This window comes from Pteronotus mesoamericanus, unplaced genomic scaffold, assembly GCF_021234165.1.
Source record: "Pteronotus mesoamericanus isolate MK-2021 breed Mesoamerican mustached bat unplaced genomic scaffold, CSHL_Meso_final scaffold_167, whole genome shotgun sequence".
Lineage (NCBI taxonomy): Eukaryota > Metazoa > Chordata > Mammalia > Chiroptera > Mormoopidae > Pteronotus > Pteronotus mesoamericanus.
Window position 1 is genome coordinate 35,219,146 of NW_026555308.1, and position 287,993 is coordinate 35,507,138.

Sequence of the window (287,993 nt, forward strand, 5' to 3'; positions counted from 1 at the left end):
ACCGAGAGGGCTGCAGAGTTGAGATGGGGCAAGTGATTTTAGAATTGCATTTAGTTTATAAGGAGCTCTGCGGTATTGGAGGATAAAAAGCACTTTGGAAATATACATGATTACTGTTGCATTAGAAGTAAACCTAGGGTAAGAGAAAATCCATTAGCAAGTGGTTCTGCTAAATGCCTTCTCAGGTGCCCATTCAGAGGTACATTTGAAGATGCCAAGTATAGGAGACCCAAAGAACTCTTCCCAATAAAAAATGCTTTGTGTCCAACAAGTGCTAATTACAGAAAGCCATCAGAAGATGGTAATTTCCAAAACAAGCTAAAAGCAAACCCATCTCTCAAGGACAACAGCCTAAAGACTTGCTTAAATAGCACCAGTTTAGAGAATTTCAAAATAATTACCTATTTTTACCTAAGCAAAGGTCACAATAACAACTTGATCTTACTGTTTGTCACCAGCCTAGGAGATTTGAAAAAACTGGAGTTTTCTACTACTCCTTTAAACCTCTAACACCGATTATTTCAAATTACGGTTGAACTGATAGAAAAAATTAAGGTGTACATTTTAACATGAACAAGATATCATACTTTAACAAAAATCCTTTAGTTTTTAAAAGCACTCAATAGGCTCAGCCTTTGCATATGGGTGAAATGCTACTTTTCAGCCAAAAAGGTGAGCTGCTCTCTGTCAAGTACTTATGGCACTTCCCTTTTTGTTCGCCTTGTTCTCTCGGATTTATTTAATCTAGTCTAAAGAAGGAAAATAATAACAAGAAGTGCCTTTCAGTTGTTGTCTAGTATATGTGGTCATTATGGAAACCCTTATACATTAAATACTCTAATTTGTTAACTCCACAGGGGAAACTGTATTGTTATCCTCACCTACATAAGAGGTTAAGAAAATTGCCCACCATTTAGATAGCACGTTTTTAAAAGGAGGATCCCCTCTGCTCCCAAACTCAGGTCCTGAAAAAAATCAAAATTGTTAAAGAAGACTTACTAGCTGTTTCTCTGATTACAGAATTCATCTTTCAGGATTCTGTGTTTGCAGTATATAGCTAGACTCACAGAGGTAGAATTTGGGAACTTCTTTTGGTTTTCAGAGCAAATTGCTTCTTTTACTTTCTTAAGGACAATTAGATGGGCCTAATTTATGTAAGTCCTCATATGGAGCCCTATAAATATGTGCCATCTGTTTTTGGGGAGCAGAACATGCAGGATGTTGTCAAGGCCAAGTGGAATCTTACGAAGTTCCTCCCATCCTCAAAAATGAGCTTAAATTACCTTATTAGTGAATATTACTATATGATTCCTGATTACTCTACCACATAGCAATTACATGGTGTTTCATTAATTAGTTCCAGCTATCTATTACATTTTCTGATAAAGCAAGGTAATTTTATTTGTGGGATCATTTTTCATAATGAAAGAAATTGCCAGTCTCCAAAATAGGTTCCATTCATTTCTTAACCTTATAACTTCACTCAAGTCTTGGCCCTTGTTGGAAGAACCACACCCCAATCTATTTAAATTCAAATCATTCTTCAAGATCTAATCAGATTTTGCATCTGCATCCGTCACTGAGTCACTGACCTCTATCTGCCTATTGCTTTCCTACTTACACACCTGTTACCTCTCTCCCTTGGTTCCCCTCAAGGCACCTCTTAGTGTCCTGCATATACCATCAAAACACATTGTTGAAGATATGTCATTTGTGGTCTATAGTACACAATTTAGCACTGAATCATTTGTTGTTTTACAGCGTTCACCTTTAATTTATAAGTTAGTCTAGCATATTTAACTGAATTATATGATCCCTAAGGGCATAAACTAAGTGGTATACTTCTTCATTATCAAACACTGCAACGAACCCATAACTAAGAACACAGTAAGAGCTGGGTGAATATAACCCTATAATTGTTCAGGGTTACACCCACCCTCCCGCACGCATGCACCAAACATTGTAAAGCCTAAATGAGACAATTTATGCAAAGTTTGTTAAATAGCAAGCTCTTAGCAAAAGAGCAGAGCACTTACCAAGTAAATACATGTGCTCAATTTTTATTTCACCAAAGGCTGTCATCTTCATTTGAAACACACATCAGGGTGACAAAAACGCATTTTGCAAAAATGCATATGTTACTAGATTGGGAAAGCGTGGAGAAAAGGCATTTTGATACACTATAGAGAATTCTTTAAAAATCAACATAACTTTTTGGAGGGAAACCTAGCATTGCAAAATGATTCTACAAATAATCATTTTCTTATATCTTTTAAACTTTTCCTTTTTCTGATAATTAAGAGACCCATATTACTTTTTAACATTTTTACTGTTTTACATTATTAAACATGATGAAGTTAATGACCAGTGATAAAGTATCTCAAAAATAAGCCCAAATGTGTCTTATACTAATAAGTAACCATTGGCAGTTGCTGCACTTTTTTTCTACAGCGTTTTTTTAACGTGTATTAAAGCTCTCCTATTGAAAATACTGAGACACCACTGTGATAGCTCAAAGCACAGATGCTGGAGCCAGATCACTTATATTCAAGTCCCAGTTCTGCCACTTAGCACCTGTATGACTGGGCAGGTGACTTAACCACTTCTATGCCTCAGTTTTCTTATCTGTAAAATGAGGATAACAGTAGTACCAATTTAGGACTGTAGTGAGGACTTCATATATTTATAGATAATCACATTTAGAGCAGTGTCATGAAATGCTTTGCAAGGGTTTGCTTTGTTATTAGTATCACTATTTATTGAGTACCTATTATGTGCTAAGGGGTGAAGAGGTAGTAGTGAAAGCTTACCTTCTAATGGAAGAAATTCTATAGGCTGTTGACTAAATCAACAAAAACACATATTCTTAAAATTATGACAAATATCCTAATAGAAAAACCCTGGCTGATACGAGAATGAGTACAGGAGGTACTGTGGGCCTCCAAATGTGCCTCTGCCATATGCAGATTGTTTTGAGCTAAAGACAACTTTAGCTGCAGCCTCAAAAGAAACTTCTGCCCCTCCCTGCTTTAACTACCTGGAAGATTTTGAATTAGAGTCCTTGCCCATAGACATAACTTAAGGTCTGCTCTTCTTATCATCCTGCAATGACCTTTGGAAGTCCCCAAGTCACCTTACCTTGTCCCTAGTTTAGGATGTCTTATAAATCCATGTTCCCTTTCTATGTTTGAAACTCTCATGTATGTGGGGTCTCTGACTCTCCAGTGTATGTGTGGTTGCCATATGTATATATGTACTAAATTTGGTTATTTTCCCTTGCTAATCTAGCTCATGTCATTTTGATTATTAACCGGCCAGAAGAACCTTGAAGGTAAAGAAAAGTTTGATCCTCTCCCACAGTACCAAGTGCACATTGGTAGTCAAGAAGGATTACCCAAGGATCAGTGGAAAGAAGAATTTTCCGGGCAAAGTGAAGAGAATACGCAAAGACACAGTCAATAAAGTGGAGAAGACCAGGGTGTGCTGGGGAGTGTCACAGATGAGGCTGGAGAGGGTGACAGTGTGAACAGAGCCAAGCCATGTGGCCCACATGAGAGATACGGGGGATATTGTCTAAGTTCATCTGAGAGCCAATGAAGAGTTTTAGGTAAGGCAGTGACATAAATTTACATCTTAATAAAAATCATCCTGGCTCAAAAAATGTTGTAAACTATCTTAAATTCTTATACATGTGTACAAAGACATGTGTACAATAAAATCTCCATGCTTGGAGGTATTCAATCACACATTCTCTTTTTTACATAGTCAAAACACTGCAAATTATTTTTTAAAACTGCAAATTGTATATGCATATAAATGTACCATACATTTGTGTATACATTATATATTTATACATATGTATGACTGAACAGGTACCACACATAGTATAAAGCTGTTCTGTACCCAATTCCGCTGTTGGGGGGCACTTCTCTTAGACCTTCAACAAGCAATTCTTGGACACCAGCCAAGTGTCTGAGGATTCAACTCAGTTCTGACCCAAACTGGAGATAGCATCAGATTCCACAGGTTGGGGGTTCTTTCCTAAAAGACTGCTCACCCCTCCCCCATTTTCAGGTGCCAGTTACAAGTCCAGGCTGTCACCTGTGCTTCTGACTGACCAGTTATAGATATTGGAGGTTTCCATGACTACTTCCTCAAGTTCAATTAATTTGCTACAGTGGCTCACAGATCTAAGAGAAACATGTTACTGACTAGATTACTGATTAATTACAAAAGGATAAATAATTTAGGAACAGCCAAATGGAAGGGATGTGTGTGCCAAAGGTTGGGAAAGGGTGTGGAGTTTCCATGTTCTCTCTCCTAGCACAATACTTTCCCCAAATCCTCACATGTTTACCAACATGGAAACTCTTTGAACCCTCTCCTCTTGGGGGTTTTTATAGGTTTTCATTATATAGAAGTGGCTGATTAAATCACTGTCTGTTGGTGATTGATCTCAATCTCCAGCCCCTCTCCCCGTATGGGTATGGAACTGAAAGTTTCAACCCTCTAATCATGTGGTTGGCTCTCCTGACAACAAGCTCCCATCCTTAGGTATTTCCAAAAGCTACCTCGTTCACATAGCAAACGATATCTTCATTGCTCTCTTTACTTAGGAATTTCCAAGGAACAGTATCACACACTGCGAACCAAGTATTGTTATTTAATAAATTTAGAAGTTGATTTTACTTCCAGGGATTCTTGCCATAATGTTGACTTTAGAATTAAAATGAAACTGCACTGTTAAATGATGGTTATTGTGCACTGTTTGTAAAGGAAAAAAATATATATAATAATACAATTATCCATATATTGGGTTGGTAAAATAAATATATATATGACTATTAAGCAGCTATAAAATGCATGATGTAGATCTATAGAGACCAAAATGAGATACTGTTAAAATATTACAGAGGAAAAAAACAAGTTTTATGAACATACAATTAGTAATAAAAATATTTTTGTGAAAATAAATAGCACATATGGATAAATGTATAAAAATATAAATGTTTGTTTATCTAGACCTAAAAGTTTACACATGAAACTGTCATTGATTATTCCTTGAATAGTAGGGTAAAGGGCTGGGTGAGCATTTACTTTTCACTTGAGATGTTTCTTAGTATTTGAATTCTTTGTAATGAATACCTGTCAATTTGCAATCAAAAGGAAGCAATGAAAATATAAAATTAATAACATAAATGACAAGCTTAACTCTAAATCTTTACCACAAAAGTAATTTATAGCATAGAAAAGAATTGAAGACATGTCAGTGAAAGGACTCCCAGCCTTAAAAAAATTCTTACAAGAATTTATTTGAGCCAAACTGAAGACAAATTTCCAGGAAGCAAAATCTCAAGAAATTGAAAAAATGCTCCAGAGAATGTCAGGTTTACCACGTATTTTACACGTTAGAATCAAAGTGAGAAAGGATAGTAAGAAGTTAGGAAAATCCCTTGGCAAGTGGAAACTGAGACAAACAGCTGAACACAATGGGCAGTCAGGCAGTTTACAGCCAGGTGCAGGTGGTCACCTCCCTAGAGATAACATGGAGGCCTCAGTTGCATTTCAGCTCCAGGCCCAAAAAAAGCAGCAACCTCAGGAGGGTGATGCTAGGATCAGCTGCAATGACTAACAACCCCTACCCTGGCACTGATGTCCACTAAGATTGCTCCCTGCAAAAAGAGGTAAAAACAGTCAAAACAGAGGACTCAGCTCTTGCTCTCCCTCCCTGAAGCACGAAGCTTGCCCATGCCTTCTCCTCTCCTCTCTTCTCCTCCCACAGGCGTGCATCTCCTCAACTCCTAAGGATCCCCACGAGACTTGCAACCAGGGAGCAATGAGCAGCAGTAGCTCATCCTGGGCTAACCCACTGAACCTGTCTCCAAGGCCCCTCTTTCTTTGACTTCCCAGCGAGCTACAGCAGCTCAGCCCAGGCCTCTCCTGTTGCTTTTTCTATGCTAAAACATTCCTTGTTTTACTGTCCACAGCTTTAATAAACATACCCGCATAATCACCTGCATTCGTATTATGAAATCTTTCCTGCACAAAGTCAAGAACAACACAGGCAGACCTGCTTAGGGTCACGTCCCCTGTCTGGTACCAAAAGGAGGAAACCTCTAAAATTGATAAAAGAGTAAAACAAAGAGGCTCATACTTCTTTTACATTGGTGGGTATAGGAAAGTTAACAATAAATGTTTATAGCACACAGAGATGGTATGTAGGTAACAAGAAAGAAGTGTAGCCTCACCATGCTCTGGTGCCCATGGCTGTGCCTTGAGGGTTCTGGAAAAAATAATTGCTCTGACATTTCAAAGGTATGTTATCTTAGATGCACAAAGAAAATAGACAACTTCAAAGGTAAAGACTGGCCTTTGTCAAGGAAGTTACAGGAGTAGGACCCAACTCCACAACATGAACTGCTTTTAGTTAGGAATTTTTACATTCAGACCACCTCTTGTGGTTACTTTGGTCTCTGGGTTTGTAAGGCCGCCGCGCAGGCCTCCCCTGAGTTCATCAGGGTTAGTATGCGGCCCCTTCTTCGTCCACACATAAGTAGTAAGTGAAGTGAAAAGAAGATTGATCTATGCTATTCATAATTTTTAATATAGTATGGTACAACCAAGGTATTTCCTGTTAATTAACCAACAGGCAGAGTTCAGGGATCTCTGTCAATCAGGTAATACAACCTGACGTCAGACTGACACAGAGTCAGTGCAGGGTGGACTTTATCCGACAGTGGCTTCATCTTCCTTAGCAGTTCTTCCACCAGCTTCATCTTATCTTTTTTAGAGTAAATGGATATTGAAAGACTTTGATCTGAGTAGAGGTAGATATGGCAAGTCTACAGATATCCTATACTTGTCCGCAGGCATCTGAAGATGAATTGTGAACCCTCTTTACTGTCTCTTATAATTAGAGGGACTAGCTAAATTTATCTTACTATTAAGGTATAGTTTACAGGAACATGAGAACTTAAAGCCATCTATTTCAGCATGATTCATTTCTATGACTCTGCTAAATGGCAGATCCTAAAATATCAGACTTGTTATTCAATATTTTTAACATAGCTACTAGGAAATTGTACCCCCCAAAAATGTTGGTATTATCTCAACGAACCCACCATATTACAGACCAGCATCATTAAAAATATGTTCTCCAGAACACTAATTCTAAGGACATTTAATATGTGTCACATGTTTTCAAACGAGATGTAGGTTATTAATTAAATAAACATAAAAATATTGAGGAAACAGCTGTTGGGGGGCTGGGGTGGTGCTGAAGGGACTGAGAAAATTTTTAAGAAAGAGAAAAAAATTAAAGACAAAAAACAGGATGGTTGGGTTTTTCAGTAACAATACATATTGCTTTTTCCTTTTGAATAGTTTTAGTTTTGAATTCTATTTTGTCGAATAATAATGTTATAGTAGCTTTTGTTATCAGTACGGTTATTATTAGTATTTGTTTAGAATATCTTAACCCATTCATATATTTTCATCTTTCTTGGGTCATTTCATTTTATATGTCTTTAATAAAAAACATATAGCTGGATATTAACTTTTCCAAGTTGTAGTTCTCTGTTTTTTTAACAGGGTTAGTTAAACCATTTACATGTATTTCTTATACTTTCTACTTGTCCAAATCATCATTTTTGGGGGTGTTTTATATTTACTGTGCTTTATTATTTATTCTTTGATAAAATTACTAAATTGATTATATCTTTTTTACAGTGTTTATATCCTATAGTATTTTTTAAGTTAGTTGGACTTTATACCTCCTGCTTCTGCTATTCTAGTAGTTGAACTCAAATTTTTAACACATACACTTAAATATATGTGAAGTTTATATAAAACATATTTATCTATTGAAGTGTATTTTTTAACATAGTAAACTTTCTTTTTTCTTTAAATAATTTTTAATTTTCAAATACAGTTGGAATACAATATTATATTAGCTTCAGGTTACGACTCAGTGATTAGACATTATATAACTTAAGTGACCACCCCAATATATCTAATACCCATCTGATGCCATACATAGTTATTGCAATATTGACTATATTCCCAATGCTGTACTTAACATCCATGTGACTATTTAGTTACTACTAATTTGTATTTCTTTACCCATCTCCCAAACCCATCTTTGGTATGAGCATTGCTACCCCAGCTTTTTGTTTTGTTTCGTCTCCATATTCATGAAATATCTTTTTACATCCCTTCATTTTCAGTCTGTCTGTGTCTTTTGATATGAATTGAGTCTCTTGTAGATAGCATATGTAGGGGTCTTATTTTGTTATTCAGTCAGCTTCTATATGTCTTTTGACTGGAGCACTTAATCCATTTTCTTTTAAAGTAATTGTTGATAATAACCTCCCACCCCAGGTACAATACTATCAGAAACAGACTCATAGAGAGCAGGATGACAACTACGGGGTAGGGGGATGTTAGAGGGTTGAGAGATGAAGCAAAAAGGAAAAAGGGCTCATGGACATGGACAACGGTGTGATGATTGCAGGGGGAGGGAGGATAAGCAGGTTAAATGGTAACAGAAAAAATACAATAAAAATTTCTTTTAAAAAGAAACCAAGGATCCTCATGACTTTGATTAAATTAATTTTTAGCTCCCAACTCTAGAAATCATCTCTCTCTCCCTTTCTCTCTCCCTCTTTCTTTCCCTCTCCTTCTCTCCCTCTCTCTCTCTCTCTCTCTCTCTCTCTCTCTCTCTCTCTTTCCCCATTTGTATGTAATATATATCCCTCAGAGACCTAGCTTTTTCCCCAGATAATGAGCAACTTCCAAGGCAGCAGAAGATAGTAGCCCAGGCCTGACTAATGGTCACATGGTCCAAACCTCTGGAAGGAGAAAGATAACATCTTGACTTAAGTTATGTTTCAGTTCCTGAGCCCTCAGGTAGAAGGACCCCCTGGCTATTTTCTCATTAAATTAGACAGAGGGACTCCAAACAAACCTCAGAGCTGTCCTCAAGAGCTAAAGAAATGACTCATCACCTTACCCTCACTTCTGACCAAATACATTCTAGCATGACCCCGAAACCCTAACCCACAGTAATGTAGTTTTGCCCCATATAATCTATAACATATATACCATCAGGAAGTTAGATCTCTTGAGCATTAACCACCCCCCCCCCATCTCCAGATTGGACAATTCAATATTAAACTCTTTTTATATATTGCAAAAAATAATAATAAAATAAAGTAATTGTTGATAGAGATGTATTTATCATTCTATCATTCATATTTTTAAAATCTTTTTCTTCTTAAAAAAAAATCCTTTAATGTTTCTTACAACACTGGTTTGGTGGTGATGAACTCCTTTAGCTCTTTCTTGTCTGGGAAGCTCTTCATCTGCCCTTCCATTCTAAATGATAGCCTTTCTGGGTAGAGTAATCTTGGTTGTAGGTCCTTGTTTTTCATCACTTTGAATATTTCATGCCAGTCCCTTCTGGCCTGAAATGTTTCTGTTGAGAACTCAGCTTACGATCTTATGGGAGCTCTCTTGTAGATAACTAACTGCTTTTGTTTTGCTTCTTTTAAGATTTTCTCTTTGTTTTTAATCTTTGGCAATTTAATTATGATGTGTCTTGGTGTTGGCCTTTGGGGGTTTATCTTGTTTGGGATGCTCTGCACTTCCTGGACTTGTATGTCTATTTCCTTCACCAAGTTAGGAAAGTTTTCCATCATTATTTCTTCACATACATTTTCAATTCCTTGCTCTCTCTCTTCTTCCAGCACCCCTGTGATGAAAAGATTGGTATGCTTAAAGTTGTCCCACTGGCTCCTTACACTATCCTCATTTTTGGAGGGAAGATTCTATTTTTCTTTTTGCTCTTCTGATTGGGTGTTTTCTACTTCCTTATCTTCCAAATCTCTGATTTGATCCTCTGCTTCATCTACTCCACTACTGATTCCCTGTCACGTGGTCTTCATTTCAGTGACTGTATTCTTCATTTCTGACAGGTTTTTTATGTTTTCTAGTTCCATCTTTATGTTTCCTATCTCTTTGTTGAAGCTCTCACAAAGTTCATTCACTCTTTCCCTAAGTTCATGGAGCATCTTAGGGAAAACACCCAGTGTTTTGAACTCTGCCTCTGGTATATTGCTTGTCTCCATTTTGTTTCATTCTTTTTTTGGAGCTTTGTTCTATTCTTTCCTTTGGGACATGTTTCTTTTTCTCCTCATTTTGGCTGACTCTCTATGTTTGTTTCTATGTATTAGGCAAGCTGCTATGACTCCATCTAGGTATCATGGCCTTATGTATTAGATATCCTATAGGTTCTAGTGGCTCAGCCTCCCCAATCACCTGAGCTGAGAACTCCAGGTGCACCCCCTGTGTGTGCTGTATACACCTCTCTGTTATAGATGAGCTTTTCTTGCTGTTGGCACATCAGTGGGAGGGGTTTACCCACAGAACCATCAGATGCTAGAACTGGCTGCAACCACTGTGGAAAATCAGCTGTACAGGGGCCAACCCCACAGACGAAGATTTATTTCAATGGGACTATGCTGCCCACTGAGATTTCCCCTTGAGTTTGTCACTTGTGGAGGTTGTTAGATGGTACTTTGACATAGTCTGAAGCTGTCCACTGGGTATGTTGGCTCTGGGGCCTCACACAAGGTACAGGCCAAGGTTAGCTGCTGCCTGTGCCCTATATGGGGTCACCCAGCACGAGAGACACAATGACCAGCAGATAGCTACTTGGGCTGGGCTTGGAGGTGCCTAGGAGAGGCTGAGCAAATCAAGGTTGGCTGCCACTAATGCCAAACCTGGGGCCACTTAGCAAGTGGTACAGGGCACACTGATCTCACGCTACTCATGTAAGAGATTTTAGGAAAGCCCACAGCATGAGCTAAGGGAATCTGTATGTATGGAAAATCCATTGGAATTGGCTAGGGTGGGCCCAAATATTGCGGGGGGGGATGGTCTCAGGGAATCACCAGGCAAGATGAACAGTGTTAGCCTGGTTGATGGAGACTCAAATATAGCACCTGCCTGCTGGTTCTGTCAGGGGAAGGCTCAGAAAAAGAACAATAGCCTCTGCCAGCAATTCTCCTTGGGAGAAAGTCGCCCCTCTAGCTCTTGCCCTGATGCCAGACAATCCAGTTTCTCACGGTTTGTCCCTGGTGCCTTTTGAGCTGCTGTTCCAGTGCTGAGCTCAGAGGGAACAAATCCTAGTAAGCCTATATGGGCCCTGTAAGAGGAACACCTGGATTCCAGTAGCCCTCTGTCTAATTCAGCCACTAATCCCTGCTGGTTTTTATAGTCAGAATCTATGGGAACTTCTCTTCCTGACACTGGAACCCTGGGCTGGGGAGCCTGGTATGGGGCTTGGACCCCTCACTTCTTGGGAGGACCTCCATAGCTGAGATATCCCCCCAGGTTTTTATCAAACACACATGGGTATGCAATTGGTCAGTTCTGTGTCTTTACCATTTTTACCAGTCTTGATGTGGCCTCTTCTTCATATTCTTAGTTTTAGGACTTATGTTTGAGTAGATTCCAGGTGACTATGAATGATGGTTGTTCTGTAGTTTAGTTGTAATTTTTATGTGGTTGTGGGAGGATTCAAGTACCACATGTACCTATGCTGCCACTTTGCCTGCAGCCCCGAAGCCTAGCTTTAATAAATATTTATAGCTTCCTGTCCTATCCCCATTCCCATGAGCTCCCACAATGTTGAAATTATGTAGGATTTTAATTCTAAATTTTATATATTAAATAGTAAATATGCAATTAAGTAATTAATACTCAATTACAAATTATGCTTATATTTTATGCAATATTGCTTCCATATTTTCCTTTTGAATTCATTTTTAATATCATTGAGTTATATTCTCTATTAATTATTCTATGTAAGCTTCACAAGTGATATATTTTTAAGTGGTTGTTGTTTAGAAATGTTCTATTTTACCTTATACTATATGTTACAGAATGCTACTATCTCACAGCTCTCTGAAAATACTAATTATACACATTTTGAAGTTTCCTCTTAGTTGCTCTATTAATTATGTATCTTCTGGCATTACTTTTGTGTCTTTTGTTAAATGTGATACCTGTCTTTCATGATGGTTGTTGTCCTCTAACATCCTGATTTGGAGTTGTGGATGTCATTTACCAGCCATTTCTTTATAGTGTGTCCATAGCACAACAGTGTGCCTCCAATGACTAAACTAGAGTCCCAAGCACAAGAGTTCCTCATTCCTTGTGGGCTTCACCAACCACCCCAGATATTGCCCTGCCTCCCAGGTTTGTTGCTACTACCTAGAAGAAGAAAGGAATCAGCTCACCTCCATGCTGCTTTCACAGCAACTCCCAGCCAGGCCCTCCTGTTCCTTATCCACTGCCTCTCAGCCCAGCGCTCCCCTGGGGCCATCTTCACCTCTTCATCACCTTCTCCTGCACCTTTTTTGGGCTGTGGATTCCTCCTTCAATCTAATCTCATCTAAACTAAGTTTCAGATATTCCTCATAAATTCTGATCCATTGACGCTATCTTTCTCTTTACATATATTTAGGGGTGGGAAGAAAAAAATATGAAATAGCTCAATCCATTCCTTTGGCCTAATTTCCAACCCTACTAACATTTTTTTTAAGTCACACACACACGCATGCACACACCATCTACATTTTAATTTTAAATCTAAATAAAGTATTAGGTCTGCATTGCTCACTCTCATCAATGGTAAACCATATTATTTCTGTGACATGCTTGGAATGGGCAACTTTCTTAACAATTCTTCTACCAAAAAGTAGTTCTCTGAATTTATTTTTCTCTCTCTTGTAGAAAGGAAATTTATATTACCTGATAAAGAATTGTTGTTTCTTGGTTTGATAACTCTTTGTTACTTTTGTCCACTTCTGTGCCTCTTTCTTCTCTACCTCAGCCAGGCTTGTGGAGCCTCAGAGCCTGCGTAGGACGATGATGGGATTTTTAAGTTCCATGTGTTTTAAGGCTCATTTCTTTTCTCTAAATCCAAAGTTTGGAATTTTCATTTAGATGAAATTACATAGACACTGTATCAGAGGCCACAACTACACACACAGGGCCAAATAGACAAGACCATAAAAATGTGGTCCACTCAATTTACCACCACATGCACATCACCAAGACAGGCTCATGCATTTCACATCAGTCAGCTTTTCCGAGAATATGTCTAAGGAACATCAGTAAGTTCTGTGCAATGATATAGATGTTTGTACCTTAAGGTGAACCTTTCTCTGGTCTCTAAGGTAAATCTGCTTGTGACTGCTAAATACTGTCACATATTTCCCCCCACTGTAATATGAGCAAACAAACAAGCAAAAAATGTATCAGTGACTAAATACATAATGGAAGACAATTTAGTATAACTATTAAGAGCCCAGATTCTGGTTGAATTCAGATTCTTCTATTTAGCCAAATGACTTAACTTCAGTGTGCCTCAGTTTTCACATCTATAAAATATGGACAGTAATAGGATCTAATTCTGAGAATTATTATGAATATTAAATAACTTAGAGTATGCAAAGTGTCTAAAATGGTACCTAGCACACAGCAAGCAACTGCTGTTTACCATGCTCAGAAGAGTAGACTAACCTGTGCCTCTATTTTTGAAAGAATGTATCTCTCTTGGCACTTTTCTCACTGCCCACATAGAGATTATGGGAATGGCAAAGCTGCAGAGCAGACCACACAGAGGGTGTGGAGATGACAAGTCACTGTCAGACTATTGGGCTGGTGCCCAGGTGCCCTCAGGAGAAGTGTGACTCTGTGTCCTTCAGATCTCTTAAGAAAGTCCAAAACAACTCCCTGCAGCTCAGCAAACTCATCAGCCCACATCTGCTTTGGGAATCAAATGGCCTGTAAGAGCAGAGCTGCTGTCTCTGTCTCACATACTCCCCAGGTACAACTCAAAGAGCCTGATCTCACTGCTTGGACAGCAGGCTGCTGCCTAGATCATGTGCAGCATCAGGTACTGCAGTTATAAGCTCTGCACATGGCAAATGGCAATTGGCCATAGGCCTGTTCAAGTCATACTCAGCTTCTAGTTAGCATCTCTTAATCAGTCCTGGGGTCCAGGTTGGCTAGGATTGACCCCCCCACTGCCAAGGTCCTGCCAAGAAGTCCCTTTTCAGATGCTTATATTTATTTAGCCAGTATCCACTAGATGCAGAATGTCAGCTTAAGTTCTTGGGAAGAGTGGGGAAGGACTATTAGAAAGGGGTTAAAGATGGTATGGCTCTTGGGTTATAGAAAAGAATAGAATCCTCTTATGGTTCTTGGGCTGGAAGTGAATAGAGAACAGACTGATGAATGGATTTTCCCCCTTCCTTTCATATTGGCTAGATAGATTATAGTTTGTGCAAATATTTTCTTGGCCTTCCCCCTTGCTCTTGACTCGTTACTTTGGCCTCACAGCCTCATTTAAGAATGTATTTGTTTGCATGACTCATTAATGCAACAGGTCTATTTACTAAATCCTAGAAATCAATAGCCTAGTTTAAAGATGTGGCCTCTGCCTTGCTTTCCTGGAGATGCTCTCTGAAAGCATGGGGTTGCACCATGTGCACACAGAGCTCTGTCATTTCTTTGCACATGCAGTGGTGGGGACACATGCAATTCTAACCCAACCAGCTCTAAGGAAAATGCATTTCATCAGAGTACACCAGGACTCGGCTAAGACACACACACAGGTGTCCCAGAGACTAATAATTTGCTTTCTTAGCCAATGAATGTTCATTAAAATACGAGTGTCACAAAAGAACACCCATGGGACGAATTAAGAGGGGTTAGAAACCCCATGGCAACTTTCTACCTCTCTGCTGCCCCAGCAATTCACCTTTTGCCTCCAATTTGCACACCACTGCAGCAGAACAACAACCCAAGAGTTAACAAAATCTATGCTCTTTAGAAGGCAGTTTAGTAACTTTAGGACCTGATAAGGCCCATGGGCTCATTCCATCTCTCCTCCCCTCAGAACGTCATACCAAATTATTCCAACAGTTCTCACCCAGAAAGGAATTCTGGTCTACATATATTTCCCCATTTCATTACATTTCCAGGGATGTCTTTGTGCCTTTTCTGTATCAACATCCAGACAGTCCAGGCCAGTGCCCAGTGGGGACCAGGTGAAAAGAAGGCACAGAGGGGAGAGGGCAGCTCTGCCCTCAGCTTCAGGGCAGGCTTACTGGCAAGGAAGGAAGGCCAGAGGGACTAAAACATTTCTAAAGCAAAGTAAAACAAAAAGTTTAAGAATCTAGGGATGAAAGTGACCAAGAATGGAAAGTCATGGTGAAGTGCCAGCTTTGGGCATATGAAATATCACTCATAGAATGTACAGGAACTTAGTTTTTAATGTTCTCTTTGCAAGCTCCTGCATGGAACACTTCAGTTGGTCTCAGAGAAAAGTCATGGCTCCATCTTCTAAACCATGTTAATATCACACTGATCAGTGTGGTTCAGTGGGTTGTGTGTTGTTCTACAAACCGAAAGGCAACAAGTTCAATTCCCAGTCAGGGAACATGTCTGGGTTCCGGGCCAGGTCCCCATTTGGGGGCATGTAAGAGGCAACCAATCAATGTCTCTCTCCCTCTCTTTTCCTCTCCTTTCCCTTCTCTCTAAAAATAAATAAAATCTTTTAAAAAAATGGAAACTAATAAGAGCCACATAATGTAACTTTATGTTCTCTAATAGCCACATTTTAAACAGTAACAAGAACCAGCAAAAATTAAATTTAATACTTTTTAATCTAATATGTCCAAAAGAACATCATTTCCACATATACACAATATTAAAATTCATTAATTTTCTTCATACGGTGTATTAGTCAATGCAGTTATTGAAGCTCTTAGCCTCATGGAGAGAGCAGTCCTTGTTCCCAGGGACTTTTCATTCTGAAGAGACAGTGGAAATCTGAAGACCAGCTGTGTATGATTTAGAGTTATCTGAAGGCTTATCCCTAAAACAAAGAGGTAGTCCAATTTAGTGAACCGAGGTTGAGTTTTGAAACTCAGAAGTCAGACTTAGAACCTCAACTCTACCTCTTACCAATGGCAACTTCGGACTATTTACTTAATTTCTCCACACTTCAGTTTCTTGAAGTCATATGGTTGTTTTGAAGCCTGGCTCTCAAAGGCATAGAGAAATATTAGCTGTAATAACACAAATTATAAAATCTTTATTATCATTGATATTTTTACTAAAAACCTGGCACAGTCTCTTATTTTCAGATCGCTGAAAAGGAAGATTTCTAATTTATGGATGGCTGTCAAAGCCCTATGCTGAGAGACAGAGAGAGAGATAACGAGTTAGTCAGTCAGTCAGTCAGCCAGCCCGCTGAGTGGAAAAGAATAAAATGAAAATAGGCAATAGAACACTAACATAGAGAAACAGGAAATAAGAATCCCCTCAATTTTCTCTGTTCTGTGAAAATACTGAAGAACAAATGAATTCAGGGTTTAATAAGTGGGGACATTTCCTGACTGCCAGATGGCTGGAACATAAGGAACTGAAAGACCATAGCCCTAAGGGCACATTAGCTCAGAGTACAATTTTATAGTTTATGGAGAAGAGAAGGAAGAAAGGAGGCAAGGAGAGCAAAGGTCTCAGATTATAACCCAAGTTCCTGCTCCCTGTGCAGCAGAGGGGTCCTCATAATACATTTTCCTCTTCCGTGTCAGGAGTGCCTCATCTCAGGATCTGTTCCCAATACTACATGATATAAAGAGACTCCCAGTCAAGATGGAGGCATAGGTAAACATGCTTGGCCTCCTTGTACAACTAAAGAAAAAATTACAACTAGACCACAAAACAAATATCACCCAGAACCATCAGGAAGTCAAGCTGTATGGAAGTATGACAGCCAAGGATTTAAAGAAGCCACACTGATCCAGTTGGATAGCAGGGGCAGAGATGCAGAGATGGGCAGAAAGGCATGGAGACACAGTGTGGCATGGAGAGGCAGTGAAACAGGCAGTCCCACATTCACATGTGGTAGATAAAAATCAGGAGGGATACCTCAGGAGTGAGTGATCCCAGCCTTAGGCTGGACCACACAGCCAGGAGTCCCAGCACCAGCAAGACAAATTCCCATAACTTCTAGCTGTAAAAAACAGTAGGTGTTGGGGTGGCAGAAGAAACTTCCAGATTTTTCAGTAGACTTCTCTCAAAGGGACCACTTGGACATAGGACTTATACAGACCCACTACCTCTGGGATTCAGCACCAGGACAACAGGAAGGGTACCAGTTGCATATGAGGAGAAAGTGAAGTGACTGGGAACAGGGTGAATGCTGGGAGACAGATTCCTCCCTGGCAAACCTCCAGAAGCCAGGCAGTGGCATTGTCCCACCTCTGAGCCCTCCCCCCACCTCAGAGCCACAAAGTGGTGAAGTGGGCTGCTCTGCCCTGGCAATTACCTAAGGCTCTGACCCACACAATTCATGATGCCTTTTCTACAATAGGCCATGCTACTAAGAGAGGGAGTCAAACCAGCTCAACCTAACATACAGAAACAAACACTGGGAGGCTGCCTAATTGAGGAGACAAAGAAATATGGCCCAAATGAAAGAAGGGAACAAAACTCCATAAAAAGAACTAAAAGGAATGGAGATAACCAACCTATCAGATACAAAGTTCAAAACACTGGTTATCAGGATGTCCAAAGAGCTCATTGAGTGTGGCAACAACATAAAAAAGAATGAGGCAGAAATGAAGGTTACATTAAGTGAAATAAAGAAAAATCTACAGGGAATCAACAGTGGAGAGGATAAAGTTGAGAATCAACTCAACAATTTGGAACATAAGGAAGAAAAAAGCATTCAATCAGAACAGCAGAAAGAAAAAAGAATTCAAAAAAACAAGGATGGAATAAGAAGCCTCTGGGACATCACCAAACGTACCAACATCCTAATCATAGGAATGCCAGAAGGAGAAGAGAAAAAGCAAGAAACTGAAAACTTACTTGAAAAAAAAATAATGAAATAAAACTTCTTTAATTTGGTGAAGGAAATGGACATACAAGCCCAGGAAGCACAGAGAGTCCCAAACAAGTTAGACCCAAAGAGGACCACACCAAGACACATCATAATTAAAATACCAAAGGTTAAAGATAAAGAGAGAATGTTAAAAGCAATAAGAGAAAAACAGAGAGTTACCTACAGGAGAGTTCCCATAATACTGTCAGCTGATTTCTCAAAAGAAACTTTGTAGACTAGAAGGGACTAGCAAGAAATATTCAAAGTGATGAAAAGCAAGGACCTACAATCTAGATTACACTATCCAGAAAAGCTATCATTTAGATGGAAAGGCAGATAAAGTGCTTCCCAGACAAGGTAAAGCTAAAGGAGTTCATTATCACCAAGTCCCTATTATACAAAATGTTAAAGGGACTTATTTGAGAAAAAGAAGATCAAAACTATGGACATTAGAATGGCAACAAACTCACAACTATCAACAACTGAATCTAAAAAAATACAAACTAAGCAAACAACTAGAACAGGAACAGAATCATAGATTTGGAGATCATTTAGAGGCTTATCAGTTGGGAGGGGGAAGGGGGAGAATGGGGAAAAAGGTGCAGGGATTAAGAAGCATAAATTGGTAGGTATAAAATAGACAGGGGATGTTAAGAATAGTACAGGAAATGGAGAAGCCAAAGAACTTATATGCATGACCCATGGACAAGTACTAAGAATGATATTGCTGGAGGGAATGGGGGTACCAGGTGGAGAGGAGCAAAGGGGGAAAAATTGGGACAACTGCAATAGCATAATGAATAAACTGTATTTTTAAAAAATACTATGTGATAAAAAGATAGTGTGAATTAGGGCACTAATGAAGGGAAACATAAATTCTCTGACATTGTAGGACCTTTGCCCAATTTCCCATCTAACTTCCTCAAATTTCTTTCTAAGATAAGTCACAAAAGCTCTTTTAGTCTATGCATGGCCATATGCTCGAGTAAGCTCTTTAGTTGTCAATATTGCTTACAGTTCCACTTGTGAGAAAGATCCCCTCTGTGGAACTAGTTGTGTTTTGCTTTAAGTTCCAGTGCACTCCCAGCCTTAGTGTTGCCTTCTGGACATGCACAATATCTCTCCCACAGACCAGTCTTCAAATACACAAAGGCAGCCCTTAGATTTCTTCTTGCTTTGTGTGTATGTGTGTGTGTGTACACACGCGCACATGCAGGTGCCAAACCAATAACTTGGGTCTCTTCAGTCTACTGTTTATCATTAGTCAACATTTCCAGGTGCCTTTCTTGCCCTTCATAGAATCTGCTCCATTTTTTAATGTCCTTTTACACTGCAGTGCACAGCATGGAACATTCTCCTCCTGATATGCACTGGGCAGTGTACAGTACAGTAGACCATTGTTTGGGAGGCACAAGCTTGGCAGCTCCATTGCACGTCCACTTTACCATCCTCCGAGCTGATCAACCCTCCCTCCCCTCCTTCCACAGTAAATACTGTCTCCTTCCACAGTGTCTCCCATATCTTCCCCCAACCTCGCCCAAGCCCACCTTACCCCTGCCTCATTCTGGGCCTCAGGAGCTCTCATCTGGATTATTGAAATGGTCTTGGGTGGCTTACCTACCTCCAGCCTCTCACCTCTGCAATCCATCTTTCACCCTATTGCCAAGTGATTTGTTTCTGATCCATAAATCAGTTCACATCCCACTCTTATACAAAAACAATCACAACTCCTATTGCCTTCTGAATAAGGCTTAACTCCATGGTATAGCATTCAAAGCTCTCAGTGATCCTGCTTTAAGGTCTTCTGTTGGCATTACTGTCCTCTACACCCTTCAAGCCTTGCAAGACCACCTGTCATTCCCCTCAGCCTCAAATATTTCATTCTTCCTCCCTGGCTGTAGAAAGCTTTTTGATCATCCTCCAAAGTCCAGAATCATAGATTTGGAGATCATTTGGAGATCATTTGGAGAAAATGTCTTTTCTCCATGATGCCTTCAATAATCTCCTCCTTGGAAACCCTACAGTATATTAGTTGTACTTCCCTATTTGATCCTTCATTTATAATTTCTTTTGCTCCTTCACTTTTTCCTTTCAGCAAGACACTGCCCCTGTTCTCAGGAGTTTCCAGTCTAATGAAAGAACAGACAAGCAAAGAGCAACGGAATCATGAGTGCTCTGCAGGGGTATGGTGTGCCTAACCAGACAGACTTTGGGGTCAGGGAACATTTCACGGAGACCAGGACATTACAACTGGGTCCTAACGTGACAGGGAGTTCCAAGCAGAGAGTGTTTTCCATGGAAAAGCCACATGACAAATGAGGTCATGGGCCATTTAGAGAAACAAGTATGTAACTTTGTGGCAGCTTCATAGCATGAAGATGGGGTGTGGTGGAGACCAAGCTGAAAGCCTGGCCAAGGCCAGTTTAGATAGGACCTTGAAGGTTGTTTCAGAGTGTGGGGAATCATTTAAGCAGGGGGGTGACCTGCTAAGATTATGAGCTTAGAAATTTCATTTTAGCAACATATGAAGAATAGACTGGTTTGGAGTAAAAACAAGAAAAAGATAAATGTTGGGTCTTGATTTAGCTTTTACTTTGTCTTTTTTTTTTTTTTTTTGTATAAAATACCCACCCCCCCGAAAAAGGTAGCACTGCCCTCATAAAGTTTCAAGTCCCTAGTAACAGGTACAATCTCCCAATCAGCTCTAGAGCCCCGTGTGGCCTTCAACGGTGTCTTGCACAAGCTAGGTCTAAATTAGCTTTTGCAAAACTTTTCAAAACACCTAATTTTTGGTAGGCAAGTTTGATTTATAATAATCTCCACCAGGGCACAATGTTTTCAAAGGAATACCTCTATAGGAGTACCACTTTGAGAAAGGCCTACATTTGGGTCATTCCATGTTCATCATCCATTCTTCATTCCACAACTATTTACTAAATGTCTCTCACATGCGGACATCGTTTTAGGTGCTAGGAATACAGTACTAAATAAGACAATCTAGTAACCGGCCTTACTAGAGCTTATTCTGTCAGATGAAGACAAAAATAAGTCAACAAAAAATATAAATTCACATAGGTATAACTTCAAAGAGAAAAAATAAAGTAAGAAGTAAAAACAACTGACCAAGGAGGTAATAATTAAGCTACAAACTGGATGATAAGAAGTCAGCAAAGGTATGTGAGGAGAGTATTCTAGGCAGAGAGGAGGGCAAAATGCCGATAGCTGCTATGCAGGGACTTAGAAGGGAGAGGAGGAAAGTGCCGGGGGGTAAGTTCAGAAAGGGGGGAAGCTCAGCCGGGGCCTGCCAGGTCCTGAAAAAGAACCTGGATGTTTAGCAGGAGATGGGTATGATCTGACCGCGAAGATATTTATTCCCCTTAGAGGTTGTCAAAAAACAGAGCCTGCCCTGGCTGGTGTGGCTCAGTGGACTGAGCACCAGGTTGTGCACTGAAAGTCACCCGTTCGATTCCCTGTCAGGGTGTATGCCTGGGTTGTGGGCCATGTCCCCAGATGAGGCTGTGTGAGAGGTAACCAGTCAATGTGTTTCTCACACAGCAATGTTTCTCTCCTTCTCTTTCTCCCTCCCCTCCCCTCTCTCTAAACATAAATAAATAAAATCTTTTTTTAAAAAAATAACCAAAAAGTAAAAAACAGATCCTTATTATCCTTGGAGAAAAGCAGAACACTTTTCCATGACTGTGCCTTTCCTGGGAATGTTCCACAGGGAACCAACCAAATCATGCTTGCAACCTTCACTTAGTAAAATTTCACCTGGGTGTTGCTCCAGCATCTTTAGTTATATTCTGTATTATTTACCCAGTTACAGGAATGTACACAGCACTTGGTTCAACAGGGGCCACTGAGCCTAACGAGGGACAAAGTCTCTATTGTGAGCCTGCTGTATACGCAGGCTTTACTGCTGCTACCTGTCTCTCCCTGGAGCCCGAGGACCAGGGACAGGGTGGTGGAGCAGGACAGAGCCAACAAGGCCTGTTGTGACTGGAGCGCTCTCCGGAGATGGAAGGGAGGGAGGCTGGCACCCTGGCGTTGCCAGATGGTGGCAAGTGAGCAAAAGCAACAGCTGTAAGTGGTGAGACTGAGGCTGAAAGAAAGGGGAAATGAAGGCCAAAGAGAGAATTTGGCTTTGAGCCTATTACAATGACATAGTGGTTCAGCATCAAAATCACAGCTGTGGGACACTGTTGCCCCAAGTATAATTGCCTCTGTTTCTTCTAGTTGCCCCAAGAAGAAACAGAGGCAATTACTTCTCAAGTTCCAATGGGGGGGGGGGGGAACCAAAATATCCAAAGAAATTGAACTATAGCAAGAAGCTAGATATAATGAGCCCCGTATTTTCCTCCCCCTTGTTTTTACATCAGGTCTCCTCAAAACCTTGAAGAGCCAAGAAAACTTTTTATTTTTTATTTTTAAAACACTTTATTTATTTATTTTTAGGGAGAGGGGAAGGGAAGGAAAAAGAGAGGGGGAGAAACATCAATGCATGAGAGAAACATCAATCGGTTGCCTCTCTCACACTCCCAACCGTAGACCTGCCCGCAACCCAGGTGTGTGTCCCAACCAGGAATCCAACAGTGACCTTTTGTTTAGCAGGAAGACACCCAACCCACTGAGCCACACCAATCAGGGCACCAAGAGAAATTTTCAGAACAAGAAAAATAGAGACTTAGAACTGGAACTCACATGAAAAGGAAAAATACCAATGGAAAACAGTTCTCTGGTTAGCAAATGCTATTCTAATTTCTCTTACAAAGATTAAAAATACAAGAGCCTGCCATTCTTCTTCTGTCCTGACCCTCTTCCCTCAAACAAAAAAATTCCCCATCCTTAGAAGAAGCCTGTCTTCAATTATCTCTAGACTCAGAGATGATTGTTCTTTTTGCTTGTTATAAATGTGGTTGAGGCCATACCATACACACAGGGTCCTCGGCTCTTTTGCCCAATCACTAGAATTTCACCAACGCCCTCACGGTCGAATGGTGCCCATGTGGTAGTGATCTCACAGATACACCACTGTAATCCTTCATTATGGTTTTCCTTGGAGGGGATAGTAAGGGGGGAGGGATCCTGCATAGGTTCCAACATGTACAAAACACCGCTGTCAGAATTTTACCCACAGTAGTAGCCTGAACATGTCATTCTAATCACAAGGGAATTGTGTTGGCTCCTTGTCAAATATTGAATTGATTCTAAAATTGCTTTGATGACTAAGATATTCAGGGCACAGTTTGGGGCCTCTGTTTATCTCTCCATATGAGCCTAGTTGCAGCTTGAGAGCATTTAAAGCTTATTCCATTGACCATTTAAAAATACTGGTTTAAGTCCCATAGAGCATGTGCTTTCAGTTGCTGTTGCAGAGTCTCACATTTGGAGTTCATTCCTGGCTGGCCTCCAAAGCACTGAATGAATAGATCTATTTAAGATGAAATTTCAGTTTTATCTTTACATGGAATGCTTTTGAATTAAACATATACATAAGTTGTGCATGATTTTATTTTGGGTTATATAGCACGTGACAGCTCGAAAGAAGGTGAGAGGGAAAAAAACCCCACAACATCCCCCAATCTACTGATTAAATTGGTCATGTGTTACCAAGTTTACCTTCTGAGCTTAGCCAGGTGTTCCTTGCAGCAGGAGGTTTGCCTTTTGCCTGTCTCCCAACAGGATAGGTAAGAAAATCTTGCCAACATAGACTGAAAATTCAGAACTGAACTAGAAAGATTAGACTTTTGTTCACCTAGGAACTGATTAATAAAGGAAAGGAGGAGGGAGCTGAAATAAAATCCAGGAGGAAATCTGAACTGCTGATCTGAGGGAATGGCTAAGCTTTTGTGCTATGTGTTAGATTCGTGAGGATGATAATTAGTTGAAATTAGGAAAATGAAAAGCCAGATACAAATTTGACAGCCTGGAAAACCAGAGTTCCCAGGAGCTCTGCTTGTCCTGTCATGACTGGCTGTTCCCCAGAGCGGGTGCAACACAAAATTCCTTATGCTTATGGACATGTTTGATGGATTAAACTAAAATCTAACCTTGGATGTCCATTGCAAGATGCATGCATGATAAGGTGGACTTAGTAGAAAATATTTATGATGGGAGGCAGAGATGAGTTAGCCTCCTTTTTAAAATTCATAAGGTTAATGATTATGTTACCAAGATCTAGAGAGCTAATGATTTCACCTTCTGGTCATGCTTAGTTCCTATCTACATTGGAAAGAAGTCAGTTGATTCAAGGCTGTCTCTGGAGAATGAAAACACCCTAAAGTCACCTCGTTGGGTGTTACAGGGCAGCCAGAAAGTGTGGAATTAACACTCCATACCCTCTTTCAAGGTGTTATGTACTTTGGAGAAGAGAGAGGAAGAAAGAAAATGATGTTACAGCCAGTCCTGGACATTTCCTATCAATACAATCATTTCATTTTCCAAAACACAGGGTCTAAATGCTGCATTCATCAGAGAAAAGTATATTGAATTTGGGTCAGCTGACCAGTGACAGGACAGCTAAAGTATTGTCAGCTCTAAGATTGCCAACCCAAGTCATAAAGGGATAAAAACTAAGATCAAGGTGAAATGCAATCAGTCCATCTATGCCAGTCAATACAGCTCAGAACAATGGTTTTAAGTCTGAGCATCACATCAGAGGTGGATTTCCAATGGTGCTAATGACACTCAGCCTCCGGACCCCTCACGCTGCGCAAACCCTGAGAGGGTCACCTTGTCTCACAGTGCCACAAACCCAAGTTTGTGGGTGGTAAAAGAGAAAAACGTTTTGCAATGCATGGAGCCAGAAGCTATTTAGGGTTCTTTTTTTTTTTTTCCCCCTGAACTCATGGTGATAGTTGATAGTTTTTTAAAAATGTATAATTTATTGTGATTTCTTTTCTCATTCTAAGTTAATATTTATTTTTATATCTAAATTAGACATGTAATTGTACATATTTTCTTCTAAAGAACCTTAAAAGCCTGCATCCATCCCTGCCAATAATTCAAGGTGGTATCCAAGAAGTCAACCAGATAGCACCAGAGACAACAAGCAAAGGGTTAGTGTAATAAAATGTCCCAGAACCTGAGACTCCAGAATCTGAACGAGATATGTGATCAACACTGCTAGAGGTTCTGATGTAGCCTCCAGATGTGCCTGCCCTGACCAATTCTGCCTGACCAGTTCATCAAGGGATTCTAAACAGATCTTTCACTCTTCACAGGAAGGACAGAGAACCCCTGAAGCGTTCCTGTGAGGGTTGCACATCATGTGTCATATTTCTCTGCACCGCTACTAGCACCCTCCTAGGGCTGGACAGAGTGCCCTGTGATAATCTAGCACTTTCACTTGGTTAAATTTCTGCTATCACAGAAACTCAAATTACAGCGGTGTCAAATCTGGGAGCCCCTCCCTGCCACCTCAAATCCCCGTTTGTGCTCTCCCAGGCTGCCAAGCTCCTCATACCTTCCAGAGTGAAATATGAAATGAAAACCAAGCTCAATGTGATTTACTTAATCACCAGAACACATTCCTTAGACCTCTTGAGTGTTCTTTTGCAAAAACAGAAGGCTTTGTTTAATGTCCTAATGTGATTTTATTATTTTTCGACCTCTCTATTTCTTTCACAGCCCATCTATAAACCATATTACAATGGATATTAATTAATAAAAGAAAGTAGCTGATAGAACGCAGCGTGGTGTCAGGCTCTGCGATCACAAACTTTGATATACAAAGCAGAACTGGGGCACTGAGGTCTCAAGCAATTTAAGTCCATCCAATGGGTTAGAATAAGGTATTTTCAACAAAGACAGGCTATTTGCATATTATTCTCATACAGAATTATAGCAAACTGGAGACTATTTTTTTTTTAAAAAAAAACGCCTCATATCTTTGAAAGAGGAAAGAATAGGCAAGTTTAAATCCCACATATTAAAACTGACAAGATGTTTCTGAGTACATGAAAATACTTTTAAGCACACATGCATTAATTATATGGATACTTTATACCATTGATGTCACACATGTGTCAGCAACCAGTTATAAACCCACATTCTCAGAGATCTGCTGTTAACTATTTGTTGAGTAAAATTTAATCTTGTGTTCATAAGCATCAGATTGCGAGCCTCGTAAACTGTAGTTCCATTATTTCAAATGTTCACAAATAAAGACAACACTAAATGGGAACACCAATATACTATCCTTATGCTATATTTACCAACACCACGTAAATAGTTCAGTTTTACCAGCAAGATACCTAAGCCACAAACAGCAGCCTATGATAGCCAGTCTTCAAGGTGGACACCAACCATGCCCACCTCCTAGGATTCACACCTCTCCTCCCACCTTGCATTGTGTTTGGTCAGTGCAGCCAATAGAATATGACAGAAGTGATGATATGCCACTTGAGGTTACATTATAAAATACCATGACTTCTGATGCACTCTTATTCATCTACTCTCTCTCACTCCTACCATCCCCTCGCCCTCTCCCAGCCTCATTACTACCTCTGAGGTAAGCAAACTACAATGTTGTAAGCAGCCCTGTGGGGAGGCGCATGTGGTGGGAACACTGAACCTCCTGCCAAGAGCTAGTAACTGAGGTCTGCCAACCTCCATCTGAGAGGCTAGAGATTTTACTGGTACAACCCCACCCACACCCCCAACACCAAGTCCAAACTTCAGTAACTTATGGGTAGAGGGTGTATCTCTACAAACTCAGAGATGAGAGAAGCCTGTACATGTATTTAAAAATGACAGGGTCAAATGCTGAAGAAATAATCATCTCCCTTGTTCACCAACATGCAGACAAGTACAGTTAGAGGCCATGAAAATGAGGTAGAATGAAAACAAAATTATCAATGGTTGTGTTCTATTTCAGCTTCAAGCTCATCATGTCTTTCCAACCCAGAAGAAAACGATAAATGCGAGCTCCACAATTTAGAGACATGTTTAAATCATATTGCACTGAATTTCTTGCAGTAAAATTCTTTGAATATGACTTTGCATTTGCTGTGCATCTAGAGATTGTTTCTGATAAGTCAATTAATGTTTTTCAGAAACTGTTAACTTATGCAATATGTCAAGTAAGAAAAGCATTTTTTAATCTACCAAGGGAATAGAATATGAAACATTCGATTCTGAAAGTTCCCAAGTTAGAGGTCAATAGCTGCTAATTCACTGATAGATCTAGTGCCGATTATATAGACAAGAAATCAGTATTTCTAAACTCAAACTTTGGAAAGAAGCAGAGTAGATTTCCAAGTGACTATGCATATTTTTAGCTGTCCTTTTCTTTTTCTTTCTTCTCCTTCCCATATACAATTCTTGTGAATTTTTCTGCTACCATATTCTGGAAGGAACAGACTATGTCTAATTCATTTCTGAATCCTTCTCACAGTGCTTATCACAGTGCAAGCACACGCTAGACATGTCAAATGGCTTGATTTTAACCAAGCCCTTTCTTCCTAGGCAAAACCTAATGAGATCCTATGAAAGAGAACAATAGACAGTAAAATAAAAAGTGAGTAACATTCCGAGAAAGCAAGAGAAGTAATACATAGGCACATTGTAATACCCTCCTAATGAATTCTTGCTTGATTCAAAGATGAAATGTATTCTGTATGCTAAAGTAGAACAAGAACTGATTTGTAACCAAGAAAAATTTAGATCCAAAGCGACGTGTATTCTCTTATTCTACTAATCTACCAAAACAAAGTGGGGATTTTTCTGATTCCACAGAAATTACCAATCTTCATACATTCTAAACAATTAAAACAAGAGAAGTGTTATACTTTTTATGCACTAATGGGTAATAGTGAGTAATTCTTTCCATATATCTTTCCACTGAAAATGTTTTTCCATGAAAAATCGATTGCTACTCAGTCCTGGAATTTGTCTCATAAAAACCATGAACCTACTTAGTCTTCCAGGAGATAGTACATGCCATCAACATCTCATTCCAGGCAATCAGGAAATAGAACTTTATTTACAAAGTTAAAATAGAAGTTGCAATAAATAATTACTGCCAGAAATCTAAAAATAACTTTACTCCTAATTACTATAAAAATAATACAGGGAAATTTTGGAGCCCTATTTTCCAGCACTTCCTGGCTATGCAAATGTCAAAGTGTCACTTGGCAACAGTTGGACAAACAGAGTTTTGTGTCAACTAAGACAAAGCGACTGATGATGGCTGAGATGCCTTCAGCAGAGGAACGGGGCAGCTGGGGGGTGGGGGTGGGGTTGGCAGTTCCTTTATGAACAAGATTATTATCTGTACCCTACCCTAGCCCTTTCATATTTTTTGCTTTCCCCAAAAGTCTCTTGTTAATTTCCCATTCGACTGAATCAAGAGGAAACATTCTCAAGTATTGAATAAGCATCTGGCCATAATGCAAAACAACTGTGCTGGTGAATCAGCACCTTTATAAAATTGAGTTTGACCAATGAAGCAAGCAGTCTATGAGAACTTTTGTGTTCAACATCTGTCACTAACTGAGATATTTCCAACTGCTCTAAATTTCCTATCTGCTCAATAGTTCCCACATTGCTAATAAGTTCAGACTGACTTTGTTAAACTAATACTCTTCCGTGGAATTGGACACCAAGTACCTATTACCCAACAGGATGAACTGCCTGAGTTTGAGCCGCACAGTACCTATACTAGCTATACATCCCTGGGCAAGTAACTTAATCTGACTTCAGCAATGGTAAAGAGGAGATAACAACACCTATTTCCTAAGGTGGCTCTGAGTATTAAAAGAAGCAATGAACATATCACATGCTTGGCACAGTATTGGGCATATATGGTCAATGCTCAGGAAGTATCGGTTCTTATTAGTCTTTTCTTTTTTTTAATCCTCTTTCTGTTGTTAATCTTATTACTATTACAAAACTATGAGATGTGACTTCCTAAAATGAATGCCCAGTGTCATGGTCACATGTAAAAGTTTGATTACTGCCCACACATTAAGAGGCAATGTTATTAAAAAGCACAAGCCCATTCATGTGTAAATGTTTATGATAAATCCAGAAGAAACAGGGTATGGGCTTTGTAGTCTCAGAACCAACCATGTGTGCTCTCCTGTCCCATGTGAGTCATTAAGCGGTTCCTCCTGATATTCTGCATGACAATTATTTTACACCTCTTATTAAAACATATTTAAACCATAAACCCATACTCTTATACTCTGCATAGTAATTCTCAAGTTCAGTGATAGAATCCACAGGATAAGTGATGAAAAGAACTTTGAAGAATTCATCTCCACTCCGAAGAATAAAACCATAGCCAACGGGGATTCTATAATTTACTCATGTCTTTATTCAAATTAAAAGATGAAGACACCAATAAGGGAAACCCAGGAAAGCTGTAGGCTACAAAAACTCATCCAGAAGGGGAAAAAAAAAAGACTCTGAAATGAAGTCTTCTTCATAAAAGCAAAATTCCTGCAGGGCAAGTCAGCTGATTGGTTTTTAATGGAGTACAAAGTTTAATCCTGTTACAAACTAAACAGCACCTGAATCAAATCAGGATCCCTCCAGCTGACTATAAAAAGAATCTAAGAGGATACCATCCCTGTTGCTTTCCTAAAGATCCTACTCCTCCATGCTATAGTCATCATTCTCTAACATACAAAAGCTCTTTACCGCTAACTCCTTGAGCTCAGATTAACATTTAGCCAATTGCCTGTTGAGAGAAAAAACAAAAAACAAAAAAACGCTCTTCTCCTCCTTCTAAGGTCAGGGAATAATACAAGACTGATTTGAAATAATGTGAGACAATATACTTTGGCACAGGGATACCAGTAATGCAAAAGTTAACTTTCATCTATTTTGAACTTAGCAAAAATAAACCAAATAATTGATGTGTTTGAAGTTCTTACATATGAGAGAGCTAACATTTATATCTATCAGTGGAACTCATCTGGCCATGATTTTCTTTTAAAAAAGATACAGAATGATTTGCCATTCATTGAGAAGCTATTATAAGCCAAACGGTAGTGATTTGTGTAGACAAAGTCATTTACTCCTCATAGTAATCCAGCAGTGAGAGTTTTATTGTTCCCATTTTAGGAATGAAAAAAGAGACTGATGTTCAAAGAGCTTAAATAATAGTTAGAGTCCTACAGCTACTAGTGATCCAGCGACCAGAGACCAAAACTCATCCTTGGTCTTTGCACTATACTATTAACCTACAATGGACCAAGATATGTCACACATATACACAGAAATTAACTTTCAAGCAAGTTTTTAAAATTAACTTGGGTGTTAAGAACTCAAAGTACATTTTGATAAAGAGATAACATTATAAATGGCAGACCTGTGGGCCAGTTTGCAAACAAGTATGAAACCAGAATTTTCCGAAAGTGCTCATTCGATGTTGCTTAATTTTTGGTTATTTTGTTTTTCCTCTCTTTTATTGGATTAGGCATTTGAATTTGTGGGATAAGGAAGGTAAGGAATTGCAATTAATGACTTCAGATATTAGCTGGGGAATATCTTGTTGCAAGAAACAAAGCTCATTTAAATTAAGGTAAAATTGGAGGAAGGTAGGGACTGAAGCTAAGACCAGAAAGCTGGCAGGATATTCCATGCTCTAGCTCTGGGGCTTTACTTCTTGTCTTTGTTCTGCTCTGTGAGGTTACTTCTTTATTCTGTTTCTGAAGATAATTTTCTCTGCCTCTCCACACTCAGTGCAAAGAATGTCCCACTTTATATCGTGTCCCAGTTCAAATACGTGCCTGAAAAAAAAAATCTCTGAATAGGTTTACAAATATTCTTTAGACTATCTGGTTCACTAGAAACATATCGCCTTTCTGCTCATGCAGGGAAAAAAAAAAAAAATGGTGGGAGCTCTCCAAATTCTCAGAGCATAGACTGTGTCTTAGTCAACTCAGGCATCTTCAACAAAATACTGTAGACTGCATGGCTTAACCAGCAGACATTCACTTCTCACAGTTCTAGACGCTGGGAAGTCCAAGATAAAGGTGTCGGTGGATTTCTTTGCGGCTGAATGCTCTCTTCTTGTCTGTAGACAGTTGCCTTCTCCTGTGTCCTCGTGTGGAAGAGAGAAACAGAGTTCTGTTCTCTTCCTCATCTTATGAGGGCACTAGTCCCATCACGGGGTCCCGTTCTCATGACCTCGTGTAAAGAGTTACCGTCCAAAGGCCGCATCTCCAAGCAGCATCACATTAGGGGCCAGAGCATCAACATTTGAATTTGAGGAGGACACAAACATTTAGCCCATCACAACCTGAGTCCCCGCTGCCTGGGTTCTCAGGCCCACGCCTCCTCCTCCACCACCACCACTAGTGTCCCCAAGGGAGCCCTGGTTTCACAATCCTTGGCCCTCTCCTCCTTCTACCCCTAATCTTTCTTCTGCTCCCAGCACTTCTTTTTCTCTGTATCAACTGGCAAAGTCTGTGGAAGAGGTGTTGGCCAAAGTCTCTGGAGCAAGAGTAGATTTGGCATTGAAGGCTTGAGCATTTCAATCTCCTAAAAGGGTCTCTGATGGGTGTGGGTCCAAATGAGCAGCCTGGGTGCAGATTTAGCGGTAGCCCACCCTGGATTTTATTTCAGGCACTCCCACTATATAAAGTGTCTTGGACAAGTCGATCCTTTCCTCTAATCCTCAGTTTAAAAGTGGGAGGCCCTGACCGGTGTGGCTTAGCTGGTTGGATGTCATCCCACAAAGTGAAAGGTCACCAGTTCGATTCCCAGTCAGGGCACATGCCTGGGTTGCGAGTTCTTGCATGTGAGAGGCAACCAATCAATGTTTCTCTTTCACATCGATGTTTCTGTCCCTCTCTCCTCCTCTCTCTAATAAACAAATAAATAATTTTTTTTTAAAACTAGGAGGATCTGAGCAAATGACCCTTTAAGTCTACAATTCCAAGACCAGGACACAATGCCAGCCTTGCCATTCCTCCATTTACTGCAACTCGGAGTCTATATAACTATACTTGGTGCTTAAGCTACACTTAACTCCCTATTAAAAATTACCTTATCTGCATACTTATGAATACACTTATTTTTAGTTCTTCCAAAATCACAATAAATCAAAAAGGTTATGTTGTTTTTATGAGTTTTTCACTGCTACTAGCACTCCAGGGAATTTATTTATTTATTCATCCTTTCAACCACTGCTTAGTGAGCACCTTTTCCAGGCATAAAGAAAAGTACAAGATATGGCGGGCCCTCAAAGAAAGCTGAACCTCATTGGGAAGAGATAATTGATTACCAAGACACAACAGCAGAGAACACTAACAGCTTCTATGAGGGCTAACCATTATGGCAGGCTACAATACATTTTAAAGTTCAGAGAAATGAGGAAATATATCCGTAATGATGTTCCTCAGATTCCTAAAAGTGGCTGAGAAAGCTGAGTCCTTCCCAGGGCAGCTTCCTGGAGTTATTTTCTGGGAAATTAACAATATCACCAAGACACATAGTAAAAATAAGCATCAAGAAACTGGGAAAGGGAAGATTGATGATTGGTTTGCTTCTATCCTCCCCATCCAGCCCCAGTTCTTATTTTCCTGCTAGGAGTGGGGAGGTACACAGCTGAGAGGGTAAGGGGGTCAGACATCTGTCAGTCATTATGCCCAATTGCACAGTAACAAGGACAATTCACTGAAGTAGCAGGCCAGCCAACCAGCTGTATACGGCCTTTCTGATCATTTCATTAACACCCGTCACCAACACTACAACCACACGACCCAGTAACAGACATCTGTGTTTTACATGACTGAATTTCCCCCCCACCTTATTAGTCAGAGCTCTCCAGAGAAACAAAAATTGATACATCTATATTTATCTGTCCGAGATATAATCAATTTTGTTTCAAAAGATATGTAGATAGATATAAAGAGATTGATTTACTATGAGGAATTAGCTTAAACGATCATGGAGGATGAGAAGTCCCATGATCTGTCATCTGTAAGCCGGAGACCCAAGAAAGCTGGTGTCACAATTCAGCCTGAATTGGAAGGCCTGAGAACGGGGGAGCCAATGGTGTAAATCTCGGTTCAAGGGCAGACAAAGATGAAATGAGAGACCCCATCTCAAGCAGTGAGTCAAAAAAAAAAGTGTCCAGTTTCTTTTTCTTCTACATTTTGTTCTATCCAGCCCCTCAGAAGATGGGATGATAGCCACCCACATTAGGGAGGACAGTCTACTTTACTGAGCGCATTGACTTAAATGCTAATCTCACCCAGAGTTACACTTAATAGACACACCCAGAAATAATGTTTACCCTGCTACCTAGACATCCTGTGGTGCAGGCAAGTTGACATGTAAAATTAACCATCACACCACCTATCACACTATGACGTGATTGTACTCTAAGTGACCAGTTTATAAGGAGGATTAAGGTGAGACGGGGGGCCAGGGTAATTAGAGAAATGGGAAGTAAAAGCAAATACAAAACTCCCACAGTCAAAAACAAACAAACAAAAAAAATATGCCATAAGTCTAACCAAATTGTAAGAAAGATGACCAGTCTGGCTCTGTTTTTCTTTTCAAATATCTCTGTCCATGTCTCCATTCCCATGCTGCCATCTTGGCTCATTCACAATGGGGCTCCCAGCTTGTCTCCCCGAGGCTGTCTTTCTTGCCCTTTAATACTATTTTCAAAACTTAATGATATTATCTTTTCCTAACTGATTCTATCACATCATTCTCCTCTCAGAAACTTGATTCAGTCTACATCAAAAACCTGGACCTACCATTCAAAACTTCCTGTTCCCCATCCCAGTCATACAGGTCTCACTCCCCCACAGTGGCGTGCTCATTCCTGTCCTGCTGCCACACTTCTCTCCTGGAATACATGCTACCTCCCTGTCACTAGCTAGAATCTCAGTCCTCCAAGGTCAGTCAAGTTCCACTCTTGTCAGGAAAATCATCTATGACCACTCTGGTTCTCCCCGTTTGATGATCTCTTCGATAAATATCTGCAATGCTACGTCAAACAATTTTGCAAGTAATGATGCATTTTAATATCTTGTAATCTTATCTCTCCAGTTAGACTGTCAATAACTGGTACTATACCTGTCAAATAGTTTTTATAGGTATTTTAAAAATTAAAGAATGAATGATGGACTGCACTGGCCGTATCATCTATATTCTTTCTCTCTCATAGAACAAGTCACTCAAGCCAGTACTGTTTTATCCAAAAGCATTTATTAAATGGTTTCCAAATGTAGCACCTGCAGGAGTCCTGGATTGATGATCATGTAGGCAAACCCATGTCTGACAGAGCCATGCACACAAATAAGAAAGCACTAAAAAAGCATAAATGGTAAACTGAAAATTCTGACATAAAAATGACCAGATAGTTGTCATGTGCAGGCTAAGGGAGCATGCAAGAGAGTGGATTTTAGGGCTGTGAGATGGCAGGCAAAGGGCAACTGGGTTAATTATGAAGAAGAGCATGGAGAAAATTGTCCACACACGAGCTTGGAAGAGAGAACCGGTAAAGGCAAGTAATAGAAGAAACAGACATAGGATGTGTATACAGCCTGGTACCCATTTCAGTCTGCCCCCAAAATATGAGTATGTGCCTGTTAGAGTTGGAGCAGGAAATTGGGGTCTTATCTGTTAATTCGTTGATTCTAACTCCAAGCATCTGAATATACAGTATCTATTCATTGATTCCAGGTGCTACGCATGGGCCTGTTGGTGATTCATTTATTTATACATTATTTTATCAGATACTTACTGTTTGTTAGATTTCCTGCCAGTCAATGTTAAAGCATAGAAGACCTTGGGTTGGTCCTTCATGTGAAAATAAGACTAACGAAAAGGAAGAAAAATGATAGTGCAAGAAAAGTAAACAAGGTCCCTGTGGGTAGGACAAAGAGTAATCTTTTTAAGTGTCCAGAGAAAGACAAGCCAATTCAGGAGGCAGCATAGAGTTTATAAAGACAGCTTTGAAGAATGTTAAATCTTTTATGAATTTAAGGTATATGTTTTTTTTTTAATTTTATATCTTACTATATATGACTATCAGGATACTACTACTAACAAATATTTAAATAGCACTTATGTGTGCCAGGATACATTCTAAATGCTCTACAAATGGTAATTCTTTTAACCTTCATAACAACCCTATGAGGTAGATACTATCATCAGCCCCATTTTAAATATGGGGAAACTGAGGCACACAGTAGTTAAGGCACTTGCCCAAGGCCAAAAAGTTTGTGAGGGGTGAGCCAGCATTCGCACCAGGGAGCTGGGCTCTAGAGTCTACATTCATCAGCAGCAAATTTAAGAGGATATGCATGCACATTGAGTATACCCAACCCCACACAGTTATGAAAACAAAGGTGCACCTTACAATCAAGGGATCCTTAAAATCGGCAGATTCTGTTTGGTGCCTCTGTGCTTGATACAGTGCATTAAATTGGGGGTGGAAATTCGATATGATTTAACAAATATTTATTTAGCTGTGGAGGATTAAGAAACAAATAAGATGCAATCATTCTCCTTAAGGAGGTCAATATGAAGTGGAAAATGCAGATAAGTAAACGGCTCATTACAGTGCACTGTGGTAAGTGCTTTGGTACTATTTCAATTATGTCAACAAAGCTTGTGGGCTGCTAAAGACAAAGGAATTAATTCTGTCTGCCAGGTTTTAAAAAGCTTCACAGAGGTGGTAACCACTAAACTAAGCCTGGACAGAGGTAGGCTGCACTCAGTCAGGCTCAAGTGTGTGTGTCAGAAGAGATAGGGGGCAGGGAGTATTGGAGGATGTGGAAGAGAGAAAGGACTTTCCAGAGGGTGGTTATGCAGAGAGCTAATTGTAATAAAATGGTATATAATAGTATCTAAATTCTGCTTTGGCCTCTCCAGTCCTTTTCCTCAAAGTTCCCTGAGGGGTATATGGGCACAAAAAAGACAAAACAAAGTCAACTAGTATTTTATTTTGAGCTTCCTAGCCCCCCACCCTACTCCAAGCAAAGAAAAACAAAACAAAACAAAACAAAACAAAAAACCCAACTAGAACAACAAGAAGAAAAAAGAAGCCAAAAAAAGTGAGGACAGTATAATCAGCCTCTGAGACAACTTCAAGAGTCCAATATTCCCATCACAGAGGTATCAGAAGGAGTGAGGCGGATGGCGGACTCTGTCCTGTATAGTACACTCCAGGTCATCACGGATGGGGAAATAAAATAAGTCATCCCAGACACTTTTCCCCTCAGTCTGCCAGGAGAAGGAGTGGCACTTCCCTCTAGTGGAGAAGGCCCTGAGCCCTTCTCTTGAAGTGGCTTTTATTGAGAATGATATGCACAGGGGGTATACAGCAAAGCTCATCAATGTCAAAAGGCAATGTTTACAGAAAACAAATAGAGATCATAGATAACAATTGAAGGAACACAAGAGATTTGCCTCAGGCAGGGTCTGTGAATAATGTAAATTTCCTTCCCAGCATGAGCCAGTTATCATAGTTTTTGAGGGAAAAACAAAGCATGCTGCAAGGAACTTACTTCTAGGCCTGATTTTCCCCACCCCACCCCCAGCAGGAACCACCTGATCCAGTTTAGGGCTGTACCTGCCTTTAGTATTGGTTCAAGCTTGAGCCAGGTGGACAGGGCAGAGCCACCAAGAGATAAGGAGACTTTTTTCAGATAGAATGAGGACTCCAACCATATCAAAGCTGAGGGGTGAGGGTCTTTTTCCCCTACTCTGTGTCCCCCAAGTCCTTCCCTGATGGTCCCATGTGACTGTGCCTGTCTTAGGTTGCCCCTGCCATCAAGGGGTCTTACCCATCATTGACTAACCAGCCATCCTCTGGGGCCAAGCAGGGTGATGTGAGGGAGGCAGGGGCTACACCTCTTCCAGGGGGACAGGTTTTGTCTCTTCAGTAGCCTATTTTTCCAAGACCTCCTTGTTCAGCTCCAGCCAACTGTCAGTGAGGCTACAGTTCCTGAAGCCAGACGGGACAGTTCCCAACAAAGGAAAAGAGAATGAGCAAGACATTGAAAACTTATTTGAAAAAATAATGAAAGAAAACTTTCCTAATTTGGTGAAGGAAATAGCTATGCAAGTTCAGGAAGCACAGAGAGTACCAAACAAGATGGATGCAAAGAGACCACTCCAAGACACATCATAGTTAAAATGTTAAAAGTTAAGGATAAAGAAGGAATCTTAAAAACAGAGAAAGAAAAGAAGTTAAGTTACCTACAGGGGAGTTCCTATAAGACTGTCAGCTGATTTCTCAAAAGAAACATTGCAATCTAGAAGGGATTGGCAAGAAATATTCAAAGCCATGAAAAGCAGAGACCTACAGCCAAGATTGCTCCACCCAGCAATGACACCCAGCATTTAGATTTGAAGTGCAGATAAAAATCTTCCCAGACAAGAAATAGCTAAAGGAGTTCATAATCACCAAACCATTGTATGAAATGTTAAAAAGACTTAAGAAAAAGAGGATTAAAAAATGAACAATAAAATGCCTAAAAATACAAACCTATCAACAACTGAATCTAAAAAAAACAAACTAAGCAAACAAGAACAGAGACAGAATCACAGATACGGAGAGCATTTTGATGGTTGCCAGGTGGGTGGGATGTGTGGGGGAATGGGGGAAGAGGTGAGGGGATTAAGAAGTACTAATAGGTAGTTACAGAATAGCCATGGGGATGTAAAATACAGTACAGGAAACATAGTAGCTAAAGAACTTACACATATGACCCATGGACATGAACAATGGTTGGGGGGATTGCCTGAGGGAGCTGAGGGTGCTGGGTGGAGGGGGGAAAGGGGGAAAAATCAGGACAACTGTAATAGCATAATCAACAAAATATAATTTATAAAAAAGAAAATGAAAATTATCTTGATATCTTAGTAGGCAGTAGTTATTTCTGACTATTTTTTGTTCACAGTGGGGGTAATGGAGACGTAAAGAAAGAGTTTTCACTTTCTAATCTGTGGCCATAAGCAAGTTACTGACCTCCTTAACCCTCACTTTATAGATAGGGACCTCAACAAATGGTGGTCATGCCTACCTTCTAGTGTGTTTGGCATGAATCACTAAAAGAATGTGTGTAAAAGTGCCTCAACTCATTGATTCCCTCTGAGGGTCTACTATATGAGGACAGTCTCTGCCCTCAAATTCTATAGGACTTGACGTAATTAATGTTACTTGTAATACGATCAGTACAGGAACCAGAATTTACCCCAAGTATTTTAAGTAAAGCAGATTTAATACAGGAATGAGTGGCTTACAAAATCAATGGAAAGTGTGAAAGATGAACTTCTTGGAAGGACTCCCAGAACAACCCAGAACCAGTATATTAGAGAAGCTACTTATTCAGAAGCACAACTAGAGCCATAGTAGTCTGCAGCAAGAGGCAGGAGCTTGGACATGAGAAGCAACAAGTTCTGTCTGGAAAAAGTCCTGCCAGTATTAAAATAATGAGAATGGTTTGCACAACATCAAAGTAACCTGGCAGCCATAGACTGGAATGAGCCTGCGTGAACAATGATGACTTCACTGTACTAGTCAGTGGGGGCAATAGATGCTGTTGAGTGAGCATGTGTACTGTGTGGCTGTCACATTCAAAATGACTGAGCAAGTAAAGTAACAAGTCTGCATCAAACTTCGCATTAAGCTTGAACATTCCTCCATGGAAACTATTCAGATGATTCAGAAGGCTGCAGCTATGAGCAGCTTGTGATTGGCATCTTCATAATGACATTGTACCTGCTATGCGTGATGTCTCCTGCAGAGTTTTTTTTTGCAAAACATAATATCACCCAGGTGACTCAGTTTCCCTTACAGCCCAGAATTGGTGCCCTGCAACTTCTGGTTTTTTCCAAAACTAAAATGACTTTTGAAAGGGAAGAGGTTTCAGACCATCAATGGGATTCAGGAAAATATGACAGGACAGCTGATGGCAATTGGGAGACCTGTGTGAGGTCCCAAGGTTCCTACCTTGAAGGGGCCTGAGAGGTCATTATCCTATGCACAATGTTTCTTGTGTCTCGTATCTTCTTCAGTAAATGTCTCTATTTTTCATAGTACATGACAGGATACTTTCTGGACAGACCTCATTATGTTCAGAGATTAGAGCTCAGATCAAGATGTGGCTACTAACATGACTGCTTCTTGACACCCAGGAAGCTAGAGAAGATTGGAAGCCAATGCAGAAAATCTGCAGTCTTGCTGGTCAGTGAAGACAGAATGTAAAAGAAGCTCTATCTTTCTTCTTCTAAATCTCCTGTAAGAATTTACATCAGTGGACTCTAATTTATAGGTAGAATCTTAATTGCAAGGGGCCCTGGGAAGTGTAGTTCCTATGTAGGCATCCATGCAACAAGCCAAAACTCCATTACTATGAAAGAAGAGAGCAGTTTTGGAAACAACTAGAAGTCTATCCCTTTCGGTACAAAATTGGAGGAGAAGGCATTTGAGGGCAGACCCAGAGGAAGGACAGAAGAATCAGTAAGAACAACTGGGTAACTGCAATAAAGACAGGTAAGAAGGACCCTCCAAAGAAAACTAGAAATTAGAGATCTGACATTGTGTAATAGGTAAAAGAGACCATTTCTGACTTTCTACATTTTCTTCTTTTAGAATGGTAAAAATCTTACTATCCTTTCTTGGGTGTTCTTCTTCCCTAGGAGTGCCCAGATCTTGTTTAAGTCTCATAAACTTGTCACTATTAAATAGAGCATCCTTAACTAGGTATGGAAAGAACCAGAGGTCCCTTCCTCAAAAACCACCTCTGCCTGGAGTTGGTCCCCACAAAGCTATACAAAAGAGTTAATAGATACCTGCCACTATGTTTTCAGAATTTTCTTTAGAAATGCTATTATTTATTTATTTATTTATTCATTTATTTATTATTCAAGGTGTGCTCTTTGAACCAAGAAAGAATTTGCTTGGAGTTGAGTGTTAAGTGGAAGGAAAGTAGACAACAGGTAACGATTACATATTTACAAAGAAACTGTTATTTTATGTCTCAAAGTGCAAAGTGCAGCCCCTGATGGCTGGAGCCATTTTTCTTTGTTCATGTCTGTGGTGCAGGGAAGGGCTCTAGTTCTTCACTGGTGAAAACGGGGTGGCAGAAGCAAGCAAAAAAGGCAGTATTGTTGTCATTTTGCACTAATGTCCCTAGACAGAAGCCTGCATTTCTCACATTTGCTTTCTCAAGGCCTTTATTGTCTTAGCTTCCTGTTAAAAAATCAAGCTAGTGATGGCAGACCAATTTGAATACTGAAAGCAGTGTATTACAGTACCAGGCAGGAGAGTGAGGGTCAGACAATAGGTATAATAGGAAAGTGTTAACCTCAAATGAAATTGATAGTAAGCACAAGCCACTGCCATTGCAGAGCCAAGGCTACGGCTACAAAATGAGGACACAAGTATCATTGATGGAGTTTCACAAGCAAACAAAACAGGAGAGGCTTAGGGCAGAAGAGAGGAGATAGGGAGATTGAGGAATCCCAGTTTTGTCCCTGCCAGCTCTCCCATGGAACTCACCATGTCTCTCTAGTTTAAATCAAGTCTGTGCTATCAGACACGAGCTAAGCATGAACATTGAAAGAACAGTTTTGAACAAAGCTATATGAACAAAGAATGCTGGCTCCATCAAACAGATAAATATGTTTGAAGTCTTTGATCTTTTTTTTGTACACACCACAATGTGCATTATCAACCATAACATCTAATCATAACTCCTTCTTTACCCGAGCAGGAGGGCCAAGAAGAGAAGATCTTTCAAAAACATAGAGGATGAACTTCAGGGTCAGTCCTTATGGACTTATGGCTAGATTCCCTGGACCCTTTAAGGAATCTAAGATGTGGTAGGCAAGAGAAAGAGCAGGAAGCAGACAAACATACAAGGATAAGGATAAATCTTCAGCTGGGTTTGAACATGTACCAGTAGAGGAATTGTGCTGGAATATTTCCAAATCATTATAGAGTGTGTTTCTAAGGATGTAGATATGCAGCCACAGATACGTATCCTCTGCTGACATTAAACCTTGCACTAGAGAAGGCAGGCCATCACTTGCAAAGAGAGATTGATTTGAAATTCTTCATAGACGTATTTATTCCAAGAAAAGAAAAATTTACCTTCCTCACATCCTCCTGCCTAAAACAAATGTCAAACTTTAGACAAAGAGGACACATTATCTGAAGTATACAAACTTTACAAAATTATCAGGGTAAATGTTTTCAACAGAGAAGATGGGTCTGTTTACATACACTTAACTGAAGTCAAGAAGTAGAAAACTATACGATAATTCAAGTTAAACAAAATACTTTTGCTTCAGGTCTATATAAATAAAAACATAAAACCTTACTGAAGGACATAAAAAAAGACTTGAATAAATGATGAGACATATCACATTGCTAGATAGGAAGACTCAATATTTTTAAAATGTCAATTCTTTCCAAATTAATCTATAAATTCAGTGCAATCTTGAGTAAAACCACAATAATACCTCTTATGAGACTGACGAGCTAATTCTCTGGATGTCTGTGTAAAAGAAAATGTACAAAAAAGAATAAACAGTATTTTAAAAATTGAATCGATTAATTAAATAAAGCTATATTAATTGAAACTGTGCATGATTAGCACAGGAAAAGTCAACTAGAATAATGTACCACATATCTGCCACAAATGTGTGTGTGTTGTGTGTATATATGAGAATCTATTTCAAAATAGTGGGGAAAAGAGAATGAGTGGAATAAATACAAATTTTTACCCATCTAGAAAATAAAAGGCTGATCTCTACCTTATAGCATACCCCAAATAAATTCCAAATGAATAAAGACAAACAAACTAAACATAATCACAAAAGTCTTAGAACTGGGGACACAAAATCTACAAGGAAAAGAAAAACAGATTGACAAATATAACTAGGCAAAATAAACTCTTGTCAAAAAATACTATAAAACAAAATTAAAAGACAAGGAAAAGAACAGAAGAAAATATTTGGAATATGTAACAGAAAAAGGACTAAGATTCACAATATACAAAATTTCTACAAATCCATAAGAAAAAGGGAGAGAGCACTATAGTCAAATGGGCAAAAGGTTTGAAAGGCAACCACAGATGAAACTAGGCAGAGTCTCCCTTCACTCTACTCTCTTACCCCTCACATACAATTCATCACCAAGTTCTTTTCTCTCCAACTCCACCACCACTACCCTAGTTCATGCTACCACACTCCCCCCCTTCTACCACGACAACCTCCCACTTAATCTCCTTGCGTTTAATTTGCCCTTCTTACTCAGCCCTCCACACTGAAGCCAGGCTGAGCTTAATGAAATGCATGTCACCTCCATGTCTGAATCACTGCTTCCATCATTCTTAGGGCACAGAACCAAGTACCCAGTCCTTCAATATTCTACAAGGCCCCACAAAGTTTGACTCCTTGCCCACCACTCCAGGCTTCTCTCTCACTGTGACAAACATTCTCTGGATGTTACCCTTGCTTATTTGCTCTGCTCTACATGCTCCTATCACAAATCCTTGAAGCAAGCTATCTGGAAAGCTCATCTGCCCAGGACCCCTTGTTTTCCCTTGCCCCATCTTTTTTCTAGGTACCATCTTTCCTCTGACTCTTCCTTGAAATCTAAACTCAATATCATCACTTCTTCAGGGAAACCTTCCCTAATATCCTGGATTAAGCTCTTCTCCTATAATATGATGTCTTATACTAACATCACTCTCTTTTATTGCACTTGCCACATTTGTAATATTATATTCAGTTATATGATTTTTTAATTAATATCTCTCTCCTATTGGCTGTTAGACTCTAAGGGAAGGGATTATGTCTATTTTAGCTCACCCTGGTATCGCATTGCCTGGAACATAATAGGTGATCAATAAATTATGTCAAATAAAGGAATTTTTTTTTTAAATGTATTTACAGCCCTGACCAGTGTGGCTTAATTGGTAGGAAGTCATCCCACAAAGTCAAAGTTTGCTGGCTCCATCCCCAGTCCGGGCACATGCCTGGGCTGCCCATGCAGTCCCCATTCAAGGTTCGTACGACGGATGTTTCTCTCTAACATCGATATTTCTCTCCCTCTTTATCCCTCCCTTCCCCACTCTCTAAAAATAAATAAAATCTTTACTAAAAAAAAAGTAAATAAAATGTATGTACATATATTCATATCTTTTATTTATATTTATGTATTATATAAAAAGTGCTGGAAGGATAGACACTAAATAATAGGAGCATTTTTTTACTGGGAAATTTTTCTCTAGCTGAATTAATAGTGAGCATCCATTGTATTTAGAAGCTGTAAAAAATGAAGTTTTTACCATTTGGAAAAAAATACTCGAAAGTAAAAATGAAAGCTCAATAACTGTATGGTAGCTGGGACATTTTAAAATATGTCAGACTTGGGATAATGCTGACCTGTATCCTTTCATTTTATGTCACACAATCAAAGGGCCACTGTTCAAGCAACTTGCTCATCTACACCAGGGTTTTCAGGCCACCTCGCCACTTACTCATGTAGCTTAACTTCTATGTCACTTCAGCTTTCACCCTCCTTTGTCGTTGGTGTTTTACTATTGTTATTATAGTCTTTTTTAAATTCAGGAAGGTGTGTTTTGATCCCTTACTGCAAAAGAGACTGTCCTCATCCTGCCTGAATAAGCCACATGGTTAGTAATAATGCTAATAAGAAACTAGAAGGAACAGAGTGGAAGAGGCAATGGAAACAAAAATACAAGCATACCTCCAAGATACTGCCTGTTCAGTTCCAGACCATCACAATGAAATGAGTATAAGGCAAATCATAATCCTATTGCTGGTGGAGGGTCTTGCCTTCAATTTGTTTAAAAAAAAAAAAAAAGCAACACCTGGGAAACACAATAAAGCGAAGCACAATAAAACAAGATATGCCTACAGAGAGAAATTATTTTACACAGTTAAAGAAAAGCCCTCCAGAAAGACAAAGATGGCCTTGATTTTTGAGTGATTGTTGGGCTTCTCAAAGGTGATGCTTCTCTGATAATTACCATGATGGAGCCAAAAAAGGTGTTAATTAACATGGAAGTCAATTACTTCCAAGATGATAGCTCTTTTCACCTTTGCATAATTATTCAGACAATATGCAAGGCAGTGGGCTATCCTATTGAATCCATCTCTACAGTAACCCAGGATGGGAATGGGGAGAATAGGGTAGTGATAAATGAAAGTTAATGAAACAAGAATTTTAGATTAAAAGTTGTAGATTTTGTCTTCAACATTGGTACTATTTCATTCCCCTTGAAACACAGGCACTGTACCACATTTTAACAAAATTAAAGCCATGTACCAATGTTAAACCTTAGAGACCCTTAGAAATCCAGACATTTGCTCTGATTTTATAGCTATTATGATATTATTACAAATCTCACCTTAAAAATTAAGAAGTGACAGTCCATGAGCATAATTACATTGTTCATCTTTCTGTAATCTATAATTCCTCTGCGTGTAATAACATGTGATCAGTTCTTCTTGTAGCCCAGCTGTTTCAAATAATTGCTTGCTGTCCTACTGAGAAAAACTTTTAATCAACGACACATTAAGCGAAATAGTGCAATTCTGTTCTCATAGCTACAAAATAAGAAATTGTTTTTGCCCAGAATTGAATCCTATGTTTCTTTTTCCCTTTTCACAATAGCATTGGGTAGATTGGAGAGGAGAGAGATTCCGATACTTTAATTAGAACCCCCACCATTCTTCAGGAATGCTACCAGAATTTTGCCAATAACTAAAGAAATAAATAATACAGCCTTCCTTCAGCAGTTCTTAGTTCCTTAATGGACATGTTTTGAACAACTTTTAGAAATGTGTCTCTTTGAAATACAACATCACACAACGGGCTCCATCTGGAATAGCAACCTTGCACACAAATGAAGAAATTGGAAAAAGAAAGACTCATGTTTTTTTTGTCTTTGTTCAGGGTGGATAATTGCAATTAGCAACCACAATATCTATATATGTTACCAGGATAGAAGATAAATGAAGCTATTCAGTAACTAGGCACTCAAAATCCTGAAAAGGCTAATATTGAAGGGAAAATATCTAGTGAATTTTATTTATTCAAATTGGAAGCATTTTGCTTCCTATTCAGTTCCATATAATCTTCATTTCTGATAGAGATATATATTTTTTAATATCCATTTGGAGTAACATCTGAATTTTCTAATCCCCTTCTTCATATTTGGGTGGTTTCTTTAATGAAAGATGAGAGTTTTTCTTTGTCAAAAAAAATATGGAGAATTTCATGGGAAAAAGTGGACTCTGAAACATTGTACCCTAGTATTGGGGTAAATGAAGACTAAAGCAAGCCGAAAAATTCAAGAACTGTGGACAGAAAAATACTAAATGGGAGCTGCGGAAGCTCTTCATTCCATTCAGTGACAATTTCGTAGGTTCACATCCAAAGGACCATAAGAAGTACAGGTATAATGTAAAAACACTAAGTACCCTGCAAGGCATGAAAGTCAAGGCCCTATGAGGGAAGGCCAGGGCCCAAAGGTGAGGGTTGAAAGGAAGCAGTAGATTACATGATAAGGTGATCATTATATGGAAAACCAAGCCAAATAGGGATTCCTAGCCCAATGTGGAAAGGGGCCCTAAGTTTCAAATTATGTTAATGGGATAAAATATTAGGTGGATTAAGAGAAATCCCAAAAGAGCCCCAGCTGTGGCAGATACCCATAGTTAGGACTGTGTTAGTTGCCAGATTAACACAATTTTGAGTTTGTTTTGTCTTTCTCTGCCATCAGCAGTGCCGGGGGACCCATCCTGGAGAGCTGTTTCAGGCTGAGGCAGCTGGTTCGACCCTTTTCTTTAGTTCTATTTTATGACATGATTACAAAGCAACAGTTTGGGGAGAGCTTTCTCCTTCCCCGCCCCCCACCCCCAGAAATTAAGGAAAGATATGTTACTTGGCAAATGAAAAAGAAAGAAGGGGGCTAGTTCTAATTAAAAGCAGAACAAGAAATTGCCTTGAAAGCATCGGGTTATGAATCCTCCCTGTCATTGTATCTGAAGTCCTTCGTAAACCCAATCACCATCTCTGACAGCCAGAATAAGAAGTCTTCTCATTCTTCCCCAGTCTTTCTAACAAACAGTCTGGGGACTGCTGACTGCTGAAATGTAAATCCTATTACAGTGCCTGTACGTGAAAATAGCAAGTGTCTTCCAAGATAAAACAATAAGTGTTAAGCTCAAGGAACATTAAAAGGAAACTGTGGGTATTTTCAGACCTCAAAGGAATATATATCTTTTAAAGCTAATGACATTTTGGACACAAAAATCACTACTTTACAATAGAAGTATCTGATATTCGATCTGCCTCTGTCAACATATGTTTAAAGCAAATGCATGCTGCTTATTTCATTAAATCACTATAAATCTGGGATTGGAATCATTATGCTATCACATTGCAATGTCTTCTCCTAAAGCATAATGTTCCCCATAAGTGTTTACTTTCATTCTTTAATTCTAGCCCTCTATCCTGTTTCCCTTCTCTATGCAATTATCCATGACAATAAGAATTGCCTGATAATTCCATTTTGTAAACCAGGAATACAGGGAGATCATACAAAAGTTTTACAATTAACTCTGAGAGATGAGATCAAAGACTAAACCATGGTACTCTGTGATTGAACAAACATCTATTACCACAGAAATAAGGTAATAACTACCTTGGCAAACTGCAAGGCTTAACAAGTAGAAATTCCTCCATTTGTGTGCGGTTGGGAGACTTCCAAGGTGTTGTCCAGCCGCCAGAATCCACAGCCCAAAATGATACCTCCCCCTGAACAAGTGGTGGATCTCAAGGGATCCCTTTGGAGGCACAGACATTTAGAGTGACATGCCAAGTCATTGAAACTCAAGTCCCCTGTTAACAGAGTTAACCCCAAGTAAAAGTGCTGTCTCAGAGTTAATCTTTCAGGCAAGGTGAAGCTGGAATCTCTGTAATTAACATTTTACAAATGTCTCCTTGGAGAAGAAAAACATTAGATAAACACCCTATAAATTTTCATAACAACAAAAAAAAATGGTACCACTCTGATTGCAGCCCACCCGCCACATAAACAACTGACAAACAGGGACCCATTAGCACGCTGGTCTCAGGCGTGATTAAAGGCACTCTGCACTTTTCCTGAAATCTCCATGTTATGACACACTCTGGCAAACCCTGAACCCTGTCATTACCCTCCTTAGTTCAACAACACTCAGAAACCTTGGTCCCCAGGGATGTTGTCATGCCTCACAAAGGGCCACATTGTGTCTCTAATTCCTACTCCCTTTGTGGTTCATTTTATAGCCTCTGTATGTGCATTTTGATTTTCAGAACATGACTCATGCCTTTTAAGTTACGCTGCAAATGTACAAAGGGAGAAAAGGAGTAATGGGTTGGCAGATTGGAAGTGAAAGAAGGTGTCCCTCTTTCCCTGGACAGTATGGCTTTTTAAAGAAGTCACTAAGTGACTTCTTGGCTCACCAATATCTATGTGATGTGACAGCTGAGAATGGACAGGAATAGCGACCCTTCCCCTTACATTCTTTTTAGACAAATCGTCTTTTTTTTTTTTTTTCTGACAGGAATAAATCTTTTTCTCCCCTGTCTTCCTTTCCTTAAAATAACAAACAGAAAATGTTTAAGCTTAGCTAGATCATCAAGACAATTTTGTCTAACTGAAAGAATTCACTGAGTGACCTATTTCAAGTTACAGTCGAAATGCGTTGAACAGGACTCTGTTATCAGTGTTCACCCAGATGGGAGCCGGGATTTAGGTGATGTGTAAATCTCTCACACTTTTGGAAGGAGGTGAAGGCAACTTACTCTCTAGATTCACAAAGGAAGACTCCTTCAGGGCTTGAGTAGAAGAGGAGGAGCCCCACCCACCATCAGGGCCTGGGGCGCAGGATGGGGTGGGGGAGGGGAGGCAGGCGCGGCTCGGTGTCCGGCCAGCACCGGAGTGTGTTATTTGGCCCCGCTAAGGAGTGAGGGATGTGGAGTGTAGGGAGGTGGCAAGGAAGGAAAGAGAAGAACCGGCCTTTGGAAACACGGGCTCAGTTTCCTCTGGAAAGGGGTGGCCACTACGGGTAATACCAGCTGAACTGACGAATGCTGCCGTCACCAGGGCTGCGTACTCTCAGTCCCAGCGACCCAGCCACGGCACTCTCAGCCGTTCCCGTGCCGTCCAAGGGTTTGCTTCGATAGTGTTGATGGTTGAGGTCAGACCGGCGCTGAGGCCCTCGGTGCTGCCTAGGTTATGCAGCAAAGATATAGAAAGCCAAGGGCAAACCACAAGAACTTTCATAATCATATGAAACCTAGGAAATTTGCAGAACTCTTGGGGAGCTGAGTGGGGCCCCAGGTATGGGGAGGGAGATTGAGGTAAACTGATCCAGATCCATAAGAGCAGGGAAGTTCCAGCTACACTTAGGACTCTCCTTTTTCCCTCTCTCAACATTTACAGAACATTTATGTATTTCTGATAGGTACGGCTCATGTACATGTAGGTATGAGTCTGTATATGTGTGTGAGAGAGAAGTTGGGGTAGTACCTGACCCCAATATGAGCTCACTGCTCTTTTTCATTCTTCTTTTTCCATGGCTAAGAGAGTGGTTAGTTTTAGAAAAATCTGTAAAAAAGAAAGACAGGGAAGGAAAAAAAAAACCTTGGGTGAAAACCCTGCTGCCCAGAGAGAGAACTTGCCTTGTCCTTGTTCTGACAGCTCTGACTGTCGGGGTGAAATGGTCTGACATAATAGGAATCATAATGCTCTTTTGTTCTTTAATTATTTTGACTTACGTTTGTATACTTTTCAAAGGGCTTTTGCATGCATTATGTCATCTCATACCAACAACACCCCGGTGAGGTAGAAGGACGGGTATTATAATAACCGAGCCTCTCTCCTGTCAATGGCTGTGATTCTTGACTGAAGCTGTTGTTTCTCACAGCAGGGAAAGCGCCCAATGGCTCTGTGGCCCTTCCACAAAGGTCCTGCAAGGCTGACAATGGGCCAGGCTTTGCAAGTGGCTGAAGGAAAGAGTCCCGAACAAGGAGCAGCCTGCCCGTTTGGGCATATGCCACCAGCTCTGTGTGGCAGGAGTGGGGTGACTTGGGGATGAGAGCTGCTGCTTTGTAGAATCGCTTTTTCTGAGTCCGTTAGGGCACACGGGGCCCGAGGCGCTAGGGGCCTGCTGTGAGTCTCTACCCCCTTCACTCATCTGTGAGATGATGAGGCCATGACATGGGATGAGAAAGAATAATCCCTCTTTTTTTGTTTCAAGGTCTTCCTTGGGTAAAGTAGCAAGAAATCAAAAATCTCTACATTTCAAAGAAAGACACACAGTTGTTCTTTGTTTTATTTCCCAGGCAGTGATGGTCAAGTTTAGATGTGCCAAATGGCTGGCCCGTTTCATGGCCAGGTGAGTAACTGTTTTCTTCCTCAATAATTTCTATGTTCGCAGCATGAGGTTAAATAATATGTAAAGTTATCAGCCTAGTACCTGGTATCTAATACAAGTTCACTAAATGCCATCTATTATTATAATTACATGCAGAAGGTCTGCAACAGAGTATAAATGTGTATGTCTCTTAAAATGGCTATATCTGCTACATAGTACTTAAGTGCCAAGGCCTGTATATATAAGGTTAAGAATTTTAAATAAGCAAGACTAGTGTTCTGCCTGTCCAGGAATTGGAGCAAGCCAAGCCTGGATGGAAAAGTCAACATGTGTGAGCTCACCATTAGACCTTCTTGACCAGTCAGCCGCTGCAAGGGTGTCTGTACCAGAAGACCGCCCTCACGTGGCATTACCACGTGAAATTCTTCATTCTACTGAGGGAGGCAGTGTTACTGAATCCGATGTGCCTATTGACATTTGTGTGATGATCCCCTGATCACACACAATTCTGAAGGCAAGAGCCTAAAATGATTTTTAAATGTATCCAGTTCACAGCCAATTCACAATTCTATACCAAGAATAATCTTACATTCAACTTTTTTTTTTCCAGCAGCCTAAATTTAGCCAGTGGGAATTCTTTTTTTAGATGCTATTTTATTCAACCTTTAAAAATGAAAGATCTGATTTTTCATGTGAAATCTGCATTTCATCCAAGACAGGACACAATGTCCTTTGCCTAATTATTCCTTGGAAATCAAACACCTTTATTACTGCATGTTTAACAGGTAGCAAGAAAAACAAGTTGTAGAACATTTGATTCAGGACTGAAGGACTAAATCCACTGCATCTGCACAATGAGGCCTAGGGGCTCCACCTCGCATTGCTAGTGCTCACGTGCTGAAGGAGCGTGTGCATTAATAATCAATGATAACGTCACTACGTGTCCATACTTACAAGGAGAATTTACAGCAAACATAGGTAAAATGATAGCACTTCACAGATGTATGGCACTTTGTTTTGTAACCCCCCTATCATATCTATCCCTTCATTTTATTCCGTTTTCAACCCTGGGAGGGAACCAGCCAGGAGGGCTCAGATGAGAGAGACTGTCGCTGTGACCATCCAACGTGCAGGCAGTAAAGCCAAGACTTGACTCTCAGCTTTCCAGAGCACTTTTTTTTTTCTGTCTTACAACTTCCTAATATATGTTGAGACTTCTGTGAATGGGGCCAGGAGGTGTGATTACTTAAGGAAACCACTTCATAAAAATAAAAGGGAGAATTGATGGATGAAAGTCAAACTCACTTGGAGCTTTGATTAAGCTTTTAAGACATCAGGGTGACCTGGGACAAGTGCTTAAATATCCAAACCTCCATTTTTCACCTCACAAGATGGCATGTTAATTCTACTTCTATCCACCTCATCACGTTTTTAAGCAGAGAAGGAGCTAATGAATATGAAGCTCTTTTAAAATTTAACTCTCTCAAAATGTAGATATGAAGATGACTTTTAAAATAAAGTATGTTGCTAGTTCACAGAAACACTTAGATTGAATGACTGTACTAAACACCTATGAGGCCCAACATGCTACTGGCCACAGAGGTGGCTCCAGGCACCCGCAGTGAAGGGGGTGCCTGCTGTCTGTGCTCCTAGCTTCCATTTCCCTCCTCTGGTAAAGGTACTGCTTTACTATGGGAAATTCCTCCCACTGGTTAGAGACCTGAAGGGAGCTTCATCAAGGGACCTGCTACCTCCCTCACAATCCTCTACGTCTCCTTTCTTGGTTCCTTCTCCTCTTCCTTTTTACCTCTTGACATTGAGTGCTCCAGGCTCACACCTTGAATTCTTCTCTAACTACTCCCACTATTTTGCAAAGTTTCCAGCCTCATACCTCTAAATACCATCCATACATGGGAAGAAACTCCCACAAAATACCTCCACCCAGAACTTGCTCTGAAACGCTAGACTCAACATCTCTCCTTGCGCTGCCCAAGAGGCACCAGTCTGCGCGCCTGGTGTACTTCCCCTTCCACTGCTCCTGCAGTCCTTCCCATTTCAGCTGATGGCACCTCCTACCTTCAAGTTGCTTACACCAAAAACATTGTCATCCTTGCCTTCTCTTTCTCTTATGTTCTATATCCATTACCTCAGGAAGCCTTGTATCCAGACTATGACCGCTTTTCTCCACTCTTCCACCCTACCACCATCCTTCGCCTTGGTTACTGAAATTGCCCCCTACCTGGTCTCCCTGTCTCCTGCCCCCCACTGCCTGACCTCAATAATGCAACCAAAATGATTGGTTAAAGTATCAGCCATATGATGTCTCTCCTCTGGTTAAAGTCCTGCCATATCTCCCCATTTCAACCAGAGGGAAAGCTAGAGTCCTAACAATGACTGACAAATAACTACGTGGTTTGATTCCTGGTTACTTCACTTATTTTCTCTTTAATTGTTCTCCTCCTTTACTGACCTTGTACTTTACTTTGAATATTCCAGGCACGTTCCCACATTAAGGCCTTTGCTTTGGCTCATCCCTCTTTGTAAACTCTTCTTCTTCAAAATATCTGAATGGCCTACCTCTAGCACCTGCCAAGTCTTCACTCAAATGCCACCTTCTCAGTGTGTCCACCCTGAACACTCTAGTACCCCTGCAGTGATGGCCTCCCAGCATTCCCCATTCTTCTTACCCCACTCCATTTTCCTCCGTATCCTTTTTCATTGTCTGACAGACTACTGAATTCACCCATTTATCATTTACAATATCTACTGTTTGTTCTCTATCATTCCCTGCTCACAAGATGAAAGCCTCAGAAGATCAGACACTTTTGTCTGTCTTTTTGACAGGTGTGCCCTAACCCCTAGAATACTACCAGGCACATAGCAGGTGCTTGATGAATGATTATAAGTAAATAAATAAATAAATAAATAGTATGAATTCAAGATCTATGCAGAAATTGAGAAGAGAATGTACAAGGTAGGATTTTAGAAACACCAAGAGGTTATCCTGTGCCAAAGTCGCCTTCCTGCTGCAATACCCTGGCGCCGCTCTCCTCTCCTGTCTGGTCTACAAGTCCCACCTTTATTTATTATTAGTCCAGAATAGGGAAGTCAAATAACTAAATCACATCTTATTCTGAGATGTTGGTAGGAGCTCAGAGAAAAGTTCTGTTAGGGTTGGTGAAGAAGTGAGGGGGACAAGACAGGGTGGAGATGTGGAAAGGGCAGTGGGCCTTGGAAAAGTTACATAATCTCCATTTTGTGATTGAAAAATTAAAGGGGTGGATGATGACCATGCAGTAAGGATAGTGAACAATCCCTGGACTGGAAATCAGATAGCTAGACTCAAATTCTAGATTTCTTATTCATTAGCCTCAGGGAATGACCTAGCTTCCTCCTCCACCCTGAACAGTGAACAACAAGAAGGCCTCCAGACTCCGAAAGAGAATGCTCAGGGTGCGTCCTGGAAAACAGAAGGTGAAGGACCTGGAGAGGCATGAAGGACAAAGATGGCTGCCTCTATCATTACGCCGGCCTCCGTGGTATGAGTATCGCCATGACAAACATAGTCTCCCTCATCTTTAAAATGCTCTAGTGTTCCAGGGGGGGTGACTAACATGTAAAGAACTAAGATGCCGTTATCATCTCATCCATTTATTATCTATGACTACAATAAAAACCTAGAAGGAAACGTGTCCCAATGGAGGTTTCTTTTAGAACCCGGTCAGACAGCTGTGGTACAGGACCATAACTTTAATGAGAAGGAGACTCAGAAGCAGAGCTATAAAATCCAGCCAGGTCAATCCTCTGGGGTTCTTTAAGGTTCACAGGCATCAGATCCATGTATCCACATCCCTGCACAGCCAAAGCAAGTCAGTTCAATAAGGTTTTAGCTCAGATCAACTTCATTTTCTCATGTAAAAAAGGTCTAAGGGAGTCACAGACTGGCTAATATAGCTTGTTTATATTCCCCCAGAATTTTCCATGCCTGCATTACTTTCAAATTAGCTACAGACAAATGGCACCCACAAACACACTCTCCCTCTTGCTCTCTTCCCCACTCTGCCTTCTTTCCATATCTACTTTCTTTCCTTTCCAAGAATTGATTTAGAAACCGTCACAGCATTATTTGCAGAATCAAGGAACTATAATGCATACTGTACAATTGCATTTAAATGAAGTTCAAAAACCAGCAAAAGTAAAGTATAATGTGAGAGGTCAAGGTCATAGTTAACTTGGTGGGGGCTGTGATTGGGAGCACCTGCCAGGGAGCTCTGGCGTGCTGGTAATGTTCTCTTCATCTGGGTACTGGTTACATTATAGTGTACTTTTCTGTATGTTTATTTTACTTAATTTAAAAAACAAACTATGAAGTGTTTTTGAGGGAACAGACTCCTTCATTTCATCAGTCAGCCAAAATTCAATCACTCTAAAATGAGTATTGTGTTAGTTCCATTTCAAAACTGAGTATATGGCTTAAAGAAGAAGAATAGTCCCAAAAATAAATGAAAAATCTATTACACCATCACATATTTAAAAATCAGCATGAATGCCTATAATGTTCTAGTATTAAATTATTCAAAAATATTTCAAAAAACAAATCTCAAATGTTCACATTAATATGGTAGCTGTTGCCTACTAAAATACTGAATGTATGCAATGCATGTGCTTAATTAGAACTTGAAATTTTGCAAAGCTGAAGCATGGTCCAAGAGCAAAGGAGAAATTGAATTCTAACAGATCTTCTGGGATATAATACTCAGAAAAATCCCACAGTATAAAACTTCAACATAAATCATGATATAGAACTGTCTTCTTCCCTTCCCAGATTCTGAACCTGTGAGTAGGAGAAGCTGCCTCTGGGGGAGCAGAAGACACCATGTGCTCCATGTAGCTGACAAGCCCCAAGAGAAAATAGAAAGGCAGGAAGAAACTCACCCAAGAGGTAATTTCATACCCTCCTCTTTTCCCTGGGGGAAGGAATGAGTGAGGGCCATGATGTCAAAACTGTTAAGTTTCATCCTCAAAGAAGGAAACATCAGGAGTTGGTTCTAAACTTCCTCACTTGCAGGTACCAAGATTTAACCAATAAATTACAAGGCACCTTTTAATGAGGCAGGTTATTGCTAAAAGGACTCTTTGTAAGCAGAGAAAGCTGTGCTAGGCCACATCACAGGCCCGTCTGGCAGAAGTGGATGGGGCTCCAGTGCTGCTTTTTCATGTCATTTACCGCATGTTCCACGTTATGCTGGGCTTTACACCCATCAGCTAGGTGAGGCACATCCTACATGTGAAGTAACTGACTTGCAAGGAAGTTTTAAGTACATGCCCACAAGTCCTGAACAGCAGGTCCTCTCCTGCCTGTAGGACACCAGGCACTCTGCTTTCTGTGGCCTCAGAGTGACTGTCTCAGGAGAGAGAAAAGGTAGCAGAGGCTCAGAGGTGAGTTCAGTGTGGAGTCAGGTGAGGATGATAAAATCAGGGTGCCTCCAGTGAGAGCTCAGGAACACCAGCTAGAAAGATAAGTGATGCTTCTCACCAAGCACCCTTTCCTTGCAGCTGAATGGCACCGGAAGAAAATACAGACCAGGCGGCCTGAGGGCCTGCATTCCAAAGCCCTATAACCTGGGGACCATTCTGCAGTGCATTATGTATGCCTGGCAGAAACCCAGAAAGACCTACCTGTCTGCTGGGAAATGGTCGGACAGGTTATAACAGGGTCGTGACAGGCCTATCATAACAGGAACTCGGGGGCCAGGACAAGGGCGAGCTGGTGTGAGGTAATGGGATGAGCCTGGCCTGCCTGGGCCCGGGTCAGATGTCTGCTCCAACACCCCCTGCTGCACCAGCTCAGGCAGAGTGCTTAGACTCTGTGTGTCTCAGGTTCCTCATTTGCAAAATGGGATAAATATAATTATCTCATAGGTTTATTGTAAAATTTAAATGAGCATAAAGATTTAAAGCATTTAAAATACATAGCAATACAAAAAGTTATATAAGTTTAAGACCTTATTAATATAGTGTCATGTATAATAGGTCATGCAATGTTAAAAAAAAAAAATAGGTAAGGCAGGTTTAGAAGCCTGGAAACATACCTCCTTTGCTTGTTTTGATTTGTTTCTCTAATTGATCGAGAGAGAATGCAATAGCCAACGTCCAAAAGAATAGTGTTAGTTGAACCATACAAAATTGCTGATATTCAGTTCTTTATTTCCTTATTTATTTTGCTGATGCAATAGCAATTTCATGTAGTTTGAGCTATGATTAAGGAGGGAATAAAAAGTTTTGCCTTCCCTGGATGTTAAACTGCCAGAGCCTGCCTTGAACCTGAGGCCAAGAACTGCATGTGGATTTGAGGGCCCTGGGCTCATCCATTAAATAATATTTATCCTCATGTGATTCACACACGTACACAGGGGCAAACATGCATGCGATTGGCCCCGGGTGCACAGGGAAACACTTGCCTCTCACCTGAGCTTTTCAGTGGGCAGGGCAGACCGAGGCCGCCCAGAGGCATCGTTGGTGTCACCCACACTAACTGATGGGCTGTTTAAAAAGTGTATGCAATCCTGATGCTGAAAGGAATGTGGGATGACCTCCTTCTAGCAGGAATCCCAACCTGTCACTGGCACTGCCCCTGCAGTTGCTACAAGGTAAATATCCAGCCGGTTTCAATATGCAGAATTATTTATTAAAATCCATCCATAAAGGTGTAAAATAAATACTAAGTCTTCCTCATCTGCCCTCAATAACTGATCCCCTTCCCTAAATACGTTTTGCTATATTTTAGGTATTTAACCAGAAAAAAAAAATGTATGCTTTTTCCCTAAATTTATGTTTATGCTTTTAAAATTTACATAAATGGGATCTTACAAACACGCTGCTCTTCTGTTTTGTTTTGTTTTCCTTAAAGATCGACTTGGAAATCTTCACACTATGTACAGATAGAGAGCCACCCTACAGTACAGGACGAGTGTCCCTGAGGAGTCAGAAAGACCAGCTTGTCTGTGGGGGAACTGTTGTTGGTCACGTTATAAGAGTAGTGACCGTCCCATCATAATAGAAGGTGGAAGCTTCAGAGGCCAGAAGAAAAGAGATCTACCTGTGGAAAATTCTACTGCATAGATGAGCTCCTAATTTTTTTAAACCGTCCCTTATTCATGACTTTTTATGTTCCTTCTAGTTTTTTTGCTATTAAAAGTGTTGAGAGAGTATTACCTTTGACTCAGGGATGCACTATTTTTGAGCAACCTGTTCTACTGCAGGATACTTCAGTTGCTAGAAAATTTGTTCTTGAACTGATTTAACATCCAGCACTCTTTGAGTTCAAAGTATTGCTTATAACTTATAGTTTTAGAGTTAGCAAAACAAACAAATGTGTGGAATAATGTACTCTCAAGTTCATGAGATATTGCCAGTCAATATTTCAACGTGTATCCTGGGTAATCTTGATAAAACGCAACAAATGAAAATACAAAGGACCCAATTAAATTTGAATTTCAGATAAGTAATGAACTTTTTTTTTTAGTATGAGTTTGTCCATTGTAATATCTGGGGCATAACTATACTTTTTTTTAAAAATATTTATTTATTTATTTATTTATTTATTTATTTATTTTTATTTTGGAGAGAGGGGAAGGGAGGGAGAAAGAGAGGGAGAGAAATGTCGATGTGAAAGAGAAACATCTGTCAGTTGCCTCTTGTATGCACCCCACTCAGGGACCAAAGCCCAAAGCCTAGGCATGTACCCTAACCAGGAATCGAACCGGTGACCTTTTGCTTTGTGAGTTGACACCCAACGAACTGAGCCACACCAGTCAGAGGGCATAACTATACTTTTAAAATATTCATTTGTTTATCTTAAATTCAAATACCTGTTACCCTGTATTTATCTGATAACCCTACACCTGGATTTCTCCTTCTAGCTAAAAATGTTCAGTTCCTGTGACCATTTCTCATATGATTTTATTTCCAGACCCACTAGCATTGGCGCATCCTTATACCATGACACAGAACTCCGAAGAAGCCCAGAGCTGGTTGTTCCCGCCATTAACACATTCAGTACTGTCAGCCATTTCCATCTGTCCCTTAGAGATTGTGCCCCAAACACAGACCTAAAAATAAAAGAGCACACATTTGGATCCTACTACATCAGAGAGAGATGGGACCATTCCCAAAGTAAAAGAGAATGAACATCTATCTCTACTGTCTCTAAAATGTGTCATCAGAAAGCAGCTGAACTGGGCATCCTGCTTTGCAGCCTCACTTCCTTGGCCACTATTCTCTCCAATACAAAAGGAAGCCATCAGACTAGAATTCTTGTTCTTCAATTCAAATAATCTGCATGCTCTGGTAGCATAAAATACAATGTTACTTGCACTTTCTTTAAGGCAAACACTAAAGTTTTATTATTCAAACCCTACTTGAAGTTTCTTTTTTCTCTATATACTTTATAGCTTCATTGAATTGTTGGCTTATCTTTGAGGCTTTTATAAGTAGCCAAAGCAGGCAGGCTTCCATATAACAGATCATATTGCTGCTCAATTAATTATTCATTAACTTGATCATGTGAGCTGGGGCATGGGCACTGGATCCATTTATTTTGACACTTTAACTACCAGTTTGGCTTGGCCTCTTTGCTAATCGACTGAGTTCAACCGGTTGTTAATGAGAGTAAACAAAACAGTTCATGGTATGTAGATTTGGCTCTAATTTTAACCCATGAAATGGGTTTCTCTTTAAGAGAAGGAAGAATGTGGAGTGAAAAGGAAGACAGAAATGATAAAGGAAGTTAGGAAGAAATGGCAAAAGGAGGCAGAGCAGGGGAGGGGATTAATCACCCTCCCTACTCCTGCTCCTCACTCTCTAAGCCAGGTCCTTTGTATTAAGTGATCATTTTCCTAAATAGTTCTGATAAAACGGAATCATGGTATATTTCTCAGCCTACAACATCCCTTTCCACTCAACAATATTGCCTGAAGATTTTTTCCATGTGAGCACTTTAGATCCACTCACTATTTTTACTACTGCGTGCAATGTCATTGTAAAAATATACCACAATTTGTTTAGACCCCTATTAAGTTGTTACCTTTACCGCTATTATAAACAATGCTGCAGGAAACATCCTTGTTCATTCTCATGCACAATGAAGAGCTTTTCTTAAGTGTCATCTTGCTACAGGCCTTCCACCCCCAACCTCCGCACCCACACACACTGTCTGAACAGCACCCTTGAACAGGCCCCACGCTTGGCTGTTCCATCCACATCTGGTACAAGCTGCACTCAGTAGGGTTGGGGTTTCTGAGGGAGCCACCAATGAGTAGCTTCCCCATTCATGTTCTGAATAATTTAAACCCAGAATTAATGCAGGGGTCAAAATATATTTATCAAGCTGATTCCTGTAAGTTTGAGGAAGCGGATTCTGTGAATAGGGAGTTCCCACTAATACTAACCTTAGAACTGGACAGACTTACTCACCAGCCATAAGATGAGGGGACCAGGGCAGTCCTATCCCATGTCCCCATACCTATCCTCGAAGGACCCAGCAGGAGTCAGAGGGCACACTCAAATTAGGATAATTCAAGAAGACTCCATCAAAAGTGTGGGCACAGGAAAAGTACTCTGAGGTGAAGACAATACCATCTTAAGGCGGTACTCCAGGAAAAAGGCTCTGAGACAGAGAATAGCTGGCAGGAAATGGGTTGGGGGGTCCGCCCAAGAGCCACACCTGTAGTAGGGAGTGAAAGAAGGGGAACTGAGCAGAGAGAGGTGTTAAACTACAAAGAAGTTGCAACAAAGACCTCAGTTTTTCCAAAGATGGATGAACCTTCCCAAATGCCCTGCTTAATGCAGGGAAGTTGGTCCTTTCTCCTGACCACACATTGGCTGGCAGCTGCCCCTGGGGAGTGGAGCGTGACGTTTGGCTCTCTTTAGAGGAAGACAGTCCCTAGGGAAAGCCTCTCCTCTGTCCTAAAGGGCGCTATGGGCAGTACCCAGAGACTTCACTGAGGTTCAGCCTTGGGCTGCTTGGATCCATTTCCTTCAATAGTAAAATCTGGGAGCAGCTTCTCCAGCATTCTGGCTGGCCTATTTTTCTGGATAAACTTAGGAAGGATAGTGACATGAATTACAGCCCCTGCTGCTGCAGCTGGTTTCGAGGTAACTGATACACATCACCTCTCCGCTCTGTTACTCGTTTTAGACTCCCCTCAGCCCTGGCCAGCACCTCTGCTGATTTAAGAGGCTTACCTGTTGAAGTCTGCCTGACCTTCATCAATAAGATGATCTGAGCCCTTGGTCATCGTGTCCTTTTCAGTCCGTGGGTACTGCCTTTTTCCCTCTATTGTTAAAACTAAGTAAAGGACTTCAAAGAGACACCCCAGAGTGTGCTGGCAGCCCTACCTCCTCCTGACCATCAGAGTCGATTACTCCTGCTGGGAGGGAACCTCTTTCCCTTGCCTGGTACACTTTGAAGGCACAAGGGTCAGTCCGCAGATGGAGCTTAAAGCTTAAAACCCTGCTGCGTTTCCAAATGGAAATGTTCTCCCTTTCGAAACCAAGACCCCTAAACCCCAAAAAGCCTAGAAATGAGTAACAGGAAGAAAAAATTCGCTCATTGGGTCAAGAGGAGGTGTATAGCAGAGCTGCCTGTCTTTCCCCTCTTCGGTCCCCAGATTCAGGCTTGCTACCTACTAGGCACACGCCCCATAACATGGTTGTTGACACAGGGCATTTACCATGTCCTGGAGGCACCAGTGGAAGAATGGTAGGTGAAATGACCTATGTCACCTGCTCATGTGGCTTCCTTGTGCCCCTGACCCTGCTTGTAGCTCTTCCATCTTACCATAAATTGCTGCTGTTATGATATGGTGGATCTGACAGAGGTCAAGGGAGGTCATTGGTGTAGATGATACAGGTCAGCCTCCTGCAGCCCAGAGCAGGGTGCAGAAGGGTGGAGAGTGAATTTAAAGGCAAACAGGAGATATTCAGGACACCTCCAAGCCCTGCCCACCACAGGGGCAGGGCTCTGTGGGAACAACAGAACTTGTGTTTCCAAGAGGTAGCTCATTCCCAATTATTCTTCCCAGATTATCTAATCAAGAAAGCCCTCCACCTCCCAGGAGTAGAAAGAATAAAGAGAAAGACAGAGGTCAGAAACATGCTGAGGGGAAATTCCTCCCAATGGAAACCCAGAGCGAGACTAAGCCTGTCTCCCTCAGTAAGCAGGACCAGCAGGATTCTCCAGGCCCACAAGGAATAAGCGCAGCTGGAAAGGGGAGGTCCCATTGACAGCTAGTTTGTTCCATCTCCAGAGCTGTCCACCAAAAAACTCTCTGTGAAGATGAAAACATTCCAGAAGGCTTTGCTGTCCAGAAAGAAAGCCACTGACCACACGTGATTACTGCTCATGACATGTTGCTAGGGTCGTAGCCAAGCCCCTTTTGATATTAATGCCCCTAGTATCGTCAGCAGTTAGAACGAAATAACTTAATTATTAATTAGTACCTAGGTGTAGGCTTTAACTAAATGTTTCAATTACTTTGTTGTGTACCTTATAGTCAGATTAAGACAGTATGTTAGTCATGTTCTGAAGGACTGGCTGTAGAGCAAGTTCGAGAAGTATTTAAAAGTACACTTTGTTTGAGATAATAGAAAAATATAGCTAGCTAAGCACAAAACAATGATAGCTTAAACAATGGCTATAGTCACAAGATGCCTAGTTTTTGCTTCTTGCTTTAAAAATAACAACAGATGCACAATTATGAGATATTTTTGCCGAATCTTCATTCTTCAACCCAGCACTCCTTGTTCTCACAGTATCATTTTATGTTGCTGATGTACTGTCAAACAGGAGAAGGTAACTTCAGGGTCGCAAGGCGAATTTACGAGTTTGTTTTGCAGAAGGAAAGAATGTCTTCAAGGTAGCTATGACCGGTTGCTGACGCCCAGGAGTCTGATACAAAATAGTGTCATCTATGAATAAAGAAATACAGACTTCTCTCTCTCAGTTCCCTGGAATTCCCCTTCTCCTTACTCCCTAGCCACATAAAAACTCCCTAATTTTGCATCTTGGGAGAAATGGATTTAAGAGACTTTGCTCTCCCATCCTCTCACCTTGGCCCAATCGAATGAACCCTTCTCTACCTCCCAACACCCGCGTGTCAACCTTTTGGCCTACTAGCGCATAGGGAACACAAACCTCAATTTGGGGAAGTAATTCTGCAATAGCGTGACAGAGGAACTGAGTTGTTTATTTTAATTAATTTTAATTTAAATAGCCACATGTGGTTAGCAGCTACAATACTGAGCAACACAGAGACTAGGGAATATGTAGATTTTGATTCTGGAGATAAAAACCTTTAGAGGTTCACTTACACAAGCTCCCATGGAGCTAGGGACCGCACTGGAGGCTTTCCCCAAGATCCCTTGAATTTGGTGAAGCAATGCTCTCGGCCTATGGAGGGCAACAGTCTTTGGAGTCATATGGCCCAGGCCAATTCTAAGCAGCTGTGTGATTTCAAGCAAGCTGCATATTCTCTCAGACCCAATTTTCTCTCCTGTGAAATGAGAATAATACCTTTCAGGGCTGACATTACTTTGAAATGAGAGGACATCTGTAAGGTATCTGGTGCACAGGGGCCTCATTTCATTCATACGTCTTCTGATACCAGCCACCAGCCTCAACTTCCTAGGACTTCTCCAGCTTTTCTTTAGTGAATCTCCAGCACATCAGCCCAGCTCTTCCATCAGAGCTTGTCCCCACTCTGGAAGGAAGAAGTAAACAGGGCTTCCCGCTCTGGGCTTTCACATCTTTTGACCTCAGAGAACTAGGGCATAGATTATTTAAGATTATAAAATAGAGGGCAATGCAGTTACTTTTGGGGGAGGAAAGAGTGAAATTCATTCTATTATCTCTCAAACATGGCTTCCACACCATCCCAACAAAACTAACAACAAAATTACCTACTAAAAGTCTGCAGCCTCACTGCATCAGTGGAAGTGAGATTCTCACCTATTTTTGCTGCTAGTTCTTACAAGTAAGAAGTATAAAATGAGAGGCTGGAACTTCTCAGTCGAGGGCCCTTGTTTGGGAATTACATAATTCCCACAGGGCAAACAGCCAGAAGCCAAGTTTGGCAAGTCACCAGGGTTTGCTCGAGGCTGACTTCACCTTTGTTTATTTGCTGTTTGGCACAGTTGCTTTTGTTTTGGTTCTGGGATTTCGTGATGATGTTTTGAGCTGTGCGTGTATTCTCAGGTCTGCCTTTTTGGCCTGTTATTGGGGAAAAGAGAGAGTTTCCTTTGTTTGTGAAGCTCAGTAATGATCTTGTTATTTCTGTGGCAGGAGGTATCAGGAAGTTCAGGGGTTCAAATTCTAATCTATCTCCAATATGGGTCCTGCTGATGAATTTGTTTTAATTTTTTTTATCCTTGTCTCAGCACCAAACATTATATAAATAAATGAATACATAAATAAAATTCGTGAAGCTGGTCTAGAGATTTGAAGCTGAGAGGCCTTGCTAAGTTTTAACATCAGAGAGAGCCTCCTCATCTTGTCACTATCACCTAGGCAAACCCTGTAAGGAAGGCTCGAAGCACCATCGGTCAGCCCCAGCGGCACCGAAACAGAACACAGGGAAAGAATTATCAAAGAAGTTAAAAAGCACGTTGTGGTCACTGAAAGAGCATACTTTCATTATTTTTCTATCAGTGATAATCCCGCAAGTCAAATTTAGGCCAGTAGACTGACTTTTCCACCTTTCTCAAAGCAGCAGTAATAAATCAGCATTCCTAACAAGGTTTGTGTGGGAAAGAGCACTGAGTATTCACAACAATTATAAAGCACAGGGAACCTAGAGAAACTTCCACTCCCATTTTGATGTTATTCTTATGTCATCCTCTGCTCCTTCTTGGGGTTTTGTTTCCCTATGTAAAATAATAAAATAACTTCAGTTAGTTTCCTCTGAATTCCTGAAAACCATTTATGTACTTTTCTGAAAAATAAATCCATGTCTGAATAGAATACGCCAACATTTCTTCAGATTACCTACATTTAAATAGCCCTATCAGTTTGTAAGCTTTCTTTTGTAAGCTTTGTTTGGTTTGGTTTTTCTTGCTTTTGAGTCATTGTTTTCGGTCTTTTTTTTTTTTATTGATTTTATTGGGGTGATATTTGTTCACAAAACCATACAGTTTTCATGTATACAACTCAATAAAACATTCTTTGCAAACTGCATCGTGGGCCCCTCGCCCCAGGCAAAGCCTCTTTCCATTCCCAATCTCTCCCCTTCACCCATTTCCACCTCCCCCAACTCCCCTTTCCCTCTGGCTATCATCACACTGTTGTCTGTGTCTGTGTGTTACGTACGTATATTTTTTGCTGAATCCCTTCATCTTCTTTCATCCAGTCCCCAAACCTGTCCCCCTCTGACAGCTGTGAGTTTCTCACATGTGCTCATGTCTCTGTTTCTATTTTGTTAATCAATTTATTTTGTTCATTAGATTTCATATATAAAATAAGTGAGAAATCACATGGTATTTGTCTTTCTCTGAGTGGCTTACTTCATTTAGCATAACCGTCTCCAAGTCCATCAGTGCTGTTGCAGAAGGTAAGATTTCTTTTTTTTTTTTAATGGCCAAGTAGTATTCCACTGTGTAAATGTACCACAACTTTTTTATCCTCTCATCTACTAACGGGCACTCCAGCAGTTTCCAGATCCTGCTATTGTAAATAACACTGCAGTGAACATTGGGGTGCATATAGTCTTTCTAATTAGTGTTTTGGGTTTCTTAGGATATATCCCAGAGGTAGAATCACTGGCTCAAAAGTCAGTTCCATTTTTAATTTCTTGAAACTACCTACTGTTTTCCACAGTGACTGCACCAGTCTGCTTTCCCACCAACAGTGTATGAACATTCCCTTTTTTTCCACATCTTCGCCAGCACTTATTTGGTGATTTTTGGATGATCGCCATTCTGACAGGCATAAGGTGATATCTCCCTGTGGTTTTAATGTACATCTCTCTGATGTTTTGTGACAGTGAGCATTTTTTCATGTCAATTGGCCATCTGTATGTCCTCTTTGAAGAACTGTCTATTTAGGTCCTTTGCCCTTTTTTTTAATGTTCAGTGATCTCTGAACTTTTTATTGGCCTCTTGCCCCCCAAGCAATGCCCCACTTCTGCTGCCATTAACACCTAAGAACTTTGATGTCATTGACCTCACACCCCGCTTTGCCGTCCACGGTCCTGCAAGTGGTCGTCTTTGGATTCTATGCAGCGGCTGTTGTCCAGGGCATCACAAATATCAAAGTCCTTTCCTTCTTCCAGTAGGCAGTGGTAGGAAGCAATCTAGGCCTCCAGCTCAGCCTGGATGCTCAGCAGGGCCTTGTAATCTTGGGCCTGGCACCGCCCCTCTGCCCAGGTCTGGGCCAGCTCTGACTCTAGGTGCAGCAGGATCCCACTGAGCTGTTCCACCTGCATAACATAGCATGTCTCCACCTCTCTCGGGCTGTTCTCCAAGCTGATCTTCAGATTTCTCATCAAGATCAGGTCAGTCTCCAAGGACTGGACTGTACGTCTCGGCTCTCTGAATGTCATCTCAGCAGCTCCTATCTCAGCAATCTGCCAGGTGACCACGGTGGTGCTCTCCTCAGTCTGATGGGACTAGTACTTGTCTAGCTCCTCTTGAGCCAGCTCATCATACTGAACCCAAATGTCTGCCATGATCATGCTGAAGTCCTGAGATTTGGGGGCATCCAACTCCACAGCCAACCCAGAGCTGGCAGTCTGGTTTTGTAGACCATTTACTTCCTCCTCGTAGTTCTTCTTCATGAAGAGCAGCTCCTCCTTGAGAACCTTAATCTCTGTCTCCAGTTGCAGACATGTGACATTGACGCCATCAATAACCTTTCTGAGCCCATTCATGTCACTCTCCACAAACTGGCACAGGGCCAGCTCCCTCTCATACTTGACTTGAAAGTCATCAGCCACAAGATGGGCATTGTCAATCTGAAGAACAATGTGGGCATTGTTCACAGAATTTGCAAAGATCTGAGCCCTCAGGTCCTGGATGATCTGAAATAATGCCTCTAGTCTCTGATCTTGGGTTTCTTCTTCTCCAGGTGTTCCCTGTTTTGCTCTCCAGTCTCCGATTATCAGCCTCCAGGCTTGTCATCCTCTCCAGGTAGGAGCCCAGGCAGTCATTCAGGCATTGCACAATCTCCTTCTTGCTCTAGATGCCCCCTATGCTGGCTGGACCCCCAACCATACCCACAGCAAGGCCCTGGGACCCACAGCTTCCCCTCACACTGGTAGAGTGGGACACAGAGACCTGGGAGTCTGAGCCCCAGATGCCTGCAGGCTGTGCTGATGACTGGCCAGACCCAGTGGCTGGGCAACTTCACAGAGCCCAGGGTCCAGTAGTTTATGGGTGAGCTGAAGCAGGTGCTGAAGCTCATGTTGTTCAGGGAGGAAGGCAAGAAGCCAAGATTCAGGTTCAAGCAGCCCTTTGCCCATTTTTTAAATTGGGTTCTTCGTCTACCTGGTGTTGAGTTGTATAAGTTCATTATATATTTTGGAAATTAACCCCTTATCAGATGTATCATTGGCAAATATGTTCTCCCATTCAGTGGGTTCCTTTTTCATTTTGTTGATGGTTTCTTTTGCTGTGCAGAAGCTTCTTAGTTTGATGTAGTCCCATTTGTTTACTTTTTCCTTTGTTTCCCTTGCCCAAGGAGGTACAGCTGCAAAAATATTTACAAGACATGTCTAAGATTTTGCTGCCTGTGTTTTCTTCTAGGATTTTTATGGTTTTGTAACTTGTATGTAAGTCTTTTATCCACTTTGAATTTATCCTTGTATATGATGTAAGTGGACGGTCTAGTTTCATTTTTTTGCATGTACCTGTCTAATTTTCCCAACACCATTTATTAAAGAGACTGTCTTTATTCCATTGAAAATTAATATTTGACCATAAAGGCAAGGGTTTATTTCTGGGCTCTCTATTCTATTCCATTGTTCTTATACCAGTACCAGGCTGTTTTGATTACAGTGGCCTTGTAGTATAGTTTCATATCAGGTAGTGTGATGCCTCCAAATTTGTTCTTCTTTCCCAAGACTGCTGAGGCTATTCAGGATTTTTTTGTTCAATATAAATTCTTGGAATATTTGGTCTAGTTCTCTAAAATATGCTATTTGTATTTTAATGGAAACTGTGTAAATTTATAGATTGCTTGGGCAATACAGGCATTTTAATGAGGTCAATTCTTCCTATCCATGAACACAGTATATGCTTCCACATATTAGTATCTTCCTCAAATCCTTTCTTTAGTATCCTATAATTTTCTAAGTTTTACTGCTTTGGTAAAACTTATTCCTAGGGACCTTATTTTTTTGTTGTTGTTGCAGTAGTTAATGGTATTGTTTTCTTAATTTCTCTTTCTGATAGCTCATTATTGGTGTATAAAGATGCCATCGATTTCTGGATATTAATTTTATATCCTGCTACTTTGCCAAACTCATTTATTAGATCTAGTAATTTTGTGGTAGAATCTTCAGGGTTTTCTATGTACAATATCATGTCATCTGCGAATAATGACAGTTTTATGTCCTCCTTTCCAGTACAGATGCCTTTTATTTTTCTTCTTGTCTAATCGCTGTGGCTAAGACTTCCAGTTCTATGTTATATAAAAGTGGTGAAAGTAGACATCCTTGTTTTGTTCCTGATCTTAAGGGAAACAACTTAATTTTTTTCCATTCAGTATGACATTGGGTGTGGATTTGTTATATATGGACTTTATTATGTTGAGATATGTTCCTTTTGTTCCCACTTTGCTGAGAGTTTTTACCATAAATAGATGCTGGATTTTGTCAAATGCTTTTTCTGCATCTATTGATATGACCATGTGACTTTTATCCTTCATTTTGTTTATGTGATATATCACATTTATTGATTTGCAAATACTGTACCAACAAAATAAATACCATTTGATAATGGTATATGATCTTTTCAATGTGTTGCTAGGTCCAATTTGCTAATATTTTGTTGAGGATTTTAGCATCTATGTTAATCAGGGATACTGGCCTATAATTTTCTTTCTTTGTAGTGTCTTTATCTGGTTTTGAAATTAGAATAATACTGGCCTCATAAAAAGAGCTTAGGCATCTTCCTTCCTCTTTAATTATTTTTTTTTTTTGAAATAGTTTGAGAAGGATAGGTGTTGGTTCTTCCTTGAATATTTTGTAAAATTCAACTGTGAAGCCATCCAGCCCAGGACTTTTGTTTGCTGGGAGTTTTTTTTATTATTGCTTCAATTTTATTAGTTGTAATGTCTATTCAGGTTTTCTGATTCTCCCTGATTGTTTAGAAGATTGCACGTTTCTAGGAATTGATCCATTTAACCCAGGTTGTCCAATTTACTGGCATATAGTTGTTCATAGTATTGTCTTACAATCCTTTATAAGCATTTCTGTGGTAGCAGTTGTTACTTCTCTTTCATTTCAGATTTTATTTATTTGGGTCCTCTCTCTTTTTTCCTCAATGAGTCTAGTGAAAGTTTGTCAATCTGTTTATCTCTTCAAAGAGCCAAATCTTGATTTCATTGATCTTTCGTATTTTTTTCAGTCTCTATGTCATTTATTTCCACTCTGATCTCTATTATTTCTGTCCTTCTACTAACTTTGAACTTTGCTTGTTGTTCTTTTTCTAGTTCTTTTAAGTATAAGGTTACATTGTTTATTTGAGATTTATCTTGCTTCTCAAGGTGGGGCTGTCATCCTATGAACTCCGTTCTCAGGACTGTTTTCACTGTGTGCCATAGATTTTGGGTCATTGTGTGTTCATTTTCATTTGTTTCCAGGTAATCTTTGATTTCTTCATTTATCCAATTGTTAACCAGTTCATTGTTTAATAGCATGCTATTTAGCCTCCATATGTTTGAAATTGTTTTAGGTTTTTTTAATTGTAGTTGATTTATACAGTTTCATACCATTGTGGTCAGTGAAGGTGCTTGATGTAATATTAATCTTCTTAAATTTGTTGACACATTGTTTTACCTAACACATAGTCTGTCTTTGAGAATGCTCCACTTGCACTTGATGATAATTTATATTCTGCTGCTTTACAATGAAATGTTTTATAAATATCAATTAAATCCATCTGATCCAGGATGTCATTTTAAAGTCGCTGTGGCCTTGTTGATTTTTTTTGACTGAAAGCTCTATCCATTGATGTCAGTGGGATGTTAAAATCCCCTACTATTGACTGTATTGCTGTCCGTCTCTTCCTTTATGTCCAACAAGATTTTCTCCATATCTTTAAGTGCACTATGTTGGGTGCACATATGTTTACAAGGGTTATATCCTCTTGTTGGGTAGATCCCTTTGGTGTGTCTTGTTATGGCTTTTGTTTTGAAGTCATTTTGTCTGATGTAAGTATTGCTATCCCAGCTTTTTTTTCATTTCCATTTGCATGGAATATTTTGTTACATCCCTTCACTTTTAGTCTTTGTATATGTTTTGTTATGAGATGGGTCTCTTGAAGACAGTATATATGTGGGCTTCTTTGGGTTCATCTTTTGGGGTACTCTCTATGCTTCCTGAACTCGTGTGACTTTTTCCTTTACCAGGTTAGGGAAGTTTTCAGCCATTATTTCTTCAAACAGGTTCTCTATCCTTTGCTCAATCTCTTCGCCTTCCAGTATCACCATGACATAGATGTTGTTTTGCTTGATGCTGTCCAAGAAGTCCCTTAGACTTTCCTCATTTTTAAAAATTCTCTTCTCTCTGATGCTCTGTTTGGGTGCTTACTGTTACCTTGTCCTCTAACTTGCTTATTCAGTTCTCTGCTTCATCTAGCCTGCTGTTGATTCCTTCTAATGTATTCTTCATTTTAGTTATTATATTCTTCATTTCTGACTGGTTCTTTTCTATGGTTTCTATGTCCTTTTTAATGCTTACTATCTCTTTGTTTAAGTTATCACTAAAATCATCCATTCTTCCCCTAAGCTCCTTGAGCATCCTTATAACCATTGTTCTAAACTCTGCAGTTGGTATTTTGATTGCTTCTATTTCATTTAATTATTTTTCTGGGAATTTCTCTCATTATTTCCTTTGGGGCATGTTTATTTGTCTCCCCCATTCTGTTCTACGCATTAGGTAGGCCTGCTGTGACTCTCAAACTTGTTATGATGACTTTATCATGAAGGGTTCTTGTTATGCTCAGAGGCACAGTCTTTCAGATCACCTGAACTCTATGCTCTAGGAATGTGCACCATCCTGTTGTAGTTGGGTCAGGAATGCCGTTGGCCCTTTCATGGGTGAAGTTAACCCTTCGGCCTGGCTGACTATAAGGATAAACCTTGATTACGATGTATGAGATGCTGTGCAGGGGCTGTCCCCCACCCCAAGGCAGAGTTGCTCCACACAGGGTCTGGTGCTTTCTGGAATCCCCCTTTGAATGTGCCACTTGTGTGGTTAGTTGGGTCAAGCTCTGGTGTGGTCTGAAGCCCACCACTGATTGTGCTGGTTCTGGGTCCACTTGGGTGGGGTTCAGGTACAGGTTGTCAGATGTTACATATATCTAGCCTCAGGTTACCTGTCTGGAGCTACCACATTGTTCACTGTTTGTGGCTGCATCTACTAGGCCTGGGTGGTGGCGGGGGCAATCTGTACAAGGATCAGCTTTTCCAGCTTAGAGCTGGGGGCATATCTATGAAAGGTCCAAGGCTTCCTGAGATTTACCTCTACCTGTCAGCTACTCCGCCTCCCCCTAAGGTTTCCTGGTCTTCCCCCAAAGCCTTCCAAAATAAGACTGTACAGTGGGCCCAGGCTGGCCAACAGACCCTTCCTCAAGTTGTGAGCTCAGTAGGGCAGGGCAACTGATGTCAGAAGGACAGGGCTAGTGGGTCCCTAACTCAAGGGTTTTTTAGTCAGGCACTCAGTGAAGGGCCAGTGCCCCCTGCCCCAGTGTCAAACCACTCAGTCTCTGCCAGAGTCTCCAACTCCAGTTCCCCCAGGAGGGGCCTGCCTCAGATTCAGGTTGGGTGCAGATGGCTGTCCCCTCTGCAGGAGCAAGCTCAGTGGGGTAGAGCCACTGGGTTCAGGAGGGTAGATCAAAAGAATCTCCCGTTGAGGGCGATGCTAGCCCTTCCCACAGGAGAAGCCAAGCACTTCATCTTGGTCCCAGAAAATAGCCTCCAAGGGATTCCCACTCTGAATGTGCCAGCTCTGAATAGCTCTCCCTTTCCCACTGCAGAAGTGAGCTTCATAAGGTGGGTTATCCAGGACATGGAAGGGCAAAGCCTAACAGTCTCCTGTTGGGGCAGGTACCTGTGAGCTAAAGTAGGACGGTGGCACTTTTTCTCCTTCCCAGAGTAGTTTGGGATGACCTTGCAGGGGAGATAAGAGTCCCCTCACCCTGCAATGTAGCCATGCAATCCAGCACGCACCCATCTGATTCCCAGACAAAAGCCTCTCCAGGAAACCTGCTCTGAAAGTCCCTGCTCTGCACAGTAGTACTCTGATCCCTGCTGCGTGACTGAACTCAGCAGGGCTGGCCAAGTGATTCAACAGGCAGGTGGGGCAGGTTGCCAGCTGTGCGCCCGAGGTCGGGGAGACCAGTCCCCCTTCCAAAGCCACACACTTCAGTCACTGTCTGAGTCTCCACCAAGATCCTCTCCAAATAAAGAGGGCCCCAAAGGTCACTGCTGGGCGCAGCCAGCAGACCCCTCCACAGGACCTGAGCATGGCAGAGTGGCTTCACCAGCAGTTGGGGGACAAGCAGTACATTCCCCCCAGGCTGGCGCTGTAACAAGAGGAGTGCTCTTCCCTGGGAAGGTGTTGTCTGGGTCCCTAGCAGACTCTCTTTTCTCGCAGGCAGACTAAATCCCTACTGACTTTCACCACCAGATGCTATATGGGCTTCCTCTTCTTATCACCATCCTTCTGAGTTGGTGATCCCTGCATGAAATAGAGACCCCAAGCTCCTGGGGAAAGGGAGTGTTACAGCCAAGATATCTCTCCTGCTTTTCAGCCACTGCACATGGGTGGGTCGGGGTGGGGGACAGCCCTTTCTGCATCTCTGCCCCTCTTACCAATCTCTGTGTGGCTTCTTCTGTAAATCCTTGGTTGTAATTTTTAGTTCAGTTAATCTTTAGTTGGTTATTCAGGTTGATTGCTCTATAATTTAGAGCAATCTAAATTATAAATCCAATTTGGGGGAGGGAGCAAGTGGGTGTGGCTTCCACCTACTCTGCAACCATCTTGGAATCTCCTGCCTTCTTTGGAAAGATGAAAAAAGGGGTTTTGGCAATTTGACATCTTAAAATGGGCTAAAAGTCAAATCCCTGGAGATACAAAAAAAAAAAAGGGGATTGATCATAGTCATAATATCTTAAAAGACAAATGTAATGAATGAAGGCACAGAAAAAGCAAAAAAAAAAAGAAGAAGAAATTATGTCCTAACTAGATTACAGAGTTTCCTTTTCAGAGGTTTTCCTCCAAGAGAAGTCCTCCATTAGAAAGATTTTTCTCACAGAAATGGTCTTAGCGAACCTGTGCAGAGGGTCCAAGTCAGCTCTTCCTGGCAGAGCAGAAGCATCTATTATCTGCTTCTGAAAAAAATGCAGGAAAAGCACAGAGCCTTGTGCCTGACATACTACACCTGGTCAATTGTAAATTGTAAATTCCCTACTTGCTTATTCCCTTTCCACCTCCATTCAGAGGGCCACTGGGAAGAAAACCAGCCTCTAAAGAGATGCCCAGGAACATTTAATGAAAGTGCTTCCCCAAGAACACCTTCTCTGCCAAAGGGCCCAGGAAACAAAGTCTGCTGTTTGGTGCTTACCCAGCAGGTAGGATAATCTGAGACTTTCCTCCCCCTAAAGAGAACAGGTTGTCTGCCCTCCTTTTCCCTCCCCCTCCCCAACCTCACCCAGGTCGCTGGTAGCATTTATGCAATCAGACAGCAAATAAGGGACCATAACATTAGTGTCATTATTCTTAACACTTCTGCAAGATCTCTTTTCCTCCCAATGTCACTGCAGAGGGAAAAATATCCTCAAAGTAGAAAGGAGAGAAATAGGGCAGGTGATTTAGGAGCAGTGCCCTTGTGAGCAGCAGAATTACCTGTCACCTACTGCTGTCCTTTGGAACATACACACGTACATACAGCCCCTCTCCTTGCATCAAGCACAGAGGTGAGGCGCGCATCCCCTGAGGGCATGGGCTGCCTCCCTCCAAGCTACCCCTCACCCCCGTCTGCAAAGCAGCTGCCCAACCTTTGGGACCAGGGCAGTGCTCCACACAGAGCCCTAGTGACATGATATAATGCAACAGTCCTGAGCCAAGCCAGAGGTGGATCCTGATTCCAGCTTCTCCCAGATGTGAAATCTTGACCAAATAACCTCTTTGAGACTTCATTTCTTCCTGAGGTACATGTGAGTAGCACCTCATTCACACAGCAGATACGAAGTCAAATAAGATAATTATAATAAGATAATTATGTATAAAAGCTTCTAGTGTGGCATATAATAGGAGCCAAATAAATATCAGCGTTCTCTCTCTCTCTCTCTTCCCACGCCCCTTACATACACATACACAGCACACACAGCAACACCAGACAAAAAGAACAGAGGATGCGGAGAGGAACACAGGTAGTTGTGTATACATGTCACTCAAGCTTCCAGGGTCACCGGGTTCTCATCTGTAAAATCAAGAGTTTAGGGTACATGAATTTGTCAGTTCCATGAAAACATTGAAATGATCCACAATTGAGGAAGAGAAATGAAGTAAATGAAGCAAAGGAATGATAGACGTCAAGCAGGATGGCGCGTAGGATCACAAGCATTCCTCTGATTCCCTTAAAGATCCCAGTCCCAGAGGATGTGGGAAGACACAGAATGCAACTAATTTAATTCCACTCAACAAATGGTAGGCAGGTATCAAGTTCAACACCACACACTAAAAATGTTTCACTGAGGTTGGAAATGTTTCTTCCTCTTTGGTTTCAATCATGCTTGCTCTTGAGCCAAGAGGAAGAGAGGCGGACAGGTGGAAGAGGAGCACAGAGAAGTTCAAGCAGATCCCTATCACACAGGTACTTTCCTCCAGGTTTGCTCCTGAGTTCAGATTCCTGAAAGAGGCCACATTATTGGATTTTTGATAACATAACAAAATGTAGATTGTGAATGCCCCAGGGAACATCAATTTCAAAATACACATTCTCAAGAGCTATTGAGCACACATCTTTTGTACCTGACACAGGTGAAACCAGGAAACTGTTGGGTCAAAAATTTCATTATGACATGCGTGAGGGAGTGAAAAAGAAATACCAAGTAGTGTTCCCAATGGGCATATCCACCCCATTCTCTTTGGATTCCCAGAGGCCCAGCTTAGGGGGATGAAGACAAGTCTTCCTCCCTCCACCTCTGAAGTGTGTAGGAGCCCTGTGGCCCAGGGTTTGTGTCAGTTTCTTCCTCAGTGTATAACATAGGACATGAAGACACTAGCTATGTCCCTAGCTACCCCTAAGACAGCTAACTCTTCAGTGATTAAGTAGTGAATGGAGAAAGCTTAAAGAAAGAAAATAAAAGAAGAAAGCATGCAAGATATCTTTTCAGATAGGCGTATCTACCTTATCTTGAGCTGGGTGATAGTCAGAAACTGGGTGGTCCTGGAGAACCACCAGCACCCCACCCATTCAGTACCTAGTATTGAATAGATATTCTAAGCAAGCAAAATATTTTGCATTTTTGAAAAGGGTGTTGTCTTTTGACTCAGATTCCGTTTAGTTCAACAACACTCTTTCCCTGTCTCACATTGTCCTTGGGAGAGTTGAAGGTTGCCTGTCCTCCCGCTAGCTGAGGGTTGCCTTTTGTGCCTTTTGTTGGCGATTAGCAGAGTGGGGGCGGGGGGACGGGGGACGGATTTGTTTACCTAATTCCGGGTTTTATAGGTGTTTGTGCACGAGCAGGGAAGAGTCCCACATTTGTGCTGAACTCATTTAACCTTAAGACATATGGCTCTGTGCATTCCCTAATGAATGCTTGACTCTATCCAGCCAGGGTCTCGTAAAGTAAACCCAAACATTTTTTGCCGGCAGGTGAAAGAAAAAGTGGGAGTTAGATTAGTCCTAAAATGTGTTCCTTTCACTATTAGAGTTCTTTCCTTTGTTTTCATCTTAGGAAAAATGGCTGTGCTCTCATTATAAACTGTAGGAGAATGAAAAACACAAAGAAAATAAAGAATTGTGGTGAAATAAAGTATCCTGGAGGCCCCCTGACCCCTTACCTACAAGAAATGAAATGTTTCACAGTTTTCTCAAATTCTAACTCTGAGGAGATTCGCTTGACTCATTCAAAACTGAACCTCCACCCCCCCACACACACCCCGCACACCCCACATCCCAGCTCTGTCCCAGATCACATCAGCTGGCAGCGTGCCAGCCTTCACTCTCAAATGGTGTGACTTTGTGGCAAACCCAGTGGCAAGATTTTACTCTGCACTGTTCGGCCTTTCTTCAGTATGTATTGAATGAGAGAAGAGTTGGCAGAGGAGAGCTCCCCGCTGCCTTTTTAGGAGGGGGCCCTCTTTACTCTCCAGTAAGGATTTCAGAGGCTACATCATGCAACGGAAGAAACCGGGTCGGGTACTGCAGAATTCACTGGCAGTTTTCCCGTCTGGAGATGTGAAAGGAACATGTATCTTATGTATTGTACCTTTATCGTTGCATTTTTGCACTGAGCTCTCTACACCCACCCCAAGCAGATCAGGCCTGTTCTTTGAGGGAACACTGATTAGAATACCAAAGCCCAGAGCTAAGAAGCCAACTTGCAGACTTTGCAGGGTTGGGAGACCCAAGTCTCAGGAGCCAGATGAGTTTGTTTGATTTAGTGGCAGCACCAATCTGATCCTGTAAATTGTTTCCTAGCAGAATGTAGCCATCTCTCTTGAAAGTCAGTCTGACTGTAATTTGCTACTAATTGTAGTTTAAAATGAGCTACTCTGGGCCCAGCTGATAGCAAAGCATAAATTCAAGTGACTGCTTTTCGGATGTCCTTGGATTAAAGGGAGCTGTAGGATTTTCACTCCAGGGCTTCTGGAAAGTGGATCATTTCCATATCACCTTCTTCATCAAATTAAGGTAAACTCCCAAATGAGGGGAAAGAAGAGTGTTTTGGAGTGTTTAAATCTCATCAAAGTACAGTGTCACAGTGGCTACTGTGCAGTTTGCTTCTACTACAAACGCTTTTTCCAGCTGTCCATCTTCTGAGATTTGTACTGCTCCTTAGACCACCACCTCCTTGGCCATAGTCACAAAATGTGGTCCACGGAGCATGCTGGGGTTTTGCAGAAATGCAGAACTCTAGGTCCCAATCCAATTGACTAAATCAGAACTTGGGTGTGGAATAGGAGGCAGATCTCAGGAATCAGCATTTAAAATAAGATCCCCGAGGGATTCTGATGCACAACCAAGCTTGAGAACCGCTGCCCCCATAGAGAGGTTAGTCAGTTCATCCAGAGGAGATTTTTAAGTCAAAAATTGAATGCCGATTGTAGTGAAATCTAAACCAAGAGGATAGTATGGATGGAAGCGCTAGGACAAACTCCTGTATCTCCCTCCAGCCTCCCCCAGTGCTCGAATTACTGCCTGTCCCCAACACGGTGCGAGCATCCCAGCATGCCTAGGCTGGGTTAGCGCTGGTATCAAAATCACAAACCACGCATCAGGCCCTCCGTCGTTCGGCCTTGATCGCCATCCCTCTCTGCCGAGGACACTCCACTCCAGCCAGGGCAGCGGCCTCTCTTCCCCTCACACAGCCACGCTTGGTCCAGTCTCCGTGCCTCTGCTCGTGCCGCTCCCCCTCCCACACAGAACGGCCTGCTTCCGCCCCTCGATACATCCCAACCCTACACGTGTTTCCTGCTTGAGTCCCACCTGAATGTGAACCTTTTCTGTCCATTTTGGAACACCTTCATCTCTCCATTTTCTGAATCTCCACTTCCCTTAGATGCAACCTCAGGTTTGGTTTTGTTGGTGGTGGTGGTGGTGGTGTTGCTGTTTTAAATGAGCATTTAATAATGACATTTGTGTAAGGTTCATCTTACTAGCTGGATTTTGAAGCTCTCTAGGCAAATTTCCCTCAGTTTTTAGCACTGAGTACAAAGTAAATATATGGTGCTAATCTAATAAATTCTTGTTAAGGTGCTGATTGATGGAACAGCTCCCTGCCTGCCCAGAGTATTATGAGGTAATTTCTACCACTCCTATCATGTCTAGTGCCAGTCAGCGCTAACTGAGTCAGTAGCGTTAGAGAAGACACTGAAAATTGGCACAAGAAATATGCACAAAAAGGAAAGTACTCAACCAGTCGTTATATAGTAAGCACCAACTGTGTGCCTGGCAGGCCCTAGGTTAGGAACTAAGAATACAGTGATTAGTAAAGCATTCTCCTTATGGAGTCCCTACCCTTCTGTTGGAGACAACTGTTCAGGTGGTCATAAAAATCAACATAAGATTACAACATGATACATATTAGACAGGAAGGATGTATGTGGGCTCTGACAGCAAGAGACAGAGGGCCTGACCTTCACTGCGGGGCCAGAAGGAAAGAAACTGACTGTGCTGGAGACGGAACTCGGAGCCTCCGGGTTAAGCCTGTGCAAACCTCTCCCCACAACCACCTCACTTTATTCAGGTCGCATGACCTTCCCTTTAGTGGCTCCCCAACAATTAAAAAATTGATTCAATCCACATGGCTGTATTGTGACTACCTGGTAGTCACGTGGTTAATCTGTTTTTATTCCAAGGTTGGCCAAATCCCTGGAATTCTCCTTGGATTCTCCCGCAATAAAATGAACATGAAAATAGAGCCTTGATAAACGCACACTGTGACGATTAAGTAGTGACTGGAACATATTTGAACTCCCGGAAAGGGAAAGCAATCAGGGCTCCAAAGCTGCAGAGGTTTAGCCCCAAATTTCTTTGCTAACAGACCCCAGAAAAAAAATGTGCAAGAATGAGGGACGAGCATTCTGTGTGTGCATGAATGTACGTGTGTGTACGTGTAATAAAGAAAACTCAATTGCACAGTTCAGCTACTCTCTTGTGACTTTCTGTGGATTGCAACAAAGGGACTTTTAGGGAGTTCCAAAAGAATCCTCTTAGGGAAATTTGGCAGCCTATCAAGTGGCAGGGACTATTGTTTATCTCTGAATAGCTTTGTCAGCAATGGGCAAATTTAACAACAAGATAGTTATCCTGAAAGTTCAGTGTGTAGAAAAAGCAATAACATATGGAGACAGAGATGTGTTTTATTATTTTTCTTTTCTGTAGGGCTTGCATAACGTGCGCGACACATCCCTCTCGAGGGTGTGTGGGGAAGGCAGGGGAGGTGGGTAAGGGAGCCACCGCAGCAGGGGCTGCCCAGCCTCCTAACACAGCCCTATCCAGTCGGCTGGGTTGTATTATGCAAACGCACACATTGAAGACATTTCTCTTCAACCTTTAAAACATGATATTCAAAATAGCATTGTTATAAGACCCAGAAGATTTAAATAGATAAAGCATCTGATTGTATTTAACAAAAAGCAAAACACTTTCAGTGACTAACTCTAGGAACACCATTGTATTGAATCTGATCTGCTTCTAAAAGCCATTTTATAATTAATCCAACCATAAAAGCAAAATATACCTGTTTTTACAAATATATGCTTTCATGGTCCACCCTGCATGTCTCTCTCCCTCAAACATTTAAATGTCACCCATTTAGAAGACAATTTAATGAGAAGATATACTTACATGTTGCTTTCTATGTGTCAAGCACCTTTCTAAAGTCTTTGGGTATCTTAAGTCATTTACTACTTGCAACAATGCTGTGAGGAAGGTATTAGCTTTATTTCCATTCATAGTTGAGGAAACTGAGACACAGACAGGTTAAGCCGCTTGCCCTAGGTCACAGAGCTGATCAGTGGTAAAGGCACAATTTGATTACGGGCATGTGGATGCCAGAGTCCACATTCTTGTCCTCTGCCCTATCCCCTCTCGAAAGCTTAAGAAGACGGAAGGCTGACAGTAATTACGATTGCCTTGGAGTAGGCTGGAAAAAACATAGTGTTTCCTGAGGCTTTCCATAGGCTAATTTTTAAAACTCTTGTTTAGCTAGATGGTTAATGATAAGGTAGTCACAAGTTAATTTAGAGCAAACTGAGCAAACTAAATATTATAAATAAATCATACAGGGCTAATTTGTATAACCTAAGTGAGAATTTGCAGTGAAAGCAAGGGGGGGGAAATGTTTGAGAAAACTATCTTCAGAGAAAAAGGGCAGTAAGTTAAAATTGACTCCCTGAGGTAAAAAGACTCCATTCTTTGCAATTTACCCAAGTGCTTGGAGGTGACTTAAAATTCCCAGCCTGTGCTCAGATCTGAGTTTAAAAGTGCTTCTTTTAGCAGCTCTTGCAGGCTAAATTATGACTTCAAAGCAGAAACGTCTCCATTCACAAAATGGGTCACTGACAGGAGCTCTGGGGTGCAAAGAACTATAACAAGCAAAGAAATATGGCAACAAGAAAAATGAATCTTTACCCTAGGTTCTGCCTCCTCGTATCGCTTTCGCTCCGTATGATAATAGCGAGCCTCATCCGCCCTCTCATCACAGTGGGAGGAACACAAGAAAGGCAGCGGACTCAATTAAACCCCCATGGGTCTGGTTCGCGCAGAATGACGCTGGCAACGGAAGACGCGCCATTTACCTCTTCTCAGGCCCGTGTGGCTCTCGTAGCGGGAACTGCGGGGCTGCGGCCCTACTGTGGTGGTCGACCAAGACTTGAGGACCAAGCTTGGGGCTGGGAGTCTGGGCCCAGGGCGACCTGGAAATGCCCTCCAGAGGCTTCCCGTGAGTCCGTCTGCGATAAGACATTCCAGGTCAGCGGAGGCTCCACGGAGGACTGCGGCTCTTCTTGCTGTAGGACACTGTCCATTTTTACTTCAAGGCAGGGTTTGTATCTGAACAGAAGGCGGGAATGGCCCCTGCTGACATTTTTTAATTGCACATGGAGAAGTGGCTTTGGATATAACAATGTTTACAGTGTGGCGATGAAGGGAGGCTGTTTTAGGGAGCATGAAAACCTTCTGTGTTCCTAAAGGGAGGAGCCTAGAACCTTTAGTGGTGTAGATCATAGGGCAGAGCAGTAATTCACGCGCCCAAGACGGCAAAGTATGCAAGCGAAGGGAGGGGGCCCCTGTTAGGACATACATGGAGATGGCATAAGGGCACCCCCGTCAGCCAAGAGGTGAAGCAACTTGGAGCAAAAGGCAGCTTGGCAGGATTAGGCGATGCCTTTACTCTACAGGCTCAGCTCTGCTCCCCTGGGAAGCAGTCCTTAGCAGGAGTCGGCTTGGGAACTCCAGCCAGTGGGCACTGGAAGTAGTGGAAGGGTCCTTGCTCCCCTTGGGTTGCTGGGCTTTGCCTCAGTTTCCCGTCTGGCACTGCTATCCTTTCCGAGGATTACAGCGGCTCCGGGACTAAGACCAGCTGGCTGAGTTTCTGACACCTTATCTGGATCCTGCCATTTTCCCCCTTCACGCTCCCAAGATACATGAACTCCTTCTCCTGCCCCAACCCTGAAGAAAGGAAACTTGTTGAAACAGGGCTCTGGGGAAGAGCCAGGCATCAAAGCTTGACAGCTTGCTCCTAAGTGATACATACATTTCCTCCAAGACATGCTGGATACACTCCCCACCTTTCAGTGCTTCCCCCCCGCTTCTTGCCAACAGAGGTGACAGTCTCAGGGAGGGTGCCACTGGGTGAGGCAGTTAAAAAAACGTGATCTTGTCCATGGGTTAGTACTGCAAGTCCTCTGGTGCGATGAGGAAACCCATATTTTATAGAAGGGGAGGGAACAGTTTCTAACCATTATTTAAAACTTCCCTCCCCACCACCTCTCTCTACTTTCCATGGTTAAAAAAAAAAAAAGACAAAGTCAGCACTTCAACTCTCCCTGTTGTCTTGATTCAGCCATGAAAACATAGAAAACAAACCCAAGCTCCCCAGGAACAGAATATTGACAAGAAAAGGTAGAAAAAGTTAGCTGGGAGCCCAGTGGGGAAAAACTGGATGCATCAAGAAAAATTAGAAATGGAAAAAAAAGTGAGTTCTTTTATTATTACCAATTTATACAGTATCAAGACACAGATGGAGGAAAATGTGGGAAAAAATAAAGAAAGAAAGCAAAGGAAGGGGACATTTTTTGCAACTGTGTCCCTTTCTCTAGTGGAAAGACAATCCAATTGGCAGTTGGAGCTGAGAGCCTGATCTTGGCTGTGCCACTAACCGGCTGTGTGACCCTGGCCAAGACATCGCCCATTTCTGACCCGCAGTTCCAGGTTTTGGCCCAACCACAATCCAAACAAACACATCCTACCAATTAATCAATCCCCTGGCACTGGCCTATCATGAATTGTTCCTGCATTTTTATGCCCACCTACAGAGAAGCAAAGGGGAAGGAAGAAAACTGTCACACTAAGTCACCTGCTTCTTTGAAGAGAGATTGTTTCATTTCCATATCCTAATGAAATAATGCAAAAGTCATTTTTACATATTCTCTCTCTCTCTCTCTCTCTCTCACACACACACACACACACACACACACAAACACACACACAAATGCTTTCCCTGTGATTTAAAAGAAAAATTTTGTTTGACCTGACATTCAAAAAATAAAATGGTAGGTGATGTACTGTGAAATTAATATTGCTCTGTTTCTGTTCTGCCATCATTAGCTATAGTAAGGCAGGAGGCAAAAAGAGCTGACTAAGCAAGTGGGCTTGTAGAAAATAATGCTATTTCACGCCCAGGAAGAGCACAAATCATTTCCTGCAGATAAAACAAGGACTCAGGGACTTATCGCACCCTTTTCTCCCTTTTTAGAAGTTAGTAAATAATGTAGGCACAGTCACCAAATCTGAGGATATGTTTTCAGAATACATTCATTCTCTCTTAGCTAATGAGAGTATCACCCACATTTTTAAATGTTAAATACACACAGTGTAAAGGAGAAAAGAATAACTGTGGCATCTGGTATCAAAATTAGCCTTTCTATAGTTACTGGGAACTACAAAAACTCTAAATTCTCTGCGATTAACTGTTAATGAAAGCAGAGAACTTGAAAATGGTATGTGTGGAGGGAAGAGGTGAAGAGAACAGGTCCACCCTTCACCCTCATCTACAAGATGCTAAGTGGAGAAACCCAAGGAGTCACTTATAGCATTTGCAGTGGTGAGCTCTTTATTTAATGCACTAAGCTACTTAATTAGCATGCTAATATAAATCTTTTAAAAACTGTGTGCAAAGTCAATAGGGGGTCTGAGTCCTGATGTTATTTTTCCCACAGCTGAGTAAATGATTTCCACCACCACCACCACACTCACAGGCTCGTGCTCATTAGTATGTATGAAATGAGTGGAGTAAGCATTGGGAGATTCATACTGTACCATATACAACTTAATTAATAAGAAAGGGAGGCATTTCTAGAAGAGGAAGTAAATGTTCACAAGTTCCAGCATATCTCTGTTTAATTAATAATATAAATCCATCACAAGTAGGAGACTTTCAAAGTGCCTTCCTCATTTGCTCTACCTAGTTACCTATTAAGGAACCTTTTTTTCAGTAACTTAGAGATGTTAAGATGTCATGACCTTTAGGAAGAGTCTGCAATTTCATTGTAGCCTTAATGTCCCTACCACACACCAAGCTCACTCAGTGACTATTAGATGAGTGTCAACCCACCCCACAGTGTTCTAGGTACACAGGACACAAAGGAGGAGCCCAATTTTCAGGTAATTTTTAGCTAAGTAGATGAGACAAGGATTAAAAAGGACTGTGATACCAGGAGGGAAGAATTTGCGTAGGGGGAGGTATATACAAAACTGCTAAAAGAGCCTGGGCAATGGTGATGGAGTGGGGCAGAGCACGCAGGGAAGGCAGTTGAAGGTTTCACAGAGGAGCTGATGTCTGAATAAAGATTCAAAGGACCAGTGCCCATCTGCCCCCAAGACCCTGGTGCCAGGAAGGCAGGATAAGTCTTATTCACCGGTGTATCCCCAGCACCTTGCACGGACTATGCGCTCAATAAAATTTTCTGAATGAGTTCACCTAATAAGTTTGACAGGAATAGAGGATATGACATCACCTGAGAGGAGGTTCACGGCCAAGGGTCTGATGGTCACAAATAACTCATTACAATGGAGACTATGGTTTGGGGTGAGGAGGTGGTAAAAGGTGGGGCTGGAAAAGGATTATAAAAATCCTGGTTTTCAAACCTGGGTAAAATAAATGGCCGACTTCCAAGAATTTTTATTTCTCTAAAAACCTGGAAGCATTTCATAGCACATGCCAACCGCATAGATAAATGAAGCATATTAGTGGTGCCTTCACAACCAGCCTGTATTGTTTCTTATCTTGTTTACGTGATTAAAAGAAAACAGCTAGTTTTTGTGTATGGCGTAAGATGGTGATCCAGTTTCATTTTTTGCATGTGACTGTCCTTTCCCAACTGTATATTCTTGGCTCCTGTATTGTAAATTAATTAACCTTAAATGCGTGGGTTTATTTCTGTGCTCTCAATTCTGTTCCATTGATCTATGTCTTTGTTTTTATGCCAAGGAGGAGGAGATGTTTTCTGTTACTTCCAAGAAGAAGCATCCTTGCTCTTTTCTGAGAGCTTCTGGAAATGACCACTTCTCCCGCTCTCTCCAAGGATACATGTGAAAGCTAGCATGCTGAGAATTTGTTAGCAGCCAGATTACCACCATGCGGTAAGACCAGCACCCATGTGAACCTGCCGCTGTGGTGGACAAAGAGGAGAGATGGAAAGAGACCTTGAAGACACTGTTGAGCTACTGAATCAAAGTAATCCAGGGGTCTGTCCTACTTGCAGACAGCCAGCTATATAGATCAGCATACAGGGTCAGGCAGAAGTAAGGCCTGCCTGAGTTGTAGTTGGTAGGGTAATAATATGGGTGTAATAATTTATAGTTTTAATTGGAACATTTCACTTAAAATGTCATATGATGTGCTTGAATGTGATATTGTTATGTTACAGAATCACATGCTTATGCTTTTGTAATAAAAGATTTCATAATAAAAAAGGAGCATTATTTGTGCCAGAGCCTGTGTATGCTTTTAATGTTTAAGTCAGTTTTTGCTTCTTTGCATCTGACATACTTAAAGTGGCACAATTACAGGCTGATTGGAAACCCAGTTGCCTAAAGACCTGGCTGGAACACAAAAATCAGAAAGTGTCACCCATTTCAAAGCAATGGCTTTAAGCAGATCACAAGTCTGTTTCCTAAAATGACAAATCATAGTAAGTCACTCTTGTTGAACAATTGAATAAGTTCCAATTATGTTGAACAGAATGGTAAACTAAAGAATTTTAGATAGATTCTTTTCAGTGGCTTTCTCGGGTAAAGAGGTGTGAGCAGGAAAGAAATGGCGGGGGGGGGGGCAGGAAAGGGAGAACATAGATCTGATAATAATAATAGCTAACACTAAATTGTGCTTTCCAGATACCTGGCAGTATTCTAGGCAGTGGACACATTAACTAATTTACTCCTCACAGTAGTCTTACTGCAATATCATACGTATCCTCATGTTTTTCAGAGAAGAAAATAGAGGCCCCAGAGGTTAAGCACAGGGCCCCGCCCAGGTCCCACAGCTGTGAAGAGCCGTATCTCTAGCCGAGCGTCTGGCTCCAGTGCGGGCTCTGTCACTCTGCTGCCTTCACCTTTTCGGGCCTTAATTTAAGGCTGATGCAGAAAAATTCCACTATCAACACCGGGAACTCTTTCTGCGTAGTTTCCTTTGAAACCCAGCAAACATACCTAGAATTCATCTAGATGAAGCAAGATATTCAAACTGGAATGTTGCTGGCAGAGCCTAAGTGGACAGTGTTTGCAAATGACTCATGCTGAGGACTTCGGCAAACAAAGGGAGTTCTCCTGCCAGTTACCTGCACAGACTTCTCCACCACCTACTTACCTATTGATATCATTGAGAGCCCAGGTTTCTTCTCTGTAAACAGATTCCACCTGTCTTCCTCACACCTCTCTACAGACCAGGATGTTGTATTAAGATGATAAAGCACCTATGTGAAAGAAGATACACTTTGCTTCAGTTCTGACAGTGTTAGTTAAACCTGATCCAGCTGTAAAAGCAAACATTAATACAAAACAAAAGAATGTTTTTTAAAACTTCCAATGCTGGAAATGGGTGCTTCTATTGTTTTCACTGTAAATGTGAATAACGAGCTCAATGAGCTACATGAGACAGTCTTAGCTCCTTCTGCATTATCACCAATGTTGCGTAAGGCTCTATTGAAAACAACAAAAGATGCCTAGAGATGGTTATTATTTTGAAACAGTCACTTCCCTTGTTCTAGTTTTTATTTTTTCCTACTTTGCCCCAAAACCTCTCCCACCCCACCCCATTCCACAAGATCAGATCTCCACTCATTCAGGAGAGGCACACAATAGAGTGGAAACCAGAAAACCACAAGCTTTTGTGTCTTTGTTTTACAAAAGCCTGAACCCATGGGGAAAGAGATTCTCTATTCACATCCTGAAGAAACAGGAATGGAGAAGTTCCTCTCTGCTCTCCGGGTTCCCGGGCTTGGGGAAGTGTGAAAGAGGAGGATGTCTGGGACCAGTCCCAAGAGCATGGAGTTGTGCCCCACATTAAGCAGCCCACTAGGAAGGCTGCCAGCTCTGAGGGATGGCTACATTGTGCATAATGACAGAATTATAAGCAGCCTTCATGAAGATTCCTGGCCCCCAGCGTGACCTGGGAACAGCAGTAGACTGAGGATGAAGAGGGCCAGCTCTAAGGCCTACCCTGTCCGGAGCGAACAGAGGCCACGATGTCTCCTGCCTCCCCAGCACTCAGCCTCATGGAAGATCCCAAAACTGAGCACAGCTCCAGGGAAGTGGTTAGAGTACCCCAAGAAAAACTAAAATGTAGTTGTGTTTTGCTTGTTGCCTTGCTTTTCTGTAGGCCCAATAGAATGGGCAAATCATAGTCACGTCTCAAGTTGAGATACAGGAAGTGGAAAGATGCCGGGTGTGGATCCTAGGTGCTAAGGGAGAATTCATGAATCCTGCCACATATACCAGAGTTTATAATCTTCTAGAATACAGAATACAGGGACTAAATGAATCTGAGAACAACAAACAGTCAGTAGCCAACTGAGAGAAAGTATATTAGAGGAAATGCGAGTGAAGCTCCCTGGAGAAGGTGGGATTTGAATGGTATCTCAGCAGAATATGTACAAATAGGATGTCCAGGGGAGGCGACAGGGCTCGCCAGGCCAGGGGCCAGCATGAGCGAGGACTCAGGAGTCAATGGTGAGCGTATTTATGAAGGAGATACATTTGACAGACTGAACTGAGTAGTAGAGGACTGGAACATTAAATGTGAGCCACCCTGTAGAGGGCCTTGAGTGTGTGACTCCAAGTTTGTGTTGGATACCATATACCACCGGACACCAACAGAGAGTATCAGACTGGACTGTGAAATGGTTTTTAGAAATTATATTCTAAGATTAATGTAAAGTTGGTATGACAGCTTAACAGTGATATCGGAACAAGGCAGAGCATATGGAACAACATTTCAGTAATAGAAGAAAAAAGGGAGTTAAAGGCCTGCCTTAAGAGTGGAGGGAGAAAGAAAGGAGTCCATGAAATAGTGGCAGAAAACGTCTGGAAGATTGGAACTCACTTGGCAAGTTGGAACAATGACTTTAGCATTCTGTCTGGCTGAGCTCACAACCAATGGATCACTTTGGGCATAAGATAGATCCCTGTGTCTAAGTAATGTTACAGGCAAACATTGCTTAATATGTTTTAGTTTGCTATTTTAAGCTGCTGTTCACCTTAGCCCCTTTAGAAATGTGGTGCCTTGGTTTGGCCTGGAAAGAACTACAGAAGTGATGAGAAAACAAGTGTTGCCATCCTCAGAATGTTTTCATTCTTGTAATGTTTGGTGCTACTGCTGTTTAACGTCTCCTGACACTCTGACGCACTGCTGCACAAACCAACTATGAAGACAAACATGTCTAATTGCAGGCACAAAGCCACCTCCAAGTACTTGAATTTGTTAGTAGTGGGAAGTGAGAGAGAATTTAAAGAAACAAATAAGATTTGTGCAAAAAAAATACCTCTGGAACACAAAATATATTGAAAAGGCTGCAAGGAATTGCTTCAACAGCTTTGCAGAATTTTGAGAGGGAGAGTTTTGGGTTCAAATTCTGATCCTGGAACTAAATGACTATGTAGCCTTGAACAAGTTCCCTAAACCACCGCCCCTTCTGACCTCATGCAAATTAGAAACAGGTGCTCCTCTAGGCAGATGAAATCTCAAGGAGGCTATAGGCCTCATTTTTGACACCCTACTCACCCCAGTGACTGAGTACCCCCTGCAGTAAGCAATCCACACAACTATACGCAGTGGCTCTATTACTTCAAATCTCTGCAATTTCATTTCCTCTCTGTATATTGAAGGAAATGAGAGTATCTACCTCATGGAGCTGCTTTGAGGATTAAATTGCTATAGAACACAAAGTGTTTAGTATAGCGCTTGGCACATTTTAAACATGCTGCAAATGTTTACCATTATTATAGTATTTTTATTCATCTAAATCTCTTGTATTTTAGGGCAGAGTTCAGCAAACTGTGTTCCACAGGCCAAATCTAGCCCACCACCTGTTTTTGTTCAGCCTCAGAGGTAAGAATTGTTTTCATATTTTTAAATGGTTGGAGAAAAAAAGAGAAATATTTTTATGACACATGAAAATTACATGAAATGCAAATGTAATTGTCCATAAGTGAAGTTTTCTTAGAACACAGCTCCTCGCAGCCATGTGCGCATTGTCTGCAGCTGCGTTCGAGGAAAGCGGTGGGGGAGAGAAGGAGCACCGGCGTGGCTCGGCCCATGCAGCCCCAAATATTTTCTAACTGGTCCTTTTCAGAAAGGGTTTGCTGACCCCTGTTTTAGGGTGTTTTCTTACTAGCTGTAGAATGTACTTCAGTCTTTCCTAAGGATTAGAATAAAATAAAAATGATTTTTGAAATTCTTGAGTCCCAGTGAACAACAAGCTGTTGAAAGGAGGTATTCTTATTCTTTCCAAGTATTCTGCAGTATCTTTCAAAACACTGTCACCTCCTTTCATGGGTGATGACAATGTGCTTAACATTAATTCTCCTTCTAATATACAAAGATTGTGGCAGCACCGTGCTGTGTCAGAGCCAGAGCAAACACATGCCTATAGAGGCTGCCCTAAGTGTTACTACATAGTGTTAAACAGGTTCAAGTTGGAAACATTTTATATGGACAGGTGCCAAGAAATCTTTGGCTGTCACATGATGTCAACATATATACAACCGAGGCAAAAAATTCAGTCGATTTTTGAGATGTTTTATCTATTTGATATCCAAAATCCAGGTATTTGGAAACGTCTGGGTAATTGATTACATTTTTCACTTTTCATCTGGATTTAGCAGTCAATTTCAGCTAATGAGAATGGCCAAATATTAGCCGTGTTTGAAATACTAACATGGGGAAAAACCCACTTTCTCCTCAGCTTTTCCAAGGTAAAAGCTTCCTCGTTCTACTTCTTCCTTTTGAGCACATGCACTGTTTTCTCCTCTTTCCCCCTTCTCTTTCTCACCTCCTTTCTTTATCCTTTTTTTTTTTTTTTTTTTTTTTGCCTTGGCTATTCTCTCTAGCACAATCTTTACTGTTAAATTTTAAAAGTGTGTCTTCTTCCCAATTTCCTTTATCCCAAGAAGAAAAATAACTGGCTTCATAATAACTGAAATTTTCAATTACAACACAATGTCCAAGCCTCTGATGGTGTAAATGGCTCCCCAGCGCTGGGAGGCTGCTTACCATACAATTGACCAGAGTGCATCCAGGGCAGAATTCAAGGGAAAGATCACAGGGACAGCCTTTGATTTACCTATTCATACTTTTTCTATTATTTTCAATTGATTTTTAACAATCTGTTCAATGTTATAAGTGTATGTAAAACCCCTGTGATATAATACAGGCTTCTCCGGGCCACTTATTTACAATTATGGCAATTACGCCCTTTCCTTGACTTCAGCTATTTCGGGAGGCATGGTTATGGTCTACACTGGTCCACAGTCTTCTTTTGTAATAACATGGACCCTGCCAAGACAAACTCACTCCTCTCTCCCTGCTCCCCTAAATTCTTGATTGATGCTCTGCCTTTATGGAGTCTTGCTGTGAACACAGCGTTTAATCCATGACGCTCCTGTCAGGATGTCTTTTGCACATTCCCACTGAGGGCTTTTTCTTCTCCAAACAACACTGCTAACCCAAGTCTGGGGTTAGGTGTAGCCCCAGGTCATATAAACGGGGATAGCAGCTGCAAAACTGTGAATTTTATTGTCTCTGGTCCTAAGCCGTTGACTCCATATTTTAAAAGAAAGAGCTTCAAACAGAAAAGAAAAAACTATCTTGATTTAAAAATAATTACTGCATGATTCCTGGAGGTAATGAGCTATGTTAACGTTCATACAAACACTTGGTTTCCTTTTTATTTTTTGCTTCACAATTGCTATAAAAAATAACTTCTTCCTGACATTCTGTATAAGAGGGAAAATATGTGCTTCCAGTACTAGATTGGTCAGCCTAATTTTAATGCCAGCCAAGGTAATAGAATTATGAAAGACCAAAATCCTAGAAGAATGTCAGTAGCGATGATGACATAGCAACCAATATAGTTGCGTGACAGGAAAATCATGCCAGACCAATTTAACTTGCAGGTAAAATTACATTACAAAGTATAGTATAACAAAAATATTTCTGTATAGCTAAACTGTCTTAATGGTGGGGGGAGGCATCAACCAGGATGACAGTGATTTGGTTTTTTTTTTTTAATTTGACTGTTGCTCCATAACAGTTGTCCCAATGTGACAGCGATTTTTAATTAAGTTAAAAATAATCTTATATAATAAACTACTTTATGGAATACACACTTTCTCAGGTCTTCGTCAAACAGCTTATATTCCCAGTGCTTAGATATCATTTTGTCTTTTACCTGTGTTGGAAAAAAACAAAAAGAGCCAAGATCATTTCAGCTCTTCTACTAAGGTATCTGTTAAGAAGGCATCGCTTTCAACTCTCCTTCCCACCAGACACTTTCGCACTCAGCCACAACACTCCGCTCAGGATGCAGCTCCTCAGAGTGAGGAGGACACGAAGGACGCCTCACTTCTTTCCTTTCTTATTTAGAACTTGCTGCTCTCTCCACTCACTGATTCACCAAAGAGCCTGGGAAGCAGTTATGTTTGCTCCTAAAACCTCTGCTAAGAAAGGGATTTCTACAAGTTAACTGATTTGTAAAAATTAATGAGCTCATTCCCGTCCCCTTCTCACAACCCTCCAATAAGCTTCCCATCCCACTCAGTATGCAACCCCACACTGTTTCCTAGGAGGGTCAACAGAGCCTGCACCCCAGCCCAGCTTTCCTCTAGGACCTCAGACCTTGCCTTTTCCTGCCCCTTGTCTGCTCTGTACCAGCCACGCTGGCCTGTGTCAAGTTCATCCTGTCAAAGGGTTTCTATACTTGCTCTTCCCTGGAAGAGACCTCCACCATGTCCTCCCACGGCTCACTCTGATCACTCAGGTGTCTGCTTAAGGTCAAACCACCAAAGACCTTCCCTGACCACTCTGTGGTAGGCAGTATCATGGCCCCAATAGATGCCCACATTCCTAATTTCTGAAACCTGTGAATATATAATCTACGTGGCAAAAAAACAAAAACAAAAAATAACCTTCAAGTTATAAGTTAAGAATCTTGAGATGGAAAATTTTCCTGTATTATCTGGGTGGGTCCAGTGTAATCACAGGGAACCTTATAAGAGGGTAAGTGTTGGTATTAAACTGGCCCCCAGACAAGGAGGGCAAGGAGAAACCAAAGAAAGAGGTAGACCACTCCAGATTGGGAGGTGGCACGATTAATAAGCAAAGGAACTTAATATGTGAGGGTTATCTTAGCAAGACAAGTAGATTCCCACACCCACCCACCAGAATCTTAAAAGTTTATATAGATATCTTATCTGGGTTCAGTCATGTACATCGTCCAAGTGGTCTCAAAAACACAGAGCTCTCTTAAGGCTGCAGCCTTGCCAACAGCTCCCACTCTAGGAACAGCGGGCAGAACACACATTCCAAAGATAAGGGAAGAGGAGAGGAACCTCAGGTTGCCCAGGCCCACCTCACAGGTCAACCAGCAGCCATGTGCTCCTCCAACAGTAAGAATCAGAGAGAAATTCAAAGATATTAGGCTGCTGGTTTTGAATATGGAGGAAGGGAACACAACCCAAGGAATAAAGCAACTTCAGGAGGCTAGAAAAAGCAAAGAAGCAGATTCTCCTCTAGAGCCCCCAGAAGGAACATAACCTGCTGACACTTTGGTTTTAGCCAAGTAAGACTCATTTTAGCCTTTACACCTCCAGAACAGTAAGATAATAAATTGTGTTACTTTGACCACTAGACTGGTAGTAAAGTATTACAGCAGCAATAGGAAACATATAACATATATACATCCACATAAAGTAACTTCTTCCTACTTCCCACTGAGTCACGTTGAACCCCTTACTCTGCTTTTTCTTCATAACATTTACCACTGTTGAAAATTATATCACTTTCCCATCTATTTGCTTATCTCTAACAATAGAATGTAAACTTCATGAGAATAGAGACTTTACTTTGTTCACCTCTGGATCTCGCATAACTACAAGATTACCTAGAAAGAGTAGGTACCAAATGGATCTTTGTTGAATGAATGAATGGATGAATGAATGACTAAATTAATACTTATTAAAATCAGACACCACTGAAATATAATTTGGATGTTTGTGCAGTTGAGTGTGTGTGTGTGTGTGTGTGTAGAAAAGGCAGAGTGGGAAAGAAGAAATAGTAAATAGTAGTGGTGCTGATAGCAATAGTAATGGTAGTAGAATTGTGGAAATTGACCTATTTCTGTGATGGAGCAATAGCCCTGGCTGATAATAGTTAAGATGCATCAACATTTCAAGGCGGCTTCCGATTAGGCTACATATGAAAATGTCCTCTATATGTAAGTTCAGAGTTGTTCTGGACTGTGTTGACACTATCATTTAGATAGCACCCTCACATGAAAAGTTCTACCCAAAGGACAATTATCAATAGCTCAGTGTTAATACATGGACTGCATACTTTGAAGAATTTCCCCAAACGATATAACCAAAGAAGTCAACCTACTTGTGAGCAAAACTGTAAAGAAAAATTAATCCCAGAAAAATTTAGGTCAGTATTTAAACTCCCAATGTGTACACTTAAAAGATGGTTCCATATGGAAAAAAAAAAAAAAAGAATAAACAAAAAGGGAACTAAAATGTTGAGAATTGAATTGGCATCAAAACATTGGCCTTAAAAGAGTTATGAGCCCAATTAGTACATGGAATCTCAGTTGACATTTGTTTCCTGTGTAATGATTTATTTATTTAACTACTTTGTATGTACATGTGGCTGTGATAGTGAGGATGGCCTACTTTGATAAAATACTTAAATTTCATCATAATGAGATTTATTACAATTTTGCCTTCTCACCTTTTCTTGTTCATTAATATCTGTTTAGATTTTTTAATTTGGTTTTGTCCCCACCCAGTGCTTTAGGTGCTGGAGTCACCAGCCCGTGCTTCTCACACAGAAAAGTGCAGGCTTTACTTGCTCAGGCGCAGCCAGGAATGTATCATGTAATGACCTCAGAGCAGTTTTAAACAGCCTAAAAACTTTACATTATGTTTTACAGAAACCAAGGTTTTATTCTAAGGCAATAGTGCTCCACTTATCATGCCTAGCCTCATTAATTTGATGGGATAATCCATTTTTCTCTCTAAAGTGCTGCATAACATTTATTTATTTGTCCTAATTAAAATGAATTAAAACAAATTTCCCTGGAAGCGGCAAGCATGGAGCTTTTCTGGAGATCAGCAAAATCAGATCTAGCAATCACTTTTCTGAGGATACTGTAACTTGACCGTTCGTAATGAGCATGCTCAAGAGGAAAGAACAATGGAATTCCCCCCTCAAGGACTTTTTTCCTTAAAGAATTAGAGGACAATGTTGCATTCTTTTAAAAAAAAAAAAGATTTTATTTATATATATGTTTTTAAAGAGAGGGGAAAGGAGGGAGAAAGAGAGGGAGAGAAACGTCAATGTGAGAGAAGCCTCTTGTATGCACCCCGACTGGGAACTGAACCAGCAACCCTGGCATGTGCTCTGATCTCGAATCAAACTGGTGACCTTTTGCCTTGCTGTGATGTTCAACCAACTGAGCCATATTGGTCAGGACACAACGTTGCACTCATATTTGCAATGTTTGATGCTAATGGAAATTAGAGTTTTTCTATTTCGCCTGTGCTAAGGAATTTTATAAAGTACCAGGTCATTATAGTAGTGTTTCCATCATTATTCTCAAAGCCTTGGAGGCAATCCCCAGTTAATAAATGTATTTTTATAAACTTCTTCAGTTTTTTGTTTGGTTATTTCTTAAAAATTCTGTTCATTTCACCTTGAAGTTTCATACATCTGCAGAATCCACTAGTCATCCATTTAACGAATGTTTTTCCTCTCTTACTTTAGTTTTCTATTTTATCTTATTTTCCATATCTATCCTTCCCTTCTATAAGCAGTCATTTTGATATGTTTAATGTGTAATGTTTTGTTGGTATTCTTGCAAAATATTGCTGTCCTGCATGCACGTATTTTTAGGTTTTTTAAAAGGCTACTGTGGGTAGCTCAGTTGGTTGGAGCATTATCCCGATGTGCCAAGTTTGCGGGTTCCCTCCATGGTCAGGCACATACAGGCATCAACCAAAGAACAAGTGGAACAAGTCAATATTTCTCTCTCTCTCTCTGTTTCTCTCTCAAAAAATCAATTTAAAAAGTGGCATTGTCTTATATATCTAATTTTTTCATACTACTTTCACTAGCATTATATTTTAGATGTAATTATATTGCATGCACTCAGTCTGTTATTTCTAATTTTTGTATATTAATCATGGATTATTTTTCTAGCTATTAGATATAAAGGGTTGAGCAAGAAAACTCCTGTTTCCTATTTCCATTCTAGTGGGAATATAGACTTTAAACAAATAACTGCATGTAATATGGTAAAATGTTCGGCATTCATTTTTTTTTTCAATAAATATTTATCAGTGCCTTCCGTTACTACCTATGATGTTCAGCACTGGGGATAAAATAGAAAATGAGACAGAAGAGATACCTGCCCTCGTGAAGCTTACATTCCAGGGGATCAGACAAGTCTTCTAGATCATGGTAAGAATTTAAGGTCAATGGCAAATGATTAAATAGTTTTCTGCAACAGAATGATATGGAGAAGTTTGTATCTTTATTCCAGATGCAGCAGGAATAGTGGATTAGAGGGGAGCAAAATGGGATTAAGGAAAACTGACAGGAGGCTGTTGCAGTGGAAGAGTTGAGAAATGAGAGTGGCTTCGGTGGGGATGGTGTTAGTGGAACAGAAAAGAAAGAAGAGAGTGACATGGTGTATGTTAGAGAGAGAACCGACAGAATTTGCTGATGGACTAATTATGAAAAATAAGGAGGAACCCCTGGGTTTCTAATCTGAAAACTGAGCTGCAGAAGTAAGCAGGAGTCAAATGTATGGAGAAAAGCCAAGTCTTACTTAGGCCATGATGCTTTTGTGACATCTAAATGGAGTTATCAAGCAGGTAATTAAGTATATAAATCTGATTTTCAGAGAAGAGCTGCAGACTGAAGATGCATATTCAGGAGTCATCACATGTGGATGGCCTTTAAAGTCATGGGGATGAATAAGAACGTCGACAGAGGCAAAAAAGCGGGGCTCCTGACAGAGCCCAAATGAATCCCAGTGTTTAGAGACTGGATGGTGAAGTAAGTCAGCAGCAAATGATAATGGGGTCCTCAAGGAGGATCTGCTGTGTTGGAGCCACAAGGAGGTCTATGTGCTTCCCTAACTAATGCCTTTAGCCAAAGCTGTTTCTGTGGAGAGATGGGAAACTCACTGACATACAATGGGATAAAGAGGAAGTGCAAGGAAGGAAGAAGATACGGTAGGTGCAGATGAATCCTCAGTGAATATGAGGATGAAGGGGAGGGACTAACGGCAGGCAATGTCGGAAAGGGAAGGTTGGATTTAAAAAAAAAAAATACTTTTTCTAAGTGGGTGAGACTCGAACATGATTAAAACATGATACATAGATGCAGAGGGATAATGGATGGTAGAAAGTTGCTGAGAGGCAGGAGGTGGACTCCCAGCCCCGGGCGACTGGCTCCTGGTGAGAGGAGGAGCAGCTCCCCTTTGATAGCACCCACTCCACACCTTCCTCTGAAGTTATTTCACAGACAAAATGAGATAAGAGGAGGAGACGGTGTGAGAGCTCGGCTCAAACGGGTTTCATAGTGCGCAGACGGAAAGGGGCCGAACTCCTTGAAAAGCAATCTGTTCAAAGGTCATTCTCAAAGAAACCAGGGCTCAAAACAAAGAACATATCTCTAGAACTTGGCAGGGAATCTGATTTTTTTTTATCATCACAGGGCAAATTTGGGTTGGAAGAAGGCTGTTTGGTGGAAGAAAATTACTCTCTTCTCTCTGGGAAGAGACCATAACAGTCTTTGATAGAAACCCAGAGACATCTTTCCTTGTGTTTATCAAAGAGCTGAAAGCTCCCTCCGTGTTCCAGCTGAAGGAGGGATATAGAACAGAAGAGAGATTCCCCAGGATAAATAAAATTCAGGAATATCAAAATAAGTAGGGGGAAATGATAAATCCAATGGGTAGTGATCAGTAGACACGCCAATGCCTTCCAGCATTCAGTTGGGCAAAGGCCAGGGCGGATCTCCCTCTGAGACCTTATCTACGAGTCTAAGAGGACCTATAATGAATTTGCTGCCTAGTCCTGGGGAATGACCACACACAGATTAATCAGTATTTAGTAATAGCTAGGATAAGTGCAAATATATCTAAATACACTTATTTCTTTAACTCTTTAACATCTTAGGCTAAAGAGTACAGATGTTTAATTTTTCCAGTCATAGTATTTATAGTCCTTTGGCACTTTATCAGCTAACTTGTTATACATAATAATAAATTTATTGAATCATATCCTATGCTTTATCTTTCAGATCTTTATGCCATTAAGAAATGCAGGTAGCTGACTTGGGGGCAGCTCCATGGTCAACAGAATAGCCCAGAGGAAATAAGTCATCTCTGTAGGTTAGCCTCTCAAACCCAAGCTTATAAAATGCATCACAGGGAGTAAATAGAAGGGGAGTGTGTTATGTTGCAAAGCATGCTAACTGGCCTGCTGCTGACATAGTGGTATGACTTTGGGTAAGTTACTAAATTTCCCATTATTTCATATGTATAGTACCCACAGGTACTCAGGAATTTTTAGGGATTATCCTAGTTTTTAAATCCCTTGATCTGATGTATTAATCAGGATTAGCTTCATACCTGTGACAGAAGCAGACCTCAAAGTGATTTAAGTGAAAAAAAGAGATTTATTGGTTCATATAACTGCAAAGCTATTGGAAGCCAACATCCACCCTTTTGAGAAGTGGAAATAGGGGCACCTGAGTGAGCATGCGGCTTGGTAAGCTACGGAAGACTTTGTGTGGTCCCCCCCGGGGAAGACCCCCCCCCCCCACAAAAAACCCCCCTTCTTTTTTTTGGAAACCCCCCCCCCCCCCCTCTCCCCCCCCCCCCAAAAACCAACCACCCCCGGCACCCCCCCCCCCCAAAAAAAAAAAAAAAAAAAATCCCCCCCCACCACCACCCCACCCCCCACCGGGCCTTTGTTAGTAGTCATTTGGCTTGAAATGCTACTGAGCAATTTTTATCAATAGAAATAAAAACTGCTTGATTATGTGGCTCTTAATAATATCCCTGAGAACTTATTCTAGAGAACTAACTCAAATATTTTTTTCTGATTCAGGACAATCATGCTATGAAAATCTTTATTCAGCATTATCTATAATAACAAGTTGGAAACAGCCTAGATGTCAACCACAAGGCAACAGATATATTTGTAATATAACAATTGAATGAAATAGGGAGTAGCCATTAAAATGACAATTATAAAGTGTATATAACAAGTATGCTAAGTGAAATAAGGCATGTAGAAAATTATATGACCCTTTTTTGCCAACAGAAAAATATGTGAGCATATAGATGGAGCCTAGACAGGAACACCTAAAAAATGGAAATCATGTGTTTACAGTGGAGGGGTAATGGGAAAATTCATTGTCTTTAAATTTCTTGCAATGTTGGTATAATATGTTTTTCAGTAAATAAAATTTACTGAGAAAATTCTATGATTTAAGGATGATTATCTCAACCTCCTCATAGGGGGTTTCCTGAGGATTAAATGAGATAATATGGATAAAATGTTTAGGGAGTGCCTGCCACATACTGAGGATGTAGTAAATGTTGGCCATCAATGTTAACATAATACATTTGAAACGCTGTGTGCACATTTTGTAGTATTAGAAGATGACAGAAAGTGACTTTTGGACTTAAGCCTTCTCTTCTCATGCTCAGACAAAGTGATTTCCCCTTACCAGCTCACCCTGTCTTCCTCTACCCATCTAACCTCAAGTGCCCTCTATGGTGTTTCCTCAGAGGTTCACAGTGAGGTAGCCTAACCTGAGGGTCTTCTTGGAAAGTTTTGCTGGGAGATTCAGAACATAAATGTCTGCCTGGATTCATATTGCTCAGCAGACGGTGAGGAAATAGGGAGAAGGGTAGTTAGAAGAGAAGAGAAAAGGGAAATTGACTTTAAAAAGTTAACGTTTTAATCACATACATATGTAAATACATTTTCGTTCTAAAATATGACACCTAACGTGTCAGCTAAGGCTAAAGTCCCGTTTTACAATTGTCTTAGCTCGGGCTGCCATGACAAAATACCACAGACTGGACTTTAAAAAGAAAATTATTTTCTCACAGTTTTGTAGGCCAAAAGTCCAAGATCAAGGTTCTGATGGGGTCCGATTTCTGGGAAGAGCTCTCTTCCTGGCCTGCAGAAGTCTGCCTTCTCGTTTTGTCCTCATTTGGTGAGGAGAGCACGAGCAAGAGAGCGGCACTCTGGGGTCTCTCCTTACAAGGACAGTAATCCCATCACAGCACGGCCCCACCTACATAATATCATTTAACCTTCATTACTTCCTTACTCCAAACACACCCACACATATTAAACACACATATGTTGGTTAGGGCGCCAATGTATGCAGTCTGTGACAACATCCCCCCTCTTATTCCCGCACTCAGATGCTTCTTCCCCAGTTAGGGCCTCCAGTACCAAGTCTCTGGTAAAGGAACTATCCAGACTTTTCTCATTTAACTATAGATTTTATGAGGTTATTTTATTCTGTGCAGTTTTCTTTTTTTAAATCTTCCTGTGTGTAGAGTTCTTCAGTTTGTTTTTTAATAAAATATGTCTTGGTGAATATTCATAGTAGTATATAGGTATCTACTTTATTAATTTTTAGCTGCTGCATAATATTCTAAAATATGATCACTGGATCTTATTAACTATTTTAAATAACTAATGGCATCTTAATAAATGTTTAATTCATTCCTAAGATTTTTTCCTGATTAAAGACAATCATGCTATGAAAATCTTTATATATACATGCCTCTTTGTGCACAAAGGTGAACGTTTCTCTCAGGTTCATTCAGGTTCATTCAGTTTCACCCAGAAGCTGAACTGCTAGATCATACAATATTCACATTATCAATTTTAATAGATACTGTCAAATTGTCTGCCAAGGTGGCTATCCCAATTTATATTCTCACTTACTTATAAGACTGCTTGAACATCCTTGCCAGTGTTTGAGATTATCAAACTTTAATATTCTTTACCAATCTAATGAGCATAATGTTATCTTCCTACTTAAATTTATATTTTCTTGATTAATGTAAAGTTGAGCATCTTCTGAGATATTTATTGGCCAATTCTTACGGGAATTTCATTCCCTTCTAAGAATTGCCTGTTTATGTTTTTTGCCCTTTTTTTCTTATCAAATTGTTTATCATTGTCTTATTCAATTTGTATGACTCCTTCATATATTCTATATGCTAATTCTTTATCTGTTAGGTTGCAAATATTTTCTCACAATCTGCCATCTGCTTCTTTATTTATGATACATTTTACCTTACAAAAAATTTTATTTTGGAAATAATCAAAATTTCTGATTTTTTCCTTCAGAGGGTTTTGCTTTTAGTGTCATAAGAAGGCCTTTCCTCTTCCCAGATCATAATTGTATTCCCTTGCATAATCATTTAACTCTCTTAGATTTTGGTTTTTGTTTTTCTTTTACTTTTAGACCTTTAATCCATCTGGAATTTATTTTCAAAAGTGGTGTGAGGTACTATTTTCCAAATGGATAAGTTTACTATTTTCCAAGTGGAAGGCATTTGCTCCAGTGCAAGGAGTTGACTCTTTTTGTTAGAAGCTCCAACTCTAAGATGAGAAAATACTTTCATATCCACCGTTTCTGGTTCCAGCACAAGAGGAAAGTTAGCTGGCGCATACAGCTGTACACATCCTCTCTGAAAGAACAGGACCACACACTCAGAAGCATGGAACTCAAGGTCCATTCCTTCTTCATGCAACAGACATAGGTGATAAGTGGCATTTTAGTGAGGTTCAACACAGCCTGAATGGAGAGCTTACTTCAATATTGATGACTCTCAAAAGCCAGTTATCTTTTCTATAGATCAAATCATCAACCCCTGCATTATCTCTTTTATAATTAAGGTTTTTCTCTAATTCAGTTTTTGAATGAGCACACATTTAAATTTAAACAATTTCCTGAAATTAGGTTAGGGGCAGACTCATCATAACGTTACGCACATTTTGAACCAGACTCTATTTTGTTATGTTAGCAGCAGCATTAAACCCCACATGGCTCAGGGGTGTTTTGGGCTTTCATGTTTTTCTCAGGAGGACTGAAACAAGGAGCCAGGAGCCAGCTGCATATGACAAGTGTGCTTCCTTCGCTGACTGTGCAGTGCAGTTGGTGGCTGGGTGCTGAGGCCTGGGTGTGAACTCGGCCTCAGCCACGTCACAACTACAAGGCCTTGGCACATTTTCTTAATATCCGTTTGCCTCATTTGCCTTGTCTGTTGAATGGGGATAATAAAAATAGGTATCTATTAGAATCATTAAAAGACTAAATGGGCTAATACCCACAAAGCTCTTAGAAGTCTCCAGCATGAGCAGCATTTGGTGTTGGAGGAAGCTTCCAGCCCTGCTGGGTAATGCTTTCATATTGCCCTACTTTTGTCCTTTTTAAAACTTTGCATGTTTTCAGATTCACTTCTCTTTTCTGTTATCACTACTTTCTTGAGTATTTTCAAAAATAGTCTTTGTCCCAAATTCATTGTCAAAGAATACTGGAATCTGTGTCTGCAGACAGCTGGATAACAGAGCACCGGATCCACATGCCCCAGCTTGATTCCAAGGGTATGTGAGTCTTAAACACGGACCTTTCCTCGTCCCCACTAAAGCCCAGCTCCAAGCCTGCATCTGCCACACCCCGCGGAGCTTCGAGAGCATGCCTGCCGCCTTTATCAACTGAGGCCCTTCATGTGAATGGCACTTTGCTAAGAGATTTCAGACATGTAATTTCAGATAAAAAGCTAAGGCTTGGGATGGCCAGGCTCACCTAGGTTCCCTGCATCCCACTCCTTGGCTCTTTTACCAGTCCTGCTGCCCGCCCCCCTCCCCCCGACCCCCGCTACCTGCCACCCCATGCAACAAACTATCTCACCAGAGGCCCTCATTTTATAGAACCAAGGCCTAAGTCCTCCTTTGGGGGCTCCCCTGTGATCCCCACCCTGGGAGATGATCAGTTTGGGGAAGAGCTTGCATGTTTTTGGCTCTCCCTTGATGAAGTCCTTGTCACCCAGGCATGACCATGGAGCCCCAGGTCCTTTTGCATGCCCTATTAGGGGAGAATCTGAGGTGGAAAGATTAGTCAATGAAGGTGCTGAGAATAGGGGAGGCGGGGGACACTGTTCATTCTGGAGAAGTCTCAAAGGGATGAGGACAGTAAAGGGAAGTTTGGAAGGATCAAGAGGAGTGGGAGACCCAGTCAAGGGAGAAGCAGCATAGAATAGTATGAACAGTAAGACATAGGGAAGAAATGCTGGAAGGGCCAACATTTGGAGATTACCTAGAGTAATAGGGATGACACACATGGTGGATGGAATGACCCAAATCTAGAAAGTAGTGCCTCTGAGGTTGAGAAAGGCTAGATGTTCCCTAATACTAAAAGATAAGAAACCTTAAAACAGGCTCATAAGCACTGCGCAAGTATTTAATTTGTAAAATAAAAATACAATGGTTTTATAAATTACGTGTATTTATATATTATGTTCTCTATATCATATATATTATATTTTTTATGTATGTGGTGTGTGTATATGTGTGCATGTGGATATTATTTGAAAAACAGATTTAAGTCGCTCATTTGAGAACTTCCCTGAGTGTGAGACCTGAACCAAATGGCCCTCCTGGCCCCTCCTCTCTGCAAGCCCGGCTGGAGGACCGGGGGCATGAGGCTTCACAGGACTCACTGAGCCTGGAAGGGAGGCTGTTAGGGACTGAATGTTTGCGTTCTCCCAAAGTTCATATGTTGAAGTTCTAAACCCGGTGGACTGTGTTTGGAAAAGGAAGTAACTAAGGTTACATGAGGTCATAAGAGTGGGACCCTGATCCAATAAGATTAGTGTCCTTACAAGATAAGACACAACAGAGCTCACTCTCTCTGCTTATGTGTACTGAGGAAAAACTGTGAGGATGGAGGAAGGAGGCGGCCATCTGCAAGCCAGGTAGAGAGTACGCACCAGAAGCCCAAACAACCACACGCTTGATCTTAAATTTCAGCCTCAAGACTGTGAGAAAATAAATGTCTGTTGTGCTGGGCCCCAAGTCTGTGAAAATTGTTCCACCTGTGTTAAATTTGGGGGAAGTACAAATTAAGCACTAGTAACTACTGAATCATAGCAGCCTGAGCTGATATAGAGGCCCCCATGGAGGTTGCCATGTGAGACCAGCACTCCTTTTCCTCTTGGTCTTTGGAAGTGATCACCTGAAGTAACCAGCAAGTGACAGAAGAAACTCTCATCACCCATACCACGTGTGTCTCATTCAGAACCTCCTAGGTCAGTATTCCCAATTCCTATTCTCACCACTAAACAGCAGACATACACAAAAGCAAATCGTATTAAAAACAAAAACGCAGCACATGCTACCTACTGTAACAGAAAAAAAACACTATTAAAGAGAGTGCTGTATTTGAGAGCATTTCTTAACAGAGAACTACTCACTTTGCTCTAAATGTTACCTGATGTATAGGACACGCATCCATTGGCCCTCATACAGCTGACATCAAATGTGGTTAAGATGTTGTTACTTATTCATTCACTCAACAAATATGCATTGCATTTCTAGGATGTGCCAGGCACGTGCTAAGAGCTGGGGATATAGTGGTAAATGAAATCAGTTCCTGCCTGGATGACGCTAATGAATGAGTGGCAGGATACAGACACTAAATAAGTAGACAGGTAAATACAGTCACCGCTCGGTATCTGAGTGGGATTGTTTGTAGAAACCCCCACAGATACCAAAATCTGCAGACAGGACTCCCGACTCATGAGTTCCACATTCATGGAGAGGGAGGGCTACCTACATACGCAGGGTCACACGGCAATAAGGGCTGTGAGGAAAAATGAAGCAGGGTAAGGGGGGTAGGGTAAAGTACAATAGGTTGAGGGGTTTTATATATGATGGTCAGGGAATCCTGACTTTTGGGCAAAGACCTGAAGGAAGTAAAGGAGTGAGCCCTGTGGACAGCTGAGGAGGTGGTGATTGGGAAGAGGAGAAATAAGAGCCCGACGTGGGATGTGCACACGGCAGCGAGAGTGGAGTGGAGGGAGTGACTGGGAGGAGGACCGGATGAGGCGGAGAGGCAGCCACGTGGTGTGGGCTTTGGCTTTCACTCCGAGGGAGGTGGCAAAGAAACCATTAGTTTTGAGCAGAAGAGTGCCATAAGTTTGCTGAAAAAGTTAAAGGATCATTCTGGCGGCTACTTTGGGACTAGATGGTAGGGTACAGAATACAATTTAGGTTAAATGAAGGAAGACCAGTTATAAAGCTATTGGGAGACTCCAGATGAAAATAATGGTTGGTGGTTGGGACCAGTGTGGTTCTGATGGAAATGAGAAGTGGTCAGATTCCGAATCTATTTTGAAGACAGAGCCAACAGGATTTGCTGATAAATTGGATGTGACACGTGGTAAAACAAGACGAGTCAAAGATGACTCTAAGTTGCCCCTGCAGCTGAGCCACCATAGTCCAATAACACGCTGACAGGAACCAGAGAGCATAGGGCTAATCCTCACTCCTCCATGAGTGACTGAATCCTGCCATAGAATATTCTTATTACAGCATATATGGCATTTTTGTAAGAAAAATAGCTAAACTGGGGAAGGAAGGAAGGAGGGAAGGAAGGGAGGGAGGGAGGGGAAAAAGTAATGTAATGATGAAGAAATTAAGCAAAAAGGGAAAATTCCCTAAGACAAGGGAATCTAGCAAAGCAATGTCAAAGTTGGGTTGCAATAATTAAAAAATCCATGCTTGCACTCTTGTTCAGAGGGTAAAGAAGGGTACAATGGTAGCAAGGAGGAGGGGAGGCTTAGGGACTTTCAAAAGTTTGCTTAAACAAGAAAAGGTTTTAAAAAACTATTTCAAGAAAGGAAATGACTTAATTGTTTTGAGGCATGGAAAGAAAGAGAGAGGAAAAACGTGTGTTTTTATAAGAGCCTTACTAATATGTAGTTCATGGCACAATATTTCTTAAGAAAACAGATGTGTAGATTTTTGGTTCAAATGTAAAAATGTAACATTCTGTTTTATATTAATAAGTACCTGGTTACGAATGAAGGTGTATTTAAGAGGTTTCACAAAGAAGCTGTCATCAATTGTTCCACGTTTGTTACATTTTGGGGAAGTACAAATTAAGCACTAGTAACTACTGAATCATACGAAACTTTTGGGAAGCACCAAAAATACGTTATTTATTTGAAAATGTCATACTTAAGCTCATTTCAATCTAAAATCTGAAAACATTCTAAAGTTGCCATTTCAATTCCTGCTCAGGGCAGGTCAGAGGTTGTGGGTTCCATTCCCAGTGGGAGTACGTACAGGACGCAACCCATCGATGTTGCTCCCCTACCCTTCCTTTCTCTCTAAAATCAATAAACGTATCCTTGGATAAGGATTAAAAAACATAATAATAAAATAAAACCTAAAAACATTCTTTATTATCACTAAATGTCATCAGTGTTTTATAGTGCTAGTACCTAGAGACGTGCCCAGGTACAGAATCCACAGTCAGGTTAAGACACCAGGAAACCATCTTTATATTTTATAATCATTTGTATTTCAGAGAATAATTTCACATTCAATGATGTTATTTTTTATACTTCATTTAAAAACTTGCTTTAGATCCAAGCATATAATTTTTTTATGCTTTCATTGTCCACAATAATCCAGCCTAAGTTTAGATGTTTAAAACAGCTGTTGTTTGATTTTAAGTTTCAATGTTAAAGCAAACAAAATACCCTTAGTTGTCTCTATTTCTTTGGTTATAAAATTACTCTTAAATACATATTCAGCATAAACAGCATGGAAAAAGTCTTTCAATTGATATCAGTACAGTGCTTTCTCACATAATCTAAAAACTAGATTTGAAATGAATCGAAGCATAATTTCATATTCAAGCATAGGCCAAAACAATTGCCTTTACTAGCAGGCCTCTCTCAAAAAAATAAGTATGTTTTACTTTTTACCTTTCCCTTGGCCAGATAGCAAATTCAAAGTGGTGTTTAATCATCTGGTTTATCTCGTTATGAAAAGTATAAAGTACATTTAGGTAACTGCATTTTTTAAACAATTTCATATCCAAGTAGATACTTTTAAGTCTAAATATTAATTGGAGGGGCAGTGAAAAGAAGTTATGTTGGAACAGAAAGATGAAAATAAGGCCAGAGACAGCCCTTGCTCTTATTACATAACTGAAGTCTTTCACTAAATGTAAAGAGCTTTTGTGAGGGAGAAAATGGAGTTCTGGTTTACTTAACATTTATTGTTCATTCATTACCTTATTTCTAATCTACCATTCTCTTAATTTCCCAAACAATAATTTGATATCAGAAGTGACTGGAGCTCAGGCCTCACTGCGGCACAGTAGAATGCTTGTTGCACACGGAGAGGGCACCCATGAAGCCATTCACGGAGGGCAGACAGTAAATCACTGTGAGCACACTCCAGCTTGCCGGGAGAGCGGTCCTGGGAGATGCTCTCGCATTGTTCTCAGTGGATTCAAATTGCACTTTTATCTCTTTCTACTGGTCTTTTAGAGTTATATTTCTATTCTTACTGCAGCTTATTTTCAAGCATCTTGTTTTGTAATTGTGGTATTTACTCATCACTTACATCTGTATATCCTTATTTCCTTATTCAGTAAACAAATTACACACCATACCCTGGAAGTCCTATGTTGGGGAAAAACCTAGGTTTTGTTCATCTTTAAAACTGGTATCTCAAAATAATTTTCTAGGCTTTTTATTTTTCCCTTTTTAAATGGTCCGATCCAACAATCTATTTTTTTTCCTACTTGAAAAAGTACTTTTCCTTGAAAAAGAACTCAGTGCTTTCATTAACTCATCCCCTCTTTTATCTACCAAGCTCTTACTCTCTGCTAAGTATTACAAATACAAAAAGAAAAAAAAAATGAAAGAAAGAAATATATTCCCAGGACTCAAGGAGCTTCTTACCTAACAGAAAAGAGAATCATTCAACAAATAACTGCACTGAAAATTAACTCTAGCTATGGCACACGGACTAATTTAGCGATGTACTTTGAGAACACAGTGGAGGGGGTGAGACATATGCCGGAGTATCAAGGATGTCTTTCTTGAGGAAGCGACATTTAGGCTGAACCATAAAGAATGAGTAGGCGCTAGCCAGGTAGAGAGGTAAAAGAGGGAGTGACAGGGTTCCAGGCAGAAGCAAGTGCCTGCGCCTGCACTTGCGAAGCGAAGTGGAACTTCCCATATCTGCCAGGTTGCAGAGGGAAGGCAGGGGTGGGAGCTGTGGCAGAGAGAGGAAGCCAGAGAGACAGGCAAGAACCAAATCAGCCAAATCAGGCACAGCCTTAAAGGTCTGCGGGTGCCAAAGTGTTTTAAGCAGGTGGTTGATGTGATCAGATATACATCTTTCGAAGGTCCCATTAGCTACAATTTGGAAAATAAATTGGAGGGCAAGAGTAAACAGAATATCATTTCAGTTTAATTTAGGAGGAAAAAACCCACCAAACACATTGCTCTATATTAGTTCTAGATACATATGATGTATGTAACAGCATAGAAAACAAACTACAAGGATGCACAGAAGACTCATAACTCATGGTAGTGTTACCTATGAAGAAGTGGAGAGGAGTGGGAAAGATGGTGTTGATAAGGGGTTATGATTTATACATCATCTTTTATTGCTTGAAATCAAGACAGGAAACAAATATGACAAAATATCAACAGCTGTTAATCCTGGGGGGTGAAAATTGTGATGTTAGATTATTCTTTGGATAATGTCTGAATTTTTCCATTTCCTCAAAAGAGAAGGAAAGTTAAAGAATGGAGAAAGGTCAGAGGCAAACCAGGAGAAAGTGTTGCACAGAGGTAGGAATGGCAGTGTTCGTCATCGCTGAGAATTCGAATAAAATAAAAATTTTTAAATGTCCACGAGATTTACTCTCATGGATGTCGCTGAAGATTTTAACAAAAGCCTTGTCAATGGAGCGCTGGGAACAGGAGCCAGGCAGGGATGAGGAAATGGGAGAGGAGGAAGTGGCGATGGTGACTGTCAACAATCTGGGGCTATTTGGCTGTGAAAAGAGGTGAGAGGGGGTAGCTTGAAAGGAATAGAGGATCCAAGCTGGGCTTGTTTCTAAGATGTGAGAGACGGAAGCTTGTTTACATGCTGATGGGGAAATGCAGGAGGGCGGAGACAACAGGACAGAATTTCTGGGAATGTGTAAATGAGAGAGGGTGGGGAGATTGGCCTCAGATGGCAGGAAGGACACTGCCTCCACTATAAGAGATTTGTAGAAAATGAGTACAGAAGCAAAACATTCCCATCTGATAGATTTTTTACCCCCAGGGGAGCAGGGGGCACAGACGGCACAACATCTGGTTTAAGGGGAGAAAGTTAGAGACTGAGAGAAAGAGAAGATGACGAAGAGGCGGTGTTGAGGGTCCAACTGAGTTTGATAACTGAATGTACCCTCTGCTTGGATGTGTGCTTTATTTTTTTTTTTTTTTCCTAGTGGGTTTCAGCTGCCCAATGCAAGAGAGAGAAGGCTGATATTTATGTAATTCAGGATTGGTTTTTAGTCAGGTGGGTGTGACCAAAAGTTAGAGGAGCTAGGGAGTTGAAAGTGTTCTCAAGAGAGACTGTTACTGTGAAGCTGGTCGGCTAGAGAGGGGAGTGAAAGGAGAAAGCGGATGGATGGAGAGAGAGGGGTGAGGCCCACGGCTCAGGGGCCTCCCTGAAAACACAGTGCTTGCAGAGACGTTCCTAACAAGCAAGCTGGAATGAGAAGAAGTTGTGACTGCAGAGTGGGATAAAAGCATTCGTGATTTAGAAGATGGAGCCTTTTCTGACAATAAGGCTCATCAGGAAGCCCTGGGAAGGGGGTGGGGGGGCAGAGGTGAATGAGGGAAAAAGACAGTGTAGATGAGGGAGAAGAGAAACTGAGAAGCAGAGGGTTAGTGGTTGTGTGGACACTAATGCTTCCATGAATGGTGACAGGTGGTGGGACAGATAAAAGGACAGTAAGCCTGATACTTCTAAGCCTTTGAAAAATGGGGTAAATGAGGGCTGTGGATGACAGCACCAATGTATTTGTAGGGCACAACTTCCAATGGTTTGGGGGTTTTTCAGAGAAGGAGCGATGGTCTGAGAAGCAAGGATGCCTACCTCACTTCTCAGCACTGGGATAAACAGGCGTAGGGAAAACACACAGCCCTCCCAGGAAAGGCTGGGGAAAGCAGTGTTCTAGAACACAGCCAGGATTCATTTTGATAGTGGTTCTCACCCCCAGCTACACTAGAATCGTCCAAGGAGTTTTAAAAATACCCATGCCGAGGTCCCACCTGAGACCAATAAATCAGAAGCTCTGGAGCCTGGAGATTTGTGCCACTCACTGACCCCCAGTAATTCTGACGTGCAAAATGAATGTTAAAACCACTGACTTAAGACAAGGAGGGGAAGTCAAGGAAGGGAACTTTGAAGAACGGACTGTAGACACAGATTTCCTGACATGGACAGATAATGACCTTATGTACAAACCAAACTCCCCGAGTGTCCTCCAGGAACTCATACAGGGATTTGAGTGGAAAGCACCAGCAGATCCTTCTCCCAAGTTCACTGCTCCCTTTTGTCTTGCAGCAGAGATTCCGACCAGACCAAATAGCTAGATGTGGTCTCTAAGAGGATCCTGTGTGCCTTTACTGTTCTATGTAATTTTTCTCCATACTTTTTCCAGGCGATGTGAGGGAAAGCAAGTGTTGTCAAACAAGCATTTATTAAAGAGGAGTTGTTATGAGTAGCTTCCAGCACTGACACGGAACAAGCCATGTCTTTCCTCTGTGTCTCCATCTGACTCGGTAAAAGGCGGAGGCAGGCCTGGTGGGGAGGATGACGAGCATGACCTCGATCCTAGTTAACTGAGCCGTGTGTGTGAGGCCCTACACTTGCGGTTTACATTCTCCATCTCATTTAATCCACCCTGTCCCTAGGAGTGAGCAGCACATGAATCCCCATTTACAGGTGAGTCTACTGGGGCTTCAGAGAGAGAGGTGACTTGCCCAGATCACTAACCAGTACCTTACTCAACCACAGTGGACCTCCAGAGACCAAAGCCTTCCTCACTCCACTTCATGCTACTTAACTACAAAGCAGCCTAAATTTCCTTCCAGTTTTAACACTCTTGTGATTCTCTAACTCCCATTGGTTTTCTTCCCCCTGAGAGACAGGGTAGATTGCAGACTTCAAAGGGTTTGAGGAGCAGCCGTGTTACTAAACAGTTAAGGCAGACTTTTGGAAGTCGGCTTCGTGCACAGAAGGGGAAATGACATCATGAGGTTTCCTCAGCCTATTCCCCACAGGTGCTCCCTGAGGGCTTCAGGGAGCTACACAATAGCTGGCTTTTTTTTTTTTTTTCCTTTTAAATTCCAGTTCCCAGAGCCATCTCTCTGGCAGGTGGACATGTAATCTCACCTGGATGGTGAGACTTCACGATCTAGTAATTGTCAGGAAGATTCTGGGTGGCATTTCTTAGCCGTGTGAAAGTTAACTCAAATTATTTTCTTCTTGTATTCTATAATTTTAAATTAGGTAAGTTTAATCTCGCTTCTTGGCTCAGAGTTCCTGCAAATTAAACATGCAACTATTAATGAAAATAATTTCCTTTTAAAAAATATATCCTGAAACTCGATGTGGGGCATTTCCAATATATCCATAAAGCAAACAAGACAGCTTAATTGTTTGTTTCTCCAAGGGAAGAAGCTAAACTCGGAATTAATTTGGTTCAGCCTGTGAAACAATTCGTTTGCTCTGCCTAATTCTGCCAATTAAAGAACTTTTCTCAGACACAATTAGCATGTAAATCAGCAGCAGAGCGAATAAGGGCGCCTGGGCGACCCGGGCCTAGGGGAAGTGCCTTTCGGGGAACGGAGGACCCTTGGGCCTGGGGATCGTGCCAGGGGTGCAAGGAGAAGCTCGGGAACCCGGCTCGTAATGGCCCTGCCGTTTCCAGCCGAACTGGGTGTTAAAAAGCGCAGCCGAGGATGTGGCCGTTCCGGCCCCCCACCGCCCTTCCCCCGGTCGAGAAAGACCTCCGGCATCAGGCTCGCATCAGCGCCGTGGAAGCGAGCAACCTAACCCGCTGCCCCCTACACCCCAGCCCCTCCCGGAGCAAGCCCCTCTTCGCCCCGGGACTGCGCGCGCACCTAGGGCCTCGCCCCCTTAGCCGCCCCGAATCTGTAGCGGATTTTGCTCGGGAAGGGTGGGGATAGCGGCCCCTGCTGGCGGCTCTGGAGAACAGCAGAGGCTGATTTCCCCCCCGTAACTATTTCCCCCACCTTTTCCAGATAGTTTGTGGAAATAATATTTATTTATACATGTATGGCGTTGCCGGATGTGCATTTATGGTTCGTGAGTCCTCATGAGCAGATGTCTGTACGTAACTTGGGTCTCCAGCGGGATCCACAAAAAAGGGAACGGGGCACTTATTAGTGACCCTAGTCCCAACTGGGGAACAGGTACGCAGGTACTGTTTCTAAAGCATTTGTTTGAGGGCACTCGGCCTAAGGGTGACCGAGACCCTGATCTCCCTCACGGTGCTTTTCCCGGCTGACCCCATGACTAGTAAATATTGCTTCGAGAATTGCTTGGCCACAGTGTTACTTTCTTTGAAGGCCGTGGGTACGGCCCGCGCCATCTGCGAAGCCCACTTGGGAAGCAGCGGCCACGGCGCGCAGTTGTTTGCACGGCGAGAGGGCGCGGCAGGGATCGCTCAATGACCGGGTTTGGGGGAGTTGGTGTGGCCGGACCAGTTGGCACAAGCCTGTAACAGCAAGGCTTTTTGGCAAATGAATGTTCAAGCGATGGAGGAAGGCTGTGTCTGCCATTCGTCGTGTGATCACATAACAATAGCGCCTTGAAAGAAGTTGCGATTTATTTCTTCCATGAAGCTGTTGGATTCTCATTGGAATTGTTTGCGACTTATTTCTGAAGTTTATTTATTTCAAGAACACTTTCTAGATTTTAAAACGGATCGTCATTAACACCACTCTTTGTACTATGGTTTATTTGCTTACTTAACATGCTCTATTAACGTGTTGTATGTGCGTTCACTCACAGCTGTGTTCATATCCTCGAAGTGTATTTTTAACCGCACCGGCTTCTATCCAATTCATCTGGTTGCGTAGAGCGCCCATCACTTCGGGAATCTACCTCTTGATACAGTAATCAGAATTAGAAAGGCTTGCCATTCACTCACCCTCATGCTTTAAAACTTTTCCATTTAAGAAAATCGATGAACAAATTCTTTCTTGTAACTCACCCCTGCACTACCTTTATTTTTTATTTATTTTTTCTGATTTGGCAGGACGTAGCAATGCTGTCCGGGACTCCCCCCCGCCCCCTTGCTAGAGCAGATGCGGGGATGGAGGAGGCAAGGGCTGGGCGCCTACCAGAGTCGCCCCCTCTGGGACCTCCGCCCAGGGCGCGGAGGGGCCGGGAATCGAGATGGAAGGAAGCCTCACTGGCCAGTGGGTCCAAGGCTCCACCTGCTGCCACATCGCGTAGGTTCTCTCCATCTCGCTCACTCGCATTCACACGCAAACACCACAGCTCTCCTTTGGGTCGGAGAAGACCCCTGCCAAAGGAGGCGGGGTTGCAGGAGGAGAGTCCGCTGTGCGTAATCCATTCCGGGACTTGGCTCCGCCCGGGAGCGGCAGCCTCTCTGGTGACAGAGTAGTGAGCGGCACCGGGTGAGGCTGCAGCCAACTCCGCTCCCCGCGCATTCGGCTGCCCAGGCGCTCGGGACACAGCAGCGGCGCTTTCCCCCGGGGCTGACCGCCCGCGATGTCCGCTTAGGAGCGGCGGCAGCGGCCAGCGTCGCCACACCCGCAGCACAGCGCTCCCGGTCGCAGAACGGGGCTAGAGGGTGCACCCTTGCCCCAGCCCCCACCCCGCCCCCCACCCTGAAATGATTTGTTAATCCGCGCAGACACTACCGAAGGGACTCACTGGAGTGGAATCCAAGTGGAATTTGGATTTGGAGAAGAGTTTCTTGAACATTTACTCTTGTTGTCTTTTTCTTTCTTTCTTTTTTCTTCTCCCCTTCTCCGCCTGTCATTGGAGATGAACACAGAGCGTTTGCATCCCAGAAAGTAGTCGCCGCGACTGTTATCCCTAAAGAGACAAGCACACATGTAGGAATGACAAAGGCTTGCGAAGGAGAGAGCGCAGCTCGCGGCCCGGAGAGATCCCCTCGATAATGGATTACTAAATGGGATACACGCTGTACCAGCCCGCTCCGAGCCCCGGCCGCCTACCCGTCGATGCACCGAAAAGGTACGACTGGGGCGTCCTGGCGCGCTCCACCTCCCAGGCGGCTCGGCTCCAGCTTGCGGGTCTTGGGGGCCGCAGCCGGCACGCGCTGGCTCCTTTATGGTGCCTACGTTTTATTTTCTCTCGTGTGTCTACCTCCCGAGCGTGGCCCGGCCTTGGGGACGCAATCGTGAGCCCTGGGGGCCGCTCCTCTCTGCCCTGAGCCGCAGAGACCCCCGAGCTCCGCGTTACGGGCTTCCCCACCCGCGCCGCGCACTAGCCCGGCGCCGCCCGGGACCGCGACCGCGAGGATGGCCGTCTGGCCCGGGGATGTGAGTGCAGGACTCGGGGCTCGCCCTCACTTTTGGGCCAGCAGGAAGCAGAGAGGGCCCATGAGGGTGGGATTCTCGGAAGCCCCCTGTCCTGGTGCGAAAGCAGGGAAAGGGATTCTGCCCTCGAGAGCTAAAAGAGGTTGGGTAGAAGAGCGCTGTTTTCGCCTAGCACCAGGTTTGGGTTCTAGGGTGGGAGAATGGGTTCCACAGAGATGGTGGGAAAGCAAAGGGAATCTTTTGTTGTCCGCGCGGGGTTTGGGCTGGGTTCGGTGGAGTGCAGGAAACTTGTAATGGCCCTGGCACCCGCGCGCCCTGCCACTTGGTGACATCCCGGTTCCCGCAGCCGCTGGCACCAGAGGTTTCGGGCTTTGTTTGCTCGAATGAGTGCCCAGGAGCAGTCTCCTCCCGGTGTGGTGCGGCGCCCCCACCCTGGGCCCTATCCCCGGCCGTCGCTCCCTCCGAGGCGGTGGGGACAGCATCCGTCGCGGCTGCGTCGTCCCCCTCTGGACAGACGGGTCTGGTGCCCGCCGGGCCCTCCTCCAGAATCTGTGAGGTCCCTCTCTGGAAATGAGGTTCCCGGGAGGTGGAAGGGTGGACAGACCTGGCAAGAGATGGCCCAGTGCTTGCTACCCAGACAAGGGCTCTGCCCCAGCCCCAGGTTCTGAGTGTCCGAACTACTAGCTGCGTCCTAGAGCGCTGCCTCGCGGCCTCCCGGGAGCAGCCCGACAATGCCCACCCATCCTACATGACCACGCTGGAGTAGCAAGTGCCTCTTCTCCATGTTCTCTGCTTTTCTGCTCAGCTCTCCACTGTGTACACGGCGCAAAGCAGGATCCTGACATCCCCTCCCTCTTCCCACGACAGGAGCGGTATAGGGGGAGCCAGGGAGCTTGTGAGTGTCGGGAAAGGAAACAGGACTCGGCAGCCTTTCCCGCTCCCTCTCCGCCTCTCCGCCTCTCCGCCCCTCCGTCCCTCAGTCCAGCGCCTCCTACTCCTTCTTTTCAGCGTGGGTCATTCGACCAGGCGCTTCTGGAAAGTTTCTCTGAAAGCCAGGGGCGGTGGGCATGGCAAGATTGGGGCTCCGTTTGTGCAGCCTGCGAGAAAACGAGCGCGAGGGAAGTGGGTGGGCGTCCCGGAGCGCGGCTAGGAGCCAGACGCGGGCCCATTGGCGGGCAGTGGTCCGCTGGTTTGGGGTCGCAGTGGTGCACTTGCTGGACCAACGTCTCACTCGGTAGAGGAAGAGGAAGTTCAGGGTCAGGACTCGGGATGCCGATGCGGCCACTGTGGCCATCGGCTGGACGCGCGTGCGTGTGGGCATTTGCCGTGGCTGGCTGGCTTGCAAGTACCACCCTCAAGAGCACATCTCCAGTCTCCTGCGCCCCGCGCGCAGTTTTCCAGTCGGCGGGTGTCTAGGGAAGAACAGAGCAGGTAGCTTGGTGTGCGTGGAGCGGGGTTGGAACCTCTGTCTTCACAGCCAAAGCAAGCACTTAAAGGGGAGGCCTCCGGCAAGTATTGCAGTGGGCAGCCCCTCCACCCTTTGGCGTCTGCCCTCAGGAGAAAGGTGGCTGCTTTAGGGATGCCGTGGCCAGACAAGGCCACGGTTGGGAACGCTCTGTTTATGCTGGATGGAAATCCAGTTGCTACTGAATGTGATCCGTCAAAGGTTTAAAAACACAAGCGCGGACGACACATATTTTCTCACACTTCTACGCACAACTTTTTTTTCCCCTCAACTCGGATTAACCCAGTTGCAGTGTCCTGACAGCGGGTCTCAGAAAAGCTGTTTGACGTCCCCCGCCCCCCACGCTCGCACTTCCCCCCACCCCACCCCGGCGCTGGATTTAAGTCTTTTCCGAGTAGGAAGGACGAGTGCCTTTGCCTTGCCTTTCTCTAATCTTGGTAATTGTCGGGTTTTTCTTGGGCGTTAAGTCCTCAATTTGCCACTGATGGCAGAAGGGACACTGTTGGTTCTGGATACATGAGTCCTTTATTTAGTTTGTTTATCCCAAAAGTAAAGATAATGAAAGTATCTTACTTTTCTATACTGTATCCAATTGGCTACTAGAGGTCAAGGTTACAAAAATTTTGTATGCTTTTTTTAATACCCTGTTTAGTCTGCATGGGGCAGTTTTACAATATACAGTAAGCTTTGATTAAACTACTCCAGGCACCAAAGTTAATTATTAACCTAACCTTAAATACAGTGGCAGAACCATGTCTCCACCTATTAACCTAAACTACCTGTTAAAAATAATCGCACCTACTACTTGAATTTGGTTTACTCATGCTTGTTTATATGGCAACTTTTATTTGAATCTTGAGTAACCTCTACTCTCTATTAATATTTTGGCTTTAGGACATTCTTGAAAGAGACACCTTGCAAACCTGAAAGCAGAAAAGAAATGAACTGTCAGATATAAAACCTCACTTTTGTGTTACGTCTTCTTTCAATTTGATATAAAGAAGCATTCTAGTTCATGTCTCTTGTTTACGCTGTGTTCATGTTTCTTATTTGTGTTCTTGTTTCTTACTTATGACAATCTTCCCAAAGTGTTATGTTTTGCAGTTACCACCTCTTAGAGATGGGCCACATTCTCAGTAATGCATATAATCCACATGTGTAACACCCTCGATCTGTACCTCAGGAGCCATCTGCAGAATGTACTTATTGGATAGAACATCTTACTGGGGAGAACAGGTTAAAAATTCATAAGAATCAGTGTAGGGCCTCAACTAAATGTCGAATGAATAAGTGAATAAATGAAATAGTCGCACACAGTTCACGTTTCCCCACTTAGCGTGGAACTGTTTTTATTTCTACAGTGAAAAAAAAATGTTATGCCTTCAAGTATGTGGTTATTATAAAGTGGCAATAAGTGCAACTCTTTATTTACACACACAGAGACACACGTACACATACACTCAAGTTCTTTCAAAGTCTAGTGAATGGTTTTCCCATCATTAAAAAAATACGTAGCATTTGCATTCTGAGTAGGCAGATAACAATGCCAAGAGTGTTGAATAAGAAAGATAACAAGAATAGGAAGACTTATCTTCAATGAATAAAAATAAGACACCCAAATTAAGAACTTTTATTAAATTCAAAACAAATACTCAGGCTTTAAAAGCATATGGGTAATTGTATACTCTCATATGAAATGGAAGGAAGAATACTGTTGTGAACAAGGAGATAAGTCAGATACTTTATTATGTGTATACATAGTGGTTCAACTCTTTTCCAAGCAGTACAAAAGAGTGATGGCTGGAAAAAGTGTTTTTAGAACTAGATGGCCAAGAGTTGATAGAGTCTCCCCTCTTTTTTTTTTTTCCTTTGTTTGCAGAAAGGAATCAAAGAACAAGCCAAACTAATTGCAAATACATTAATTAGGCATCTGCCATTTGCTGTAGTGTAAAGCCTGGGAAAGCCTGCATGGATCTCTGCTCTCTCATCCCCCCAAACCCCCATCTTTAAGTTTAGACAATCATCCAACTCCCAGAGTGGGTGTTGCCTGGATGTTCCCACTTTCAGGGGAAGGTGAAGCCTGGAAGCATCCTGTTGTGCCCTCCCATAATAATACCCCCCCCCCCCCCCCCCCCCCCCACCTGCCTTGGAGCCAAGTTGTCTCTATTATTTCTATTCAAGTGTGAAGGCTTTTCTCATCTGCCTTCAGTGTGCTGCAAGAGCAACTGAGCTATTCTCTGTTGGCAACCACATGATTGCCCCTTGGGGATATGGTAAGGTAGGGAAGGGAGGGAGCTATTTAATCCCTTTGAAATGGGCAAATAAGATATCATACCACACAAACCTCAAGGGGACAAGGGAGTTCAGAATACTTCTCTGCTTGGGACTATTACAGTATAGGATATACACTAGAGTATCTTGCTTTGTGAAGTAGACGACTGACTGCAAAACTTTTTTTTATTGGGATAATTCTAATTACACAAATGGGGAGTGTCACATAAAACTATCAATACTCTCACGTCTCCCAAATAACGTCTTCAGCCCAGACAGACATCTCAAACTCAGTGTACTCAGAACATCTAATTTTGGATCTTTCTCCCCCAAGTATTTTTTTTAAAATCTTCATCTTGGTAAATGGCTTTTCCATCCTTTGAGGTGCTCAAGCCTAAACTCAGTGACTCTTGCTCTACCCACATCCACTCCCGCTGCAGCGCTGTTGCCCCCCGACCCCCGCTTCAGAATGCATGCAGACTCCCACTGCCAGGCACTCACGTTGACCTTGCCAGTGTGCCCCCTGCTGGGTGGTTGTACCTGCCTCCCTGCAGGCTCCACACTGCAGCCCAAGGGATTTTTTTTTAAAAGCTAAGCTGGATCAGATCATTTCCCTCCACTCAGATGTTTTCCTATTGTATTCCCAGTAAAAGCCAAAGTCCTTCTTATGGCCTTTGTGACCCCACTTGATCTGCACTTGGGTCCCCACCTCTCTGACCTCCACTCCTTTTTGGGGTTACTTGAATATGCCAGGTGTGCCCCCTTAGTCTTTTGCGCGGTCTTTGCACGCTCTTTTGTGTCTTGGGAGGGGCCTTTCCCCCAGATGGCTGCATGATTTGTTCTTCAGATTTCTTAGGTCTCTGCTCAGTTGTCACTTTCTCAGCAAAGCCTTTTCTGCTAACCTTATTTACTTCACCCTTTCCCCTTAATACCATACTCCCTTGGCCTGCCTCGTCTCTTTCCTGCACTTTTCACAGCCCCACAGATTACACGTTGTCCTAGTTTATTTTGCCTTCCACTAGAACATAACGCTATGAGGATAGACATTTTTATGTTTTATCCACGGCTCTACCTCCAGCACCTAAACTTGTATCTGGTACATCCTAGGCCCTTCATAACAAGTTTTAGTTGAATGAATGGTGAATCTTTTTGCAAACAAGTGGTCTTCATCTTTTCTGTCTGCTCATGTATCTGTATTGTTTCCATCAAATGAGCTATCTTTCTGCCCGCATAAGTGTGTGTTCTGAGCACATGTGTAACACTGTCTTCCATGTACCTAGGTGGTATGTCTCATGCCCCATTAGTAGAGCACTCACTGTAGGTTGTTTTCCCAGTCTTGGTGACGGGCTGGAGCCTGCTCATTCCCACACTCTCACCCAGTCCACTCTTATGGCCAAGAGCACACATCTGGGGGACACCTGGTTGAAGCTGGAGGGAATCTGAGTTAGGTAAAATCAACTTGCCAAGAAACTGAGCTAAGAAGACAGCCAGCATTTACAGGGATTGAGCTTTTGACCTTGGACTTAATTTGTTCTGCATTCTAACCACTGGCCCCAGATTCTTCTTGCTTTTTTGGAGTTTACTAATAGTAGTTTTTAAAATTCAGCTTTCTACCAGGAGAAGTTAGTACGCCTGTTGACCCACATTTCTGCCCTGTACCCGCACAGTGGTAACAATTGTTGAAGATCCTGTACCTGGAGTCAGAAGACCTGGACTCCAGACTCTTACTGGCTTGGACAGCCACTTTACCTCTCTGAAGCTACATCATTTTAAATACAAATTGTGAATAGTATGCTTCCTACCTTGTAGGACTGCTGGAACAGTAAGACGAGCTCAGGAATGTGAACTTATTTGGTAACACAGGAAATGTACTCTGGGAATTTGAAGTTTGATGCTGCCTCCTCCCTCCTGAGACCCTAGGCCTAGCGGAGACCCTGCTTCATTGTCTTCTCAATCAGAAAAGACAGATTATACTCTGCTGATGTCATTTTAGTGCAAACCACATTATGAAATCAAATAAGGTTTGCAAATTCATTGAAAACACGGCCTTATTAATCATTAGAATGCAATTGGGTCAAGTAATGATTGCTTTCAATGTGACCATTGAATGGGGCAAGGGCATGGGAGTGGCCAGTCATTATAAACAAAGAAAGGGCATTGTTTTTGCTTAGGTAAGTTCTAAACGAGATCACATCGGTGTTCGCAGTAATGTGGAACAGATCTGTCAGAGTGAACTAGGAGTAGTTGGAGAGAAGTTTCGATCTTTGCTGTAACAAGGGCAAGTTCATTAGATTTTGTGGTATGAAGATTATTAACGTGGAGGGACCATCACAGGGAAGGCAGCAGGCAGCACTGGAGGCAACGCAGACGTCCCGCTTCCTAAGTAGACAGAGCGCTCTTGGATTTGCATCCCAGTTTTTACCATTTACAAATCTGAGCCAGTTACTTAACTTGTTTGCCTCAGCTTCCCTCTGCAAGATGCTAGTATGGTGATAAAATGTTTGTTAAGTAGAGTAAATAGAATAGTATCTGTAAAATTTGCAGCACAATGCCTGACACACTTACATATTTATGAAATACAAGGTGTTTTCTTTGGGGGCAGGGGAGACAGTAGTGATGGAGAGTGTCCTGGTGAGGAGAGTACAGAAGGAAATGACAAGTCTGTAACATAAAGAGATGATGCTAAGGAAACAACCTTTGGACTAGAAATTAACATTCACACTGTCCAGTGGCCGTAACGTCAGGGGTGTTAAGCTGAGAAGCACGTGAAAGAGTCACTTGCATGGAGAGAGGAGTCATGACCCTTGCCCTAACTCTGGAAGTTGGAATATCACACCCAAGAGGGAAGGGAAAAACAGTATACAAACAAAACAACAGCAAGTAGTACAGGGCTTTGCATCAACTAAGAGCCCAAAGGGGAGTTGTTTTAAAGAAATGATAACTTTCCTAACTTTTTAAGAATAAAATACAATCTGAATCCTCTAAAGAATCTGAGAGCATGCACATTTGGCACCTGAGAGCAACCTGTAATGACTGTTCAGGGACTGATCCAAGCACCACACCCGCGATAGGAAAGATTGGGGGCTGTCACTGACTTCTGCAAGAGGGTCTTCACTGTGGCCATACACCCGCTGGGTCACTCTTCCCAGGCCAAACCAGAAATCCGTTTGGGAGAGCATGAATCTCCAGGCGGGAGCGAACCGTTACTTTCCCCACCAAAGCTAGGAGGTAGTTGGCTGACCCCAACAGAGACAGCATTTACTCTCGGCTGATGCACTGCCATACAACCTGAAATCTGATTCAAGTGACCATCATGCAAGTTTTTATCAGTGAGAAGAATCTGACTTCGAACGGGCCCAGCAAAAGGGGCAGTCCATCGGTTTTGTCCCCGTGTCCCCTGAAGGGCCCCTGCTGTGCCCAGGAGGAGCAGGAATCGCTCATGGCTTAGCGTTACAGGTGTTTTCATATAGGAAAAAATTTACTTCTTAAATTTTGTAAAGAGAATGCAAAGAAAGAGGAAATAAGTCAGCAATTACCATGCCCCAAAGAGGGAGGCACCAGATCATTCTGAGCAGCGAGTGTGACAACGGTCGCTTTCAAAGTATTGTTCGTAATAGAAATTTCCACATACAGCCTGTGGACCTGAGGCTTTCACTTAATATGACTCAGCGCTTCTGCGGTTTCCCACTAACCTATAATTGCCATCTGTAGAAAACTCAATTCAAAGAACCCCTGCCAATTTAAAAATTTATCAGGAGAATCTCTAAAATTGACGCTATTTACCCCCTCTCTTATCCTTTCTACGCTCCCACGTGTTTAAGACCAAAGCTTTGGCCATGATTTGATTTGAAGCATTTATAGCACAGGAGCTGGCACTGAGCACAATGAAAACATGCCATTGGAAAATAAACATTTTGGGGTCTGGGATGAAATAAAGAATATATTAATTATGGCTTCATGTTATATGAGACTTTTACAGACGAGCTTTCTGTAATGGATCCATTTTTTTCCTTATTTCTGAACCTTTTTTAAGAAGCGCATTCAATCTTTTCATTAATATTGCAGCGACTCCAGCACTTCCCCACCCCTCCCCCAGACCCCAACTGTCCTTAAATGAGGAAACTGAGAGAATTACTGATTGAGCTGGTGAATGGAAATGTTCCTTTCCTGAAAATGGAATGCTTTATGAAAAACTGCATTCCACAAAAACACTCAAACAATCCAACAACTGTGTCTCCTCCTTTTCACCCCAAAGCACCACATGACTTCATTCACATATTTTGGTGTTTGAATGCATTAGTTCTTAGGCTTCAAATACCCAGGTGGATAGCCAGCCTATTAAGCCTTTCATTATTCTAAAAATGTGAACATCAGAGTTACTAAGAACATTCTCATCTCAGCATAGTGAGCAATAAATAGAAACCAAATTGTTTACCGCATTCTAAACTGGAGTATATGTAGCAGAATGGCAGTTGGGTGGATTTTTATAAGGATACTTGTTAATGGTTTTCGAGATGGATTCTGCGCTAATTCTCCTCGCATCATGAATGATGGCCCCAGCTAGACACTGTCGCAGGGATCTTCATCTATTAATCATGGAGGCTGCTTTCTTATTCGGTTGCCATAGTTTCAGTGCCTCAGATAGTGTTGGGGTGTCTTGGGAAAGGGTTGAGATATACTAGGGCTTGCAAGACTGGCAGTTACTTTGGCAGTTGCAGCGCTCTGAAAGAACTGAAAACCACTTCTCATCTAATTCAGTGCTGGATTAAAAAGAGGCAACTTCTGAGAGTGTCTCTCTGGACCTTGTTATGTGCACAGCCAGCTGATATTTACTCCAGGATTTGCCTCTCGCTCAGTCTTGCTGGTAAAAAATTCCAGTCCAGGGGCTGATGTCACCTTCATCTTTCGACAAGAAAGCACAAGGGCGCGAACTCCGCATTAAGGCTGTTCATAAATGTGGAGGTAAATGAGGGCATTCGTGACTTCGCTCAAAATTTCAATTTCATAATTTGGTTTTGGCTCTGCAGATTGCTAAATAAATAAAATGACCTCAGGAGTGTTGTGTGCTGTGCATGGGTACGGCAATGTAAACACTGAGTGCTTTACTTCAGGTTTCACCTTTATTTTTTTTTTTTTTTTAGGCCTGACACACATTACTGAGGAGCTAGAGACCATTTTACTGTATTTTACAACATTGGCCCATAGGTCTACTGCTTTGTCAGCTCTAGAGTACATGGGCATTTTTTCCTTTCTGTAATTGTAATATTTTGCTATTTTGTTTTTAGGTTTCTGACTTAAGGGTTGATTAGGAAAAGCTCTCCAGTTGTGTATGTATTGTGTGACCTGGTCAAGAAAAGATTTGGAGAAGGAAATTGTTGCAAGAGGGAGATCCACACACTCGGTGGATTTAATGTGCTTCGTGCGTGATGTAGAACACAGCTTTCCTTTGTTAGGTAAATTTGGCCTTGTGTAACAGATACTACTGGTACACTTCTTAATGTTTTCCTTCCCATTCTCCAGTGGACTTTCAAGGACTCCTACCAGTCTAAGCCGAGGCATTAAGTTCCCTGTAAATTAAAACATAAAATAATACAATCTCACACTTGATGCAAACGACACTGAATTCAGGACATGCAAAGAGCATCAGATTAAAGTCCAGACAGATTCAGAAGAAGAAAACCTTTAATTCATTACAAATGGACCTAATGTAGAAAATTGGTCACTTTTTATTTTTCACTAGAAAATGACTAGTTTTTATTTCGGGGTGAGCTTCAAAGCAACCGTTTCAAATTTCCCCATATCAAGCTTGCCACAATTTTTGTGTAAGATCAACAAGCATTTTTAATGCACGTGCCTATTATATTGACCCCTCCCTTACCCAACCACACTAAATGATTGATTTTAGAGGCCAATAATTTGAAGTAAATTAAAAGGATAACATGGCCTTAATTGCTACTGGCTTCACCAGGCTTCTGGGCACCGGTATTCCTTGTGGAGAAACACTTTCAAGTGTCACAGCAGTTTTTGATCATGTGGTCTGGCCTACCCAGAGGCTGCAATTACATGCCCAGCCCTTCTCCAGGCCCCCCCCAGCCCCCCACATCTCCGTGAGGCAGAACAAACATGCGCTTTTAAATTCAGTAGTATGGACGTCCAACGACTTGACAGGGTAAAAAAATAGGTCTTGCAAGTTTTATAGTATTCTCATAAGTTAGTTGTTTTAAGGGGGTGGGGAATGGAGTCGGAGGGAACAGTGGGACTAATATCTCACTCAGATGGGACGCTTTTGTGTTGGAAGAAGAGTTCGTGTGAGTTCAGTCTGCTGTCCTCTCTACAGTAACAAGATTGGGATTAGTTTTGGGTGTCGGGTCAGTCACAATATTATGCACAGAGCCTTAAGAAAAGCAAGCAGCACTTTTGTGTGGATGTCAGTCAAATACAATGTGGACGTTAATTAACCTTAATTAATGATTTCTGATTATAGATTTTCTTCTGTGCCTTCAAGGCACGAAGTGTATTTCGGTGAAACATTTCAGACAGCAGTGATTTAAACATGCTTCCATTATCTTGCCTTGCATACCACACTAGGTTCTCAGGATATGAAAAATGTGATTCTGTATCATTTGCAGAATGGTCAGGTAAAGAATAAAATACCACTTGGGGGACAACAAATTTTTAAGTGATATGGAGTACTTTGAATCTGTAGGTGAACCATTTTTTAATTTTAAAATAATATGCTTAACAAACTAGCTCATATTTACTGGCTCCTAGCTGAATTTAAGGCTAGTTATTCCTTCCAAAGATTGAATGGGACTTGGAGTTGTGCCTCAATTCTTTCAAGTAAATGCTACTATATGCTGGCAACAGTAGACCAAGTGGTATTTCCTTTACCCAAAAGTATTTAGCAAGTGAGAAAAATAAAGACCAGGGAATATTATGAGCACTGGAGATAAATAGGCCCTACCTTTTGTTGAAAATGCTTTTTCCTTGTGTCATGAGTTTTAGAACAGATATCATGAAGCTGATTATATTGTTAATGAACTATTTACATTCAGCTTTTAACTAGAGGGTCTAATAAAAGTTAGATATAATAAATTAATGCCAACTGATGAACTAAATTCCTGTGACTAATCATTTTGTAGCTTATACGATGAAACTAACAGCATATAACTCATCTAGTTTAGCATAATTTGTGCTTATTATCATTGCTTTGCTTTTACAATTAAGCTTACTGATCTATAAGCATCTTAATGAGAAATTACCTAAATTAAATTGGTTTACAGTATTTGCTGTACTGTGTTCTAGGGTAGTGATTACGTAAAATAATTTTCAAGATGGTTGTCCCCCCGCATGCAATATGGTTTTACTCTTACTAGAAGTCAGTCAACCCGGTGTAATGATCCCATGTTTGCCCAGCCAAAGAGAGATGCCACTGCTGGTGTCAAAAGTATTCAGAAAGAACAGAGTGGTTTCGTATGTAGCCAAGAGAAAAGGTAACAAACATCTTTTGGATGTGTTTCTCTTTCAAAGGGATGTTCAGAGTACAGGAAAAAGTTTTCTATTAAAACGTCAACTTTTATCTACAAGGTGTTTCCTCTCATTTGTGATGAGAGGAAGTTCAACATGTCGAATATGTTGATTAATTAATTCCCATGGGATCTCTTAGAGGGTGGAGCTTTCGTTTTCATATTTTGTCACGTCCAGGGCACAAGACCTGTTAGTATTGCCCCAACACATCTGTTCCCAAGAATGAAAAGGACACATAATTGCCTGCACTGTTAGAAAACAGCCACATCCAGTTCCCCAGCAGATCCCACAACATGCCAGGTGTGCTGGAGAAGGCTTTGAAATGTTGTGAATAGCTTGACATTAGCACATTGTTATTGAAATGCAAATTCTGCTATGCAGAACTTGAAAGGGTTTTAAATAGAGGACTGGGGCAATATCTTTTCTTGCTGTGTTGTCAACTATACCTAGTCTTAACTGGAGGGCTCATTCTAGTAAAAGTAATCCTACTTCATTTGCATATTTCATTGTTTTTTCAGTGCCTATGTTTAAAGTGCAAACACACCTTCCTGGGATGTCACCTTGTTGGGAGAGGATAGACTGGCTTCCAGCAGTGAGGTGCCCACACAGGACTGACTGCTCACCTGGGAAGGGGTCTTGCTGAGCCCCACATATGTTTAGAAATCAGGGTTACTGATGATGATCAACATTAAGAGTATTTACAGTGCTATTATGAATAATAAAGACCTCATTTACAAAGTGTTTATAGTTTTCAAAATGCCTTTGTAAACATTGCTTCATTTAACATCATTACATCCTGTGTTAGGCAAGGCAGGTATTATTATGCCCAATTTAAAGATGAGATAACTGAGGTTCAGAGAGGTCAGATAATTTGCCCAAGAGCATACCTGTGGCAAGGGAAGGGCTTGGGATGAGGCGCCCAGCCTTCTGATTCTGTTTTGTGCTCCTCCATGTTATTTCACTGTTTACTCAATACTTAAACATTTTTAAATACGATTAGAGTCTTCCAACCATAGGTGTTTTCACATTATGCCTATTATGCAGATTGAATACTGACACAAAACAAGTTTAGAAGTAGCTTTCCAAGGACCTCACCTGAGGCTTCAGTGCAGTTGGAACCTAAACTGCTGCTTGAATGCTATTTCTAGACATTGTCCACAGAGGTTCTTGGGGTCTTGAGGCTGTCATCTGAAAGGAAATCAATTGAAAAATGGAGGCTGTTTTTATTTGGGACTGTCGTCCTGTTTTATGGTAGGGATAAAAACAAACAGTATCAGTAAGCGTGGGAACTGTGGCCCCGGCGCAGGGCGGAACTGGAGGCACAGCAGGCAGAGCCAGTACTCTGGCACAGTAGCCTCCTGGGGCTTGCAAACTTACGCCTACAAAACGGAAACACGTTTTTGGCAAGGAATAAAGTGGTATGGCACAGCTTAAGTGAATCTTCCCTTTGACAAAGTCATTCTACTCTCTGGTCCACATTACCAGGTCTAGTGAAAAGAGCAGTTCAACTTAATTCAAGAGATAAATATAGCATCTATGATAGCTAAGTTCTAGATACTGAAGAGACACAGTGGACCTAGGTCAGAATCTATTATTTGCGTGCCCACTATAGGCTGGAGTTGGGCCCAGTTCTACCGAGATGGGAAGATACATGAGTCATTATAATGTAAGATCTGACTGTGGTCCATCCCAGAAGCAGGGTGACGAGGATGCTAAGAAGGACAGGAAGGAGCAACTCTGTCCAGCTGGGGGTCAGGCAAGGTCTTTGTGGAGAGGGACACACCTGAGTTGTGTCTAAAGGATGAGTGAGGTTTCAGTAGGTGGGAGGCAAGGGGAGGAAGAGCAGTGCATCTAAGGAGAAGGCAGAAGCAAAGGTCCAGAGGTAGGAAAACTAAGGGCGTGGCCCCAGAGTAGCACGGGGTCCTCCCAGCGACCGGCAGTGAGGCGTGGGTGTCCTGAGGACTGAAAGGGAGATTGAGGACGGCCCATGGAGGGCTCTGCCCGGTCCTACGGTTGCGACGTGGGTGCACAGGCAGTTGGAGCTTCTGAGGATATCATCAAATGTGTGTTTTAGAAATATAAATCTGCTAGCACTGTGAGTGGAAAAAAAGGAAACATATTCTGGGTGTGTTTGCAAGGTACAGCCATCAAGACTTAGGGACCAGCTGGATGTGTGGGATAAGGGAGTGGAAGGAGTCAAAAATGGTTCCAAGATGTCACATCTGGGGAACTGAGTGGCATGAAACTGAGGGCATGGGCCAGGACAGCGACTCAGGTTTACAGGCAAAGTAGTTAATATTTAATAGCTATGATAAACCTTATTTAAATAACACATATTAGGCCAAACATCAAAGTCTTGGACCTAGTCCCATTGTGCTCACACCCAGCTCTATAAAATGAGTGCTAAAAAATTTTAAATTAAGAGTGTTTAAACTGTCACATTTGGTCTGCCAGCTGGGACTCCTTTATCCAACATCAGGGGGGTTAATGCCATAATATGATGTGGAGAATATGAGGAAAACCAAAGCACCATCCAGTGCACCTATAAAAACTGATACAAAGGCGCAGGAGGAGTAAGGGCTAACAATTCACTCATGTGAGAATCAGGGCAGAACATCAAGCTACCTGTTTCCTATTTTTTTTCTTTCTGAACTATTTTACTTAATGCAAGTTTTTGGATTCTGAAATTAGATATACATGTGTTTATCTTTCCCTTCCCTCCGACCCCACATTGGGCATATTTATATAAGTGTTTATGTCTTAAGTTGCCTTGTGCCACTCAAATGTTGCAGATGATGTAATTCACAATACACGAATAACACCTAAGTTGTGTTGTTTATTTAATAAGATGGTGTTAGCAGACAGCTAGGCCTTTTTTGCTGCATTGTGCTAAATTTGAACAGTGCTTATATAGGGGAAGAAAAAATGTGTTGAATAATACTTTATTTAGAAAGAAATCAGTCTTCATTACATACGTAATAGAAGTATCACAGATTGTCATGGTTTTAACCCCTGGAAAAGTATTGATAATAGTATAGTTGTCCAGAAGAATCCTCCAGTGTCTTTAATTGTTGGATATAACTAATATTTGTACTATAAAAAAATTCTAAAAATGGATATTCTATATTTACTTTTTTAAAAAGATTTATTTATTTATTTTTAGAGAGAGGGGAATTGAGGGGGACAAAGAGGGAGAGAAACATCAATGTGTGGTGCCTCTTGAGCACCCCGTACTGGGGATCTGGGCTACCACCCAGACATGTGCCCTGACTGGAAATCAAATCTCTGACCCTCTGGTTCACAGGCTGGTGCTCAATCCACTGAGCCACACCAGCCACAGCTATGTTTACTCTTCACTTTGCAGTTTTCTTTCAGGGGTTTCTAAACAAAACTTGTGACAGGGAAGTTTTATTCTATAATAATATAAAGTTGTGTGATATTTTTAAAAGAGGCTGAAAACAGAAGTGAAATAAAACAGGATTAGAAACGTCAAGCATTTTCAGAGAGTTTTAACATTAAGTGAGTTCTGGAAGGGAGGAAACCTTTATGATACTGTTTGCTTTGATGTCTTATTTTAAAGGCACATTAAAATTAAACATTAAGTAATAATTTGATTCTTTTATGTTGGAAGACCATATTTAAGTTGGTGTCATAATGTTGAGAAACTGAACTATAAATTACTTGCTGTGATATGTCAAATTATTGCACAGATGTAGTATTTGTTTCTAACTTGCAGGCTGCCCTCTAGTGTTACTTAATCTCAACACAACCACTTTGTTTAGATCCCATAAAAGGTGAAAAAAACAAGCAGAGAATCTTAGTAACTAGTCAGCAGCTAACCCAGGCAAGCTAGACCCTGTCTCTAAATACAGTGTTAATAAGTTGATAACACATGGTTTGAAAGGTTGTGTAAAAATTTAAATGTGTCCATCTCCAGAGCTCTGATGGCACAGAGAACTATACAATAAACCCTCACTTGATTTCGTGGAGAGGTTCTATCTAGGAAACCAGTTTTACCATCGGCTAATTGATATAAACAAAAGTTAAGTTCTTAAACATCTCATCAACATTATAAGAAAGCAATGTTATTTAAGGACCTGCTGTACTGTGTGGAAAAACATAGTGATTGATGACTGATTTAAAGGCAAACTCCCAATACAAAGCCAAATACCAATTAGTTTTAGGACTACGTTGTCCAATGAATTTCACTTACTTTCTTTTGTGTGTGTTCAAAAGAGAGATATATGATAAAATACCAGTATTTTGCCATGTATAATGTATACCCATGTTTTTGTGCACATTACACATGGGATTATTATACCCATGGTATGTAATAATTATACCCATGTATAATGCGCACCCTTATTTTTCCATCAAAAATTTATTTGGGCAAAAAAGTGCGCATTAAACATGGCAAAATATGGTAAGCTCTGTCTAAGTCTAAAAGACCTTCTTTAATAAGTTTAACTAAAAATTACAAGTGTCAAGAAAAATATTTCAGTCACCATAGTGTGGGAGATGTCTGACCAGACAGCCTCAAAGTTTATTACATAATTAGCCCTCAGGGAAGAGGTATCAAACATCAATACATTATCCTATCGCAAACCCTCAAAGAGTCGATTCCAGCACTTTATAGATTATTCTCTGAAGCTATTAAGAAGAGTAGCACACACTGCAGTCCAAACTGTGGCATTAAGTACTTTCTGATAGGGGTGCCAATTCTGTTTTTTGTCCAGAATGTAAATGGATAGAGTAAATTTCAGACTTGATAGCTAGTTTTTGCATGTATGTAATGTCGGCACTCTCAGTGGGTTACAAAGGTAACGTTACATTGCAGGTATATCCAGCTCCTAGTAGCAGAGCAACTGACAGGCATTTGATAAAAATGGTTACTGCTGCGCCTGCTGCTGATTTCCCTCAAGTTTTCAGACTAGTATCAGGAAGAACATCTAAAACCACATCCGTGTGAGATACATCCAGAATGAAGCTGAGGGTCAAAACTACAAGTTGGAGTCAACTCCTTTTTTTTTTCTTAAAGGGATGGCGTGATGCAGTAGTTAAAAGTGTGAGCTCTGGAGTTTGCTATTCTACTGGCTGTGAGATGTTGGGAATGTCAATCTCCCTGTGCCTTGTTTCCCTCATCTGCAAAATGGGGATGCTAACAGCAGCTACCTCATAAAGCGATTCTTATGACTATATGAGACCATATGTACCAGAGTGCTGGCTGCTACATAGTAAACACTCAATAAAAATCAGTTATTGCAATTTTGCACCAAGTGTTCCTAACAGAATTGGCTAAATTTAGTGTTCTATCTCACCAGCTGTACAGTTCTTGGCACGTAGGTTAAAACTGAAAAGACCAGAAGATGACAAGATGAATGTTGTCCAGATGAGTCTTTTCTGCCTGCTTCTGTTTCTCTTTCGCCATGGTCTTTCATGGGTCAGGGCATGATTTAAAATACCTGATTGACCAATCGTGCATTATTTCATTTTATTTAGGAAACATTTAGTGCACACATACTATGTGAACTGAGCTCTTCTAGAGACTATCAGATATTTCCAAAATATTAAATAAGGTGTCAGGTGAGGTAAGTGAGTAGCTTTTGCTCCACTTTTAATTTGCCTTTTGGGGTCTGGCGGTCAGGGAGGAGCCTGTGTTTGTCAGGCTTACGCCGCATGCCCGGAACTGCAGGCTTCCTGTGCTCTGGGAATGGAGGATGTGGAACTCCGAAGGAACACCAAGTGTTTTCTCACTTGCCTGTTTACAGTGTTTAGATTGTAGTTAATGTTATGTTTGGAATCACAATATTTAGGAATTTTCACTAACAAAGAGGGCCCAACAACATCTCTGTTAATATCTGACTCAAAACCAATGTATAAAATTTACTTTATACAACAAAACTTTAAGCTATAGGTGGAGTTAACCATTTATACCAATAAACCAAAAATGTCCAATTGATTCATTGGCTTTAAACACTTGTTTTGCATAAAACTTAAGAGCTGAATGTAAATCTCTATTCTGACCTTGCCTTCACCCCTGCTTCTCTGAGGTCTAATGAGAAGACAGAAAAGAAATTAGGTGACTAAAGGAAAAAAAAACAAGGGCCAAACTGATCATCAGCTCTCAGGCAAACACAAATCATTTTTGGCTCTATCCATCCCAGATATTTACTCCAATGGGCAAAGCCTAATTCACAGCAATAACTAAGATGCTCGTCGATAGTTAGGAAATGGTGCTAACTAGCAAGAACTTGGAGACATCCTCTGGGGATGGATACTAGGAGGTACGGCCCCTCCTCCTCAGTAGTAGGGAGCATTGTATGCATTTAGTTATTCACCCAAACTCAGGACCATCTGACAGCTGTTTGGTGTTTCCTGTGAAATGGACTTGGTCCCTGGCCAGATGCTAGTGGACAGATGTTCACAATACAAAAACCTTCACCAAAATAGGGGCTGACTGGCACCCTCCTAATGATGTGAACAAATAAGGCGGGAGTTGGCCGGATCCGCTGTACCATCTCAAGGCCCAAGCCTGCCTCTCCACCTTAGGGAGGAGGCCTTGTTGGGAAACTGAGCTTTCTCCAGATTCAGGGACTTTTGGTTCATGGGCTCCCAGACATAAGTCCTCCAAAGGGATATTCAGTGTTTGTTTTGTGTGTATCTATGCTTGTGCTTAACAACTGAAACCTTTCCAGGAGGTAGGCAAATCAGGGGTTGACCTCCCACCAACACAAGTCTTAAAGTGCAGAGTTTTCTCCACAAATTTGGTTTCTATGCAGTTTTTGAACAAATACATCATAAAAATTATTACATATTACCTTCATGTGACCCCTCAGACAGAATGTGTGTGCTTCGTTTAGTTGTAGTTGATCAGTAATAACTGCAGGATAATTTTGCTCAAATAGTTTGTTAAAGTGAGTTTCATGGGCAAACTGGTTTGACAATACCCCCCATTCACGATTAGGTGAACTTGCTCCTACTTGTAAAGGCTACGGTTAAGTGTCTTTGATTTCAACAGTTAAATTGTGTTTTTAATGCCTGGGGCACTTTTTAAGTAGGAATTCCCTCTCTCAATTTCACAAGTAGGGAATGGACTCTTAACTTCTGGCCTCTTACTAACAGAATCTGTTACCTATCTAGAGACTGACTAATGATGGTTTTCTAAGCAGAACAGAGTTTTATAATAGGTGATTTAGTACATTTTTACTGATGTTACTACTGTTCGTTGCTTGTTTTCCAGGGACTCAAATCACAAATAGAGTTGGGCACAGCCTGTGACCCTCCCTAGTGCCTCTGCAGCCCCAGCCCCGCCCCACTCATCAAAGCCTCCTTCTCCCCACTCTATCCATGAGATAAAGACCTAAGGAAAACACCCACTCCACCCACATCCTCCTAAAAAACAAAACAACAACAAAGACAAAAAGATCTCTATTATACTACCCAGGTAAAGAAACTAGACATTTTGCTAGGCATTTCTAGAGTTATTTATCTAAAAAAGTTACAGATTTGGTTGAAACTGTCTCATGTTGAATGTGAGAAAATATCTTAATGGTGGTATTCATCCTGGCTGAAAGTCTCTTGTTTTTTTTCTCCCTTCAGATCTTACTCTCAGGATTTCTCTGGACCAGTAATACACCCCCTCCTTCCCATCTCTCTAGTGTGGCTCCTGCTCCCATGAATGAAAGGCAGCTCCAGCTAAAAGAGCTAGTCTATGCCCAGCAGCCAATCCTGGGTACTATTGAGTCCATTGTTTGCTCCCAGCACTGTGGAGCCAAATCTCATTTTATAGCACAGTGTGTTCTAGGAATTCCACTTCATCAGTACAACAGACCTTCTCTAAAGCTTTCCCATTTTCCCTGTTTGCTGCTGTCACCGGCAGCGCCACACAGTCCTGCAGCAGGCAATTATAATTCACTTCACTCCAAGGCTCCGCTCTCCCCATTTGCAAGGGACCACAAGGCATCAGCTGCCATATTAAATGGATGTTAATGACACCAAGCAGGATCAGCTGAAGCAGTCAACGCGATGGCGTGTTTAAGATTAATCCCTTCGAGGGACTGAACTTCAAGTTCAGAAGTGGTCTTCAGCTAAAATTATACTTGATGGATTTTTCAAGCACTTAACGGTAAACAGGGTGACGGTGTTTAAAGTGAACATATTAATAGACGTTTCCCAACATAGTCACAAAATTAGGTTTGGTGCAAAGTTATATATACAAGGTGGGGCAAAAGGAGGTTTACAGTTGTTCATATGGAAAATGATGCAATAATTAATAAGGATACAAGAATAAACTGTTTCACATGCAACTGTAAACTTACTTTTGCCCCACCCCGTATATTATTTGAATGTACAATGTGTACTTAATTTTTCAAACTCTAGTTTTCAAGGCATTTTGCAAATCAGTAATATTGTCCCCATTTTCCAAATGGAGAAGTGTTCTTTGACAATTCACAGGATTCTCGGGAATGAATGAATGTCTTCCAGAGCACAGCCAACTCCTGCTGGACCCTTGTCGGTGCAGGGAAATGCTTTCCTCTGGAGACAGGATCTCCATCATTGTTCGTTTATTTCTACATCCAATCTACACAAAACCTTATTTTTAAAAAAACTTTCTAGTATATTTTGGCAATGGCTGACTAAAAATATTTTCATTTTCGTTGCATCTGGCAAGATGCGGCACCACTTATGAAATAATTTTCTATTAGATTTTTGTAAAATTGCCCCATTAATAACACTTCCTGTAAGTTTGCGTGTGAGTGATTGTCGCCTACGGTTAAGGTTTTGAGAAAGAACCTGATCTGCACTCACAGGTTCAGGCCCTGGCTCACAGCGGGGAGCTCTCCTCCCAGCAGAGAGGAAGCGGCCTAATGCTGCACCTAGGAAGCAGGCTGGCTCACCTTCCCGCTCCTCTGGTGCTCACCGAGCTTATTCAGAGGCTTCCAGCAGCTGTACTGAGAGACGGGGAAGAGCATCCTCCTAATGGGGCCAAACTGGGAGGATTTCATTTAGTACCAAATCATTAATTGACCCAGAAGGTGACCAAGTAATTAGTGGAGGGCTTTTCAAAGCTGTTTTATATGCACTCTTCCATTCTCACAATCTGCCACGAACACCTATCTTTTGCCCTGGTTTAGGAAAAAAAGGAGAAGAAACAGTCTCCTCTTTAATGAAAAGATAGTCAGGGTAAAAAGTTATGTGTTCTTATCATTTTGCCCAAATAGTGTGCTTTGTAATTTTTATCTTGGCAAATTAAAACAGGCCGAAAAGGACGGTTAGCTACAAGATCCTTTTTAAAAAAGAAATGTGAACATCAGAAGAAGCCTTAGGCCATGGACACAGTCGTTTTACACTTTCTGGGAAATTTTAAAGACTAGGAACAAAGGCCCCGGCTCGCCCTGCAGTGCTCTCAGGGTTAATTAGTTATTCTTTGACTGGTGCCAGTGACATTTGTGGGTAGTGGTTGGCAGGCCTGCATTTTCTGTTCTCACCGTTTCTTCAGGTTACTGTGGATAACTGAGTCAGGATCTGTAGGCAAGATCCTGCGACAGACCCTCAGGAGAGTCCTTGGGCGCACATCAGGCAGGTATTTTTAAAGCCCTACCCTAGCTGTCAGAAAGTTGATTGCCCCTGATACTTTAAGTTGTCAGTCCTGGCATTGTAATTCCTTAGTGGGATTATTGATGTTGTTGTTGTAGCATGTTTAATTGCAAACAAGAACCTGACAGAGCAAACTTGTTGAGATTACATCCTCTGAGATACCCCGTCTATCTGAATCCAGTACTCAGGTCAAAACTTGCAGGTGGGTGGGAGGGAAACAAAACTATTGTGCACGCTGCAGAGAGGCCGTAGCCTGGGTTCAAAACCAAAGTTCACCACCCACTAGCTGTGTGACCTCAGGCCAACTGCTTAACCTCCTGTACCTCAGTTTCCTTCTCTGTAAAATGGAATAGTTGTAGCGTCTGCTTCACAGAGTTGCTGAGAGGATTAAATGAGTCAATAGGTGTTAGTTGCCTTAAAGACCTGTTACAGAGAAAACACTAGATACGTATTTCCTATTTTTACTCTTATCCCCCAATTTATTTGTTCACATAAGGGTACTGATGAGGCATAAGTTGCAAAGTGTTCGTGCGTGTATAGAGAGTATCATGCAGAATTGATTCTACACTTGAATTTGTAACATGGGCACATTTGGCTTTTGTTGCCTACCCGATCCCTTCTGACCCCTCCTCTGCACCCAAAGCCCCTGGTCTATCACCCATCCTCCACCTTACTCCTTCAGATTTTTCTATCCATGTTCTCTCTGGCAATGGCCTGTATCTCATCTACATGATGCTTTACGAATTCCATAAAGCCACTGACCTTTGGGTCTGCAAGAACATAGATTATGTCTTAATCATCTTTGCATTCAGTGTTGCCTGCTGAATGTGTTAATGGATGCTAATATTTAGAAATAGAGCTAACCCAAAACCTCTTTTACAATGTTGGATTCCCATCCTGAAAGGGTGAGAATTGTAGGTATGAAGCTGTTTGAGAAAATGGGTTGCCAAAGACCTACCCGATCAGAATCTTTCGGGTTGAAGCCTGGGAATCTATGGGAATCAAATGTCCTTCGGGTAATTGCCATGGCCAGTGAATTTCGGGCGCCTCTGTTTTAATTAATTGATCTGAGAATAACATTCTTCATATGTAAGATGATTAGAGAGCCAAGCTCTGTTCCCAAGGTTTTGGTGCAGAAACCAAATGATGTCATTTTATGCATCGTAAAGCCCCAGGTGAACAGAAGGCGCTATTCTTACTATGAGATGTAAAGAACCAGGGTGCTGTGGGAGGTCTTCAGACCACAGGCACATAGGTGTCTGCCAGGCACGTGCTAAAAGGGCCTTGGGAAGCTGGTCATTGGAGAAAATCTCTCCTTCCATATCGCCTTTGCTTTTGCTGTGATTCAGTAAAGCCAGGTAAAGGCAAGGTTTCAAGCCCACGGAGCCTGACATGGGGTTCTCTGTATCATTAGATACTGTTAACATTAGCACATTTAGAGTATTATTTCACAGACCAGGTTTCAAGTTCAAGAACTGAAAGGTGGAGTGATGGTGTCAGATAACTTCGGAGGGGATCATTCCCTTAGTAATCTCTCCTTTCTTAAAATAATCCAGACATTGCTGACAGCGTGAAATTTGTGACCTCCAGTAGATATGTTTATTTTGCTTTTAAAATACAACCAAGGAGGCTTAGAAGTAGTCATAAAATAAAATATAATAGAACTGAATGACCTGAAAAAATTGAGGGATATTTATAACACATATTTTAAAATAACAATTGCTTAAAATGCCTCTGAAAAATAAACTCTACCCACCAACCCCTTTTCATTCAAACCCTGAAGGTATGCAGTTCCTTATTTTCTATTTGTTCAAGGTTAGTATTCATCGCTGACTTAATCATAATCTTAGGAGGTCCGTGAGCAATGGAACCAACCACAGCCAATTGCATATGTGCTGTCCCCAGCCCCAAAACTACCACTGGCCTTTGGCAGAGAGGTGTTTGTGAAAGCGCACAAATATTCGTTGAGCATTCTGATTACTGTTTGTATGCTATTCAAAGTTTGGAAATGTGTAGTTTAATGATGTGGGGGGAAAGTCTCTTAGGAATTCTGAATTGATGGTATACTGCATTCCTGTTACTTCTAGAAAAGTACTCACACAACACATTGTTAGCTATAATTGGGTCTTTAGGCCTCATTCGAAGAGGAGAGTGTGGTTTCTCACTTATTATAAATAATATAATAAATAAAATCTTTTCCTTTTTTTGCATGTCTTCAGTTCCCATCTCTGTTTACATTCTGTTTCTCCTACATTCTGTTTCTCCGGTCAGTGTTGGCAGAGGTGAAAAGAAAATGAGCGTCGCTGACCAGCCCCCACCAGCTCTCACCAGAGGAGAGGCAGCGATGAGCCAGGAGGGCTACAACCGTAGCCTCCCACCCCCTCTGCCCTCCCCGCCTTCTCCAGTCCTTTTCCTCTCCTTCTAAATGTCCTGAGGGTCTCGTGGTACTCTAGTCTTCTCCAGAAGATAAACACAATCATCCCAATCCTTCTGCTTCTTATCTCTCTTTGGGCTTTAGCCTGAATTGTGTGTTCTAGTATCTGAGATCTCCACATGCTATGGGATGGTACAAAACAGAATTTATCCCATTATTAAGGCTAACCTCTCAGGCTGCAAGGGAAGTGTTTATTTTTTGATTCAGTCTTCAAATGGCAGAGGTGCATAAAGCGGCCTCTTAGTAGGTTCTTGGCTATATTAAGGGAATTTTGTACGTGATTTTTTTTTCCACCCTAATTTTTAGGAACACCTACAAGATGATTTATCAGGTCTATTTTGTTGTTTGTTTATAATGACTTTGATTTTGATTTTTAGTTGATTCATCGATAGCCTAACTGAAAAGTGTTTACTTGGTCTTCCCATTAACTAGCACCAAGAACCTTTACATTAGTGGTCTGGATACTGTGTCTATAAGATCATGCTCTAGTTATTGCACATTCTTTCTAAAAGTAAAAATTGCAGGCAGAGAAGGTCAGATCTCTTCCATTATTCCCTTAGTTTCCAAGGCAGCATTCACGTAAGAATAGAGTTTCAAACGTTTTGGGATAATGACAAAACCCTTTTGGTTATCCATTATGGTTTACAAAATGGAATTGTGCAGAGCAGTACTGTTTTAAGCCATACAGGCCAAGAGAATAAAGTTGTCTTCTTCTCTCTTGTGTTGGTATAATCTGTGGGCAAGATCTCTTTATTACTTGGTCTCAGTTTTCCATCGAAAAGGAGATTTTTGGAAACATCTTAAAACACTCCAGCTGAACAAGTTGTATCAATGAAAAATGTATTATTTAAGCACAACAATAGCTTTTGCATGGTATACCCATTATATTTATAGACTATAAATTGAAAAGAGCTTTGAATGTAATGCAAATACTGGGAGGCCTGTTTTATAATTCTTTACCATCAAAACCCCAGAGATGTATTAATAACCCATGAGATCCTCCAGAACCATTTTTAAAGTTGTCTATAAAAAAACACGCAGTTTCTGTCCTCCATGGCAAGAGCTTGAAACTTTCCTCCTTTCATCCCAAAGCAAGTTTTCTGCTCTAGTGTAACAAGAAATCTGATTCTCACTGAAACACACACTGCACCCTGAGAACCACTGTGAGCTGACGTGGACATGGCAGCCAAACGGACAGCGTCCGGAGTGCGCCAGCCCTCCCTGGATGCAAGCGTTAAGGTCCGTAAATCAAATCTCAAGTGAGGAAAAGAAAGGAAAAAGAAACCTGTCAAGGAGAGTGAAGGCATTATAACTGGTCCTTGCTATAGTGCCCCATACCCACAGATCTGCTGATACCCACAGAGCTTTGCAACCAATTCAGGACACATCAAACCCAGACGAGACAATTAAGTTTCAGGGCTGCCACACATCCCTGTCTGCAGGTGTGAATGTAAGTGATAGGGTAGATGGTCTTACACAATAACCATCATAGCTATGGAGCCAGAGTCTCCCTAAACAAAGGCATGTCCAGGGATAAGGTTCAGCACTTTAGGAGACAGTATTAATTTGCAGCCCATAAAAGCACTTTAGCCACTCTCAAAGAGTAGCTTACATATTGCAAGGTTCTGGATATAATATACCTTAATTAATAGTGCTGATCATGTTCCCTCCTTATTTGCAGAATGCTTTACATTTCACGGGTGTTGACTCAAGGGATCATTCGGCTTCTTTTATTAAGAACCAGATGTATAGCAGTTTACATCATTGGATTTTCTCCTGGTTTAGATCCAAAGACATTATTAGCTAGCCTTAATGCTTGCTGCTTAGTAATACTGTTATGAAATAAAAGCTTCTGTTGTAGAAGCTTCCTTAATAGATAGGACAGATTTTTTTTTCTTAATCAGTACATTACTTGAGATATTAATCAAATAGTTAAGTAATGAGAAAAATGGTAAATATTTTTATTTTTTCAATTATATTTTATTAATTATGCTATTACAGTCATCCTGATTTCCCCCCCTTTGCCCCCTCTACCCAGCACCCCCCACTCCCTCAGGCAGTCCCCTCACCATTGTTCATGTCCATGGGTCATGCATATGTTCTCTGACTATTCCTCTACCGTACTTTACATTCCCATGGCTGTTCGGTAACTACCTATTTGTACTTCTTAATCCCCTCACCTCTTCACCCATTCTCCCCCTCCCCCCACCCCCTAGGCAACCATCAAAATACTCTCCACATCCATGATTCTGTCTCTGTTCTTGCTGTTTGCTTAGTTTGTCTTTTAGATCCAATTGTTGATATGTCTTTTTTGCAATTTTATTGTTCATAGTTTTGATCTTCTTTTTCTTAAATTAGTCTCTTTAACATTTCATATAATAATGTCTTGGTGACAATGAACTCCTTTAGCTCTTTCTTGCCTGGGAAGCTCTTCTGCCCTTTGATGCTAAATGCTATCTTTGCTGGGTAGAGCAATCTGGGCTGTAGGTTCCTGCTCTTCATGACTTTGAATATTTCTTGCCATCCCTTCTAGCCTACAAAGTTTCTTTTGAGAAATTAGCTCACAGTCTTATGGGAATTCCCCTTAGATAACTAACTTGTTTTCTCTTGCTGCTTTTAAGAGTCTCTATATCTTTATTTTAATTATGATGTGTCTTGGCATGAGCCTCTTTGCATCCATCTTGTTTGAAACTCTGCACTTCCTGGACTTGCATGTCTGTTTCCTTCACCAAATTAGGGTAGTTTTCTATCATTATTATTTCAAGTAGATTTCCAATTTCTTGCTTTTTTCTTCTCCTTCTGGTACCCCTATAATGAGGATGTTGGACCTCTTGAAGCTGTCCCAGAGGCTGCTTATACTGTCCCCATTTGGGGGGCTTTTTTCTTCTTGTTGTTCGGAATGGGTGGGGGTTTTTGGGGTTTTTGGGTGGTGGTGTTTTTTTTTTTTGCTTCCTTTTGTTCCAAAAAATTGATCTGATTCTCAGCTTTTTCCACTCCACCATTGTTTCCCTGTAAATTGTTCTTTGTTTCAATTAGTGTATCCTTCATTCCTGACTGGATCTTTTATATGCTGTTGACGTCCTCACTAAGTTCCTTGAGCACAGCCTCCCCCATCACCGAAGCTGGGTACTCAAGATGTACCCCTTGTGTGGGCTGAGTACACCTTCCTCTTGTAGTTGAGCCATGGTAGCTGTTGGCAGATCAATGGGAGGGATTTTCCCAAGCCAGTCAGCTGCAAGGATTGGCTACAACTACTGACCACCAGCTTCTGCCCTCCGTGGAAGATCAGCTGTGCAGGGGGAGGGTGGTGGTGCTCTGACGTCATCTGTAGCTGTCCGCTGAGTGTGCTGGCCCTGGGATTTCCTGGGTGGTGCTGGGCCCACCCAGGTCAGTCCCCACCTGTGTTTTGCCTGGGGCCACCTTGCCTCAGCTGTAAAGCAAACTGAGATGGCTGCTACTAGTGCTGGGCTTGGAGATTCCCAGGTGAAGCCAAGGTGTGAATCTAGGCTGGCTGCTGCTAGTGCTGGGCCTGGGGCTCACTCAGGCCAGCTGTTGCTTGTTTGATAGGATTTAGGAAGTTGTGAAGCATGAGCCAAGACCAGACGTTCATTTGGAAATGAAGCTTGGGTGGGTCCATATGTTGGGTGGGGCAGAGTCTCTGGGGATCTCCAAGGTGGATCAAGTGGTGGTTGGTTGATGGAATTTCAGATATGGCACCAGCTTGCTGGCTCTGTGGCTCTGAGCGGGGAGGGCTCAGAAAAGGGACAATGGCTTCTGCTCACCCCAATGCTTGACATTTTAGTTCCTCCCTTTATACCACTGGTGTCCTTCAAGCTGCCACCTTGGTGCTGGAGCTCAGAGGGAGTGAGTCTGAGTAGGTGAGTCCATGTGTGGGTTCTTTAAGAGGGACTGCTTGGGGCTCCAGCAGTTTCCTCACTGACTCAATTCCTGCTGGTTTTTGCAGCCAGAAGTTGTGAGGATTTACCTTCCTGGCACTGGAACCCTGGTCTGGGGGACCTGGTGTGGGGCTGGGACTCCAGGCTCCAGAAATTCCCCCCCGTATTTTTATCTACCACACGTGGGTGAGGGACCAGCCTGTTCTGCATCTGCGCCCCTCCTACCAGTAGCATGGATGTGGTTTCTTTAATTCCGTAGTTATCGGACTTTCATTCGGCTCAATTTCTGATGGTTCTGAGTGATGGCTGTTCTATATTTTAGTTGTAATTTTGATATGGTTGTGAGAAAAGGTAAGCCATGTCTGCCTACACTGCCATCTTTACTGGAAGTTGATAAATACTTTTAATACAAGCTCTTTTCACCTTAACAATATATAAAACCACCAACTTCTGACAACATACACACCCTAAATTTGCTATCATTTTAGGAGTTAATTTCATATGTTTAAATAATGAAAATAAACTAATATAAATGTACTGTAGATATATTTAGAATGTGTAGCACACACATGCCTTGGCTTGGCTAGGATGATCTGGAAGAAAAGGATCGAGGCAAATATTTCCATAAAATTTAAAACGAGGTTTTCCATTGCTATACCTCTTTAGGACAGTAGGTACACATGCCCAGAAATCACCTACCATTTCTTTAAGGCACTAGAATAAAAAGGATAGATTTTTTTTCCTAAGGCTAATAGATTTTTTTTTTAAGTCCTTTTAAAGTTTTCATAGAATAGAAGGAAAAACTGATGCAAAGGCAAAAAGCTAACAGGATGACTAAATGGAAATCAGGCAACAAGCCTAAGGAAAAAAATAGGTTTGGAACCGAAAATAAATTGAATATATAACACCTCTCCATTATGTTCTCTTTTCGTTTTGTTTTTCATGAGAATCTATATTTATGGAAAAGTCAGTTGATTGCTTATCAGGCTGAAGCTTGTGTTTGCTCAGACTTGCGATAATGAGTAATAAAAAGAGGTGGGAATGGCTAGAGGAGATGGAATCCGGGAAAATGGGTGGGCTCAGGATAGTGTTCAGGACCTGAGTTTTGAAAGCTCTGTATTCCCCCTCGTGCTGTTACGTTAACTGGAAAGGGGGTGCTTAGATAAGGATCTGTGTAATGAGTACGGGGGCTTTCCAGGGTATCTGGAAAGTTGGCTGGTTCCAGGGGAGAGTTCCCAGTAATTACCTAATTATAGCCTTATCCCAGCTGACAAGTGATCTAAAGCCTTGCTCCTAGAAGTGTGGTCCTCCAACAACCGCAGCAGGCAGCATTAGCAGCAGGCAGCATTAGCGTCCCCGGAGAGCTTATCAGAAATGCAGATGCTCAAGCCCCCTGCCAGACCAACCAGCGGTGAATCTGCATTTTAACAAGGTGATTAATGATTGGTATACACCGTAGACAGGAGATAAGAGAGCAGACCTGGCATGTGGGGCACAAAAATGGGGTTTTCTTAGAAAAAGGGGCAACAAACTACTTTTAGAAAGCTAGTTAACTACACTATAGGGATGTGATGATATTTTTTGGTAGTTTATCTTTGAAGACATGTAGCAATCAGAGTGTCTCTGGGAGTTAACTTGGACCCTGGCATACTTGTAACCTGTGATGTCAGAGAAACCCCTTTTATGCGTAACAGCCCCAAGGCTACGTGAGCAAACGGAGCTAATTATCTGGGTGATAAGAAGAGTGACACTAATCTCAGTGGCCTTTAGGATTATGTCTATTGTCAGCTTTCAAAACCAAGACTGCTCTTGGTTTCTAGCACGTACTCATTACTGAAATGATTTGCCACCATTTTATTAGAGCTTCCTGCTTTCAAAATGCTTTACAGTCCTTTAAAAACAGTCATCATAACAGCCTCATGAGATAGCTCAGGACTGTGTTCGCAGTTCTAAAAGGCAAGTGAGGACTTCTGCCATGACCCCGCAGGTTTGACGGGCGGCAGAACCGGCTGGGGCCATGAAGAGATGGTCCTGTTCAGAGCAGACTGCTGCCACATCTGCATGCCACCCCCTCCCCACACACACCCCTACAGAGAGAGACTAGGTGGGTCCATCTCTGCTTTCGCATTCTGGCCTGCCATTTTCCGGAACAACCAAGCCGTGTGTGAATTAACTGCTCACATAGTTCTGTAACAGCGGAGGGCAAGGCTGCAGATAAACCCTGCCACTTCACCTTTTTGGTGCCAAAGTCTAAAAGCAATAAATACCGACCTAGATAAACATTGACTAGAAATAATGATATCACAGTAATTACAAATGTTTTTGTCCTTGTAACATTCTGATATAATGATCTCAGTCCACTTTGGCAAGCAGAATCCAATCTGAGAGTCATGGGAGGGCTCTTCTAAGAAGGATACATGAAACTGCCAATAAGGTTGTACCTGAGCCGGGAAGGTGATTTCTCAGTAACCCCAGAAGCCATCTCTGGTGAGGACGGGCCACACATGGTGACAGCAGGAGGAGGGAGTGCCTTCAACAGCAATGACACGGAATATGTGGCTGAAAGAAAGACTAGTCTATTCCCAGCCTCTCCAGTACTCATGTTATTTCTTGGAAACATTAGGGAGCAAAGAGAATTGTTTTTTCTTATTGCTCTCAAGGTTCATTTAATCCTCATGAGAGATGCAGCAGAAAACATTGACTACCATATAATCAAAGATCTGCATATATTTTAAGAGCTGCCCAAAAGATGAAAGAATTTAATGAGGAATTAAAGGAGAAGACAGAACCTATGAATATGGAGTCTACCACAAGAGTGACAAGGGCTAGTTTGGGCATAAATTGAACCATATTGGGGACCTGATAGAGAACATTGAGGCCGGAGCACATTATTGAAATACACACTAGTCTTATCATATTGTTCCATTTACTTTTCTTTGCGTTCTTCCAGCACAAACTTGTATCAGCCCATGGGGAGTGGTATTTCTGTTCCTAATCTTGGTTAAGCAGCCCGATAGGGTCAGGAAGAGAGTCATATTATAAACCTTCAGAGAAGATCTAATAGTTATCACATGTTGATTAGTCTGGGCCACTCTGAATTAGAAACTTATATTCTTGGCCTTATTTAAAACTGTAACAAGCCCAGCTGTTAAGGATAAATTTTTTATATTATGGGTATTTCTACATTCCTGTCATGTTTCAAGAGTAATGATAATTATTCAGGAAGAAAAGAGTATTTTCAGTAGAAACCAGGCCAAGAGAAAAACAAAAAATTTAGACATGTGCAATTTTGCAGACTACCTTAGATGAGAGAAGAGTAGAGGCGTTTCAGGTGATAGAGAACCTCTCCTGAACTGGTCATTTTGTTCACATGCTGCTACATAGGTGGAAGCAAGTGGGAGGGGGTTTTACTGAACCAAGGGGTCTTGTGAGTTTTCAAAACAACATTAGGGAAAATTTAGGTAATTATGAAATAGAAAGACATTATCTCTATGAATTAAAGGAATTCAGTTATAGTCATAACACAAAAACCAATCATCGCCCCATAACAGTTGAAAGATGAAACTGACATAATCTTGAAATAGAAAAGCTGGTATTTTATAGACTTAGGGGGGAAAACTGTTCCGCTTCATGATATGTTTCTGCTTTGTGAGTTTTCAAACAGACCTACATTCACAGAATTTCAGTGTTACAAATGGAAGAGGATGCTGTCTCCAAAATGACAAAAACTATCAGGGAAAGGGTTCAAGTGGTGCTGAAGCAGCAGCCTCCGGAAGCAGAGAAGTGGTCGCTGGTCGGGGGAAGTTAAAACCTGGCGAGCGAACAAAGTGGCCCTGAAGAGAAGGGACTCTGCTGCCCTCCCCTTTTTGCTCATTATCCCGCTCACCCACAGGCACTTCTGCGTCTCCAGGCAGGACACAGGAAACAGCTTTATTCACAGTTTAAAATACGACAGACAACTCCTACAGCTTTTGCCCTGATCTACTAGTATTTGCAAATGGTCAAACTTCATTTTCAAAGAAATTCAAATTCTTTTGGAATCCTAGTAGTGTGATATTTGCTTTGATACAGTAGGGTTTATGAACCCATTTTGCTTTTTAAATTCCCTGTAGCCTAAGGTTAATGAGAGGGGAGAAAACAAACGTTTTTCCTGAGCCATATTAATGAAAGATAAAGGGACACTTGGGGTCCTTTAAAAAGACTATCAAAATGACATCTGTATCACTGGCAAACATCAGATATGGAGTTAATTTCCAAAATATATAAAGAATTTATACAACTCAATACTAGGAAGACAGATAGACAAACAATCCAATTAAAAATGGGCAAAGGATCCAAAGCAGACATACAGAAGGCCAACAGACACTTCTCCAAAGAGGACATACAGATGGCCAATAGACATGGAAAAAATGTTCAATGTCACTAACCATCAGAGAGATGAAAATTAAAACCACAACGAGATACCACCTCATACCTATCAGAAGGGCTATCATCAATAATAAATCGACAAACAACAAGTGCTGGTGAGCTTGTGGAGAAAAGGGAACCCCAGTGCACTGTTGGTGGAAATGCAGCCTCGTGTAGCCACTGTGGAAAACAGTATGGAGTTACCTCAAAAACATTAAAAATGGAACCGCCTTATGATCCAGTAATTCCACTTTTGGGAATTTATCCGAAGAAACCTGAGATACTAATTCAAAAGGATATAAGCACCCCAAGGTCTAGAAACAGCCCAAGTGACCATCAGTAGGTGAGTGGATAAAAAAAGCCTACGGTACGTTTACACAATGGAATACTACATGGCTGTAAAAAAGAAGGAAATCTTACTCTTTGCAACAGCATGGGTGGACCTTCAAACTATTATGCTAAGCAAAATAGGTGATTCAGAGAAAGACAGATACCATATGACCCCACTCATATGTGGAATCCAATGAACAAAATAAAACTGACAAACAAAATAAAACCAGAGGCATGGACACATGGAACAGACTTACCAATCTCAGAAGGGAGAGGGATGGGGACTGGAAGAGATTAGCCAAAGAACATACATGCCTATATGCAAAGCCCATGGACACAGACAACAATGTGGTGAAGGCAGGGGTGGGGGGCAGGAGATTATGGAGGGGGGGAAAGGGAGGGAAAATGGGGGGCATCTGTAATAGTGCCGACAATAAAAAACAAATAAATAAATACCTGTATGTAAAAGGTTGGGGAGGGATCTCTTGGGAAGAAATGAAACACACTAGAGTAATGAAGAGGAAAGGGCAGATGCTGAGTGTCCTTTAGAAGATACTTTAATTCCCCAAGGAGTGTCCAGATCTCTGACTTATATAAACACCAGAATGTTGGTCAGTTATGGAAGCAGCTTCAGTGGATGGTTCCTAGACCCCTACATGATTTGGTTAGCAAATAACAAATGTAAAGGGTATGAGAATTGATGATCCCAAACTCCCTATGCAAAGTCTTAAAAATCCCACATCGATTCCTGCATCTCAAATGAAGAGGGAATAAAAAGAGACACTTGATTTTTGACGGCTCTCCAGGCTATCTTCCTAGCAGCAGGGACTGAATCCTCAACAGACATGGAGAAGAACAGGAATGGCCAACCACCAGTGCATTTACCAAGATATGATGTGCTTTTCTGCACATGAGACTTCTTAACTGGATAAATGGAACATCTTAAAGAACTTAAGATTTTCTTCTGCCCTAGATACCCATTCATGTGTAAGATGCTACCAAGTTCACTCTAACTATTAATTAGCATTTGAACTTGTAATGACAATAACATGAGCTTGGTACTGACATGATGAACTTGTGTGGGTGGCCTCAGCACAGGAACATGCACAGTAATTAACCCTTTATTTAGTCATGTTAGTCTGGGGTTGTTGCCTTTTAAGAATATTACTTTCAAATGTCCTTGAATCCTAGTTGTCATTTAAAAATAATAATAATTTTGGTGACTGCCTTCCCTGTTACTCCCCACACACAATAGACATAATAGAACTTCTGAAAACAAACACAAAAACTTAGATTAAAGACCTATGGAAATTAATTTGAATTCTGATTTCGAATATTTAAAGTATACAGACACAGTGATCATCACTAATTAGCATCTTGTGTAGCCAGGCCAGCATGTGATTCAACTGTTTTTGTGTTTTCCCTCCGCCCCCACCACCCCTCATTAATGATCCATATGAATGTTATCAAGCATTTGCAGTCTGAGGAACACATGATCCAGATCTGCCTCCTTTATTTTGCCCCAGTTAGTATCAAGCGGGGCAGAACAATCTCCTCTCTAAATCATTTACATTGTCATGAACATAATCATTAATATTATCATGATTGTGAGTCTCACTGTCTTGGGATGGATGGATGGATGGATGGATGGATGGATGGATGGATGGATGGATGGAGAGCTTTGACATCAGTTCAGTGTTGCTAATGGAAAATACTATTTGCACAATACCTTTTCCTGTCTGCATTCAGCCATGCAGAAATACACTGTCATCTAAGTGCCAAAAGATGCTGATCTGAAGTAGAAGTTGTTTGCTGGTACTGATGCCAGTGTGATGAGAACAAACCGCCAAGGCAGAAACAAGTAAAAAAACGGTTTGGGCCAAGTTTTCTTTTTTTGCTCTCTCGCTCTTGAAATTAGGTATGTAACACATGCATACACACCACCTCAAGTCTCTATGAAATATGAAGGATGCCTGATTACAAGCAAACAGGGAATCTTGGGGCAAAACTCCAGTGCAGCTGCACGCCCCACCCCCTTATCTTGCCAAGCCATGGTTCTGATAGCGGGAGAGTAACGTGACATGTGGGAATGACGGGAAGTTCATTTCTTCATTTCAGAGTATGACAAGCAGCCAGTCCCTGCCAGTAGAAGTGACCTGAAATACAAGTTATAGCCTGAAATTGGGATATTCGTAAACACCTGAAGCGGGAATTTATCCAGGGACAGAAACCTCTGCTATGGTGGCGGCTGCACACAGGCAGAGGCAGAAAAGGCCTGAGTTACGGAGTTTATAATGACGACAAGGTCTAGTTTTACCGTAATAATTTTTGTACTCCGAAAAGTAGTAGTATTGGAATGGTTGTGAATCGAATGGTTTAAAAGTAGTATTGGAATGGTTGTGAATCAAAAGCATGAGAACTTTTCCCAATTAAAAAAAATACATGATGTACTTCTTTGTGTTCTAATAACTACAATGCCCTGAAAACAGTGGGTATTTGAATACTACCTCGGATCTGAAGAAAATATCAGACTAAACCTATAAAAAGACCTATTTTTTACCTAACCAAAAAGTTACAGTGTAAGAAAATGAGTTTTATAAAAATGCAGTTTAGCACAAGAAATGAATTAAGGTGAAAGGAACTTGTGATAGGAAGACTTAACGGAACAATATGAGACCAGAAAAACCTCAAGAACACTCACCACATTAAAAATTAACCTGATAAAGCAATACAATGCATTCTATATCTAGTGCTAGCTTGAGTAAGATACATTGGAAAGAATAACTGATGTGACCGTTGACTAAAATCACTAAAATTTTATATAAAAATCAAGAGGTTAAGAAATTCTAGGACAGAAGTAAAATATAAACTAAAACAAAACATATAGACTTCAAAGACCTGTAAATCATTTAATCTGAGCATGAAAATGGTGTTAACATTTCTAGTAGTGAAAAAAAGTCAAGGTATGGAAGGAAATCCATCAGTTATTTTTATGTTTATGTGTGATTTAAGGGGAATTAATCAGGCACAAATTAAAGAAAGGCCACACACATCATCATTAGAAGAATTATTAAGATGCATTGCAATGAAAGGCACACAGCTACCATGTTACAATACTGGGAGCCGTTTCTTTAGGGTGTAACCTATGAGTGTGGATGGCAGCTCCGCACACCCAGCACAGCTGCAGGGGCAAGACAATTCTTACAAGCAATGACTATCAATGATTTGTTTTGTTCTCAGATTGCAAAACGGAGAGGATGCTTTTCATAGCATGTCAGATTATGTGCATACTCAATAGTCTGCAGATCTTTAACAGCCTTAGAATTAGGAATATGGGACATGTGTTCCAGGAAAAAAACCCCAAAAACTACAAAAGCAACCCAGTATCATCGCCAGCTTTAGGAAGCAGAAGTACCACATAAAGCTTGCCCAGATCCTCACAGCTAAAACCCCACTGTAGAAAGTTGTCTTGTGCTGAAGAAGAAATGCTATTTGTTCTCACTTCCAGAGGTGGGGTTATTGGTTTGTGATGGTACAGAAGGATAAGGTGTAGATGTAAAATCTGCACCTTTTACATAGTCATGCACTGCTTAACAAGGGGGATATGTTTGAGAAATGTGTCGTTAGGTGATTTCATCCTTGTGCAAACATCATAAAGTATACTTACACAACCTAGATGGCATATCCCAGCACTTTTCCACCTTTTTCATCTGGTGGCACACATAAATTAATTCCTGAAATTCTGTAGCACACCAAAAAAAAAAAAAAAACACACATTTTTTTGCCAATCTGACAAAAAATACGTAAAGTTTTGATTCATGCACACAGGATGGCTATTGTGTTGGCTTTTGTCATTTTTTTATTTGACAAGCTAAGGGAAAGGGGTCAGTGTTCCTGACTAACTAGTCAGGTATTGCATGTTTTAAAAATTCTTGAGGCACACCAGTTTGCCATGACATACCACTTGAAAATGACAAAAACGTCATTTTGTGGCTTCTGACTATACAATGAAGAAAAACTTGCTTGATCACAGAACACATAATTTAAAGTGTTACTTTCCTAGTTGTTATGAATGATTTCCATAAAATACTGGCAACTCCAAGATTAATATAAGTACATGAAAAGCAGCTATTAAGTAGTATATTCTAACATATATAACAGGTTAAATAAGATAACAGACCAGAAAAACATTATAAACTTGTTGAAATCAAAAACTCACCAAACAACACTAGCTGACATTCTGTTCCTCTGAGCAGAACTCTCCTGAGACCTCATGGAAGATGATAGTGCTGTCAGAGCTGAGGAACACCCAGAATGCAAAGGACTGAGAGTAACTCATTATCCCACCATAAAAACTCTGGGTGGCTCCGCATGTGTGAGGTTGATCTCAGGACAGTAAATGGCATTGCATTTTGGTCACCCCAATTACTTACTTTGAGACATGCACCAGTCATTAGGGGGAAAAAATTAAAATGCACAGGCCTGTCTGGTGTGGCTCACTTGGTGGGGTGTCATTCTGCAAAGCAAAAGGTCTCCAGTTCGATTCCTACTCAGGGCACATGCCTGGGTTTAAGGTTCAGTGCCAGGTTGGGGTTCATACGATTGATGTTTCTCTCTCTCTCTCTTTCTCCCTTCCTTCCCCTCTCTCTAAAAATAAAGAAATAAAATCTTTAAGTCATTTTAGGAAAATAAAATGTTTTTCAAGAACCAATAAATGCCTATTGCTAACATTGGAAAAAAACTGAAACCATTGAGCACAAAGTAGATGAACAAGAAATGCACTATTCATGTGTGAAGACAGCAGACTGTTATTCCTACAAAGCATTTGGCCTCAGTTTTTTTTTTAAATATATTTTTTAAAGATTTTATTTATTTATTTTTAGATAGACGGGGAGGGAAGGAGAAAAAGAGAGAGAAAAGCATCACTGTGTGGTTGCCTCTTGTGCAGCCCCTACTGGGGAACTGGCCTGCGACCCAGGCACGTGCCCTGACTGGGGATCGAACCAGCGACCCTTTGGTTTGCAGGCCAGCACTCAGTTGACTGAGCCACACCAGCCAGGGCTTGGCCTAAGTTTTTAAGAGCAGATAAAACTAATGTTTCACTTGTGTGACCTACCTGCATTTATTCCCCATGTGCTTACTCATGTACCTTTGTGGTTATTTTTTTTAATATATTCCCTCTGTTACTTTTTTTCCTGTGGGTTTTTTTTTTCCCCATAACATTAAAATTCCTGAGAAGGTGAAAGTGCCACTACTGCTACTACTAATAGTAACAGTCACAGTAACCAGCATTTATTTAGTGCTTGCTACACTTTCACTTAATCTCTGCAGCAACCCCAAGGACATGTGTTACGATTATCCCTATTGGATAGTTAAATCAGTTGAGATTCTGAATAATGAAAGACTTTTTTGCTTGCTCACAAAACTGGAAAACAAGAGTGCTAGGGGTTCAAGCCCAAGCTGGACTGATGGCAACACCCATGATCTGATCTCCATTGACCCTCAAGACTGTTTCACATGCAGAGCAGTATGGAAGCACCGGGACAGCCTCCTAAAGGGGTGTTAAGAACTTGTTTATTTGTGAAGTGCCTTGTGTTTTTGGACAAGTCACTTAACCGCTCCAGAAGAACAGGCTGCTACTCTGTAGACTGAAGTATACTAGGTGTTCCAGCTCTGTGAGTCTGGTTTCTATTACCACCTTTTTAAGAAATGTGTTTATTATGAATAAATGCTGCAGTTTCCTATCAATAAATCTCCGTGAGTATGTGTGTGAGTGTGTGTGTGGGGGGGGGGGTGGAGAGTGTGTGAGATTCTTGCCAAAATGTTTCCATCAAAAACACAGGAGTCAAAATGCTTACCTTCTGACTGCTGTTGGACCTGCTTCTGGCGAGGTAGGTGTTCCAGATACTGGGCTGCTCTTATTTTAGACTTGATTTTAAGGACCGCCTATTCTTTTTTTTCCCCCTCACAAATGCTAATACATTGTCCATCTTGCCTCTCCTAATAGCCTATGAGTCTTAAACTTGGAGCCAGAAAAGTATTGCCTTTGTAAAGCACAAAAGAACACCAGTTTCACAGGTTTAAAAAAAAAAGCACACGAGGTCTGAATAAAAAGCGTTTCGAACATTCAGAGGCGGCTTGCATTGTGCAGCTGTTCCTGACTGCTGAGAGCCTCTCGCGGCTGACAATGCAATACCTGAAGGAAACACTGCACATGGAGCTTATTCAGGAATTGCAGGACCTGGGATTTTTGCCAGTGTCCTCTGAAAGATTGGGGGCCTTTTTCTCGGTCAAACCCTGATAAGCATATTGCAGTCTGTGGTGGTTTTTTGCTATTTGCCTGCCAGCGTTTGTTTCACAATTATATTGCAGCAATTTCTTCCCAACGGGCTGGCACTTTGGGACCTTTTCTTTTCCTGTTTTGGCCCCACCTCCGTGATAAGTACAGTGAGACTTTGATTGGTCATAGTCCGCTCCGAGTTTGCAATACATCACCGCGGACTGAGTTCTCATGACTCTGGCTCCCTAGGACAATGTCTCTTTCTTCACCGAGCTGATGGTAAATATCTGGTCAGCCTCATCTATTTAAAACCAGCCAAGCAGGAATCCTAGAGCTGGGGAGAAGATTCTTTTGTTTGTTTGTAAGTAAACAATGGACTCTGCACTTCCTAACTAAAATTAAATTCCAATCACTCATAAAATAATACCAAAGAACTAATCTAATTGCAACAGGGGGTGGAGGGAGATGAAGGCAGACTTACTGGTGCTGGTTGCTGCTCCACCGCTCTGCTTTCTAAAGTGTGTTTCTTAAGTGATAACTGAACTTTTTTTAAAAAAGGTTTTATTTCTTTCTTTTTAAAGAGAGGGGAAGGGAGGTAGAAAGAGAGGGAGAGAAACATCAGTCAGTTGCCTCTTGTACATGCCCTGACTGGGACCAAACCCACAACCCAGGCAAGTGCCCTGACTGGGAATTGAACCGGTTGTCTTTCACTTTGCAGAACAGTAGCCAGCCAACCGAGTCACACAAGTCAGGGCTCTAGAGAACTTTTTCACGCCGAGGATAGTATGCTGTTCCTTACAGGCAGACAGAACTTGGTGAATTAAAAGCCAGGCGGCCATCTTTATCTGAAATGATTTGCTTTTGGGAAGCTGGGATGGAGTTGATGGAGTTACTTGAGGGTGGGCATTAAACTTTTTCTTAGTGTTCTTAAAAATGCTTAAAAACTAAACAGCTGTGCAAAACTAAAACACTTGTTGAAGGGGGCTGCATAATTCCATCTTCCCCCTCAGCCCAGCGCCAGCACCCTGGCAGGAACAGGACATCAGCGTAAATGGGGGTGCTCCCTGGCTCCAGCTGAACCCCAGCTGATAAGCTGTTACTCGTTGTCTCCCTCAGGTTGATGGCAGCCTTCTTTCCGGGATTGATGTTCCCGTCTGATACTCGAAGCATCATCAGCCCAGTTACCCTCCATTTCTGATTGGATAACAGATCTGTATAACTGTGATATTACCTTGATTACAGTTCCTGATAGTTCAAAATTCAAAGATGACGTGCCTATCAGGAAACTCCTGCTGCTTATTCATACATGCTCACAACAACTTCCTTATGCCACCGTGCCTTTTGCCCATAACTGCAATTTCTAGTCCTCTCCACCCAAACCTTCCTGTCTTCTTCCCCTAACCAGGCGTTGTAAAGCCAACTTTGTGTTTATGCAGGCTCACACTTCTGCACCCCTTGCTCCTCAGCTTCCCTTTCTGACCGGGTCATTGACCTTATTACTTGGTCCGACCTTAGTGGCCCTGGCTGGGTAAATCACCCCCCCACTATGAGGCTTGCTTCTCCTTTTCACTCTGCATTCCTCGCGGCGGTGCCAGTGCTGTCCCGCACCAGGCCACCCTCCTGCCAGGCCATCCCTCCTCCTGACACGATGCCTGTGGCTTTCTTTAGACCCTCATTTCCTTATAAAAGGACATATATTTATATTATGCTAAGGGCTTTTCTCCCCCAGGCTGAGTGGCCTGACTTACAATATGTAAAGATAAGGACAGCATTTCAAGTGCTAGAAAGTTTAAAAGGTGAATTTCTTTATTTGTTCTTTATTGATTGTATCTCTGGTTAGGTTTCTGTAGTCCTTCTAGAAAGACCTTCTGTTGTAAAAATATAAAGTCTTCATTTGTTCATTCCATTGTTCGGTAACTACATGCTTGATATAGGGTGTCCACTGGTGAATAAAAAGGATATGATGCAAAAATTCACAGGGCTCACAGCCTAGGAGAGGCAAACAATAATCCAACCAGTAGGTGTATAAGTAGATTTGCCATTACAGCTCATGGTCACTGGCAGGAAGGGGAAGAATAGGGCGCCATGAAAAAGAGCCTTGTGGTGAGAAGGGGCTGTGAGGAACGCACGCAGATGGTTGGTCACAGGTCTCTTCTAGGAGGTAACCTTTGAACTAAGATCTGCAGGTGAAGGAGGAGGAGGAGCCAGTCAGGGGAAGTCAGGGGGAAGTGCTGTCTACTTAGGGGGAACCTCCGAGCTTTCGGGTCTTTAGGGACCCTGGAATGTGGTAAAAGAGGGGCAGGGCTCTACAGAGCTGACCCCGCAGGGCTGTGGGCCAGTTTAGGGAAGTCACCGTTCTGCTCCAAGTGCCCAGGGAAGCAGTGAAGGGGAGTGACCGGATCTGGTTTATGCTCTGCACACAAGAAGTTCTGCAAAACAGTGGTGGCAGCAGAGACAGAAAGAAGGTAAGGAATTTTAGCTGCGTTTAGGAAGAATCGACAAGGCCATCGGCTTCGGTAGCTAATCATCGATGGCCTTTGTGAGAGCAGTGCGGGTGGACGTACAGGAGAAGGGGAACATAGCTGCAGAGTGGATGGAGGTTTAAAAAGTCAATGCAGGTCGTAGCTGCACTAACTGCAAGGTGTTTGGTAATGAGGGAGGACTTAGCCTTCGAGGGAAGGAGAAAGGTTTGTTTGGAGAAGAGAAACAGACACGCTTATGGGTATGTCACTGGATTGCGAGTGAATGAAACTGTCAGAGAAGGGGCAACGAGATGGTCACCCGCTGGGGAGGTGGAGAGAATGATCTTGAGCACCGGTGAAAAGGGGTCAGTCGGCCTTGGACGCGAGCGGAGTCTGGAGGGAGTGAAGCCTGGAGGCGGAGGAAGGAAAGGGGAGAGCTGATGGCCTCCCGGCCTTTGTTTTATCTGCCTAGTAAGAAGCTGGACCTCTGTTAGAGAAGGGAGAGAGTAGTAAGGGTCTGGAATTGTAGCTGCCTCATCAATACAGAGTAGGGCTGCTTTCAAGCAAGAGAAAGGACTGAAGAGCAGTTAGCAGCTTTGCTAAATTTGTTTCAAAGCCCTTCCAAACAGCTAGGTACAATTTTTCTCCAGCAGTGCTGCCTCACTCCAGAGAAAAATGGGCTGATGTCCCTTGGAAAGATTTTCAATAACAAGGGCTTCCTAAATAACTTTCAGTTTAACCAGGACATCATTCAACCAGAGTCTCCCTCCCCCAAGTATTCCAGTTAGTCAAAGTTTTACTGAAACATGTCTGCACTGAAAAATGCAGAAGGCAGCTAAATAGGACAGACTTAAAAGGTGTCAGGAATCCCACCTCTGTGCACAGAGCAACGACAGCAGGCCTCCCCAAAGGCCAACCGCCTCAGACCTGCCATCTCGATTCGCACAGCAGCACCACGGGTTAAAAAGAGGAAAAAAGAAAAGAAAAGAAACAAAGAAGGAAATCTGCCTTTTCTGCAGCACACAGCAGAAAGGCAGTGCATTCAGAATATTCCAAGGCACATGTGATTATTTAGTTGTACAGGGCATTTTGAAATGCTAACTTCAAAATGAACCAACATCTTTGCATAGCGTGAATGAACAGTAAAGGGATTCAAATGGCCAAAATGTTACCAAACTGGTGCCTTCCAGGATTTATTTGAAAACAATTCTGTAAGAATGTGTACTGTGCACACACCCTGGGCCAAGCTAAGGTGCGTTTGTGAGCTACTGGCACAGGGCATGGAGAAACCCGATCCTGCACTTTGTAAATTATAAACTGTTTACACCTGTCATCTCTGTCTGGGCCTCGGCTAATGACACTTGAACAATTGGCTTATGTGTGACAGAGTGCTAAGAGCCAGGGTTTCAAAGCAACCACATCCGAAGGCATTACTATTGATGTCCCCTGGAGTCTGCGGGAAAATAACAAGCACAGTGACATAGGTGAGGGAGGGCTTTTACCAGCTTTGGGGTATTTTTAGAAGGGTTGCCTTTGAAAATGACTCCAGTGGAACAAAAGGGCCTTTACACAAGAAGATGGGGCCTGAGCATGCAGCTACACCGTCCAGAGGGACTCAAATGCTTCAGAGACGCCAACTTCCGGGTCCTACAGTTCCCCCAACTGGAAGGGCCAACTGGACAAGGCAGGGTTTAGCATATCACATTAGAGTCATTGAGTCATGTCCATCTGGCTCACAAAGTTGTGGCAGAAATTGGTTGGGGTTTTTTTAAAAACTCTGTTACTTCACCCCAGACCTTCCCATTCACACTCCACCCCCACCCCCTACAATCTCTAGTACAATGTCCTGCATGCAGGTACTGCTTAAATGTTTAGAGAATTTAAGATTCAGGAAAGGACCATGATCAGAGAGCACACATGGGCGTTGGAGCCAGCTTGCTCAGGGATCAAATCCAGGCTGCCCCACTTACTAGTGTGTGACCTTAGGACACCTCCTCACCTGTAAAATGGGGCTAATAACAGGATGTATTTCAATGTGTTGTGAAGATTAAATGAGTCATTACACACAGAAAGTTAGATGTAAGCTTGACGCATGATAAACGCACTATAAAATGTTGTAATTTTGCAAAAATAAATTACTCTTAGGGAGCAGGAGCCCTTATGAAAATATACCACATAAAATAAAAGCAAGCAGGTATTTTTGATCACTGATTAAGAAAGAGTCTACAAGTCTTGCATTTTTCAGTAGCCTGTTTTTAAAGATAACAAATTTAGGTTGATATGTGTTTTTAATTTCAGAAGTCCAAAGGATTTTAAATAAAATTGCATGCAATTGTATTTTTTTTTCAAGTATGAATCTTTTTTAAAAAGTAAGTTAAACTTGTAAAATATTTTTTCCTCTTTAAAAAAAATAAAGATTCTGTTGCTTTTTGGATAGCAATTCACATCTGGGGTGCCAAATTTCAGTCTTAATACAGTATGGAACAGCTGAATTATAATTTTTTAACTTCCCGGAACACACAGACTTCTGATGGGAACATGGGAATGAACTTTATCTTTTCAGCCGTGTGAAAATGAAACCCATAATATTTTAGTGAATAAAAGAAACATACATATAAAAAATTAAGACCATGTGTAACAGGGAGTGTCCATACAACTCTTAACATTGAAATGTATACAATCGCCCTACTGTAAAGATTATAATGTCCTTTACCAATTACTGGGAGCAACAGTCCCTTTTTATATTAGAATGAAACTAATGTAAACAGCAGTTATTTTTATTCTAAGATACTTAAGATTTACAACAGTTAATTCAAATGGATGTCTGTGCAGCCACATTGAATCATAACCATGTTCTGATTAGGGAAACAAAACATAGCACTCAAAGAAAAGGGGAAATGCTGATTAAAATTGCTCACTTAATCCATAGTTTTAGACTACACAACAGCTGCCTCCTAGCTCTGTCTCAAGATAACCAGTTGAAATATAAAGTATTTGGTTAATCACTATTCACACTAAATAGGTTCTTTATTCACAGTGGCCAGATTCTTTCTGGTTTTTGTTGCCGATTTAATACCTGAGGTTACTAACACCTTAGACATTGTCCACATGTCCACCCAGGACGGCAGAGCTGTGGCTGCTTATTACGCCAGTTTCACAATCAGAATCCATTAGTTAATTTAACATAGAGAAAACCTCATTTGTCTCCTTCTGTGCGTTTCACAAAGGGACACAGGGTCAGGCATTATCTGGTGGAGGGGCACAGTCAAATTAAAGTCCCTGGGCACCAGCCACTCACAGCGGTAGAATGGATGATTACCAGGCCGGATATAATTATAGAGCCGCAGCAGCCCCCACAACACCCTGGCTATCAGCCCAACGCAAAGGTTCAGTCCTTAATTTGTTGCAGGCTACAGTATCTGTGAAGTAGGCCTGCATTTTTGTGTACCATCAATCACAACTTAGATAGGCAACTGCTGCTGTTTGCATTTTGGAAGCTTGGCAGCTATTAAGCTTTTGCCTGGTTTTCAGAAAGGAAGATAGGACGCAAGTCTTTGGAAAGGCTTTTAGTGACAGAATGATGACACCTCTGCCAGGATCCTATCGCAGGCTCATTAGCTGAGTGGATATGTGAGCCTAGTCAAAGATATACTCATATACAAAGTCATCTTTTTCATTAAGCTAATTTACCTGAGCTGGCTTTCTTGGTAATCAGCCGCTTCTACAGTGTCAGCTCTGCACTGTAAAGATAAATGAGGATGGGGGTGTGGGGCAAGAGGTGCTGGCCAGCAGGGTCTGGGGTCCCTGGGGTGTGGCTTTCCTTTAACTGGGCCCTGCCAGAAATCCACATCACATTCGCAAGCAAGCCAGAATCGTGGCAGGAAGTTTACGAAGGCTTGTTACTCACTTTTTGGTTTCAAAGGATGAAGTTAGAAAATGAGAAAGAGATTGTGTACTATGTAAATCACATAAAGTAGTATCCAATTGTTAAGAAAGGAAATGAAGAAAGGAAAAGGAAGCTGGCAGTAAGGGATACATATTTGTTGATGAGGTATTTAAGCTCTAGTGATGCTGGAGAGTACATTGCTTTACAGCTAGATTCACTTAAATGACATGACCTAAAGGAAATTGTATCTGCAACTTATATCCTGCAAGGAGTTGTTAAGGAAAAATCTGCATTTCCCTTCCCCCATCCCATTTTTGGTTCTCTAAGTTGCCTCTTTGTTCATTTTTCATAAACTTTTGCTTTGTGGTATTTAGATCTGAGTGTTATTAAATTAATGGCACTTGAGTTGGACTTTAGTCTGTTAGAGAGGTTAGTTGAGAGCTGTTTGGATGTTAAAATTTAATCTTATCTAAGGTTCTGTGGTCTCCGAGTTGACTTTTAACTGAAAGTTCTGAGTTTCATGTCATGCTGTTAAACTCTGCCTTAAGACTAATAATTAGACTTCATTAAAATCAAGTGGTTTGACAAAGAAAGACACATGAAATAGTATATGGTACCTAGCCCTTTGTCCTGGCACATAGCTAGAATATCAGCTCTTAGGAGGGAAATGAATAAGATTCTTTATCCAACTTCATTTATAATGTCACTTTTCATAGCCTATTTGGTATAAAAGATCACTTTCTGAAACCTCTTAGGTAAGAAATATTTTCCTATATGTAATTAAAAAGCCTATATATTTCCTTGCATTAAATCATTAGAAACAGTTTATTTTATTTTATTTAGCAAGTCCCAAATCCATCTGTTTAATTTGGCAATAATTGTCTTTTGGCCACATTCAATTTTCTTTATCCAGCATTTTGCGAGAACCAACTCCACCCATTTTTAGGGAAGAAATGTTCAATTCTTAGTTCTGATGACAAAATGTTTAAAGCCAAGTATGACTGCAAAGAATTCACCTCTGTTTGAATTGATATTTTGCTGGTAGGAGCTTTAAGTAACAATTTAAACTTCATTGTCAGAAGTAGATAAAATAAATATCATCTTCACACCCAGGGGAATCTGGGCCAACTACATCTTTCTCAGTTCTTATTTCATTGTCCATATAATTGAATAAAAAATTTACTCCAATGCAATATTAAGGTCACAGATCTAATAATACAGAACTTGGGGAATGCAAAATTTACTTTTCTTGAGATAACAATTTCTTCCATGTGCTGGACATTACATGCACTTAAGCAATGCTTTCTGGAACGTAACTGGGTCAGGGATTTCATAGACTATGGAGGTGTTCATGATGCTATATGAATACCAGTGTCTTACATTTCATGTATATTTTAAGAGCCTGTATTTGCAAGCACAAAAGCAAATGCTGTGTCAGTCTGCTGTGCATTACCAGGGAGTGTATACATAATAGAGTTTCTGAGGCCAGCTAGCACGAAGGCCTTTAAAAAGAAAGTCTGGTGCAATCTGTAGTAACTGTTTCAAGGCTCCAGTCCATTTAGAAGTGAACTATGTTAGTAAATCTATCCCTTTCTGGAAAAATTAAAACTGAGAATATGTAGCATTTTTCTTATAGTGCATATATATTCATACTTTATTTTACAGTTTGTTATTGACCTGTCTCTCCCATAAATTATAAATTCTCTGAGGATAAAGATTGTATATTCAGTTTTCCTTTCATTGACCCATTTATTTATCCATCAAACATTTGTTAGTGTTTTCGAGGTTCACTGTTGAGTGGTGTGGGCAGATCAGTAAACAAATAATGCCAATTTGGTTGTTATGGTAGAGCTCTTTCATGTGGAAGAAATGAGACATTAGTGATTAACTGTCAGTGGGAATCAGGGAAAACCCCATTGAGGAGGTGATGTTTGCACAGGGTCTGAAGGGAAGAGTGGGAATTCCGAAGGCAGAAAAAAGAACCGCATAGAGGAGCGGCAAGGTGGTAGGGGATGGCGCCGGAAAGAACCCTGGCCCAGTGCAGAAGAGTGCAAGGTATGAAGGATCAGAAGAGGAGAAGAAAGCAAAAGAATATCCAGAAGGAGGCATTCTTGCAAACTCCACCAATTCAACTGACTGAGAAATTTGTAAGAAATTCTCAACCTTACTGTTAGGGGCGGTTTGCTGAAACCCTAGTGTGCACTGCTCATCCTGGGCAGCAGGCAGGACCACCAAGAGGCGTGGGCAGGCTGCTCACCTGGGGCTGCTAGGTGAGAAGATTCCAAAACCGTTCCAGAGTGCTGCTTCCTCCCCGAGTTCTCGTACCTCTGCCATCCCCTCCTCCTTCTTCCGGCCCTAGTGCCTGAGATAGAGCCTTGCTCATCAACACAGACTAATAAATGCTCAATTTAAATTGCTGAAAAGAAGCAGAAGTGAAAGGCGCTCCCTTTGCAGTGTTTTCAGTGGAGTGGGGAAGAGAGATAGGAACAAAGTAGACAATGGCCAACACCAGTGACCAGAGGCTGTTTCTCCTTTTTATATCAACATGGCCCTAAAATGGCGTCATAAAAAAGTACAACCCTCCTTCCCCAAAAAGGAGTAATTTAGACATCCATGAAATTTTGGTTAAACACCAAACTGCAGTTGCCATCTTCTCAGAATGAGAACAATGCATAAATTGAATAACCTATGACCACTAAGGGCAGGAATGGGATGGAAACCCACTGGAATATAAACATGAAAGCAGAGACTTCTTTTGTTCACTAAGGAATCCTCAGTGCCTAGGGCAGAGCAGATGCTCAGTAAATATTTTTGGAAACAATCCAGACTTCACAGTCTGTGTTTACAAAGTGGCCAGGGTCAACTTAGTCACAGAGAAGACAAACTTTTGTACTTGCTCCTGAAATAAAGAATTGCCTAGATAGGCAAATGGGCAGACATTCAGTTGGGACAAATTTACTAACAGCAGTTAAAACAAATAAGATAAGGAAGATGAGTTAAGAGGTAGAATTGCCTAGGTCTTTACTCAAAACATTTTTTTCTTGTACTAGTAGAAAAATGTTTCCCTTGTCATTGAAACAATAGCTAAGACAAAGCAGAGAATACCTGACCCCTAAAGAAGGTCTTCTAAAAATTAAGTGTGTGTTAGGTGTGTGTGTGGGGGGGGGGGTGTGTGTGTGTGTGTGTGTGTGTGTGTGTGTGTGTGTGTGTGAACACTTAATCACACACAGTCATTCTATGGGAGGTTAAGAACCTGTGAAAATAAATGGTTACATTGAAAGGTGTCTTTAACCTTAGCTGCAGCATTTTCTACTGGAAATTCAGTAATTACTGTTGTGTTTTTGGTGGTGACTGTTCATGATTTTTTTAAAAAGTCTGACGGCTGCCCTCCTGATATTTATGTGTTTCTTGTTAGGGAGCCCAAGATTCACGACTCTGAGCTTGTAATGAGGAAAAGAAGACAATACTAATAGCATGAAAAGGACTATGAACTGGGTATCACCAGAGAGACAAATCACATATTCTGTGCCGCTTTAATTGGAAAACAGTTCTTTCATGGGGTTACTTTCCCTTCAGCTGAGATAATTAAGTCTGGGCTGACACTGGTGACCAGCTACTGATGATGTATAGGCAGTTACTAACAATGCAGCAATCAGTAATCAAAATTTATATTTCCCAGGTTACCAGAGCACAGTTGAGGAGAAAACCGTTTTGATAAAGCTGCGAGACAGGCTTCCTAACGCCGTATTCACATGGCCTGTCCTCCGCAGCATCTCAGTGGGTTAATTTGGTCTGCTTTATTTCAATTCTGTCATAAAACACAACATACCTATTGTCTGTGTTTACATTAAAAATATTTTGCAAGCCCTATGCTAGGAAAGAAGTTTCTGCATTGCTCCCTGTAATTTTTAAGAGATTAAATTATAGTTTGTTAGTGGTTTGGCATGAGGGTAGGTGGGCACAAAATAAACTTCGAGGTTTTAAAAGCCGCTCCATGTAGCTGGCACAAGTACAGGTTTTTTTGAATCATGATTAATTATCCCTGGCTATAGCTGCAGACATTGAAATGGGAGGGATTAGGATTGTAATTTGGATACTACTTGTGTTTATATCAGCAGTTCCCAAGCTTGTCTGCTCACAAGAATCACCTGGTGGGCTTAAGTCTGGGTGTGGACACATGCATCCTTGATTTTTGAAGCTCTCCAGGCGATTCCAGTGTGCAGGCAAGTCTGGAAACCGCTAGTTTATACTCACAATATGATACATTTTTGCATTTAGCTATGGACAGAGCAGCCTGTACTGGTGGAGTGACGAAAAGAGAACACGTGTGTTCCAATGGGCAGCACTGGCCTCCAAGGTTCAAGTTGGAGTTAAAACTGGAATCAGAAACTACTGTCTCCCACCCCAGTGACAGACTTTAAGCCCCAAGAAGAGGAACCTACTGTGACTCAGCTGGTGAGAGAAGCAGCTTTCAAGTGGTTGAGGTGGACTCTGGGGAACTGAGGAAGGAAGAGATGAGCCTTTGCCCCCCTCGCAGCTTCTAGCTCAGTGTTTGTTGAATAAATGGGTGAAAAAAAAGAAAAAAGAGGAAGACACTCACTTGTAGTTCACCTCCCACAAAAAGTTACTGGATACTTTCCATCCATCATGTCCCAATACAGTAGGTGCCGCTCCACTCAGCCCTCTTTGCTTTTTCAATAGTCTTGTTTTCTCTCTAGCTCAGTCACTGTCCCCTCTTCTCTGGGAGTAGTCATTCCGGGATAGTCTAAGGTGACCATCCCAGAAAAGAATAGCCATTCAGCGTCTAAAAAGTGGGACAGACTTTGGCCTTCCTTTGCCTTGGGAGGCCCAGAAAGGGCAGTGACACCAGAGAACATGGCGTCAGGCGTCCACCCAGAAATGAACATGTGAACAGTTCGGGAAAAGAAGTTCTCACGCACAGCATTGGAATCTTGGTTATGGAAAATAAAATAAAAATATGAAGGGTATTTGCTTTGAGCTCATCTGTTTCTTTGTATTTGACTTCGCTGCACCCTGGCTTTCTGAGTTTGTTACATTTTTATTTGACAGCTAAAAACTAGGCAGCCATTCATATGGCATACAGGCGGGTTTATAATATTGTATAAATTACCAGCTATCATACATATCTGCCTGCATCACAAACTAATCACTAGAGACACTGCAATGTCTACAGACTTCCCTCACTCTCATCCTATATTCCAGGACATTACCATTGGCTGGACATCTTGTAAAGGGACAGGGTCCTGGGGAAATCGTGGGAATTGGCAGATATCAGTAGGCCTGTGTTCCAGGTTTGTCTCTGGAGACACAGATTTTTAAAAAATAACTAGTTTTGTTTTATTCCAAAAATTAAACACATGCGCAAGGAAAAAACGTAAAAGAGTGCAACATAAAAAGTGAGTTTCTTTCCTACATCTGACCTCCAGCCCTCCTCCCTCAGAGACAACCAGTGTTACTAGTTGCTTGTATAACAGGCTTGAAATATTCACAATACTTTTTGAAAAATCAGTATTGCTTTGTATTTTAACATTCATTAAAAACAATTGCCCGTTTTACAATCATGGTAGGACTCAATGTGCTGGTACTTAAAAATACTCAAAGCCACTTGAATCAAAACCAACAAATATTAAACAAGTACCTTCAATGTACAAGATGCTGCCTAAGCAAGCCATTTCTAATGAGATCTTTACATGTCTATATTTCATTTTGTTTTGAGTGTATAATCAAAGAATCAATGTTTTAAATCCTTTTCTCAGAAACAAAGAGCATCTCTTTCTTGCTCCTCACCTCCCTCCCTCCTAGAACTCCTCAGGTTTTTACACATTCTCTGATTTGAGACCTGTTTTAAGCCCAGACCCTGGGTGGGTGGCACGTTCTGGCCAGAATACTATTGCTCATACCTTCTTCCAGGTGGACTGGCTCAAGGAGTTGATAGTCCCTAAAGAAATAAAACTCCTCTGAGTTGCGTAAGAAGAGGAGCAACAGCCCCCTGTGCTCGAAGACAGAAGTATGAGAGATGGTCCCGGACAGAGCCCACGTCCCACCCATGTCTCGTCTGCGAAGCGGGGAACACCCACCCTCTGCAGCCCACTGCGGCATTCTGAGCTGATTGCACAGGCGAGGGCCCCAAAGCCCCCTCCAACTCCAGCCAGCAACATCTGCATGTCTTTCCTCCAGCTGGCTGGCCCAGCTGTTCTGGTGTCAGGATAAAGTTATGAGTCACTGGGAAGGGATTTGAGACAAGAGCAGAGTTAAATCATCTCTTGGGGTCTGTATGTCATTGGCAATTGGGCCTTAGAAACAAGCCAGTGGATGACATTCATCGCCAGGAAGGCCACACACCAGAGCTTAACTTTGTTTCCCACATTTGAATACCTTCTCTGAGCTTTGCACAGGCGAGAAGAGGCAGGACAGGGTGTATGCTGTACGTTCCCACTCTAAAAAATCTCTGGAGCTCATCTGGTTATGACCATCTCTCTTTTTGCACATGTTTTTTGGCTCCCGACCATCACCTAGCCAAGCCGGTCAAACTGGGATCCTCCGTGAATGAGACCCGGCGAAAGCCCTAGGCCTTTCTCTTCAGTCCTCTGGTTCCAGACACATTATTTCATCCATAGAGCCACACAGGCCACTCCCCGCAAAAGCTTGAGTCAAGAGCAGGATTTTGCTGGACCATCTCTGGTTTCCTCCACTAAGCAGTTGTTTCCTCACTGTGTGGGAGGTAGGACTTGTCGGAGGATCCACGATCACAAGCAGTCGTGCTCTCCACTGCAACCTTAAACACAGTCTCATTTAGCCCCACATGCAGCGTCTGACTCCCATGGACAATATTTTGTCCACCCCAGCACTCATCCAGCCTCCCATCCCCATAAGGTGGGCCAGTCCATGTTTGTGTTACTGGGACTACTAGCAAGTTCCTCCTTATTTTTAACAGAAATTATCTCCTTATAGTTCTGCCCATTGATCATAGTTTTACCCTCATGACAGTCTTCCAGGTTTCTCTTCAAATATCTGAAAATGCCTATCCTTGCCGCTTTGCATAGCCACTCTTCTTTGTTTTAAAACTGATTTGTCAGAAACTGTTCTGATGTTCTTTCTTGGTGTAGCACTTACTCATTATTCAGTATTTCTTGGGAATTCACTGTGTAGTAAGCTTTGTTCCAAAACATGGAGATACGGTGATTAACAAGACAAACTTGGCCATAGGAAGCTTACATTCTAGTGGAGGGGAGGGACCGACAAAAGCAAACAAGTATATGCATGTGGAAATGTCAACAAGGGACAAATCCATTTCAGAAATGGAGACTAAAGTGATGAAAAAAAAAAAGGTCATTGGGTTGCTTTGTGGGTCAGGGAAGGCCTGTTCACGGAAGTGACATTTTAACTGTTTTCTGAATGACAGAAGTGAGCCAGCTATATGCAAACTGGAGATCATTCCAAGGAGAGGCAAGTCCACAAGGCAGGCATGAGAGCTGTGTGTTTTAGGAAAGCCAGGCTGGGGGTCTGGAGCAGAGTGGGAAATGGTGGATGGGAACAAGATGGGGCAGGGAGTCGGTGGCACATTTTGCACCCAGGTTAGCAGGTTTCAACTTTGTTGTAAGTGCAGTAAGAAGCCACTAGAGAGTTTTCTGCAAGAGAGGACATGATCTGACCTGTGTTTCTAAAAAGACCATCAGCTTCTCTGGGAAGATTAAATGGATGAGGGCCAAGTGGAAGTAGGGAAACTAATTAGGAAGCCACCACAGTTACCCAAGCAGATGCTGATGATGGACTGGACAATCATAGGTAGCAGGTAGCACATGGAGAAGCAGACAGACCTGACATGTGTTTGGGTTGTAGAATCAATATCTGGATGTTATCTCTCAGTCCTCTAAACTCCTATAGTATTTCCTTTGATGTTTACATTGCTTTCTACTTTGTCGTAATAGTTGTTCATACACCATGTCCCATGGTGGTCTGGGGCTCTCCACAGAACCTGTGACAAAGCCCACAGCCCCAGTATCCTGCACTATCTTAGCACAGTGCCCCACGTGCACACAGTGCCCTGCTTGCACGGATTAGACTCAACCATTTGTTGGGTGAATGAATGGATGAGTGAATGAGTAAAGGCAAACTACTAACAAAGACAGTTTCTTATTTTACTGAATAATAAAACTTAAGTTGTTTCTCGATGCTTAAATACTTGTACGAAATTTTCTCAGGTCTCACGTTCTTGCTGATAACTGCCAAAACATCAAAGTAGTAGTAACTCATGATGTGCAAGAGCAGTGGTCCTTTTGAATAAAATTACTTGCCAAAAATGGAAAAAGTACTAATAACTCTTAACCTTCAAATACACCTTTTGTGTGAGGGAGGAGAAGGTGTTCTTAGGTCCCTCATTTTCAGATGGTGAAGCAGTGCCCAAGCTTGGATAATCTTGCTCAGGTGTCTTACAGCATCTTGTTCTCTCCTCATTGGAGATTCTGGACAAGTCTCAGCCTTCTTTCATGTCTTAGTGTTGCCGGAAAAGGCTGATTAAATAGGTGTATGAAGAACACATCTGCTTATTCTTGCATAACAGTTCAGAATGACTTTTCTTTTTTTACTCTTTGGAGCAATGAAGCTATGTTAACTGAACAGGAAGAATATCGCTAGGGGATGTGCCGTTCGAAAAGAAGTTCATGCCTTATCCCCTCTCCCTGTGTTCCACAGCCGTGCTTTTCCATCTCACTGCTCAGACCTTTGCGTCGTTACCCGTGAAAGCCCACCTGACCCAGGTGGCCCTCTGGGCTTTCCAGTAACCAGGCGAAGAGCAGCTTTCAGAGCCATTTATACATTTTCTGTGCCTCCTTTTCCTTCCTGAGAAGGGCGAGTGCATGTGTGCAGGGATCTTTGTGCCCTCCTGGGGTGACCAACTGCCTGGGCACCTCCGCTGCCTGGGCATGGGTCTCACACTCACTTTCTCTCTGAACGTATTGCCTCTCGTTTGACCCTCAGCACTTTAATTTGGTTTCTGCCCGTCACACTCAAGCTTATTGGATAATTTCACTTTTTCCTCCTGATTCTGGTCTCTCTTGCAGAGACTGTAATTACAGTGATTGTCTGCTATGCTATTAATTAGGGGAATTGCGATTTATTTATTTATTTTTAGATTCAGGGGTTAATTGGCAATATCCATGTGCTGTTTTCCCATCAGATAATTTGGATTGCTGCTGTTAGCCATTTGCCTCCATTTTATCTCAGAGTCAGAACTGACTACCATTGTGCCTGCTGCCCCGTGTCCGTTTTGTCAGAAAGCGAGCAGGGAGACAGGGCATGGCGAGGCCCCTGGGGGCGGGGGGGCGGGGCGGGGAGCAGTATGCCTTCCTCCTCTGCCACTCCCAAGGGAACAGCTGCCTTTCCAAACTAGTCTTGAAATACAAATTCTTCATTCTGTTAATGGATCCTTCAACGTACTGGTGCTAACCATGAAAAGAAAGTTGCAGGTATTTGAAAATTGAAGGCAGGTTCGCGTAACAAAGCAGGGGGCAGGCACTGCCAGCTAACAATTCCCTCTGAGAATGGGGGCTGGAAAAACCACTCCCAGGCTCATTTCTCAAGGAAGAGAAAGGTTATAGGCTGCAGACATTATGGACTTTCCTTTGGCAAAACCACTGCCACCAAGTGCACAGAAAGCCTATGGCATCAACACATTTAACACAGAGCTTGGCGGGGTGCGGTGCGCGATGCGGCGCTGATCCACCTGTAGTTGGCTGTCAGACAGGAGGGGGAATGAAGTGCGTTCAGGCTGGGGTTGCTGCACTGGGTAGGGCAGTCACTGTGCTGTTGCTGGATGTCACTGCTCACCCACGAGAGGCTCGAGACCACCTCTACCAAGATCAGCTCTGCTTGGTGGGCATCCCTCATTTTGTAGAAGTATGTTCTTGTCAGTCCCTGGTATGGACAGCAGCCTGAACCCTATTATTATGAGCACAAAACAGGAAATTAAGACTAGATGACTCAGTCAGCACTTCCTAATCTCTGAATTATTCTTGCAAGTATAATATGACATACATTTAAAAAAATAAAATCAGATTACGTGTTTTTCATTCTATGAGAATCCCACACTATACAGTGGAATAATCAGAGAGCTCCTGAGTTCAGGAAAACCAGTGCTGGGAATTCTGCTCTGGATGCTCTCCTTTCCCCTTTTCTGTTAACCTGTTTTTAATCTCTTCGTTGACGAAGGAGTAAGTTCTGTGGGTTCTTCTTTGAACAGATGCATTGCAGAGTTCTAAATTTTGCAGATTTCTAGAAGAGTAACATGGGACATATATCCCTGTGGGGGCAGCACCTAGTAATCTGACCCATTAATATTTTTGCAGGGAAATGTATTAATATGTGTAAATATTCTAAGGGTTGTGTATAAATATTCTAAGAGTTGGATTAAAAAAAGAAAGATTATAAATGGTCTTATGCCAGTTCAGGTCAAGTTTTGTGACAAAATACATAGAGAAAACTTTTGTTTGTCAGGTTTTCGTTTTCGGGTTTGCTTTTATTTTTTTGTGATTGCAAATGAGGGATTGTGTACCTGTATTTCCAAAACCAATTTGCCTCATCCACATTTAGAAGGAACACAGAAAAGCGAATCTTGTTTTCTTTTTAAACCTAAAGAGACACGAGGCAGATTTAATTAAAAACAACTGCTACCACCCAAATAGTTCATCCAGATGCTGACCAGCATCATCTCTACGAATGGGTCTTTAAATCTGTTTCTGTACAGTGACCTGTAAGTCACCTACTTAGGGAATCAAGTCATTAAGTGGTAGAGATATTTAAACAAACCCATAATTTCCTGGAATTTACTCTCATTGGCCTTAAGGAAGCATACTTGCAGGATGTTTGGAAATAGTTATTAATTTCAGGGGTAGGATTTCACATTAAAAACAAATGAACATTTTAGGGAGTCTGATCCCTAGGTTTGAACTGACTGGGAAGAGTCTCTCTCCACTGCAGGGCACACTGATGCTGCCTCAGGTAACCGGCCGAATGAGGGGCTCCTTCTGTGTAAACAACACAGACAAAGCCAGTAAAGATACCATTAATTTCAGAAAAGCCTGGCAAAAGCTACTAAATTCAATAATAAATTTAAGTAGGTTAAAATGTATAGATTTGCAATTTTTATCTAGTTCATCAGGACATAAAGTAGCCTCCCCCCCTTTTAATAAATGAAATACAGTTCCTAAAGAACATAAGGACATTGTGTAAATTCAAGAGATAGTGCTTCCATCTCATTTTTGTTCAGGATGTGTCTAGATATACATACAGATAATCCACTGAGTTTATCAGTATTTTACTGATGATAAGCACCAGTCAGCAATATCATGCTTTGTTATGGAGCAGATCCTAAAATGATATTACATCTCTTGGTACAAAATTAGAAGCTTATAGTCGGATTTAAACTCTATTTCTGGCTTTCAGGGTACTGGGAGATCATCAGATCTCATTGAAAGAGAAAGAAATGCAATGAAAAATGGCATGCAGGGAACAAGAGAGAACTTGATACAAAAAGATTAGTTCTAGGAAATGTTTTTCACATCCTGATCTTGAGACTTGTTACCAAAAAAGCAATAAGAGTGTATAGGGTTCAGTTGAAGTTCCAATCGTCTGTGATTGGTGATACTGTTATTTTAGGCTGTTACTCAGAGCTCAAAGGACAGACTTGCAGGTTGTTTTTATTTCTCTCTGAGCCAAGTCTGAGGTGGACTTGCATTCCAAAACCGGGAGGGAACACATCCCTGCAGCCATCCGAGCCTGAGCGGTCCCAGCCCCAGTGAGGGGCGGGAAGGTGAGGGTTACAGCGGGGAGATTCTGTTTTCTATTAACTTCACTGAAGAAACAGAGGGGGAAGCCTCAGGGAGAGGCATCCTGTCAATGGCCAGCGATTGCTCTAGTTTAGTTAAAATCAGCTTAGGGTTTTGACAAAGGTTTGTGGAAAACTCCAGTCACTAAGATCTCTAGTTAAAGTTGCCCCACAAATGTCTAAGGGCTGGGGGAAAGTGCCTTCAATTTAGGCATGTTATTTTTGCCCTCTGTTTCATTTTAATGAAATTACAAATGCACAGAAACCTAGAGAGAGAAATGTGACAGCAACTCAAACAACACCTCAAATGAATAAATACCAATATTCTGAGATCCTACTTCACACTTACGCCCCATCCCCCGACGTCTTCTACCGTATTCTTAGAAGGAAGAAATAATCGGGCATGCTCTTTGTTACAACTGTTAAAAGCAAACTTTAGATGAAGTGAAACATAATCCATCCATTGCATTAGACAAATAATTTGAAATTAATTTGACTTCCTGAAAGGCCAGTTGGTATGGAATTGTTCATTTTAACAATCTTCACTCTTGAGCTCGTCCTTCTACCCGAAATGCCTCGATCCTGCCGGCCCCTCCCAGCCCCCACAGTCCACAGCAAGCCAAAATGCAGCCCGCCAAGGCCTTCTCCGAACAGAGGCCCTGGCTGGTCATCCCACCCACACACCTCGGCAACACCGTCCCCTTCCAGGCAGTATTCTTCCCTACAGAATCTTAATTTCTTTTTGAAAAGTTATTGTTGTCCGTTCCTGTTCTATTTTGGGACAATGAGCGTGTCAGGTCCACCTATTAAAGGGTGAGGTCCTGTGAGGGAGGGGAGGCACACGGGACCTTTTATTCCCATCTCTGTATCAGCATCTAGCACAGAGCCGGCTCCCAGCAGAAAGCAGGGAATCAGTAAGATGGAAATCAAGCAATGGAAGTAATGAACATCAGGCAGCAGGCCAAGGAGAAATGAATGAGTCTTGGCTTCCTTTCCGAAAGCAGCATAATATAGGGACAGAGCTCAGTGGAGGAGTCAGGCGTTCTCAGTTGCTGCTTAGCTTTGCCACTTTTGAACTGTGCCACATTTCGCAAGTGACCTGACTTCTCAGGGCCTCAGTTTCCTTAACAGTAAAATAAAGGGGGCATTTGTTTCTGCCTCTGGAGCAGATGTTTGAGTTCAGCAAATTACAAAAGTTGAAGAAGATGGAGGTGACAAAAAGCTGGGGTGTGACATTACTAAATACGGTAGGGATGATTGCAGCTCTTTGAGATCAAGATAGTTTTGCCCCAGTATCTTCAGGCTTCCTAAGATCATGACTATAACTGCAGTTCTAAAGAGGCATTAGATTGTATCTGAAACACTCAAGCAACATGCATTAAATGCACTGGCTCAGGAGCGTGTGGGCTTGTGGGTGTGTGGGTGTGTGGGTGTGGCGTATGGCAGGAGGCGCGGGCGTGTTGGTAGAAAGAAAACTGTCCTAACAAAGAATCACCTGAAACACAAGACCTGCCTTCTCCCCTCAAATAGTAACAGGTTTATAACCAACCTTAATGTTTCCAAAAATATTTTTTCTAAATATAGTTCTAAATTCACAGCTGTTTTTTTTGTACTTTGTGATAGTGTTTTAGATCTAAAATGGAACATCAATTATACACAGTCGATATTTATTATTATACTCCATTTAATGTCATCATCATTCTCCAAAACATGTTGAAGTTAAGGTCTGTGGCATTTCCCTTTCCTCCGAAATGGGTCCTTTTATGTCTCTGCTAATGGCTGAGAAGAGGAGGAGAGAAATACTAGATGCTTTATTAAGAGGCTAGAGCTATTTTTCTCATTTGCATGAACCTTGTATCTTAATGCAATATCGCCGAACAGGTGGGCGGCATGGTCCCTGAAGACTGGTATACAGTAAAGGTTTCGACCAAAATCAATGGGCGCAAGTTGTCTGTAATTCCATTGGGGAAGTATTCTTCTGTGGCCCAGCTATGCATCTTGTAGACAGCAGCATCCTCTTAATGCCACAGCCCTGTAAACAGGGCTGTCTAGGTCAGTGAAGGACACTGGCTATTTAAACACTCTGATTCTTGAAATGTTCCTTTGCGAGAATAATCAGCAGTTCAGATCTCCTTGAGAGTTCGGGTCTCCAGCATTCAGCAAGCGGGATTTTTTACACAAACACCTGCTCTTCCCTCCTCTCTCTGGGCAGAGGTTTCTTACACTAACTTGAGGAGTGTCCAAATCAGTTTATCGTATCAGCTAGTGAAGCAGGCAGCCTTGTTTTTACCCTTCATAGCAGACACTGTTCTCTATGATGTATTGACTTTAAAGCATTAATATTAAGGAGGCTGTAAGCAGGCAAATGGTTTCACTTAACACAGTGGTGTCCGCGAGATAATCAATTCCTCCTAAAACTGTGGTTGAGAAGCATTTGCATCTTTCCTATCACCTGAAGCCTGCAATCACAGGGCCATAAAGTGGAATGAGCCTTGCATGCCTACATGTTTGCAAGCCACTGTGTACTCCTTTCATAGATTTGTATTACTGAAGCCATTAGGGACGTTCAGCCACTCTGTCCACGTAAACATAGATGCATCAACCTGTATTCATGTATTCAACTATTATCTTAAGTGCAGTTTCCATTTATGCTCTAGCATCTCTTTCCAACCTTCCTTCTGTTCCCCGTTCTTTGATGTACTGGAAAGGACATAACCTTTGGTCTCACAGAGACCTTGGCTTTCCCTGTCTATGGATGTGCTGCATATGTTGACTGTGTACTGTCTGGACGTGGTGTTTAACCACTCTGTGCTTCAGTTCCCTTGTGTGCAAATGGAGATGAGAAGGCCTGTCTCCCTAGGTTGCTGTGATGTTAAATAAAGTAATGTGCATATGTACCTCGTACACAGAAGGTGCTCAATAAACCTCCACTTCCACCCTATCCATTCTCTATTCCCCAGATCACTATTTTCCTTTGCCTCCATGAGAGTGCTGTGATCCACGTTTTCAGAATCACACCGTGTGAGTTATGCGATGCTGAGACAGGCTCTCCTTCCTCTCCAGCTGTCCCCGTCCAGAGACAGGAAGCTTGGTGACCTCAAGGAGGGAGGGAGGAGAGGACTTTTCCTCCACTGAAGAAGTAAAACAGCAGGGGCCTACCTGAGAATTTTTGGAGGAATTTCAAGAAAAGCTGCAAAAGGGCAAGTTTTAATATCTCAACTGCAAACATTTTTTAAGGGCTACAATTTTTATAAACATCTTGCTAACAATCTTGACATCATTTTACCCACTCCAAAAATGGAAACTGAGGCTCAGGAAGTTTCCGCGTTTTGCCAGCAGTCCCAGCTAGTCAGGAGAACCAAGGAACTCAAAGCCCGTGTTTTTACCCTCTGCTCCCCTGTATTTGTTAGCAATAGTTCAATTTTATGTAGGAGCTTTTAAACCAATTTCGATTCAGATTTTTAAAGACATCACACTATAAAGGCAAAGATGAGGCGGTTAGAAAGCTGGAACAATAAAAATGAAAATTTTACCTTTGGTGTACAACCCAACTCAACTCCAAATATGATTAAATGGTAACAACAGTGGTCTCTTTGGCCAGGTTAGAACTACTTTTGGGACTTGAACTTTGTGCTGACGGTGAAACAAAGGCAGTGTCCCGTGCTGGGGCTTCTCTGCTCTGGCCTGAGGAACTTCCCCCAACTTTCCCGCTGTGCCTAGAGCATTCCACTGGCATAGACGTTGAAGTGGGCCTGTTCCATCCCTCAGGTTACAGTCCCCCTCACTGACATACTGATTGCCCCTAGGGTTTCTGAACCAAATGCAGTTTAGGGGGCAAGCAGGGAAGAGTGCAGAAAAAAGAACTCAGCCCTACTCTCTTCAGAAAGAGCACTCACCCAGGTGCACAGAGCTTTCATTGCCCAACCTCTGCTGTAACCTTGAGAGAGTACCTGAGGCAACTACCGCCAGAGCCGGACTGCATTTCCCGCATGTGGAGCCCTGGTGCCTGACTCGGCCCCAGCTCCTAATCCTCCTGCTCAACCCCACATCTCCAGGTGGTGTCCCTGGCCTTGGAAATGAGTTACAATGGAGTGTCCTGGCTCAGGGTCGCTCCATGTACTGTCTTCCCTAATCGCCGTCACATACCCACTCCCTTCTTCATTGGGGGCAAAATCGCCTGGAACTGTACAATCTCAGAACCTGCAGGAGTTTCACAGGCTTTTACAGTTTATATATTTTCAATGTACAGGTGAGCAAAGTAGGAACCAGTGAGTCTAGGTGACTTGCCAGGGGTCACACTGTTAGCGTCCTCTTCTTTCTATTAAGGACAATGTGAATTACTGATTACCTTTAAAACTTCCTGTGATGGCAGGAGAAATGTGCTTTTTTAAGAGAGTTACTGAAACATGGTATTAATTTTCCTCATAGAAAAAGTGCCACTACTGTCATTTCCTTTTCATTTCTAAGCCACACTTATCAAGAGCATTTTGTAGTTTAGAGGTAAATAATGTGTCTCATCATTTTACCACTATTATTAAAATGTTCATTGGATGACAGTATTCCAGAAGATGCTCTTGTACCAAATCAGACACAAATTATATTGACACAGCCAAGTCCAAGTCCAAGTGTACCGATGAACTATTTGCCGCAGCTGGACATGTAGACAGTGTGGAGAAGCCCAACTGGGTCTTTAAAACAGGTTACAGCCACTCATCTGTGTGTACAGACATTGAGCCCCATCTGGTTCACTTGCTAAGACTGCCAGACGGCAACCTGCACATGACGGTAAAGACCAGCAGAATACCTCAAGCAGCAATGGTGCTGTGCTCGTCCGGAGGGGCGTGAAGGTTGCCCTCAGAGCTTTCAGGGGTCAGGCAGTAAGGTCAGGGGTGAGGAAGGCTTCCTAAGACATGGAAAGTGGTGGGAATGTTTCCAGCTGGAAAGGGCCAGTCTTCTGCTTTGGGTAGCCACTGCTCAGCCCTGGAGTGTTGGCCAGGTGGAATGTTGGCTAGCAAAGCCAGGTGTCTGATTTTTTTTTTTTTTTTTAAAGAAGCCAGGAATCTGGAGTTGTTTGTTACATCTCCTTTTACCTCCCTACATGTTAGTGACTAATTCAGATTTTTTGTTCTCTGTGAGCCAGCTTTGGCCAAGTCCTACCAGTTTTGTGAGTCTAAGTAGAATTTTCCGGAGCAGGACTTGGGGGATTACTTGGGCAAAGAACTCAACTAGTGTTGGGGTAAGAATGAGTGGTGCTCTGCCTGGGCTTCCCAGTCCTAGTGGCTCTTATAAAGTTACCCTGATTAGTCAGATGTAAGATGTGGCAATTGGACCTCATTCTCTGACTTCATAATAATTTCCAGTTTTAGTAACATTCCCTTTGCTAATGTTTCGTTGTCATAATGACATGCTATATGACAAGGGTACGGGGTAGGGGGTGGAATGAAAGCTCCAATTACTGAAAGTATTTGATATTTTAAAAACAATTTTCAATACAAATGCAGTTACAGGATTTTCAAGGAGACCTCTTTTTAGCCCCCTTTGTTTGGTCCTCAGTCTGGACTACCTGAAGGCTAGTTTCCTGGCCAAGTGGCAGCCTGCAAGGTCCAGTTAGCTCATGGCAGTCAACAGTCACAACACCATTTGTGCATCACAGTTCAGTTTGGTCTTAGGGGAAAATTACAGCAAAAGGCATTTTTAATGTCTGGGCTCAGAGTGTATAGAAAGTCAACACAATCCTTGCCCCTCTGACACAGAGTTGTGTAATTAATTTTAAATGAACCCAAATAGATCTAATAAATTCACCAACAGATGCCTATTAAAATTAAGAACTTTCTTAAGGTTTTCCATGAATTTTGTGGGTTGCAAAAGAATAGGGTTATAACTTTATAGTAATGGTGTATTTTACAAAGGGCATTTCTCCTCAGGCTAAGAATAGTGGAAGGTTGAGACAATTACATGGAAGATTCAGGCATAATAAGCTTACTTCTTAAGTCAATTACTTATTCCTGTTTAGAACCCTCATATCAACAGTCTTCTCATTATCTAGTTTTCTCGATAGCTGCTTTAGTCTAAGTCATATTTAGCATGGCCACAGAGAGGGAAACCAACAAATGTCTGCAGGTGCCTAAAAATATGTTTAGGTAGCACTTTTAAAGTTTCAAAGATTACTTAAACAGCCTCTGTAATTGCAGCAGCTCAGCTAGCCCATGGTTTTGAAACTCAGTGGAAAGTCCTTGTTTGTTTTTGTTCTCCTGGCTGGCGCAGTCTGTACCGCTGTGGTCTTTGTGGGGAGACCTGACCCCTGTTCTGTAGGATGGAAAAGGACCGTGTGACTGAACTGGGATCTCTCCAACAAGAAAATATATTGTCTATATATTGAGAAGGGTTAGAACCTGAAGTTGTATAGGAAGGGCATATTATATCAAAACCTCAACTGAAGGAAACTGTCACGTGTTCAGGTAGATTGACCAAGGTTAACCAGTACTGCCAGAACACTCGCCCATATGATGTACATGTTAACAACCTGACTGTATGATGATAGAAAGACATATAACACAGCTATTTTTTCCTGGCAAAGAACCCTGCTGTAAACCTGGAGATATTTAAATAACCCATCTCAGCCATGATCCTGGCTGTGCATAAGGATTTAGAGAAACCATTGGATTGTGTAACAGACTTTTTCTGCATGAAGTTCTCTTCCTGGCAGCCTCTGGGGTTCAGAACGTTGCATCTCACCCATGCAATCTTTAGATGAAAAAAGATAAAATTGTGAGATATAATAAAATAGCAGGACTTTGTCTTATTAGCTAGTAGGACATTTACACAAAAAATGAATCCAACTGTGGAAGGATAGAGATCCATTGAAATGTCAAGAAAAATTAATCTTTAAAAGTATACATATATTTCCAAAGATTTCTAAAGAAATGAGAATCAGCCCTTTGAGTCTCCACTATTCTTCCACTACGTGCTACATACTCTCTGAGGTAATAGGCTTCTGTTTAATACTATAATACTCCTCTTGAGCCCTTGGTAAATGTTACCATTTCCTCTTCATATACTTTCTCATCCAAAATGTAACAGCTGACTAGTGTCTGCTTTATGTTTTACTTAACTCTTATTATTGATTTCACCTCTTTAATGTTATACTGAACAGGAACCATGAGAAGCAAATAAGAGCTTCTTCACTTTGGGATCAGATTCTCTAGAATAGGAAGAACTGGAAAATGAACAAACAAACAAGCTGTGGCTTTTAACCTGTCTGTAAATACATGTTTATATCTCTTGGTAATGGGTCACCCTTTCGAACAAGTAATCATTTAAAGTTTAATTTTAATCTACACATCAGAGCTGGAGATATGAAATTGCTTAGACTATTCTTTCAGGCTCTCTCCCTCTCTGATTTTCAAGATAAAGCAAATTAATTAATGCACTGCGCTTTTCAACTGAAAAAATGATTAAGATCCAGCTGTGTCTGTAAAATTACAAGTTGCAATGCAACATTCTGGACTTGTTAATGCCTTTTTTTCTTTTTTTGGCAGGAAAGAGAGACATAGGTATCTTATATTAAGTGGCATTCTAGAAAGCATAAGTTAGCAGTTTGTTACTAAGTTTGACTTTTCTATACACAAATCTTAAATGATTGATGGACTAATGTAAAAGAGCTTTGTTCAAAAAAAGATCATCTTTGGCAGACTACTTCTAAGGCTTTACTACTCTGGAGAGATGAAAAGATAGCCTCACTTTACATTAATTTCCCCAACAGATCAACACTTACTTGAAATATGCCTCAGACTTATGCAGTATTTTGCTGTTTTAATAGTCTTTTTTCACTGTATCCAGCTGCTCTAGATGGAATGGTTTTTACTTCTAAGATTTAGGAGAATTTTTCTACACATAAAGAGCATCTTTAGGAAAATACAGATGGGTAGAACAGTATATCTGACATTTTTACTCACTACTATTTCATCGCAAGGTAGTATATGAGACTAAAATACACAGAAATATGCTTTTTTAAAATCAACAATACCATTTCAGGATGTGGCTTCAGATTCTCCCTACAGTATTCCTTAGAATCTGAAAAGAGCCATTTACTTCTTTTTAATCATAGATTATATAGCCTTATATATGTCTAAGGTCATTATAGAATTACTGTAGAATTACATAAACCAGGGAGGAAAATCTCAACTAAAGGGGTCAAACAGGTAATAGAAATAAGTGAACAGGACGAGTTATGGGGGGGGTCCCTGTGTGTTTTGGGGGTAAGAGTGCAGTGCCTGAGAGGAAGTATCATTTAGGTCAATATGAAAGATATTCTGATTTTTACATAAGTTAGAAATCTCCTAATTTTTCAATATTGGCAACTACAAATTTTTGAAAGATCCTAGGCTGGCCCAACAAAGCATGTCTGAGGGATGGCATATTGCTGCAAACCTGCCGAGAAGAAAAAATAAGTATTTACCTTAAAAAAAAAAAAAAGGTTTCCTCAGTTGTCCACATTTTGAGGACGGCAGTTTCATAACTGTGAAATAGCCACCTATAATGGCCTATTTATTATAGGCTCAGGACAAAAGTACTAAGGTGCTGTCTCACAAGTTTGGGAGACACTTTGCAAAGGGACTCAGAAGCCTGGGGAAGGAGGGTGCAGTGAGTAATGGGTGGATACAGTTTCCTTATGTAAAACACAATAATCAGTGAATTCGCAGAGACTCTTTTAAATTTATCTTCACAACTGTTTCATTTTATGGAGCTGAATAAAGCTGACTTGCTAAAAAAGAAAAAATCCTTCTTTGCTCTTTGGCAGGGTGAAGTAGAGAAATAAAGTCTCCCCGCTGAACTACTATGAGGTCAGAAGCCTTGCTGCTATATTTCACACTGCTACACTTTGCTGGGGCTGGTTTCCCAGAAGATTCTGAGCCAATCAGTATTTCGCATGGCAACTGTAAGTACCCGCAATCCACTCTCTCGGGGGGCACTGTAGTCAGCGTCAACCAGGAAGACATGAAAATTAAAAGTTTGATAAAATAGAAGACCTATCAGTCACTTTTAACTTGTGTAGGTGGCAGAGTTAATTCAAGTCCAGTCAGATTGGTAGGACACCTGTTCTATAACTCCATTAAATGTTGTGGGACCAACGTGTGTGAGCATCCAAAACATTCCCCATGCCTTCGAGGAAGCCTCAGTTACTAGGTGGAGGCCAGGATCATGCTGAAGACTACCTGTGGGAGAGTATCACTCTCACTTGTGTATCACTAGTATTGCACATTTTCATATGTAATTCATATATGAATATTGTTAAAAGAACAGAAAATGGTAAGACTGCTTTAGAGTAATTTAGAAACAAAAATTAACTTTGTTTAGACCTAAAAGTTATATCATTGCTAAATTTAGGTAGAGTGAATTTTAATTCAGTTGGTCTATTTTAACTATTGATATAACTTTCCTTTGGCTTGCTTCATTGTCAAGGGTAGAAAGCAACGTGATTAAGAATTCAGTTGATTCCTCAAATGAAGCAAGTTTTACCTGTGTGTTGGCTGGAACAGCCAATTTACTACTTTTTTTACTTTCCTCCTAAAGACAAAATATTTTATTATAGAAAAATATTTTTTTGTGGTGAAAGAGAATATTTATTTTCCCAGTAATTATCCCAAAACAAACACTGAATGAACCATACAAAATGTGTTTAACATTAATATGGATTAGTAACAAGACCCATTAATGCCCAGCTTTCTGCTGGATGGTGTGGGCTGAAAAAGATAATTTTACGTGAAGGTGAGGTAGCAAGACTGATAAATAAAACAATTTATTCAGAACAAAAGTCAGAGCATGATTAAGGCCAAGTTATATAGTTCAAGATCATCATTCTTAAAGTGGCAGAGTCCACCTAATTCAAGGTACCGTCTTAATAAGTATTTATCTCCATTTGAGACAGTTATACAGAAGAGACCCCAGCCCAAATGTGCCGCTGAAAAGCATACTGCAGTGCACACTCAATCCATGAAAGTGAAGAGACATGATAGCAAGCTCTTTGATGAATGGGTGAATGAAATTTCAGAGCAGTACAGGAAAAAGCATGAGATAATCCTATATTAAGCTTAATTGTGAGTAAAATATACTGTGGCTCTTGAATAAGATACCCACTGTGAGTCACACTCATATACTACAAAGGTTTAAAGTGAGGGGTCTGAGCATAAATCTGTGAATGGTTTTTGAGTCACTGTATGTCCCTCCCCCACACCTGGAAAAACAAGTGCCTTTTAAATGTGACTCATCTTTCTTTCCTCCTTAGTTTCTTCAAAGGAATGCCTGTGTTCCCAGAGTCTGTAGGTTTAAGGCAGAGAGATTTTTGAGATGTAGGTATTTCTACAGGCCAGATATTATTACAAATTGCCTACACTCAACCAAAGAGAACTGAAAGAAAGGAGAAAGACGTTCGTTGACTCTCCAAGTCAGGGAATTTCCAGATCACCCAACTGGCTACACTCAGTTTGACCCTGTCCTGTCAAAGCCCCCATTTCTGTGCGATTAGCCAATTGCTTAACTCAAGAGTGAACTTCCCACAGTTCCTAGAATGCCAACCAACCTAGCAAGGCTGCCTTCAATGGTAGATTATTCCAACTGGACGCCTGTGGAGACTCTATTTTTCTTCTGGCTCCTGGTCGAGGGCTCTCGCCTCCAGACCACATTGCCGCTGTAGTGATTGATGGGAAGGCTGCTTTGAAATAGTTTTGTCCCGAGACAAGATCTTTGGCAGACTGCCTCTCAGGCTTAGCACTCTAAAGAAGATGAAAAGAAAACTGGAAAAAAAGAGCACCTTCATGTAAAGGGTTCACTTGCAAGTTTAAGCCTCAGGAAAAGGGACAAGTCAGAAATTGTGACACTTAGAAATATAAGTCCGGGCTTATTATTATCTGGAAATGAAACTGTAACTTGATCATCCTTAAAGAGCACCCTTCTGTCTCAATTATTCCTAAAATAACAGACTCATTGAAGGTGGAAAATGGTGTCTTGATCGGACTTAAATATGGTTTTGTTTTGTGGACGGCCCCCCTTCTCTCTCTGCCCTGTCAATTCTTGGCTTGATTTCCTTTTCCCTTTCTTGCCCCATCTCCTCTTTTCACAGATACAAAACAGTATCCGGTGTTTGTGGGCCACAAGCCAGGACGGAACACCACACAGAGGCACAGACTGGACATCCAGATGATTATGATCATGAATAGAACCCTGTACATTGCTGCTAGGTGAGTGGCCTTGTCCTCGACTCTGCCTTTCAAGCACCCAAAGGTCCTAAGATATAAATGTACCTGCTGCGCATCATTTTAAAGATCATGATACCCCCAAACAAAGCATTATTTAATGTAAAGGCTACTTTAGTTTGTCAAGCAATCATTCTTTCAAGATTTTCTGTGTCTGTTTAACTTTCTGTGGCTTTAGATAGAAATAATTGCCTGTTTAACTTTCTGTGGATTTAGATGGAAATGATTGCCTATTTTGGAGTTTAGATTCAAATAATCCACTGTTTTTCTTGAATGTATATGCAAATATTTACTCAGGCACCCTGCAGAGTGCCTTGCTCCTTGATGCTTGTTTGTTAAATTAAATGTGTAAACATGATTATATAGTGTGTGTAGGTGTGTGTATATTAAACCTGTTTGTATTTTTGCAATGAATATATAGCATATATCGTTATTTTAATAGAATGGCAGTAGCACCCAAAGAGTCTTCGATCTAGATTTAGTAAGAAAATATTCCTCCACTGGGGAAATGTCATTTAAACACAACCGTGCCTTAAGGCTGAATGGCATGGTTAGAATACTACTGCCTAAAAAGGCATTACGTGAATTTAGGTTTTTACTTTCATTCTACTCTTAATTTACCTGGAACACAACTTCTCTGGCAATAGATTCCTCTGTCAAATGAGAGGTTGCAATAGATTATTTTAATGAAGGCTCTTAGGAGTCTAACGATGTATGATCCCCAATTTTGCGGGTTGTGTGGCTCACTCAAAATAATTCTAAATGAACGGCAACAAGGAGCACCAGCTGTGGGATTCCACTGTGGACTTACCGAGTCTAGACCGATTATCATTTCACACCGGGAAAAGGAAACAGAGATTGTGTTTGTGGTACTTGTCTGGCTGTGAGCATAGGTAGAGGACAGGTAAATAACAACACTGGTTGATTCTTTTAAAACATATAGGTTTTCTGAAATTACAAGCTGTGCAACATAGAGTTAAAAACAAAAAACCATTGGCAAGATTAAAATACCCTGTAAGTAACCCACATCTGGTCACAGGGAACAATGCCAAAACGCTTCTTTAAAATTTTAGTTCACAAAAATTTACATCGTACATACTAGTTGTATGTGTCATGTTAATTCATTCAATCCTTGGTGGGGGGGAACCCTATGAGAAGGAGATATTATTACCCCCACGTCTTATGGGAGGAAACCAAAGTATAAAGAGGTAAAATGACTTGGTCAAAATGACAGAGCAGGATTTGGATGAGAATGGCCTTACTAAGTCTGGGTCATTGCTCCCTGTACTATGCAGCGTACTGAGCGATAGAGGTGGTAATAGTTGTCCTGGGAATAACCTTCTAACAGCTGTTGCCCAAGCACAGCTATTAGTCATTGACTATATTCATTAGAAAGCATTTCAGTGAGGTCCTCAGTAGCCACCTGTGGCAAAATATGAGCCCCGTCTTAAATATCATTTTTTGTTTCCCAAATGTAGCAGGGCTAGAAGACTATACATTTGTACCCAATTATCTAAAGGCTGGTCAAAGCAAATGATTAAACATTGGATCTGTGAGAAATAGGTTCACTAAAGGATCTTCTATGACTTGTTCACTTTACAATGGAGTCTCTGGGGGCAAACGATGGTATGACAGACTGCCCTCATACCCAATGATTTATTTTGCCATGGCTATGGATGGACAGCAGATCTACAGTGGTACCTGAGTGAGGAGCAAGGTGCTATACAAACTTAATAGTGACTATCATTCCAGCTTGTTAAAACCAAGTTTTATCCTAACTCGTGACCCCCAAGAAAAGGAGAGAGAAAACATGAAAGGAAGGAAAGGAGAAACACATTCAATTTTTTTTTAAACTATAAAACAGACTCGCCTTTTATTAGAAGTAAAATTTGTAATACCCTAGCACTGACAAGCTGCTTTTCGCTCTATACTCAGCCACCTCCCTTCAATACATACACACCCTTGGGACTATTCCTAAAGGAATTCTGTAGCTGCCATATTTAGGGTCTCTCCTCTCACTTTAATTTCACATCTCCTATCATTGTTCTGAGAGATCGAGGTTCCTAGGCAGCAAGTAACATGATTTAAAGTTAAATCCTTCCCCCAGGCTCAAGCGATGGCAACACAGTTCAGTGGTGCTTACTGCAGGGCGGGGGGCGGCGGCGGGAAGAGTCCTAGGATTAAGTCGGTTTGTGTTCAAATAATTTAATTCAGTAAGAGCACTGTATGAATCCTAGGATGCACTCACCGGTGTGGGAATAACCCCTGACCCTGGTCTGTTTCTGCCTGTTGGGCAATGTGATCTCTTAGATGTTGAAAAAGATTCCTGTTGTGCAGAAGATTTCATTCACAGATCATATTTTTAAAAGGCTTCCCAGTTCTTCCAGACACTTGATGTCAGCAATCGGAAGCCTCAACCAGAACCCGAGGATTGAGTGAGGCTTGATGGCAAGAACCCCTTTCAATTCTGCTTTATTATTATCCATTTTGTAAATACTTTCCCCCCCTTTAATCTCTAAACTGCTAATTAACATAAACAGGCCATGCCAGAAAAGGGCAATCCAAGAGCTTTCTGAGGAATTGCCAATGCATATTAATCAGTTGTTAATTTACAATTCATATTTTCAGCTCCTACTTAAAGTTTTGAGGGAAGGCAGGGCAAGGAAAAACCTGGAGTCATCTCAAACCTGATGCCAAAGTAATAGGCAATTCCATTCGAAAAATGAGCCTGACCCACAGCATCACCAATAAAGTCAAACAAGTAATAAAGGAATGCAATGAAACTGCCTTGAAATTAAAGAGCAGGGCAACTCTGGCACCCTACTAAAGTTTGAAGAACTTCCCAATTCAGCAATTTATATAACAGGCTCACCACCCTTACGTATTCACTCTCTCATATTCTCTCTCTCCCCCCTGCAACCCCCATAACAGAAAAGGAAGTTTTCTAAGCCAACTGCCTTGCCCTCTCCTCTTATTCTCACATGAAAGAGCCTGTTTTTATTTTCATTTTTACCTATTGTACCTTCCCTAAATGTGGTAGCAAACAGGTCTCTTTTTAAATGGGGAGAAATTGAAGCAAATCCTGTATAATTCCTTTCTTTCCCTTTCCCCGTCTTTTCCCCTCTCCCCCCTTTCTTTTAAGTAATGAGGGACCTGAAAGTCTGTATGGGAGCCTTGAGGTCTTGGTTTAAAGCTGTGGGTAATTTTCCAGCCCCAGGACTTCCTGCATTTTAGAAAAAGTCAATGTTATTTCAAAGGAAAATGAGCTGTTTTGCTTTCCATCACTAGCCCCCCATCTCCCCAGTTAAGTGTAGTTCTTTCCTTTTCTTTCTTCTGAATTCCAGACAAAAACGCCCTTGTACTCAGCTCAAACAGAAGGGGGATGTTTAAATATAGCCCCACACCTGAGCTGCTGATTCTATGTCTCCCTTTCCAAGGGGAGATTGGCAGCCAATCACAAAGACAACCAAATTCTCCGCAAAACAGGGAGGTGAACAGAAGCAAAAAATGTAAACTTTAGCTCAAGTTCATTTTAGACCTTAATTGACCATCATTGTGTGAAGAAAAGAGTGGCTTCTGGAAATAATTTTACCTTTATCATCTTCCATCTTGTCAGTCACATCACTGAAGCCAAGGCTGAGAGATGGAGATGAAAATTAGCTTTTTGTTAGCCCCTTTGATGAACAGATGTGGCATGTTGAATACCAAGTATCTGGCACATAGGTTTGAAGATACTGAAATGTGAACCCATCTGTGTTCCAGTTTGGGGGTCAATTTAACTTTCATAGTTCTCTCTTGTGAACTACAATATACAGATGTTATAGCATCGCAAGACTACAGCAAAGTTCATAATAGGTGTCCCGTACAGCAAGATGCCACCATATCAAAAGTTGCTAACTGGGATCCAACGGCATCTTGCAGACTGAACTCTTCCCTTTTTCTTGCATGTGGGTGTCTTGTGTTTTTGGTTTTGTTGTTGTTGTTTTGTTTTGTGTTTTTTAGTAGCATGGCTATGGATTTATCTGCCTTGAATGAGATATATACTCATTCAGGAGAAAATGAACTATCTTGATTCTAATGTTTGACATTGTTCTTTTTCTTTGTTTTTAGGGACCATATTTATACTGTTGATATAGACACATCACACACAGAAGAAATTTACTGTAGCAAAGTAAGTAGTTTTAAAACCATCCTTCTCAATAAGCCAGGCAGTGCAAGATAAATACTACATTATCTCACCTATAAGGGAAACCTAATGAACAAAACAAACAAACGAGCAAAATAGAACCAGAGGCACGGAAACCAGGAACAGACGGACAGTGACCAGAGGGGAGGGGGGCGACGGGGGTCGGGGAGCGACGGGGGTTGGGGAGAAGGAAGGGGAAGGGTCTAATCAACCAGCAGGTGTGGATGACCCATGGCCATGGACAGTGGGGGGGGGGGGCAGGTGGGAGAGCAACAGGGGGAAATTGGGACAACTATAATAGAACTGAATTAAATAAATAAATAAATAAATAAATGTACAATCTAAAAAAATAAAACCATCCTTCTGAAATGAAGGACCTTAGGATAGTTCTTGAAGAGAACCTGTATTTGAGATGTACTGATTGAGCTGATGCGGCTAATAACAATTTAGAACATTTTATGAAGTCTTAATTTGGCAGTAAGTTAGGGCTTAATACATGTTCAGAAACAGTTATATATATCAATTTATTCATCAAATGTGTACACCCCGAGTCTTAGGTTTTAAAGGAAATTTCTACATTCCTTTAATAAAATATTGCCATGTTTGTCCAGGAGAATATCAGCTTTCACATGTAAAAATTTGCCCCACAAATGTTAAAATGTTATGTTTCCATGTCTTGCAGTATTAAGTGTGACTTGACTGTTGTGACGCAGGAATTTGATCATTCTCCATTTCAGACAGACATAAAATATAACCTAGGTTCCCCTGATATCTCCACATGGAGGTATTTTAGTTAATAAAATCTGCCACAGAAGTAGATGATCCCTTTAGTCCATGAGTTTTCGTGGAGTGTAACCTGAATTAAATCTTTGTCCACCTGAAGTGAATGTCCCCTTTATTTCTAAGAAAATGATTTCCCTATTTTAAGGGAAAAGCCTGCTTCAGGAAAACTGATTTATCAACTGAAAGCAAAGGGCAACGGCATATATTTTATCAAAATGAGCATAATTGAGCAAGTTAATTTGGATATTTTATGAGAAGTTTTCACAGTTATTTATTCTTCTTTTTCCTTCATCTTTATCTCAAAGAGAAGATCATTTTGTAGTTTAATGAATACACAGGAGTTTAAAATTAAATGAACATTTCCAACTTTAATCTTTTGTTGTTATGGTGAATTAATCATGGAGAGAGGTTATGGAAAACTTTCAATAAATATATGTTCAGCCTCTAGTCTCCCCAAGGGAACTCTTATTTCTAAAATCAAATGCAACAGTCTCTGGGTTCTAATTGATTTCTTTCTTGATCCCTGCAGAAACTGACATGGAAATCTAGACAGGCTGATGTAGACACATGCAGAATGAAGGGAAAACATAAGGTAGGCAATTTACATTTCTCCTGCTGCTGCCACTTTGGGTTAAGTTTTTGACTGTTATCTCCAGCCATAGACCGTGATGTGGAATGGATCATGCTAGTCCCTTTTGCCCCAGTAATTGCCGTTTCCATCAACTTATTGAAGGCTTTAATTTGCAAAAATACTTTGCTTTCAATGTGATGAAACACCAGAGCAGCTGTTAGGGCTGCGTCATCAACTACTTAGGGGCACTGGGGATTATGGACACAAAGCCGGCTGCCCTGACTCTTCGGAGCGCACTCTCCAGTAACCGCCCCCTCACAATCCAAAGCCCTCAGGGACTCGGCAGAAGTGCTCAGAAGAGGCTGCTGCAGACACACAGGCATTTGTGCCCTTGGTCACAGAACAACATAAAAACACATTTTAGCCCAGAGTTTATACACCAAGAAACCCTACAGCATCTGGCATTAAAATGAATATGATGGGAGGTTGCCAATTCCAGGCTTGCCTTCCTTCTGTGACATAAACATGGACTCTGTGCCCTGTTTTTATGTACTGTTCTAAAGGCAACTGTTGTCATTGTCAGTATCATCTTTTGGTCAACATCTGGAGGAGCTCGAACTGTTAACAGAGGAGCTCCTCGGCCACCATCCTTTTAACCTGACTGTGTTGGCAGATTGTGGTACACGGTGAAGAATGGATTTCTGTGTTGAATGAATTGGATACAAAGGAGTCTGAATTATTTTTCAGGATGAGTGTCACAACTTTATTAAAGTTATTCTAAAGAAAAACGATGATACTTTGTTTGTCTGCGGAACTAATGCCTTCAACCCCTCCTGCAGAAACTATAAGGTAAGTCTTTTGTCTACTGGAACCACACGTTCTGGAGGTATTTTATAATGTACACTGATCGTACCTGCAGCAACCTAAGAGGGGTAATTCAACACCACCTGGGTCCCTCTCACTTGTTCAACTTAATGTATTGCTCCACATGAGTAATCCCGAGCAAGCTTCTAAGCTTCCTGTTAGTTCAGGATTGATTGACACGTCTAAAGAGCGTAGCTAGCAAAGTTAGTTTCTGTAAGATGCTATTCTTTATTGTTCGGAACACCAACATACTTACCACATACACCATGTGGATTTCCTCTCTGTTCCTTTTTCTTTCTCCCTCCCACTTCTCTGAGTACAAAAACACACTTATACATATTGTGATTCCTATTTTAAGAGGTATCTCAAAAGCAGGCCACTGGAAACTGTAGACTTGCCTCTAGGTTAAGATTTTCAAGAACACAGGAATTTAAGTCCACTTAGCACTGTGCTTACTGAATCATGGCCTTGCTTACCTTAGCCTTTACGCAAGGGGAAAAAACTAACTCTCAAAGCATTAATACATCTAGTTAGTTCTGATGCAGCTGACAGAGGTATTGCTAAAGAAGAGGGAACAACCAGCTTAAAAGCAGAGATAACAGTGATCCGAGGTCTTGGTTCCACAGTTGCTAGCTCTCCTTGTCCCTTCTTTCTGCCACAGTTTTTCACTTACCAAACATGTATTGAATTTCTCTCATGGCCAGGCATTGAAGTTGTAAAGACAGATAAGAGGCCTCCATCCTTAGGGAAGCCAGACAGGAAGAGGAAACCACAATAAAAGGGTATTGCTGCTCTGACAACATAATGCAGAGCATTATGGAAGTACAACAGAAAGGTTAAGTTAGCCTGAGATGAGGAGTTAGGGGAAGCTTCCAGAAAGAGACAACAGAACCCTCTCTTCAAACATCTCCCTGCTGTCCTCACACGTGGAACATAAACCATTACAGTCTAGAAGAAACCCATGATCGTGAATGAGATAATGCCTAACCTTTGTCTTAAAGAAGAAACAGAAGTTAGTCGAGTGAAGGGAGAAGAGCAATCTAGGTAGAGGGAACAACATGCACAATAGCATGGAATAAAACCAATCTATTGAGCTTGAAAACCTTCAACTGGTCCTGGAGTACTGGACTGTGAAGTGACAAGTGGGGAAAAAAAAAAAGAGAGAGAGAGGCTGGAGAGGTGGGTGGCTCCATGCGTGGCAGGAAGAGAATAGATTCAGGAAATGCATAAGTGACAAAAATCAGTAGGACTCAATAATTAATAGGAAGCACAGTATAAAGAGAGGGAGGAGTTAAGAATGACCACTAGATCATCTCTGTGTGAGTGGGCGGAAGGGGCTGCCACCAACTTCGATGGGGGTAATGGAAGAGCATTGGGGTTGAGCTGGGTGATGAGAAGATGGGGGTTCGGTTCTGTGCATTATGAGTATGCGTAGCACTGTGGATGCAACGCCTACGAGACTTTAATAAGACACCTAACAAGCAGAGGGCTGGCTAGGCCTTGATTTAGGGAGAGACGCGGGGAGAACTAGATTTGGGTTTCACCAGCGTAAAGTGAAACCCTGGGGTATGAAGAATGAGAAAAGACATCAGAACTGGGGGTCACCAGCCTTTGCTTTGACAGTTTTAAGAGACCCTTTGCTTCAGCAGAGACATTGAAGGGAAGGCTTTTTTTAAACTGAATGCTCATCTTCAATCTTAGGATTGGAAACGGGCACCAAGCAGGCCAGGATTAGGGTGAGGGAAGTGAAGCACTTGCCTCAAGTGCAAAAATCTAAGGGCACCAAAAAAATTCAATAATCAAGAAAAATGGGGTTTTTTGCAGTGTTTTTAAAAACATAAATCAATGCAAAATCATAAAATATCAAAATTCTAAACAAGGACAAGATCTATGCAGTTTATAATGAAAGCAGCCAGTCAAACATTTACTCTGGCCAATAACACCAGATAGCTGAAGTTTCAACTTGAATTCTGCCACTTAATATTCCAGTGCTGTTTGTCATTGTTTAGGACTCATTAAGATTAATGCTTCTAACAAATCCCAACGAACTCCCTTGCTGGAAAGCTATCTTTTATGACAAATTACAGGTTTTGTTGGCACTGAGATACACAGGCCACGAGTGATCTCACTCATTCTTCCCGCACATGTTCTACTCCCCAGGCTGCCTCACCTATGGTAACACCTTCCCCTCTCACTTGTTCTAGCCGTACTTGCTGAGACATGTTCCAGGGGCATGAGCCTCTCAGAAACCAGACAGGATGTTCTTCCTGTGTGGTCCCCATCTATATGCCTAGCACAGTGAATGGTCGTGAGAAACTTTGACATTGCTCAGAAAAGTGTTCTTTTAGACTCTGGGCACAGCAGAATTTTGCTGATGACATGGGACATATTGTTTGTAGCTTCAGAGAGAATGGACAGCCTCCCTCTTACATACTTTTTATCAACAGATCAATACCAAAGATTCAAAGCAAAAACAATGACCTGTCTTCCACTGAAAATCCCAAATCCCATAATGCAGAAGCATCCAATTGATTAGACGAACTTGAAGCAGGAGGGTGACAGATTTTTGGTCTCTGCTTCTGTTCCATGGCGTTATTCATATAGTTTTTATAACAAAAGAAGTCTGAATGTACTAGAAAGATTATGGCCCAAATAAGATTATCTAGGGGAGAATTCTGAAGGCTACCTTCTATAAATCTAAAACTACACTCAATACCTTTTCCCTCCTGTTCTCTAAACCCCTTGAACTTTTGCAAAAGTCAGGCTGACTCTTAGTAAATATCCGGACCCTATGGTGATTTAATTTCCCGGGGGCTCCACCAAATCTGCGACTTGATGACTAATGCAAAGATTAGTTCTTATTTCATGAAAAGAGGATTTCACCATGATATTGTTTTGTCTCTGCACCTTCCATACTCACAAATCAATATATTAATTCTTCACTGCTTCCTGCCTTTGACTAGCTACAGCTTTGGCCACTGTTTTAGAAGTAGGTGCATTTTTAAAATACCTTCCCCTTGTATATTGTTTCCCCATTGCCAGGATCACAGAGTGTGCTGCTTGGGGACCAGCATTTCTGTTGTGTCATGGTACACGAAGCATCACTTCTGAATATTTCCCAGACCCATAGGTGGCAAAGTCTGTCACAGTTCAATAGGGAGGTCTTGTTGGAACAGAGCATCTGAAAAGGACTTTCATGAAAATGTGCTGGGAGGCAAAAGTACATTTGTTTTAAAGGGTGTCTGACTTGAACATCTTTCCCTAAAAATACATGGTTTTAACACAATGGTTTTGTGATTCTCCACTACAATTTAAACAAATGGGCTGGCTTAAATAGGGGCTATCTCAAAATGGTTACAGTTAGAAAAGGTCTGTTGTATCCCTGAAATGGTTTCTGGAGGTTTAGGGCAAAAAACACCATTGGTTGGACAACACTAACAACTGCTCGGTAAGAACCTCACTCTCCTCCGGGACAGTGACACCAAGCACCTTGATTTAGTGGCAGAGGTCTTTCCGTGGATCCTTCCTCAGCAGCAGTGCTGTGGTAGGTTTATATTCTCTCAGTTTTTATATCTGTAGTCAAACCATGCAACTGCCAGATACACAAAATATCCTAGAACTATACAGAAGAGTGAGTCACAGGGGCATAAAAAACATTAATGATGTGAAAGAGATCCTTCCGTGGACTCTGATTCTGAGATTTAAATGCTAGGATGATCCCGTGGTTTAAGGAAGAAGACCACGAGGCAGAAGGCTGACTAAGGTTAGTGGCTGGCCAAGAAAGGTTCATTTCCTGCTCATGTCATAGTTGAGTGTTGGTCAGTGACCAAAGTTGTGTTCTCTGAGTTTATTCAGAAGGCCAAGCTCCATCCTGCTCATACCTCTGCCATCTCCTAGGGTCTAAAAATAATCCACTGAATCCCCTGTGTACAGGGGGGAATGTAGAAGGAAAGCGAAAGTAGAAGACCCAGGAAGGTTTTTAGGGTCAAGAGCTAGAGATGGTGCATAGTCCATGGCCAGAGGTCAGTCACGTGATCACACGTACCCAAGGGAGGATGGTAAGTGTAATATGGTGTAATATTAGGAAAGAGAAATGGAACTTGGTGAAGAGCTAGCAAGGTTTTGCCATACCTGCTAATGCCTGCAGGGCCAGGCAGGTAACATAGGAGCGAAGCAAGCAGGATGCTGATACATTCTGTGGGTGAAGGGGCTGTGGTACTGGATACCACATGCTTGCTGGAAGAAAATGGCAAGAGTGCCCATTACTCAGCAATAGCTTGTTGTTACCACCTGAGTAAGAAAGACCTAAACTGACTTTCCCACTTGTTCAAAAGAAGCAAGAAATCCAGGTTTTCATGTGCAAACTCCTTGCTTTAAAATAGGGCTCAGTTTCTTTCCCTTTTCTTTCTTTCTACCTCTTTCTTTCCCTCCCTCCCTTTTTACTTCCTTCCTTCCTCTCTCTTTCTTTGTCTTTTTTTAAAAAACATACTAAGATGGCCACACAAAACTCACTGGCAAGCCAGCAATAACCTCTAGCATACAGGAATAAGGTGTGGGTGGGCACTAGGAGACAGAAGTCAAATAGCCCACTCCTCACTGCCTTTGATCAGTGTGAGCTCTCAATTTCTGGTCCTCTCTTTCTCAACGGCATGATCTGGGGCTGGGACATGTTTCTGAAGTAGGTAGGAAAGGTCACCTGGGCTCTACTTGCGTCCATTTTTTAGCACCTTTGCTGATGCCATACTCTTCTACCAGGTAACCCAAGGAAGAATCCAGTGTCTTCTCCTGGGACTTAACCCAAAAAGGCAGGGCTCCTCAGGCAAAACAAAACTAAAAACTGAGGTCATTCTCTGTAGAGTTCATGACTGCACAGATAATTTGAGGGAAGTGAAGGAGGGAGCCTAATAAATTTTCCTTGAGATTGCTTCAGAAATTCCTTTTCCAAAGAGAACACATTTATTTCCAGAGCATTTTAGAAGGCTACAGAAGGACATTTTATTGTAATGGTTAAGAGTCAAGCACACATGACTGATTTTCAGACTCTCCGAGCTGTAGAACCTTGATCAAGTGCCTTAATCTCTCTTAATCTCAGTTTCCTCACTTGAAGCCAACAGACTTATCTAAGATAGTATTTGAGGATAATCTGCACCATGAATATGAATTACTTAGACTTAGCCATTAAGTGCTTTGTAAATATTAGGCATTACTATTGTTAGTTGTTGTTCCTAATGAAGTCCTATTATTTCACTTAGATGGATACTTTGGAACCTTTTGGGGATGAATTTAGCGGAATGGCCAGATGCCCTTATGATGCCAAACATGCCAACATTGCTCTGTTTGCAGGTAAATGATCTGATTTCTTCTGCATTTGCTTTTGCATGTTCCATGTGTTGCTGCAAACCTGCTCTCAAAGAGTGAAATTGGTATGGAAATTGTACTTTTGCATCTTAAAAGAAGTCTTTGCCACACTTGCCAATGCTTTTGTGCCTTCAGAAAAGGCTAATAGCTTTGCACTGAACATGTAATACATTGGTTAGAACCTGTTCGGGCTCAAATAAGATTGACTATTTAAGGTAAAGATTGGTTTGATTCAACAGTTTGTCAATATCATCCAGGACGTGGGTCCTTTTCATTTCTCTGCTCCCTCTCATTTCCGTCTGAGAGAGGCTAGCTGCTCTCACAGTCACAAGATGCCTGCCAGGCCCAATTAGGGCTACATAGTTCTTGTCCACATATAGAATGGAGAAGGAAAGAGACAAAAGGAAGTTTCTATAAGCTCTCGCAGAGCAGTGAGGTAAGTTTCCAGCAAACCCCTTCTCAAATACCATTGACCTGATTGGGTTACACGGCTGCGTCTGATGGGAAGGCTGTGGTGGCTGAGGGGACGATGCTGGTCCCCATGCTGGTCCACCTAGGGTGACCCACACTCGCCATCTTCACATCTTCCTTGCACTGAAAATGATATAAAGCAGCAGCAAATAAGCCAACATTTTCAGATTGAGATTTTTGTGGATGAGTGTGTGTACGTGGTGATTAGGAATTTGTTTAGGAATTCATTGCCAGCTGTGCGTTTGGAGGTGGGCATAGGGAAAAGAGTTGGTATAATAGTGATTGTTCTAAAGCAGTTAGCTATAATTTCCATTATAAAAGCTAAAAACCAGCACATTCTAGCTAGATGAGGAGCTTTAGGCCTTTGATTGTGAAATAAGATTAGCTCCTTGAACCTCATCCTCAGTGTCCTCCTTTTGTGGTCTTAAGTCTGCAGTCACAGAATGTAGAAATAGCTTGTGCCACGTTAAGCGAAGTTGCCTCGTGTTCCCCCACCAAAGTTAGAGCACAGTATCACTGGAAAGCAGCACTGCAGGAAATACAATGTCTTGTAAATCTATGTCAGCATGGGCAGGAGCAAGCTCAACAGAAAGAGATGCTTGAGTGTATTGCAAAATGTATAACTTTCTCTGGAGCACATTTCTGACACTTGAATTGGCATTAGCTGGTACCATGGAGGATGTGGGCTGCAGTGGATAATTTAAATCCAACTGTAAACTAAAAAGAGGACTTGTGGTAGCCTGAAGTATAAAAGGGAAAATAGGCAGAGTATTTTCTAAAGCCACCAACTTACCAGGAGCTATATAAAGCAGGCCATACAAGACAATTCTATGAGGCAATTCTATGACTGCCCCTCCACTTCCCCATCATGTATGCTGAGCAAGTTTTCACTGGAATGTCTGAAATCTCACAGAAGCTCAGCCCTTATTAATAAAGAAGATCCTTGCTAACTGGAGAATATTATGCTAAGTGAAATAAGCCAGTTGGTGAAACACAGATACCATATGATCTCACCTATAAGTGGAATCTATTCAACAAAATAAACTAACAAACAAAATAAACCACAGGCATGAAAACATGGAGCAGACTGAAAGTGACCAGAGGGGATGGGGAAGGAGGACAACGGTGGAAAGAAGGGGAAGGGACTAGACAAAGAACACGTATGAATGACCCATGGACATGGACAACAGAGTGGGAATTGACTGTGGGAGAGGGGGTGGGGGTGGAATGAGTGGAGGGGGGTAAAGGGGGAAAAATTGAGACAGCTGTAAGAGAATAAACATGATTTAAAAACTAAAAAAAAAAAGTATACAACTCAAAAAAATAAAGAAAGAAGATCCTTGCTGCCCCTGAATGGGTGTCATATTATCAAGAATGCCAGAATAGCACTCTGTTTCACAAGTAAAAGTTCTGGAGAGATACCCAGTGCTGAATATAACAGAAAAAGGGTACTGGAGAGTGGTCAGGAGGAATAAACACACACACAGACACCCACACCACCTTTTCCCTGGATCCTCACTCCCCAGTTATACCTGTGTGACCTGGGGCTATGACTCTGTTAACAAAAGTTGTGATTTTTGCAAATATGTTTATCAACAGAAAGGTTTGTTGTCTGCAGTTCCAATCTAACCCCGTCAACACTTACCAATATATATGGCTGTTAATAATGCAGATATTAAGACAGCTCTAAAATGAACTTGAACCAATTTCAGTTATTTTAAAACCAAAGGTAGACCTCAAGAACTTTGCTTAGGTATGTTTGGGTAAGCTTTTTATCAACCAATGTGCTTTCCTACAAGCAGAAGAACTTAAAGTATACTATATTGTATGTACATAAGCCACTCTGACATACAATTAATGAAGATATGTAATCCATTAAAAATGGAAGTAATTTTTTAGTTTGAATATAATTACTGTCCCTGTTACATCTATATAGAGTTTGTTATCCTAGAACATCTCATTTAATTATTTGTGTGCAGATAGTTTGCTAATCTAGAAAAAGAATCAAAATTTTTAGGAATTAATATATCATCTAATTCGGTCTCCTTTGCTTTGGATGTACCCTCAAGCCTATCTCCCGAAAAGCATGAATTCATAAAGAAAGCCAAGTTTGAACTCAGTATCACCCCTTCCCCCTTTTTTTCTTTGCTTTGGTATCTTGTTTGTCAGAATGTTTTCCAGTTTATGACTTCGAAAATACTGAAGTAAATATTTCTTATTTAGCTAGATTAGCAGGGTTCAGTGGTTCCTGTGACTTAGGTAAAGAGCCGCAGTGACTCTCAGCACGTAAACAGTAATTAAGTCAGCTCATTTTTGTTTATTAAGCCCCGCCTTTCTTGACTACCCTCCTCTGTTCAGTCTGAGGACTCCATTACTTCTGCATGAACATAAAATTTCAGGGGATACCAGTCAGCTTCTGTCTGTTCCTGGGATCCAGCCGATCCGGCTGACCACAGTGTGGTGGCAGCAGCTGTGTCCAGGAGGCCTTAGCTTGGAGATTTCAGTCAAGGACCATCCAATCAACGGAAGCAAACAACGTTTTTCATTTGCCCTGTTCCTGGAGCTGCTGCTGCTTAGAAATTACCGTGCAATTTAAAAATGAAAAATGTTTCATCTCTCATGATCCCAATTTAAAGTGGTTAGGAATGTGGGCCAAGTATTTTCCCAGAGATTCTTGAATTTTTCCCAGTTGTCCTATCTCATTTGCCTGATAGAGGAAAGCAGTCTGGGGTATGTCTCTATTATTCCCCCATGCCCGCTGTCTTGCTCTCCACCCCATTCACCTCTTTTCTTTTTTTCTAAGATGGAAAACTATACTCAGCCACAGTGACTGACTTCCTCGCTATCGATGCAGTTATATACCGGAGTCTTGGAGACAGCCCAACCCTACGGACCGTCAAGCACGACTCAAAATGGTTGAAAGGTGAACAAACAAAAGAAGAAAAGAGGGAGGGGAGAAGATGCATGTCTTGAGGGAGATTTAGAGTCCCAAAGGACCAGACTGTAGTTTCATTTTAGTAATGGCTTCTGACAGACAGGAAGGTGCAAATTGTGCCTTTTGTCTCAGCTGATTTATTTACCTCCCTTTTTCACTTCCCATGAGTTTCTGAAATATTAACAAAACTACCAATGCCCCTACAATAGAATACATTACATTCATCTTTCCCTGCCTCAAACTCTCATTTCAGAGTCCCACATGAAAAGAATTGAACATTTCATTCATAAAGGGGAGCAGGGGCTAGGAGGTGGTGGGGAACAGGAAAAAAGCTATTCATAACCCTGTATGAGTCAGGGTTGAGGAAAAGATGTGTACAAAATCCCTTCTGTAATATGGGCATTCCATTGTGGAAAATAAAATTACAGAGATATGCAAAACTCATTAAGCCTTCATTGTTGGTTGCAACCACTTCTGAAATATATAATTTGTAGGCTCAAATGCTTTCTGAAATCACCGGCCTTTGCACAAGTGAAGTCATTAGAAATGGTTAGTGTTAACCAAATGTCTAATGGCCCTACACTTCTAATTAATAACATGTCACTGGTTGCAGCTGATTAAAATTCTTTTAACTCTGTGTGACTTGTCTCCAATTAAAGTCCCCAATTTGTCCACAGAACCATATTTTGTACAAGCAGTGGACTATGGAGACTATATCTACTTCTTCTTCAGGGAAATAGCAGTGGAATACAACACCATGGGAAAGGTAAGGGGTCGGGGATGTTTCACTTTTGGACCAATGTTGTGATAAATGTCCTTGAAATAGGAACCAGAAATCTAAAGACAAAGCCATCATTTTGAGAAGATCCAAAGATCAGTGGAAATGAAACAAACACTGTGCTGCCTCAAAGCCTGTATGTTTTATCATTATAGTAACGGAATACAGGGAACATCTTAAATATTTCTTCTGAAAATGTGATAAACAGATGTCTGGTAATTTCATTCTGAGGTTTGAGCGTGTTGAGAGGTGGTTTCCAGGTATATTCAGCAGTTTTATCTTTTTAATGACTTGCTCCGCACACAGCGTAGACATCCCGTATCTTTATGCAAACTGAGAGTCTTGAATTTTACCTTTATTGAATAAAGCAAAAGAACACCTAGGAGATGTCCATTTCAGTTGTTATTACCAGAGGTCACTAAGTGAGAGGGCACAGACCTAATGCCAGGGTGGCCTGCATAGTTACAGGAATTCAGAGTATGAGATCCAAGGCCCAGAGGCAGCTAGTGAGAATGCCAGAGATGGTGCGTACAAAGTGTGCTTTTGTTTGAGGGAATAAAAAGCTAAGCAGTCTGTATGGAAATGAGTTTGTGTGGCTCAGAGCTGATCCCCCTGAAGGATTTATGGCTCTGTATTAAATGGCACAGCCTTATCTTTTAAAACATGCTGTTCCCATGCTGAGCTTTTCCTTTTTTCAGGAGAGGGAGGGTACTGATTTTAGAAACACAGGATTAAATTAAGCACCTTGTTGTTCTGTTTCTATTTTCAAAGAAAGGGAATTTCTACTAAGATCTCCTCGAAAAGTAAGTGCATTTCATTTTCCCAGTGTCTTTTATCTCTGCAGGTAGTTTTCCCAAGAGTGGCCCAGGTTTGTAAGAATGACATGGGAGGGTCGCAGAGAGTCCTGGAGAAACAGTGGACATCTTTCCTGAAGGCTCGCCTGAACTGCTCAGTTCCTGGAGACTCCCATTTTTATTTCAACATACTCCAAGCGGTTACAGATGTGATTCGCATTAATGGCCGTGATGTTGTCTTGGCAACCTTTTCCACACCTTATAACAGGTAACCATGCCCTGGCTGTGTTGACCTAATCTTCCGGCTCCTTTTTCCCAGGGGCTATCTTCTAATACGCGAGATTCACAACTGATGGAAAAATTGCCACTCGCTATTTGTAGCTAAAAAGCACTTAACACTCAGTTTTCATCAACAAATGGAGAGTCATTTATAAGCATTTTTAGATTAGGATTTTAGGGAATGTATTACAATTAGGTAAATTATAACAATATCTTCTCATTATATTCCTGGCATATTAACACTATTCATGTGTTATTTCTCAATCCTTCCAATAATCCTGGAAATGAAGGCTGTTGCCCTCTTTTTTTATACTTGAGACAACCTAAATTCAATCATAGTACCTGGTCGAAGTAGTCAACAGACAGAAGAGGCAGCTTGAAACCCAAGAATGTTTCTCCTTTCTCTCATGGTCACATACTATTCTGTTTGACTTTTATTATTGATAACTTTCCAAGTAAAAACACTGGAAATTTACATAAGTGCTACAGAGTGAAGGTTAGGATCAGGATGACTCCATCCCGCATCCCACCTGAGACACCCCGGTTATAATCCTGTCGGAGGAGCCTGGGGTCCCAGCCACAGCACCGCCGTCTAGCTCTGGAGGGCTTGCGTGAGGACTTCTAAGTTATCACACCTGGAAATATGGAGTGTTGTCCTGTTTATTTCCATTTTTCTATTTTTTACACTAAGACTGAGCAATTAAATAATACACTAATAAGTGTTCCTGGAGCAGTGGGAATGTGTGGAGTGTAAAGCATAGGAGGGAGGAAGGCATTTACAATCCCTGGTACTCGGTTCTCTCAGACCTTAGTTAGGGTCCTAGCACTGTTGTGAAAATGGTCATAACTCTGGGCTTGGTCATAAAATCTAAATACATTTACTATATTCTCATTTCTATGTAGAATTTTGGATGTCCTATATTATCTTCCTCTAGGAATACACTGTTTTATTTTGGATTATGCATTTCTTAAAGGCTTTTAAGAATTTGATGAATACATAGATGACAGGCACATCCATGATGAAATTGGAGGACGGCATCTAGAAAGAAATGAGTCAAAATTGGGGAGAGCCCAGAACAGAGACCAAGCTAAAGGATGAAATAATGTTCCTTAATTATACAGAGGTCAAAAGTTCCCCACTGAAGATATATGAAAATATGAAACCATATTACAGCAAAAAGTACTCCGTGAGATTAAAGTAAGCGTGAACCATCTGTAGGGATTTTTAGACTTGAGAATAGAAAAAATATAATAATTCAGGCCTTGGCTGTTCATGCTGCATATCTAGGATTATTGGAAGAAGAATGATGTCTTGGCGCATGGGAATACAGGGGCTAGTGGGATTTCAGAGTGCACTTCTGGTTGGTGCATTTCCTTGTTTTGAGAGGCATGAGTTACTTTGTGATTACAATATCGTAGTAAATTACTGCATATTATAGATACCTCATTTAAAGTATTGTCTTTAAAGGCCCCTAGGAAACATCCAATTGTTGCATGCTTATGCAGTTTTAGAAATATATGTGTTCAGTAAAATCAGAAAATGTTAAAAATTCACACACCCATTTTCATCTGTAAATTATAGTTCCTCCCTGGTTTTTTTTTTACTCCCTCTAGTTTCATTCCTCCCCAACCCATCCCCCACTCACGCAAAGCTGGCCACTGTCAGGTTGCTTCAAACCCTTTAGGTGCTCCTCTTTGCGCTGCGGGGGGGGGAGCTTGGCTCCTTGGGATGGCACACACCCCCCTCAAGATCTGACCCATCTTCTCGTCCAGTGACAAAGGCTTTCTGAACTGAACATGAACATGACTTGTTTGCTCATGTACTGTTCTCTTTCAAGTCCACGTATAGAGCCACTGTCTGTTTGCCCGCTGAAACCCTAAGAATGCTCCAAGTCTAAGCGCGAGGCAATTCCCATGAGATCTTGCATATAACTCTTTAAATACTGCTCTTAACAGCTTGTCCTGTACTAGTTTATTATCACCATGTTATTATTTGCATCCACACTTAACTGTGAGTCAACTAAGAACAGTACTCTGTGTTATTTATTGAGCATTTACTGCTTGAAATTAGGGATTCCGTAAGTATAGGCTGAATGAACAGCAGATGGGAAGAAAGGTGAACAGAAGAAAAGATGAAAGATGAATAAAGAAAAGATGAAAGATGAATAAAGAAAAGATGAAAGATGAATAAAGAAAAGATGAAAGGAAGGAGGCAGGGAGTAAAGGAGGGAAGAAGGAAGGATGTCACAAGTGATTCTAACCTTGGGAAGATTATAAAATCCTAGGGTGTCTTTAGTTATTACAAGGTACCTCATAAAATAATTCAGAATTTATCCTATATTTCTTAATATGTATAGTAAATACGTATGCCTGTTACTTTTAGGAAAAGGAGATATGAGGTATATTACAAAATTAAATAATGCCAGGGTTCAAAATTTTCAACACAAATGGGGGTCACTGTCTTATATACTCAATTCTGTAAACAATGAGTGTAGGATATACTACTTTTAAAAATTTACTACTATTAATTTTAAAATACTTTAAAATTCATTCTGCCACCTTGTTTTAAATAAGCTTTCTAATCTTCTCCCTGTTTCTTGCTTTACTTGTTATTCTTCAATAATTGTGTTATGAAATGTAAAATAGCATAAAGCTCTCCTAATTATTTATGAAGTGATTTCCATATCCTTTCAACATTTGCAAAACCCAGACACATCATCCTCCCTGTGCTGGGTGATGCTTCCACAGCACAAAGCGCTGAGTCCTGCCCCGGTGCTCGTGCCGTGCGCTGGCCCACAACCACAAAGCCTGATTAAAACTCTTGGCCAGCTGGTGCCTGCAATTTATTTGATCAAAATCAAGGAACAACCATAGTCAAAAACAAGTGTGGGTTCAAACAGTATATCCAGATGAATGAATATTCATGCCTCTCACCACTGATGGAAAAAAAAAAATCCAAAAGTCCTTCCAGGAGTGCCAGGCAAGAATGCAATTACAGGTAGAGATTACCCTCATTATTATTATTTAGCACCTAATAGAGTACTTTATTTGCAAAGTGGTGATGCTTTGGAGACTTAAATTGTTCAGTCTTATGCAAATAAACAGGAAGTAAAAACTGTACAGTGACTGACAATATTCATGGGTTCTGCACACATTCATTCTCGCTCCTGGCGTCCTTAGCTAGAGGTACCAAATCTAAAGAAGCAATATGTGGATAGTTGAGGCACTTTTACCTAAGTTTTTGCCAATATTAAAGATGTAGAATATTTTCTGAAGATTTTATTTTTGGATTATTGACTGATAATTAATATCAGGGAATTCATCAAACTTCTAAGTCACCAGTTCAACCACTCTTCCTTTATAAACATTCTTTTGTCTTAGTTCCAGAAGACAGAAAGCAGTTCTTTCTCTTTATGAGTTTGCTCTAACTAGCCCTTTCTTTTGGGCCACTGATGAAAATTTGATTCACAGGAATATTCTCTTTATGCACTAGCATCTCTTAACATTTATTGTTCAGAGTATGAACTTTAAATTCAACTGCCTGTAATAGGAAAGTTTCTTTGGAGCATGTTGTTCAAGCTGTATGTGCACCCGTTGCATGAGTAAACACTGTGTGAAATGTCACATTGCAGCATCCCTGGGTCTGCAGTTTGTGCCTATGACATGCACGACATTGCCAATGTTTTTACTGGAAGATTCAAAGAACAGAAGTCTCCGGATTCCACTTGGACACCGGTTCCTGATGAGCGAGTGCCTAAGCCCAGGTACGTGCAAATATTTATATGGCTATTTTGAACTCCTAGGAATGGTACAGCTTGCTTCTCTGTTAATGAATATCTTGGCGAACTGCACACCAGTGTCTTCCATGCTAGCCATACAGGTAGAAATGCAGGAGCAACAGAAAGGCCGATGAGGTTATTTGCCTTCATCTACTTAAGCAAAATTCAGAGTTACCTACATTATATTCAAAACAATGACTCTCTTGTTTTTGGCTTAACCTCTACCTCTGTGGTTTATCCAATGTAAGCCTAGGATGAATAGAACCATCTTGTCCACCTTGCTCCAATGGTCTATAGTTGAGGAAACTGAGACCCAGAGAGGTATAAAGTGTATATTGTGCAAGTTCATATAGCTGGATAGATTATTTCCATCGCTCCTCCCTGCTTCCCTTCAATTTTATACAGACTTATATCTTTAAATCCTACTAAAATGTGAAATATAATGGTGTTCCCTGGGTTTTTTGATCAGGTTGGATCAGAGCTAAGTCAAGACTCAGGCAAGGGCAAGAAGAAAACATAGCTGCAGTGGGCCATTAACATGTCTCTGGTCTGCCAGGTTCTGGTTGATTTAGGATCCAGACACAATCCAGATACCCGCTTCCAAAAGTGTGCCCCGGAATTGCCTTCATTGGGAACCTGTTGTCCAGAGACAATCCAGAGGCCTCTTGGTCCACTGTAACCTCCTTCAAATCTTCACACTAAAGCAATTAAGTCACCCTTTCTAACTGGGACAAGAGAAAACTTTCCCCCAATGCTGTGCCTACTTTCATTACAGCATTTGCAGTCTAAGTCACATAGAAACATCCCTGTGTGCCCAGCTTCTTCCACTGAATTTTTGGGCCTCTGGAAAGCAACCCAATGTCTTAAGTTTTTTGGTTTCCAACTACCTCTTCCTAGCCTCCAGTGCCCCATAGAAAATACCTAGCCATTTAATTGAATTAAGTTAACTAATGTGAACCACTATACCCAGGAGAGGAACCCTTATGGTTTATCTGTCTTCTTTGTCTGAATTATCTGACATGTGTATACTCCATTACTAAAGGAGAGCAGACTAGGTGCAAAAAGCACGCTCTGGCAAAACTTCATATAGATTTTCTAAGTCAATGTCTGGAATTGTTAGCTACCTCCCAGGTAAGCAGGAAGCGGAATTAAGCCCAAGGGATCAGGTTTCAGGGTGAACTTTTGTAATATGTTGCCCTTAGTGTGTAAGATGGTGTTAGCCCTGGCCAGGGAACATACCTAAAGTGATTTTCTACTATTGGGAATGTGTTTACTCTCATCTTCCCACATGCTTGCCTCGTCCATCTTGCAGACGCCAGGATCCTTTCACAGGGCATGCTGCGCTAGTGCCATGAAGCAGTGTGCGCGAGCGGCTAGACTACACCGTTGTTATCAGAGTCTGACTTCCATCCCTGCACCAGCAGGCAAACCAGATGGCTGGACGGGACTGGTGTCAGTGTTTCCCTGACCTGACTTCACTGAGACGCCCCTCAACTCCTGAAACCTTACAATTTCTTGTAGAAACAAATTTTCATGTCCTAAAGAAATGACCTTTCAGGAGGGAATCTTCAGTATAATTGGCTTTTCGCACCTGCCCAAATCAAACAAGAACAAAAGCTCCCATAAAAAACAAAACACAAATGTGGACAAGTCAGCTTAATTCTCTCCTTCTGTGGAGCAAATGCCTCAAGAACTTCTAGCAGGGTTTCAGGACACAGAGAGTGGTCCTTGAGACATGTGCCAACCACACACTCCCCGCCTTGTTTCAAGCTCCATCACTGTTTACAGGATTTGTTTGTGCTCCTGGGGGGAAGCCAAGCTGCCCCCAGCAAGGCTGAGCTGTTCTGGCTGAGGCTCCTCTATGTGACGGAGAGGACTGGAGGAAATCTAAGCACATTGTATTTGGTGGCATTCTGCATTGTTCAGCTTCCTCCTCTCGGCCTACAGTACATTCTCCCTCATGCCAGATGCTTAGAGAAGCAGTTCATTCAAAGAATTTTCCATAAGCATGAAGTAAGATCCCTCCCTTTCTTCTTTTTTTAAAAAATCTTTTTAGATTTTATTTACTTTTAGAGAGAGGGGAAAGGAGGGAGAAAAGGAGAAAAACATCGAGGTGCAAAACACTGATAGGTTGGTTGCCTCTCACACGCCCCGATCTGGGGACCTAGCTCACAACGCAGGCCTGTTCCCTGACCAGGAATCAAAGTAGTGACCTTTGGGTTTGGAGAATAATGCTCAACCCATTGAGCCACCCAGTCAGGTCCCTTTCTTTTTCTTTTTAGGCCAGGTTGCTGCGCTGGCTCATCCTCCTTAGAAAGATATGCAACCTCTAATGAGTTTCCTGATGATACCCTGAACTTCATCAAAACACACCCACTCATGGATGAGGCTGTGCCTTCTATCATCAACAGGCCATGGTTCCTGAGGACAATGGTCAGGTGGGTGTCAAGCAATCTCTGTCATAAACAGACCTTCCCTTCTACATCTTATGCCCATCTCAGTGGATCATGTTTAGAAATGCCACAGATATCTTCTGCTACCCTGCACACTGAATAGCTATGAAAATGCTGGTGAATTGGGTGGATGCCATCAGACCCACATAACCACATTCCCAGTGAGAAGAGTTTGGGTATTTCCGGGCTAACTGGACACTAAGAGCAATTAGAGAAATAAAGATATTTCCTTCCTGGTTAGCCCTTTACTCCAATCTATGCAAAATAGAGGAGCAGTGAAGGAAAATCAGTCAATGGACGGATACCTGTTTGGTTGGAATGTGGTTGCAAAACAGGCTGCAGATTCCATTCAAGCACTGGCCTGGGTTGTTAACTGTCAGGAGGCGCATGGACAAAAGGAGGATTTGCACAAGTATACCAGTATGGAGGCTCAAACGTCTCTTCAGCATTTGTTATTTGAAGCGGTGGCCAACAGAGGTGGGATAGCTGACTTGAAGGCCATGAAAGCACTGAATACTCCTTCTAGTATATATTTAGAGCTTACTTACAAACAATTCAACAGGTTTTCCTAAGTACCATCCAGTTGTGGCAATCATCAAACACAATGTTAATTAACTTTACCATCATTTTTAAAGTGTGCCTTTATTGATAGATATTGAAGTATTATAATGGCTCTTGCCCATAAGATGGACACAGTGTAACCTTGCAAGAGGGTCCATGTTTCCTGGAAGCTGCCATGACACTTAGGACAAGTAGGTGTCTATGGAGTATTGAATGGCTGAGGGACTTCAGAGAAAGAGGGTGCCCAATAGGACTTATCCTGGACATGTGACAAGACTGGTACCCTTCACCTTTGCTTTAAATGGACCTTGTTTGGCCGGCACATCCTTCAGAAGTCTCGGTCCTTCTACATATAATTGAAAAGCTTTCTAATCTGGCATTTTGTTGATGAGGCTTTACACCTCAGGAGAACAGTATGAAAAATGAATGGTAGCCATTGCTTTTCTTTCCGATATTAAATGACATGTTAAATGACTTCCCTTATTTCTTCCCCTCTTCAGAGGAGACATCAGCCTTTCCTTGTTGTTCATGGAAGGGATAATTGCTGAGTGGTTTCAGATGGTTATGGCTGTCTATTTATTATGTAACTTGGCCTCCTCGCACCATACCTCCTTTCTCCCCTTGGAGCCATACTAATGCTCTGCATATGGAAATAACATACCAGAACAGCTTGAGAGCATTATTTATATGCATATATTTCTCTTAAGGTTATTACTAGAAAGCTATGTCACCATTGTTTGAAGTAGAAAAGGGGACACTTTAATGGCAGACCAACAAAGAGATAAAAAATGCGATCCTGTCATTTTAGATACCGCCTCACCAAAATTGCGGTGGACACCGCTGCTGGGCCGTATCAGAATCACACTGTGGTTTTCCTGGGATCAGAAAAGGGAATCATCTTGAAGTTCTTGGCCAGAATAGGAAACAGTGGTTTCCTAAATGACAGCCTTTTCCTGGAGGAGATGAGCGTTTACAACCCCGAAAAGTATGTAAAACATTTGGTTCTTCCTCAGTAATTGTTTGTTATGTTATTGTGGTCCCTTTCTTCCAGAGAAAATCATGGCAGACTTAGGTTTTATACATTTTTAGGTGGCTTTTAATATTATTTGTAAAAATCTTGTGATACACTAGAAACATTTTCTCCTTGCCAATAATGTATTTATATGGAGATAGACACACATGTGTGTTTATGTGTATGTGTGTGATGCGTGTGTGCATGCACAAGGATCCGTTTTACCTTCAGTTAGATCTATCTGATTAAGAGATCACTTTGTGTCCTGGGAGGTGGGGTATCTCAGTGGTGGCAGGAAAAAGAACCGATCTGAGAGAAACTTTTAATGATATTTTTACCCTGCCCTATAAAATTAGGTGCAGCTATGATGGAGTAGAAGACAAGAGAATTATGGGATTGCAACTGGACAAAGCAAGCAACTCTCTGTATGTTGCTTTCTCCACCTGTGTGATAAAAGTTCCCCTTGGCCGGTGTGAACGACATGGGAAATGTAAAAAGTATGTACTTTGCCTCATTGACCATTAGGAGGTGCTTAGAAAGGAGTGCTAGGTAGCTCATGGTCATCCTCTCCCTGCAGAACCTGTATCGCCTCCAGAGACCCATACTGTGGGTGGGTAAAGGAAGGAGGTTCCTGTGCCCATCTGTCACCCAGCAGCAGGTAAGGTGCCCACGGTGTGGGAGAGTGTAAAGTGCTTATACATTCTCTATTTACATTTAATGTGATCTCACATACCACCCCACTCCGCCACTCTCCTTCCTTTTCCCATTTCATAGGACACCCCAATATCACATGTGGCAGATTTCCAATTGATTCATCATCCATCCTCAGGCTGATTAAAAACAAAAAGAGAAGAAACACAGTGGGCTTCTAAGTGTTCCCTGGAGGGAGGGACCAGGAGGTGCATGCCTTAATCACTGCAATCCGACAAGAGTGCAGAAAAGCAGCAGTTGGATACCAATTAGATCAGTGATGCGGTTTGTCCAGCCATCACAAAACTGGCTCCTCTAAGTGACCGTACAAGGCTGAGAAGAAATTGCTGAGCATTTGTTAAGCGATGCATTTGTACTGCAGGCATGTTGTATACGTCCAATAAATCTCCTGAGCTTCTGAAGAACAGTGACCCTGTTACTCACTAGGAAGTCAATTCTTGGCAGTGCTCCAGCAGGTCAGCTAGATCAGGCCAGTCTAACATGCCTGTGATTTTGGTGCTTGAAATTGTTTTTCTGTCTTTAAATGCTTAGATGGCATTAGTTAAGAGGTTTCTTTTATGTTTCTACTTCAGTGGATGTGAAATCCAAAATAACATTGGAAAAACATTCAATGTATGTCCTTGACAGGTTATGGCAACTCAAGGAAGGTGCCATATGGCAGCACAGTTCATTCTTAGCCAATTCCTTCAACTTCCCCAGATCCAAAGGGGAACAGAATCTCCTCTCCCATTTTAGAATAGCTAGGTAAATAGACAGACGGGCATTTCATGACCACCACCTGCATAATATGGTGGAGGGAAAGTATTCCTATAACACGGCTGATGACGACTCTAAGTCCGATCTGGAAATTTAACCACTACAAAGAGCTGACCTGTACACATTATTAGATCAGCTTTACAAGTAGCAATATAAACATACTACTATGTTAGCACTTTATATCTTTTCATGGGAACTCTTGAAGTGAAGGAGGAAGGATCACAAAGGACAGTGAGGAAAGCTGAGAAATGACCTATGTCCTTCCTACACTCAGGGTGTGACCAAAGGTAATAAGACTGATGTTTAAAATCATTTCTAAGTTAACATATGAACTCCAAATTTGTTCCCTTAAGGACCTACATACATATTACTCAAAAAAAATATGGAAACTTCCTTGGAAAGTGGTGTTCAGGGCCAGCTGAATACTGGCTTTCATTACCACTAGAGACCTTTGTCCTATGAGGATGACTTTGATGTTTTAAAACAGTAAAAAAACATTAAAAAACAAATATGGTAAATTATTAGATTAAGGAGTGAATTTCAAAATAGTTTTCCTGTATGGCTCATATATAAACTCTGAAGGCAGTTGCAAAATAGGAGTTTCAATTATGTTGTGGGAAGAAGCACAAAGTTCACCTCAAAAGAACAATACTCTTTTGGATGATTCCAGTGTGCTTATTTTAAATTCCAAAACACATATTAAGATTGATCTCATTAGTAATATATAGCTTATACAGCCCAATGTTGACCTAGAGGACTTCAAAGAAAGGTGCGCATAAGGGGTACCCACGGTACCCACGTGAGCTTAATACTCTTGAGGATTGGGAGTAGTGAACAGAATGCTGAGTGGTCTCAGCAAAATGCACCTCCAAGTCCTCTCATCTCGGGCCCACGTATCCACTGGCCGTTTGTACCTTTTAACACTTTGTTATATAAGTTGTTGCTAAGCAAGGAGATAAAGGTCTAGGAAGACAGGAGTCAGAGTGAAAGAGAAAGTAGAGAGGAAAACTTATTTTTAATTTATAGACTTCTATATTGCTTATAATAGTATGTTTTAACATTTAAATGTTTAAGAAATGCTCAGGGTATCAGAGTGAAAGAGGGATATAAATAATGCACAAACTAATTAACTCCTGAATAATATCTGAATTAACTGCTTAAACCATGGCTTCTCTTTGGAGATTCTTATGCTTAAGACTCATTTCTATAAGTTTCAGAGATAAATTGTCAAGCTGTTATATCCTTACGTTTTTGCACATGCCACTCAATTTTATCAAATATTGCTAGTTGCTTTAATGAAACTAAACCAGAATAGCGACTCACATTATTGAATTTGTTTCTGTTTTTCTCCCCCCTCCTTTTCTGAAGACTAACTTTTGAACAGGACATAGAGCGTGGCAACACAGATGGCCTCGGGGACTGTCACAGTAAGTAAGGCTTTTTATCCATGTTTATCTTTGGGCAGAGATGCTTTTATCAAATGGCCTAGAAACATTACCCTGCATGTGGAACTGAGTACAGCTGGCACCAAAATATACATAAATAACAGAAACCATCTTCCAAATATCCAATAAAGAAAATAGTGTGTTTTAAAGCCAATGTTATTGTCAATGTTGTTACTATAAACGCTGGCACCTATTTCATTTTTATAATGGTGGGGAACAAATTCACTCTACAAGATATTAATTATAACAGAGCAGTGTTATATATGCATTTTCACTTTTTGAAGCCCAGCTTTGTTGTTTTTTAAAATGGGCTGTTACATTGTCATTTTTAGCCAAATAATAAAAAGATTGGGCATTGTACTCTAGCTTTTTAATTGAATGGGTCTGTTTTATTCCTCTTGAACATATACATTAAAAAAATAATTATTTTTTAAATTAGATTTATATCTGTTACCATGTGCAGTAGAAAAACAATTTTCAGAAGTAACCTACTAAGTATTGTACAAGGTGACTCCAAATAACCTTTTCATAGAAATTAACCCACACTAATCTCAGCGTTCATTTCAAAAGTTATTAAATACTAACATTATCATTAGGGCTTCATGTAAAGGATCCTGGTTGTCCTGTGATCTGATTAATACAGAAATTCTGAAAATGCTAAGGTGTCATTCAACTTTCTACCTTATATTTTTATAGAGGTCAGATGTAATCAACTAAAGAAATAAGGCAGTCTTATCTCTGAATTCTTTGCCATATATTTTTTGGTTTGCAAACAGTACATATTGACAAAAGCCTATTATGTCTTCACACATAAAATTTAACGAGTTAAGAAATCAGCATAGGATACAGTGTCATTGCTAAAAGATCTGTGTTACTTTTGTGCAGTGAAACAACTCGATCCATGGATCTTAATCACTTTGGCCCCTTAACACTCCATTTTCAGTGAAATAGACTTTGATTTATATGTATTTCTATGTGAGTGAACTTAATAGGCCGACCTCTTATTTTTATGATCTGGCAGTACAGGCATCTATAGAAAATTGGGGTATTGATTTAGATTTCATAGGTAAATATATGAAAAAATATAAAAATGGTTATTATCTCTATGACGTGTCCACTACCCCAGTGGGCTCACACCACACCTGTGTCCTTGGCAGAAAAGCTTAAGGAAGCCTCAGAATCTGGCACAGGGGAGACCCTCGGGCCCCAAGCCAATGATTCACTCTTTAATCTCGGCAGTCGAGGCTCTGTGTTTTCATGTGGCTAACCTTGAAGCCCATTCCTGCAGAGGCACTTAGAGCGCACACTCAGGGCAAGAGGTGAGACTGACCTGACCCAGTGCTGCCTTTCCTGATGGTTTCTCAGCTCCCTGTGCTCCTGCTGGAGCATGACCTACTTCCGCTAGGCACACCTCCTCACAGGCAGGCATTCAGAGGGTTGAAATAATTGGTGCACAACGACGCTTTAACAGGATTTGCAGGGGGAACAAGGGAATCATAAAGAGCCGGTGTCAGAGGCTGAGTAGCAGGCTGAGTGACCCAGTGTTCTAACCCAGACACCCAGCGCGCGCGCGCACGCACAAACACACAGTATGTTGCCTGTGTGTGTATATGATTGCTTTTATTTTTGTTTTTAATTACCTAACTGAAACCCCTGCTGAATTCAGAACATTGTAATGAACTGGACAGTTCCTCACAGCATAGTTGTGAGGATGGAATGAGAGAATGTAAAAAAATAAAAAAGGTATTTTTTTAGTATTATTATTTACAAATCTCCTAAGTACAATGAATTTTTATTTTTTTATTTTTGTAAATGAAACACTTTTATTTGCTTTGGACAAAAGACTATTGATATCATAGACTTATATTCATTTTCTACTTGGATACAATCTGCTGTTCCTTAGGTATAGTCATTGCAAGTGCTTCGTAAGTGTGATCCAGATGTCACTTTGCCCACATATACGTCCCTCAGTAGAGAATAGGGCTTACATGCTCAGGCACACATATCATCACATTTCTTAACTAACTCTTCTTTTATCTCTGCCTCTTGGCAACAAAAGCAGTGACTTTGAGAAAACTCACTTGGGGAAGAGATGGGGATATGAAATTGGATGGATAATAAAGCATGTCATATTACAAGCCAAAATTAAAGTGCACTTATTTAGTATTGGGTAGCATATGTTTTCATAGCTCTGCATTTGTGCATTCCCACCTACTATTTCAGCCACACTAAGTGGTGTTAAATGTAAGTAACCTCCTCCTCCCTTTTGTCTTTCAGATTCCTTCGTGGCGTTGAATGGTAAGGAAGATATTAATTAATTATTGATGAAAATCTATATAGGAAATCCTGTTTCACTAATCCTCTTCAGTATTTTCAAACCTTAGGTTTCTTTTTAAATTAATTTTTTTATTCTCATTATTTTTTTATAGACATTTCAACTCCTCTACCAGATCATGAAATGTCTTACAACACAGTACATGGTCAGTTTATGGCTTTCTTTTTTTTTTTTTTAATTCTTCAAGCCACTCATCCTGTGGTAGTTATAGTTTTCATTCCTAAACACCATGGACCAGATTTTTTGTTACTTCAGGGTCCCAATTCACTAAAATTAGTTCTAATTTCATGATGCCCTAAAATCCCTCTGCTTGTTTCTGATGTATGAGACTGAGTCCTACAGTTTAATCCACCTAACATGAAATATGCCAACTGTAGGGAATTTAATGAGTTCTTGAGGGAGAAGAAATTACTTTTGGACATAAGTATATCCAAGATAAAAGAATAGTGCTTATAACTGATAGGACTTGGCTCTTTAGCTGATAAAGAGTAACATTCCCAAAATGCTGACTTTCAGGACAATACCTTCTGTAGGGGAAAAATCTATACAGGATGGACATACTAAGTTCTAACTAGGCAGAACTTTCCAATACAGCGTGATAATGTCCATAAAAATTTAAGTTCACAGAGAATGAGAATATTTAGACATATTTTCATCAAGATTTCTTTAGAATGTACACAAGGAAGAGTAGCACAGTACAAATGACAGGCAAACAGGACTTACCCCATTGTCTCTGCTCTGAAATACACAGACAGTCGACTAAACAAAGCTGTGAAGTCCATAAACAGAATATTCTGAGCTCTTTATAAGAAAAGTTGAAATGTGGTTGAAATGTTTCATTTCCATTTCTCAAAGTTCCTCCAAATATTTATTAGGATAAACTATTCATGTATTTTTAAATATAAAATGAAAAGTAGGTGTGTGGTAAATTTAATCTTATGCATTATAATGGGGACTACAAGTTTCATTGATACGCAGACATTTTATAGGTTTTGTGTTTAAGAGAAGAAGCAGTTCTAGAACAGTCTTTAAATGTAGAGGTAGGTAAGAAAGGAAGAAGGTAAATAAAGAATAGAAGGAAAGAAAAGAAAGCAAGGTGGATTTAGGATTCAAAGAAATAGTTCAGGATGGCTGCAAGTATGTCTAACAGCTCTATGTAAACTCTCCTCAATATGTCTAATTAGCACAAATAAAAAGCCTCTTTGAAAGTCCTAAAGACTATCTTATAAACTGGAAAACAATGCTTGGGCTCTCCTGGTTGCCCCCCCACCCCCATGAAGTGCGGCAGTGTGGAGCAGATGAGCCCACAGAGTTCATCCGCCTTTAACATTCTCTCATCTGTGATTCAAGCCAGAATATTAAACACCAACTTCTGGGAGAAAAAGTTCTCAGGAGGCAAATGTCATCTAGCTTAGTTTGTCCTTCAGGAAGAGAACGCACTTAGCATCTCCTCTTCTACAATACCATACTTTGCGATCATTCCTTATAATTGAATAATCTTTATCAGATATTGAGAAATTCAGGTCTTGAGTCTAATTGAACAAACCACCTCCCTAGCATGCATCAATTTGTACTAAGACCGATTTTAACTCCCAGGTAATTTCTCATATTATAGGTAGAACGATCAAACCATGGATGTTCTTTATGAACAACAATCATTCATATGGCTATATCTATATATTAGATATATATATATATGTGTCCTTTACCAAAGGAAAGAAACCTATTAATTCTTACATATTAACACTTTAACGTTGAGGGTGACAATGGCCCTTCACCCTCAGCTCTTGATCATTGGTTTCTGTGATGAAACCAAAGAAGAATTGGAATATTCCTTTTAACTAATGGTCCTGTCCATTTCAGGCTAAATATATCCAGTATGAAGTGGATAGACAATTAATTGACCATCAAAATAAGGGCTGGTCCAGACAGTAATTAGAAAAATACAGGAAACTTTCTTTTCACAAACTAGTGAAGATATGCTTATTTTGGAGTTAATAAATGTAGAATAGATTTAATTGATTCATTCAGCAAATATTTATTGAGTGCCTCCTATGTACCAGGCACTGGACTAGATGCTATATTTGTACCATCAAATGAAATACCTAATTGCTATATTTCAGAGCATGGATGTAGATTAGGGAGCCAACCCCACAAGGCAAAGTGTATGCACTGTTTCTAGCTGTGTCCTTTGGCTGTTTCCATTAAAAAGGTCATTGGCTGAGTGCAGGCTCATAAAGTGAACGACAAAACCCCAACTGCCTGAGTCCAAAAAAAGATCATTTCAAAAAACCATGCACTCCCTGCTTGGCAGAAGCTCTGCACAACACCAGTTACATAACCAAGTACCCCTTTTTAGTGAATTGGACCCTGATACTTTCCTTCTCTTTTCCTTTCTTGTATTGATATAGTGTCTCTTTTTGTGTCTAAGTGTCTACAGTCATTGTTAATAGGTTAGTTTGAAGGGTTTCTAACCTCTGGAATCTCAGAGATTTGTAGATATAGAGAAACAATATGATGCATATTAAAGTTAACTTTTAAAACCTACCTCTTTGTATATTTTAAGAATTATACATCATAAACCCCATTAATTAAAATATGACCTCCCTAATTGGATTAACAGGACACTATTATCGGTTCGAAGTCTACTGACATGTAATACTATATCTACAAATGATTGCCTATTTTTGTAACATTGGTCACAAAATCCCTTAAGGAATGCACAAAAATAATATAGCCTGTAGAATTAGATTCTAGGAAGAAATAAAGTGATTTCCTTTTAACACTATTTTAAACTTGGAGAGGTAATAATCATTTACCTCTTTTATTTCAAAATGAGGACTACTGCTTAATGGTCCTTTCCATGGTGGTTCTAAAATTTTTGAGAACCCAGTACTGCTTTCTCTGACTGTTTGATTCACCAGTGACACGTGTTGCCTTTCCTCAAGCATAAGTGTAAACGATCACAAACGTCATGCTGTTATATATACTTTTCTTTTGAGTACATCAGATGCATGGTTTCTCTAGATTTACATATAGAAAATGGAGATGTGGTGGGTATTAGACTAACACTGAAGCAATAGGAAGGAGCTGATTTCTCACATTTGTGTAAAACATTTTCCTACCTAACTACCATCTGGTCCACATTAATATCCTCTCATAGCCATAGCTTTCCATTACCAATGAGTTTTCCACGTATTTGCAGCATATGGTCCAAGAAATCTTTCTACAGAGAATGTGTCCCTTAGGCATATATTTCCCCTAGATTACCATATTAAGAAATGTTCTCCCTAAACCATACTTAAGGCATTATCATAAAATTGCCCCTTGAACACAGTTAAATGGAAAGTGCTCAAAATGCATATCAATTCAGGTAAAAGAAATTTTTGCTACTTGGAGGAGAGGCTTTTTCCTCTCTTCCCCACTTTCTGACTCTGTACAAAGCTACCTCTAATTGTTTGCTTATGCTGGGTGCTGAATTCTCTCTTAGGTTAACTATGTATTTCACTAGAGTAGTGTTGAAGAGTAGAAAAAACATAGGCTATGTTTTACACCTCAACATAAGCAAGAGGAAGTAATTCTGTATTTCCAGCTCTAGTTTATTTTCTTACACCTGTTCTCTTATCAGTATTGTGAGGTGAGATGTGGAACCTAGAATTGTAAAAACAAAGTCTAGATTCAAGCATTCTTGAGTTTTAAATGAACATGTTTTTAGCAGTTGGATATGAACCAGACTCTTTGCAACAACGTGGATGTTTGAAGCTGTGTGGGAGCCTCCCAAGTTCTCCACAGAAAGCCCCCTCCTAAATGTTACCAAAGCTTTGCTGTAGCATTTAAGTGCAGTACTTTCATAGAAATCATTATAGCTTAGATAAACCACTTGGCTGACTTGCTTTTCTCTGTTCTCACATATGTATTTGTAATTGGCAGTATAAAAGTGTCCTGGGAATCCAACATCCAATAATAATTGTAAAAAGGAAGAAGGAAATGTATCGATCATTATAATCTTGCTTTCTGGGGACCAGTATTTTATTTATCACATACTTGGTGATCACAGCCCAAGGTTGAAGCCACCTGTGAATCTGTCCTGCTTTCTACCAAAAGAACATTCACGACAGTTGCCCTGATGTCTTTCTAAAAATTATTCAAGAGGCTGCTGTAGGTCAAATGGTTGAATAAACCAAAGACTACTTGAAAATCACAGAGAGCTTATACTTTATTTCTACCAGAAAGAACATCAGGTAGTGGGGCTTCTTTAAATCGCTGTGCCCGTGTAGATCAAAGTACCTAATATGATCTGCATTTAACCTTGCGGAATGATGGAAGGAAAGCCTAGGTATGTATTCACAGGAAATGTTCCAGTTTCTGCCCTCATTCCCCACCTAGCCATTCTTCTGACATCCTATCACAGGCTACTCTGCATCTCAAAAAGCTATCTTTCTAATCAGAATAATATCAGCCCAGGTGGCCTCAAAAACAACCTCTCAAAAGTATGACTCATATAACCATGAAACTAACATTGTTGAAATAAGACAAAAAAGGCAAAGCCATAACAACGTGGAGCTTTTGAGGCCTCCATTCCAGTGAAAAGGAGGCGGGGGCAGATCCCTTTAGAAGGCAGTCACTTCTCCCATAAAGAGCAATGCCCGTTGAGTGGAGAAAGCTGAAAACTAGACACCTTTCATGAGAAAGGCCCCGGACAGCTGAGCTGTTTGTGATGGGGGAGAGGCTGGTCCATCGGTCTCACAAAGAGCGTCCCCACGGCGGACACAAGGGTAGGTGCCTTCAGTGCTGCTGCGGGAATACCGAAGACGGGCACTAGGGTTTTTCAGCACCTACGCTGTGTCAGACACTCCTAGGTATTTTCACCATTATGTCACTTTACCCTCCCCACTGTGAGGTGAGTGGCATCATCTCCGTTTGGTGCGCAAGGAAAACCAAGGCCCAGAGAGGTTAAACGATGCCCCCGAGGCTCACCCAGCAAGAAGCAGAGATGGGATCTGACCTTTAATTCTCTAAGTTCGAGGGGTCTTCCGCTGAACCCCACACCCAGTCTTATTTCGAGGGCAGCCTCCTTTCAGCCTGACAGCCAGCTTAGGCGTCCCATCTCCTGGCCTCTGAGCAAAGGGAATGTGGATGTCTCCAGCGATGTTTTCCCTAACCGTATTTGTGATGAAAACAGGGCACTCCAGTTCCCTCTTGCCCAGCACCACCGCGTCAGATTCGGCGGCTCAAGAGGGGTATGAGTCTAGGGGAGGAATGCTGGACTGGAAGAATCTGCTCCATTCACCTGACAGCACAGACTCTTTGGGGGCAGTGTCTTCCCATAATCACCAAGACAAGAAGGGTAAGGCCTTGGAATTGCCTCTTCCTCTGGGGGGAGAGGGAGGGAAAAGTAGGGAGGACTGTGTAACTGCTTCCAGCTGAATCACAGCAAAATTTAAGGAACCTCCAACACAGTATGATTGAAAGCATCTCAAAAAAGACTGCAACCCAACCCTCTGCATTGGCTTGATCCTAAATTATCGCCCATGCAAGGAGAAACCACACGAAACAAGTAACACAGCTGCTAAGCTTTCTCCACCTAAAAGAGGTGTGGCTTGGCCCAGAGCAGATGCTGGTTCCTGAGATCCCGTCCCTTATTCTGTGATTTTTGGGTCTTCTTTTCACACTATAATGGAATGGAACGCAGTGAGGGCTTTGGCAAGTGCATATAATCAAAGGAAAGGCCCGTTAAGTCAGTGAACGAAAAAATAGCAGGGCGAAGTCTTTTGTGGCTCTCAGTCTCCCGTGGCACCAAATTTGAATAGAGCCATGGTCCTGAGACATACTGTAATTGCCTTTAGAGGACAACAGCTAAAACAAAAATATGTTATTTAATCAAGCAGAGTTGCTATGCATTTAAAATGGAAAGGAAGCAGCAGTAAATGAAAGGGACTCAACTGTGAACTGTCCTAAATTTTCCCTTGCTTTCTTTGCTCAGCTAGAGTCAGGAAATGTCATCTTTTTTTCTCACCATTTGCTGCTTCTGGTTACGCATCCTACTTGAGTTGCAGCTGCAACCAAAGAAACCTGTACTTGTCCAAGAAACAGTCTTGTAAATCAGAGACTGAAAAGCCCAGTTATATTACTAGCCCGTTCCCCCTATTCAGAATTGTTTGCTTCTATATGTTTTCAAGAGTTTCATCCAAGCAGGAATTTGAGTCTCGAGGGCAGACCAGCCACAGCGACCCTTGGAGGACAGTCCCTACCACGTCCTCCCTCAGGGTTTTCTATACACTGGCTTCCAGCTTTACTCTTACAGAACTGTTTTTCTTACAGTAAAAGAGAACATTTACTCTTTACAGTGAAATGTCCACCTCTTTTTTTGCATCTCATCACCTGAGTGTGCCGTATACTCTGCTGCTCTATGTGCCAAAAGAGGATGATGTAGCCCTTTTAACTTGTTCTTCAGCATGTCCCCTTAATTTTATTACTATTCTATAACTTATTAATATGCCTGCCCCAAATCTTTTTTTAAAAGTGGCTTTTGTCTCAGCAGCCTCTTTAAGCTGCGGGGATCCTTGCATTTACTGTCCTGAGAAAGTACCAGGCCGATTTGTGGTGGGACAGAACTGTCACAACAGGCCACAAGCCCAAGCATGCGCCATTATTTGTTATGTGTGGCTCAAGGCCACAGAGGTATTAGTCTTGGCCAGGTTCTCAAGCAGAGACAACTCAGTAAAAACACTTGTTGTTTGCCCACTGCGGCTTTCTAAAAAACCAAACAACCTTTCCAGTAAAGTATCAAATATATCAACCAAATACCTAGTTGTTGGTTACAATTATTTTTTTTTTCTTCACTTCGCTGAGACCAGTGGCTTGCATTTTCTCCCATCTTTACCTTCCCCCCACCCCGCAAGGGATGGAGGTTATCAGAGAGTCCAATTAACACTTCGACATCATTTTAAAATTCAGCCTTGTTCACTCTCTTGGGTTTTATTATGAATATTGACAAAGCTGGAAGCAGTCTACAAATTGTCAAACAATGGTGGCAGAGGTGACTGCATGGGTGTTTAACATGATCGCTGTTCTTGTGCTATTAACTCCTTGCCTTGCCCTGTCAAATTTGAGTTTGATTTTTGGCAATTAGGTATTTGATGGGGCAAAGACAATGAGATGCTGTGCAGAAATTTTTGAAAGATGTAGCCTTAGTGTTCCTTTTACCATGATTTTTATGATTTTAATTTCCATTTTGCTCTGAATTGTTTTCAATGATCATGATTTCTTTTGATCCTTTGTTTTCTTTTGCCAAACACTGTGTGTTATGACTTGGTGGTGGCGTTATTCTGTGGAAAAAGTCTCGTTTCTTTTCTGACTCATTATGACGTTCCTTAACTTGACCCAAACTGTAATCCCCTCGCTTCTTTTCTTGTCATTCCCTGACGTGGATGCCTTAATGATGTCACATCCGTGTGTGCAGCATCTCCTGGGATGCGAGGGTTTCATGGGTTTTCTGAGGGCCTCTGGCAGGTGCTCTTTTCACTGGGTCGATTGTCTCATAGGAATGTGACATTTGTATGCGCCAGCTTTAGGAGCTAAATATACTCTGGAATTGTTTCTAAAATACTGCACATTTCCCTCCACTAAGCAGAAAATGTGTCCACCGACCAGCTAGCTGAGGAGGAGTCAGGTGTCCGATGCCCTTTTATTCTGGCCACTGAAAACACACCAGTGAGCAGACTAGCCCACAGCTCTGCTCTCAGATACGCTGAACAACTCTGGGCTAGTCTGATCCTCGGTCCCACCTCATCCTCCAAACAATTCTGCATTTCCAGAGTATGTTTGCTTGCCTTTTCTTTCTTTTCCTGGCTGTGTCTTTCGTGTTGATTTAACCCTGTGCGTCCTCCATAGTCTGTTAAAGCACTGTTCCCAACCCTGCAATTTAACCCCCTTCTGCTACCATTGTTCTTAGCCTCCTCCTTTCAAAATAATAGACCCAAGCCCTCTGCCCCTCTCTGGAATGTTCCAAGGCTCTTTCCTTCTATACTGTGAGTAGCAGTCTGATGCTGTATGTATATATAGTCATATTAACAAAGCGTGAGAAGAGACCTGCAAAGCACACCAGAAGCATTATCACAGAAAATGAAGTAATTTTCTCTCTCAGTAACTGGCCTTGCCCTTCATTACCCTATTGGCCTTGTCTAATGTTTCTCATCCTTGCTGCTTTTCTTTAAAATTGCCTGATATCTTCCAAGCCCTAGATTCATTAGTAAAAACACAGCCAACTGCTCTGTTTTATCTCTGGGTCCCCAGATGTCTGGAGCCTCTGGGGCCAACCCTTTAATCACCAAGTTGATAAATTAGATGCAGCCCTGGCTACTGCTTTCTTAGTTTTGCCACATTTAAAAATACATATTATTTATTCTTCCTATAACTATTGAGGTAGTAATCAGTAGTTACAAAGGGGCTCTAATTACATATGAATAAGAAAGAAAATCCAGTTTATTTTTAGATCTGGCTTGTCTCCCCTTACCACCACCCCTTCCCACAGCAAAAGAAATAAGAGCTCTCTTTTTTAGGGTAAGCAATACCAAGAATTAATAGCCACTTTTGAGCTTCTTGTTTCTGACCAAAAGTAACAATACCATAAAACCTGACTTCCAAGAAGATTGCAAGATATGTAAGGAAATTAGCCATGTACAGATCTGCCAAGAGAGCTGTGTAGCATAAATATAAATAAAATGTAAATGCTGACCATTGGGACGTAAGAATAAATCAGGAATGGGAGAAAATCCCCTACTTCTGACTTCATTTTATAGAGTTCTTGTGAGCTCTCAGAAAATGGATGAAATAGCCAATATATACAAAGATGTTCCCATTTGATTGGAAATGCCAGAACTATAGTATGCTTATATATTTTGGGAAATCTTTAAAGTAAGATATTACCACATAGTTACATTTAGTTAAGATATGCTTATTGTAAATAAGGAAAAGAAGTAGAAACATAATTTAAATAAGAGATCAAATGAATAATTTAAACTAAAATATACAGTAAACGTTGAATATATTTCAATCAATGCACAAGCTATTTGTATAAGCAATTTTTAGTCTGGGAAATAATAGTCCAGTAAGATTCATAAGGTCTATTAAAGCTAATGAGTGTATTGTCCACACTTCATAACAATCCTGAATGGAATTTTATAAATCACAGCGTTTATTAACAATCCTCTTTAGAGTCAATTATTTATTCCTCAAGTGCACCATAGCTACAGCAGTACAGCCTCCAAGCAGGACACAAGCACAGCACCTTACGTAAGAGGATTTAGGTGGCCCCAGGGCACCAGGTGGTGCTTTCAAGAATCATGAGGTGGAAGTTATGCCATTTGCATTTCTCTTTTCAGTCTTCTTGGTTTTGTCAAGGAAAATCTCTCAGTTCCGTGCTTTATCATTAACAACTCCTTAAACTTGGCTACTATCTCTTTTTGACAAGGAAGTACTGGCTTTAGATTGTGGGCTTTCACTGGCTGCTGGAGCTAGCTGGAATTAACATTGTTTTGCTTTCAGTTAATTTTACTTTTATGGTTACCTTCTAGCTATGGAAAGTGACATTTTTTTCCATTTATGATAATGATATAGAGTTTCCATTTGAAATACATTCTAAAGGTAATGTAAAGAAAATATTAAGTATGGTTTGATAAGCCTCATTGGTATCACAAAAATTGTAGTATTGGCTGTCTAATGACTCAAATTTGGGTAACGCTGGCCTAGAGTAATTCAAAGAGTCCACTGAGGATTAAACTACTACCAAAACTTTGCTTCTGGCATTTAGAATAACAAGATTTAATAACCACTATACCTTCTGTTGGCAGCGCTGTAAATGTTGCAATTATATTATCTAGTGCTCTTCTGATTTCTCCTCCAACTATTGAGCTTTTGTGATTGGAAATGAGAAGTTTAGTCAAGGAAGAACTTAGAGCAAAATGAATTTAAACTAAAAAAAATAAATATATTGGTCATTCTAGGCTTGTTAAGCATCTGGTGAGATTTTCTCCAGACCAGCAGTGAGCAGCCAAGCATAGACTGCAGGTAGTTAATACCCAAACTGTGACCTAGGGGAAAGTTTTGGCTACTTTTCCCATATCTGTAAGGATTCTGGTGTTATGGTACATTCTTCTGACCTGGCAGTAACCTACACCTGACCCTTCTTTCCCTTTTCTCTCATTCATACTTGACGTGTTCTGAGTCCCAGACCACTACAGCCCAGCCTTCTTCATTAACAGGCTTAGAAATCTGACGTCAGTGAGTCTATAGAACCTAGCCTTGATCACTCTTCCATTTTAACAATCTCCAATGCTTAAAATCTGATGGACTGGGGATTTTAATGCATCCCAGTTCTCCCGATGGGGAAAGTACTTTCTTAGCTCCTATCAAAGTCATGTGTACGTAATTTTATGTACCGAGAAAATTATTGCTGATGACAGTAATAGATGGAGAAAAATAAGCTTCCCTTCTTTTTCTGACTCCTTAACTTGGATTGAATTTTCTCTGCCATTTCTTCAGTACCATTACCATAACAAAAATGTTTTCTGAAGCTTCTCAAACAAAATTTATTACTGGCTCCACAGCACAGTATTGGATGCCAATAAGGAGTTAGAGGCTATTCTAGAGATAGACATAGTTCCTGTCCAAGAACTATCAAATGGCCAGACAGATGAAGCACACATTGACTAGGAAATGCACCAAAAAGCTTTTACGACCACCACGGTCTTTGTGAACAAGGCAAAACTGTGCACAGCAGATTTTAGAAAAAGATATTAAACAACTTGGCTGAACACATCAAGGACACAGCACTTGGAAACAGTTTTTCAGTCCCTTTCCTTTAGTCCTTCCCTTCAGTACCGATATTATAGCGGCCATATATCACTTGACAGGGAGGAAGAAGAAAGTGAGGGATATTTGGCACAGGGCTCATACTTAAAATTTTTGTGGAAATGCTGGCTAACTCAGGCCTTTTTATTTTTTAACAGCCTGGGCTTTATTTAAAAAAAAATAAAAATAAAAAACTAAGCCCATGATCATTTGCATAGCTTTTAAAGTAAAACCTGTAGTAACACAGCCATTTCTAAATGTGATGGTTGACCAGGACAGTCTTAAGAGGATTCAGGGGAAGGACTTCTGTCCAATGAGGAGGACTACTCGCGGGAGGAACAAGGCGCTCCGCCTTCACCCAACAGCCTGACCAGGAACTAACCCAGTTAGGAACATGCATGGTCACGGCCCAGGACACTGAGAGGTGGGGAATTGATTGCTATTGTTCCAAAAAACACTTTTGAATTAGAGCTCATTTCTGTTTTTGAGGGTTGGAGAACAGAGATCTTTCAAAGGTCCGAAGAAATGTGGTATCAAGTCGCTATTCTTAATAATGAAAAATAAAATACGATTCTTGAAATACAGTCCATTAGTATTTTTTCATTTGTATATTATGCTAACTAAATCATAAAGGATTAGTATCATTTTTATTACTATCTGTTAAACTATTTTAATCTCCAAAAGTTTAGAGTGGGTCTAAAGGTCTAAAGAATATTTGTAGGAATAATTAGAAGGACATTATTTGGGGGTATAAGAGGATTGCTAGATAAAATACAGATTAAATTTGAATTTCAAATAAACCATGAATAATTTTTTAGTGTATGTCCCACATATTACACAGGGCATACTTATACTAAAATATTATCTATCTAAAGTTTAAATTTAACCAGGTGTTCTATATATTTAGTTGCTGCCTGGCAATCCTATGAGAGAGATTACTGATAACTTATACAGTGAGAATATAAGATCTAACCTCTAAATTACATTTGCCTTTTAACTCTTAGAATAAACCATATAAGAGGAATTGAAGTAAAAGTTTCTTTCTGCGAAAAAATTTAATTTCACTAAATATTTAATTACACTAAAAGTTATAAGTGTTTGAAACATAATAACCTAAATGATTATCACTGAAAGCAGGCTTTCAAATGCCACTTCTAAGTAAGGCTCAGGAGTCAAACTGTTCTTAAAGAAGGGCATGGATAAAACTTTTGGTTCTTTCTAATTTTGTTGAACCTCAGGTTTTAATCAACTGTTATGTTAACCATATTATTTTTTTCTCCTTTGTGTGGTTCCTTTCTTTTTTTCCAATTCCATGGCTTTGAAGGGGATAAACTGGAATCCAAAAAGCACTACAAAATAATAATTTAATATTGGTGACAATAACCCCAGTCTCAAAGAAAGGCAAAACAACACCCCCTCCTTCATTTCTTTTTTTTTTTTTTTTTTTAGGATTTTATTTATTTATTTTTAGAGAGGCAGAGAGGGAAAGAAACACCAATGTGTGGTTGCCTCTCACATGTCCCCCACTGGGGACCTGGCCCACAACCCAGGAATGTGCCCTTGACTAGGAATCGAACCAGTGACCCCTTGATTCGCAGGCCAAAACTCAATCCACTTAGCCACACCAGCCAGGGCTCCTTCATTTCTTTGTTCATGCATTCAACAGACATTCAGCAAACCTGTGTTGTGTATAAGCCTTACGCTGAATGTTACAGCAGATACTGATCTGAAGTCGGCATAAGCCTTGCAATCAAGATGCGTGCAGTTTAGCAGGGGATACACACAAGGTGACCTCCTGGCTAGCCGATGGGGCAGAGTGAAGTCTGAGAGTAAAGGAAGTAAAGTGAAGGAGGGTGGGCCAAGTGCTGAGAGAGGATAAAGGGAGACACAACTCATTCCAGTTTGGGGGCTAGGGGAAGGCCTGGCAAATTCTTGAAGGAAAAGGGGGAATGATATTCCAAGCTAAATAAGTGACATGACCAAGACACAAAGCTATTAAAGGAGAGTGTTGTGATAAAGAAGCAAGTAGTGTGCTGTGATGAAAGTGATAAAAGTATAGAGGGCCAGAATGGCAATGAGATTGAGATGATAGTATGGAGCCTTAAAAGTCAGGTTAAGGGATTTTGGCTTTAGCTGTAGGCAGTGAGGGATAGGAAGGTAAATAAATGGAAAGAAAGGGACAAAATGAGGTAGAAGAGAGGGAAAGACAGAGATCAAGAGACTGATAAATGATAGATATATATTAAATTGATCATTCAATCACATCAGGTTATTAATTGCATACACAATAAATTTGGGACAAAAATTCTACATCAGTTTTGGATCTGAAATGTCTGCACATCACTGGCATTTCCCTGGTAGGTGCTCTGTGCCAAGCTAAAAGCTCCATCTTAGGTAAAGCCCTAAGTAAGCCGAACTCCAACCATGGGCTTCTCTGTCACTTTAGTTAAACACTGGGGTGCATGGCACATGGCAGAGTTTTCATCTAGAGCAGATTTTGTAATCAGGGAGACTGTAAAAGAAATGATAATATAATCCAGGGTGCCGCCATTTATTTTTGCTGTATTAATACTTCTTTGTCACCTACCAGAAAAGCAATCTATGTGTTGTCTCTGGCTTTTCTCTTAAGAACTGAGAAAAATGATATCGGGAGGTCAGGTGCGGGGCCTTTAAGAGATGATGCGGAAGCTTCCCTGTGAATGTGTGCTGGGGAGGAGGGAAAAGGACTGAGAAGCCCAGGTAGCAGGCTGTAATTGTTCTTCCAGCAGTTTGAGCAGAGGTGTAGATTTGATCTAATTAATCTTGTATCCTCTTGGCGACTTGCTGAATTTATCTAACGTCTAGATGAGATTATTGTGGAAAGGGTAGAAGAAAAAATAAGTTAAATGTCAGCCATGTAGAAAGCTGTTTCATCTCTCTGCCCGTCTGAATCTGCATACCAATATTTTAATTTTCTTTCTAGAGAGACTAACCCTTTTTTTCACCTAACATCCATTTTTCTTTCCTTTTTTTAAGTGAAAGACTTGAACTTATGATTTTGGTGACTTGAATTTTTCTTTTAAACTCAGCGACTTAAACCCTACGGTATTTTTTAAAAAATAAACTCACCCTCTAGAGGAGCTTCTTACCTTTACTCTACAGCTACTTTTTCAAGCGACACCACCACTGACATGAACCCACTCCGCCCCCACCCTTTTCCTGAAAATCTGTTTCCGTTCTCTCCCATCTTATGCACAAACACACACACACAGTGACAAAGTTTTCTGACAGCTTAATGGAACTTCCAAGGACTACAGGGGCTAGGTTAGGCATGACCTTGTTAACTGAACATCTGGAGTAGTTAAAAATTTGCTCTCTATTGGTTCATCTGCACTGTGTTCATCTAAAATTTTTTCATCCTAACAGTAAAACTGTGAAGAGTCATTTGTATTTAGAATCATGAATGATAATGGAAAAATAACATTAGCTTTGTAATAAAACTTTCTGATAGCCTCATTTCCTGCAGTTACCAAAAAAAATGTTACACGTTTTATTTTGCATACCTCACTGCTCCATAGACAAAGTAGTCTAGCAAGGGCAAAAAGTGGAAACTGGGAAATTTCCTGAGGACGTTTCTCTTGTCTTGACATTACACATGATAATCATCTTGAAAGCTGCAAGAGTTGCTCAGAATACGTAAGTCACGCCCCTGTCAGAGAGAGAAAGAGAACGGAAAAGCTGCGTTCTAGTGCGGGTCCCGGGGAGATAGAGGCTGCACAGGTACTAACTGGGTAAAGTCCTGCAAAGCAGTCAGGCTGTGCTGCAGGCCTGAAAGGATCCGCCTGAGCAGCAGCATCTGTAACTTTCCCAGCACCTTAAGTCCTTGATGGGCCTGAAGTAAACCAGAGAAATGTAGTTGGCTATATTCAAATATATTGTATGCACAGTAGATGGGATTGCCATCGGTGTCAGAAAGCTCATTATGTGCAGCGTGACAGTTTGCCATCTTTAATGACTATTTCTGAAGTTCTCGGAAGTCCACAGCCTGAAAACTGTCTCTGTGAATAGATTAATTTTTAATGGGATAATAGGAATTTCCAATTATTTTAAAATTTTATATTTCTTTAAAGGATGCATTCCCTTTCAAATATGTGTCTGCAATTACATTTCCTCACAGAAGGCAGGGCAGTCATTAGGAACCGTATAGAAATAATGGAAGTTCAGTGCAGTCGCCACTGACAGGGCTTTATTAGGAGGGAAAATGATGTCAAGAAATTTATAGGGCAGCAAACTGCGTTATGCCTAACCTTTTGGACATATTAAAGCTTGTCATTTCCAGTCTTACAGCTTATTGTTATTCATAAATAATAGATAACACTGGACACAATCATCTGACATTTGTTAAGGTAATAAATACACTCTGAGTGCTGATGGGTCTTGCACTCCATGATTTAAAAGCACAGGGCAGAAATTTAATGTAATTTAAAATATCTTATACAATTCTATGGATTTGCAGATTCCGGTCAACTCAGCAGATCTGCAAGCAGTGTGCTCCAGTAAGGGCGCGAGGCATTTTTATTATTGTAACACAGGAATGAAACATGAACTCAGGTCCTTTCTTCAATCCAGAAATAAAAAGGAAATAATCTTCCTGAGCTGCTTCTTATTCTTTTGCCTGATCATGCAAAGACAGAGGGAAAATGTTGCTTGATGGCTGTGTGTTGTTTTGAGTGGAGCTGATTTCGAGGTGACACGAGGTACCGGCCTTTAAAGAAGGTTGCTCTATTCAATAGTGAGTTCCCACTGGGGTTCGGCTGCTTCTCTCCCTGGGACCCAGTCCTGGCTGGGCTGATCCAATCTAGGACATACATATCTGTGACACAGGTAGGGAGCACCTGAAATTTCCTCCACATCTTCCTGCTGGGGCAAATAAAGAGACCGCCGGCATTTTTCCGGCAGCTTTTGGCTCTAGCAAACTGGGTTGATTCTTTCACAGGAGTAGTGGCACTGTACTTTAGACCAGATATCAAGCTTTTGTCAGGTTCCAAGGGAAAGCATTAGGGATTTGTCTTTCCAATAAAATCAAGTCAATTTTGTATCCTTTGTCAGAATAAGTAACCGCAGTAAGGCAGTTGTCATACATGAGACCCACTAAAGACCCATACCTGGAGCACCAAGGAAGACTGCACTCACTCATTTAAAATCTGGCTATACACCGCCTCAGTGGTGTCTGAGGTTGGACTTCAAAGCTAAACACCTAGATGCATTTTCTGGAATCCTATTCGTGTCATTTAGGGCAGTGCTTCTGAACCTTTCAGGAACATGAGAATCATCTGGGGGCCTTGTTAAAACATATTTCTGAATTCCAACCCCAGAGATTCTGATTCAGAGGGTCTGGGTAGGACCCAGGCAGTTCTATTTCTAGCAAGTTACAGGTTATGCTAATGCTGAGTAGCACTGATTCAGGACAATTTCCCAGTTGCTATGGACTATGTTATTTAAAGTCACTCTCCAAGATTCTGTTATATGTTTAATCCTATTTTCCACTCTTGGCTAACACAATTAAACCCTCCCAAAGTGGTGCATTAAAATAGTCTATCTCAGGCTCTGTCAGAGGCAGGTTAACTTGTCACAAATTCTAGAAACACTTTCCTTACATTATTAATTGAGCCTTAACACATGTTTCTACACAATGCCAACTGCTTTATATGCATTCATTTACTTTATTTAATTTTTCCAACAACACTTATCTCATAGCCAACACTACCAGGGCTTAGACTGAATGACTTGCCCAACATCCCACAACTAGTTAGTTACAGAGCCAGGGCTTCAACCTAGGTCTTTATGACCTCAAAATCTGTTCTTAACTATTAACACTCAGGCTCATCTGTAACCTAAATCCTAAGAACTGTATTTCTAGTAAGTTTAATTTGTGAGGTTTAGGAGTATTCAGCAACAGACCTGCTTCCTCATATTTGCTTTATCTTTGCTTTGTAGAGAAAAAAAAAGAAGCCTGCAAATAATATAAAGAATCACCTGAATTTCACAGTTTTATAAAAACAACCCCTTCCCCATGTTGTAGCTTTGATGCTTTGTGAGGCAGCAAAGGAAGAAGATGGGACCAGGAAGCTGGATAATAGAAATGCTCTGTTTGGTTTCAGAAGTTACTTAGATGTCAGGTTTCCAGTGTTATTAGAAAGGAAACCTCAAAAAGAAGGAAAATAAACCATGCAAGTATTGCTAAAACTTTGTCCATCTGAAAGAATCATTACCTTTACAAAGACAGTGAGAGTTCTAACACATGGAACCACAGACCAACATCCAAGGCCATGGCCTTTAAAAGTTAACTTAGCATGACTCCCAATCTAGACCTCACCTCACACCAGCAGTGCCAAATCGAAAACAGTAGAGCAGACAAGGAACAGTGAACTGAGCACTCCTGTTGGCACAGGAGGGGGAAATGAAGCCGTTTCTCCCCAAAACAATATGAAATCAAGTGGGTTTCATGCTCATGCTCCCTTTCCTTCCTGTGATGGCCTCCCAACGTCAACAAAATGCATCCATTTCAAAGGTGATAGAACTGGAAGTGGATTCATCCACCAGCAACCACACAGTAAGCACTATTTCAATATGTAAGTTAAAAAATAAAAAGCAGCAGCAGCAGCTCTGAACTGAGGACATTAAACAGCTAGAAAGCTGCCTTTACTTTGGCATGGCCAGTCATTGACTTGACCATCTTGAAGCCCATGGCCCCTCCAGCACCTAATCTTCAACCTCCTGTTGGCAGAGAGGGGGGAGCAATCAAAAATAAAAGGAAAAGGAAAGTTTGAGTTATAAACTCTGAGCCCATTTCCATGGCTCCTGAAGTTTTAGTTTACTCCTAAGCCATCTGGTTCACATTACGCCGCAAGACAAGAAGAAGGCTTGCTTCCTGCCGAGATAACCACAGAGAGCTCCCGCTGCACTTTCAGTGTGGTCATCACCACCGGCGGGGGCGTGGCTTTGAGGCTAAACTGTCTCCAGTTAGGCTTTTTCCCCTATTTATTTTCTTCTCTCCCTAATAGGGATTACAGGCAGGCCCTCTGTGGTTAGCGGCCATGACGCTTGGCCCACGATTAGTTCATTCATACTGCCTTGCAGGATTGGAAGCCTGGCATTTTGTTGCAATAAGATTTTCAAACAAGAAAAACTGGGTTGTTAGATTCCATTCAGCCAAGTTGTTATGAGGATTTCAAGGAAATTGTAGGCTTGTCTTCCTATAAGGCAGAATCAAGAGTCTATTTTTAGGGGATCCTACTCCAGGGCTTTTCTTGGTGTTTTGCCATCTTTCTTAGCTCTCAGACCCAACACGAACCCCGCTCTGGCTCAGCAGTGGAGGAAATGTCCATCCTCCTTTTTGCCTTTTCAGATTTCTCTACAAGACACAGAGAGGCTTTGTTGTCTTTGTGGTTACCGGGTCCGATTTACACAGATGCCTATTAATCACTTCACTATGGAGACAGACACATCCATCATATCACAGCAGCTCTGAAACAGGCAGTCCAGTGAACGGGGTGAGAGGGGAAAAGTACGCACTTAACCATTTCAAGGTACTTGCTGCCTAGGCCTCACACACTTAGCAAGGTAATTGCGGACAGCTGGGTAGAGTCCTTCCCTTGTACTTAGCTTAGTAATCAGTGCAACTGATTTTATATGGTTTGTTTGTTTTGCTTTTTTTTTTTTTTGAAAGGACAGATAACATCTATCTATTTCTGTAGGAGCTGGGGATAAACATAGTTGAAGACAATTTTAATTTTAAAAATAGTAATAATAGCTTAGGTAGACTAGCCGTGCTTTTATTACAATGGATTGTCTCTCTGAATCCAGTTTTTCAATAATGGATTCAACATGGAGCAAGTAAGCTGCAAGTCAGCTTTCTTGGGAAAGGAGGCCTTTGAAATTACAAGGAAACTACCCAAGAACTTTTCTTCCAAAACTGGCATGTCTTCTAAATATCTTTTTCAGTCATTCAAGGCTTTCACAGCCTGCTTCCGAATGGTGTTTAGCACTAACTCTTATTTCCCCTCTCCAAATACTCCTTTAAGACTTATTTAACACATATTTACTGAGCACTTTTATGTCTGGAGGTTCAGTGGTGAATCTCTCCCTCCTAGAGCATCCTAGGTGGGCAAGAAAAACAACCACAAAGCAAATATCAAAGTGTGATGATTTTAGGATAGAGAAGTGCAGAGTTTGGGACACTTGGAGGAGGAAGAGCTGACCTAGTCTGAGGGAGTTCAACAAGGCTTCTCCATTTAAGCTGAGACCTAAAGGGGAGAGTGGGAGGAACAGAAGGTGAGCAAGGATATTCCAGACACAGAGGACAGCCTGTGTGAAGGCCCAGGGGCAAGTTAGAGTGCAGCACAGTGTCAGGTACGTAGAACGGGAAGAGACTAGAAGGGAATTCGACCATTCGCCATTAATGAGCCCAGCTTCATTTCCTTCCCACCATGCCTCTTGGCTCTTGCTACTCTTGCACTTCAGCTGACATCATATGCATTCCTAAGGCCTACTTCAAATGCCACCTCCTACATAAAGCCTTTGCCCATATTGAAGTGGAAGCGATGTATCTCATGGTGCGTCCACATTTTGGATGTAGTTCATGCGTGAGCACAGGCTTCCTCCCCTCCTGGATCACAACCTTCTTCACCTTTGTCCCCCCAGCACCAAGCACAGTGCTTTAGTCCATGCTCAGTAAATGTTTGCTGAAGACAATCCCAAAGATGCTTGGAGCTGAAACCTTGTTGTACCAATAGGGTGACAGAAAAGGCACCAAAAATGTCACAATCCAAGCCTGAGTTAGAGCATCTTTCCTGAGGTATACTGTTCCAGAGCCTGGTGCTGGGCTCCCCGTGCACAATAGGCAGTTGCAGAGAGCCTGCAAGCAGGGCTACCAGAAACCGATCTTGAAAGAATTTGATGTTTGAAATTTCAAAATGCATTGACATGGTCATCGTAGGAAAAATCGAAACTGTGTTGGACTTCCTCTTATTTTACAGCTTACAATTATTCTTATTTTGAATTACATATTGCAGGGCCTGGAAGGTGAGGTTGTTCCTAATCTTTTCATTACTTCAATCTCTAAAACCCTTCACACTGCCCCTCTGAGACCTCTCTCCAGCATCTGAAAACTCTCTCACCACAGGGGGAAAAAAAAACAAAACAGTGGAGATTCTATTCTTTCTCAGTTCTGCCAATATAGGCATGATTTCAGAGAAATCTCCAAGCCATTGTGTGCCTTGCTTCCTGCAATAGGAAGGTGGAAAGAATAAACCATTTAGCACCTCATGACTGGTGAGAAATAGCTCGTGGTTAATGAATCAATGCAAAGGATTTTTCAGAAACTGTTTTCATTACTAATGCCCCATTTTCAATTGGTGAGAGCAGAAAACCTAGGGGTTGGTACAGAAAGGCATTTCAACACTGTAGAGAAATCAACTCTGATTGGTCATTCTACAGTGTCGGGAGACCTGGGGAGGGAGTATACCACTGAACAAAAGCCCTTCCACTTCCCCAGGGCTGCCTTGCGCCCTTTGCACAGATGCATTTGTTTCGAATTATTCAAGTCCACGTGAACACTCAGTTGTTACAAATAACCCATTTACCCTCATTGTCTCTTAGAATTATCCCAGAATGAATTTCTTTTCATTTTTAAAATAGTTTCTTTCAAAAATAAAAGTTTCTTTCATTATTTTGAACAAATACTGAGCACCTTTACAGATTTCTTTTGCCTAATGGGTGTTAATATGATTATATTCTGTTATATAATTGGAGATATATTTCTGTGACTTCAGAAGCAAGGTTATAGTCACTCCAAAGATGACCCAACCGAGTTTAGAAGTCCACTAAAAACTGCCTCTACCAAGCACTGCAAACCCATGTATTTAATAATCATTTATTTAGTGTTCTGGGGATGGTGAGGGTGGTGGTATGTGCGTATAAAACTCAGCGCCTTTCCTCAAGGAGCTGATTACACAATTATTGCCCCACTAGAAAGAAGTCACCATTTTCTGAACATTTCCCACTTTTGTTGTTTTACTTATTTCAAAATTCAGGACCAAAGGGCAGTGTTTTCTCACGTTGCCTCACCGTATCATCCTTTGGCAACATTTGGACAGCACAAGGTTCAGAGCTGGGAAAAACACGCCTGTCCCCTCTCCCCTAGGAGATCCACAGCCAATGGAATCAAATGGAGCAGCCGTGGCTGCTGGTCTTAAATCCTTGGTTAAACAGTAACCCACCACTTCTCTCTGCGGCTTTTCTGACCTTTATATTTGTCCTACAAACTACAACATCTAAGTTTTTTCTTACTCATTATTTCATTTGATTCTTGCAATGGCCCAATAAGGATGGGTTAACCCCACATTACAGGTGAAAAAACTGAGGCCCAGCAACATTAAGTCACTCGCCAAAAGGTCACCCAGCAGTGAGTGGAAGGCTGAGGCTCCAGGCCTTCGGAGACCTCTCGTGTTGCTTGCACAAGCCTCTCTGACAAATCTGTTGTATTCGATCCTTCGCAGTGACCAATGTAACAGAGATGATTTAATCATTTCCATCAATGCCCTCTCTGGGCATTGATATCCTTTTTCATGATATAAGCAAAAAGCTTTAAGTTCAGAAGGGATTTTCTGAAAATAACTTTTAACTCCTTCTTGACAGCACTTTCAACTTAATCTCTGACCTGTTTCTAATTTTGGACTAGGAGTTTCTGACTTTCCACAAGCAGATGAGGGAAGCCACATGCTTCAAGGTAGATATCTCAAAGCTGATGAGATACGGAAAAGTTTTTAAGGGCACTATTTATATAACAAAATGAAACTGGGGAACTGAGACACCATTTTTCTCCAAGGTCAGACCCTGCTTGACTTGTTAACAACTAAAACCTGAACCCAAAGTACCCACTAAAAAAAGAGTTTTTTCCCAGTGAAAGAGCAAGTGGTTTCCATGAGTCTAAGATAGTCAAGCACTTTGAAACATGAAAGACAAATGAAAGTTAAAAGTTAAGTTCAGCAGCAATGGACAACCTTGAAAACTCTGCAGTATTCCCAATTAAACAATGAATGAAGAAAATGAACTGCTCCAGCCTTACTCTTTCATGTTCCTTTTAATCGGAGAGGGCAATTTAAATTGTAAAATTCCAAAGCCTACTGTAGACAGCTACCTATCATGAATACACATTTATTGGGAAGACACAGCTCCCATATATATGCTTGCCTGGAAGGGATACCCTTTGCTATGAAAAAGACTTACCCAGTTGCCCATCAGTAGTGGTGCTCCACTGAGACCATCAACCAAACCAGCGAGGGACACTAAACCCATTTTACTCAAATGTAAACTATATTTTTAGCATTACATGCAAGTGGTTAGAAATGATGTTCAGTAGAACCCCATACACAATCAAAACTGAAAAAGCAGTGCTGTTTTAGCATTACAACAAGGAAATGCAAATTTAAGGAAGACATTGTCATTAGCACAGTTCCTTGGTGACTAAGCATTAAAACATATTTGGACAGGAATACACTCCACTGTTCAGGGAGCTCCCCAACATAAACGGTGTGAGTTACAGCTGAAGGTCCTGCTGGCTTTTTGCTTCTCAGTTTCTACCCCTTAAAAGTTCCTAAAGATTAATCTAGAAATATCTGAAAAGTGTCACATTTGGAAGTTATTCAGTGTCTTACCATCTTACACACCCTTTCCCGGGGATGAATGGCCTCCCCTGCTCTTCATTACCAAGGGCATTTATTTAATCACAGAATCTTTCTTTCTCAAGAGATCTTGGCTGCTTCTATTTATTCCTCACCTGTAGTCAAAATCCTTTGTTACTGGACAATCATTTCCACAGCAACCAACTGTGATGTCACCACTGAGAGGGGGGAGCAGGGCTGTTTAGAAAGAAAAGAGAATGTATCTTCTCAGGCGAAGGTTTCTGAGTTTTAAAGCCATCACTTCACTAATGAAAATCCTCTAGCAGAAAAACTCCAAGACAAAGCTGCATTTCTTCAAGGTCTCAGCTATGAAACAGACAAAGCATTTCAGCAGAAATTTCACAGTTGCATGTTGTGGGTTCAGGAAGGGGTAGAGATTTTTATTTCATTTCATTCTAATTCTGTGCCACTGATGTCTGCCAGGAAAATACATTAAACATATTCCAGAAAGAGTTGATTTAGTAGATGAAAAATGTGTCTCCTGGGACCAGAGAAGGTACATTTTCTGTCTTACTATCAGTTTCCATCATAGGAACAATGTTTACATTTCCTCAGCCCATGCAGTGCCTCTAATGTATTCATGTTCTTTCACTCTCCAGAGGCAGGAATTGAAGTATTTGAGATTTTATTTTTTAGCTGCCGCATCAAGCACTTAAGATCTGACATTTGTGATGTGTATTCTCACTTGGTATTAAAAATAAAAGCTTCAGTGTTTGCATTTGATTAGAGTCTTTCAGCTTGGTGGCTGATTAAGCAGGAACAGGGACAGTAACTTTCTTCAGAAACACAGCATCCTGGTTAATGTAGTGTAAGATTATTGACGGGCGTAGTCACATAATTTTTATTAAATTGAAGAGATTAGCTCTGCTGAAAAACCTCGCCGTGACAGCAAAATCTAGTCATAATAACCAGACCTGACACTTCTCAAACCCACTTCAGGGCCCCAAATAGTCCCCTTTTCTAAATATCCTTTCAGGTCAAGTAAGGGAAGAGCTTACTTCAAGTATTCAGCATATTTACCTGAAATTGGGTGTGTGTAGTTTTTTCACTATAAAAGACACATACTGTCCTTCCAGTTGCTTAAAAAGCAAACTTAGCTTTTCTCCAGATAAAGGCTATTGTGCCCAAAAGGAAGCCATCAGAAAAGACGCTGGAAGCCTGAAGCATTGTGCAGGTTTGTTCACTTAGCATGGGTAAAATTGTTGCCTCTTCTTCCTTACTCAAAATATCTGTTATCCCAACTCTATGAGGGAAAGATTGAAAAACTATCAAGCGGGAGAAGGGGTTAACTTTTGGAAACCACCAACTGCCATATTTCACAGAGTAAAGTAGAAAGTACTTCAGAGAAGATGCACTTTTTCAGAACACAAAGGCAGCCAATAGTCTATTTACATACTTCACGGAGGGGAGGGGCTTGGGGAGGATTAATTAGTTAATGTTTGGCAAGCTACGCCTTGATGACAAGTTATACTAAGGTGCTGTTGTCACTTATTACTGTTATTAATTAACAGGGTGAATGCCAAACAAAAATATGCCTCTCGGTGCCCTTTCATTTCTTAACACCACATGCGGTATCTGTTGCAGGAGTGATTCGCGAAAGTTACCTCAAAGGCCATGACCAGCTCGTTCCTGTCACCCTCTTGGCCATTGCGGTGATTCTGGCTTTTGTCATGGGGGCCGTTTTTTCGGGCATCATCGTCTACTGTGTCTGCGATCATCGGCGCAAAGACGTGTCCGCGGTGCAACGCAAGGAGGAGCTCACCCACTCACGCCGGGGCTCCATGAGCAGCGTCACCAAACTCAGCGGCCTCTTTGGTGACACCCAGTCCAAAGACCCAAAGCCAGAGGCCATCCTCACACCACTCATGCACAACGGCAAGCTCGCTACTCCCAGCAACACGGCCAAGATGCTCATTAAGGCTGACCAGCACCACCTGGACCTGGCAGCCTTACCCACCCCAGAGTCCACACCAACGCTGCAGCAGAAGCGGAAGCCCAGCCGCGGCAGCCGGGAGTGGGAAAGAAACCAGAACCTCATCAATGCCTGCACAAAGGACATGCCCCCCATGGGATCCCCTGTGATTCCCACAGACCTGCCCCTCCGGGCATCGCCCAGCCACATCCCCAGCGTGGTGGTCCTGCCCATCACGCAGCAGGGCTACCAACATGAGTATGTGGACCAGCCTAAAATGAGTGAGGTGGCCCAGATGGCCCTAGAGGACCAGGCGGCCACCCTGGAGTATAAAACCATCAAGGAGCATCTCAACAGCAAAAGTCCCAACCATGGGGTGAACCTAGTGGAGAACCTGGACAGCCTGCCCCCCAAGGTCCCCCAGAGGGAGGCCTCCCTGGCCCCCCCAGGAGCCTCCCTGTCTCAGAGCGGCCTGAGCAAGCGGCTGGAGATGCACCCCTCCTCCTCCTACGCGCTTGACTATAAGAGGAGCTACCCCACGAACTCACTCACGAGAAGCCACCAGGCCACCACTCTCAAAAGAAACAATACTAACTCCTCCAATTCCTCCCACCTCTCCAGAAACCAGAGCTTTGGCCGGGGAGACAACCCGCCCCCCGCCCCGCAGCGGGTGGACTCCATCCAGGTGCACAGCTCCCAGCCATCTGGCCCGGCCGTGACTGTTTCGAGGCAGCCCAGCCTCAACGCCTACAACTCATTGACCAGGTCGGGGCTGAAGCGCACACCCTCGCTAAAGCCGGACGTACCCCCCAAACCTACCTTTGCCCCCCTTTCCACATCCATGAAGCCCAATGATGCGTGTACATAATCCCAGGGGTGGGGTCAGGTGTCCAGCCAGCAGGAAAGGCGAGGCGCGCGCTCCGCTCAGCACGGTTCTCAGCTGCCTGAGTGCGCACCGGACCAAGATGGCCTCGGCAGAGCCCAGGACGCTGTGTCCTCTGGGATTTGGGGGGACTCTCCAAGTGGCCCACGTGGTTTGGTGAAGCTTTGCGACGCGGGACTCACCTCCATTCTCTTCCTTCACTCTGCCCCCGCTCCCTGCAACAGGTCGTACTCACGAAAGACTTAAATTATCATTACAAACATGAGCCAAAAGCACATACCCTCCCACACCCACGCGCGCGCGCGCACACACACACGCACACACACACACACTCTCACACACTCACACACTCACTCACTCTTACACAGACACATTCACACTGAGGTGAACAGCAACTGCAACATCTTGTCCGTGACTGCACAGAGCGCTGCCAAACTAGGCTAGCGTTCCAACTCGCAAAACAAATACATTTTTTTAAAATCATGCAAGTTAAAAAGACAAAAAAAAAGAATTCATTGATAATTCTAACTCAGACTTTTAACAATGGCAGAAGTTTACTATGCGCAGATACTGTGAAGTGCCCACCAGTGTTACAGCTTTCTGTTATAGCAGATTTAATGCCATGTTGGGCAACTATGTCATAGATTTCTGCTCCTCTCTTTTAATGAAGTAACATGACCGTTAACGCAAGTAACTTTATTTATTGTTCACCCTTTTTTTCCTTAAGGAAAAGACTCTTCCACATACCACCCTATGAACAGCTCTTCAGAAAGCCCCTTGAAGTTACACTATTTAACGTGAAATCCATTAACTGGAATAATTGAGTTTCTTTATTTTTACAATAAATTCATTGAGTAAATAAGTTGGAGCTGGAATTCTGAGCTTTGTGTTTGGACTGTCTGGTATCTAGCTAAAGGAGAAAGTTAAGAGGGGAATATTTATTTAAATCTACCAGTCACTTTGCTGGTCAGGTCTCTGTGCTCTAACATGCAAAAAATTAATTAGTTTAAAAGTCCTTCCAGATCCTAACTTCCAAAGCAACCAGGAGAGGAAATTTCAGAATGGCACATCCATGTCTCATTGCTGCCAACATGGCGTTGTCAGTCGTTCCTACTTTCTGTGAAGGCACCAGCTTGTCATATGCCATCTAATTTCACCTTGCATGTGAGACAGCAAACAAAATCCACAAACAGTGTGAACTAATTAATACGCTGGCTGCTACCTTGCATAAATTAATGGTTTGATCACACGGGTTTTTCGTGGGGTTACATCTGTGAATAGCCTGTTTTCCACATGTAAATTTGTGCCTTACACCCTGAGTTGTGTACACTTGTAAGATGTCATGATAAACTTTCTCCTCCTTTTGCAATACAGATATTTATTTAACCCTCCCCCCACCCCACTCCAGTAGCTGTCCAGTAGCTGGAAGAAGAATGCAGTTGTGATGCTTATAATCTCTCAGCCTGGGAAAGCTGGGCACACAACACCCTCCAGTTCACCCTTCCTTCTAGTTGTGCCAATTCTAACCACCCTTTGGCCATGTTGCCAAGCATGGACCCCAGTGTTGTGGGTGGCAAATCCCTTCTCCCTCAAGAGCTCCCTGCTTCCCTTAGATTCTCAGATCATTTCAACATGGTGATACCCTCATTTGCCAGCAGGAAAAGGACTGAAGTCCCAGTCCTTATTTCTGCCCTATCCATGGGCTGGAAAACACGCTGTGCGGTTGGGCAGGCAACTGGGAGGAGCCTCCAAGCTGTGTGCTCAGTGCACTAGAGCAATGCACACAAAGAAATGACATGGAAACAGATGCAGGCAGGCTGGTCCCTGCTGTGATTAATGAGTAACTCCAAGTACAAGGCCAACCACAATGGATGCTGCAAAACCTTGACTGGGGCAAAAGATTTTTAATTTCTAAAAAAATGTCTTTATCCTTTTGTTATGGTTTGTGGGAGTGCATAGGTGTGTGTTTTCCCCTTGGTTTTTATTATCGCAAGCACACAGAAGGGACTTTTGTTTATCATGAACAAAGGAATTCTCAACACACTGTAAACTGTGAGCATTATTGGTTATCGTTTTTTTAAACAGTTAAACATATTTGATGGTCCCTGTCTTTTTATTTCCTGTTTGATCTGGGTTTAGTTTTGTCTTAAAAAAAAAAAAAAAAAAAACTTCCAGAAAGATAATTCTGGGCAATTTTGAGTTGGCTAGTGAAAAGGGGATGTCTCGATAATCAGCCACCTGGGTGTGCAGCAAGATTGTGTCTTTTGTCCCAACCACCTCTTGCCATTTTGCTGTTGTTCAGGGTAGGTTTTTGTTGTTTTTGTGTCCTTATATTTTTGTTTTGTTAGTGGAATCAATGTTCACATCCTGTGAGCTCTATATCCTGAAACCATGAAGTCTTCTAGATAGAAATCGAGATAGTCGTTTTTTTCCCTTGGATTTTTTTTTGTGTGTGTGTGGAAATGCAAAACTTCGAAAAGTGATGGGTGTATACTACTCTGCTACCTTCTTACCCAACCCTAACTCCCAAGAGTGCCCACGGTCTCATCCCGTGTGTGGGCATCACCACCTCAGCTGCGTTGCGAAGACCTATGTCAGAATTCCACCCCGCATCCCTACATCCCACTGCCCGTCACTTACGGTGTTAACCCTAGAATGCCCACATGTGTTGAGTTGGTCTTCGGCATTTAAGTATTTTTTTCCCTTTTTCTTTTTTTCCCCACTGCATGTGGGGGGAGGGTCCATAAACCCGAGTGTGCCTTTGCTTTCCACCCTTGCTAGACACTGGTAGATACAACAAACTCAGATTTATATTTGTTGTAAAGTTGTAAAAATATTGTGATGTCACCAATTTTCCTTCCATCTCCACATCCCCTAACATCTGATTCATGACTTAATGTATGTTGTAAAAAAGAAAAGAAAAAAGGGAAAAAAAGACAAAAAAAGCAAGGAAAAAGGCTCTTTATTACTTAAAAGTAATAAAACAAGACTGTTCATTATTTTTTGTGTCCTGGATGCTTTTATTTATCTATTAATTTTTCCGTTCTTACACCTCACACTTTTGGGGTAGGATTCTGCTCCTTCTTCCATCTCTATCTGGCTTCCAAAGAAGAAATAACAACATAGTTAGACCCGTTTGTCTGCAGTACCCACACCTTGCTCCCCCCTCCCACAAAAAAATTATTGATGTGTTTTCTCTGCCTGCACCCAGCCTGGAGCAGGATTGTACAGAAGCCACCGGTAATTAAAAGGCAGAACACGCACTGACTCTCTCTATTCATTTTATGCATTTTCTTTTTATGGGCTTGTTCATCATCAAACATTTATAGTAGGCTTGATAGTTTAAGAGAGCAAGGCTAGGATTTTAGTATGTAGGGTCCACTAAAAATAGATCCTTGCACAGATGTGACTTCATCCTTTTTACATATTAATAAGATGGAGGGCACCGGATTTCACTCCTTGTTAGCATTTATCTCTTGTAACCCAGAAGACGCTGTTGGAGGTAAATTGGGATGCAGCACTTGATTTTTACTTTGCAGAATAGCATTATGAAATGCCTAGGTCAGGTTTTCCCTTCTGGGATATTTTTTAAAGTTATTTAAATAAGTCCTCAGCTATGGTAGTTTACTTTTGGCCTGAAACAATTTTTTAATGCTTTAGGTCAGTTTGAGTGCAGAAAGCTTGGGTTGGTTTTCAGTTCACACATATAGTAATCTGGTCACCTTTGATAAGTCATTTCCAATTGTATTTCTTAAATCCCACCTATAGAGCTAGGCACTGTTGGGCATAAAACTGACTAAAATACAGTTCCTCCCTCCTCTCCTACAAGAGATTGACACGCCTCTGTAATTGCCACTGGGAGGGAATAAGAAAGCTCTGAGGAAGTGGCCCAGAAGTTTGGGGCAGGAGTCAACATTTGAGCTGGTTCTTACAGAATGAGTTCTCTGGGCATCTAGCCCAGGCATAAAAGATAACTTGTGCAAAAGCACCAAGGGTGCTATATTTGGGAAACAAAATGTCTGGTGGGCCTTGAGCGGGGTCTCTGAGACAGCCTGGCTGGGGCAATGCTGGGAACAGGCACTGGAGCCTGGTTACCTTGTGTGAGGATTTTAGCTGATGGGCAGCAGAGCACCTTTACAGTGCCTGAAGCGGCAAACACACGTGTTTGTGCTTTGGAAAACTGCCTGGCAGTAATGTGGAAAATGGATTGACCCAGGGAGAGGCTGCAGGTCGCTGGGCAATGTGCCAATGGCATGCCAAATTATTAGGAGCAACGCATGTGAACACTCCACATCCGGGGGTTAAGATTCTTTAGGAAACGGTTCTGTGATCATCCCCTTTTGCCGGAAAGAAACTCTTGTCTCTAATGACTGACAGGTCTGCCCTGCCCACTTACAGCCAAATGTAAAACTGAGAGAATGACCAACAGCTACTCTGACCCTTTCATTTTAAAAAATGAGGAAGCCAAGCTCCACTGAGTGAAAGGAAATGCCCACAATTCTAAAGCTGCTGGTAGAACAGCTCTACAAAAGACAAATTCATCTGTCCCTTACCCCTCCCACCACACCCACCCCATTCATTTATATCATTAGAACAATACTAGCTAGGAAGACCTAAGCCCCCCACCCCCACCTCCCTCAGCCCAGACAGCATCTCCACCTTACTCAGCCACCCTTTCTCCCAGAAAGCCCTTCATACCCGCCTCACCCCCACCCCACCCTGCTGGGCATCCCAAGTTCCTTCATCTGTGCCACGGGGCGGGGGTGGGCTGGAGCTCAGATCGCACTGGCTTGAGGCAGGCAGCCCGTGCAGTGCAACCTGATACTTGGGATGGTGGCTTCTGCTGCAGTCAGCTTTGTTCTGCTCTGGGGGAGAGGTGACAGAGGCTGAACAGGTGCAGCCCATACTTTAGCTGGGGCCCCAGGGATGTCCATGATCAGGCTGGAGAAGTGCCTCAGACAACCCAGCTTTTACACTGTGTTTGCTTGCTTGTTGCAGGATTGGCGGTTTTGGCAGGGTGTTTTTAAACTGTTGGCGTTCAGGAGTGAGTGGCTGTCCCGATACAACCAACAGGCTAGGTGTTTCGTGGGGCCAGAGCTGACATCTTGGGCCTGCCTGCTTTCCTTAGGTGCTTTGTTCATAAATGCAAACCGGTCCTGTTCAGCCTTGCAAGTTGGCAGAAGTCAATCAAGATGCCCCAGAAACCACGGTGCCTGGGTTTGACTGCCTGAACAAAAGCTCTTTCAAAAAAAGTGATTCAGCAAGTGAAATAAAAGTGTCGGAAAGGCACCTACAATTTCAAACACTGGTACATTTTGCTTGAGGGAAAGGGGTGAGGGGAATTTAAAAGAACCCTTTAGTAACAGAATAACATGATTAAAAGCATAATCCTTGTCCTGGCTGAGCACTGTGACAGCTGGGTGCTTAGACTCCCACATCTCACGCTTGTCTTAAAACCAGGTGGTGACGTGCAGCTTACACAGAATTGGAGAGGAAGGGCTCACATTTATTGATCAGGACTGCCAGACAGATGGGGATCTTCAATATTCCATTTAGAGTATTGTGTATCCTTAGCTCTAACCCCCTGGGATGCCCGGAGGTAGTGGGCGGTTGACCTCGACAGAGGGTTAGGGCTGAACTGATGTGCATTAAATGTTGGCTGGGCAGAAAAATGTGCAGATGTCCCTCTAGCAAATGGAAATGAAATTGGAGCAAATCAAGAGAGGCAGCTGAGTAGCAGGGAGTTCCCCATCCCCCTCTGCAAACACATCCCTGAATGCACACATGTGCACAAAAATGCTTTCAGCAGGCTTTTTCTTTTTGGTGCCTAAAACCAAAAATGTCACTGTGTTCAGAACCCATGTTTGCAGAAGGTGGAGCCTTTCGGAGGTCTTCAAACTCCATGCCTGGTAAAACGAGGGATCAAAAGCGAACTGTCACAAACTACAGTTTAAAGAATGGGAGTGAAGCAAGACCTTTGCAGAGGATCCTGGACACCAGTCAGTCCCTTACAGCCCACTGGCGCTGTCTGAGGTGGCTCGCAACTTTTATATTCTTCCTAATCACCTTCAGATGAAGACTCCCTTGAGAATCATTAACATCATCCACAGAGCAAATCATCAGTCCTACTAAAGGGTTACAATAATGGTCCAAATAAAGTGATGTTAATGAAGGGGAAAAGTAGGTAACCATGAAATCAGAAACATTTTTCATTAATGATTTTCAGAAAAAATAAAAAACAGATGAAAGTGACATTGGACACAATATCAAATACCAGGAAATCAACACGAAAGAACCTCAGGCAGACTTCTCCAGGGCTTTCTCGATGAGGAAGATGATGAAAAATCTGTCTGAGAGCCAAACACTCTTTTTTCCTGTTCATCATGACAACTGTCTTTCCCATGTTCTAGGGTGGTGAGAACGTAGGCTGATCTCGCAAACTTAGTATCAGTTCTCTGGTGTGGATACTGAGCATTCTGCACACCTACTCCATGTCAGTGCACAAGCTTAAATTTTAACAATAAGGCTAAGGGTTATTTCATAAAAAATGAAAAATCTACCACCCAAGAGGGGCAGGGCTTCCAATTGTCAGTAACAATAACAATTAACATTAGTGGCATTTTACAGTTTGCAGACATAGCCTTGTCCATTATTCTGGTAGATCCTCAGAATATCCTAGTGAGATGGGCATCCAATTGAGGGCAATTATATTCATTTTACAGAAACTGGAGTTTGAAGAGGAAGGATCTATTGGAGCACTCATCAACATAAAAATGGAGTCATGTCTCAGAAGCCTGTGTTGACATCATCTCCCCAGCTCTCTCAGGGACACCTCAGGTTACACAATTACTCCACTTCACCAAAGGGAAAAGGCCTCCCACAGCATTTCCCAGGAGAGATGGTTACAACAATAAAGCCCCCAAAATAAAGGCACACACGTTCTATTTTAAGGGCATTGTTCTCTAATATTTTTCCATCATTAAAGAACACATCTCTTCCTTCCTGCGTCTGCAAAGTCCTGATGGCAGCAGAGTTATTGGGAACTGTCCACAAAGCAGGGGAAGAGAGAGCTGAAGCCAAGTTCAGCGACCTCCCTTCTTGAGGCGCACCCTGCCGCTTCAGGGGCAGTGCCGCCAACAGCCTCGGCAGCCTCAGTGGAAGGAAAAGGATGCAAAAGCCCAGCTTCTATAGCTTCTTTATCCTACTCAAGCCATAGATCACAAGAGAAATTTCAGAAGTTTAAGAGAACCCAGGGTTAATTTGAATGCCCTATACGTGAAAGGGTGAAGAAGAATGTGTCCACATATCCCTTCATAGAAGACCGAGGTAAAGTAAGTGTGAAAGGAAGGGGTAAGAAATATTGCTATTGTCTTTGTTAGCTCCACTAACTACTTTGCCGCTGTGTGTATCAAACAATTTGACTCCATCCCTGATGTCAATGGTGGGAGGATTTGGTTGAGTGCCTAGAAAAATCTCCAAAGAGGAGGCAGAAGATAGAGATCGTCTGCACATGGGTACCTATCTTCTTTCTCCACATCACCACCCATGTTCCATGTTGCTACTTCCTGGGACTTGCCTTCCTACCGTTCATTAGCTCCTTGGTGTTGAGCGCGTGAAGTGCAGAAGAGGTAGGACCGCCTTCTGGAGAGTGGGCCCCTGGCCTCCCTCCTGCCCAGGGAACAGCGTGGTCTGACCAGTCACCTGCAGAGCTCACAGCACCCTCAAGAAGCCAGCATCTTCCGTTTGCTGCCTTGACAGATAAGCTCAGACAGATTTCATTCAGAGGGTGAGAAAAATAGGTTCTTCTTAGAACCCACTGTTCTCTTTGCTTGGTTGCTATTGTTTTTGTTTGTTTGCTTGTTTGCTTGCTTGCCAATTGAAGCCCTGTTCCCAGTCCACAAAGCCTTTCTCTGTACACAAATACACTTTTTAGTAAAAATGAAGGCCTGGTTGCCACCAATTTTGGTAAAATATGTACAGGATCTGGCACAAATAACGCCCCCCCTTTTTTTAATTACAAAATCATAAGCACATAATTCTGTAACATAACAGTATCACCCTCAAGTGCACCATATGACATTTCAGGTGAAATGTTCACGTTAAAACTATAAGTTGTTACACCCATATGATTACCCTCCCAACCACACTCAAGCAGGCCTTCCTTCTGCCGGACCCTGGATATACAATTTCAACTGCCACACCACACAATGCTATTAACTTATTTATGTACTCAGTAAAGGTAATGACCTTTGAAACAATTAACTTTAACTGATCTAAAGGGACAGAGTCAATACCAATTAACTTTTTTCTCTGTTTTTAAGGCATTGTTAGTCACCTACACCTGAGATTGAATGAGTTTATCAACTCTTCTCCGAGAACGGAGAGAGGGGGAATAACCGATTAACTCTGGAAAGGAAGTTTTCCATTCCAAAGTGTGCATTCCAGAACAGTTCCAAATGCTATAGTTGTTCTGAAGACCCAGCCCTTACATTCCTGGGGAAAGGATACATTTTTTTTTTAATGAAACAAAATTGTTGAAGTTTGACAAAGGTGTTAGGTGATTTGACTTCTCATTAGTATTTAATTTTATTTAAGAACCAAAGGTTTATTCCCCTCTACTTCCAGGGTAAAGAAAACTCCTGTGATCAAATTTCTTGCTTGGGGAAAAAAAGGTAATGTGTTAGACTTATATGTATGAATAGAAACAGGTAAATAGTCATATTTCCTTCTGACTTTGTAATTTAAACAGTGTAAGTCAGTAGGGAAGGGCTGTAATTGGAGCCAAAGTAAGTGAGGTGAAAATTACTAGGTGTTGGAGCATCTGCATCTCATTTTAATTAGGTGACTATAATGGCAAGATCAAAAACTTTTTCTTGTCACTTAATCTGTTGAGCTTTCTAATCAAGAAACCAAAGTGCTTGTTTTGTCCTCAGTAAAAAGTAACCCAGAAAGATCCTCTTTAATTACCTGGCCAGAGTGGCAGACAGGCCTGGGCCCAGGGAAGGAGCAGGGCTCAGCGGGGTTGGCAGCAAGAGGATGAGGTGCTGCAAGACCAGCCCCCCAGAGAGGCCCTTAAGGAAAGCTGCCCCTCGTTCGGCAACTTGGAGTTTTCGCTTCTCACAAGGCTAAGTAGTTTAAAAGGAAGCACTTCATGTTCTGAGCCTGTGGACTTGGGTTCTAGTCTGAGCTGGCCTCGCCATTTGTGGGACACTCATTCAAACTCTAGGCACTTCATTTTCCCCGTCTGAAAAATAGATTTGATGGCTGCCCTGCCTACCTCCCAGCAGCATGTAAAAGTCAAACAAGGTGAGTGCTTGCAAAACTCAAAATCCCAACTGGCACTCAAAAAGAGATCCCACTTCTCTAAATCTTCAAATTAAATAAATGACTTTGAGTTCCTATCCTGCTGATAATGAAAATGTCTCTTTTTTCTCTCCCTAAATACTTCTTATCTGCCAAGAAAAGCAGCCAGTCGGACCTGGGTAAACAAAAGCCCTGCTTGACCTGTCAGAGTTCTGGCTCTTCTCGTTGGTGTGGCCGCCTCAGCCACACGATGCCCGCACGGAGGCCTGGGGCCCTAAACACTTTCATACTGACTTCCTCCTTCATGCCCAGATGGCTAGTCTGGGGAGAAGAGGCCGCGTCCTCTATGAATCCTACCTCCCCTGCTACCTAGGACTCCTGCCTGCTTGGCCCACCATTGTCTCTGGGCAGGACTCTCTGGCCTCCAGAATGGGCCCCAGAATGCACTGCAAGGAACACAACTGTCAGTTCACTCTCCGCCTTCGTCCACAAGGCTTATACTCACGGCACATGCGGCCCAGTGCCCTTGGCTTGCCTGCCTGCTTTGGTGACTTCTTCTTTGAGCCAATGCACCCACGGCCATGTTTCCTGAGCACGCCTGTAGTGATGCTATGTCTGGGCCCAAAGTGTCTCCAATCTCAGCCACAGTTGGCCTGGAAGGACGTACTGCCCACTCAGTCCCAAGCCCATCCCTATCCTGTCCCAAGAGTTTGTGACATTTCATTTAAGAGAAAAACTACTTTGTTAAAACTGTAAAGCATTATACCAACAAATGTAAGTGATATTCATTATTATATGTCTCATGGTACTGAAAGATCCAGTTTTAACTCCCTCCTTTTGGAGAAGAATAAATCATGACATGAGAGGTTACTCAATAACACGCCTCTAGTTCATGGCAGATTTCAGGGCAAGAAGCAGGTGTCCCAGTTCCTAATTCATTACATGGTACTGTCCTCTATGAAGTATAGACATAACTTCTGAAAAAAAGTTACACCAGCCAGAGCAGCTGAAAATCAAGACAGAAATTTATTTCACTCTCATATAATAGCCCCATAGCATATGATTGGCAAGGCACTTCTGCCATTTTCAATGTGTGGCTTCTATATTCAGATACAAAAAGCTTTTCTAAATGTGCCAATTTCTCAGTCAACAAGAAGAGTAAAAGAGAGAGTGGGTGGAGTATACCCACCCATTTTTAAATTGATTTTGAGAGAGAAAGTGGAAACGGGGGAGAGAGAAAGAGAGAGACATTGGCTTGTTGTTCCACGTATTTATGCATTCATTGGTTGCCTCTTACATGTGCCCTGACCGGAAATCACACCCGCAACATTCACACCCAGCCATTTTTTAAGAGCTGATCTCAGTAGTTACACAGAATACTTTCGCTCAAGTAACAGGAGCACCATCACAGGGCCCCCGCAGGCAGCAAGGCAGGCTGGGAAATGTGGACTTCAGTGCCTCGTGCTCTGTAAAACTGACAAGTGTGCTAGTACTTTAAAAGGCTGGGGGGAACTTGGAATGGATACTGCAAGAAATTAGCAGTCGGTCATGTTCTGTACACATAAGACTATATCAATCTAATTACACAGTGCATGTATATGTATATGCATCTATACATACTTTACAAAAATAAAATATAGTCAGCCACTGCTCATGCTACAACACCTGGTTTAGGCACCCTGCCTCACCAAGCCTTCCTCGGCTCCCAGGCAGGCTGTGCTCTCCTTCTATCCTCCCCCAAAGCAGGCAATATTGAAAGGTTTCTAACATGTACACAATGTGGAAAAATTTGCTTCTCCGTTAGACTGTAAGCATACCAAGGGCAGGAACGGTATCTTTTTTACCCATATAAGTCCAGTCTACACTGAGCCTGATAAAGTATAAGTACACAATAAATCATTTGCTAAACCAAGTTGTCATCAAATATAAGATAATAAAGGTTGACTCTCTACCCAGAGACAAAATTACTGCCAGTAGTTGCCATTGTTGTCATAGTAGCTATAGCAACGGCTCACTCGCTCACCAGGTGCCAGGCACTGAGCTGTGTGTTTCCTGGGCATTAGCTCACTTCATCTTCTCAAAAATCCTGCCCTTTGTTATTTCCACTTGACAGATAAGGCAACAGAAGCCAGAGAAATGAAAGAACTTTCCCATACTCGCCGAGCTAGTAGTTAGTGGACCCAGAGTGTGCATTTGGGCGACCCCACAGGGAGAGCTTTCAATCACCTTGTATCCTACTAGCTGGGGGCGGGGGGCAGGGGATGCTTCCGTAGCATGATGAAGAGCGCCTATCAGAAATTAAGGCACAGCCAACGCTGGAGGAAGCTAAGCGATTAATGACGACAGTGTGCAGCCCACCCCACAGATATCCCACATCAGTGCCACGGGGATCCTCGTTCTGTTTTCCAAAAGGGCTTGCACATACAAGAAAATAACTGAAACTTCAAGTGTTAGAAACAATCAAACCCTCCAATACCCTAAATCTTTGACCCTCATGAGATCCCTACCCCAGTGCACATGTAAGTACCTCAATCGCTTGCAAAACCACAATAATATGAACATGCAATGACAGTGGAATATAAATCAGAGATGACCCAAGACAATAGAGTGGGCATTGGGGGGATTCTGACTTGTGATGACACTGGGGACACAAAGCACATTAGCTCGGGAGACCGAGTGTGCGTACGTTGAGAGAGGGAGGGGGGACAGAAAAAGAGAGAGGGAAAGAGAGAGAGGGAGAGGGAGGAGGGTGCTGGGTGGGGACATTTATTTTGCTCTTCACTGATGCTCTGCTGTGTAAGTGCTGATAAGAATCTCCTAAAACTCTTTTAGGAGATATTTTTAATGCAACTTGGGTCTGTTAGGAGGAAAAAAAGACTCATGATTTGGAGGGAAAAATACAACAAGATTTGATTTCACAGATGTTTCAGAAATAGTGACATAATCTTATCTGTGTTCAGCAAATACAATCTGAAGCACTCAGGCCTCCGATAAAGGTGTATCGCATTCGCTGGTGCAGCAAACTGCAGATTAAGTTTTTTTAAATGTTGTTCAAATTGCCTGTGAAGCAAGCTTTTATGAGATATGGTTCAAACAATGTTGCAAAGAGCAGAAGACAAAGAATAGGTTTTACACTGAACTGGTTTCCTAGGAAACGCTAAAAAATTGTAACAGATATCTCTTAGAGGTAGTTCAAGGACCTGGGCTCCTCTTTATTTTAATTTTTTAAATTTTCTGAATGGTGTTTAATGTCTGCCTCGCCCTGTCACTGCAGTGGGAGCTAGGGGAGTAGGACAAGCTCTCTGGCACCCAGCAGCCTAAGTGTCCACTCGTTAATCGAGTGCCGCTCTACACAAAGGAAAAATATGTGAGCCACATTGAGCCCATTTGAAGTAAAAAAGTAAAATAGAATTTGAATCTTTTGCACTACCATTTTAAAAAAGATACCTAAATCTCAGGTATGAAATTAAGAAAAAAGAAAGCCAACCCACTCTTTTCCAAACCACATCTAAATTAATCTGTTTCAAGGTCTTCAAATACCATTTATTTTAGGTTTATTTTTACTTTAGCTATTCATCCATCTCCGTGATGTGCCAGTATAGCTGGCTGACAGAGGGTGCCTGATTTAGCAGACTTACGCATTTCCTAAGTTCAGATACAAGATCACTAGGATCTATAGGAGGCATATAACTTGTTCATGGAAGAGATGGGAATCTTAAGGTCGGGAGCCTTTCGAGGAGGGTGAAGTTGTTTGCAATGATACCTCCACTGGCCCTAATTTTATCATTCATCACTTATGTCAACAAGAAATCAAAATAGGAGAAGTGAAGAAACATCTGGGCTGTGTGGGAAGGAGTTAAATTTGATTTTAAAATAAATAAAACATCAAAGCTTCAAGTTGCACTTATTCAAAAATTGGGAATGAAAATTAAAATGTTGGTTTAAAGAAGCTTGGGATCCTTTTATTGGGTGGGCAAGGGTGAGAGGAGGCCACAGTGTCATGCGAAGCTCCCCCACTGCGTACAAAGACCTAGGGAGAGCTCAGAGCAAATGCAGGAGAACCATGGGTGGTGGCCACCCCGGGCCCCAGCATCAGCAGGCCACAGGCACCCTGCCTTTTTTCACAACCACCGACTCTAGGGAAGCGTGACATTCTGGGAGGAAACCTCTTGAAGCTGAAAACAATACCATTGTTTCTCATTTGGGATCTTGAAGGAGGCGAACCCATGTGAGAGTCTTTAGGGTCATCAAAACACATTGAATAACTGCCTTTTTAGGTGGGACACTGTGTGAGGAGTCGCTCAGGAAGAGGGAGGAACCCAGAATTTTAAACCTTTCCTCTATGATGAGGAGCTATGAAATGCCAAACCAGCAAAAGCAGATTGACATGCCTGATGGTTATACGTAGGACTTCACGGGACTCAGCTCATGCCAAAGGGCATGGCAGGCCCTGGAGGGGCACTAAAACCCCCTTCTATATATTTTTAAAATGCAGGTTGAATTGTATTAAAATAAATATAAGGAACGCTATTTGAAGGTAAGAAACCCAATTTTAAAAGCAGCCTGTTGGATACACGAAGAGGGGACGAAACATTAGCCTTGGTATAATAAGGACACAGGTGAAAATGAACAGATGATATACAACATACATAAAAGCCTCACGTAATGGTCAACAGTTGAATGCCACATTTCTGTGCTGCTTCTTTTAACAACAGAATCTTATCTTTCTTTTGGAGAGTTAATGCCCCCTCTGTTATGATGTTGATGGGACCATAAATTAAGGTTGCTTGCCCTTTTTCTACCCTAGAAGTAGACAGGTGACCCAAGCTAGATCAAAGTCTTTCCCCCAGAGTGTTAAGGAGAAGGATGTACTCTGTGGCTGGCACTCATGCCTAAACAGATGACATTCACTGGATGTGTCCAGTACCCCCAGACCCAGGCTCCACAGCTGGAAGCTGCTCTGCACATAGTGACAGTAAATTACTCATACTCACTAAGCACTGGGTAAGTGCCATTGGAGGGGGCGCACATGTTGGTACACAGAGAGGATGTGGAAGCCACTGTATGAGCCTCCATCTAGAATAGGTGGGGCTATAGGCTCCAACGTTCATCTGAGTCACCAGAAAGACCTTCTAGGAGGTACGGTGGTTAATGGCAGTTTGCTCCCAGCATTGGTGAATCATGGAGCTGGGGCACTGGGCCTTCCAGACGAAGGGTGCACCTGCAGGACCAAACTATCACGACATATAGTCAAGATTTAATTAAGTAAAATGGGAGTTTGTTATCAGGATATGGGGTTATCTCAAATACTGGACACAAGAGTTTACTGGACCTCATGAGGGCCTGGAACCCAGAACTAGAAAGACAAGAGGCAGGGTGCTCTGTGTCTCTGGGGCCCCTGGGCCTCTGATGCCCTGTCTTAGCTTAGGCCCAGAGACGGCCCCTCTCTGACTCTCTGCACGTGGTTCTCAAGTGGCCACTCCAGAAAGGCAGCCTGACCGTCCAGAGCACACCACTTCCTCATTCAAACCTGTGGCAGAGATTGACCAGCCTCTCTGAGTGTCCGCCTTGGGACATGGCATTGGAGCCCAAGGTTCGGAACCTCTAACTGGCGTGGCCGATGTAAGGGGAGACCTGGCAGCCACCCTGCCTGGCCAGATCATAGCCCTAGGCATAAATATGACCAAGGTGTTAAAAGATCTGTCCTTGGAAAACTGTAAGGCACTGAAGAAAAAAATCAAAGAAGATGTAGATTAATGGAAGCATATAACTTGTTCATGGATAGGAAGAATTAACATCATTAAAATGCCCATACTACCCAAAGCAATCTATAGGTTCAACACAATTTCTATCAAAATACCAAAGGCATTTTTCACAGAACTAGAACAAATAATCCAAAAATCTATATGGAAACAAAAAGACCCTGAATAGCCACAGCAATCTTAAGTAAGAAGAACAAAGTTGGAGGTATCATAATACCTGAATTCAAACTACCCTACAAGACTATAGTAGTTAACACAGAATGGTACTGGCATAAAAAGAGACACATAGGTTAATAGAATGTAATAGAGATTTCAGAAATAAACCCATGCCTATATGGTCAATTAATATACAACAGAGGAGGAAAGAAGATACAATGGGCTAAAAACAATCTATTCAAAAATGGTGTTGGGAAAATTGGACAGATATGTGCAAAAAAATGAAAGTAGATCACCTTCTACACCACATACAAGAATAAACTCAAAAGAGATTAAAGGCTTAAATATAAGACTTGAAACCATAAAACTCCTAGAAAAAAAAACACAAGAAGTAAAATCTCAGACATTTCTCATAGTGATTTTTTTTTCTGATATATTATATCAGGCAAGAGAAACAAAAGAAAATAAACAAATGGGACTACATCAAACTAAAAAGTTTTTACACAGTAAAGGAGATCATCAACAAAACAAAAAGACAACCCATTGAATGGGAGAAGGTATTTGCTTCCCAACAATACATTTGATTAGGGGTTATAATCCAAAATTTATAAAGAACTAATTTACAACACAACACCAAAAAATAAAAATCCAATTTAAAAAATGGGCAAAGGACTTGAATAGACACTTCTCCAAAGAGGACATACAGATGGCCAAAAGACATATGAAAAGATGCTCAATGTTGTTAATCACCAGAGAAATGTAAATTAAAACCACAATGAAATACTACCTCGCACCTGTCAGAATGGCTATCATCAATAAATCAACAAACAAGTGTTGGTGAGGATGTGAAGAAAAGGGAACCCTCATGTACTGTTGGTGGGACTGCAGATTTGTGCAGCCACTGTGGAAAACAGTATGGAGTGTTTTAAAAAATTAAAAATGGAACTGCCTTATGACCTAGTGATTCCACCTCAGGGTGTCTGAAGAAACCCAAAACATTAATTGTTTTTCTCTTTTGAGTCTCATTTCCTCTCTATTTTTTAATTTAATCTTTATTGTATTTTTTCCATTACCATTTAGCCCCTTCTAAAACACTAATTTGAAAGAACTATATGTACCCCTATGCTCATTGCAACATTACTTAAAATAGCCAAGATATGGAAGCAATCCAAGTGCCCATCAACAGACAATTGCATAAAAATGTGGTGGTACATATATGAATGGAATATTGCTTGGCCATAAAAAAGAATGAAATCTTACCATTTGTGACAGCATGGATGGACCTAGAGGGTATTACGCTAGTGAAATAAGTCAGTCCCAGAAAGAGAAATACCATGTTTTCAGTTATATGCAGAATCTAAAGAACAAAAGAAATGAACAAACAAAATTGAAACATACTGATAAATACAGAGAACAGTCTAGTGGTTGCCATAGGGATAGGGGTTGGGGAACTGGGTGAAAAAGGTGAAGGGATTAACAAGTACAAATTGGTAGTTACAATATAGTCACAGGATGTAAAGTACAGCATGGGGAATATAGTCAAAATTATTGTAATAACTATATATGGTGCCAGAAGGGCAATGGAAATATTGGGGAAACAGTCTGTAAAGTACATGATTGTCTAACCACTATGCTGTAAGCCTGAAACTAATATAAAATACAATTGAATGTAAACTCTAATCAAAAAATAAAATTAAAAAAAATATAGCCTCCTTCCCCTTAGCTAGTCCCCACTCTGTTTTTAGTGTTAGGCTGACAAGAATTGTGGCATAATTCTAATGGCCACAAAAATACATATATTTTTTTGGGAGGGGAATATATATATTATATATTTTTTCCCCTCAAAATGTCTCATGAAATCTGAAATTGATTCATTTAGTCTGCCAACATTTATTGCACATCATGTTTCATGTTGCTGTTCTAGGGGCTGAAACATGGAAACATGAAACATGAAACATGGAAAAGTAAACAAGAGATGAATGTGAGGCAGCGAGTCAAGTGCTCTGATCTGGTGATGAGTGACCAACTTAGAAGCCAGAGGAGGGACCCCCTACCTAGATTGAGGCCGGAGCGGGCTTTGAGAAGGCTTCTTGCAGGAGGTGGCTCTCGCTGTATTTTAAAGGGTGAGTAGGAATTGGATACAGGAATGGGGTTGACGATTGGGTTTGGGGGCGGGTGGCATGGAGTTTTTCCATGAGAAAGAAACAACATACATAAATAAAGACCCAATACCGTATGGCCCTTGTAAAAATGTGCAAGCATCCAAATGCTTCAACTTAGCATGGGCATGTTTCTTCAGATGTTAAGGTCTCTGAAGACCCTATTATATAATCAATACGTGTATATATAATGTTTGGACAATTTGACGTGTCCTCACGAACTTTCTGTTTTGCAGGATTTTTTTCAAATACAGGACTTATCTATGTTTCTATTAACCATATATTGTGAATCACATTATCTGCATTCAGCAGATATCCAAGTTAATAGTAATTTTGGACTTTACCATATTATACATATTATGTATTTAGTTGTTCCCACATCGACAAGGCTATGATACATAAACTTGAACCTATATTTTTAAACACTAATATTTTTATATATTAGACTTCCAGAAGTTGGATTACTATTATAAAAGACGCATGTATTTCAATATCTATCATTATATCTGAAAATCACTCAGAAATGATTTTTTAATTCACAATAATACCAATGTCTTAGTCAGCTTGGGCTGCTGTAACAAAGTACCATACACCTAGTGGCTTATAAACCACAGAAATTTATTTCTTGCCATTCCGGAGGATAAAAGTTCAAGACTATGGTGCCAGTATGATCAGGTTCTGATAAGGACAGGTTGCACACGATGGGCTTCCTGCTGTATTCTCCCAGGGCAGAAGGCAGAGAGAAGACTCTTGAGCTCTCTCATGGCTCTCACAGGGGAATTAATCCCAGCAATGAGGGCTCCACCCTTATGATCTCATCCAACCAGAGGCCCCACCTCCAAATGCCATCATTCTGGGGGGCCAGGTTTTGACAGATGAATTTTGAGGGGGACACAAACATTCAGTCCATAACAGCCAATACCAAATGCCATTAACCTTTTCCCCACACCGTGACCCTCCCGTGGAGGGCCTCCGTCTTTTTAAATTTGGTCAATCTTGTGCATAAAACATTGTTTTTAGTGTCCATGTTCCTGAGTATTAGTAAAGTCAAGCAACTTTTCATTTATTTAGGAAAACAAAAAGAAATTTTTTTCTTTTTTCATGGACTTCCTCCATTTTCTTAATTTATTTTTATATGTGCATTAGGCAAGCCTTTATGCTTCTTGTCTTCCAGGCAAATATAAGTTGTTCTAACCCTATTTACTATGTAAGGCATCCTTCTCCACTGTCTTATAATATTGGTATGATGACTTTAAACAGAGCTGGAACTGTATTTTCCAGAACTCCCTTTCCTGTGTGGTTCAGATTAGAGACAGCCACAAGAAAAATTAAGAAGGTAGAAGTGACCCAGCAATTATTCTTTGAAGGTCATCGCATGGTGCAAGGTGCTCTTGGGTGTTGTTGGCTGGGACAACAGCCAGGCCTGCAGCTCCTTGGCTCCACCAAGCCTCCATCAGCTTCTCTAAGTCCTGGGCTGGGTGTATGAGCAGCTCTGTGGCATAGGGCACTAGCCTCTTCTGCAGGTCACCCATAGCATCAAGGTGGTGACAGACAGACACGGGTGCCAGTTTGTCCTCATGGTTTCCAGTCTGTCCTCAGTGATGCACCTAAGTTTGTCCTTTTTCTCACCAGTTCCACAGGAGCGTTTTTTCCTGACTGCTGTATGGTGACTCAGGCCCTACAGCAAAGACAACAGGCTTACATAGACTTCTCAATAAGCTCCCACTGTTGCTTGAGGTATAATTCATATAATAAATCTTTTGCATCAGGGTTTATCAACCTCATCACTACTAACATTTGGGTTGGATAATTCTTTGTTATGCGAAGCTCTCCTATGCATTGTACAGCGCTTAGCAACACCTTGGCCTCCACCCATTAGATACTATTAGCTCTTGTCCCTTAGTTGTGGCTACAGAAAAATGTCTTCGTACGTTGCCAAATGTTCCTTGAGCCTAAACCACCTGTACTGACAACTGCCATTCTATATCACTGATAGTGGTTCTGCTTCTGCGATTGAACCCTGAGTGACATCATCGCCTTTATCACACATCATTTCCCAAATTATTTGGATCCCTTTCCTTATTCTCTTCCATTGATTAATTTCTGTATTTGTGTCAAAACTATGCACCTTTAGTTGGGGTAGTTTTAAAACAGGTAAAGCAAAACCATCGCAATGTTCTGTTTTTAACATTTCCTTGGCATTTATCACAGATTTGTTCATCCACATACTATACAGCCATAACTAGGCGGTAGCCATCCCTAACCTGGAACAACAACCTCAGCCATCCTGTAGAGAAGGGGTTTTTAACTGGAGTTCTTGACCCCCTCGAAATTGTATGCAAAACTGTATGTGTGTGTGTGTCCAGTGATCTATGAAAGGTGCTCACTCTAAGTCGTAACATTTTTTTGATCACCCTCCTTTTTCAGAATCTCCTCCAAAGCAGCTGGCAGGCAAGTCAGGGTGGTCCATCCATAGTAAAGGCAGATTCATGGCATGCACAAAACCCTTTCTCTGAAATTCGAAAGAAATGTTCTGGAGAAGAACATAACCAAAGGACTCTCTCCCTATGTCCAGCTAAGGATAATATAAACAGCAGCAGAGACTTAATTGCCTTACAATGTGACCAAGAAACCAGGGTGTGCACCCGAAGGAGCCAGAACACACACCCACATACAGGATGGGAAACCTCTTCCTTTATCAGGCAACACTGTTGTGAAGTGTATGTTCATATTTCATTTATTATTTATACCCTACCTGCTTCCAAAAGGATGTAACACAGCTTTCAATGAAAACCACAGATATGAACAAACCATTCAACTTCTAAAACTAATGTCAGAAGACAAGGAAAGGAGGGTTGTAGAATAATTATATCAGAAAGCATTGGCTTAGCTCTGAACTTCCTCCAAGGGAAGAAAAGAAAGAAAACACAACAGTATTTATAGTTCCCTTTAGCTAGTAACAGGAAACAAATCATCAGGAGAGGCATTAGGGACCTCCTGGGAATTCGGGCCCTTTTGGCCAACAGACAGCCAGGTGAGGGAAGGAGAATAATAAGTGTGAGTCCTTCCCCAAACATCTGGGCTCTGCAGGAACGTGTGTCCATTAGAAGAGTGCTGATTTTCTGGTGTCCAAGGAAAGTTGCCCTTGCAGAACAGCTCATTTTGTTCATCAAATATTTACTGGCCAGATGCCATACTAAGGATTTAAAAGTGAGAATGAGAACCTGGCACCTTTCTTCAGGGAACTCAGTCGAGGAAGGTAAACATGAGCAAATAATTAAATGAACCTGGTAAGTGTCCCAGTAGAGGGAAGGACATCAAAGCTGGAAGCCCAGATGGGGGCCTGAACTGTGCTTGGGAGGGGTTCTGGTGCCCAGGAGCCCAGGGTGGGGGAGGAGGAGCACTCCCAGCAGAGGACCAAACAGGAGGAAAGGCAGCACAGAACTGGGGAGCCAGTTTTGGCGAGGTAGCGTGTACGGAGTGTAGAATGCACGGTCGTGGTGGAACAAGTAGCGGCTTGAAAATTTGGCTGCTGTTCAATCATGAAGGGCCTTTTATGTAAGGCTGAAGAATCTGGGCTTTGGCATGAGAACCATCAAAGACGTTTAAGCAGGAAGCGATGCGCTCAGATCACTGCGGGTTTTGAGTGTTTGCTTAAGATCCACGAATCCATACCCAGAAGGCTTATGAAGGGTCTAAAATTGGTCAACAAACCCTCGCCTGGAGCAACTGAGAGCTGAAACAAGGGCATTCCATGTGAGCTTGGTGTTCTTTTGCAAAGCAGAACTCTGTGTCCTTCCTCATCATAAAACAGATAACGAGGGACTCTGGCTCGGTGATCCTACTTAGGCACAACCAAGAAGAGAGGTAAAGTCAGCAGCAGTGGGCTGCTTCCAAGAATAAATCTAGGAGTTTTGGAAGGAAAAAAAGAAAAGAGGCATTTGGGAGCTATCTAAAAATACATTCCTTGGTGAAGGACACACCGGTACTTTCTGCTTCTCTGTGTAGTTAAAAAGAACAATTTTTAAAATGACCTGTTCCCATTAGTGCAGCAGGTTTCTAGTGGGATACAAAGCCAAGGGCAGCCCTGCTAAATGAGAGATAGGAGCTCAAAATGGACATGGGACCAAGGACAGTGGTTCCAGGCAGAGCCCAATGGCGTGTGGGGGCTGTGGACTGGAAGGATACCTGTTATAAACATGAGGGAGAGAGCGAGCTTATGAGGCTGAGAAAGGGGAAGAGGCCACAGAGCACGGCTCCTCCCTCTGTGTGCAGGAAGACAGGTGGGGCCACTCACCTCCGTTCCACCTCTCACAGCAACCAATACTCTTTTCCACGCTGACAAGCTCAGCAGCATCCCTTTTGGAGCTCATGGTCCTTCACGGGATCTGGCGCTCTAAGATTTGCCCGTGGCATCTGTTTGGAACCTGAAGAATCTGGTAGGAAACGGAAACATTTCCATTGTTTGAACATATAAGTGATTTATGATACCAGGAACCCTGCAGCAAGAATGGGCTGCAGCCCAGCCCTGATGCTCTCACTTTCAGACTACGAAAACCTCGGCATGTAGATCCAGACCTTGAGTGTGACCTGCTGCTTGGGAAAGTAAGTTCTTCCACAGGACTGCGTGGTGTTATAAGTTTGTTTGCCTTTTTAACCTCCAGAAGTGATTTATTTTCCCTTCGCCCTTTCTGAGAACCAGTCATCCATGGTCAGCCAGGGCTTTTATGGCTTGCCCACAAATCTCCCTCAGGCAAGCTCTGTCTATGATCACTCAACACCTCAGATCCCCCAAAATCTCTTGTAGGGATGTTCCTCAGAGCTTTAAACTCCCCTGGTAGAGGTGAAATTGCTCTCTCCTCGGAGCTTGTCTCCTTTCTTCTCTGACCCTGTTTGGACTGGGGTGCTGAGGTGAACTGTTGAACATGGCTGGCATAGAAGTGCTCAGTGATAGGAAAAACTCCAGTCTGAAAGTCAGAGCTCTCCCTAGACAAACCGGGGAACCCAATACATTTCCTGATCAGGGCCCCTCATCCTCCATTTAGCCCCTCCCACCCATCTGACACTAATTCCCACGCTTTCTATGCCTCCCTAGGACTCAGGTTCTTCTCCTCCTCTTGGCTCCTCCTCCAAGGTTCGCCTCTTATCACTTTCCGTGTTCCAGACCTTTCCTGAAACCCAACCTTCCATCTATCGTCCTCTGTCCCACCTCCTCACACCTGGCACCGTTAATTAATCCAATGGCGAAGTGGCACTGCTGTGCAAAGGTCCCCTTAGATGACAGAATGCTGAAGAAGGTGCTACCACTCCTAAAATACCCATCTGGTGTGCGCGCCACCCTGCACCTCTCCCCCGTCCTGAAGCCGCGCTCTTATAACCTTGCAGCACCTCATCTCCTCATGTTATGCTATCTTGACGAGACTGTCAAAATGACCTGGTCTGTCGTGAACAAGGAGGGGACACATGCCTCTAGCCAGCGAAATCAGGCTCTTCCTGGGAGAAGTCACAAGACGAAAACCAACAGTTCAAACCAATTGATCCAAAACTGGGGCTCTGAAGAAGACGTGTGTTAGTTTTGGCTTTCTGCATCTCCACACCTGGGCCCGTTCCTTTGTTCTTTCTGAAGCCTGGATCACTACCCAGTAAAGTGCTCCCCCTTTATTCTCTTAGACTAGTTAGCCAGGCAAATTCCCTAACACCATTTCTTACCTAAACGGATGGCAAACCATGGGCATTTTAGGAAAAGGAAGCCTTGGGAGAGACTAGCCTAGACCAAGTGGCCTTTGGGGAGGTCTGGGTGTGCTCCTTGAAGAAAAGGACGTGGCGGCAGGTGCTCCAACAGATCACAGAGCCCATTGTTCTACCCATACGCTCCACTGAGGGGGTGACCGAAGGCCTGGGGTGACCTAACAGCTGACACACGCAGAGACCCCTGCATGAGCATCCCGCTCATTTCAGGGTCTGGAGGAGCGACTGCGCCCAGGCGGTCTGGCCACGCCCCTGCTGGCTCCCTCCAAGCACCCTGTTGCAGAAGGGGCTGGCGGCCCCGTTGGCAGGGCACCGCGGGCCCAAAGTGGGGGGCGTCCCCCACAGAGGACATGGGAGGACTCTTTCTTCCTCTCCCTTTTGAGGAAGCCCCTGGCTGCTGGCTGTCACCCTTCTCGACAAAAAGGGGGAAATTAAGTCAGCTGGTCTGAGGCGGAAGTACTGTGAAACTAATAAAACTCAAGCTTCAGGACCATGAACTAACAGCAGCCCCTTCCAGTCTCATACTAAATAAAGATTCACTTCTTTATTTAGTCTCATTCCGTATTGTTAGTGTATTTTTTTTTTCATAAAGCAGGCCCTCCAAACTGTGTAAGCATGGGGCTGCACAAAAATTGGATCCATTAATATCTGGAGTGTAATACAGAGGAAAGAATTACAAGTAGGAAACTCCGAAGTGGGAGCTCTTTGAACAACATTAAAAGCTAAAAATGATTTTTGCTTCTGAAATAGAATAGAACTGTCCCCAGAGCATGTCAGGGCCCTCCCTTTTTCCTGTCCCACAGAGGGATGTCGCTCACTACTTCATGGAGGCTCAGGGCAAGCAGAGAAACGCGCCTCACAGTCTCTCGGGCTTGAGGGATTGTCTCTGCTCCATAAGCAACTCCTTCTAGCAGCCTGAAGGGGAAGGGCTGGGTGCTGCCAGGTGATCAGGAAACAGGTGCTTCCTCTTTGGAAGAACCTCCACCCTGTCTTCCCCAGAAAAAGTCCACTCTGAACTCAGCAGGATGCTTTACTGAAGGTTCAAGACAGTATCCTACGGCAGCTGCAGTAGATGAGCCAGGAACTGTGGCTTTCTTTAACTAGCATTGTTCCTTGCCCCATACAGGGTTGAGGTAGGCTAATGGGACTTCAGAGTTTAGGCCTTCCAGAGATGTCCCCCACGGACAGTCCCCCATAAGCAGTGCTTCGTTCCCCCCTAGAGCAGCTGTTAGTTTATGCTATGCTCCTGCAAGAAACAGAAAAATAAAGCAAGCTCCTTCTCCGTCTAGATGGCGCTTGAGGCAGACACAGCCTCACGCCCGGACACCTGGCTTGGCGAGTGGAGCATGGCTGGAGTCCACACCCTCGCTCACCCCGTCAGCTCACTCATGTGCAGTGTGTAAAATGCCCATCCTGCTCTGGGAGCCCTGAGGGCTCCCATCTCCTGAACTCCTCCATCCCTCTTGTCCTCTCGTCCCTCTCTTCTCTCTGCTTCTTCCAGTGTCTTGCCGCCGTCTGCTCGGACACAGCCCTGCAGGCCGGCAGGTCCCGCGTGAATGCTGTCTCCTGGAGTTGGGCAAGGTGGTGCCCCTTTTCCTTTGCTTTCTTTTGCTGGCCACGGAGTGGGAGAAAGAGCCTCTGTCGCCCTATGTACAATAAGCCGCCTGACAATTACGGAAGAGCTAACAACCTCACCCAATAAGAATCAGTTTTCTTCTGAAAGTAATAAAGTCTGGTTTTGTACAAAATATGCTTATTTTTTCTTTGACTAGTTTGGCCCTACTGTCAGAAAAACAATAATCCTAACAATATCTTAAAGGAAATAGTCCATCTCCACATAGTTTCATGTTGACATGAAATCTCCCACCCACAGAAGATGGAGGGGAAGTTTCAGTACATGACACCACATAATGGTTTTAGGGCTTAGGAGGAGAATAAAGCTCTAGTCCCTTGTATGCACCTGTGATTCACTTTATGCTTCCTTGAACAGTTACTTTCTCTGCTATTTAATATATGCAGCATTTTTTATGGAGTGTGAAAACGATACTGTAGTTATCAGTTAGCTATTGCTGCAACAATGTTACATAAACTCAGAGGCATGCAATCATAAGCATTTCTTTTTCCCTCTTGCATCTGGAGATCAGCTGGCGTTCAGCAGAGCTGGGCTGGGCTCAGCTGGACTTGACTCCGAGCTGCCGGCTGGGTCCAGGGCCCCTCCGCATGTCTCTCGCCCTCCTTGGCCCTGCAGCTTTTTGAGGCGTGTTGTTCTCATGGTAAAAAGTGGGAGTGCAAGTGAATAAGCTCAACCATAAAAACACATTTCAAGCCTCCACTCATGTCATATATCTGTTAATATCTCAATGGCCAAAGCAAGTCCTATGGCCCAGCCCAAATCAAACCAAGTTGCCAAGACCAGTATCAGTCAGAAAGTTACATGGCAAACAGTATATGAAGAAGGCTAGAGAACTGAGAATAATAAGCCATCTCCTACTGGGAGGGAGGAAAAAAGGAAGGATTGCAAAAGAGATACTATTTTTAGGGATCTCTTTTGTGCCGGGTACTATACTATGTGTTTCAGGCTCAAAATTTTATTTAATCTTCAAAAGAACCCTCTACTATAGATGGAAAACTGACATCTAGATGTGAAAGCTGGTGAGCAGCTGAGCCAGGATTCACACTTGGGCCCAACAGACTCCAGACTCTGCCAACGGATACAGTAGGAGACAGCAACCTCTGGAGTTGTGTCTTGATCTTTCAAAGCTACAGATGGATATTGAGCCAGGAAAGAGGTAAATAAACTGTGATCTTTTCAAACACAGGCATCTCCCAAAGCACCTGGAGCTTGGACATTAGGCTTGAAGTAACAATTGGAGTCCAATGACCCGAGTCCCTCATCATTAGACCGTAGGTGCTCTGCAGCGCCCTTTTCCTCAGTGCTCTTGCAGGCATGTGAGCTAATGTGAGTCGTACAGTCTTGTCCTGAAATCTCTGTTACAATGGGATTAGGAATCATATTCGAGTGCTATATAAAAAGTACAGATTTTTACATTTTTTAATTGCCTTCTTGCATTTGACTTATGTGTCAAGCAGAAAGCAAGTATGGGAGAAAGAAAATAATGTTATCAGATAGTGCCCTAGGTTACAGCTGTGAATTCTTCAGCGTCAAGTTTGAGGTTGACCAGGATGCTTTAAAAAGAACAAAACAGGATCCAGTATTAAGCTAGTTGGTGCTGAATAAACATTTGTCAAAAGAATGAATTCATCAACACTGATTTTCCACCTGTGCCAAGCAGCTGTCCGGTGCGTTGAGCCATGGGTTTGTGGGGCTGGAATGACGATTAGGTTGCTTCTAAACCACACGCACTCAGTGGACTCAGAGAAAATCGCCACCCCTGAGGTTTCCTTCTCTCCATCCTCCTTTTAGACATCTAGTGACATCCTGATGACTCCCCTCTATTCACTGATGACTTGAAACAACCTTTCCCTGATTCACTAATCGCACAGGTTCTGAGGAACGTGGATCCCACTGTGAACAATCATGAAGCACCTGAGCCCAGCAGCTCCCAGCTCTGCCAGCTCCAGCAGCTTCAGTCTTCCCCACATCCACCCCGTTTCCTGGGCTAGGCTGTCCCCCACGGGCATCACCGGGCCGTATTTTCAAACTGAAGACCAGAGTCAATGGTGAGTCCTGAAGCCAATTTCATGAACCATAGAATTTTCACAAAATAAAATAGAAAAGATCCAAGAGCAATGCATGTAGTAAGAGTATTTTTTTTCATGAAACTTTTTCTTAGATTATATATATAGGTGGGTATTCATGGCTGTGACGTCAGACTTTTTTCCCTAAAAGTCATGATCAAAAAACGTTTGAAAAATACTTCCCTTGGCTTTTTCATTTGCAGAACATCTCATTAACAATATTCTCTCATAGCCAGCTATTGCTATATCTGTTCAACTCTCCACTTTTCATATACTCATTGTTGCAGCCCGTTTGGTTACAACAGGTGAAAACCTTAAGAACAGGGTTATTGCTGCATTATAACTCTCCTACTCCATCTCAGTTCCATCTGACATGCACACAATGCCTCCTGTGCATGTGTGTGTGAGCGCATACTCACACTTGAGACAGAAGGTGAGTTTCATGTGTGAGCTGACATGGGACAGAATAGATGCACCACAGGGAAAGCAGAAATCTTGGGCAAGGTGGTGCAGACTTGGGAATTTGAACGAACCTTATGTAATTAACTCAGGATGCAGGGAGATTTCAGTTGTCATACAGATTACAAAGTGATAACCCAGAAAGGAACGATCAGTATTAAAAACTCAAGCCATAATGGAAACTTTGAGTCAATGTAAATTATAAGTTCAAGTTTTCCCTTGGGTATGGGGGATAGCAGGATTTCTGTTGAAATCCTATTCTATTGATAATTTGGGTTGGATAATTCTGCACATTCTAGAATGTTTAGCAGCACCCCTGGTCTCTGCTCAGCAGAGTCCATACCCCTTCCCCACTTACGACAACTAAAAATGTCTTCAGACACTGCCAGTTTGCCCCAGACACTGCCATGAAGTGCCCTGTGGTTGAGGAGGCCCGCGGCAGCTGTGACCTTCTTTGGCCCACATGGCAGCCCTGCAAGGCAAGAAGGGCCCCAGCAGAGCTTTGTATCCGCCCGTTGCCTGGCTATTTCAGTGCTCCTGGGGGCTCAGGCTCTGCCTTTCCGCTCTAAAGTAGATAATCTGTAGTTTTGCATTGTGAATCAATCACAAAATGAGCCACCCTTACCCCATTCTCAGGGGTTTGGCGTTCCGTTTGTTTGTTTGTTTGTTTGTTTGTGTTTGTTTTTGGCAATTCAAAATACCAGGAGACAATGTGTTGAAAGTGCTTTAGGAGACCAACTTTGGACATTCCTGCCTTGCCGTAAGTCCCAAGAATTCATATTATTAGCATCATCCGTCTTCCTCATTTACAGGGGGCTGAGGCCCGGAGAAGAGAAATAACTCCTTGCTCCATCAAACGTGTATGAGTGGTGCTCCCTGCTCTGGACCCTTGGTCCCCAACCCTGGGACAATCCTCAAGGAATGTAAATCCCAGCAGGTTATATCCCAGTTCATCTGCAGCCCAAGTCCAAGTTCCTGGCAGCAGGTCACAGTGGCGCTGGCAGCACTGCAGGACTCTGGGGGCGCTATTCACAAAGACCATGGATATCCCATGGTACCTAGTTCCACAGTGAGAACAGGGGTTCAGGGCCCACCCATGGATAAATAGTAAATCTCAGTGAAGGTGGTAGTGAATTAGGCACCTCAAAAGGCGTACACTAAAATAGTCTCAGACAAGTCACTAAACTTCTTAGAGCTTCCTCATCTCAATGTGGCAATTTTAAAGCGTGGCTCGCAAATTTTTTACCACACTTTCCATTGAGAGCTACAGGTCTATGCACTTTCCCCGTTGAATCTGGGCTTTGTGACTGTCTGACCATGAGAAGCTGGCACAGATTCTGCTATATCAGCATCCAGACCAAGGTCTTTACAAACTGCAGTTTTTCACTTTATGTTTCTTGGGATGGTCACCCTTGGGACCCAGACACCCTGCTGTGAGGAAACCTATGTGGCCCCTGTAGAGGCCTAGGGAGTTGGCAGCACCAACTTTCCAGCTGGGTGAGTGAGCCGTCTTGGAAGTTCATCCTGCAGCTTCCAGTCGGATTGTCTCAGTTTATCCCTCACGGAGCAGAGATGAGCCTTCCCCACAAAGCACTTCCCAAATTGCAAAACCGCATGGTAAATAAATAATTGTGGGTGATTTTAGCCTCTGTGTGTGCGGGGCGGGGGAGGTGGCTGTTATGCAGCAATAACCAGGAACTACTCATCTTCTCAGTCCCCTTCATTCAAGTGTCAAGACAGTCTAATGACAAAGAGGCTATAAAAAGTAGAAGCTTATGGTAAACCCGGGAGAGTGAAAATCAGCTACATTTTTGTATGATTCCATAATAAACAGGCAGCAAAGCCATGGCTCTCCCAGCCAAGTCAGCAGCTGGCACGTGTTCCGCAGAGAGGAGGTGGTTGCTAATGGCAGTGACCAGAGGAGCCAGGCTGGAGGAGGAGCGGGCATGAGGGAAGAGCCACCTCGGACAGAATGCTGCCATTTAGCAAGTCTCGTAGCTAAAGGTGATCCTGTTAGGTTGTCTGAGACCCTTCCTCCAGACAGACGCACGAAGGATATCGACTTTATTTTAAAGGTTCTATGAGGAAACAAGTATTAAGTGTGAGTTATTCTGTATCCTCTGTCAGGAAATTCTAAACCACGTCCCACTGGTTTCCTATGTGGCCCGTATCCTTAGGTTATGTTGTCAGATACATTAGGAGACAAAAGTAGAAAGCGTAAAAGGGAAACAATTTAGGAGAACTGGCTGGAGGTAAGGAGAGGGTTGAAGAGACAGCGTGGAGGAGGGAGAGGGCTTGCCAGGCACCTGCCACACACCCTTAGCCACAGGGATCCTGGCCCAGAGACCGTTTCCAAAAATCTCAATTACTGCAAAGGGCTGTTATATTGCTGTCATTTTAAAATACTTCCCTAATTTTTTAAGTGTACATTTTATAAACTGTCAAAATCAAATAGTCCAGGTGCTCATTTGGGGCTAAAAATTCACAAACTATTTTGCATCCTAAGGTAAAAATACCACTAAAGACATGTTTCTGAACCAAGTTCAATGCCTAGTCTTTGCCTCCAGTTTTTCTCCTTTGCAATTCAGAGCTAGGTCTGAATGTCCTGGAAATGGCTTTTGACCTTCTTGCTCCATTGGACCTGCAGAAAAGCCGAAGGGGAGTGAGTTGCAGCTGAATATATCCTGGAAACTAAAGACAGCGCAGGCACTACCGCCACATGAGTCCCGTAGAAAGCCAACGCAGAGCCCAGCTCAGGGGGAAAAAGCTGGGAAACAAAGAGAAAATGAGTCCTGAGGACACCGCCTGAGGTTCCCGTCCAGCCACACCTGAAACCAGTCCTACCCTTGTGCGCTGCAGACGACACAAAGCAATATATTCTGCCTTTGCTGAAGACAATTCAAAACAGCCCTTGTGTCGCTAGCAATCAAGAGTCCTAACTGACCAGCTGACAAAGAAAATTTCCTGAGCTGACCGAGGCAGGAAAAGCATGCGGTAAACGGCTTACTCCAGAAAAGTATTATAAAGACCTCCCGCTCAGTGGGAGCTCTTTTATTTTCTCTTCTGTCCACCTTCTCTGAGACAGGAAAGGGCACTGGTGGGGGACTCCTGGGCTTCAACATGATTTTTCTTCTCAGTGCTGAGCCTCCTGGTCCTCAAATCACCTCAGCTGCTTCTCCCCCTACCCCATCCCCACTCCTCTCCACAGTCGGTTTTGACCACAGCCATGCGTGCTTCGGGAAAAACCTCGGGGCATCAAGCAATAAGATAACATGACATTCAACTTTTGGAAAACAGAGCTATTTGAAAGCCAGCCTATACAACCCCAGTGAGGCAAAGAGGGTGCCAGCTGTTCCCAGGTGGGTCCACTTACCCCTAAGCTCCAGGCTGAGGAAGGGGCCGGAGCAGGCCCCCTCAGACCTTTGACGATAACAAACTCACGCCTCATATTTTAGTGGAACGTCTCATTTTTAAATATTCTACCAGGTGAGCAAACCATGTACCCTGATTTGGGATTCTGAAAATATGGCTACTGTTCGCAGAGCAGGACCCAAGCTAGTCTGTGTTCTCAGGAAATGAAGCTCCCGTCTCAGAGGCAGGCACGGCGGCTGGTAACTCGGGGCCTGCCTGTGCTGCCATTGTCCGTTCCAGCACCAGGGAGGGAGGGAGCTGGCCGCTTCCAGCTCTGAGAGCCCTCGGGGCAGAGGGCCGTGCCCAAGGAGTCCCTGGTCCCTTTGGGCCTTGACTATTAAAGTGTGGCCTGTGAGGTGATTTATAAGTGCTACACAAATACTTTTTGTTTCAATTGTCATGTCCTAGTTTAAAAGTGTTTTAGGAAAAGACATAACTAGTTACTAATTTCATGAATATTATTGCTTGTGCTGAGGTCACCATGCTTAAAAAGTAAATCAAGGTAAATTAAAACACTAAATAAATAATAGCTCAGTGATGTATTGTAATGACCAGAATCATAAAGATGGAAGAGAAATGCAAGAAATTTGGTAAATTCTGTCCCTGGGTATTGCTTTAACATCTTCGAAGGGGTCTGCTTCGCTGGACCAAATTTCTTCAGATCATTCTGTTTTGCTTTCTTTGCCTTCCCCTCTCACCCACTCCCAGGTGAACCCAGAAATGTCACATTTGGCGACGCAAAAATAGTGAGTAAGCAGGTGAACTCACCAGAACTTCCTAAACGATGCTCAAAGAACAATAAGTCACATCATTAAATGTGCCACAGTGGTGATGTAAGTTTTCCATGACTCTAACACCCTTCACATGTAGACTTCACAGTAGGGCACATAATTAAAGGCTCCTCTGTTCACAGCTGTATTTTGACAGGGGTTCAACCCTTTTTTGACCTCTACCAAAGGGAACAGAGCTGCTAGGCGCTGCCGTGGCAGAGGGCTGGCGTGGGGGGCTGCTGCCGGGGGAGGACTCGCCGAGCTCGGGGAGGTCCCTGTCTGGGGAAAAGACGGATGGCAAAGCCACACAACCTATTTCATCCGCCATTCTCTAGCCCCACTGGGAGCGCCTTTCAGCTACTCTTGCGGTATAACACTCTACGGGCCATATAGCCATGTCTCTATGTCTGCACCTACCCCAAAGCGAGGCAGAAGAGCCTCTCAGACAGCAGAAGTTTTAGCAAGAACCACACACTTGGAGTCTTAGAACTGGTTGTAACTTTGAAGGATGCACTCAAAGTAATACCACAAGCATGAATTTCAAAGCCAGAAAACCTGGATTCGAATCTTGACCATCTCCCGTACTGGCGACATGATGTTAGTTGACTTGTTTCTTATATCCTTAACCCTAGTTTTCTCATGTTTAAAAGTAGGCTAGTACACCCATCTCCCCTAGTTTTCGTGACAATTCGGGTAGATTAGTTTATGTAGAAGACCTGGCCTATACTTGGCAAATAGTGACTGTTCATTCCCTAGTTCCCTCCTCCTGCCTCCTTCAAATGCACAGGTTCCATAGGAGGCAGAGGATTTAGCAACTGCGAGGAGGGGGCTGGGGTGGGGTGCAGGGATCGCACCACACTTAACTGTGGTTTGTGCAGGCAGAAAGCTGTAGCTATACTCCTCTCAGCCCTGCCCCTCCAGGCCTCAGAGGCAGAAACACAGCTGCACTCTCTCGGGAAACCATTCCTTTCATACCCTCTGGAGAAAGGAGCAGCCCTCAGGGAGGAAGACAGGTCAGGCAAGGCAGAGTGCGCCGGGCTGAGACACGCCGCCTTGCTGCACTTCCCAGCCTTCTCTGCCAGAGGATACACTTTGGATCTTCCCACCTATGGATGTTCTCTCCAGCCCACAGGTCTGTTTGGTGACCGGGCTCCAAGGGATGGTCTTGACTTGGCGGGTCCCTTGGCTTGGACACCATCCCAGAATCTATGTTTGGACGGATGGTCAGCTACAGCCATCTGATTCAGGTGTGGAAAGGGAACGTATATAGGCTTTGTCTCTTTTATTATTACTAGAAAATGAATATATGCCATTATCAAAAAGTGGAGCAGAAAACTGGCAAGTTACCAGTGATCTCACTGCTTGGAGATACCCACTGTACATGAACCTTATCTGTAAACATCGCAATTCCCCCTTGTTAAAAATTAAATTACTCTGTTGCTCTAATTTCCTTTAAAAAGTTTTCTTTCAAGAAAACAAGACACTTGGCAAGTAGTTTCCGTAAGAAACATTCCCAGGCAATCCAAGGCTATGGGTCCGAGACGAGCCCGTCGTTTTGGAGGTGCAGGCGGAGCCTGTCTGGAGAGCGGTCCTGGGGCGTCTGCACATGCCCCGGGCCCAGGCATGCCCGTCAGAGGCCAGTGCTGGCGAGGGGAGTCGCATGCTCTTAGGCGCCGAAGGGCTGGCCCCTCCTGGGACTCAAAAACTCAGCAGAGAAGACGGGTGGGGATTGTCGCATCCAGATTGCTGCAGTCACAGGAGGACAAAGACAGGTACAGAAATGGCCTAAAAGGCCCCAGCATCCCTCACCTCTCCACTGCCCCCCATTAACATCCTCCCGGCATTCCCCAGCGGCAAGGCCTGTCAAGGGCAGTCCATTCTGCTCGCCTCTGCGTTTTGAAAGGGGATGGAGTGGGGTTTACAATAATTACTATGTACTGCTATGAATTAACATAATATTCGATTAGTATATTGTGTGTTTAAATGCCTTATTTATGATGCACAATTGATAAAGTTTTGTGTACACAGCTTTGCTGAGTCACTTTAAAAGTTTCAAGGCCTGAGGTGACAACTAAGCTTTCTTTTGGCTCTTGGCATCCTTGCCGTCTGTTCCTCTGGGGCCAGTTCCACCAAAGAGGTCATAGTCCTTGCAGCTCCCAGGCTTGTGACTTTCAAAGCAAAAATGGCTGCCTCTTGGCATCTGAGAAGCCAGGGCAAGTCCTTGTATTCTTGCTGCCAACTGAGGAGGAAAAGTGGAGCAAACAGCAGGTGTGGAAACCAGACCTCATCCTCCAGGAGCTAACAGGCAGAAAGGAGCGTCTGGCTGAAGTGCCAACGCAGCAAGGGTAAGGGGACGGTCCCACCACGGCAGCCAGCCAGTGCCTCTGGCCTCAGTTTCAGGGAGGAGGGAACACCTGGATGGTCTGGCTTCGAGCCATGAGATCTCATTGGCTGCCTCCCTCAGTCACAAGGTTGCAGCCCAGCAGGCTGAGCAGCAGAAAAACTGACCCCAGGGCAAATTCATCTTTGAGGGCTGCATTAGTGTGCTGGGGCTTCCATAAGGCGGACTGGGTGGCTTAAGTAACAGAAATTGATTTCCTTACTGTTCCAGAAGCTAGAAATCTGAGATCAAAGTGCTGGCAGGGTTGGTTTCTTCCAAAGCCTCCGTTCTTGACTTGCAAATGCCATCAACTAGGCCAATCTGATCCTTTCTGTCTCTCAGGAGTACAGATGGGAAATCTGGAGGGAGACTACCCATCGGTAGTGGGAGGAGAAAGAAGACCCGTGAACCACATGTATATTAAAAGCCGTTTGTGACCCTACTGATGGAGGCCTTTGAGCCACTGTGGACCCAGGTGCATCTTCCAGATCCAGTCACCCTGAGCTACACCCAAACTGTGATTTGTGTCCTGAGGAGTCTGAGCAGTTACACACGGACTGAGATGGTAAATCCCCTTGTTTGAGCTGATCCTGCTGTGTATCAACCTCTTGCAATGGAAACAAAATATAACTCTAGGGCAATAGGGATACAAGCCACATCTGTAATTTTTAATTTTCTAGTAGCCACATTAAGAAATTGAAGAGCCAGTAAAATTAAGTAACATTTTACTTAACCCAGTCTGTTCAAAATATTATCATGGCAACATAAAATCAATATAAAATGTTTAATGAGATTTCATATATATATATGAGTGTGTGTGTGTGTATAAATATATATATAAACATGCATGTATATGACTGTACAACCCTAGGGAACCATCCCAGCTAGGGCCTCCAGTTCCACCAAGTAGAGATAAAGCCCATATCTGAATCGTTCAGATCCTAAGCTTCTCTTTTTCTTTACCGTCTAAATTGAGTGATTTTGCTTCTCTAGAATCCTAACTCCAATGATCTTGAAACCCAAGACCATATTTACCTGGAAGTGCATGGCGCGCCCTTGCTTTTAGATTTGAAAATAAGAATAAGATTGGGATGATTTGCCAGCCTGGAAAAATGTATCAAGGATTCAATATCATGTGAACTTACCCAGCTCGCACCTTGGTGGTAGGGGAACCCTAAAAATATAAAATAGCATCCAGCTCTCTTTCATTGTAAAGACAGCTATTGCAGAGCGGACACTGTTACCGCCCTGCCCCTACTGAAACTGAGGGGTGATGTGACTTGTTGAAGACCACTCAGCAGTAGTAGCAGAGTCAAGAGTCAAACCTGGGTTTCTCTAATTCCAAAAGTGGTGCTTCCCCCCACCCTCCCTGTGGCGCCCAAGGTTCCAGGGCCTTGGGTTTAAAAGGAACTATCCTAGAAAATAAAATCTAAGTGTTGCTATTGTTTCAGCATATTATTCAGTTACCGACCTTAAGTACTTTGCACATGAAAGCTCCCCCCTGGTTGAGCAAGCTGATCCCAGCACCGGGAAAAACTCGGGTCCTTTGCCTAGACAGACCTTGCTGGCTAGGGTGTTGAATGGGAAGCAAATGGGAAGCAAAAGCCATCCTCCTTGATGGGTGAAGTGAGAGGGATAAGAGGATGTCTGTTAAGCGCACAGAAATCTTGGAATAATGGGCGCTCCCCCAAGCTTTTTTTGTGAACTATGTGATCTGCCCTCAGGATGCCAGCTGCCTGCAGGAGGAGCGTCCTCTCCCTCCAGCCTCGGGAATAGCTCCTCAGACCCAGCCCGGGCCTCCTGATCCCGAGATGTATTAAAAGACTTACCTGTGTGGGTCTGAGTTTAATTACACTCGTCAGGCAAGGGATTCGGGAGCTTTAATTTAAAGCTGGTGTTGAATGCTTTTAAATTATTTTAAATTTTCTGAGGCACCCAGGTGCAACACACATCTTTTATAAATTACAGAGCAAACGCTGCGGAGGCTGGGTGCAAAGAAGGGGCAAGGATCAGAACGCATCCCCAAAGGATGACATATATTTCTGGCAACAAGAAAGACCTCAGCACACACCTATCATTATTGTTAATGAAACCGGGGTGGGTGTGCAGCTCACTCTGGGGACACAGCACAATGCAGACTTGGCTCTTGGAATCCAGTTTCTCACTGCTTCCTGCCTGCTCAGTAGCACTGAGCCCTGGTGAAATGTGTGTCAAGTTCTTCAAAACAATTATTGCTGCTACAGGAAAAATGATCAGCGAAGTGCTCCGAAGTTAACACCTCCTCAGAGCTGGAAATAGAAATGAATTCTGGAAATGTTTGCATTCTGTTTAATATGAATCTGTAGACATCTCAGCTTCTGTGTGCAAAACAGGAGAGGGATTTTTAACAGATGATAATGAGCTTAGGAAGGCACTTGCAAGGTCCAGAGGCCAGAGTAATGAACTGGTGGTCACACCCCGCCTTCTTGCCACGGTTCTGCTGTGTGACTGTGGGTGAGCTGCATCCCCCCTCCCGGGCTCCTCTTGGGAGCCTAACTAACAAAGGTATTTAAACTAATCATTTATGTTAGAAGCTAAATAATTATGTGATTTACTGGTAAGAGTACAGACGTCCCATCATATGACACTGAAATCCTCCAAAACGAGTACAGCAGCAAGGTGTGACCCAGATCCTATTGGCTTCTGGACACAGCGATTTGTGGGAGGAAGGCCAAGGGTGGGATGGGAGACCCCTCCACCGAGAAGATTCTACTCACAGTTAGGAGAACCAGAAAATTCTGACATGGACTCCAAGGTATAAACTAGGATGTTAAAATGAGACTTCGTAGGTCTCAGTTTTGGTTGAGGCCCCAGACATTGGGAAGTATCAGTGAACAGTGGGAGACCCAGAAGCCACACCAGAGCAAGGTGATATACTACTTATGCAAGCCACTGCAAAGGTTTGTCCCCTGCCCATACGTGCCCAGAGGATACAAAAGGGCTGAGGCTGAGGAAGCTGCGAGACTTTCTTTGAAGAGCCCTGAGCGTGTACTCTGAGCCCTGCAGGTGCTGCCTCCTACATGTACAGGGGTCACGAAGGAAAGATGAGACCTCCCTCTTTTCAATCCAGTTGAGACAGGCTTCAAAAGAATCACTTGGAAAGTTTGACCTGGAGTATGTCGGGGACTTGAGGCTGACTCACACCTCAAGAAGTCCATAGGCAGGGGCTTGCTGAAGTAGCCTGGAGGCAAAGTAAAGAAATATATGGAGGGCTAACTGCATGTCCATGAATGGCGATTTCCCCAGACGTTGGACCCCATGAAGGGAACTGGCCTGGCAGAATCTTAGACCTGACCCGTATGGGCTACCAAGAGGGAAATGGGACCCAGCAGGGCCAGTGGACCATGGCGTGAGCAGTGGCTGAAGGAGAAAGTGCATTCTAGCAGCTGTTGATGCCTTCTGCAGCGGAAGGCCCCCAAGAGGAGAATGCCCCACCAAAACAGAGAAAAAAGGTCCTTGTTGGGAACCTGTCGAACCAGAAGGCACCAATGCAGGTTACAGGGATGCCAGTCAAATAGGACATTTCCTACCCGTCACCTCCCCTCTCTCCACTGTTGCCAAGCCCTGGAGGAGCCAGAAGCAGCCTAGTGAAGCAAGAAGGGGGACGATTTAATTTTTGAATTAAGTTTGAGATTTCAATTATTATAGCAGACTGGATATTTTAATTACTGAAATGAGTCTATTCTTAAAACTTGAAGCAACCTGAAGACCTTTTATTATCTAAGAGTGACAGGAAAAACCACAGGATTTGCTGACACGTTCTTTTTTTTTTCTTTTTCTTTCTTTCTTTTTAAATACATTAGTCTCTGCCTCCCCTCCACCACTTTCCCTTGCACCCTCCCTCCTTCCCTCTCTCAGCTCTTCCCCTTTGGTTTTGTCCATGAGTTCTTGCTATATGTTCCTTGACTTTCCCTTTCCCTTCCCTTTCCCTGCCCGCCCCTCCCTCCTTCCCTCTTGTCTCTGTTGATTTCTTTTCCTTTCAGTGTTGCTGGTCATTATTTCCTTGCATCTTTGTATTGTTGGTTAGGTTCCGCTTATAGGTGAGATCAAATGGTATTTGTCTTTCGCCCCCTGGCTTATTTCGCTTAGCATAATGCTCTCCAGTTCCATCCATGCTGTCGCAAAGTTTAGTAGTTCTTTTTTCCTTTCTGCTGCATAGTATTCCATTGTGTAAATGTACCATAATTTTTTTATCCAATCATCTACTGATGGACACTTAGGTTGCTTCCAACACTTGGCTATTGTAAATTGTGCTGCTATGAACATTGGGGTGCATAGGTTCTTTTGTATTGGCGTTTTGGTGTTCTCAGGGTATAGTCCCAGCAGGGGAATCACTGGATCAAAAGGCAGTTCCATTTTCAGCTTTTTGAGGAAACTCCACACCGCCTTCCACAGTGACTGTACCAGTCTGCATTCCCACCAACAGTGGACTAGGGTTCCCTTTTCTCCACACCCTCGCCAGCACCTGTTGTTTGTGGATCTGTTTATGATGGCCATTCTGACCGGTGTGAGGTGGTACCTCATGGTGGTTTTGATTTGCATTTCTCTGATGGCTAGTGATGCTGAGCATCCTTTCAAATGCCTCTGGGCCCTCTGTATCTCCTCCTTGGAAAAGCATCTGCCCAGGTCCTTTGCCCATTTTTTGATTGGATCGTTTGTCTTCTTGGGGTGGAGTCGAGTGAGTTCTTTATATATCTTGGAGATCAAACCTCTATCTGATGTATCATTAGCAAATATATTTTCCCATAAGGTTGTCTCCCTTTTCATTTTGCTGATGTTTTCTTTTGCTGTGCAGAAGCTTCTTATTTTGATAAGGTCCCACTTGTTTATTCTTTCCTTTATGTCCCTTGCTTTAGGAGACATATCAGTGAAAAAATTGCTGTGTGGGATATCTGAGAGTTTCCTGCCAATGTTCTCCTCTAGGACTTTGATGGTGTTGTGATTTATATTTAAGTCTTTTATCCATCTTGAGTTTATGTTTGTGTATGGTGTCAGCTGATGATCCAATTTCAATTTTTTGCATGTAGCCGTCCAGCTCTCCCAACACCATTTGTTGAAGAGGCTATTATGGCTCCATTTTATGCTTCTGCCCCCTTTGTCAAATATTAGATGCCCATATAGACCTGGGCTTATTTCTGGGTTTTCTATTCTGTTCCACTGGTCTATGGGTCTGTTCTTGTGCCAGTACCAGATTGTTTTGAGTATAGTGGCTTTGTAGTAGAGTTTGATGTCCGGTATTGTGATCCCTCCTACTTTGTGTTTCTTTCTCAAAATTGCTGCAGCTATTTGGGGTCTTTTATGGTTCCATATAAATTTTTGAAATGTCTATTCTATTTCTGTGAAATACATCATTGGTATCTTAATAGGGATTGCATTGAATCTATAAATCGCTTTGGGTAGTATGGACATTTTGATGATATTAATTCTTCCAATCCATGAGCACGGTATATGCTTCCATTTATTTGTGTCTTCCTTGATTTCTTTTTTCAATGTTATATAGTTTTCTGCATACAGGTCTTTTACGTCTTTGCTTAAATTTATGCCTAGGTACTTTATTTTTCTTCTTGCTATATCGAATGGTATTTTTTCTCTGATTCCTTCTACTTCTATTGCATTGCTGGTGTACAAAAATGCCTTTGATTTCTGAATGTTGACTTTGTATCCTGCTGTTTTGCCAAATTCACTTATAAGGTTGAGGAGTTTTTTGGTAGAGTCTACAGGGTTCTCCATGTTCAGTATCATGTCATCTGCAAACAATGATAGCTTTACTTCCTCCTTTCCTATTTGGATGCCTTTTATCTCTTTCTCTTGTCTGACCGCTGTGGCTAGGACTTCCAATACGATGTTGAAAAGAAGCGGTGAGAGCGGACATCCTTGGCATGTTCCCGATCTTAGTGGGAAAGCTTTCAGTTTTTGCCTGTTGAGTATGATATTGGCTGTAGGTTTTTCATATATGGCCTTTATTACGTTGAGGAATGCCCCATTTATTCCCATTTTGCTGAGTGTTTTGATCATAAATGGGTGCTGTACCTTATCAAATGCTTTTTCTGCGTCTATCGAGATGATCATGTGGTTTTCGTCTTGTCTTTTATTTATGTGATGTATCATGTTTACTGATTTGCGTATATTGAACCATCCCTGCATGCCTGGGATGAATCCCACTTGATCGTGGTGGATAATCTTTTGAATGTATTGCTGGATGCGGTTTGCCAATATTTTGTTGAGGATTTTAGCATCTATGTTCATCAGTGAAATTGGCCTGAAATTTTCTTTCTTTGTAGGGTCTTTATCTGGTTTTGGGATCAGGGTGATGCTGGCCTCATAGAAAGAGCCTGGGAGTCTTCCCTCCTCTTGGATGTTTTGGAATAGTCTGAGAAGGACAGGGGTCAGCTCTTCCTTAAATGTTTTGTAAAATTCTCCTGTGAAACCGTCCGGCCCTGGGCTTTTGTGTGCTGGGGGTTTCTTGATGACTGCTTCACTTTCCCCAGCTGTTACCGGTCTGTTCACACTTTCTGTTTCTTCTTCCTTCCGTGTTGGAAGATTATACTTTTCTAAAAATTTGTCCATTTCATCAAGGTTTTCAAATTTATTGGCATATAATTGTTCATAATAGTTTCTGATGATCCTTTGTATTTCTGTGGTATCAGTTGTTATTTCTCCTCTTTCATTTCTGATATTATTAATTTGGGCCCTCTCCTTTTTTGTCTTGATGAGTCTGCTTAAAGGCTTGTCAATTTTATTTATCTTTCCAAAGAACCAGCTTCTGGATTGGTTGATCCTCTGAATTGTTCTTTTTGTCTTTATGTCATTCAGTTCTGCTCTAATCTTGACTATTTCCTTCCTTCTACTTCCTCTGGGATTTATTCGACATGTTCTTCCCACAGGTGGGTAAAAACTGGTCAATGGAACGGGTTTGAAGGGTCAACAGTGAGAAAGAGTAAAACCGGTTTTTGTGCACCCCGCCGAGTTCAGGTCATTCACTGCGCCAGCTGCGTGCACTTCAGGGACTGCAGCGTGTGCCAGCAAGGATTCAGCTACCACCCTCTGGCACAGATCTGACTTGGTGAGAGCAGTCAGTCCATTTACCAGCCAGGCTGGACGTGCGAGATGGCCCATGATGACAATGAAGCCACGCTGCTCCCTGGATGGCGAGCTTAGGAAGGTTTGGGGATGTGCTGTCTCTTTCCAGGCCATGAATGCTCAGTTGGTGTCCCGCAATAAATACACTTCTTGAAGTGCTTTATCACCTCCAGAATGTATATTTGGGTCACAATTACTCTCAGATAAAAGAAATTCCATTCCATCAATTGCATACTAAAGCCCAGAGAGGTAAAGGCATTTGCTAATGTTACTGTTCTTCTGGTTGCAAAGGATAAAAACCAAACTAGAAACAGGAAGGAAGAAAGGAAGGGAAAAAAAGGAGTGGGGGGGCGGGGAGAAAGAGAGAGAGGAAAACGGAAAAAGTAAAGAGAAGGGACACTGACTAGTTCATGTATCTGAAAAGTCTAAGCATTATTCGTGCAGGTATGGTGACATCCAGGTGCTCAAATAACGTTGTCCCAAATGCACCTTTTTCCATTTCTTGGCAATGCATTTGCTTTCTTAGGAGGTGGCAAAAAAGGCCAACAGAAGATCTAGCTTTACAGTCTATCAACGGGACAACTGCAGCAAAAATAAAAATAAAAAGAGACTCTTTTCAATAGTTTTAGTATAAAACAAAACAAAACCACAGCTTGAAGTCTATTGACCTGGTTTGAATGGCTTGTCCAGTGCTGAACTAGCCATCTGACTCTGAATGCCCTGGCCTTGCACATATACTTTGTAGGGCTGGGGGTGGTGGGATCAGCCCCAAGGAAGACATGATGTGTGAGCAGGAAAGAGCTGCTGTCACTTGAAGACAGGGACGAGGGCGATGGGCAAGCAAAAACAACTGCTGTCCTCTCTGGACACAGAGATAGTAAGTAAATGTCAAAGCTAGGATTAGAACTTAACACCTTTTGATTCCTAACCTAAGCTTTCTGTAGGCCCAAAGTAATTTCTTTGATGTGCTACTCTTTTATATTTTATTAGCCAGTATTAGCAGGGTAAATGTGGGGTCCAGAAACTCAAATTTGTCTTGCCCTCTGAGGAAGAGGGTCCACTAAAATAAACCCATGTAAACAATCATTTTATATACAAGACACCAAGTGGAACCATTGGTCCCATTTTATTAGTATTGTTTAAGAAAATAATTGTGCTCTAATTTACTCTGACACTAAACAAAGTTCTAATTAGATAAACTCCTGATTCAGGATTACAAAGTGCCATTGCTTTCACATCAGTGAGACAAAATTTAGAGTAAGCTGGCAATAGAGCCAAATGTATTCTTCAGTGCTCTCTGGAGCTCTGTCAACCTATCACAATTAATTCTAAAGTAGAGAGCTGAATAAGGACTATGGAAGTGACAAAGTTGTTAATTTGTCAGACAAGAGATCAAGAGCATAAATAGGATGTCTAATGTGAAGTTTGGGGATTTTCTTTTGTTTATTTACTTGTATATAAGAAAAAAAATTTCCCCTTTTTTCCAGAGAAATGACAATTGGATTTTTAAAAAATCCATACCTCTGCTCCACAAAACTTCAGAAGTGTCAATGAAATGAGTGGATTTATGCTACTGGTTGGCTTGTCACCAATTCTAATTCTGCGATGCTTTTCCTGAAGTGCAGAAACATGGAAGGGGGAGGCATGTGGGCTCTGGTTCACAGTGGAGCAGTATTTTTACAATCTGTTATTGATTCCCTGCTTCATGGACATTAAACTTGGGCTTGGAGGTCTAGGCCCTGCCCTTCCACAGCCTGAGATGAAGTGAGAGGCAGTTGGTAGCTGGAGGGCCGTGTGCCCTGAGAGTCTTCAATGCCCTGAATGCAGTTGTAGTGCCCGAGGCAGACACACTGAAGACGGTTTGCGCTGCTTGAGAGGGTAAGGATCAGTTGATTTTCAATGCATGTTTAAAAAAATCGCTGTGTGCCTGCAAAATTCCTTGACTTCCCCAAGGAGAAACCTGCACCTTAGAGTAGCAGTCCCCAACCTTTTTGGCACAAGGGACCCGTTTCGTGGAAGACAGATTGTCCCATGGACCAGGGTGTGGGGGATGGTTTCAGAATGAGTTGATCGCATTACCTGCAAGCTCACTTCCTGCTGTGTGGCCCAGTTCCTAACAGGCCTGGACCAGTGCTGCCCACGGCCTGGAGGTCGGGGACCCCTGCTTTAGAGAGATAAGTGACTTAGGCATGGCCTCTCAATTTCCAGTCTGTACAGAAGTCTGACCTTGGGCCAAGCACTCAATGAAGGTAACTTCAAAGCTTGACAAACTTCCATCTGTCCTTCCTTCCTTTCTTCCATCCATCCATCCATCCCACAAATATTCCCAAGTGCTCACATGTGCCAGACTGCAAATGAGACCTGGTCTCTGACATCTGGAAGCTAAAGCGTCAGGGAAGCACACACTGAACAAACAGTTCCAAGAGTGATGAGGCAGTATCAATAGGAGAGCAGAACCAGGGGCCTGACCATGCCTCGGGGTCCTGCTTTCAGGAAACACTACTGCCCGAGGTATAGGTCTCTAAGAGTGTCACAGCCAACAGGGGACAACAGCTGGAAGGAGGAGGCTGCCCAGGGCGCCCTGCGCAGAAGGCAGGCTTTGTGCTAGTTCAGTGTGGAAACTCTGACTGGGGCACTGCAGGCTTTCAGATGGATTTCCTATCATTTATCTTCTTATCAAAAGGTTTAATCACTTTCCGCTCTCCTGACAGTATGGGAATAATGAGCTTATTCTACCCCTACCAATACAATGCACAATAGAAACCGTTCAGAGAGTATTCGGCCTCTAAAATGAATGTTTTTATTGTATACACATCATTAAAACCACAGTAAAAGGAATGTTTAAAGAAGAAAAATAAATCTCAGTAATCCCATGCACAGCTATTGCATATTGCCTGCTGGTCTTTGCGTGCGCACCAAGATGAATTTTATGCGAAAATTAGTTGTCATGTCATTTCCCCAAGAAGCTGAATATATTCTGACATGAAACGGACCTGTGGCTTTTGGAGAAGAAAGCATACTCCCTCATGATTTTCAGCTTCCCTGTCCAGAATGAAGCAGTGCTTAGAAACTGAAAACTAATGACAGTGGTTTCTGTGCTGGGTTAGGTTGCTTAAGTCTTGTTCTGGAAACAGTTAAAAATTACATTACATTCCTGGAGGGCAAGGTCTGTATCATATACCTTGATGCCTCAATTAGCTCACTCCCTAAACAAAGCTTCTTTCTATGAAGTCAGACATATTAAATAACAAAAGCAGCATGAAACCTGAGACATTCTGAGAGGCACTGGCTGCCAGGACTCTTGAGGCTGGCCCTGTGCAGAACACTCTTGTCTTCAAAGTGATTCTGGCTTCCTTAGACTTCCTTTCCTATCCTCAATCCCAGGTCAAAGTCAAGGCCCTTATCTTCTCTCTACCATCAAAAGGGAGAATTCTTCACAATTCATCAGTGGACTCATCCTGCAAAAGAATCCTCCGCTGATACTGTCACTTGGTCTGTGTTTCACTTTTTTCTCTAGTTGTAACAATAGAGGTGGATTTTAGGCATTTGCAAGTGCGTAAAGAGGAATGGGGGAGGGCGCAGATGAGTTCTAGCAGCACCCTACAGCCTTGCTACTCGAAACATGGTCCCTGGACCAGCCCTGCGTTCCCTGGTAGCTTGTTAAGAATGCAGAAGCTCAGGCCTCAGCCAGCAGCTTTGGACCAAAAGCTACAGACTTCCAGGTGGTGCTGATGTTGTTAGTCAGGGTGAGAACCTCTGCCATAGAACCATTCAGGGAGTATACACACCTGGAGAATCCTCCTGGGGTGTTTTCCTGTTGGGGTAGAAGAGGGCGTTAATGCGCTTTCATTTCCTTTTTGGCAGAGGAGATAAACTGGCAGGGCAGAACACCTGGGGTAGAAAAGTCCCTTCCCGTTCGCTGCTACCAGCTGTCGCCCAGGTCCAGCCGGCCCTGAAGCCCCACCTCCTCAGCACCTCCCCTCACTTGCGCTCAGGCAGGCCCTGCCGCCTTCAGGAGTCCCGGCACAAATTGTCAGGCACATGGGATCCCATTTAGCTATCACAGCGTGGTCACAGCAAATCTAAACCATGTGCTATAAGACAGTATGACTTGACTGTCTCAGGTTATACACAAAATTGGAATTAATATAAATCATCCACAATGTTTTTTTAAAATCCCTCAAGGATTGCATAATTTCAAGACCAGCAGAAGTCCTTGGGAATTGTTTAAACTCTTCCTACATGCCAGGCCACAGAAATGCCTGCCATTTTTTTCTCAGGATCTGTAATCTGTGAAGCTTCTCACTGTTTACATATATCAAAGTTTGTTAGCATCATGGCCACAGTTTTGCTAATAATAATAATAATCACTGATATAATTTACTATCTTTTTAAAATCCATGGTAGCAGTATCATCTATAAGATCCCTAAATGCAGATGCTTATGCTAAGGCTGATAAAAAGCACCCCCAAATCAAAATCTTCACAAGGGAAGTTAGCCGTGGTAAAATGCCACAGTGAAACCTGTCTGCAGACTCTGGTGTGTGTTTACTGTAGGAAAGGGCTCTGCAAAAATATTAAAGACAATGCCAGGGGGAAAACAGCTTTAAAGCAAAAAGACAACGTAGTAATTACAGATTTATGCTCTCCTGGAACACATGCTTCTGACTTTACATTTACTGCTATGGGAAACTTCGTCTTGAATTATGCAGGCTCTTCGAAAAATCATTCGTTGCATAAAATGTGACCATAACATATACGAGAATATTTTATTGCTCAGATCACCAAAGGCATAAACGTCTCCTGATGTGTCCAACATGATTTCTCCCCTGGTTATGGAACTCCTCCCCTTTGCTGGATGAGGCCCCACAAACTCCCCTTGTCCCCTGGGACCATGTTCATCGTATTGCATACAGTAGACAACCAATAACGCCTTCTCTAAGTTTTTTTAATCCAAGCTGATCATATTTTTGAGTTCTGACTTTGAGCAGGGCTCTTGTTCACCTTACCGGCTGTGAGCTTTATTGCTAAGTGCCTCAAGTTTCCCATCTTTACAAAGAGATTTTCCCTCAGCGGGACAGTCAACGCTCAGAGAGGGTAGTAGGAAGGATACAGAAGGTGCCTCTCGGAAGTGAGGTTGGGCGGGGCCTCCGCTGCGTCTCTAGCCGGGGAAAGAGTGTGTAGGTCCAGCCACACACCTGTGCCCATTCTTGCTCTGCGGTGAGGGGCCGTCATCGGTAGGACACAGCTGTCACCTTCTTTCCCCCTCTGTAAGGGGCAGCCGCTCCAGCAGTGAGATATGTAGGTTTGTATCTCAGGACAGAGGGTGGAGCTCGCTCTGGGAGTCTCTCTAGAAAGTGGCTAGTTGAAACTGTGAGTGATGAGCTCGGAGTGTTAAGAGCTAACCACAGGCTGCGGTCAGAGCTCTGGGAAACACTCCCACTGAGGGTCAGAAGGAGGAATTGCTGCAGATTGTCAGCGAGGTGGGGTGATAGGGGCCTGAGAGCGGGCAATTTTTTGCCTCCTCTAGTGAAACTCCTCCGCCGCCCGTACCCCAAACAGAGGTTCCCAGAGGCCAAAGAAGTGTTGAGTTGAACCATATGAAATTACCATTTTTAGGTACAAAATGGTTGATTGTTGCCAATTTCACATGGTTTAACCTGAAATTACGTCATGGAAAGGCTTGGGAGCCTCTGCAGTTTGCCTGTGGCAGCAAGTGGACGTGGGGAGGGTGGTAGGCAGCGGGGCTGAGCTGTAGGGGGAGCGCCGTCTGTCCCGCACGGGTGGGGGGCACAGTTTAGAGTGGGGGTGTGGCCTTCAGAAGTGACCGCACCCCTTTGGGTGGTGAATGTGGATGAGGGAAGGGATTATTTCTGAGAGCTGCCTTCACACCACCTCATGCCACCGTTGCCCTCATACATCACCCTGCACGGTAAGGATTTGTTTCCAGGTGTGTGACACCCAGTGGAGGATCCAACAAATGGCAACTGAATTCAAGCAGAAGCCTACATACAGGTAGCAGAGCATCCCTACAGAGAACGAGCTACTAGGAGTCTCCAGGAGTAAGGAACAGTATACCATACTTCTCAAATTATTGGGCCACAAAATGTTATTTTCATGCAGCATTTTCCAGGGCTGGTGTTTCCCAGAATGTATTTTAGCCATTGAGAGAGGAGTTGCGCTGAAATATATCTATGTGTCATCTATGAAAAAGAAAGTAATAGTGTAAACTAGACTTCAAGGTAGAAATAGTAAAATACTTAGGAGGAAAAGAACTTTTTCCAAAGACCTGAGAAGTATTTCAGAAGCACCAAGTACATATAAATAATTGATATATTAATAATTTAATTATTCATTAAAATAGGTTCCTTAAGGATATGAAGCAAGACTAGATCAGCCTAGTTGAAGATATATACTCAAAAGTAATATGACTACATTGCTTCAAATACATTCTAACTTCTCAATAATTCAAACTAGTTCCATCATTTTATTCTGTACTTAAAGGATTTTAATCTATCCATTTAATTCACTAATTCATTTGAAAATATGTGAAAGATACCATTCTTGATATCTATAAAGATGAATCAGGAAGGGAATTTGCCTTCAAGGAGATTTATGTGGGGAGAGGTGCTAAGCCAGGGAGATTAGATTAAATGAATATTCTTCAAAGCAGAAAGTCATAAGTGGTATATAAAAGACACAGGCAAGTGCTAGGGGCTTCTGTGGGAGGGAGGCTGGTTCCAGCTGTGGGATTAGAGATGTCTTTGTACGGGGAATTCTGTGGGAAGGTGAGCCGTGGGTGAGGCAGGCCAGGAATGACAGGAGCAAAGTGCGTCCTCTAGTGGGCACCAAGGTTCGTGCTGAGATACTCCAGCACGATGCGTGTGTAACCAAGGAGCCAGAATTTGAGGCTTGATTCTGCAAATGATAAGGAGCCAAGTGTGCAACCAGAGAGGAGTGACCAGGGACCAGCAGTGACAGGGAGTGTGTGAGAGGTAGAACTGATAGTCACAAACCCACATAACTGGAGTTTTAAGAGGGTTTATTGGATACTCCTGGATTTTGTGTATTTTAAAAATGTGAAATCCTCAGCTTGGCTCTGTCTGCCTTGGTGTTAACATGTTCCACCCACCGATACCCCAGAGTAATCGGGGAGATCCTGGCAATACGCACCAAGTGATTTCTCAAGTGAATGGGAATGGAAAGAGCCCTTTGGGGTCATGCTATGTGAAATAGTGCAGGGACAAAATTAACGAGGCCAGGCCATTTTGGTGTGAGGACAGTGAGAAATGTCCTGGCAATGTCACATCAACCTCACATCGGGCTGTCGTTACTGGAAAATGGCTCTGAAGGAGTGCCACCACGCAAGTGGTACATGAGCAAGTAAAATACAAAACATGATGTGTGGGTTTATGATAGATTATAGCCAGTGTTTTCACCATGACTGAACACCTGCCATGTGTTCTCATTTAATTTTCTTATCAACCCCATGCATTGTATTAGTCCCATTTTATACATTTTATGAGGAAACCTAGGCTCAAATGGTCCAAAAAATTAAAAGAGGCAACCCTGCGAGCCAGCGGCAGGGTCTCAGTTTGAACCAGGCACTCTGGACCCCACACCCAAGGCTCCACAGGAGTCACGCCTTTGCCTAATAAACACAAACTCCCCACCTTTTCAGACAGTTGGGCCCCTTGTCGGTGATCAGGGAGTGAGGGTGGGGAGAGGCAGGCACACATGAGTACTGAGTCTGCTCTCTGCACAGGGCCGTTTTGAAGCTCAAGTGTGAAAATACATTCTCAACTCTGAAGAAAGGATTTTATTAACAGGTGGGTTTTCTTTTTTTTTTTTAAGATGGATAATTTGTTTGTTTAGTCTTGGCAGTGGGCAGGGGGCGAATGGAAGGAGAAAGGGAAAGAAACATTGATGTAAGAGAGAAATATCGATTGGTTGTCTCTAGTACTTGCCCCAAGTGGGGACCAAACCCGCAACCCAGACATGTGCCCTGACCGGGAATCGAACTGGCGACCCTTCACTTTGCAGGATGATGCCCAATGAAGTGAGCCACACTGGTCAGGACAACAAAACAGATGTGTTTTGAGTAAGGGAGGAGGGTATTGGAGGAGCTGTGCAAAACATGGTTTCTTAACAAAAAAACAGCAGAACTGGCACAGCTGGACCACAGCGGGAGGGATATGCATAGAATGAGGTGGTCGAAGGTGGTGGCCCTGAAAGATGCCAGAGGAGTTAAGAATAAACTCATCTCCAGGTCCCAATCATGGGGGCTTGGAACCCTATCCCCTGCTGTCCTTCTCATGGGTCCTCAAGCAGTGAGTCTAACTCCACAGGTGAGAGCTAGGCCTGGGGAACCCCTCCCCGATTACGGCTTCCTTAAGCTGCCCGCACAGTGTCTGTCCGGTCCTTGTTGTCCGGGCCCCAAACTGATAGACAGCTCGGAGCCAAGGCTCCCACAAGTAACACTGCTACGGGATTTGGTTTGGGTCCATGCAGCTGTCCTGCCACCAAAAGAAATGTATCCAAACTGAAAACTTCCTTTTTTCTGGTAGCAGAGGTGATCTATGTTGCCCCCACAATGCGCACAATAAATCTGTTCAAAGACACCAGCTTCAGGGCCATAAGGGGCCCTGTTATCATAGGCCAAACTCGGGGTCAGTGCTGCAGGATTTATTTTCCGGTTTATAAATCCAGGTTGATCAGAGCAGGTCCCCCAGCTGTGCCAAGTCCTGTCTAGTGGGAGTTGTGCATGAAGCCAGCGGCTGTGGTCTGAGCCTTTGCTCCTATCACAAGACCAGGTCTAGGGCCAGCAGAGAAGGTACCACTGACCTAGCAAACCAGATTTTCTGTTGAATTTCGAGTATAAAGAATATTGGGGGGAAGGGAAGGAAGAGTTCTATCTAAATTACCCAGAAAAATGGCCTCTGCTTTCTGCTCAACTTGGGGGTAAAGAGTTGCTTCTCAGAGCTTTGGGCTGCCGTCCACTGAAAACTCTAACCAGAAATTTTTCCTGGGTTCCAGACTCCAAACAGGTCTTTGGCTTGGTGACGATGGGTCCATGAACTTCCTGAAATAGAACCATTTGTGACGTGTCTGCATCGTATATGTATGTGTAGCTGACAAAGAGGATCCCTACTGGTCCCTATTGGGATCTGACAGGCTCTGTAGCTTTATTTCATGAGATTCATGACTGCAAAACAGGTAAGAACTGTTGCTCCAGGAAGATAACCTTCTGTTCTTCCTCTCTGAGAGGCAGGGCCCTTTGCTTCCAGATTTCCATGGGCTGTTTTGGGGGCCTGGAGCCTGAGATGCAGACGGGTCCCTGCGTGGCCCCCGAATTGGCATTTATCTTTTCAGAAACGAGCAGCACTTTCTACCTGACTCTTACAGGGGACCGTGTGCCCCCTCAGTCTCATCTCTTCTGGCCTTTCACATTCAAAAAGCACGCTTTTAAAACAGAGGAAGCAGACAGTCAGTTACCCCAGGGAGTAGGTACCAACTAGATAGCTGCAGGAGCCTTCTCAGGACAGTCTGCAGAGACTCCAGAGCCTCTTTGCATTTGGCAGGCCTCTGACTAGCCCCAGGCAAAGAATGTAACAGTTTGCACTGAGTTGAGTGTGCTACAATCCACCTACAGGTAAACAAGAACTATCAGAAGGCAGCAGAGGCCACCCTGGCCAGGAGAGACATGGCAACAGCAGAATCCTAAAAAGCTGGCTGAAAGACAGCACCAGGATGTGTCTAGGCGCAAAATATATCCAGTGCAAGACAAAAAAAATTTTAGAAGCCAGGGGATTGAAGCAATGAAAGCACAGAAGAGCAGTGGAAGTGCCTCTCCAACAGTCTCTCCAGAAATGTCCTGAGGGTCCCGCAAAATCGGGGAGGCTCACGGCAGAGGCAGGGCAGTGGGCGTGCTCCGCTGTAAACCCAGGAGCCCAGCACGCCCCAGCTGCGCTGCCGCCCCGCCTGGGGATGCAGACCTGGGAAAGCTTTGCCGTGAAGAAAAGCTTCAGGTCCATGCCATTCCCACGGTACTCATGCCTGAGCCTTCCAGGTCTTGTCTTCATAGCATTTCAACGCATCCTCACCTCGGTCATCTGCTTCTTTAGAAGAAGGCAGAAGTGTGAAAAATACCTTTTTCCACAAGTTCCTATCTCCTTTTAACAGTGCATTCTGCTCCCAGCTCTGTTTCTCAAGGGTGTGCAAGGAGTGGGACAGCAGTGGGCACCTCTGACTTGGAAGACCCACTTTTACTGTCCCTTCAATCTGCAGCCTCCGAAGGGCATGGGAAGTGACCAGAGCAGCTAAGTGGGGACTGAAGCAAATAGGAGAGCACCCTCAGCCCCCATGGCTTGTTGCCATGAGAGAAGTGAGTCCAATGTCCTCAGTTAGGCTATTTTTTCTGTATTCTTCTTCTTTTTTTTATTGATTTGAGAGAGAGGGAGAAAGAAAGAGAGATCAATTTTTGTTGTTCCACTTATTGATACATTCACTGGTTGATTCTTCTTTGTGCCCTGACCAGGGATCGAACCCACAACCTTGGCGTATTGGGGCAATGCTCTAACCAACTGAGCTTCTAAGCAGGAGATCAGAAAGGCTTTTTTTGTTTTTTTGTTTTTCAAGAGAAGCAGAAAATCTGCATTACTGTAATAAGCTACTAAAGTTTTAACCCCAGAGGGAATCAATACTATCAAGAGATAGGGCTATTTTGCTAGTAAATTACTTACTCTAATTAAATTGAACCCGAATTTTCCAACCACTGAGAATGTCACTGATTGCATATTTGGATGTTCAACCTCACACCCTCCTCCACAATCCTTGAGTACTTGTGAGTACTCATAATTGGCGAAGGGACAAACTTTCTGGCAATGGACTGTACCTCTCTCTCCTCCCAAGTAGTACAGACAAAATCAAAGTATTACCCACTTTCATATGGTTCCCTGAGAAGCATATACAAAATGGAGCTAAACCAGATATCAATTAGGAGAGCCCATTCAACCTCTTAGAACTATACTGCTCTCTGGTTTACGAGGATATTCCATATGACTCACAAGAAAATCCATCACTAACAGTTACCAACTATGTTCTTATGTATTCCAGCTTTGCTTTTGAGCACAGAAATATTGTTCTTGGCCTTTCTTTCTCAATTAGCCAATCATTAACAACTGAGCATCTCTGTGTCAGTCCCTAAAGGGCATTTAGAAGGAGTATTAGAAATATGTACTGAGACCTTCATGAATAGACATTTCTCCAAAGAGGACATACAGATGGCAAACAGACTCGTGAAAAGATGCTCAACGTCACTGATCATGGAAATGCAAATCAAACCCACAATCAGATATTAACTCACACCTGTCAGAATGGCTACTATAAAAAAGACAGCAAAGAATAAAAATTAGTGAAGACGTAGAGAAAAAGAAACCCTGGTACTCTGTTGGTACAGCTACTATGGAAAACAGTATGGAGAGTCCTCAAAAAATTAAAAAGAGAAATACCACATGACCTAACAATCTCACGTCTGGGCATTTATCCAAATAAATTGAAAATACCAATTTGAAAAGATATATGCACCCATATGTTCATTGCAGTATTACTTACAATAGTCAAGATATGGAAGCAACCTAGGCGTCCATCAGTCGACAAAAAGATAAACAAGATGTGGTACATATAAACAATGGAATATTAATCAGCCATAAAAAAAAAATGGAATCTTGTCATTTGTGTCACCATGGATGGACCTAGAAGGTATATTCTAAGTGAAATAAATCCAACAGAGAAAGACAAATACTGATTGATTTCACTTGTATGTGCAATCTAAAAAACAAAATAAATGAACAAAACAGAAACAAATTCATACATACAGAGAACAAACTGATGGTTGATATATGGGAGAGAGGCAAAAAGATGATGAGATTAAGA

At 42.0% G+C, this 287,993-nt stretch overlaps 1 protein-coding gene and 1 pseudogene across 8 annotated transcripts; one reads left to right on the forward strand and one right to left on the reverse strand.

The window, feature by feature from the left end:
• Window positions 1–64,544: 64,544 nt before the first annotated feature.
• On the reverse strand, window positions 64,545–65,813 carry LOC129083538 (keratin, type I cytoskeletal 18-like; annotated as a pseudogene).
• Window positions 65,814–111,100: 45,287 nt separating this feature from the next.
• On the forward strand, window positions 111,101–237,323 carry SEMA6A (semaphorin 6A). 8 transcript variants are annotated; one of them, XM_054589931.1, is made up of 20 exons: window positions 111,101–111,700; window positions 177,203–177,340; window positions 179,522–179,639; window positions 183,765–183,825; window positions 185,153–185,215; window positions 185,942–186,043; window positions 191,311–191,401; window positions 194,691–194,810; window positions 195,500–195,588; window positions 196,445–196,662; window positions 200,306–200,437; window positions 202,735–202,890; window positions 204,275–204,451; window positions 204,835–204,975; window positions 205,056–205,136; window positions 207,314–207,372; window positions 209,668–209,688; window positions 209,820–209,870; window positions 214,908–215,072; window positions 233,884–237,323. In XM_054589931.1, the coding sequence occupies exons 2-20, from the start codon at window positions 177,241–177,243 to the stop codon at window positions 235,077–235,079; spliced, it is 3,141 nt and encodes a 1,046-aa protein (XP_054445906.1). In that variant the 5' UTR covers window positions 111,101–111,700; window positions 177,203–177,240; the 3' UTR covers window positions 235,080–237,323. The 8 variants fall into 8 exon arrangements, with proteins under 8 accessions (XP_054445906.1, XP_054445902.1, XP_054445899.1 ...); XM_054589927.1 differs by lacking the exon at window positions 214,908–215,072 and having other exon boundaries at window positions 196,427–196,662; XM_054589924.1 differs by lacking the exon at window positions 209,820–209,870 and having other exon boundaries at window positions 196,427–196,662.
• Window positions 237,324–287,993: the final 50,670 nt, after the last annotated feature.

What these genes read in the sequence shown, in the direction of transcription:
- SEMA6A (XM_054589931.1), top strand. Translation starts at nt 177,241, where the DNA reads ATGAGGTCAGAAGCCTTGCTGCTATATTTCACACTGCTACACTTTGCT. An exon ending in AATACAACACCATGGGAAAG is followed by an intron (nt 195,589 to 196,444) that starts GTAAGGGGTCGG and finishes TTATCTCTGCAG; the next exon opens with GTAGTTTTCCCAAGAGTGGC. An exon ending in GTCTTACAACACAGTACATG is followed by an intron (nt 209,871 to 214,907) that starts GTCAGTTTATGG and finishes TGATGAAAACAG; the next exon opens with GGCACTCCAGTTCCCTCTTG.